The 262,449-nt window shown below is 45.7% G+C and overlaps 2 protein-coding genes and 1 long non-coding RNA gene across 4 annotated transcripts; 2 read left to right on the top strand and 1 right to left on the bottom strand.

Annotated features, from left to right (window-relative positions):
- The first annotated feature begins 65,423 nt into the window (after positions 1–65,423).
- Shc3 (src homology 2 domain-containing transforming protein C3) lies at positions 65,424–211,486 on the top strand. The gene is made up of 12 exons (NM_009167.5): positions 65,424–67,904; positions 118,280–118,350; positions 151,930–151,993; positions 154,657–154,776; positions 162,019–162,072; positions 168,310–168,361; positions 173,431–173,557; positions 183,235–183,385; positions 185,561–185,648; positions 186,827–186,985; positions 191,890–192,185; positions 203,594–211,486. The coding sequence occupies exons 1-12, from the start codon at positions 67,431–67,433 to the stop codon at positions 203,720–203,722; spliced, it is 1,785 nt and encodes a 594-aa protein (NP_033193.3). The 5' UTR covers positions 65,424–67,430; the 3' UTR covers positions 203,723–211,486.
- Positions 211,487–212,077: 591 nt separating this feature from the next.
- Positions 212,078–226,257, bottom strand: S1pr3 (sphingosine-1-phosphate receptor 3). Its single transcript, NM_010101.4, has 2 exons — positions 225,930–226,257; positions 212,078–216,233 (listed from the first exon to the last, which is right to left on the bottom strand). The coding sequence occupies exon 2, from the start codon at positions 216,088–216,090 to the stop codon at positions 214,954–214,956; it is 1,137 nt and encodes a 378-aa protein (NP_034231.1). The 5' UTR covers positions 216,091–216,233; positions 225,930–226,257; the 3' UTR covers positions 212,078–214,953.
- Positions 216,163–256,722, top strand: Gm32834. 2 transcript variants are annotated; one of them, XR_873398.1, is made up of 3 exons: positions 216,189–216,532; positions 252,726–252,903; positions 256,607–256,722. It is a non-coding gene; the product is annotated as a predicted gene, 32834 (long non-coding RNA). The 2 variants fall into 2 exon arrangements; XR_873397.3 differs by lacking the exon at positions 256,607–256,722 and having other exon boundaries at positions 216,163–216,532; positions 252,726–252,987.
- The last annotated feature ends 5,727 nt before the right edge of the window (positions 256,723–262,449 follow it).

The following is a 262,449-nucleotide window of genomic DNA, read 5'->3' as shown; positions in this document are numbered from 1 at the left end:
TTGATTCGGTTTTACTCTTTTTGAGATCCTTTATGGGGCTCCTATGCCCATCACTGTCTTAAATGATGTGTTTAAACCTATGTTGTTATAATAATGATCTGTATACTAAGTTAAAAGGCTTACAGATGGTGCAGAAAGAAGTCTGGTCACAACTGGCTACAGTGAACAAGCTGGGTACCCCAAGAACATCTTACCAGTTCCAGCCAGAGATCTGATCTACGTACACCTGTGTCATGCTGAGACCCTCAAGCCTCACTAAAAGGGTCCCTGCCTAGTTCTGTTTACTAATCTGCCTTATTCTGTTTTTGTTCCCATGTTAAAGATAGAGTAAATGCAGTATTCTCCACATAGAGATATAGATTTCTGAAATTCTAAGATTAGAATTACTTACAAGAAGAAGTGGGGAATGAAGAATGAAAAATTACTGGCCTCTTGTGAGAACATGAACTTTCACCTCGGAGCCCACCCCCTCCCATCTGGAAAACATACTTGAGAAAAACATTTTCTGGAACAACCACAGAATGTTTCAACAGGCCAGATGTATTGCCAATCACAGGATATGACTCTTTGGTTGAGTAAACTTGTGGTTGTTAAACTTCCCCTATTCCCTCCCCATTCCCCCTCCCAGTTTGTGGTTTTTTCCTTTAAAAGCTTGTGAAAAATTTGAGTCGTCGTCGAGACTCCTCTACCCTGTGCTAAGGTGTATGAGTTTCGACCCCAGAGCTCTGTGTGCTTTCATGTTGCTGCTTTATTTCGACCCCAGAGCTCTGGTCTGTGTGCTTTCATGTCGCTGCTTTATTAAATCTTACCTTCTACATTTTATGTATGGTCTCAGTGTCTTCTTGGGTACGCGGCTGTCCCGGGACTTAAGTGTCTGAGTGAGGGTCTTCCCTCGAGGGTCTTTCATTTGGTACATGGGCCGGGAATTCGAGAATCTTTCACTGGGAACCACAGAACCTCACTGCCTGGTTCATCTACCCTGCTGCCGGGGCCTCCTCTGCTGGGAACCACAGAACCTACTTCTTCAGGATTCCAACACAGACTACGATCAGCAGCTCTCCAGGGATTCCTCGGGACTCCAGCACCAGATTAGCACTGCTGAAATATCCATTCCCAGCTGGCAATGGTTGCACATGCCTTTAATCCTAGCAGAGGCGAGCAGATTTCTGAATTTGAGGCCAGCCTGATCTGCAGAGCAAGCTCCAGGACAGTCAGGGTTACACATAGAAACGCTGTCTTCAAACACCCCCCCCCCCCCCACCATAAAAAGATGCCCAGTTTTATGTACAGAACAACCACTGGCTTTTCTACCAGGAGATAGTACATCTGTTGTACTATCCAGATCACAGCCTCTATGCCTTTCTGATAAATCCCATATAAATTCAAAAATTTTAAAGTGATTTGGGGCTGGAGAGATGGCTCAGTGTTTAAGAGCTCTTGCAGAGGACCCAGGCCTGATTTCTGATTTCTGGTACACACATGGTGGTTCATGACAAACCATCCAGAGCTCCAATTGAATTAAAAACCAATATGACTCTTAGCTTCCCTTCTCCCACCCCTTACAGTGAGTACATTGACACTTCATTGGAAGTCTCACACACAGCCCTTCAGCAAAAGCCCAAGGGAATTTTGGAGACTACTGTGACTCTGACAGGGAGTGTCATTAAAACCTTTGTTTATGAGGCTGGAGAGATGGCTGCGGTTAAGAGCACTGACTGCTCTTCCAGATGGACCTTGGTTCAAGTTCCAGCACCTATGACGGCTCACAGATGTAACTCCTGTTCCAGGGGCTCTGAACCCTCACAGGGACATATGTGTAGGCAAAACACCAATGCACATAAAAATAAATTAAAAAGGAAACCCAGACATAGGGTACATCTTGACATGTGACTCTGACTGCTGGCTCATGGTCTTGCTAATGGATGTAGGATTACTATGTCTTTCCAAGTTCTCTCTTCTGAGTCTCCTTTTTCTTTTTCAGTACAGAGACTTACGACACTTAGCTGGCCTGAAATATGGGATCTTCTTGCCTCAGACTCTCAGGTGCTGGAATTCTAGGCACGCATCACCACACCTAGTTATTTCATTATTATGGAGGGAAGGGTTTGAACTGACTCAAGGTCCCAGGGTACCCATAGTGGAGGAGGCAGGGAAGCAGGAGCCGAAGGCAGCTGGGCACACTGCAGCCACAGGAAGGAAAAAGAGAGGGGGAGAGGGGGAGAGGAGGAGAGGGGGAGAGGGGGAGGGAGAGATATATGCTGGAGGAGCTTGGCTATATCTCCTTTTACTCACACCACAGTTAGGATGGGTCTGGCTACCTCAACTAGCCTAGATTATTAATCTAGACAATATTTTATGGACATGCTCAGTTTTAGAGTTTTGTCTCCATAGTGAACTTAGGTCCAACCAAGTTGACAATCAAGGTTAGCCACAGCTCTCACTAGTTTCTAGAGAGACACTGAGTGATTGACCTCCCTGTAGCAGGTGAAGCAAGGTTGGGAAAAGAGGTACAGGATAAGGACAGATGCTTTCAGCTTGCTTTTGGTTACCTGTAGGCTCCAGTAAAGGCACAGTGCTTTCCAGCCAAAGCACTATCCTAAGTGGCTGTTATATGAAGTGTTTCTCTTATCTGTTGTCTCCTCAGGGTTTTACTAAGAACCACTGTCTTAGGGGGTTTTTTTGTTGTTGTTGTTTTGTTTTTGGGTTTGGGTTTTCGAGACAGGGTTTCTCTGTTTAGCCCTGGCTGTCCTGGAACTCACTTTGTAGACCAGGCTGGCCTCGAACTCAGAAATCCGCCTGCCTCTGCCTCCCAAGTGCTGGGATTAAAGGCATGCGCCACCACGCCCGGCTATTTTAGGGTTTTTATCATTTTGACAAAACACCATGACCAAAGCAAGATGGGCAGGAACGGGTTTATTTGGCTTATATTTCCACATTGCTGTTCACAATTGAAGGAAGTCAGGACAGGAACTTGAACAGTGCAGGAGCCTGGTGATAGGCACTGACGCAGAGGACATGGAGGGGTGCTGCTTACTGGCTTGCTCCTCAAAGCAGAGTGCTCGGCTTGTTTTGTTATGGAGCCCAGGCTCATCAGCCCAGCGATGGCCCCACCCACAATGGGCGGGGCCCTCCCACCTCCCACAGCCCTCACTAAATGTTTTATGGCCAGATCTTATGGAGAATATTTTTAGTTGAGGTTCCCTCCTTTCAGATGACTCTAGCCTGTGTCAAGTTGACATCAAAGAAGCTATCCGATTCACCTCCTCCCTTCCCGATGATATTTGCATATTCTCTCCAGCGCGTTTCCAGTTGCCTTTTCCGTTCACTGAGTGTCAGTTCTGCCACAGCTGCCTCTGCTGTTGCACCTGGCCAGAATCCTTCCTCCGGAGCTCATGTTAGATTCATGCTGGTCTCTGAGCCTTAGAAGCTAACCTTGAGCTTCTCGCACAAACTCAACAAGCCAGTGACAAAGAGCGGAAGGAAAGCCAAGCCAAGCCGTGCAAAGATACGTTCCTAAGAAATGGGCCACTAGGTTTCCTTCCACAAGTTTCTTGTGTGGCCTTGTTTCTGCTGAAGTCTAGCCTTGTTGTTGTTGTTTACAGACAGGGTATCACTGTGTAGCTCTGACCTTCGTAGAACTCACTATGTAGGCCAGTCTGGCCTTGAATGTATAGAGATCTACCCGTCTCTGCCTCCTGAGTATTAAAGGTGTGCGCCACCATACCCAGCTCTAGTTTTCTCTTTCGATACCATGAACAACCCAATGCCCATTTCATTTTAACTTTAGACTCAAAAGGATTGTAGTGGTTTTTGCATATTACCTGCGCAGATTGAAGTGTTAGCAATCTGTGTCGTACAGAGGAACACACAAGCCAAGCAAAAGTAGCTTGGCAAGGCGAGTCTTTTTTGTAAAGATTTGCTAGAACCCAAACAAATGTAGCAAGCACATGGGAGGCCAACATGACTCCTGTCTATCCTGATGTCCGTGGTGACTGAGATTTATCCCATTGGTGGGAGCTTGGAGTTCAATCTGACACATCCTATAACCTAACTTACTTCCACTAGAATGGGTCTTCTGAGCCAGTGCTTCTCAGCCTCCCTAACGCTGCAACCCCTTAATACAGTTCCTCATGTTGTGGCGATCCCAACCATAAAATTATTTTTTGTATCTGCTTCATAACTGTAATTTTGCTACTCTGATGAATCATATTGTAAATATCTGATAAGCAGGACAATGTGCAATGGTCGTTGGATCCCAAAGGGGTCATGACCCACAGGTTGAGAACAGCTGTTCTAAAACTTTCAGCACTATCCCTTTCATTGGGGGTGGGGGTATTCTGGGGTCCTGTAATCCCCTCCTGCAGCTCTAATTAATCACATCTGTCTTTTGTCTGTGTTTAAATCAGACTATTGATCTGATGGTCTCCTCCATGGCTTTACACAATCCTTCATCTAAAATGGATACCTCCCAAAACTTGATTTTAAAAAAAAGATTTATTTATTTTTCATTTATATGCGTACACTGCAGCTGTCTTCAGACACACACTTGAAGAGGGCATTGGACCCCATTACAGAGGATTGTGAGCCATGGTCGCTGGGAACTGAACTCAGGACCTCTGGCAGAGCAGTCGGTGCTCTTAACCACTAAGCCATTTTTTTTTTTTAAAGATTTAACCACTAAGCCATTTTTTTAAAGATTTATTTATTATATGTAAGTACACTGTAGCTGTCTTCAGACACACCAGAAAAGGGAGTCAGATCTCATTACAGATGGTTGTGAGCCACCATGTGGTTGCTGGGATTTGAACTCAGGACCTTTGGAAGAGCAGTCGGGTGCTCTTACCTGCTGAACCATCTCACCAGCCCCCGAAAACCTGATTCTTAAAAACAAAGTAGCAACTATACATCTCTGAGACCCGCTAAGACACCCTAACCTCGGCTAAGGAACCTGACGGTTGCTAAGGCTGAAATCAGGTAGAGCAGGGAAATACTTGGTTCTAAAATGATCCTCCCCTCCCCACTGTTAGTTTTAAATAGAACAAGATAAGAACCTTGAAAAACCTGTTTTTATTTGGTGCTTGGTTGCCTTTTTATTTTATATGGGGGAGGGAGAGGAGAACAAAGGCAGTGGGGAGACAGTTCTCCGTAATACCACAACTGCAAGTTAAGAATTATTATAAAGATGTAAAATATTAATTATTAGTCTTTTAGACTCATTAACATAGATCCCCTCCTTTAAAATCTTGTATAGAGGTAGTCATTGTGGTGCGTGCTTTTAATCCCAATACTTGGGAGGTGGGTAAATTCTGTGGAGTTTGAGGCCTCCCTGGTCCACAAGGTTCAGGCCAGTCAGGGCTATATAGTGTCTCAAGGAGGAAAAAGAACAAACAAAACAAAACAAAACAAAACAAAACAAAACAGCAATACCAGAGACAGAGAGAGAAGACAGGAGCAGCAGACAGGAACCAGTTGAGGTCACCTTAATTTTCTCAAGGCCTCAACTAGCCTATCTTTTGTTTTTGTTTTTTTAGGATGAGACTTACTCCAATCCTCGAGGGTGTACCATAGCAGGGAGTCTGACTGGCTGTCCCATGGGGCCAAATAAGAAATGGAGTGTCCCTGGAGTGAAGGAGACATCCCTCTCACCTGCTTAGAGTCCTTAAGAGAAAAATCAGATGGGTTAGGGCATTCCCTGTTCCGGTCACGTCCCCAGATGTCCTGGGTGAGTCTGAGGACAACTCGCATAGGGGTTAGAAACACTGGCTTGAATTCCAACCCTTGTGGGCTAGCTCATCATCCAGCTAAGGCGTCTGAGGCAGGAAACAGTTTAGTATGCTGGGATCCCACTTAGCATTTAGTTATGCACTCCTTGTAACAAAGCACTTTGCAACCCCCTTCCTTCTGCATGTCCTGTCCATACACCCACCTCTACAAACAATGCACCTCGCAACATCAGAAACCCTCAACCTGCACCTGATCTGCATGGGCTACATGCGCCCCCAGCTCTGAACAAGGCCCGCTGTTGGCCATCCTGCTCAGATGGGAAGGCGTCCTGCAACTTGGAAGCCCAAGAACCACACATCTCTGAGGTGGAACAGCGTCTCAGGGAAAGGGCATCCTGAAACATGAGATCCCAGGAACCAGACAGCTCAGAGAGGAAGCAATTTCATTGCTTCCTGGCCTCTTCTGATGAGAGTCACATCAAGCAGCAAACCTCATAAAAGAGATTTACTGAGAGGGTCCAGGGTGTGGAGGGACGACTTCAAGAGAGGACAGCCGGGAACTGAGCAGACATAGCTTTTATATAGGATTTCTTAGAGGGTGGAGCTTTCTAGGGCAGATATTTCCAGGGTGAGGATTGGTGGGATTTCAAAGTCCCGAGCTTGGGAAGCTCAGGGATTGGTGGGTTTTCCTATTCAGGGATTGGTGGCTTTTGTTTAGACTGTTCACCTAATATTAGCATAATCTGGGTGGGTCCTATTGAGGGACTGGAGATGACTTTTGTGGCAGATAGAAAAGCTGGGAGTTGGAGAGACCTGTGGGAGGGGCCTGGCTATTCCCCTGCCTTGATGGTTTACAAACTTTATCAAGTTTACGAAGGGAATCCACTTTGCCACTTGAGTCAGAGTGAATAGCCGACACCTACCCCTGCTAAGGATCAAATTTAGATAGTATTTCTAGAGGAATTGCAGAAATTACTGCCACCATCAAGGACATGTAGATGCAGGGGGTGGTGGTTCCCACCACTTCTCCCTTTAACTGTCCTATCTGGCCAGTGCAGAAGACAGATGGGTCATGGCGAATGACAGCTGACCATCAAAAACTTAATCAGTAACTCCTATTGCAGCTGCTGTACAAGATGTAGTTTCGTTACTTGAGCAAATTAACACATCTCCTGGAACCTGGTATGCAGCTATTGATGTGGCAAATGCCTTCTTCTCAGTTCCTATCCATAAGGACCACCAGAAGCAATTCAATTTCAGTTGGCAAGGTCGGCAGTATATCTTAATGGTATACCTTTGCCTCATGGATATAGTAACTCTCCTCCTGCCTTTTGTCATAACTTAGTTAGAAGGGATCTTGATCATCTGTCTCTTCCACAAAATATCACACTGGTGCCCTATATTGATGACATTATGCAGATTGGACCGAGTGAACAGGAGGTAGCAACTACTTAGGATTCATTGGTAACACATAAGTGTATCAGAGGATGGGAAATAAATCCAACCAAAATTCAATGACTGTCTACCTCAGTGACGTTCTTAGGAGTCCAGTGGTGTGGGGCATGCAGAGATATTCCTTCTAAGGTGAAAGATAAGTTATGGCACCTGGCCCCTCCCACTACCAAGAAAGAAGCACAACGTTTAGTGGGTCTGTTTGGATTCTGGAGCACTATATTCCTCACTTGTGTGTGTTACTCAGGCCCATTTACCAAGTAACTCAGAAAGCTGCTAGCTTTATGTGGGACCTGCAACAGGAGAAGGCTCTTCAACAGGTCCAGGCTGCTGTGCAGGCAGGCTGCTCTACCACTTGGACCAAATGACTCAGCACACTGGAGGGTACTTGAGGTGTCGGTGGCAGATAGAGATGCTGTTTGGAGCCTCTGGCAGGCCCCTGTAGGTGAATCACAGAAGAGACCTTTGAGATTTTAGAGCAAAGCTCTACCATCACCTGCAGACAACTATTTTCCCTTTGAAAAACAGCTCTTGGCCTGCTATTGGGCCTTACTGGAAACTGAATGTTTGACAACAGGACACCAAGTTACTATGCAACCTGAACTGCCCACCATGAGCTGGGTGTTATCAAACCCTGCAAGTCATAAAGTGGGACGCGAACAGCAGCAGTCTATTATCAAATGGAAGTGGTATGTACGTGATCGGGCCAGAGCAGGTCCTGAAGGCACAAGCAAGTTACATGAAGAAGTTGCTCAAATGCCTATGGTTTCTACTCCTGTTACAATGCCATCTGCTGCCAAGCATGCACCTATAGCCTCATGGGGTGTTCCCTATGATCGACTGACCGAAGAGAAGACTAGAGCCTGGTTTACTGATGGCTCTGCACGTTATGCAGGCACCACCCAGAAGTGGACAGTTACAGCATTAAGGGGTTACCTTTTCAGGACAACCCTGAAAGACACAGGTGAAGGAAAATCTTCACAGTGGGCAGAACTTTGGGCAGAACACATGGTATTACAGTTTGTTTGGAAGAAGAAATGGCCAGATGTACGATAATTCACTGACTCATGGGCTGTAGCCAATGGATTGGCTGGATGGTCAGGGACTTGGAAAGATCTTGATTGGAAAATTGGTGAGAAAGACATCTGGTGAAGACGTGTGTGGATAAATCAAAGGCTGAGAAGATATTTGTGTCCTGTGTATCTGTTCATCAAAAGGTGATTTCAGCTGAGGAGGAGTTCAATAATCAAGTGGATAAGATGACCCATTCTGTGGACAGTAAGTCTCTTTCCCCAGCCATCCCTGTCATTGCTCAATGGGCACATGAACAAAGTGGCCATGGTGGCCAAGATGGGGGTTATACTTAGGCTCAACAACACGGACTTCCACTCACCAAGTCTGACCTGGCTACAGCTGCTGCTGAATGCCATATGTGCCCACAGCAGAGACCAACACTGAGCCCCACATATGGTACCATTCCTCAACGTGACCAGCCAGCAACCTGGTGGCAGGTAATGATTAGTTCTGTGGACTTACAGAATAGAATGCCTTATCTACCATCATAGTATTCCACACAGTATTGTTTCTGATCAAGGAACACATTTCACAGCCAGAGAAGTGTGATGGTGGGTCCACGATCACGGAATCCACTGGTCCTACCATATTCCCCACCATCTAGAAGGAGCTGGCCTGACAGAAAGATGGAATGGCCTTTTGAAGAAACAGTTACAGGGCCAATTAGGTGGCAGCAGCATGGAGGGCTGGGGCAAAGTTCTTCAGAAGACAGTGTATGCTTTGAATCAGCATCTGATAGATGGTACAGTTTCTCCTATAGCCAGGATTCATGGGTCCAGGAATCAAAGGGTAGAAAAGGGAATATAGTTCCACTCACTATCAGTCCTAGTGATCCTGTAGGAAAATTTTTGCATTCTGTCCCCACAACCCTAAGTTCTGCTGGGGTAGAAGTTTTGGTTCCAGAGTGGGGAGTGCTTCTTTCAGGAGCCACAGCAAACATTCCATTGAACTGGAAGCTCAGACTTGCCCCTGGTCATGTTGGGCTCCTAATGCCCTTAAACCAACAGTGTTAGGAGGGGTGATAGCTCCTGATTACCATGGCAAAATTGGATTGCCTATCCACAATGGAGGTAAGCAGGATTATGTCTGGAGTGCAGGAGATCCCTTAGGGCGTCTCTTAGTACTATCATGTCCTGTGATTAAAGTCAATGGGAAACTACAACAGCCTAATCCAAGCGGGATGACAAAGGACACAGACCCATCAGGAATGAAGGTATGGATCAATCCTCCAGGAAAAGAGCCAAGACCTGCTGAGGTGCTTGCTGAGGGTGGAGGAAATACATCATGGGTAGTAGAGAAAGGTAGTCATAAATACCACCCGAGGCCATGTGACCTGTTGCAGAAATGAGGATTATAAAGTAATAGGAGTGCTTCTGTTTTATTTTGTTAAAAACACATTTGTAGGGGCTGGAAAATTGGCTCAGCACTCAAGAGCATTGACTGTTCTTCCAGAGGTCCTGAGTTCGTTTCCCAGCAACCACGTGGTGGCTCACAACCATCTGTGATGGCATCCAATGCTCTCTTCTGGTGTGTCTGAAGACAGTGACAGTGTACTCATATGCATAAAATAAATAAATCTTTTTTAAAAAAACCCCTCATTTGTATAGATATTTGTGCTTTCTTCCAATTTCTTTTAACACCAATCAGTATTTAAGTTGAGATACTAAAAGAATGTTTCTAAGGGGCATTGGCCTATTCTAAATTTACCACGCGTTTGCGACTGTACAAGGACTAGTTATATCATGTTTAGCATATTTATGACCTGGTTATTGTTTCATTTGGACATGAGATATAATTTGAAATATGATTTGTGTCAAGTTGACAAGGGGTAGATTGTGGTGGCTATTCCTGGTTGTCAACTTGACTGTGTCAGGAATGAACTACAATCCAGAATTGGAAAGCACACTTCTGGTTCAGATCTTGAGGCTGGAAGACAAGCTTCTGACCTGGATCTTGACATGAAGATGTCGAGGCACAGTGGCCTTGAAAAGTTTAGGCCCAGGCAAGGTAGTACAAACCTTTAATCCCAGGAGATTGAGGCTAGGAGAGTTCAAGGTCAGCCTAGGACAAAGCAAGTCCCAGATCCAGGCGTGGTGGTACATACCTTTAATCTGGGCCACACCTTCTGCTGGAGGTTTACATAAGGACATTGGAAGAAGGAAGAGTCCCTCTTCTTTGCCTGCTTGCACTTACTAGCCAGCACATCTGTTGGAGCCTACTTCTACAGAAGACCAGCTGAAACAACTAGCTTTGTGGGACTGAGCAACTACTAGATTCATGGACTTCCCATTCACAACTGACTGTTGTTGGGTTAGTTGGACTACAGTCTGTAAATCATCACAATAAATTCCCTTAGTTTATAGAGACATTCCATAAATTCTGTGACTCTAGAGAACCCTGACTAACACTCTACTACAGTGTACTCCTAAAGTATCTGGGTATGACGAATAGACGGGCCAATCTGACCTGAAGTGGTTCCTAAACCAGTACATTGCATGCACTGTAATGCAAAACTGTGTCCTTTAGTAACCGTTTAAGGAGAAGCCCGTATTTGCTGTTTTATGCCTATGCATAATTGCATATGTATATGACTAAACTCAGATGCATTGTGGGTAGCAACATGAACAGTAAGAAAAAATTGAAATATTCATTCAAAATACAGAACGACCTAAATTGCCTGCCTTAGTAGCCAGGCTTTCTGTGCGGGGCTCCTCCCCTTAGTAACCAACCCCTTCTCTGCTGGCTCCTCCCCTTAGTAACCAGGTCTCTGTGCTGTCTAGTTTTGTGTCAACCTGACACAAACTGGAGTTTGGAGGAGGGAATCTCATATGAGAAGAGACCTCCATAAAATGATGCTGTAGAGAAGCCTATAGGGCATTTTCTTAGTGAGTGGTGTGGGTGGTTCCACCCCTTGTGGAACTCTTCCCTGGCCTAATGGGGTTGGATTCCGTAAGAAAGCAGGCTGAAGAGGCAATAAGGAGAGAGCCAGTAAGTGACACTTCTCTCTGGCCTCGGCAGCAGCTCTGGCCCTCAGGTTCCTGCCCTGTTTGAGTTTCTGCTCTGATTCCTTTGAAATGGACTGTGATGTGGAAGAGCTAGCCAAACAAACCCTTTTCTCCCAAAGTAGTGATTAACAGTCATGGTGTTTCGTCACAGCAATGAAACCCTAAGACATTCTCCTTCTCTTGAGCCCCTCAAAAGGAATCCCTGATCAAGAATCAGGCCCCTGAGCTGGAGAGGTGGCTCAGTGGTTAAGAGCACTGACTGCTCTTCCAGGAGTCCTGAGTTCAAGTCCCAGCAACCACATGGTGGCTCACAACCACCCCTCATGAGATCTGATGCCCTCTTCTGGTGTGACTGAAGTCAGCTATAGTGTACTTATAATAATAATAAATACATCTTTGGGCTGCAGCAAGCAGGGACTGAGCGAGCTGAGTTGACCGGAGTGAGCAGAGTTCCTAAAATTCAATTCTCGACAACCACATGAAGGCTCACAACCATCTACACAGCTACAGTGTACTCACATACATACATAAAATAAATAAATAAACCTTTTAAAAGAGAGAGAAAGAGAGAGAGAGAGAGAGAGAGAGAGAGAGAAGAGTGTGTGTGTGTGTGTGTGTAGACAGAACAGCTGAGGCAGCCCATCCATCTCAGGTGGCTCTGACGGACATTGTAGAAGGTCAATTTGAATGGAATTTCTCAGACTGAAAACCACGATAGCAAGAGTTTCGACATTCGTTCCACATATGAAAAGAAAAATGAATCAAGGGGGTAAGCAAGGTGACAAAATCTACTGTCATCACTGTCCTTGGCCTCAGTGTCTGCATCAGCTGTGTCAGGCATGGCAGAAGGGTTAGCTGCTCTCCAAGACTTCAGCAACACTTATAGAACACAAGTCCTCCTCACTGGAGGGTAACGTCCAATATCTTGTGGTTGCATTTAATTTCACTCAATAGAGATTTAGAGTATATCTTTTAAAATGTTGAATCCCTTGTATTCTGGTAAAAGCAAGCTAATGACTACTTAGTCCCTTTCTAATTTACAAGTCTTTAGTCCAGAGAATGATTTACAATAGCCAAATGCCTGGTTTTGAATCAGAGATTTTTTTTTTAAGTATATAGCAAGCCAAAGTAAAAAACAAACAAAAAACAAAACAGCAAATGATAGATGACTGATGGGTAGATAGATATCTAGATATCTAGATAGATAGATAGATATCTAGATAGATAGATATCTAGATAGATAGATAGATAGATAGATAGATAGATAGATAGATAGATAGATAGATAGATAGATAGTAACAGATCATCAAAACAAGCCAAGTCTGGGCTCTTAAGCCAGCCAGCTGGAGTTCCCAATATAATCCTGGAGTTCCCAATATAATCCCAGAGTTCCCAGAGTAAAGTGATTTCTAGGATGGGGCTCCTAAGTGAAAGAGCAGATAAGGATGACATTATCAAGTTGGGTGCTCACAACATCAAGCAGGCACTGAGTGGGGAAGCTGAGGCAGTCTCTTGGAGTTCCTAACGGAGCTTTCACTCCCATGGCTGAGTGTCCCAGGGCTAAGCTTCCAGTTCTGGTTCCCACCACAGGTACTGTTACATCATAGGGTAAACAATAGCAACTTCTGTTGGAAGTGGTTCACCTTCCAGGTTCCTCAAGGGTGAACTTCGAATTTTCAGGCTGTTTTGCTGTTCTCTGTCTCGGAGTTCGGGGGCATGTCCTTGGGGGACACTTTGTGTGAAATATGCTTGGGTCTGAAATGGGAGAGGAATAACCCCACTTCCAGAGCTAGTCTCTCCTTCTTCTCTCCTTCCCTCCCTCCTCTCTCGTTTTAGTTCATTGAAATTACTATTATATGTGTGTATACCATTTTCAAAGTTTTATTATATACAAAATTTGTAATCTCCTAAAGCTTCCTTATTTATCTTCTTTATTTTTTTAAAAAAAAATTTATTTATTATATATAAGTACACTGTTGCTGTCTTCAGATGCACCAGAAGAGGGCATCAGATCTCACTATGGATGGCTGTGAGCTACTATGTGGCTTCTGGGATTTGAACTCAGGACCTCTGGAAGAGCAGTCAGTGCTCTTCCGGCTGAGCCATCTCGCCAGCCCTAAAACAGTTTGGATTAAAAATATTTTGATCGCCGGGCGTGGTGGCGCACGTCTTTAATCCCAGCACTCAGGAGGCAGAGGCAGGCGGATTTCTGAGTTCGAGGCCAGCCTGGTCTACAAAGTGAGCTCCAGGACAGCCAGGGCTATACAGAGAAACCCTGTCTCGAAAAACCAAAACAAACAAACAAAAAAAAAACCAAAAAACAAACAAACAAAAAAAGATCATATTTCCCCTCCTCTAGGTTCTTCTGAGAGGTCAAACCTACTCCATCTCGAGACTGGCCTCCCTCTTAAAGAAGAAAAGCCTGAGAACTTGACCTGTAGCAGAACCCACACTGCACTCACATACCAGGAAGGACTCTGCAGCTTGTCCTTGGCCAGAGTTGCTCCAAAGCTACTTCCTAGCAATAGTCAAAGTTAGTTGAACAGTTAAAATTCGTCTGGTTGTTTCAGATGTACTCTCAGACTGTTTGTGATTGCATATGTGCTTCAGAGCATCCACCGGTCGACTTATAGCCATTCTATTAGATGCTTGTCAGACTGGACACCCCATCCCTCACCCCCTCACTTGCTCCTGCTTTCCCATTTAAAAAACTGGCTTGTTGAGGGCTCGAGGCTGCTCTGCCTTCTCTTCCTATCTTGCTATGTCAGGGTTGGGTTGGAGGAGAACCCAAGCCTGAGCTTGGTGGTGTTTTGAGGTTCATGAATGACACCTGGCACATCACTTCTAAATTCTTTCCTCCTCTCTACCCACCCAACCTTATGTTTTTTTTTTTTTTCTCAAAAAAAAAAAAAAAAACAAAAACAAAAACCCAAAACTCCAATACAACAATATCCTCCCAAATCAAAAGAACAAAATACTCCCCCCTGCAAGCCCCACCTTACTGTAACCAAATAAAACAATACACCAAAACAAAACAAAATAAAACAAAACTGTGGACTCCAATTATATGTTGGTCAACTATTCTTGAACATAAGGCCAGTCCTGGAGTGTGACATACCAGTGTCACTCTGTTGGAGAAAACTGATTTTCTTCCTTCCAGCAGATATAAATGACTGTTCAGTTGTTAACCTTTACCCTAGTGACCTGATATTCATCCATCCATCCATTCATTCATTCATTAAAAAAAAAAACAAAAAACTTAACAATAGCCTTGATGCATCTGATAGAGATCCTTAAGGATAAAGAGGAAATGAATAAATCCCCTAAAGAAATCTATGAAAACATAAACAATGGAAGGAAATAATAAATAAAACTATTCAAGACCTGAAAATAGAAATATAATCAGTAAAGAAAACCCAAACTGAGGGCAAACTGGAAATAAAAATATAGGAACTCAAAACAGGAACCACAGAGGCGTCACCAACACAATGTAAGCGGTAGAGAGAGAATTTCAGGCACTGGAGACCTGGTAAAAGAAAGATATAACTTGGTAAGAAAAGAAAAGTTAAATCTAAAAACTCTTGACACAAACATCCAGAAATTCAGGACACTATGAAAAGTTCAAGTCTAAGAATAATAGGAATAGGGCTGGAGAGATGGCTCAGTGGTTAAGAGCACTGACTGCTCTTCCAGAGGTCCTGAGTTCAAATCCCAGCAACCACATGGTGGCTCACAACCATCTGTGATGGAGTCTGATGTACTCTTCTAGTGTGTGTCTGAAGACAACTACAGTGTACTCATATAAATAAAAATAAATAAATCTTAAAAAAATAGAATAATAGGAATAGAGGAAGAAGCAAGAAGAAGAAACCCAGGTCAAAGACATAGAAAATATTTTCAACAAAATTGTAGAAAAAACTTGGTCCCTAACCAAAAGAAGGAGATGCCGATAAACGTACACAAATCTTACAGAATACCAAATAGACTGAACCAGAAGATTCACTTGTCTCTCCCCAGTGCGAGGATTAAAGGCATAATCCTTCGAAATAGTGTGTTGCAAATACAAATGTATGTGCCAAAGCGGGTCTGTTCTGTGAGTTCTGGTTTTGTTTTTTTCCTCCCAGACAAAGAATGCTATACAAATTTAAGTCCCTTCTTCAAAGTCATTCCAGAAGGCAATGCCAGGTAATACATGAAAGTTAATGGTAGCTGGGGCAATGGTGGTGCACGCCTTTAATCCCAGCACTTGGGTGGCAGAGGCAGGTGGATTTCTGAGTTCGAGGCCAGCCTGGTCTACAAAGTGAGTTCCAGGACAGCCAGGGCTAAATAAAGAAACCCTGCCTGTGCTCTTAACTCAGGAACTCTGTGTGAGGTCCTGCTCTGCCGGGACTGGATAACTTTCCTGCAGGATGAGAGAGGCTGGCTTCCCTTCACTCTGCTTGACATAATGGTCAGGTGGGTGGGGGATACTGGTTTAGAACAGCTGCATGGTGTGTTAGATAGCTCACTTTTCTTGCTGCTGTAACAAAATGCCTGAACCAAGCAGCTTAAGGAAGGAAGGATTTGTTTTGGTTCACAAGAGAATAGTGGGGAAGTGGTAGGAGCTAGAAGTGGCTGAGAGAGAGAGAGAGAGAGAGAGAGAGAGAGAGAGAGAGAGAGAGAGAGAGAGAGAGAGAGAGAGAGAGAGGAGAGGAGAGGAGGGGGGAGGAAGAGGGGAGGGAGGAGGAGGGGAGGGGAGGGGAGGTAGAAGGTGAGGGGGGGAGCGAGAGGGAGCGCTAGCTCAACCTATCCGGTAGCAGCTGCCACGTTCCATACTGAGCCTTCCCACCTCGGTTAACCCAGTCTGGAAACCCCCCCCCCCCGCCCCCATATGCCCCAAGGCTTTTTTCCTTAGTGATTCTAGATCTTGTCAACCTGACAAGGTTAACCTCCTGCGGAAGCAGAGGCTCTACTGCAATGTAGTCTTTGAACTGTCACCTGGAACTATACGGCAAGGAGCTTCAGGGAAGGAAGAACGCAGCTAGCTTGCCAGGACCGGGGTGCCTGGGGGGGGGGGGGGGTTCTGACACAATAAGAAACTGTCTATCATGTGTGTGAAATGGAATGGAGACTTCAGGTCATTTGACTTAATATGCAGAGCCGAGGGGCTTTTGTTCCTCTGTGGTACCACTGTGCACATGAAGGACACAGATGACCTCGGGTCAGGCTGTTTCCTTTGACATGGCCACAGCAAACTATAGAAAATCTAGTCTTAAAAAACGAAATTTTGCAAGAAAAAGCTTATACCAATGGATATTTACAATCCTTGGTAATGCTATTCAAACCATGTTCCTTGGATCCTTTGAATAAAACCTAGGCAGTCAGGTGATATTTAACAATAAAAACATCAACACTATTCTAAAGCCTTATATAAAAAGTGTTTGGGATGAAATAATTGATCTTTAGCCACGCATCTCCTGCAATCCTGAAAACAGCCACAAGGGGGCGTATTGCTCCTAGTGTTTACCAGCAGCCCACTTTTAGAACTAGGATGACCCCGCTTTCCCTCCCTCCTCCTTCCTCTCCCCCCCTTCTCTCTCCCCTCTCCCTTCCCTCCTTCTTCTGAAACATGGACTAACCCCCAGTGTTAGTATTCCTTCTCTGCGTCAGATTCCAGCCTACCAAGTGTATAGCCATAGGCTCACAAGATTCCTATGGGGCGGAGCCAGCTCCAGTATCACTGGCTAAAGGACGCTAGGGTGGCAGAAAATAACCAGATTCTGCAGGACAGGAAGCAGAAGACATGGCAGGTTATCCTGCATATTGGCTTGTCTAACAGCTTTTAAGGTGGCAAAATAAACAAAACAACCCCAAAAGACTCCCCCAAACCATAAAGCCCAAAGATCCAAAACAAACCAACCAACCAACAAACCACTCAACCATAGCCAACAGGCAGAAAAACAGAAAAATAAGAAGGTACGTTTGTCACAATACTATGTATTTAAGATACCAGGAAATTGTGTGTTCTTCCTAGGAAAAAGGGCTCTTCAAACACTGAATTATGCACATTTAATATCAATATCTAACAAAGTTTACAATAGTTTTGGCTTGTTGGCACATTATAATTGGATGTGTTCCAGAATTTCAGTGGCTCAGTAAGACTGTAATCCATAGAGCTTCAGCTAACAGAATGTCTGTTCACTTAGATGTGTGTGTGTGTGTGTGTGTGTGTGTGTGTGTGTGTGTGTGTGGTGTGGTGTGGTGTGTGTGTGTTATTTTAGGATAAGTATAAAGTCTTTAGTTTCCTGGGTAAACAGAAAGGGAATTGTTTTTTTGTTTTGGTTTTTTTTTTTGTTTTTTTGTTTTTGTTTTTTTTTTTTTTTGTGGGTGTTTTTGCTTTATTGTGTTTGAGATGCAGTCTCATTCTAACCCAACCTAGCTCGTAACTGTTAGTGTGGCCCAGGTTGGTCTTGAACTCATGATCCTCCTGCCTTAGTGGCCAAAGTGCTGGGCTTGCAGGCACTGACCTCCACTCCCCACTAAGAAAAATCTACCTGTCTGATGTCTTAACAACTGGATCCTGTAAATTATGCATGTGTGTATGCATTATGTTCTTAAAGCAATAAGAACCAAAGAAGAATATTAAGACACCAATAAAAAGTAGCCATTCATCTCGTGACTCACAAACCAACACACGGAGAGACACTGCCAACATAGGCACAGCAGGAGACTGCAGCCCTCAGCATCCCACAGGCACACTGAGTTTGGCAACCGCCCATGCATACGGATGCCTTTGTGGGAGGCCCGGGGAGCTCAGCAGAGAGGCTTCAATACCTCATTAGAGGAAGGGGGTGAGGGTTGGGAGGAACAAGCCTGTCAAGGAGAGTAGATGAGGCAGGTTCACTGTCTCATAGGCCGGTCCCCATCTGCAGAACTCAGTGACAAGAGCATCCTCCTGCGGTGACTTCTCTAAGGAGGGAAAACAAGAACACAACGAATGCCTGGTTTCCTGGTCACGTGGGAGCCCAACAGGCGTGGTTCTGTTTTGGTCTACTCAAACCCTTTGCCTCTTCCTGAGTAAATAGCCTGGGGCTAGGCAGGAAAGGGGGTGGGGTGGGGGAGAAGGGGCGGGGTTCATAATGACAGGGTCTCGAATCCAACAAAGAATGATTGGTCATCCAGATACCTTGGAAGCTCTGAGAGGTCAGTCACATCCCTCCACCACTGCAGTTGCTCCTGCTAGAAGTCTAGATGGGTCTCGGGGAATTCTGTATACATCCCAATAGCTAGTGGTCTCCCATAAACTAACGCTGATAGTCAACTTGGTGGCATATAGGGTCACATAGATTACCTCCTGGGCGTGCTTATGAGGGACTTTGTTAAGTTAGCCTCTGGGTGTGTCTTATCTAGATTGGGCTAGTTGAGGTAAGAAGACCCACCCCAAGTGAGTGTGACATCATCTCGTGGGCTAGGATTCTAGACTTAAAAAAGAGAGAGTGAGGAGGGCACTGGCGTTCATCTGTTTCCTGACTGTGGCTGCCCTGCGACCAGCTGTCTTGCACCCCCTCTAGGATCTCCACAGTATGATGGACCAGCCGGTGAGCAGAATAAACTCCTCCTTCCATTGCTTTTGTTAGTCATTGCATCACGGAAGTGAGCGAAGAGTTGTCCAACACAGTGTGCATAAGCCTTTGTTTGTTGCCCCAAGCACATGCAGGCGACCAGCTGGACTTTGCCGAGCTGGGAGCAGGCTACTAACCTTGAACACTCAGGGCACCGTCCCAGGGAAAGGGAACAACTCAGAGCTTGGCTTAGCTTTACGAGATTCAGATGAGGTTTATATTTCCAAGGCATTTCCCAACTGTGAGCCAAAGGGATAAAGTCACAGAAAAGACCAGAGGGACTCCCAGAATCCCTAGCTCGGGTGAGTAGTGGATGCCTGTCTCTTTCAAAGCCATTCAGTAATGACTGGACACGCCTGCTTTTCCAGATGTGTCGGTAGCAACACAAGGCTTCAAGAACACGGAAAATCAGAAATGTCAGTGAGCTGTAAGGGAACACACAGAGGTCATTGTGAGACCACTCTCCATGGATGGAATGAGAAGTTCTGCAGAGGTGGAAACCTAAAAACAAAAAAGAAAACCAAAAATCCTAGAAGTTTTGGAACTGAGGAATGCATGGAGTAAGCTTAGAAGCATGATAGAGGTACAACAGCAGGCTTGACTAAGCAGGAAAACGATTCTGTAATCTTGAAAAGGGCCACTTGAAGTTTTCCCTTTAGTCAGAGAAAAGAAAATTCAGAATAAAAACAAGTGAAGGGAGCTTATAGATTTCTGAGACTTCCCAGTGTGGGCCGGCATGGACATTCTGGGAGTTCCACAAGGAAAAGAGAAAGATCGATCAGAAGAAAACTTGCTTGAAGAAATAATAGCTTCCAAATGATAAATCCCCAACTATTGAGAAAGATGTGGACACCAAAGCTCGTGAATTCAAAGCTTTTAAAATAAGATTACACTAAGATATATAGTGGTCAATTTATTAAAAGTCAGACAGAATTTAGAAATTACCAAGAGAAAAGATTCCTGCCACCTGCATCAGGACCCTCACAAGGCTATCAGCAGATTTCTCTGCAGAAGTCCTATAAGGGGAAGAGTGGAATACTGTGAAATCAATGACACACACATACACACACACACACACACACACACACACACACATCAGCTCTGAGGACATAGAAGCTGGATGGGGAAGACTTTCCTGCAAGCAGAAGCAGGAATGGCTATACTTATGCAAAGTAGGCTTTAAGTAAAAATCTGCCATAAGGCACAGTGGTCATTTGACCATGGCCAATGTGTGGAGCAAACAAGAATACAGGCAGATGCACTCACCGTAACAGTACAGAAGTGTATAAAGCAAGTATATCAGCAGAATTGAAGGAGCGTACAGACAGCAATGGCTCACAGTAGTAGTCTTTAACATCTCACTTTCAAAATAGATACATCATTGAGGAAAAAAAAAAAAAAAAAAAAAGCCGGGCGTGGTGGCGCACACCTTTAATCCCAGCACTTGGGAGGCAGAGGCAGGCGGATTTCTGAGTTCGAGGCCAGCCTGGTCTACAGAGTGAGTTCCAGGACAGCCAGGGCTACACAGAGAAACCCTGTCTCGAAAAACAAAACAAAACAAAACAAAACAAAACAAAACAAAACAAAACTCAACAAGAACTTGAATAACACTGTAACACTCAGACCCACAGACCTGACACACAGAGATTTCGCCCAACAGCAGCAGGATGTGTATGCTTCTCAGATGCAAACCATAGGACAGATCATACGCCAAAAAATTGATTTTGGTAGCAAGTTTAAGAAGATTGAATGCTGGTAACCCGTAGTCCCAACACATGGGAGGGTGATGCAGGAGGGTTGCTAGAAGTTTAAGGTCAGCCTGGGCTACACGGTGCATTCTAGGTCATCCTGGGCTACAGAGTGAGACACTGTTTCAACAAAAATAAGAACAGAAGAGAAGCTTGAGTACTTATCATATATCTTTTCTGGTCAAAATAGAAACGAGATCACCAACAAGAGGGAGCCTCTCAAGGGTGGGCCACAGACTCTTGAGCATCCTAAGGGTAGAAGATCCCGGGAAGGAAAGAAAAAACGGTATGAGGTGAGCAAAAATGAAACCACATCTTAAAGGATGCAACTTCAGAGAGGGGAATTACCAGTGACGTCTGCCTATATTAAGAAAAAGGAAACTTCTGGAATAAATAACTTGGCTTTACATATGACACCACAGAGAGTAAATATCATTGGTGGTTATCCTAATACATGCAGAAAATGTGTCTAATGAGACTTCTTTCTTTTTGAGGCCACAGAGGAACTAAGCCTGATGGGGGACATGGCAGATACCAAATGTTGGTGAAGAAACCAACTTTTCCGCACCATTATACCATTATATAAAACTGGGAAGAATCCTTACAAAGTTAAAAAAGGAATTGCTATGTGACCCAGAAAGCTCCAAGAAAATAAATTTGGGGATCTGATCCCTTCAACCTGTGTTCACTCATAGAGTTATTCCTGTCTAGACATGTGAGTCAATGTATGTGTCAATCGACGACTGCATGAGAAAATATCTCGTGAAATATTACTCAGCCTTGAAAATGGAGAAACCATTCCATGTATGAAGCCATGGCTAAGTGTGGTGAGCATGGTGCTAAGCTAAATGAGCCAGACACAGAAAAGATACAGGACCTTGGTTATATAGCCATCAAAATATATTGGCTCAAGAGAGCAGAGAGTAGAATGGGAGCTCGGGGGAGGAGGGATGAGGCTGGGACTGAAGGCGGTTCAGTTCCAGCTATGCAAGATGAGTGCATCCTGGATACCTAATGTCCAGATGTCTGTCTGTAGCTGGTGCCCGCTGGACTGTGCATTTGAACATGACTGAGGGAGGCTATCTTAGATGTTCTTACCACAGACAAAGAGACAGCAACCACGGGAAGCAATGGATGCGATGACAGGCAATTATTTCAGAATGTACACGCACACCCATCAAAACATGGCATTGCACAGTCTAAGCATATACAATTTTTGCCAATTATGTTTAAGTAAACCTCAGAAACACACATCCTTGGAAAAATAGAAGTTTAGCCCAGGGTAGCATCGAACCCATGTGACCCAACACAATGAAACGGTAGAGCAAACAAAGATGGCAGAGCAGATGTCCGTGGAGGAGAATGGCTCAGGGCACAGGCTCCAGAAACACCCTGCTCCCTGGAGCAGCATCAGCAGCAGTGACTTCACGAGGTTCTCGGTACTCCCAGATCTTCTGGATCAGGAACTCCAGGGCACCACCACAAGCCTCCACAGGGGCAGGGACACTCTGAGAGACATCCCTAAGAACAAGCTAGAATATCTTCTCTCCTGCTCCATATTGACCTAAGCTCAGTCCTTGTGTCTGGAATAGGGAACGACTTGTTCTTCTAAAATAAAACCTCATCTAGAATAAATCTCAGCCATGAAAGGTATTTAATGTAAATATATAATTAATTAAAGGGGAAGAAAATCATGGATACGTACTCCCTGTGCCCAGTTTGGGAACTACGACGGTGCTGGGTGGTAGAGCTAGCTATTACATCTCAGAGCAATGGCTTTTAGGGATAGAGGCCATTGGGCAGTGAGGTTTTTTGTTTGTTTGTTTGTTTTGTTTTGTTTTGTTTTAATAACAAAATCTTTCTTTGGGTGAGAAGGCTCAGCAGTTAAGAGCACTGGCGGATCTTGCAGAATATCTGACACCTACCCAGTGGCTCACAACCACCTGTAATTCCATTCCCAGGGGGACCTCATGTCCTCTCTGGCCTCCTCAGGAGCTGCATGCATGTGTGCACACGCCTTTAATCCCAGCACTTGAGAAGCAGAGGCAGGCGAATTTCTGAGTTCGAGGCCAGCCTGGTGTACAGAGTGAGTTCCAGGACAGCCAGGGCTACACAGAGAAACCCTGTCTTGAAAAAAACCAAAAAACAACAACAAAAAACCCAATAGCCCGCAGTATTGGTTAGATTTAAACTATTTCAAGGTAGAAGCATAGTTTTAATTCATTACACAGCTCCACATGTGCTCTGGCTTATAGATTTCTCATCTATGCCTTACAGGAATCAGACCTTCCTAAAAAACTTCAGACTCCATACTACTGTTTGGAACATATTAGTTTCAATTATTATTCGGAGCTTCCATGTTTTTTGGTTTTCGTTGTTGTTGTTTTTTTTTTTTTTTAATTCATAGGGTCCTCGTTTAAATTCTCTGCTTCACTTCTTTCTCTATTTTTTTTTTCTTTTTGCAGAAATGTCTGAGACGCAGGCAAAGACTGATTAAACTAGCTACACAAGCATTAAAAGTTAATGCCTTTGTTTCATTTTTACCCACATACCAGTGGTTACCATGGTTACCAAGAAGGGTTCAGGTGGTGCCAACTTGCAGATGTGCTAAAATGTTTTCCCCGGCTCAGTATCTTAGTTACTACAACATTATCGTCTATAGTTTTCAGGGAAAACATTTTTTTTCTAGTATCCCAGGCTAATTTGAGGGAGCTACATCTTTAATTCAATCAATTCATTGTAAATAAAGTTGTTGTTATATCTACTGGGTGAACGGACCAGACACCCAACACGGGGCGGGGGATGGGGGGGAGAGGGGGGAAGAGAACTTCGGAGCTGTGACTCTTCTCTCCTCTGTGTGTCAGGAATCACCTCATTTCAGAGGTGTGATGGCACCCCGTTGTCCAGAGCCTGCAGTCTCTGTAGGAGTCTTAGAATGACCTGAGCAGAAAGCAGGAGAAACCAACTGGAGACCTGGCTATTTCATGGACCAGGGAAACCTGAGCTGAGACTCGCGCAGCCGGAAGCAGGCACTGGAAGGCTCCCAAGTGTTAATCTGCTCTTGGTTCTTTCCTGGAATTCATTTGGAACTCAATGTGTAGATTAAACAGAGCTCACGACTGACCTTTAAGCGTTTGTAGTAGTTCGATTACTAAATACCTTCTTGTCTTTCATTGCTTCCGTCCACATCCACCTCCAGAACTCTGGCTTCTTCTAGGGATCTAAGAACTCTCCAGTTTCCCGGCAGCCATTTTATTTAATTTATTACTATTATTACTTTTTAATTTTTAAATTTTTGTTGAGACAGAGTCTTCTGTAAACCAGGCTAGCCTCAAATTCACAAAGCAGCCAGATATGGACTTGAACTCTTTGCTCTATCCTGCCTTCCCGTCCCAAGTGTTGGAATTACAGAGTGTGCACCCTACCTGGCTTCATGTAGTGCTGGGTACTGAATGCTTGACTGCACTCTAACAACTCCATCAGGCCTCCAGCCTAGTTATAAAGGCTGAACAGTGCCCCGTTTTGTGGAGGTCCCTCATTTTGTTGGCTCATTGCTCTATCAATGGCCACTGGGGTCCTCCCACCAGTAGCCAGTTACAAGCAATGTGGCTGTGTATATGGGTGTGAGAATCTCTTGGAAGTCCTGATTTCAGCAGTTCTGGGTATATATCCAGAAGTGGAATTAAATTAATTGCAACAGTTGGGTGGTGGTGGTGCCAGCACACGGGAGGCAGAGGCAGATGAATCTTTGTGAGTTTGAGGCCAGCCTGGTCTACATAGTTCCGGACAGTCAAGGCTACACAGAGTCCCTGTCCCAGAAAAACAAAAAAAATTAATTAATTACAATAAGTAAGTTATTTGTGTGCGTGTGTTTTGTTGTTGTTATTTTTGTTTTTTGAGACACAGAAACCCTGTGGGTATAGCTCTGACTGTCCTGGAATTTGATCTGTAGATCAGGTTTACCTCAAACTCAGAAATCCGCTGCCTCTGCCTTCTGAGTGCCGGGATGAAAGACGTGCGCCACTACCGCCCAGTTCCATGTTGGGGATATTCTGGGGAGCTGCCATGTCGATTTTCACAGTGGCTCACATTTCTCTGCATCGTCACCAACACTTAGCCTTTTGTTATTATGACTATTCTTGTGGGTATGAGGTATTACCTTAAGTGGGTTTTGACTGATGGATCCCTGATTGTTAGTGACACTGACTGTCTTCCATGTGCCGATCGATCGATCGCTTTTGCAGAGGTGTCTGAGAAGACCTTTCCCATTTTAACTGTGGTGCTGAGATTGAGCTACAGGAGCAGTTTGCAGGGTTTTTCCAGTGTATCCCTTCTCAGATACACAGTGACAGAAGCTCGCCCCCATTTTGAGATACATGCTCACTCTGTTCACAGAGTCGTTTAGTAAGTATCGGCTTTTAATTTTGATGAGATTCAGCTTACCTGTTTCCTTTTGCAGGTAGCATTTTTTCTTTCATAGTTAGGAAATCATCATCAAATGCAGCGTCATGGCTCCCTCCCGTTTTCTCCTCCTCCTCCTCCTCCTCCTCCTCCTCCTCCTCCTCCTCCTCCTCCTCCTCCTTCTTCTTTTTTTTTTTAAAATGGTTTTTCGAGACAGGGTTTCTCTATAGCCCTGGCTGTCCTGGAACACACTTTGTAGACCAGGCTGGCCTCGAACTCAGAAATCCGCCTGCCTCTGCCTCCCGAGTGCTGGGATTAAAGGCGTGTGCCACCACGCCCGGCCATTAGATTTATTTTTATCTTATGTGTATGGATGCTTCCCTTTCATGTATGCCTGTGTCATGTATGTGCATTACACAAGAAGGCCAGAAGAGGGCATCAAATCCATCTGGAGTTACAGATGGTTGTGAGCTGCTATACAGGCGCTGGGAACCTAACTCCTGTTCTCCCCAAGAGCAACAAGTGATCTTAACTGCTGAGCCATTTTTTCCAGCCCCATCATCATCACCATCACCACCAATAAATTAATAATAAATTTATTAACAAAACAATAACAATAAAAGTATTAGTATAATAATAAAATTATTATTAATAATAATTGTTAGTGCATGTATGCATGCCATGTGTGTCAAGGGTGTCCTGAAGGTTGAAGGTATTAGATGTCTTGGAGATGGAGTTATGGAGATGTGGGTATTGGGAACTAAGCTTAAAATATTTTTTATTAATTATGTGTGTGTGGTGTGTGAGATCTGTGTGTTTATGTGAGAGTGTGGGTGGTGTGTATGTGAGTGTGTGTGTGTATGTGTGGTGTGTGTGTATGTGGATCTACATGTGTGTTTGCGATATGTGTGAGAGTGTGTGGTTTGTATGTGAGTGTGTCATATACTGCGAGCTTTTATGTGGGTTCTCGGGGTGTGATCCTTATGCTTGCTATCTGGGCCATCTATTTTGAAAAAGAATTTTTTTCCTGCAGTCCTGGGTTTTGGTCTGATGTGTGGTAGGTAGATACTTTAACATAGCCTCACTCAGCCTGAGTACTGCTGTCCTAATGGACTGCTTGTAGACTCAGTAGCCAACGGTTGACGCCACTGGACTATTGGGACTCCTTATTAAAAATTGTTGTTATAACAATTCTGTTATTATTATTGTTATCATCATCATCATCATCATCATCATCATCATCATCATTATTATTATTATTATTAGTTACTGTTCTTTTGAGGCAGTCTTGCTATGTACCTCAGCTGGCCTCAAACTAGTAATCCTTCTGCCTCAACCTCCTGAGTACTGGAATTACAGGTGGGTAACACCACCTGTAGATCAACATTTTGTTCCTTTTTGGTCTTTTCAGACAGGGTCTTGCCTCACAGCCCATGCTGACCTGGAGCTTGCCACACATAGAGCAATCTTAAAATTACGGGAGTAATTTCTCTTTTTACTTAAAAACTGGAAGCCATATTATGCTCCCAAGTCCTGGTTAGAGCTCAACCATCTCCGTTTCCTGTCTCCGGTGATGCTGATTGGACAGGACCCAGCTTGAGTTCACCTCGCTGGCTGTGCGGCTGGCTTTCCGGGAGCTGGCACGGGGTCTCCATGGTGCCACTTGGACTTTCCTGTATCACGGGCTCCAAGAACAAGGACTCAGCCAGGGGAAGTTTGTCTCTGATTCCTCTCATTTCCAGCTACCCTCCCCCCATCTTCTATTCTTTCAGCCCTGAGCACATTGTCTCCACCCTGTTGGAGCTCCCAGTTGCTTGGATTTTCTGGACACATCCATTCCCTCTGGTGCATCCTCTGGCCGTATTTCTCCACTGCTTTCTGCTCTGGCTGACATCTTTCTTGATTCCTCCTGCATAGGTATTTGATGTTTGCCTTCGGCTCATACCCATTGTTATTGTCATGGGTCAGGTAGCAGTTTGGGTCCCACCTCACCTATGACTTTTTTTTTTTTAACTCTTCGTCTTGGTTCAGTGTTCTCTTCCTTTTAGCAGGTGCGGTCTTTGGGGGCCTTGCTTCCGTCTTGCATCACTTCCACGATGAGGAATTTGTAAACAGCGGTGACACAGTAGGACCGCTGTAGATAACTAACAGAAAGAGCAAAGATCGTGGGCTTGGAACCTACCTAATTCTAGGTTCTGCTTGACCATGTGTCAAGCAAGAAACTTATCAGCTCTTCTCTTGGCTGGAGGACTTAAAACTCCCCATGCTCCCAGAATCCCTCACAGTCTGCACAAACAAATGTGTCATTCCTGTATGCTCCTTCCACACAAACCCCACCTCTCTTACAATCTACATATTCATCCCTGAATTCCACACTCACACGCCCCATGTCTGCCTGTTCACACTCTCATACACGCTGCACACACTCGTGCACATGCGCACATTCACAGCCTGACACATCTACTCCCCAGCACGAGTACACTAGTGTGCACCCTCACACCCACAGACTCATGCAGGAGCACTATAACACACGGACTTTACACAGATGAGATTGTCAGGCTGACTCGTTCATAGACTGCGCTTGCACTTGACAATGTTTTAGGATGCTAAATCTCAGTCGGCAGTGCCTTTTAAAACGACTATCTGGGGCTGGAGGGATGGCTCAGTGGGTAAGAACACCAACTGCTCTTCTGAAGGTCCTGAGTTCAAATCCCAGCAACCACATGGTGGCTCACAACCATCTGTAATGAGACCTGACACCCTCTTCTGGTGCATCTGAAGACAGCTACAGTGTACTTAGATATAATAATAAATAAATCTTAAAAAAACAAAAACAAAAACAACAGACTGTCTGGAACTTCAGAACACTAATACAGTGTAATTATTTTTTTTTTAACCAACTCTACTTTGGACATATTATTATTCTAAAACTCTCTCTCTGAATATTTTCTTTCCTTTTCTTCTTTCTTCTTCTTCTTCTTCTTCTTCTTCTTCTTCTTCTTCTTCTTCTTCTTCTTCTTCTTCTTCTTCTTCTTCTTCTTCTTCTTCTTCTTCTTCTTCTTCTTCTCCTTCTTCTCCTTCTCCTCCTCCTCCTCCTTCTCCTCCTCTTCCTCCTTTTCCTCCTCCCCCTTCTCCTCCTCTTCCTCCTCTTCCTCCTTTTCCTCCTCCCCCTTCTCCTCCTCTTCCTCCTCTTCCTCCTTTTCCTCCTCCCCCTTCTCCTCCTCTTCCTCCTTTTCCTCCTCCCCCTTCCTTTTTTAGATTTATTTATTTATGTATATGAGTACACACTCTAGCTGTTTTCAGACACACCAGAAGAGGGCATCAGATCTGTTACAGATTGTTGTGAGCCACTATGTGGTTGCTGAGAATTGAACTCAGAACCTCTGGAAGAGAAGTCAATGCTTTAACCTCTGAACCATTTCTCCAGCTTCCCCTCTGGATATTCTTACATCTAAATATTCAAGCACATGCCATTTTTTCTTTCATAGACTAAGTTTAGAGGAACAGAGTATTAAGGCAGGTACTAGTCATCTAATGAGTGGCATCCATCCACGTGGTTGGGCTAACTTATATTTGCATCAGCAGAATACACCCCGCCAGTTTCTAGGCACTCTTACATGACTAGTTAATTCTTCAGAGTTGTTTTTTTTTTCTTTAGGCAAAAATTGGAATGAAGTTATGGGACAAAGTGACAAAGAATATTTCCTCAATAATTTTATATATCTCCATACATGTAGATGGAGATATAAGGTTTAGTGGGGCCACAAGGGCAGAACCCTAATTTGATGGAGACCACAAGAAGAGGAAGACATCAGAGTAATTCTGTGTCTCTTTCTCTCTCTGTCTCCATATATGAGAAAAAGACATGCAAGGACAAGGCCAGAAAATGGGAATCCAGGCTCATCAATTCCACTAGGCCAGTGGACTCTGGGTCTCTGTCTTCACTGCCAAAGCTGGGTGACAGAGGTCTGTAGTCACCCGAGCCTCAGAGGCTCTAATTTAACTGATTAAAAAAAAAAAAACAAACAAACAGGGGCTGGTGAGATGGCTCTTCCGAAGGTCCGAAGTTCAAATCCCAGCAACCACATGGTGGCTCACAACCACCCATAATGAGATCTGACTCCCTTAAGACAGCTACAGTATACTTACATATAATCAATCAATCAATCAATCTTCAAAAAAAAAAAAAAAGCCAGAACCAAACCCAAACCAAACCAAACTCAAACACAACCAACTAGCATTCTTGGGGCCTTGCACACAGATACCAGCAGACTGCAAAATGCAGAACAGTGATCGACGTTTGTCACATTTTCAGAGGGAAAACTGAGCAAGGAACTTAACAAATTGTAAAGGCGGTCTGTGGTGGCTATAACCACCCAGAAGCCCTCTCGACTGTGTACGTGTTGAGATTTGCTTTGTCACCATGGCCTCCTACCCTTAGAATCTCCTTATGGGAGTGGAAGGCTTAGAATGGGGTCCAGCTGCAGCAAAGCGATTCTTTGTAAGACTCCTCTCCCTGAATGAGGGTCCAGGGCTGTCACAGCTGCCATGCCTCCAGCCCCAGAGCACTGTGCCAGCCTCTAGGGTTGGCAGGGCCACTCTAGCAGAATCTCTGTATTAAACTCTTCTAGTCGCTGCGGAGGAAGATCACATCCTCTTTCTGCTAGGACTTCTGACCAATGTGGACGACTGACAAGAAGGCTGCTGGGGATTTTTGTAGCCGCCTGCGGCCACACTAACTGGGTTCCTGAGTGGGAGGCCGGAGCTGTATGGGAGAAAACGGTGAGAGAAATAACGGAGACCAAGACAGTTTTCTGTTCAAGGCCCAAAGTTTACTAAGAGTCTGTGCTTATAAAGGGGGGGAGCCGTCTTGATGCATGTCGCCAGCGTGTAGGCGATCTGTCTTGGAGAAGAGCAGAGGCAGGTGACAGAATAATAGAACCATCTAGGTGAGAAGGCTCTACCCCAGGTGGTCTCATTCTCAGTGGCAGCGAGGTCTGAATCAGTCTGCTTCAAGACTGGGGGAGGCTACAGATTTTTGTCTCCCCACACGGACCGAGGAAGGGACATGCACAGCTCTGATATGGTGTTGGGATGTGGTAGGGAGTTGAGATGGCCTGTGTACTGATACTGGTGAGGATGGGTCATTAGAATGGGACAGGGGTTGGGGCATGGTTGAGTGGTAAGCTACTTGTTGCATAAGCAGGAAGCCTGGAGATTGGCTACCTAGTAACTCACAGCAACACAGTGGTCCATCTGTAATCTTATCACTCACAGGGCAGAGACAGGGCATCCCTGGGACAACCTGGATAGCTACATTAGCCAAATTGGTAATTTAGGGTTAAATGAAAGACCATGCCTCAATGCAGAGGGTGAAGAGAGATTGAGGAAGATATTAGATGTCAATCTCTGGTTTCCACATCCAGGCACATACATGCATGCACTCTCACAAACACTTGTGCCGCATGCACCTCATGTACACAGAAAAGGGCAGTGCCTTGACATCAACCTCTGGCCTTTGCACACACTTTCATGGATGAGCAAACCTGTATACATGTATGTGCTCACATGCATAACACACACACACACACACAGTTGGATGATGCATGTTCAGAAATACACGGGTGTAGCAGGAGCTGCGGGCCACCTCTCTGCAAACGCTGGGGGCAAAGGAGCCACAAAAACATCTCCTGCAGGAGGACCTGGTTAAGTACTGCCTGAAAGACCAAGGATTGCTGGTGCAGACAATGCCAGCCAATCAGGAACTGCTGTTCAGAAGAGATGCTTGCTTGGGACCAATGGGGGCGAGGGTGGAGCATATTGAAGGAGCTTGCAGCAGTGCTCAGATGAGCTTGCTGCAGCGTTTCTCACCTGCTTCCAGAGTCTGTGTCCTTGACTCTGTGCCACCTCACCTCCAGCCCCCAAGGGCAGGTAGGGCACAGGCAACACATGGGTAGTATCAAAAACAACTCAAAGAAGAAACAAGAGAACTGTTGATGTCAATGAATATGGGCACAAACATGGATTCCCACACACAAACTAAGCCTGCCACCACCCTTGTGGAGGGACTTGAGATAGAAGAGGGAAGATCAGATAGAGAGGCAAGTGGCTTTGAACGGTATAGCAACATGAGACAGGACCTCCCTCCTCACACATACTGTAATTATGTCCTGATACCGAGAGTGCAGAAAACAGAACGAACTCATGCCACTGAAGGCTCAAAGCACACCCTTGCTAAAGACCTGCTAGGTGCTGTTTGGAGAAGCGGGTGGATCACAAAATGTCTGTGATTTTCTTACGATTACTTCTCCCCGTATTTTCATTGCTTTTGTGTTTTGCAGAAGGCTTCATGCTGCCCCGGAGAAACTGGAATGAATCTGTTCACTCTGTGTTATGGCAAGACACGTGTTGCCATGGTTTCTGAAAACAAAATTCCAGCGAGCAGATGGAGTGGCTGGGGGTGGGGGTGGGGGAGCGCCTCATTGGTGTAGAAACAGGGAGCAGAGCTCGAGCTAAAATAGACGCATTTCAAGAAGTCCTGCCACGGAGAATCGCAGTGACTCACTGCCAACAGCATGGCGGCGTGCTAATTATTGTGTTAAACATTTTTTAATTGATATAGATCTCATAAAAATTAGCAAATTCAGTACCAACGTTTAGTGTACAATATGCTTTATTTTAGTCAGTAATATTTTTAAACTTAGGGAACATTGGAGAGGCATAGATGGAACGGAGGGATTGATTTAGGATTCTCTGTGAGTTCTGATGAACGGTGGGAACGTCTTGAAATGTGGAAATGAGTCGGAGGAGACTGTCTAAGTCACCACTCCCATCTGAACTGTTATGTTCTGTTGGGAACTTGGGAGTGTTCAGAAGTTACGAGGGGAGGACGAAGGTCAATAGTCCATCCACATCCACACTGTTCTCCATGTGTGATTCGTGTTCAGGGGCCATGCAGAGGGAGGACTGTGTTTCCCTGCATCCTTTGCAGCTGTGAGCAGTCATGTGGGTAAAGTCACGATGCACACCAGGGTATTTCACTTTTTTTTTTTTTTTTTTTGATTTATACCTAAATACACTGTAGCTGTCCTCAGACACACCAGAAGAGGGCATCAGATCTCATTACGGGTAGTTGTAAGCCACCATGTGGTTGCTGGGATTTGAACTCAGGGCCTTCAGAAGAGCAGTCAGTGCTCTTAACCTCTGAGCCATCTTTCCAGCCCCAGGGTATTTCACTTTGCTCTCTCTCTCTCTCTCTCTCTCTCTCTCTCTCTCTCTCTCTCCTCTTTCTCTTTCTCTCTCCCCAACCCATTGTGCTATACTGAATACTTGTATATGTATTTCTGTTTGTGCACATGCGTGTGGTGTTTGTGCATGTGTGTTGAGGCCAGTAGTCAACACCTGGTGTCTGCTAACACTCTCCACCTTAAACAATTAATTTATTGCTTTTTGTCACAGGGTCTTTCTATTTTATAGCCCTGGCTGTCCTGGAACTCTCTATGGAGACCAGGCTGGCCTCAAACACATAGAAATCCACTGTCCTCTGCCTCCCCAAGTGCTGGGAATAAAGGAGTGTGCCACCATGGCTGGCCTTCCACCTTATCTTTTGAGGGAGAGTCTCTCACTGAGTCTGGAGCTTCCTGATTGGACTGGGCTGGCTGAACATCAAGACCCTGGGGTCCTCTGTCTCAATCTTCTTGGATACCACCATGCCCATCCAGCAGTTTTTGTTTTCAGTGTGGGTCCTGGAACTCAAACTCAGGTCCTCAAGCTTACACAAGAAGCACTAACCAACGTTTCGTGTGCACATGCTCGTAGCCCAGAGGTCATGTGCCATCTCCCTAACCAGTGTTTTGTTTTCTGAGACAGGATGTCACTATATTGCCTAGGCTGGCCTTGTCTTGTGATCTTCCTGTCTCAGCTTCCCTGAGGGCTGAAACAACAGGCATGTACCATCATCCCTACTTCTTTGCCCTTCTTGGAACCTTCCCTAAGTGTGAGTAGCCTGCACACTCTGGCTATCTTCTCGTTTATGCCTCCTGTTTGGTTTCTGGGACGTGGGAGCTGCTCAAGCTTCCAGGCTTGGTTTTTGGTGTGAGAAAAATCCACTTCTATCTCGAGTGAGTGGAAACTGCTTGGAGTTTGCTTGCCATTTGCATGGGATCCTAACTCTAACCGATGTGCTACAAATTCTCAGGACTGTGGGAATGGGTGGGGGTGAATCTGTTGGCAGTGCCCTTGTCTTACAAGCATAAGGACCCGGCTTTGATCCTTAGAACCTATGTTAAAAGCCAGATGTAGTGGTGCAGACTTGTAAGTCCAGCATGTTGTGGGGCTTGCTGGCCAGCCACCATTGCCTAATTGAAAAGTTCCAGGACCGTGAAAGACCCTCGTTTTAAACAAACAAGATGGATGGATCTGAAGGAACCACACCTGAGGTTGACCTCTGGGCTATGTGTGTGCACACACACATATACACACTCACAAACACACCCATACATACACACACACACCACTCATGCACACACACATGCACCAAACCTACACACACACACAACCAGCCATGCACACACACCTCCTACCCATTCACATATACACACATACATGCATGCACACACTCCACCTGTGCACCCCCCCCCCCCCACACACACACAGTGTCATAGAAGAACACAGTTACTGTTACAGTTACAAGTGTCAGTAGTGAGACTCATATTTCACATCCCTGGTGCCTGGTGTTCTCGAGAAACCCAGCCCCAGGCATATAAGATCCAGCTCAAGGTGCTCTGAGATTCAGAGGAGGCAAGCAGACTTAGGCATTCAGGACTGTGAAGGGCAACTTACTGGGGTCTTACTGACAGAAGCAAGGTGGGCGGATCCCTGTGATCTGGGTCATAGGCAGAGTGATTCAAAGGTGACTTTAATCCAAGCTGGAACCAGAGTGCAGCTGGATTATTTAAAGTTAACGTTTAGAGTACCAGGCAGGTTGCAGCATGTAGTAGAAAGCTGTGTTCACTATTCTGATTGCTTTATTGATAGGATGTGGGAAATGGGATAATGGGGAGGAGAGACCAGACCAGGGTTACCTTCTGACAGTCACAGTTGTTACAATGCACGATGGCTTGGTCAAACCAGACCTCTGCAGCTTATTAACATGCTTGCTGTTCTCTGGTCATCTTAGACGCGCCCTAGGATGGGAATCAATGCATCTGTGAAGCATGGGCCAGAGTTATATAGGATGCAATTAGCTTCCACCTTAGGAAGGAATCTCGCACAGCGATGGAGTCCTCTGATCTCCATCCTTCTGTTACACAGCAGAGTCTTCACCTTCCTGCAGCGCTGCAACTGGGGTTCCCAACATCCTGAATCCAAAGCACCCACTCTTCTCTGAGGGTCTCCAGTGTTCTCCAGCTAGCACAAAGCATAGCGACTTGTCCAATGAGACAGATAGGACGCCCTTCGACCTGTCTCAACCACAAGTTCCCCTTCTTATACCATGACTGCCCAGACTCCACCCCTTCTCTCCACTTCCGGGTTCATAGCCTGGGCTACAAAACATTAATCTGGGCACCTGCCTCCTGACGGGTACCTTGCATCGCTCTCGTCCATCTCTGGCCTGCCATAAGGCACAGTAGCCATGCTGCTCTCTGCTCAATAGGGGTCCACTTGCTATCACACTCCAACATCTTCAGCATAGAGTTCTTGGCCTGGCTCACTCTTCCATCTTTCATGGGCTTCCTCAGCTCTTCTCCCTGTTGTCTGCTCCTCAGCCACAGTGGCACTTTTCAGTTCTTCCCAGGGCCTTTGTACACCTTGCTCTATCATCTGGAAACGCTGGCTTTCTTCTTTCCCATCTTCACAGCTTACAGGTTTCAGTTCCAACATCTCAGGGAGCCTGCCCAGTCCCTTCTTAAGAGGTATGTTCTCAACTGCTAAGTTTTCAGAGAAGGGTCTATGCTAATGAAGGGTATATGATAATGTCAGCCCGCCTTCCCTCTGCCTCCCTCCACCTCTTGGTGGCTTGGTGCATTTTTCTTAGCCGGTATCCTTGGATGCCAGACTTCCAGGTTCTGCTGCTTATGGAACCCCAAATCCTCAAGGGGCATCAAGCACCAGCTTATGTCTCCTCGGAGCTGTGTCTGATGTGCCCAGCTTCTTGGGCTGAGCTGCGATTGGCCTCTCTAGCTTTCCAGCCTGATGATGTCTAGTGTGGGACCCCTCAGCTTCCGTGGTTCTGCACACTGGTCTAATAAACGTCTTCCTGCTTATTATCATTAGAAGTTATTAACTCCTCCTACAGTGGCATTCCTTAGGAGCCATCACCTTGTGTTTTTGAGATGGGATCTTCCCATGGGACCTGGTACTCACAATCAGGCTAGGCACACTGGCTAGTGAGTTACAGGTATCTAACGGTGTCTGCTGTCCAATTGGGGTCACAAGCATATGACATCACGCCTACCTCATTCAACATGGGTTCTGGGACCCACACCTCCCAGCCCTACCTACTGTGTTTCTCTTAAGGCATCTCCCTATCAGAATCCTCATAGTTTCACAGACACCCTTCTCCTACCTCTCTTATTCTGAAAACAGGAAGCAAACTTAGAATAGGTCTAATCTGGGAGAATGGAGAGACAGAATTCATTGGCATGAATAGGGTGAAGCAGCTTCCAAGTGAGGAGCATTTAAAGTAGAGGTAACTGCTCACGCAAAATGAGGACTGACGAGGGCTTTCTTTTTTCCTGACGGAATCTGTCAAAACCAGCTTGTTTTCAAGCTTTTCTTTGCTGTGTCACACAGAGATGATCCCATCTATTTTGGGCTATCATCTGAGGGAAGTTGGGTGTATTCGAATACTAACACTTCGGTGTGTGTGTGTGTGTGTGTGTGTGTGTGTGTGTGTGTGTGCATCCTGGGGTTCAGGTCTCTCTTGGAAAGAAACTAATTAGCTCTCAGCCAACCCTGGGCATCAAAGGAGTCCTGGATTGGCAGAGGTAAGACCTGTGAACAGCTTTGAGGACTAGACCCCAAGCCGACCTTCAGGGTGAGGACTCCGGCTGCAGATTTGTGGTTGAGTTGTTTTCACATGGTCCCTCTAACCACTAGGGAGACTTAATAATGCCTCCTGATATTCCCAAGGAGGGGGGCCAGCTAGTCCTGAGAGAAAGAGGTCAATGAGGTGACCTATTAATACAACAACTGGAAAATCAGGAACTTAAAAAAAGAAAATATCCTTTTCCAAGACTTGGCCTTTGGCAGAGCCTGCCACTGGCCATGCTCTTGGGAGGCCTCTTGCCTGCAAACCTTTGATATCTTGGCTTCTCTGGAGCACACATGCAGCGTCAGCATCGAGAGGCTGCCTCATCCTCCACCATCCACCCCTAGGAATGTCCAGTCGCTAGCACCTGCCTTCAGCAAGAATCCCATCAGTGGGTTTAGCCAGAACTCCCCTGTTACTTCTTTCAAACTTCCTATTCACTGACACCCCCCAGCCCCCACCCAGAGCTCCACCACCACCACTATCTGCTCTGTGCAGCAGGTTCTCACCTTCACTATTGGTGTTTGAAGTTACAATATGGTGCCCAGTCTTCCTTCCCCCTGTACTCCTTTGATGTGGTCCCTTTACCCCACCCCACCCCACTTCCTCCTCTAATAGTCGCTTGACAAATGACTTCACCCGTGTGCTATTTGGGTTCCTCTTCAAGGGGTTCCTGTGCTAGAAGCTTGGTCCTTAAGCATGCTGGCTGAAGGTGGTGGAATTGGAAGAGGTGAGGTCTAGCAGGATATGATTCTGCCATCACTCTCAAAGAATTAAAGTGATTTTTGTGGGACCTCAGTTAGTTCTCTAGAGAGAGTTATAAAAGAGCAAGACCAGCCCTTCCTGGATCACCTGGACACCACATCTAATCATGTGACTTCACTGTCTTTTTTTTTGGTTTTTCGAGACAGGGTTTCTGTGTATAGCCCTGGCTGTCCTGGAACTCACTTTGTAGACCAGGCTGGCCTCGAACTCAGAAATCTGCCTGCCTCTGCCTCCCAAGTGCTGGGATTAAAGGCGTGTGCCACCACGCCCGGCTGACTTCACTGTCTTGTGAGCATGCCTACCATGATGCGATATGCAATATACAGTGAAGTTGGGTCCTTTGCCAGGCCACATAATGCCATATGTGCTCTTAGACTTGCAGCCTCCCAAAGTGTCCTGCCTTGACTTCCCTCAGTGACCAAGTGTGACCTGAGAGCTCTAAGCCGAAATAAATGCAAAATCCTCTCCAGGTTGCTTTTGGCCATAGTATTTTATCGCAGCCATAGAAAACTTAACTCAGAAACATTCCCGCCATGATGGACCCTATGTGATCATGTGACTGTGAGCCAAAATCTTCCTTTGAGCTGCTTTGGCAGATGTTTGGCCACAGGAAGGAGGGAAGTGATCCCTCCTAATACAGGGAGGATGAGGGATCAGGGTCTGTGTGCAGGGTAGGGGATGTTTCCCTGGGTGCTCCACATAGACAGTGTCCTCAAGCCAGGTCCTTGCAGACTGCCTCCAGGAGGCTTTCCTGGACAGCCAGGAGACTCTGTTAGCGGTGAGACTCCACGCCTAATTCAGTAGCACACTGTTTGCACAGAACGCTTTGGCTCATGGTTTTACCCGTTCACCGCCATGGGTCCTAAGTTCTCATGTCTTCATGATATAAAATGTAATTATTTACATAGCCCTAGTGATCCAGTTATAACCAGAGTGCCTTCCCACAAGTGTGTTCAAGCTTCTGTTTGAGCGTCTTCAGGCCCCAGGGTTTGTTTATCAAGGCCACTTGAGTGACTCTGTTGCCATTTCTCATGGGAAGAGCAGGTATAGAGGGCGTGTGGGTGGGCCACTAGAGGGATCCTGGAGAGCACTGAGGTGCAAGCTGTTTGCAGGAGGCCTTTGGCAACGTCAAAGAGGAAGTCAGGGGGAATCTGTAGTCTAGCAGATCTTTACATGGCATCTTCCTTGGAAACTAGTGCCTCAATACAGGTTTAGAGAGAGGGCATCTGTTCTACATCATAGATTTCAAGAGCCAGGGAGTAGAGTCATACCCTGGTCTAGTGAAGGCTGATTCAGGAGTTCAGAGCAAGGAGCAGGATTAAGACTGACAAGCCAACCCACTGGAAACGGAATCTTCCCAAGTGTTCTACATTCTCAGTTGCATACTACTTATTCCTAAAGCCACAAGAATGAGTCCGTTTTCTGTGGCCGTAACGAAATACCAGAGTACCTTATAAAGAGGTTTATTTACCTTCCAGTGTCCTAACCACTGGCCTTTCACATCCTGTGGAGACGGTGAAGGAATATCGGCTAGGCCACCAACTCTCAACACTCCCACACTGAGGGTCAGGTTTCTAACGGATAACATAGTAGGACAAAACCATCCAAGTTTGACAAGCACATCCTTCTGGGAAAGCCAGCTGTGTCTTGAATTAAGATGAAAAGACTGAGGCTGGTAATGGTGTGGACAGAAACGGGGAACGGGGCAGGGATTGACTTTAGGGAAGATGTCCTCTCTCCCTCACCCTCCTGGCTTGTCTCTATCCCTCCAGGATCTAATTTTTAACTTTGGGATACTCAGAATAGTAAAAGAAAAAAAAGAAAGCTTTTTTGAAAGCTGTGCTCTTGTCTGTGTAGGTATTTGTGTATCAGGTACCTAATGTGGCTAAAATGAACAACTGTGGTCAGACTTCAGGAGGTTGCAGAAGGTCAGAAGTTCAAGGCCAGCCTTGGTTACTCAGTTAAATCGGAGGCTAACCTGGGCTGAGACTCTGCCTTACCACCACTACCTCATCCTCTTGAAAACAACAACAACAACAACAACAACAACAACAACAACAACAACAACAGCCAACTCAATCAAACCATGAGCAGCGAAAGAAACTCGTGGTTGTAGAGTTTACTGGAACAATATTGGAATATTTCGATCTCGCCGCCTCAGGGGCTCACGGAACTGGAACTTCTGTAGACTGGGATTTGAAGGAGCTGAGGAATAGGTGTGTTTGGTGCTTGGACTTGTGTGGGATCCAGAGCAGAACATTAGTTGATGGAGACAAGTCTGGTTCTTGAAACTCACTGGTCACGATAGCCTCTCTCTTTACTCTGGGGATAGGCACTCTTCTAGGTAGTGAGAGGGTGTGTTGTGGGAGTTTTACTCTGGTAACCGCAGTTTGCTTAATGCCCATTTGAGTAAACGAGCCAGACATAATGTGGGCTGTTGAAAGGGGCGTGGGCGGGTCCGCCCTCAATCATGGGTGCGCAGGGATGCGTAGCCTATCCTCATCTTTCCAACTGAAGAAGTCCTCTTGTCTTCTTGAGTGAGTGAGGGTGATGGAGAACGGGTGCTGCCGGGCATTTTAATGGCTGAATAGGGGACTTGCTGGGTTGGCCTGAGAGGATCCTCTGTGGAGAGGCTCTGGGCGTTTCCCTGTGCCATAGTTTTTTTTTTTTTTTTTTTTTTTTTAAGTTATACTCTTGCCCCTCCTCCCAGTTTCACCATTGCTCTGTGGCATCAGTAGCGTTTCCTTTCCTGTTTGGAACCGTGAACCTCATAGGCGTTACTAGGAGCGTTTCCAGGGGCTCCAGGGATTTTATGCGTTGGGACAGGAAGCACACTGCCTCTGTCTCTTAGGTTGGGACTCTTGATCTGCCGCCATCGTCTGCACGCAGCACCCACACCCCTACAGCAGCCACGCACCAGCAGCAGCCTCGTGAGCCAGCAACACCCACGCCCCTACAGCAGCCACGCGCCAGCAACACCCACGTGCACCTGCAGCACCCACGTATCCCCCACCCCCACGTCACCCACGCAACCCTACTTCACCCACGCACTGGCAGCACCCACATGCGCCTGCCTCACCCACCTACGTGCGCCCAGCCTTGCCTCTGCCGCGCCCGCAAAGTGCGCAAGGGAGGATGCCACAGTCCGCCAGAGTTAGGAGGCGGAGGTTTAGCAGCGTTTCTAGGATAACCGGTCAAACCACCGAGAGGAGGGGTGTTGGTGGTACAGAGGGAGGGTCTCAGGAAGTGGAGACGCTGGGAGCCCAGGCGCTTATCCTACTTAATTTCAAAAGAATTTTAGGCTCCTGCGGAAGAGAACTTGGAGGGTGGGGCTGAAGCGATCCAGAGTTGGCCCCGGTGGAGAGCCTCACCACGCTAGGATTTAAAGCAGGCGAGGCGAAGAAGCAAATAGACCCATCCGAACCGAGAAAGCCCAGTGTAGAAAATAAGACTGAACAACAATCCTTGATTTTAGCATACGGAAGCCACAGCGCTGCTATTATCAGGAAAGAAGAGTCCAAACGGCTTGAGACAATTTAAACTGTTTTGCATTCTCAAGTTTATTATTCCTTCTTTCTTTTTGTGAGGTGGCTGGTGAAACCCCTTTCAACGATTTAAAAATAGATTGGTGTTCAGAATGTATTTTAAAATGTCTGCCTAATGTAAACAGTGTTAGAATTTAGTACTATAAATAGCTTTTGAATTATTTATACCTCAAAAAAAATTTTTTTCATTGTAATCCTGAGGTTAGCCCGTTAGTTTGGATAAGAAGAAATGAAAATAAAACACAACTATTTCTACTTGAAATTGGATATGAAATCACAGTATTAAAAACCAAACAATATATTAAGAGGTGAGGTTTATCTGTGTGTTACAATATCAACCTGCCAGGGAGGTCACAGGTTCTAGGGAGGAACAAACGTGTTGTCAAACTGACCATACATTAGTACCATTCTCAGCTGTGACCAAAGACACTTCTCTCTTCAGCGTTCAGCACTCACTGAAGAGATAGATTCACAGCTAGAACAAGTGACTGTTGAGCTGTCAGTCCTAAGTGGGACATCTGTACCACCTCCAGGACAGGCTCATGGGAAATCTGGGAAGAGGGGTTAGAAAGAATAAAAGAAATGAAGGATAAAGACGAAAGCTATACAATTCTGTATCTGCATGTGACAGGGCCGTCTGAACCCAGGAATTCCCAGCGGCTATGGGAGTTATGGGATTAGTCATCATCACAGCAGGCAGCGTTGACTGGACTCAGTGGGACATACATGTACACACACACACACACACACACACACACAAACACACACATAATACACACATGCACACACACACACACACACACACACATAATACACACATGCACACACACATACATGCACATAAACACACACACACGCACACACACACACACACACACACACACATAATACACACATGCACACACACATACATGCACATAAACACACACACACACACACATACACACACACACACACACACATACATGCACATAAACACATACACACACGCACGCACGCACATATGCATACACACATACAAATACACACACATGCACACACATATACATACACACATACACACACATGCACACACATACACACACATACACACACATGTGTACACACACACACACACACACACACACACACACACACACCATGAAAGTTTTAGAGTACCTGAGGGAGTAGAAGGTAGGTAGATGAGATCAAGACACATTGTTTACATGTATAAAGTTGTTAACAAATAAAAATATTAATAACAAATGTGAGGCTTAATCCATGTGTTTCTCTTCTTTAGCCTGTTGATATGGTGGTAGGTTAAGTTGCTTTTCAGATACTGACCCTGCCTGACATTCCTGTAATAAGTTTCACTAGATCATATTATACAGTTCTTTTCACACATTGCTGGATCCTGTTGAAGTTAAGTCCTGCTTCTTCCTCCCAGCCTCATGCTCCCAGAAATAAGACTCAGACCCAAAATATATTTAGAAATCCCTGGCCATATAGCTAGGCTCTTTTCTGACTAGAATCATAACTTAAGATAACGTATTCATTTTCACCTACATTTTGCCACATGGCTGGTTACCTGTGTTCAGGTACCACGCATCTTCCTGGCAAATCCCCACCTGGCTTTCTCCCAGAGTCCTTTCTCCTTCCAGACATCCCACCCCCACTTCTTGTCTAAGCCATAGGCTTTTTAATTGACAGATGATGCATTCATACAACAGACAAGATATTCTCTCCATAGGCTCCAACAGAATATTTTATGGGCTGTTTATAAGATAAGAGAAGTTGGGTGATGTTTCCTGTACTGCTTTTGTCTAGTTTTGATCTCAGGACAATAGAATTAGAAACCGTTTCACCCTCTTCGGTTTTCTGGATGAATCAGTGAAGCATGAATGCTGATTTAGTGAGTGATTTTGCTTCAGTGAAAGCTTGTTTGGTGAGTTCCTTTCTGCAAGCTTCTTAACTATCAATGCAAACTCCAATGACTGTAGATTCATCAATAATACTTGTCATGTTACCTCTGTTCACAGTTTGAGGGTTTGAGGAATTGTTATATTTTATCTAAATCACTGTGTATGTAAATTGAAAATTGTTCATAACACAACTTGTTTGTTTGTTTGTTTGTTTGTTTGTTTGTTTGAGACAGGGTTTCTCTGTATAGCCCTGGCTGTCCTGGAACTCATTCATATCTGCCTCTTAATGGGTGGGCAGTCTGTTGAGAGAGCCTCTGCCGAATGCCGTGCTGATAATTTGGGTTTTCTGTTTTAACTTTGTCATTGACTAGAGATATACCAATTTGAGTGGTTGGGTTTGTTTCCCCTCAAAGATACAGCATTTTATTAATTTTCTCTACCATGTCCAAGTTCATTGGCTTTGTAATTTTTCTTGGTCACATTTTCTGTTCTGCCACTTTCACATTTATTTGGACCTCAATTTACCAACAAGTTCTTGAGTGAGAAACCAAGATATGGATGACCTTATTTTCTTTTTGGATTTTCCAGACAGGGTTTCTCTGTGTAGCCCTGGCTGTCCTGGAACTCACTTTGTAGACCAGGCTGGCCTTGAACTCAGAAATCTGCCTACCTCTGCCTCCCGAGTGCTGAGATTAAAGGCATGAGCCACCACGCCCAGCTAAGATCTTATTTTGTAATGAAATCATTTGGTGGTAAGAATTTAAGTTGATGTTGTTAGTTACATATTATACATTTTGCAGATTCTGTTGCCATGCAATATATAGCCCGGTCCCATTGCACTGTAAGTACAACAGCTTCTGCCTGCCTTGCAGGCTGAACCTGGGAAAAATACTTGCCTAGCTGTCCCTGTTTGAGCAGGGTATTTTTAAGGTTCTCTTTGTTCAGTCATCCTCTTCTAAATTAAAGACTTTTGGGGCACTCAGTGGATGGGTTCTTGCCTCAAGGGATCATTTCTGTTATCTTGGGACAAGGTAGTGGCTTCTCATTATTGGTGCTAATATCTTTAATAATCACAGATGACCCCTTTAGTAATTACAAAATGTGTTGTCCTCGACAGCTTTGTCATTTCTTTGTCAAACTGCATGCTTTCCCCATCTTTCTGGTACATTTCTTGCTTTTTGTCACTGTAAATCTGACCAAGAGCGGTAAGCAGCAACCGTGCCACAGTCTGGCTGTTAATGCTGTCTTAAAAAATTCTTCTGCCAAACAAATTATATTTCTTTAGATTAATCTTGCTCAAAATTTAAAACAACTTATCCATCTATTTATCCGTAGTGCATGTGTGTGTGCTATGCCATGCTTGTGTGGTAGCTATAGGCTGTGGAGACAAGAAGAGGGCTTGGATTCCCAGGAAATGAAGTTATTGGCAGTTGGATGCCTGACGTAGGTACTAGTGTAGAAACTTTTAATCACTAAAATCCCAGTTCTTGATAAAGTCCTTATTCCTCTCTGAAATCTCCACAGCCTGAATTTCTGTTGCTATTTGTCATGGTTATTCTCAGTTGTCAACTTGACTACATCTGGAATTAACTAAAACCCAAATGATTGGGCACATCTGTGAGGGATATTTTATTTAGTTAAATCATTTGAGGCTGGAAAATCCACCTCTAATCTGGATCTTTGAGGTGGGAAATACACCTTGAATTTGTACCATACCTTCTACTGGCAGTTAATATAAAGAACATGGAAGAAGGAAGCTTGCTTTCTTCTTTGCCTGTTTGCTTTTGTATCAATCTCATGAACAAGTGTATTCCTCCAATAGCAATGGAGCAACTTCTTCAGGATTCTGACATATACTATACTGCACACCAGATGAGACATCTAGCCTTATGGACTGAGCAACTACTGGATTTATTTATTTTTTAATAAGTATTTTGTACTTTAAACTTTTTTAAAATTTATTTAACGTATGAGTGTTCTGCTGCATGTATGCCTGCAGGCCAGAAGAAGGCACCAGATCTCCTTATAGATGGTTGTGACCCACCATGTGGTTGCTGGGATTTAAACTCAGGACCCCTGGAAGAGCATCCAGTGCTCCTAACCACTGAGCCACCTCTCCAGCCCAACTATTGGATTCTTGAACCTTCCATTGGTAGGCCAACATTGTGAACTAGCTGGACCACAGCCTGTATGTGGGCATGTGCATGTATGTGCAGATGCCTGAAGGCCAGAGGAGGGTACCAGATCCTCTGGAGTTGGAGTGATAAACTGTCAGCCACCAAATGTGGGTGCTGGGAACTGAACTTGGGTCATCTGAACGATCAACAAGTGTTCTTTTTTTTGTTTTGTTTTGTTGTTTTGTTTTTTTGAGACAGGGTTTCTCTGTATAGCCCTGGCTGTCCTGGAACTCACTTTGTAGACCAGGCTGGCCTCGAACTCAGAAATCCACCTGCCTCTGCCTCCCCAGTGCTGGGATTAAAGGCGTGTGCCACCACGTCTGGCTCAACAAGTGTTCTTATCTGCTGAGCCATAGTCCCAGCTCCTAGATTTTAAAAAGTTACCAAATTTGGGTTTTAGCTTCTTATGCTCAGCTCAGGAACCTGTGGGGTATTAGTTCTTTGAATATCTTTCAACACTCCTCCAATATGACTCCAGTCATGTTAATGCTAGGCTTTTTGTTGCTGCTTAACAGATGTCTGAAGCTCTGTTCATTTTTCAGTCTGTTTTATCTCTGCCAGTCAGGCTGACCACATTTTGTTACTCTGTCTTCATGTTTATTGATTTTTATCTTGTTATTGCTGTTTTACTTATTATAGAGCCCTACTGGTGAGTTAACATTGGTTCAATGAGTCCCATTTTTTTGTTTAATTATCTTTTGACTCTTTTGATAACTTAATATTTCTTGCCTGAACTTTTTTCTATTGTAAAATTTCATTTCAGGAGGATGTGCAGTGGTCGATGTTGGCTCTTGGTTTGTCTGCTGACTTTCCCTTTTGTATTTTGTGGAGACATTTTGGGTCCTGCCTTGCTCCTGAGCCTAGTCAAACTCTCCTTTTTAGAGGACAGTCATCTTATTTAAATCTGATCAGCTTTTATGGGATGTAGTTCCTAGGGAAGTTTTCAGAAGTTTAAAGAGCTTGTGTCATAGTTCACTTGTGCCATTGGGCTTTCACAGTGACCTCCATTCCTGTCACCTGCAGGAGAAGACACCTCCTCTGTGGCAGTCTAAGGATGCTGGGTCAGAGTGGATGTCCCTGTGCTTGTGTCAAATCTGACTTGGGCTGGAGAGTCGGTCAGTTTTGGCCTGTGGGGGTATTGTCCTAATAGCCTGTGCCCTGGCTGTGGAACTGGTCTGAGCTTACTGGGGCTCTGAAGCTGCTGGCGTTTACAGATCAGCCACTCAGTGCTACAGGAGTCTGACATGGGCCCCCAAAGGATCCTGGGCATCTCCACTTCCTGGTCCTTTTGTATGGAAAGGAGAGGAGTAAAAATGTTTGGACCATTTTGTTCTTGTTGTATGTTTGGTTAATCTAAAATTTCTCTCCCTCCCTTTCTCTGTCCTTCCCTCCCTCCCTCCTTCCCTTCCAGTATCAGCTAGCAGATGAGTTCTCCCTGGCTCCCCCACACCAGTTAAAAAATTATAAGACAGAAAAATAGCTTAGTGTACTGTGGAAATAAGGATTACTGACACTATTATAGATTTCTTGAGCGGAGGAAGAGCTGGGAACAGGCAGCAGCATTAAGAAGTTCCGATTTCTGCTTGGGTTTAGGGTGTCTACTGGTGATCCCCTTCCCACCCTTTTATACTGGTCTAAGACTGCCAGTAGGCCCCTTCTACCATGGGTGTGGCATCTGTCTGTGTCATTCATGATTGGCTGGGTGCAAGTGGGCACTTCAACCCTCTCTGCTCTTTGTAGTAAAACAAGCACAGAGAGACCCACTGTGTATGAGACATGGGCTACATTTCAGAGAAATAGAAACTTTAAAAAAAAAGATTTATTTATTTATTTATATACATGAGTACACTGCAGCTGTCTTCAGACATATACCATTTGATCCTGTTCCAGATGTGGCTGCTGGGTTTTGAACTCAGGACCTTTGGAAGAGCAGTCAGTGCTCTTAACCACTGAGCCATCTCTCCAGCCCAGAAGCTTATTTCTGGGAATGGAAAAAAAAAAAAAAAACACAAAGAAATGGAGACTTACTGCCTATTGCAGGGACAGAAAGCTATAACAAAATCTCAAACTGGGCTGTGTATGTTCCTCCTTCTCCCATCCTAGGTCCAGCTGCCTGATTCCCTCCCTCCCTCTCTCTCTCCCTCCCTCCCTCCCTCCCTCCCTCCTTTCCTCCCTCCTTCCCTCCCTCCCTTCCTCCTTCCCTTCTGTCTGTTGGTTTTTGGCTTCAGGCTCCTTCAGCATGCAGCTGACCTATGCAAGAGCTAAAAATAAACCCAGAGGCCTTCCCACCATGTTATCTCCGAATCTCTGAACTCTACAGTCAGTTATTTTTAAAAACATTTTTTAATGGATTGTAAATCTGCTGTGACGCCCCCCTCCTGCCCCCCCCCCCCGCAACACACGCATTTTTAGCATCTTTTCTGGCTACCCATGAACTTATTTCTAGGGTCTGAGCTGTTTTTAGGGGGGAGTTGGGAGGGAACATGAGTGTATAAAATATCTTCTTTTGAAAGTGGAAGCTGCAGTTTGTAGCCGTAATTACTAAACTTATCTGTGTTCCTGATGGGTCACATGCAAGCACCCCCCCCCCCCCAGAGCTATCTGGATTCAAGAATGAAACACACACACACACACACACACACACACACACACACACACGCACACACGCACGCACGCACGCACGCACGCACGCACGCACGCACATGCACATGCATGTCAAGTTAATTTTAGTATTAATATGCCTTGACTAGCTTAATGGCTGGGCATTTCTAATATTTCCTGCTGCTAGCAAACACTCCGTTCTGGTACTCCTGAGTTAGCATAGTCTAAAATCTAGATTTCATGTCTGTTATCCCAGGCCCAATTGGGGAAGTGGCCCATGGCCAATTACCCTGATTTTCTCATGTCAGTGGGCCTTTAGATCTGGTTTTCTTCCCCGTCATGGTGAACTCTTCTAGTTCCTAGCCCACACAAATCTAAAGGTCCGCCTCAGTCTACCTGCTCAGCCATTGGCCAATGGCTCTTTATTGATCAGTCAAGAACCAATTGGAGACAAGGACCTTCAGCGTTTGGATACACAGGTTCTTGACTTTGGGGATCAGATTAATTCAAAGCATTAGAACCAATCCCCAACAGCAGTTGACATTTTAAAACATGGGTTATTACCCAGTAATGTATGGACTATTGTGTTGGGTTCTCTTCAGGCAAAAGAGCCTTTAAACAGCAGGATTCTTAGAATGGCTTTCAGAGCTGATCCCAGGCTCCCACAGCCTGACACCCTGGTATGGCTATGCTCACTGGAGCTCCAGGAAGTCTCTCCATGTTGTGGTCTTCTCAGTCCTGACCCTGATGCAGAGTAGGAAGCAGAAGCTGTGTAACATTTTCTTTTTTCTTTTTAATTTTTATGAGACAGATCATGAGAGGACTGTGCCTCAGGTTCCATGAAGTGGGAAAGCAAGAAGCCTTGTGCTGAGGGAGCTTCTAAATGAACAAGGAAGGGACTATCTGCAGATATGGACAAAGCCTGGTGAGCCAGCAGGCTTACTGTAGAGGGAAGTGTAGTCCCTACCTGAGGATGGAGAATGACCACACACATGATGAGAAACAAAATCCTGGGCTGCCCAGAGCAGACAACTTAACTGCAGGCTGAAGGGTCCAGGTAGATTCAGAAAACACAAGTTGGCTTGACCATGCACAAAATCTGGAGACTTCCCTTTTTTTTTTTTTTAAAGATTTATTTATTTATGTATACGAGTACACTGTAGCTATCTTCAGATACACTAGAAGAGGCCATCAGATCCCATTACAGATGGTTGTGAGCTACCATGTGGTTGCTGGGAATTGAACTCAGGACCTCTGGAAGAACAGTCAGTGCTTTTAACTGCTGAGCCATCTCTCCAGCCCCTGGAGACTTCTTTAATTCTTTACTGATTTCTTTCCCAGAGTCTGACCCACCTGAAATGGGTGGAATCATCTGTAGACACTGAAAAATGTGTTTGAGGGGAAGACTTCCTTCACAATCTTTTTGCTCCCCCTACTCTGCTTCTTTTCAGAGATAAGATCCCCAGAAATGACCTAGCTGTGTGTATGTGTGGTGTATGTATGTGGTATATGATATGTGTTTAGTGTGTGTGATTTATGTGTAGCATATATGTAATGTTTGTTGTGTATATGTATGTGTAGGGTATGTATGGGCATGTGTGGTATGTATGCTATGTATTTATGTATACATGTGCGGGGTCTATGTGTGTGTGTTGTATGTATGGTACATGGTATGTATGTAGTATACTGCCATGGGCTGGACTCAGTGGGTCCCTCAACCGGTGGGAGAATTCAGAGTCCTGGTACTCAAGTGGGCAAGGAGTCGGCGGGTGACAAACAGACATGAACACGAGAGAGAGAGAGACAGAGACAGAGACAGAGACAGAGACAGAGAGACAGAGTTGGATCTGAATGTACTTTCTCAAAGTGAGCATCAGACTTATGTTACAGAAGAAAACAAGGAAGTTAGGTGATACATTAAGGTCATCTGATACATAACGACTCTTTACACAAAACAGAGAAATGCATACAAAAAAGCTAACAGGAACCAGGCAGTGTTTACAACTGGGCTAAAAGTCAGTGTTTACAACTGGGATAAAAATCAGCCCTATCTAAGGTCACCTTATTCTTAGAAGACAGGGGCAAGGGCTTCATACCCTTGCCATAGTTTCAATTCTGGTCCATTGTATAATCCACCTTCTCCCTAGGCCATTGTAAACTCCTGTATATGGGAGTGACTCAGCTGTTTGTTATTCTAAGTGTTTACTCTAGTTCCTTCTTAGACCACAACCCACCTACCTTCTTTCTAGGCCATTTTAAATTCCTGTATATGGGAGTGACTTAGTTGTTATTTTAAGTATCTTAGGAAAACCTCCATTTAACAGAGGAGCCCACCAACTTTATTCTAATATGTAATGTAGTCTGCCATACATGACTGTAATGAGAATTACAAGTTTACTTTGTAGAACTTACCCTGAGATTTCTACTCTAATCGAGTAAATTGCAATGCCTGGTTTCTTTCACTATCTCTCTTTCAACACTGGAGGCATTTCGTCTGAATAAGTAACATTCTTATGAAATTCAAAGCCCAAGGTCGGCTCAATGATTGCTTAGGGTATTGGAACAATGGTGGAGGCCAGGAAGCAATGTTCAATCTAACTTAGCTATTTGTCAACTCATTCCACTTATAATAAAACAGTACTGAAGGAAAGCATGCAGAACCCTCCACACTATTGCAGGGACAAATCTGGAGCATCCATGCTATGGGATGCCAAAGACTCTAGGAGACTAGTTTCCATGAAACTTTGTGCCTCAGGACTGCAGCCAAGCAGACTACACTGGAGTGGGTGTGGCAGTACACATATAGGTCTATAAGTATGTGTGGGATATGTGTGGTTGGTTACATGTGATATGTGTGTGCTGTGGTGTGATGTGTACATGCTCTATATGTACATGATCTATATGCAATTTAGGTAGGTGTATGTGTGGTATGTGTATATATGTTCAGTGCGTATGTGATATGTATGTGGTTTGTTTAAGTATATGTGAGGTATATGGGTGTGACATAGGCTGTGCATGTGGTATATGTGCTTGTGCTGTTTGTGCATAGGGGTGTATATACATTGTGTGTATGCTGTATGTACATATGTATGTATGTATCTGTGGTGTGTGTGTGGGGGGGAGTGTGTGGTATGTGTGCAGTATGTATGTATGTATGTATGTATGTATGTATGTATAAGATGCCTCTGGGTGATACACTGTATGTGCTGTATATCTGTGTGGAGTACATAGGAGTGGAAGTGGGTATGTGCTGTATGAGTCTGATGGTCACCATGCACTCTCTCTGCACATAGGAGGTGGCTGTGGCTCTGGATGTATTCTTCTTAATGATTTGAACTTGGAACAGTTATCTGAGCTTTCATGTCATTTTCGGGCCAGGTTCCCTGACATCCTCAGTACTTCACCTCTTTTTTTTTTTTTCTTTTTAAAAATTAGGTATTTTCTCCATTTACATTTCCAATGCTATCCCAAAAATCCCCCATGCCCTCCCCGCCACTCTCCTCCCCCCAGTACTTCACCTCTTAGTGTGGGCCGTTGACTAGGAGCTAATCTTATTTTGATGCAGAGCTAAAACAATGTAGGCACTGGGTGTGGTGGCATATGCTTGCAATCCCAGCGTTTAGCAGGTTAAAGCAGAAGATACTGAGTTCAAGGCCAGCCTGGGATACATAAGGAACTATATGATAAGACTTTATCTTTTTTTGTTTTTTGAGACAGAGTTTTTCTGTGTAGCCCTGGCTGTCCTGGAACTCACTTTGTAGACCAGGCTGGCCTTGAACTCAGAAATCCGCCTGCCTCTGCCTCCCGAGTGCTGGGATTAAAGGCGTGTGCCACCTTATCTTAAAGAGAGTTTGGGGAATGGTAATCCCTTGGATTTCAGAGTCAGATCACGGCCATAGGGACCTAAACCAACCTCTCAGCCCCTCCTCAACGGGTGACTTGCACCTAGTTAGCTTCATAGCTCAATGAGCCATGGTCTGACAAGCACTCTCAGATTTTTGGCTTTTGGGAATCCTGTGAGGCAGGTGTGAGGGGACTCCACAAATTGCTTGCCGTATAATCAGCTCTTGTCAAGGGGTCACCGTAACTTTAATTTTTCAAAGCCTACTTTTTTTTTTTTTCTTGAGACAGAGTTTCTCTGTATAGCCCTGGCTGTCCTGGAACTCACTTTGTAGACCAGGCTGGCCTCGAACTCAGAAATCCACTTGCCTCTGCCTCCTGAGTGCTGGGATTAAAGGTGTGTGCCACCAGGCCTGGCTCAAAGCCTACTTTTAACAATGGTTTTTAAATGCTTTAACTTCCCTTCAAGCCTACCACCCACCAGAGGTAGTGGGAAATAAAAGATATGGGGGTGGGGGTGGGGCGAGTGGACCTGTTTAGCAAGGTTCTTTGGAGCAACTCCCATCTGTGTTGTCTGGAAATCAGCAGTTTAATTCCCAGGTCAGCAGAGGCAGCTAGATCCACTCACAAACCCTTCACAGATACACCAGCAGTCCAGTTCAGTAGTGTCAGGATAGAAGCAGTGATGGCATGACCTAGCAGAGACAGACAGCCAAGCCTCAGCAGAATCAATATGAGTCAGCAGAGGGACCGGGGCCAACAGGAACACCAGGAGAAGTTCTTGGCTGTGCTCCTCTCAGCAAAGTAAAAGATCAGCGAAGACTCGAGACCAACAAGCATTGTATAGCTTGCTGTACCAGCAAGCCCCAAGCCTCTGTCACTATCCCTGAGTCATATTTATACTCCTTCCATATATCAGGTGCCCTCCATGGCTCTTGCCTCAGCATGTGCACTTCTCTCAGCTGACATCACTCTGGACATCACTCTTCCAATCAGCTGGAGTCTGAGAAAGTGGCAAGAAACTGCAGCATACTTCCAGAAGGTTTGTGTGTGTGTTTCTTTCTATGGAGTCCCAACAAATGCAGCTTAACTACACATGCGTGTCATTAGTGAAGAATCCTTCATCACATGTCCTTTCATGTGCTTGCTTTTGTAGAACATCCTCTCTCCTATGTCTACTTCATTGAGACATTCCTTCACAAGTCTGCCTTAGTTCTTTTACCTGTATCTGTTTCAGCAAACATCCCTTCATATGTCTGCTTTAGCAAAAGCATTCTTTCACCTGTGTCTGCTTCAGGAAAATACTTCTTCACATGTTTGTTCCAGCAAAACATCATCTGACACAACTGACTTTTCAAAGAACCCTTAAGTTTCCACTTTTTCTTAGTTTTATTTAGGGTTGGTTACAAGGTCGTGAAGGAAGTGGGCTCCTAAACCCACTCAGGTTTGACATAGGGCTTACCATGATACTTCTGTACTTATCCAGGCTTCACACTCTGTTAGGACATGGCCAGGCACCACCCTGTCCTGGGGAAGTGTCATTCTTTTGATCTTTCCCTGGGAAGTGTCACTGTCCTCCCTCAAGGTCAGCAGTGTTGGCCTGAGCTCGAGGGCTGGCATCCAGTGCTGAGCACTGAAGTGACCACACATAGTGCATGATGCAGGGCAGTCACATGGGACAGGGTTCCTACAGTGGCACAGTGAGAATGTTCTCCCTCTGCAAACAAGGAAGAGCAATGTGATTAAAAGAGAGCCTCTGGGTAGTTCTTTCCACCCAGTTCTTCAGTTTGTGGCTGTGTGGTGCCCATGAATATCAAATGAGTTTTCAGATATCTGGGACCCTGGAGTGAAGAGTTTGAAGATCACTGGGTACTTGGTGTCTCCAAGAAAGAAGGTCCTGTCATGTTAGATTTCTGCTCTATATTACACTTTCCAGAGTCCTGGTGGACTTGGGGTGAAATAACAGGTCTCCAAGCAACAGAGGAGATGGGAAGAGTGTGTCCCTAGGAGCCAGTGTTCACTCTGGGCCAAATAAGGGCCAATCTTGGCATTTACCTTGACATCCCCTTGGGGGGCTGGGCTTGCCTATGTATGGCTATCTCTTCTGGTCATATATGCCTTCTCAAGTTGCACCAAGCTGGCTTTATAGGGCTGTGGGCTCAGGTGCTGGACACTGTAGTCACCTGTCGATGAGGGAGTGGCCCGACATTTGAGGGCAGGGCCAATATGATGTTGAGGGTCATGTGCTTCCAAGATAGACAGCACCCTCCCCCACTTGGGCTGTGATGAGCCTGTGTAGGATGAGTTTTAGGAGGTCTGTCTATCCGTGTTTCTCCCCATGCTAAGGTTATGGGTACCTGCACTGCCAATAGCAGATTTTTATGTGGATGCTGGGGATGTAAACTCAGGTACTTTTGTTGTTGTACAGCAAGTACTTTGCTCAGGGAGAATTCTCTGCTCTCCCTCTGTTCTCCTTCTCCTCCCCTGCAGTAGCTCCCACTCCTCACCCCAACCCCTCACCAAGAGCACCTGCGTTGGGACTGTCAGTGTGGTCCTTTCTCCTTCTGACATCCTGACATCCGGAGGGGAAGAAACAGGAATCTGGACACAGGCCACTTAAAGGAATTACCAACAACAAATAAAACAGCCAGTGAAAGTTGGCTTGGTGGAAGGTTCTGGACCGCAATCAGGATTTCTGATGGAATGTTACAATCTGCCTGCCAGGATATGATTTCAGAGACATTGAAAGGGAGACTTCAAAAATATTTTGATGTGCTTCATTTGGGGCTTTCTAAACATTTACTATTTAAAATCTTTCAGATTAATGATTCGAAATGCCGTTTGTTGCAACGGCTTATGTTTAGTGTCTCCTTGCCATTTATAAATGTTCAACAAAACGGGTCTCGGGTGGTGTTTTGGTGATGTTTGTAACGCAGTTACTGGTTTGTCTTGGGATTCTCGTGCTGAAGACACAAGAGAATGCTGTAGCAAGGGGACAGACAACACGCAGTGGAGAGTGGGGACTCCTTCCCTCTAGTCCAGGGAGAGAGACCTCTCTAGTGAAGGCACTGATGTATGGAAAGAGGCCTGAATGAAACATAAATGTGCCTGCCCACAAGGCCTCTCAGGCTAACTCCCTCTCCAGGCTGCAGACACCACACTGATGTACTTATGGGGTCCCCCCTTAGCAACAGGGTTGCCATGGAAACACATTGTGACTTGCTGAGAGGAAGCCGGCAGGAGGAGTCTGCAGGAATTTCCGCATTGAAATAATTACAGTCGCACTCCGTGTGCAGGAGAGATGAATGCACCATGACTCGTTTTCCAAATTCCTTTTCAGTGCATGTTTGTGTCAGCTCTGCACCCGAAGGCTTGTCACAGAACTTTGCTATTTTAAACATATATTTTCTTTTTTCCCCTAAAGCACATTCACAAGCACTTGGTGGCCAATTAGCATTTTTCCCCCTAGTATGGAAGGAGTCCTGTAAATTTAAACATTTGTCCGGTTAAGAAAATCCTGCAGTGCTTTTCATGCATGAGAAGGGGGAGGGGGAGAGAGAGGGAGAGAGAGAGGGAGAGGGGGAAAGAGGGAGATAGAGCCTTGTGTACAACTCTAAAGAATTTGATAGAGTTTCATGATAGAGTTCAAATACTGTGTACAACAATGATTAAAACAAACAAACAAACAAAGTTCATTTATTGCAGCAAAGTAGATCCTATTGGTACTGTAACTTTTGAATATTTGTCCTTCTTCCTGAGCCTACCCTCCTGCAACACGGACCACAGTCCACTAGTTACTCTCAACAGACATCTCCGCCCTGTACTAGCATCATTTCTGTTGCTGCCATAAAAATACTCTGACAAAAGACAACTTAGATGAAAAAGGATTTCTACATCCAGGTTATATAGTCCCTCATTGTGGGGGAAGCCAAGGCAGGAGCTTCCAACAGCCTGTTACATCGTGTCAACAGTCAGGAACAGAGAACAATGAAAATATGCATGCTGATTTGCTAGTTTATGCTCAGCTGGTTCTACATAGTTACACAGTTCAGGATCTTCTTTGTAGGAAATGGTGCACCCAAGTCGGCTGGGTCGCCCCATATCAATTAACTTCATTAAGGCAACTCCCCACCCCCCACAGACATGCTCACAGGTCAACCCAAAATAGACTAGTCTTGGTTGAATCTGTTCTTCCAGATAATTTTAGGTTGGATCTAATTGACAGTTAAAGCTAATTATTACACTCCACTCTGGGGAAAGTCACCCAGTGTGAGGACACTGACATTCGTGAATGCATGGTGGAAAGGCCATTATGGAGGGAGGTGGGAGTGGTAGGGGCCTCACAGAAAGGATGGCGTGAATCCCAAACCCAGGCCTGCCTCCTGCTCTAACCTGAAGTCCCCAGCATACCTCAGTGACCCTTGATATGTGGCATTTGGCTCTTGTTTGTCAAGACCCCAAAAGGATGGGAGAAAGGCATTGCCTTTCAATCATCCCTGAGCGCTGGGCTGACATTTTGCTTGGAGAAAGAGGAGTACTGTAGTCCTCTCTCAATGTTTTGGAGAATGTGACAGGCTTTGGAACTTTGGACTAGAAAACTGATTGACAGTAGTAAGCGGACCTTACAGGGCCAGTCAAGTGGGATCCTAGAAGACTGTGGTGCTGAGAGTAAGGAGGGCATCAGGGGACCCAGATCAAGAGGGAGGGACGTAACAGTTTTAATACAGCAGTGGGGTTAGGGGCCATTCCTATATTTTGGTAAAAAAAAAAAAATGACTGCCTTCTGCCCACATCTTAAGGATTTGCCTGAGGGTAAATGAAATAGTAATGGGAAAATTTCTCTGGCAGAGGAAAATTCAAGACTGAATAATGTTGAGTCTGTGGGGTGGTTCTTCTTGACACTGCTTATGCAGGTCTACAGTCAAAGGAGAGAGTGGGAAAAGAAAGAAATACAAACTGTAGAGTGTGGAGAAAAGAGGCACTAGGAAACTTAATATTATAGCCAAAGGCAAGTGGAGAAGCTGTGCCGGTTAAGGAGCTGTGTGTCCCTAAGGAGAGGCTGGGTCTGCACTGGCGTGAAGGGAAGGGTTTCCTTGGGGTGTGAAAGACTTACTCAGCTGAACCCCCAATTTGTGAAAGGGATGTCAAGGCACTTTCTGCTCCCAGAAAGCAACAGAGTTAAAGCTCTGCTGCTGCTGTGATTCAAGGTGGCCAGCATCCCTCCCAAGGTGGTAGATGCGCTGCCTTGAAGGCTTCAAGTGTGAATGGGGTTTTAGATCCTTCCGCTGTGGCTTGAGAGAGCTGCTAAGGCCAGGTGCTGTGAGGCAGTAAGAGGCCTTGTTGTAAGGCTGTGACAGTGAAGCCCAGGTTCTAGTGAGGCATCGAGCTGTTGGACAGCAAGAAATAAAAACACCAGGGTAGGATTTAATGAAATAGAGACAAGATGAACAACACGTAGAAACAATCAGGGAGTTGATTCTTTAGAAAAACAGATGAGATCAGTGAACCCCAAATGAACAGAACAAAAAGACTGGGCTAATAGTTTATAGGTGAGGCAGGGGGAATGTTACAATAGATTCCAGTGGAATCAGGGGATCATCAGTGAAGACTTGGAAAACTTAGATTCTAACAACCTAAGAGACCTAGAAGAAATGGACCATTCCCACATGTGGCCTACCAAAGTTAAATTAAGATATAGACAATGTAAACTGATCTAGAGCAAACAAGGCTGAAGCAGTAATCTAGAGCCTTCTAAAGAAAAAGCCCAGAACCACATGGATTCATTGAATCCTACTGAGCCCTTAAAGAGGGTCTAGAAGCAATAATCTATAAGATAGAAAGGGAGGAATATAACCAAGCTCACTTCACAAAGCCAGCAGTGCCCGGATGCCACAAGTGGGTAAGGACACAACAGAATACTATAGGGGCCAGTGAACTGGCTCAGTAGGAAAAGGCATTTGCCACCAAGCCTGAGCACTTGAATTCTATCCCTAGAACCACCATAGTTGAAAGTGAGGACTGACTTCCTTAAGTTGTTCTGTGGCCTCCATGTGTGTGATTCTATGGCATGCATATGTATGTGCAAGCTCAAATGCATGTGTGCACACACTCACGAGTAAATACAAACAAAGAAAAGAGAAAACTACATGTCAGTTTCACTAATAAACATAGAAGAATTCTCAGTAAAATACTTGGAAACTAAATCTCAGAGTACATGGAGGGTCTGAAGAGATGGTTTAGTGGTTATAAACATTTAACGCTCTTCCAGAGAACCCTAGCTCAGTTCCCAGCATCCATGTTGGGTGGCTCACAGACACTTGGAATTCCAAGGAATATGACATCCTTTTCTGGCCTTTGGGTACTGGTACACTTGTAACACACATAGACACACACAAATGACACACACACACTCAGAGAGAGAGAGAGAGAGAGAGAGAGAGAGAGAGAGAGAGAGAGAGAGAGAGAGGTTCTTTGAAAGAATACATTGAAAAGATCATACACTATGACCAAGTTGGTTTCATTTCAGGAATACAAAGATAGTTCAACATATGCAAATCAATCAATATAGTACAGCACCTAGACTTAAGAACAGGATTTTTACATCATCACTCAATAGATATAAAGGCTCTTGACAGTTGTCGCGGTTAGGGTTTCCCTTGCTGTGAAGAGACACTATGACCAAGGCAACTTTTATAATGAACAACACTTAATTGGGGCTGCCTTACAGATCCTGAGGTTCAGCTCATTATTATCATGGTAGGAAACATGGCCATGTCCAGGCAGGCATGGTGCTGGAGGAACTGAGAGTTCTGCATCTCGTTCCAAAGGCAAACAGGCGAAAACTGGCTCCTACATGGCTAGGAGGAGGGTTGGAAAGCCCACTTCCACAGTGACACACTTCCTCCAACAAGGCCACAGCTACTCCAACAAGGTCACACCTCTTAATATTGCCACTCCCTGGCCAAGCATATTCAAACCACCGCCATAATATAATATAATATAATATAATATAATATAATATAATATAATATCTTTTAATGATAAAAGTACTGGCAAAACTGGGAAGAGAAGGAATGTACCTCAAGGCATAAAGATTGCCAACTTGTACCCAAATCCTAAATGGAGAAAACCTGAAAGCATTTCTTCCGAATCTGTAATGAAACAGTGCAGTCCTAAGCAGAAAGAGCAAAGCTGCAGGTATCACAACACCTATGTCAAACTATGTCCCAGAGCTACAGGAACAGAAGAGCATGATACCGGTGCAAAAATAGATGCAGATCAGTGGAACAGGAGAAAGGAACCAGAAATAAACCCGAATAGCTACAGCCACCTCCTGTTTGGCAAAGATGTCAAGATATGCATTGGAGAGGGGTCAGCTTCTTTGACAAATGGTGTTGGAAAACCAAACCAAAGCAAAGCAGGGATCCCCATGTCAAAGAATGAAACTAGATCCATATCTCTCACCCCTTTCTAAATAAATCCAAGCTGATCCAGTAAGATCCCACACTCTGGAGCTGCAAGGGCAAGACATGCTGAGATACGGACACAGGCAAAGGAGTTCTGAAAAGGACTCCAGCAACACAGGAAATAACTCCAAGCATTGACAAGTGGGACTGCATGAAATTAGAACCCCCCCCCCCCCATGAAATAATTAGCAGAGCGAACAGAAAGCCCACAGGATTGGAGAAAAAACCTGGCTAGCCATTTATTCAGCAGGGGTTTAATATCTGAAATATATTAGGAACTCTAAAAAATTAAATACTTCAAACTCCACAAAGACAATCCATTATGGGCTAATGTATAGAATGTTCTTGAAGGAAGGGATGAAAAGGCCAAGAAACATTTGAAAAAAAGTGCTCAATATCCTTAGTCATCAGACAAATGCACATTAAAATTACTTTGAAATTCCATCTCTTTCCAGTCAAATGCCAACAAATGCTGGCAACGATGTGGGAGAGGAAAATCTTTTAGACTTTGCTAGTGGCAAACTGGCACAGCCATTATGGAAGTCAGTATAGGAGTTTCTAGAAAAAATAAGGTAGCACTACCATATGGTCCAGTTATTTGCACATCCATGTTTATTAGTGCTGTTTGTAGTAGTCAAGATATGGGAGCAACCTAGATGTCCATCAACCCACGAAAGGATAAAGTACGTCACACATGGAATGTTACTAATCTGTGATGAGGTATGACGTTGTGACATTTACTGGGCAATGGATAGAGCTGAGGTCATTACACTGAGCATAATAATCCAGACTCAGAAATACAAATACTGCACTGTTTTCTCTTGCACACATAACTTAGATTTAGATGTGCATTTACACAGATGTGGATGAAGGCAGTAAGGGGACCAGAGAGGGAAGCAGAATCTATCACATGGACATCAAGGGGGAACTATTCAGGAAAAGGGGACACACCAGCAAGAGTGGGAGAAGGTAATGTGTTGAGAAACAAGGACAAAGTATAATAATATGTATGTATGCATGTATGTATGTATGCATGCATGTATGTATGTATGTATGCATGTATGTATACATGCATGCAAGCACATAGGTATGAAATGGTCACAGTGAAACTCATTCCTTTGTATGTTAACCAAAAAGTAAGTAAATAAATAAAAAAGAAAGTTCCTAGCATCTTGCTGAAAAACAGTGAATCTATTCAAATGTATACCACTGACTCAGTCAGATGGGAAGAATTTCTATCCAATTCCCCACCCAATTCTGATGCCTCATTTCCACAGGAAAATGGGAAAGCTCTCAAGGATAATTCTGGGCTCACTGCAGGAACTCAAATACAAAATGTTAAGTCCAAATTTTTGCTGTTCTAATGACATACCAGGGACTTTGTAAAGAAAATGAATTTTTTTTGGTTCATACTTGTGGAAACTGAAACTCTAAGATTGGGCTGTCTGTCTTTCTTCTGTGAAGGTGCAAGTCAGTATTCTTGGGCAGGGGGATGTTGTATACAAGAAGCTGATTTGGCAAAAATAGCTGAAGTGGAAGGTTTAATGATAGGAACATGGGGTTCCTGCAGTTTTGTGTGTCTGAAGATTTTCCTCACAGAGTTGATAAGCAACACAGAATCTAACATATTGGGCTATTTAGTTTTATCTTGACAAAAATGTACTTGAAGCTTCCTATGGATCTAGAACAGTGGTGCTCAACCTGTGGGTTTCGACTTCTTTGGCAAGCCTCTATCTCCAAAAATATTTACATCCCAATTCATAACAGTAGCAAAACAAACAAATAACGGGGGGGGGGTGTCACCACAACGTTAGGAACTGTAACCACAGGGCCACAGCATTAGGGAGGTTATATAATAGTTTACCAACAATTCTTCCCTAGTACCTCCTTTTCAGAAACATGTTTTGAGAGTCTCTTTCTGTTGTGTGTGAGCCAGTTTTGAGACTGGAACACAGTGGCCTCAAGTGCAAAGACCAGGGTCATCTCTCTGGATTTGCATCCCCGTGTTCACAGTTAGGCACATTCAGACTCAGAGAAAATGACTGGCTCTTACAAGTTTAACTCTGGATGCTGTTAGGGAGAATTCCCAAGATAGCTACTTAGTTTTCCAGAAGCAACACTTGCGGGTATGTAGACTGTCACCAGGGAGTTACATCCTGAGCTCAGGTTAACTGGAAATGTGTATGCTGGAGCACTTCCTGAAGCAGCAGGGGTGGGCCTGAGAGTGACTTTAACAGAATAAGGTTTGAAGGTCAAAGCCTCAAGTGGGTGGTGCAGTGAACGACCCTGGGGAGGGTCGAGGTCTGCTCTGGTCAAATGCCCAGTGCAGTGCAATCTCGTCGTCTGTGCTGCAGAGTCACCATGGTCACAGCAGCTGACCACTTCTCACATTATCCTGGCAGAGCCCTGCTGACCACAGGATGTGCGGCCCTCCCGGATCACATGGTTCTGTAGGAAGCCTCCCACGGACTCCACTCAATTGGCTGTTTCCTAGCAACACACCCACCACACTGTCCACAAGCCCAGAGATGGCCCGACAGCAGCTCAGTGCAGACAGAAAAATCTGACTCCAGCATCTCAAGAGGGGCCCAGCAACCCTCTGCAAAGGTGCCTCCTTCCTGTCGCTTCCTGGCGGAGACTTGCAGCGCTGTAAGCGCAATGCCAGGGCTCTTCTTGACTGAACACCAGTGTCTCTGATGGAGGCTGTTCTCCCTGCCGCATCCCTGAGAGTGGACAAGGCAGCGAGCCCCATCTGGCCGGTGTGTGTGTGTGTGTGTGTGTGTGTGTGTGTGTGTGTGTGTGTAGAGCAGTCGGTGAACTACACAGATGTTGTCACAGTATAACCTAGAAATACCGCACCAGTCACTCACATCTACAGAATAAATGCTTTTGTCTACTTACATGGTGTGTGTTATAGGTAGTTTGGATATTAAGTAGCATTGTGTAATTTTTTTTTTTTCTTCTAGGGCTACTACTTAAGAGCAACTGTCTGAGGCAGGGAGGGACAAAGGGCAAAGCTAGCCTATAATCACAACTAAATATTATTCAATGGCAGCCATAGGCCCCGGCTAGGGAAGTGGGTATGTACACAACAGACTACTGTGTGGCCGCTCCTCAGCTGTTACTGGGCTATGTAGTACTGTATTGTCATGCAGTGTCACAGTTGTTCTCCCGACACTCTGAATGCTTGAGCGGGACACTCAGGTGAAACTAAGGACAGCTTCCTTCCCCCCCCCCCCAAATCCATTCTGACTTCTCAACCCACTTCTATCTATCTATCTATCTATCTATCTATCTATCTATCTATCTATCCATCTATCATCTATCTATCTATCTATCTATCTATCTATCTATCTATCTATCTATCTATCTATCTATCTATCTATCTATTTGTGCTGGTCTGATAAACATCTACCAGGAAAGCCAACCCAAAGCCTGCAATCCCACTGTGTGGTTATTTCCTCCTAGTTTAAATACGTCCTCCCAGAGATGGGGGTTGGGGGAAGTTAATGAAAGAAGACTCAGAGACCTGTAAAACTCATACAGTCTCAAGGCTGTCAAAGCAGTAGGCAGTTGCTAGCGGGAGACTGTTCAGTGGGGTGGCCTGCAAGTTCCTGGGGAATATGGCTTTCATAAGTTGTTCCTGCTGGGGTAGGGCTTTTGGTAACATAGTTGCCTTTGAATTGTCTATGCTCCCGTAAGTAAACCCTCACCCATACTCCAACAAATGACTGGGATAAGCTCATTGGTCCACCAAGGATTTTGGTTCTTGCGAATTTCTGGTGTCTCTCCTTCTTTTTGGATGACCTGAGGCCATCTCCACGAGTCTGATTTTAATGCTGTCCTCTGCATTTGCCTCCTGAGGAAGATTTCTGTTTCATACCTGGACCTTGAAAGAGCTGTCAATCACTTCCATCCTCCCCAGGGAGGGTCAGTTGGTCCACTCTCTCTCCCTTGTCCCTGCTCCCTACTTGCTTCCATTCTGGTCTCCTCTTTTACACTGTAAGACACAATAGCTTCACCTCCGTTATACTCTATTACATCTTAATATTTGTGTTTATGCTTTTGGCATGCATATGTGTTTGTGTGTGTTTTCATGTGTGTGCGTGCGTGTGACTGCAGGAAGATGTCTTTATCACTCTCTCCCTTTCTTATTTTTGTTTTATGGATACTGATGTTTCGACGGCATGTGTGAGCCCTAGTGCGGAAGGATCCAGAAGAGGGCATCAACTTCCCTGGAGTCAGAATCCCAGACAGTTGTGAGCCACCATGTGGGTGCTGGTAATCTAACTGTGGTCCCCCGGGAAAGCAGCCAGTGCTCTCAATCCCTGAGCTCCACCTTAATTTTTGAGACAGCATCTGTCATGAAAGCAGAGCTCATTGTTTGGATAGGACTGACTATGGAGCTTCTGGGATCTTTGTTCTCAGCATGAGGACTTCAGGTACACACTACCGCGCCTGGCTTTTTCTGTGGGTTCTGGGTGTATTGTCAGCCATCTCACTGACTGGCCATCTCCCTAGCCTCTCTTTGTAATATAGCCCATCTTCTATCTTCTAGAAAGTCTGAACCTTTTTGTCTCTCAGTCCACTGGCAACATTGTCGTTAATGATGAATGAGCACTGCCCGAAGGGAGAAGCCCCACTGGACACTGTACACCACACCTACCTCTCTGAGGCAGGGTTGTGTGTGGCCATGAAGATAGAAGATGTGGTCACTGCACATTGTGTAGCCCCAGTGACCCTTGGCTTCCTTTATGCAAAACAGGATGTAAGCTGGACTTGCAGTAGGTGTGCCTGGTTGGTGAGGGCAGTTCCTCAGATGGCTCGGGATTTATGCTTATCCTACAATTTCTGGCTGTTTTGTTTGTTTTCGAGATGAAATCTCACCATGTAACCCAGACTGTCCCACTAGAGCCCTCAAATGTCCTGCTTCAACTGCCCAAATGCTGGGATCAGAAGCATGTACCACCTACCCCATATCTGACCACCCTTTTTATATCTCATCTAGACAATTTGGAATTCCCGGGTTTCAACCTCTGCACTTGATGCCTCTACACAGAAGGCTCCTAACCCTAAGCTGGCCACTCCCATGCACTTATTCCCTTCCTCACCTGATTAGACTCTCCACTCTGATGAACAGGACTTGACTCAGGTGAATCCTCCAGGTAGGAAATGTGGACTTTGCCTTGCACTCCTCTCAGTGGAAGATGCCTGGCTACAGGTGGTCAGGGGTGAGCAGTTCTCAATGTCAGCTGCCCAGGCAAGGCACTTTCTTGGCATTGTTATAGGATTTCCATCCATATCTCTGGTTAATAACACAGTCCAATAAACTAAGTGAGTTATGAATAAAGATAATTTACCTCTGCTCCTTAGTCTGGTACAGCTGAGAGACCAAATTCTTGGGATTCTTGCTAGCAGAGTCTGAGGTGGCTCAGGGCTTAAGACGGTGAGAGACTGGGAACACGTATGCCTGTGTGCACACACGAGTGTGTGTGTTCAGACTCTCTACTTCTATGTGGTTATATGTGTGCAGGTGCATCCTTGTGTGTGCTTGTGTGGAAGTGTGCCATACCTGCATGTGGAGGACAGAGTATGGCCTCCACTCTCATTTCTTGGATGACAGCCATGTTTTCTTTAAAAATAGCTTTTCATTAGATGCATGTTAGAGCACATGTGTAGGGGGTCAGAGGACAACATCATCTCCACTGTGTGGCTCCTGGGGACTAAATTCCAATCATCAAGGTTGATAGCAATCTTGCTGACCCCATCTTGTTTGTTTGAAATAAGGTCTCTTCTTGGCTTAAAACTTGCTGAGGGGTTGGGCTGGCTGGCTGTGTAACACTGGGTCGTCAGCCCATTTATTTGTTTGTCTGTTAGTATTTTTGGTTTTGTTTTTTTAAATGTTGAGTTTTTGAGGATTGAATTCAGGTCCTCTTGCTTGCAAGATAAAGCATTTTACAGACTGGGCTATTGCTCCTCTACTCTGATGACCTAATCCCAGTCCTGTCCCAGAAGCCCCTCCCCTAAATGACACAGACTAAGCTTTCACCTTTTGAAAGAAAGGTGGCCAGGATTAGACTTCAACATAAGCATCCAGTGAACACGTGATAGTCACAGCATAGCGCAGACTTTGAACATGGCATCTAGAATTATCTATCCTCGTTCTCACTGGTGCCAGTTTGTTTCGAGTTGACAGCCCAGAGCTTGGGCTTTGGGGGATCATGCCTAAAATAAGCGACAGCCAGGCTCCCTAGGGCGAACAAAGGGCTCTCCTGGGACAGGCACGTGAGCAGAGTTCCCCTGCAGGGGCTGTGGAATTCCATCTGACGCATTTGGGCTCTTTAATTTATTTTCTTTTTTCCTGTACACCAAAATATTCGTATCACTTTCCAGCTAACAGCAGCTCTAGCTGTACTATATGATATTCTTGGTATATTAACGTCTAACACCAACGAGTCTAATTGTTGTATGTAAATTTACACCGCCATTCATATTTTCTCAGTCGGCTCCCTCCGTTGGCCTCATAATAGAATCCAAAGTCTCCTTGTTGGCTAAAGGGTTAAATGATGTAGCTTTGGGATCCCCTCCGCTGCTCTGGAGACTTAGCTTGCATAGGTCTTCTTTATTCCTTTATTAGGAAAGACTTCATGGGGAAGAGGCTAGCCTTTGACTGGGTCTTCTGTGTGCATTCATAATAAAAGCTGGTACATTCATGGCTGCTCTGTGAGGTAGAAGAACCAGTGAATGAAAGTTTGGGTACAGCTCACCTCCCAGAGAGTGGTCCTGCTTCACCCGGAACTGACCCGATAGTCTCCAACACCCTTATAAAACTAATTTTCCCCATCTCTCTATACCGGCTTGTTTCTTCCTCCCAGAATTTTTGTAATCAATCTGGGTGGTGTTATTTTTTTTTTTTTCTTTCTCTTTTTTTTTCCCACACTGCTGTTGGATAAAAGATCCCGCCCTTGATTGAAATGGAATCTTCCACTATTGAGCGAGCCTTTGTTGAATGAGTCATCGGCTCAGCCTCTCATTGGCTGAAGCCGCCTGAGCCCAGGGGATTGCCTGGCACCGGCTGCAAGGACCCGCTCCATTCACAGAAACGCTGGCTCGCTCGCCGGCCCTTTCATTCACACAAACAGCATCTCATTCACATTCGGTCTGTTTTTTTTTTTTTTCCTTTTTCTTTTTTTCTTTTTGTCTGCTTCTAATGAAGAAGACCACGGTTTGGGAATGGTGGGGCTGACTTGCTTCAGATTGGAGGGGGACTCCAATCACCATCGAAATCGTCCGTGGGGTGCGCATCTGCTGTTGCTATGCGAGCTAGAGGAAGGGAGAAAAGAGAGTGCGGGGTGGCTGTTCAGCTAGGGCTGCCGCGCGGTTGGAGAGCGGTGGGGACGTGTTTGCTGCGCCAGGGCGGGCCTGGCGGCTCTGCGCTTTTTCGTCCTCTGGAACCGGCCTCACTTGCACGGCCGCCACGGGTGGCTCTCCCTAAACTCCCTTCCTGGGGCTCCCAGAAAGCCTGGGAACCGCACTGCCTCCCGAGATCAGCCCTGGGCGTGAGAAGACTCAGGGTGACCTGCTAGTGTGCTAGAAGGCAAATGCATTCGCTTGCACAGAAGTTACCAGGAAACTTTGACAGCGATTGACTTCTCGGTGGTGCAGGTTATCTGTCTTAACACATGAGGCCACCTGGTAGAGGCCACCGAGGAAGGGCTCAGTGGGTCTCAGAATCTTGGTCAGACCCTCGGGGAGGCTGTCGATGTCCTATTCTCCCAAGCGTCAGGAAGAAGGCCTGTGCGTGTCACTGCAAGCCTGGGCCCGACTCGCAAGGAAGAGGCCATTCTTGCTGTGGATTTGATGGACAGTTAGAGCAGCCGCATTTTTTTTCCTGCCTGACTGCAGGGCTGCAAGCAGCAACTGAAGGGACATTGAAACGGATTGGTAATGCTACTAAGGCATGCTTCCAGGGCTGAAACACATTCACTTGGAATAAAACTCAAAACGCGGCCCTCTTTCTCTCTCTCTCTCTTTTTTTGGCATGGATTTCTGGAGCCTGTTGCCGCTCAGCAGAGATGCAGGTTTTTTTTTGAAGTAGATTTTTCAACTGAACCCTAGCTGAGTACGGCTGCTGACTGCTGTAAATTATTAGGGAAGACCCCCTCTGAGCTGTACTGAGAAGAAATTTCTGTGCTGATTTTTTTTTTTTTTCGTGAATTGGTACAGGAATTGCACCGCCACAGATACATGGCTGCTCTGCTGATCTGAACAAGAAAAGCAAACCACAGGAAACTGACAGGTTTTTTTCTTTCTTTCTTAAATATTCATCTGCTGGTGAAGGGTCCCCCCTCTTTTTTTTTTTCCTACTTAAAATTCTTGCTACTTTCCAAAATCAGGATTCATCAGGATTCGCCTTGAAGACTTCTTTAAAAGCCTTCGTCACATTTGAACGCATCCCTGTCAGACACTTCTGGGCTTCATCCACATGAGCTGAGCAAGGGAAGAGCAAGCCATTGCACGGAATAATGGGTTGCGGAAAGTTCAAGAGATCATTTGACGGGACTGGATTTACCTTTGGCACAGATGCGGGATGGGGAGGGGGTAGGTGAAAAGGCAAAGACTGGAAGGAAATATCTGCGAAGGTAGAAAAAGGAAATTTGAGAACTGATTGGCTGTAGTTGCTGTCAGCGGGTGGATGTCGTTTTCTTCTCTCTCTTTTTGCTACAGGAAGTGATTTGCGGAGCTCACCGAGCCTTTGTTGAGAAGGGTCTCCTCAGAGTGAGTCACGCTTTTGCTGGGAGCAGCCCCGTGCAGCTGGCCGCTCGCTCCATCAGCCGCAACTATGACTTTTGCAAGGCAAGCGTTCCACCCCAACCCTCGGTCTCCAGGGCCCGCGCTGCGTGGCTGCTGCTCTGCTGCCTTGTAACGGTGAAAAGGGCTCGGTCGTCGGCCTCGGCTGTCCCTCTCCGGAAAGGCTGTCCTGGGACTCGGGCTCCTCGTCCCGCTCGGGGGACCGCGGCTCGTGTGCTATGCGCGGCAGTCCGCGCCAGGGCCGGCAGCAGCAGCGCCCGGGTGGATGCGGCGAGCCCACGGAGGGGCATGCTTCCACGCACCAAGTACAACCGCTTCAGGAATGACTCGGTGACATCGGTCGATGACCTTCTCCACAGCCTGTCGGTGAGCGGCAGCGGCGGCAAGGTCTCGGCGGAGCCCGCGGCGAGCCCCTACCTGGTGTCGGGCGAGGCGCTGCGCAAGGCGCCGGACGATGGGCCCGGCAGCCTGGGCCACCTGCTCCACAAGGTGTCCCACTTGAAACTCTCCAGCTCCGGCCTGCGTGGCCTGTCGTCGGCCGCCCGGGAGCGGGCAGGAGCGCGGCTCTCGGGCAGCTGCAGCGCGCCCAGCCTGGCGGCCCCGGACGGCGGCAGCGCGACCCCCGGGTCCCGCGCCCCGGCCGCCAGCATGAGTGCCACCAGGAAGAGCCGGGCCGGCGACGAGCCACTGCCCAGGCCCCCTCGGGGCGCGCCGCACACCAGCGATCAGGTGCTGGGGCCGGGAGTCACCTATGTGGTCAAGGTGGGTAACCCGAGCACACTGCTGGGTGGGGGTCTCGGAGACAGGGTGCGGTGGGGAGGAGGAAGTCAGGGCTGGGGACAGATGTCATTCTCTGAAGCCCCAGGGTTCAGGGACAAGCCCCAGGGAACACAGACGACAGTTGGATGTGAGGAAATAAGCCCTCCTTAGCCATTCTCTTGCTCGACAGGGCAAGGAGAGAATTAGAAATGCTCTGTGTGGGGGGGAAAGGGTGAACTGTCTGGTCACCTCGCATGGAGCCTGCTTTCCCCAAGGCACCGTTGTTGAAGCATGCTTTGGTCACCTGGCTTCATCAGATGTCCCTCTCTCCCTAGAAATCCATCCCTGAGATCATGGTCTGGCCTACTTGAGGTACACTTGTCAAGCCTGGCAGCCAGCCTTCTCCCCGATGAGCGATGTCACAACTTCTGTGTCCTCCCCTGGCGGCGGGGTGGGCCATAGTTACCCCCCAGAGCAAGAGCAACCAGCTTCTAGAGGGCAGGGCAGGAGACACTGCCTTGCTTCCTATAAAAGATGGGTTCTTAGCGTCTTACCCAGAAAGATTTTCTTTGGCTCTGAACTGTTTTGGTTTACAGCCATGGGGAGCATTTGAGACTATTTTTCAGGATGATAAAAGTCTTACCTTTTCATGGACTAAAGAGGGAATGAGGTTGTGGCTCTTGGACCCACCTGAGGGAAAGGAGCTTTTCTTGTAACACAAAAAATGATAATAATTTTAAAGATCCCAACGTAATTGATAGAATCCCCGCAGCTCTCAAGCGTGCCAAGGCCTATAAGGTACCCAGCACAGCTCAGCCCATCTGCCAAGTGCTCATTTCTTCCAGCCAGACCAGCTGCAGCAGACACAGCCATGCTTTGCCCAGATGAGAGCCAGGAGAGAGACCAGGGGCTCATTTCATCGTGCCCCCCCCCCCCCAATGCTCTGCCCCAGGGCACTGCTTTTTCGGTTGAAGTAGATGCTCTCTCAGTCACCTGTGTCAACAAACCTGTGGGACAGACGTCTGGCCTGTAAGCGGTAGTTGCAGATCCAATTTAAAACTTCCATAGGACACTTCTTCAGATAAAATGTAGCATCTTGGCAGCTTGGAACCAAATTCCCTAAGGGGTGCACATTATCTTTGACTGTATAAAACGCATGTAGGGAATGTGGCCGAGGACCTCCCTCTCTTCAGCTTGCTTTTAATTGGTCCTCTCAGCTACTGAACACAAATCACATATACTGTCACTATACTTTCACAAAGGGGGCACAGATCAGCATAATATACGCACATCCTGTTGCGTGTATCTCAGGAAAGGATGACTGCTGATCATTTAACTGATACGTCCAGGGCCCAAAGGGCAAAGCCAACCCGATAAGCAAAGGAAAGCCAACACTGATAACCTCGGGATTAAACTGTGCCTGGAATGTAGTCATTACCTCTGGTAGTCTCCTAATTGCTTCTTCTGCTTGTTTCTGTTAAGCTTTTAAAAAATAGGTAAATAGAGCTTGGGTAGAGCTGTTGGGGTACGCACCCCATAGAACGTAGAGGGTTGCTTTCAAAATGAGGGACATTTTTTCAAACCCATACTTTAAAAGAACCATTTGACTTGGTGTCAGCTGTACCGGTGCCCAAACAGTAGGTCAGTGAATCTGGAATTTGAATATTCAGCCAGACAAATTAAAATGGTATTTTAGGGAGAAAAATCACTTTAATGAAGGCTTTGCCCTTGTGAGATGACGCCACAGGACCAACATAGGAAGATAAGATAGCCTGCTTAGCCTGGGATCTCTCTGTGGGGACAGTTTTGAGTTATCCCAGTGTCAGCAGCCGTATATCCAGGGCCAGAAAGCTGATTGGGTCTACTCAGAGTCTATGTGTGTCCCCAGGAAGAGGGTACAGCAGTGCCCCAGAGGCACCTACACATAGAGATGCAGGCACCAGTGACCCACACTATAGTGACCCAGTTGTTATTGGCCTGGTTGTTTATCCGCAGCTGTGAGTGTTTATGCTCCTGTGAGCATAAAGCCAGGGGTGGTTCCCCGCATCTCCGGAGAAGTTTGAGATCACACAGAAAGGAAGCCAAACAGATACTAAGGGACAATTGCAGTCCTTGTGTGCATAATCACGTGGCCCTCTGTCGGCACATGTGAGCAGATTTCCCACATTGTCATGTTGACTTCAAAACCGACTAGTTTTATTGAAAAAACCCCACAAAACTAAAAAAACTTCTTACGGTGGTGTTTATCTGATGGTGTTATTGATGAACGAAGAGTTCTTCTGGAACCTTCAAAAGCCTGCATCTTAAACCCGGAACTCAGTTCTAAAACCCTAGGGTTTAGAGTTTGTGAAAGGACTCAACTCCTTTCTATACACTTGTTTTTCTAAGTTAAAGAATGCCCCGGATGTTTTCTAGATTTCTGGAAAAATCCAGCACTGCATCATCACACCCGATCTATGAGAAGTACTTCCTGGTAGGTGGCAACTGGATGTCATATACAGGAGTGATAACTCCGACACGTCAAGTTCATCTACTTGAGAGGGCACTGTGGATACTGAAGCTGGGTGGGTTTTGATTTGTTTCTGTGGGCAGCTGCTAACGTTGAAGAAGTATGAGAAACTGGAAACTAAAAAAAGTTCCCAACCAACAGGATTCCTAGCTCCCTGCACATTTAACCCATATTTTCTGCCACCCTTGAGCCTGCTGTTAGTTTATCCCTTTCTTTCCATAAAAAAGCACCCCTCTCCCTACATGCCCAGACAGGGTCTTAGTATCCCAGGCTGGCTTTGAACTTACTATATAGTCAATGATGACCTTGAACTTCTGATCCTCCTGTCTCCCTCCACCTCTGTATGGAGATTGCAGGTGTGAGTAGCCCTGTCTGGTCCCTGGAGATCCCCTGGTGCTGGGGATCATACCTGGGGCTTCCAGCATCCTGGGTAAGCACTCTGTGGACTTAATGACAACCTGAGCCTGCTGTTCAATAAGGGTGGGTGGGGGGCTTATGCACTCTGGAGGGCTCAGCTTTAGACTTTGCCAGCCAGGTCTCAGTGGCAACACTACGTTACACCTCTGTACTGGCTAGTTTTGTGTCAACTTGACACAGCTGGAGTTACCACAGAGAAAGGAGCTTCAGTTGAGGAAATGCCTCCATGAGATCCAACTGTAAGACATTTTCTCAATTAGTGATCAAGGGGGAAAGGCCCCTTGTGGGTGGGACCATCTCTGGGCTGGTAGTCTTGGGTTCTATAAGAGAGCAGGCAGAGCAAGCCAGGTGAGGCAAGCCAGTAAAGAACATCCCTCCATGGCCTCTGCATCAGCTCCTGCTTTCTGACCTGCTTGAGTTCCAGTCCTGACTTCCTTTGTTGATGAACAGCAGTATGGAAGTGTAAGCCGAATAAACCCTTTCCTCCCCAACTTGCTTCTTGGTCATGATGTTTGTGCAGGAATAGAAACCTTGACTAAGACACCCTCTAAGTATTCCAGATACATGCTTAATTGTGGTATCATAATAGAGAATGAACAACAAGCCATGCCCCGGATAGACAGAACGGAAACCCTGACAGCTGAGAACCATGAACTGTCATGATGTGCCAATCTAAAGCTTGCTCTCTATTTGGATGTAAGGGTCGCTGGAGATGGCTGGAGATAAAGGAGAACAGTTCTGTGGCTCCCCACCTGTGTTGTGAGAGTGGCTGGCATGGGGCTCTCTCAGGCTGCTCCTTCTTCTCTTTCCTAGTTCCAGTGAGGGAGACCTTAGACAGGAAAGCTGGTCTGAGCCCGGCACCGAAGAGCCGTTGCAGACAAGCAGGTCTAAGGCCTGGTTTTGGAACTGCTTGGTGGCTGCAGAGACAACAGTTGTGGGCTGTGAGACTGTGGTCTGCATCAGGCCAGCCGCTGGCCCCAACATGGTCATCAAAAGAAAGGCTCTTTCGAACCACATTTTAAAAGGCTGAGAGGGGTTGATGTGCTGAGATGTGATCCCATTTAGGGCAGTCCCAAGTGCAAACTACCAAAATAAGATCAAACAGAGAAGAACGGCTGAGGTCCTTGCACTGAGCGGTGCACACTGTGGTGCACCCAGGGAGCTGGCAGCCTGGGCTGCTCATAGATCCTGCTGACCCCTCTGTATCAGTTTGTGCCATCATTTCTTTACTGGGGTGAAAATGATAGGGTCTCTATGGAAATGTCATTATTGGGAATTGACCCCAGGGCCACACACATGCTCAGTTAGAGTTCTACCACTGACTCCCCAGGCGTAGAGGAGGTTTTACCAACTGACAAGGAGGGAGTTTTCCTTGGTATGTTGGGACTGGTTTTCTTCTAGAGCTAAGTTTTTTTAAAAAATGCTTTTAAAATCATTTTTCTCTGGTTTATGAATCTAGTGACATCTGGAGTTTGTGAGTCATCTGTTTTATTCATTAATCTTCTATTTATCTTTATGGGTGGTTTTTATAAACTAGATTTATTCTGAAATTTATTCTTAAATTTTGACTTGACTCATCTACAATGACATCCTTTTCTTACAGCTTTATTTTTTTAGTAACTATGGGTAAAGTTCATGCAAACCCGTGCTTGCCAAGTCCTTATGAGTCCACCCAGGACCTCAGACGGTGAAACTAACTGGATTTTTGTTTTGGTTCTAGATGAGTTGAACTTTAAAGGTTGATATTTTCTCTTAAAGTTGTTTAACCACCTTGGAATGTGTAGCTTGCATGCAAATACTGCCTAAAACATTTGAACGATAGCTTTAGAAACTCTCATGACGTTGATGGTTAAGTTCTAATTTGGTCTGGAAAATGTGTTCTCTCTTATGTGACATAAGTGTTGATTTGTTAAATGAACACACTTGCCACATATCTATACTTATATCCCACTGCAAAGTACATACATGTGCCATATACCACACACATCATATACATATATACCTCATATCCTACACACACACACACACACACGCACGCATGCACGCATGCTCGCGTGCACACACATATGCACAATCTGTCTAAAGATATACTCATACCACATACACATATACAAACACACTACACCACACCACACATGAAAGCACAACTCCATACCCCATACAAGTTGTTATAACTAATTAATATACACATACACCATGCATCATATATGTGTACATCTGTACATCCCACATATACAATCACAGATATACACAAATGCCACATACCGCATATACACACCACATGCTATGTTACATACACTTATTCACACACTGTAGAGATATGCACATGCCATATATATACATACATATACTACATATTATATACATATACACCACATACCTATAGGTATACACACATGTCACATACTGCACTCAGACTCAGAGCTTACATCACATATATATGTGCCTTCCATTGAATATATATATATATATATATATATATGCTACACACTGTATCATAGATAGTACATATCACATACACATATACTGCATAGATATACACAAATGCCATATATTATACATACACATATACAGCACGTGTCACAAACATACAACCCTCACACTGCATAGATATACACATGCTGCATCTCTCTCTCACATACACACACACACACACACACACACACACACACACACACACCACATACACAGTGCTTTCATACATGCAACACATCACATATCATATATTCACACACAAGCTCCTTTCCATCTCTGCAACCCATAGGTGAACAACCAATGATATTTCAGATTGGGACAATCTTCATTCTCATTCAAAAAGCCAAATTTCTAGAAATTCCAATTATCTAGCATGTCTCGTTTATATTCATGCTTAAGAAACAAGTCACCCGGGATAAGCTATCAGTGAGACTTTGTCCTGCACAAAACAGACCTGCCTGTGCATCAGGTTTTACCTGTCCACAGATGCCTGTGCTTTGAAAGGTTGTATGATAAGTAACCTTTAAGCAAAGCCCTGGTGACAGAGAAGTTGGCTCATCTTACGAGCAGTGCTGAATTGTGGCCTTGGCATGGGTTGCCATGCATCAGTATCTGGGCTGGCTGGTGAGAGGCAGGGTAGCTCTTTACGGACTTGAATGGTCGGTTCATTTCTCTAGACTACATTGTCCTGCTTTGGAGGTTGTAACCAGGAGGCTGGACTGATAGAAATGTTGGAATCATGATTGGGAGGGTTCTGGTGCTGACATCTGACCCCGTTGGAAAGATGGGCCTGTAACAGGCACTGCACCCTCAGAAGCACAGTTGCCTGGGTGGAAGAGGGCTGGCCTGCTGTGCTGGGCTTGACACCAGTGCCAGCTGGGTGGGAAAGTATGGTAGAGACAAGAAGGAACAGGAGAGCTAGAGTACTCATGGAAACGGACAAGGAAGAGGTGGAATCGTTTCATTTACAATGGGATCATTATGAATATATGACTGAAATCTGTGAATATATAAGACTGAAAGAAATGGCCAGGTGTGCATATATCCTATCTGGAGAGGAAAAAAAAAACTTGTTACCACATGAAACCTCTGATATTTGCTGGATAAAGGATATCATCCAGGTAGGAGACACTGAACAGGGATAGACTGTTGAGTGGGGGGATGTTGCCCACAGTAAGTGCACTGGAATGTATACTGACCTCTCGAGTGTGTGTGTCTCTGTGTGTGTTTGTGTGTGAGACTGTATTTTAGCATGTATACTGACCATGTGTGTGTGCGTGACTATAGTCTAGCATGTATAGTGACTATGTGTGTGTGTGTGACTGTACTCTAGCATGTATAGTGACTCTGTGTGTGTGTGTGTGTGTGTGTGTGTGTGTGTTTGTATGTGTATGACTCAACTGAAGGATAGATAATAGCCACGGAGTATGGTTAACTGCATATGAGGATAGTTGACGTTTGTGCATGTGTGAACTATACATGCCTCCCAGTGTGCTTGTGGTAATTATTGCTTTCTTGTAGTGGCAAAGCCAGGTCATTTTGTGCTACTTTGATTTACCATCACCTTTTCCCCACCAAAGCGACAACATTGCCAAGAACCCCTGTTAAGCATGTTTACCCCTGCCCACATTATCTCACGAGAGATTCTTTCCTGCATGTTCATTTCTGAGTTTTGAAATAATTATAATGCAATGTTAATCTAGCTGGAGTTGAGGGGTCAGAGCATCTTCTTTGGATCACTTGACTTCCAGCAGTGTGTCAAGAATGGGAATCTGGCTTTCCGCAGTTGGGGTCACATAGTGTGTTTTCATACCCGTCAGGGGAGTCAGGAAAGGTATGTTAGGTGCCTCTTAACCCTCCTGTCACCCACAGGAGATGGCTGTTACTATTCTCTGGGAGCTCACGCCATCCTGGCTTCCAGCTGGTGCTCTTTGAGGGGTCAGGATTCAGAAATCGCTTGTCACATCCGTGGGTACATCATTCCCAGGATTCCGGGCTTAGGGATGTACTGTGCTGTCCCAGGGTTCACCAGACAGTGAGATCTGGGTTTCTAGCCATGATTTCCAGATCTTATGAGAAACTTACCAGGCACCCTGAATCTGCAGAAAAGGCATTTCGAGGAGATAGCTTGGGAAAGGGCCTTGTAGTATCCATGAGAGCTTCTGGATTCCTGATCGCCCAGTAGCCATGTGAATACATTGGAAACCCCTTACAGTCAAGGTATTCTGAGAAAAAAGTTAAAATAACTCATTGTTCTAGTGCTGAGGACTTCAGATGTGAAGCCACAATAGGATGTCTCTGGAAATGTGTTCTTGTTCCAAAGAGGAAACCTATACCTACATCACAGAGCCTTCATTCCCTTCTGCCTATTGAGGAGGGGGAGAAGCAAAGTATCCATTCAAAAGTGTGTGTGTGTGTGTGTGTGTGAGTGCATGTGTGTTAATGTGTGTGTGTGAACGTATGGTGTATATTTGTATGTGTGTGTATGTGTGAGTATGTGTGTATGTGTATGTGTGAGTGCATGTGTATGTGAATGTATGTGTGTATATTTGTATGTGTGAGAATATGTGTGTAAGTGTGTGTGTATGTGTGACTGCATGTGTGTGTGTATGTGTGTGAGTGTATGTGTGTGTATATGAGTGTATGTGTGTGTATGTGTGTGTATATGTGTGTGAGTGGATGTGTGTGTATATGAGTGGATGTGTGTGGATGTGTGAGTGTATGTGTGTATGAGTGTATGTATGTGTATGAGTGAGTGTATGTGTGTGTGTTCACATCCATGTGGGAGGATACATGTTCCTCAGCTTCTCTCCACTTTATTTTTCGAAATAGGCTCTTTAACTGAATGTAGAGAGCACTGATGCAGTTAGACTGGCTGGCCAGTAAGCCCCCAGAATCTGCCTGTCTCTGTCTCCCCAGCCTCAGAGACCACAGGTGGATATCACCTTACCTAGTTTGTATTTGAATGTATGAGCTGGGTCACCTTACCTGGTTTGTATTTGAATGTATGAGCTGGGTCTCCTTACCTAGTTTGTATTTGAATGTATGAGCTGGGTCTCCTTACCTAGTTTGTATTTGAATGTATGCGCTGGGTCAAATGCAGGCACTTGGGAACAGGCACTTCACTATCTGGGCACCATCCCAGCCCCTGTCCCAAGTGGGAAGTTTATTTTGCCCCAGCTTTTCAAAGTCCCTGGAACTTGGTCTTTACTTGGCCTCAGGTCGGCCATGCTACCTGCTGGGGTCATTCTGAGAAACTCCATCTGAGGCTCCTGCAGACAATGACTTTAATACTGTGCCTTTTACTTCGCAGACATTAACTATTTATACTGCCAACATCCCAAACACAAAACGCCTGTTAAAGAAAAAATATTAAAAATCAAACCAAGTGTAACGTGTTACCTCACCATACGTTCATGTGTATGGGGTTGAGTGACCACATATGGAGGCCTTCGAGACTGTCGAGTAAATGCTTTTTTTTTTTAAAGTAGACTCTCTTGGGTATTTTATCACAGTAAGGGAAAACTGACTAACACGCATAGAGCTGTGAATAGAAGTCTGTGTGTGTGCTTGCATGCATGCATGCATGCCAGAAGTTAATATCAGGGCTTTTCTTCAATTGCATTTCGCTTTAGGTTTTGAGACTGGATTTCTCAATGAACTTGGAGTTTGCCAGTTCTGCAGAAAGCCCCAGGAATTCTGCTGATTCCACCTCCACAGTGATAGAATTGCAGGCGTGCACTGCTGTACCCTCTTTTAATGCAGATTCTGGGGGATGGATCGCTGGTCCTCATGCTTACATGGCCAATCCTTTACCAACTGTGTTGTCTTCCCGGTTCAGTGTTCCCAGGTCTGAGTCCTTGGTTCCTGAAAGTCTCCAGGCTCTGATGGCTATTGACCCTGGGAGCAGCGTGCATGCCTTCCTGGCATCACCACATGATTGGCAGCAAGTGTAGCAGCAGAATGTATGGCATCACGTGTGTTAGAGCGACAGGGTCACCCCAGGCATCCAGGGAGTGTGACCACTAAGATGGAAACCCCATGATGTTTTCCCTCTAATTTGCAAGTATCCATTAAAAACCGATAATTTGTAGATGCAGGTTTCTCATTTTGAGATTTGCTCTTGCAGCACTTTGGAGATGGCTCCGTTGATAAAGTAGCTCTCATTGCAAACATGAAGACCCCAGTTTGACCCAGAACTCACTAAAAACACCAGGCACGGTGGCATGTGTTTGTGATCTCCAGCTCTAGGGAGGCACTGGATCCCCGAGGCTTTCTGGCTAGACAGTTTAGCCTTCTTGGTTATTTCCAGGCCAGCAAATGATCTTGTCTAAAACAAACAACAAACAAACAACAAAAAAACGAGACTGCATGGTGCCTGAAGAAGGACACCCGAGGTTGAGTTCTGGTCTCCACACACATACCCTCCCAAACATAACAAGCACATTTACTAACGTGTGTGCGCACGCACACACGCACACACACACACAAGATGTACTTCTTATGAAAAGTTCAATAAACATTTCTGACAGCTGTTTCTATTTGACTTTGACCCAGTTAATGCAAGCACAATCAGAAAGTGGAACTACTCGGAGGTGGGCAAGGAGCCTGGATTCTGAGATGTCTACCTATTGTCCCACTGTCCATGTCCATCTGTAGGAGAGAAGCAGCAGGTGGCTGCTCTGCTCTTTCCACCCTCTCCGAACGCCGGGGGCTGAGGGTCCCGGCTGGTCTCTGAGTTGGAAGGCCTTCCTTGTTTAAGGACTTCACTGTATGAGAAACTGCTGGCACCTCTGCCTGAAGAACAGAGCTGTGGTTCTTCTCGATGAAGTCACACCTCCTGTAATGAGCATAACCTTTTTTGCACAGTGACATATTAACTCAGGTGGGAGAAAAAAAAAAGAATTCCAAATATGGCTACTTGGGGGGAGTTGTTTTTGCTTATGGATGGGGGTCACTTGAGCAGTGTAAAGGTGGCTACACCCGTGAAGAAAATGGCTCTCCCAGCAAGATTAACAGTTAGGTGTCCCTCATCCCTGGGGAGGGTTGTGGTATCTTGAGCCCTTGATGGAATGTTGATGGCCCCATCTAGTGTACAACCCCACGGCTGCTGTGAGCCCAGTGGCCATGTTACTCCAGAAGATAGCTTTCACAACATTGTTCCCTGTCTTCTAGCTTTAATAAGATTTCTTCCCCAACTTTCCCTGGGCCTTGTATGGAGTGATACAAATGTCCCACTTAGGCCCAGGAACTTGACAGTCATTTATTCTCAAAACTTTAACTAGTTATGGGTGTTGCTAGTTTACAGCTGTTGCTCAGTATAAAGAGAAGTTTCTCTGGATAGGGTGAGAACAGCAGTAATCTATAGGTGCAAACATAAATATTTACAAGGCAGTTTGACAGTACGGCCACTTAGCAAAAGCAATAGTAGTAGGTTCCCCGCTAGGCCTATGAGTTCCTGAGCCATGGGCTTTTGGCCAGTGTATTAGTAGTCAGGGATCTTTAGAAAGATTGAACTGATAGATTAAAAACCATATATGCATATATATATATATATATATATATGCATATATGACTACACACACACATGAATGGTTTTATTAAAGTGGCTTACAGGCTGTGGTCTGACAATTCCAGTGATGCCTGTTTCCCAACAGAAATTCTAAGAATTCAATAGTTGTTCAGTCCGTGAGGCTGGATGTCTCAGCTGGTCTTCAGCATGCACAGGAATCCTGAAGAAGCAGGCTCTAATGCCAGTGAGGGAATATGGACTTGCCAGTGAGAGTGAGGGCAAGCTGGCAGAGAACAAGCATCTTTCTTCCATGACTTGATACAGGCTCTGACCCAGATTTAAGGTAGGTCCTCCTACCTCAAATGATCCAATCAAGAAAAGTCCCTCACAGGTGTGGCCAGCAGCTTGGGTTTTTAGCTAATCCAGATGTCATGAAGTTTACAATCAAGAATAGCCATCCCAATCAGGGTTTACAGTACTAGGCCTTAATTGTCTTTTGGAAACTCTCCAGGGTTTTTTCTTTTGCTAAGAGATCTGCAACCCCATCATCTCACTCTGCTTTATATCCCATAGCCATGAGACCATGCTCTGATATGCCACAGTCATTAGATCATGCTCTGACATGCCACAGCCATGAGACCATGCTCTGACATGTTGCAGACATGAGGCTAATGCTCTGAAATATTACAGCCATGAGACCATGCTCTGACATATTACAGCATGAGACCATGCTCTGACATGCCACAGCCATGAGACCATGCTCTGACATGCCACAGCCATGAGACTATGCTCTGACATGTTGCAGACATGAGGCTACTGCTCTAACTCTGTTTCCATGCCCAGCCCTGTTCTACATGCTATAGATGTGAGCCCATGTTCTGATTCTGTCTCCTTCTCTGTAATGTACTCTCTCTTCTACCCTCTCTTCCTCCTCCTCTGCCTTTACCCCCTCCTCGTGCACTAGCTCCTAGGTACACATGTCCCATCCACCTTCCAGATTGTTCCACACTATTCCCCAGGAAAACCATTTTTGAACTCCACATTTCTGGTGCCAGTATATATGTCCCTGGCACTTCCTCTCCTCCCCAACTTGGCACCAAAAGAGCAGGGAGCAACTCTAATAATTCACCAGCTTATCCCCAGCTCCCAGCACAGCCTCCCCCAGAATGGGAGCTTTTTAAGTATCCATTGAACTGGAAAACTAATTTGTACATTGACAGACCAATAGAGCAATGGGTAGGAAGGGATGACAACTCAAAAACCACCCAAAAATGAAACAGAAGAGAGTCTAGCCGCTGCATGTCATGTGGATGTGAACAAGAGAATTGATTGAGGGAGGGGCTGGGGAGGTGGATCAGTAGGTAAGAGTCCTTGGTCTGCATGCCTAAGGACCTGAGTTCAAATCCTCAGCACTCACCCAAAGAACCAGGAGTGGATGCCTATATGTACAACGTCAGCATTAGAAGGGGCAGTGCCTTAGAGTTTCCATTGCTGAGAAGAGACACCATGACCAAGGCAACTCTTGTAAGGACAATATTTAATCGGGGCTGGTTTATAGGTTCTGAGGTTCAGTCCATTGTCGTCATGGTAGGAAGCATGGCAGCGTCTAGGCAGGTATGACGCTGGAGGAGCTGAGAATTCTACCTTGTTCCGAAGGCAAACAGGAGAAAACTGGCTCCCACGTGGCTAGGAGGAGGGTCTGAAAGTCCACTTCCACCATGACACACTTCCTCCAACAAGGCCACACCCATTCCAACAAGGCCACACCCACTCCAACAAGGCCACACCCTAATAGTGTCACTTTCCAGGCCAACCACCACCCAAACCACCACTGGAGAGACAGGTAGATTCCAAGAACTCGCTGGTCAGCAGCCTAGTTCAAAGGGTAACCTTGCAATCCATGGAGAGACACTGAGAGAGTAATAGAGGAAGGCGTTCCTGCTCAAGACCCCACATCCACATTCATGGAAGTGTGCACAGTCATGTACTCAGACGTTGCTTTGGCTGATCTTGGTCATCAACTTGACTGGATCTAGACTCAACTAAGAAAAAAGCTGTTGGGCACTCTTGTGAGAAATGTTCTTGATCAGGTTATTTGAAAAGGGAAGATCTACCTTTAATAGGGGTGACACCTTTTGGTAGCAGCCAGATAGCAGGGATAGAAGAAGGAAACTTTGTTTCTTGTCTCCTGGCCAGTTCATCTAACCCTGTTTGCAAGTTCATCAAACTATCCGACTGTGGCTGTGGCTGCGGCCGACACCTTCCTTCCCTGACATCAGAACCCAGTGTCCTTAACCTCCCAGGATGGAATGAAGACCAGCAGCCCTCTTGGCATGTACCAGAGTTTCAGTGCCAGATCAGGACTCCTAAATCAGAGACTTTCGAGTCATTCCCAGACATGCTCATGACATCAGCTCAGGCGCAAGACTGTTATTTCTGCCTAACGACGCTTCAAATGTTCCTTCTCTCGGCATGACTTTTGCCCTCGTTCATGCCTTGGTTATTGCGAACACTCCTGGGTGTGGCTAGCAATTGCTTTGGGGCGTGGCTAGCAATTGCTCCGGAAGACAGTCTTCTTATTAGAGGAAAGTGTGATTGTTTCCTAGTGTGTACAGCAACCAGATCCTTGATGCAAAAGTGCAAACTTCCCCTCACTGTCCTGTCTGATTCTCTCTCCTCTCCCCACCCCCTCTGTTCCCACGCACGGGGGTACATATGGAGGCCATAGAGGTTGACTTCCGGTATCTTCCTCTATTGGTGTCTACCTTCAGAAGGTTCTTTAAGCCTAACTCACTGTTTCAGCTAAGCTGGCTGCCTAGCAAGCTCTATGCTACTCCTGCCTTGGCTTTCCCAGTGCTGGGGTTACAGGCACGCAGCATCATTTGTGTGCTGGAAACACAGATCCTCAGGCTTGTGTGGCGAGCACTTTACCCACTGAGCCACCTCCCCTCCCCAGCCCTAATGCCTCTAATTGTATTGGCCTTAGAGAAGGTCTGTGGCTGCCACATTTCTACCCTTCCCTACCCGTCTTTCTTGGAAGCATTTGCCCAGGTCAACGGCACATTTTAGTGACCAGCAGTAATTCTTTCCCGTTCTCGATGCTGCTGCTGTTGGTCTGTGTCTGTGGTGATCCCATGAAGGTCAGTCACAGTTTTGCCCCAACCTACACCATGAATCTGGCTGCATTCCCATGCAAGAGGTCACTTAGCAGTCTATAAACTTTCAGAAGTCAAGGGGGATTTCCCTAGTTTTCAGTTATAATAAGATCTGAAGTGGTTCTTGAATTTCACCCATGTCTCTTCCAGTGTCTAATAAGGTGAACCGTGTGCTTAAAAAATCGTTCTCAGCTGATGTGAAACATCATTCATCTTTCTGAAATTCCTGCCTATCTTCTCGTCGCCCTAATTAAAACAAAAGCTCTTCATTTTTCCCTTGGTTACAGAACTCAATTAGAATTCCTTATATGAGAACACCATTTAGCCGGAGCCTTCCTTACCTTCTATCCTCTGTCTCCCAGAGCTCCACCCACATAGAACAACCTCTTTTCCTATTGTCCCTCTGGGCTGACTCAGGCTCCCTCCCTTAGAGAACCTGCACCTCATCTCATTCCAATGTGAGTGATGCCCTCTAAGCCTTCCAGACTCAGCTCAAATAAACAACCAAGCTGGCCTCCCGTGCCAACGGGTGGTGGCTAATTGTCAGGGTCCCTACAACCCTATTTATCCTTGTATTTGCCACTTCAATTCATATGGAGATTGTACTTGCTGTTTAGCCCAGGGTCCTTGAAAACCTGTGATGAATTAATAATCTCCACTTATAAGGAAATGGTAATCTAGAGAGGACTGTCACATGTACAATATGAGGCTGCGAGTTACATGATGTGCTATGGTTATGTGTTTGTGTTCTCTAAACTTCCTATGTGGAAAATCTTAGCCCTTAGGGCAACAGCATAAGGGGACGGGGCTTTCAGAGGTAATTAGGTCATGAGTGTGTAAATGGCACTGGTGCCTTCCTGAAAGGACCCCAGAGAGTTCAATGGCCCTCTTTATACAATATGTCACAGCTATTTCCACATATTAGCCCTACTGACACCTTTACCATGGGCTTCAGGCCTATGTAGCTGTGGGTAACATATATTGGCTGCTTAGGATCCCAGTCTGTGGAGTATTTTGTTCTAGCTGCTCGGGGCTGGTTAAGAGATGCAGGAAGCCATGGATTATAGGAAAGGGGGTCAACCAGTTGTCATAGTCTCTATTTGAATTCCTGAGACTGGATAATTTATAAATAGACGTTTACCTTTGCTCACAGTCTGGAGACTCAAGAGGCCCACTTGGGGTGGTAGGAAGCAGCAGGAAAAGTGTGGATGTTCAAAAAGAGGCAACAGGCACACCACCATTCTCCGGGGTAATGTACTCCTTTGATATCTAGCCAGTCCTGTGAGAGTGAGGATAGGCTCATCATTGCCACATGGTTCTGGTCCATTCCCGAGTGCTCTGAATCAGATGGTCATCAAGCGACGTCCCATCTGAGTTTCAGAGGTGACAATCCATACTCCACGTGACATCCATCACTTCCCGAGACTCTGCTGGGCGAAGGGTGGATAATATGCAAGGACAGGAGAACAGGGGTTGTAGTAGCCCATGAGACTGGAAGATCATTGGCTAGGAGGTTGGTGTTGGGGCTGTTTAGGGCATTAGGAAAGGAACAGTGCATACGGTTCTTATACAGAGCAATTGAGTTCATTCTCAACCATCTCAATAATGGGTGGCTCACAACCCTGCAATTTCACACACAGCCTGCCCCCTGCCTGGGATATAATGCCCCTTTCTGGCCTCCATGGGCATCCACATTTACTGCACGTACACACATACAGGGGCACATAGGCAGAGACCTCCCTCTAACTAACTAAAATCTTTAAAAAAATAAATTAGAAAAGAAATAAGTTAAAGGGCCAGGGAGATGGCTCAGCTGCCTATAGTGGTGTGAGCCTGTGTGAGCATGAGGACCTATGTTTGAAACCCAGAACTCCCATAAAAAGCTGAACATGGCCATGGGCACCTGTAACCTCAGTGCTGTTGGACATGGAGGCAGGAGGGCTGCTGGGTTTTGCTGGCTGCTGACCTAGCCATAGGCTCTGTGATGGACCTTGCCTCAGAGCAATAAGGCAAACAGTCACAGAGCAGGATATGTGACATCCTCTGGCCTTCAGGATCACACGGATACAGTCATCTGCATGCATACTTATGTATCACACACACACACACATACACACACACACACACACACACAGAGAGAGAGAGAGAGAGAGAGAGAGAGAGAGAGAGAGAGAGAGGGAGAGAGAGAGAGAGACTTAAACAATGAAGATAACTCCAAAGAACTCTATTTGGTCCTCTTCCATTACTGTTCCTTCTCTGAGCTGTCGGGCTGTGTGCCACAGCCTGCCCCATGGCTTCATAAGTTGCTCCATAGAGGGGAAGTATAATTAGCAGACCCATGAATTCCGTTCCTCTTCTTCCTTGCAGATCGCCACAGGAGGGTTTCAGTAAGTGACCAGGCTTTAATGAGCGCCTCATGAGACCATTATTAAGTTAAAATGCTACACAGACAGAGTGTTTCCCAAACAGAAAGCTAAACCCTCTAACACATCCCTGTGCATCCACCTCTAATTAAAACACACAGGTTCACGGACAAGAAAAGGGAGCAGAGTGAATGAATCAACAGGTATTTTTTTGATGTCTCAATCATGTCCCTAGTCCTGTGGAGGATGTGGTAGGTGGTAAAAAATGGTACAGGGGATTTTCTAGGAGCTTATTGTGGGGAACAATTATCCCCACTTTACAATTTATACCTCTTAAGAGTCCTGGAGAGTCAAACAGTGCAAGTGAGGCAGTTTACTCTGCAAACTTGCAAAGCTAGGCAGCGGCCTAGAGAAAAGGGTAAGATGGCTGGCAAGTCCAATTTAGTTCAGGACTGTGGTTTTTATAGTCCCAATTGCCTTGCCTCAATTTCTCATTGGCTCGGTTTTTCAGGGAGGTACAATCTACTCAATAGTCTAACACCGTCCTTCCCAAGCTCTCGATCTTCCTCTGGGCTGGAACTTTTTGACTTTTCTGGTATTTGGTTTCAGTCATGTAACAGACTTTTAAATTCTAAGATTAAACAACAACAACAACAACAACAACAACAGCCCAGGTAAGCAGATGCCAGCTGCTCCCTAGGGAAGACAGGAGCCTCATACAACCTGCTTATTCATCTGTGATTCAATGATGAGCTCTAAACTCACATCATGCTGGAAACGGACCATATTGGTATATTTCATATATGTCTGATCCAGTTGAACAAGGCAAGCACCCCAGTTTTAACAAGAAAAAGGTGCTGTGACAGGTGTCAATTATTGCTACGAGGTCTACGGTGAGCTGGGTTATCAGGAAAGGTCTCATATTAATCACATTTCTCTTTGCTGTGACCAAATACCTCACAAGAAGCAGCTTAAAGGGAGAAGGCTGATTTTGGTTCACAGTTTGAGGACGAGGGGAGGGAAAGGCAGAGAAGGTGTGCTGGCAGGCACAGACAGGACGCTGGATGGCTGGTCACAATGGGTCTGAAGTTAGGAAGGAAGGGGAGGTGGGAGCCAGGTTATAAAATCTCAAGGTCCACCTTTAGTGATGCCTTCCCTTCAGAGAAGCTCCAACTCTGAAGGCTCCACAGCCTCCCAAAAACAGAGCCACCAGTAACATTTAACATTCAAAATGCAACAGGTCTCAGCAAGGTGGTGGGATTCATTATCCAGATCTGAGTAGGTGGGTGGGTGGAAGGTTTGCGGGGCATAAGGACCGGGGTGAGATCTTTCCAGGTACAGGTGGACCTGGAAAGACTTCGTACTTGAGAGTGACTACAGTCAGCAGGATGCCTGATGCTGAATGTTGGCACTCCATTGGCTGTGCACACAGGTTGTGACCTTGGAAGACTTGAGATTCACCTAAACAGGCTCAGATCTGGGGGTAGCATGCCTCTGTTAGCGCTCCTTCCATGGCCAGGAGCTTGCCAACTATGTGGAGCTGCAGTCCATTGATGACCACTGTGCCCTGCACTTCACACTGGCCTCTACCCAGCTGACCCTTCCCTCTGGAGCCTGCAGAACTTAGCTTCTCCTTAGCCAGTGACAGTCCCCCAGGAAGCAGAGGGCATGCTGTCCCTTAGCAGAAGTTCTCTAAGCTACTCATCTCCTGTTCCGCTCATAGGCAGGGTCTCCACTCTGTCTGAGATTCTCTCATCTGTTTGCATCTTGGTCTATAAATTAAAGAAAACTTGCCCACAGTGAAGACTGCAATGGAATTACAGTTCTGGCCAATGTGGCTATAAATTATTCTTTGAGAGGCTTTTTCTGTCTTTTATTTTTACACACACACACACACACACACACACACACACACACACACACAGACATACACACACATATACATACATATATATATGTGTGTGTGTGTGTATATACATATGTGTGCGTATATATATATATATACACACACACATATATATGTATATATATATACATGTGTGTGTATACATGTGTGTGTATATATATGTATATACACACATATACATACATACACACATACATACATACATACATACATACATACGGATGAATGATTGTTCTTTCATACATTACTTTCAACCATAGTTTCCCCTTCCTCCATTCCTCTTCACTCCCCTCTTCCTTCTCCCCAAGATCTACTCCCTCTCCATTCCCTCTTCAGAAAAGGCCAGGCATCCAAGAGACATTGGCCAAACAGGACAAAGGAAAATGCAATAAGAGCAGTCCAAAGTCCCCTTATCAAGGCTGGACAAGGCAACCGATAGGAGGAAAAGTCTAAAAGCAGGCAAAAGAGTCAGAAATACACCTGCTACTTCTATTAGGAGTCTCACAAGAACACCAAGCTGACAGCTATAACATCTTTGCAGAGGACCTGGTGCAGACTCCATGTTTGTGTTTTAGTCTCTGTGAGTCTATGTGAAGCTGTGCTTGCTTGAGTCTATGGGCCATGTTCTCTTGGTGTCCTCTATCTCCTGGGACTCATACAGTCCTTCCTTCTCACTCTTCTGAGGGGCTTCCTAATCTCTGAGAAGGAACTGATGGAGATCTCCAATTTAGATCTCTTTCTGGACAATGTCTGGCTCTGGGTTTCTGCAGCCACTCCTGTCTGCTGCCAGAGGAAACCCCTCTGAAGACAACTGGACACAGCATCTATCTCTAGCCCAGAGACTTTTCCTGTCTTAAGATTAGTTCTGGGTTTTTTAGTTCTTGAGCTTGAATGACTGAAAGATAACTTCAGCCTTTTCTAAAACACTGCTGCTCTCTTTCCAAGTATGGTTCTTCATGATTTGTTATAATCTATAGGGGCAATTATATATAATTTTCAAAGTTACACACACATATAATTACACACACACACACACACACACATACATATATAATTTCATTTTATATATGTTGTGTGACATTTTCCTAGGAAGATATGAACAAATGTGTACTTAGCTCAGAAAAGGAACCAGTGACAGGCTAAAGTAATGATAACACCAAAGTCTGCCTTGGTGAATCAGTACATTTATTGGGTTTACTACAGGAACATTGGAGACTCAAAGGCACCTGCATCATTGAAAGCCCACTTTCAGTATGGTTGATAAAATCTGAGAGCAGATACTGATAAAATCTGGAACCCTAGAGTTCTCTGTGTGATGCGCATCAGCCCAACATGTTGTAGAGTTGTCTTCTCTAGCAGCCCTTACTGTTTTATAACCTTGGGGAGGGATGAGCCTTTTGAATCTGGTAAGTTTCAGTGACCTCCTGAGACTTTTGAATTGTTTGCTTCCCGAGATTTAATGAGCCTCCCTTTACAACTTTTGAGTTTTAACAAGATTTTCTCCAGGATGGAGTGCTTCAACTCCGAGGAAATTGATACACAGCAGTATATTAATTATACATGTGCGTTCAGCATGTTGGCTCTCTTCATGCCCAATCTCATTGATCCCTTTTTCCACCTATTTTGAGAATGGTCTTTGCTAGGTAGCTCAGACTGGCCTGGGACTTGAGATCCTCTTGCCTTAGCCTCTTGCATTGTGGAATTACAGGCATGAGCTACTACACCTAGTTCAAGTCACACTTCCTTTTACAAAACAAACAACTACCACCATCAACAAAAACAAAATCAAAAGCTCAATATAAATTAATTTCCAGCATTCCAACATCCTTCCCTTACTCCTGATTGCCTAATAGGGGCCACTCCACTAGTGTGAATTTCCACCACCCCAATCTGTAACACAAAAGGGCAGGGGCAATCATTACCAGGAATTACACCACCCAGCAAACAAAGCAACCACCCCACTGTAATGGTAGAATAAATCCTAGGGCAATGATCTGACAAAAGTAATTAGAATCCCGTTAGTTGACTTGAAGGCATTTTTACATAGAACATAGAACAGAAGGAGCAGGGCACAGTGTAGCAGATGTCTTGTACACACACACACACACACACACACACACACACACACACACACACAATTCTAGCTAGAGACCTCAGCAGTCCATCTATGCCTGGCAGATAGAAAACCAGCAAAAAATGTTCAAAAACTCTTCCCTTGTTCAGTTGAGGACCTTTGGCCTAGAAATGGTACTGTCTACAGTAGGCTGGGTCTTTCCAGCTACTTTTATGGAAGTAGAAGTGCCTTGGTTTTTAGTAGAATAAACCAAGACAAGAAAAGCACCAATTACATGGAGATAAAAGGGAAAGCTATAGCACAATGTCTTCCAAGAGGTTAAATACCAAAATTTCAACAAAATATTGGCAACTGAAATCTACAGTATTTGAAGAGAAATCTATATCACAACCAAGTGGGATTTATCCCAGGCATTGGAGGCATTTTCAAGATTTGAAAATCAATCAATATAATTAGCCATCTCAAAAAGAAAAAAAAAACCCATAAGATCATGCTAATTAACACAGAAAAAGTACTCTCTAACCATAATACCCATTCATTATAAGAGCTCTTAGCAAACTGATAATTGGGGAGAGCATCGTCAATTTGATAAAGATTCACAAGAAGTGTGAGGTTCATATCAGACTTTGAAATAGAAGACTGGATATTTCCCTCTCAGGGTGGAAAACAAGGCTTGGCATCTGCTCTCAGCACTTTTACTCAACACAGCACTGGAGGTCTTAGCCACTGCGATAAAGCAAGAAAAAGAAAGGCATGGGGATTGAACAATAAAAGATAATATGATATTTCAGTAGAGCATTCTAGAGACTCTAGAATAAATAAGTTAGTTTAAAAAGCTTATGGGGCAAGCCATATGTATAAAAAAGCAAATCTAACTTCCAAAGACCAAAATTGACACATGCAAACTGAAACAATCATATACCTCTTGTCACCCCAGCAGGAAAATGAGATATTTAGACTTGAACCCACCAAAATATGAGTAATATATGTTGAGAATTTTAAATGCTAATGGATTAATAAAAGAAGACACAAATATGTAAGGCTGAGACACAATATAGGGGTTAGAGAGACAGAGAAGTAGTTGGCACTCTGCTGCTCTTGAAGAAGACCTGAGCTCAATTCTTAAAACTGATGTTAGGTGGCTCACAATCACCCTGTAACTCCAGTTCCTAGGGATCCAGTACTTTCTTTAGACTTCAGTGGGCACCTGCATGTGTGTACCCCACTCAACACACCCCAATATATTTAAAAATAAATATTTTTAAAATTTAGTAAAATAAGATATAGATAAATGAAGATACACATCCTTTTGCAAGAATAAGAGTCATCACAGTAAGTTTTTCAATTCTTTTGAAAATTAAGCAGTAGTTTTAATGCAGTCCACATCAAAACTCCCATAAGGACTTGTGTAGACACTGCCCATATATTACAAACTATATCTGAAGCCACAGACCCAAGTGTACCCAAGACATTTTAAATTGAAGAATAAATTGGGAGGAATAACATTGCTGGATATTGAAGTGGAAGGTTCTGGATATATCATGTGGCATAGACTTATGTTGTAAAGCCAACTCACATTGTGTTTTGCAAAACCTGTGGGAGGACATGCGATGTTTGGAAAGAATATAAATATAAATATAAATATAAATATAAATATAAATATAAATATAATAGGATTCAAGGAACAGTGATGGCATCGTTGCATAGCTAGCTTTGTTGAAAGAGGCACAACAGAGAACTGGCATCCCAACTGATCCTGTTCACTCCCTGTGACTCCTGTGAGTTTGGTGGAGGCCTGGAAGTTTCTTCTGGATCATACCACTGCTGCTGATTCATATTTGGTGTCCTGACACTAGACTGAACTAGACTGCTGGTATCTGACAATGGAGATTGAAATTACCCCAAAGAACTACTTCTAAACAGGTCTATATCCTCTTGCCCTACTTACCATCTTTTCTCCCTACCTTTGGCCAGTGGACTAGAAGGCGGGGGGTGGGGGCAGGGGAATCAAAGTGTTTCAGAACCCTTATTAAAAGTAGGTTTTAAAAAAATCTAAACCTATTGGTGGCACCCAACATGGGACCTGATGTTAATGATCTATTCTAAAGGTAGAGGGCAGGCAAGGTTGCTCAGGGGGTAAAGGTTCTTGCCACCAAGCCTCATGACCTGAGTTCAATCCCTGGACCCTGCATAATAATTTTTCTCTGGCAGATACACATATAATGTGGAGCTTGTGTACGTGCCTGGGTGTGCTTATGCAGACAGACAGACACACACACACACACACACACACACACACACACATTTAAAAACTGAAAAATTAAAACTAGATTTGTGGTAAGGCGAGGGCAGGAAATGCTGCAGAGTGAGCAGGCACTGAAAGAAGCTCAGTTGATTTTGATAAGGATATCAAAGCAATTCAAACGATGAAGGAGAGCATCTTCAATGAGTATCCTAGCAGCAACTGGACATCCATAACTAAAACATAAACTTTAACCTGAACATCCTGCCCACTCAGAAATCAACTTAAAATAAACTATAGACTTAAGTAGAAATATAAATTATAAAACTGAAAAGAGAGGAAATATTTGAGATTCAGAGTCCTTTGACTTGATACCAGTGTAAAATTTATAGAAGAAAAGAAGTGATGAATCAGATTGCATCAATTTAAAGACATGTTCTGCAGGGTCCTGTCACATGAGTGAAAAGCTGTTTAATGTTAATGTTTTAAAGTCATAAACTGTTAAAAAACAAATAACAGGAAATAAGCAGGAAAAGAAGGATAAAGGGAAAAATGTCTAATCAGGAGGTGGGCAAAGACACACGAGATGTCTCACCAAAAGGTAGACAAACACATGAGATTGTTATTGTTATTAACTAAGTGGATATAAGAATTGATGATACAGTGGTCCACTGGTCCAAGCCTCTGATGGTTATTTCTAAATGTCTACTTACCACAACCTAGAATACCTAGATTTCAACTGAGGAGTTATTTAGATCATACTCACCCATGAGAATGTCTGTTGGGAATTGTCTTGATTGTTAATTGATGTAGGAAGACCCAGCCCATAAGGGTTGGGGAACAGCACCATTCCTTAGGTAGGGGTCCTGAGCTACATAGGCTAGAAGAAAGCTAGATGAGAATAATCCAGCTAGCAAGCAGAGTGGATGCACTCATCTCTCTTGGCTGTAGCTGTGGATATAATGTAACTCGTTGCTTGAGTTCATGCCTTGAACCCCTCGAAATGGTAGATTACAACCTGGAATTGTAATTCAAATAAACCCTTTTATTCCAGTAGTGGTTTGTATGAGAATGTCCCATAGACTCTGGTAGTTGAACATTGGGACCCCAGCTGGTCGGATAGCATTCTAGGCTGCTTGAGGAGGTTTAGGAAAAGTGGTCTTGCTAAGAAGTGTATCACTGGGAAGTATATAGCACAGGCTTTGAGAGATTGTATCCTCACCCTAACTCCAGTTTGCTTTCTCTGCTTTGTGCTTGCGCTTGATGAGGTGAGCTTCCCATTCCTGCTTCCGTGCATATTTCTTGCTGCCATGCCTCCCACTATATGAACTCTTGTTGCTCTGGAACCGTAAGCCCCTGAAGACCCTTCTACACATTGCCTTGGCCATGGTGTTTTATTATAGCAACAGAAAAGTAGTTATATAATCCCCTAACTTGCTTTTCGTCATGGTTGCACAAGGCTTAATAGAAAACTGAAACTCATGACCCCAGTAGATGTTGGCAAGGTCCTAGGGACTCTACAGTTTTAAGAGACACAGCCACATTGGAAACAGTGTAGATATTTTGGGTGACATCACTGGGCTCTGACACACCCCAGAACAAAATGCAGAGCTCATCCTTAATAGCCAACTTGACAGAATTTAGAATCACTGTGGAAACAGGCCTTTGAGCATGCCTGTGAGGCAGTTTTTAGATTGGATTTACTGAGGTGGGAAGATCCACTGTGAATAGAAGTGGAACCATTTCAGGAATGGGTACCACCAAAGACTAAATAAAAAGGAAGAAGTGAGCTGACACCAATATGTAGTTCTTTGCTTCCCAAATGTATATACAATGTGACCAGCTACCTTCTGCTCCAGCCACCATGACTTCCCCACCATGCTGGGCTGTGTATTCTTGAACTGTGAACCCCAAGAAGCCCTTATTCTCTTAGGTTGCTTCTTGCCAGCTATTTGATCACAGCAAGGAGGCAAGTAGCTAACAGAAGGGACATGGGGGAACTCTTTAAGCATCTATTACTGAGTTGTAAAGTCACATGGTACAGGCTTACAACTTTGATCACCCCTTCCAGGAATTAGGGCTTGGCTTAGTTCTAGTCTGGGGTCCTTCAAGAAATAAGTGTCAGCTTGCCTGAGGCTGGAAGAGCCATTTTATTTTTATATTTAATCATGTGTATGAGTGTGTGTGTGTGTGTGTGTGTGTGTGTGTGTGTGTGTCCCACAGAGGCCAGGAAAGTACACCTACTGAAAATGGATCCCCTAGAACTGGAGTTCCAGGAGGATGTGAACCACTCAGTGTGGGTGTTGGACTGAACTTGGGTCATCTGAAAGAGCAGCAATCACTTAATCACTCAGCCATCTTTCCATCTCTCCTGTCCCCAAAGATCCACTTAGATTAACATTCGCAAGGCAGTGAATACTCCAGTGGTATTGGCTGCAAACAGGAAGTCTCCCACGGGCATCCTTGCCATCAAAGCAGTGATGTCTTTTGTGGCTTACCCTAGAAACCACATGCCATCTCCCTCATATTCTCCTAGTCAGGGAGAGGATTCTGTAAGGATAGGGTTGCCAGGAAACCTCAGATACATACCTGCTGCCATAGGCTATAGGCTGGGAAGGGCCAAAAGACTTGTGATTGACATTAACATCTCTAGTGGGTGGAGAAGATTGAATGAAGAGCTTTTTGAAAGTGGGCTACCTGAGCCAGGTGGAACATGCTGTGATGTTAACAGCAGATAACCCTCATCTAGATGCCAGGCCAAGTTAACTAGGGCTGGCAGCCATTTGAGAGAGTCTAGGTAGTGCGTGTGTGTACATGTGAGCCGGCAGATGAACAGGTAAGATGGTTTGGAAGCCTGTTGTGGTTCAGGGTCCACACTAGGCAAGAGTCAGCAGCTTGTGTCTCCGTTCCAATGTGGCTATGTGGCTTGGCACTTTCGGACTCAGCAGTGATCCTGGCACAGTGGCTGGTGGCAGCAAGGACACTCCCCTGATGTCTCCGGAGGGGGGGGGGATTTACTGAGCAGTCACATGAGGGCTAGGTGGAAAGTCTTTCCCACTCTGCTCTCCAACTTGTGACAACTTGATCACCCACAGTCACTACCGATGGCCTGAGAAGGTAATCGGGGTGGTAACAGTCAGGGTGATGAGACCTCGGGGGGGGGGTGGGGGTGAGCAAGTTGAGAACAGACTCTCAGGAGTCAGCTCTGGTGAGACAGCTCATTTAATCGGGGGCGTGGGAAGGGGCTGTGGGGGTCGGTGTACACCATTGGATGGGGCCAGGGTGCTGAGGATGCCTAATTTGCATAGGGAAGAAGTCTGGTGCTTACTGGACATGACCTTATAAGGAGAGGGGGAAATTTAACCTGGTGGGGGACTATATGGCTTCCTCTGGTGTGGGTAAAGGTTGAGGGTACAGGGACATGCAGGCCCGGAGCAAGAGAGGGAGAGAGTAGTCCCACTCTTACCTCTCTCGAGGTGGGGTTTTTGGGATTGAACACTACTCAACCCCAGTCCTGCCCTGAAACAGCTCCTGGTTCCCTGGCTACACAATGTGGGGTTTGTTTATTTATTTATTTATTTAAAAGTGTGAATTGAGGCAAGTGGCCACAGACCAGCTTGAGGGTATTGAGAGCATCAGATCAATACTGTGGCTCTTCAGGGATAGCTAGGTGTGTTTTCTATCACCTCATCAGATCCTATGTGAATGACTGCTCTTTAGGAGGGAGACTAGAGAAGGCAGCGAGCCCAAGGACCACATCTTAGGGTGTAACACAAACCAGGCTTCAGGAGTCAAGGTCATTGTCCCAGGGGTCAATCTCGGGCTAAGAGGCCTATAGGAAAGACAAAACAAGCTATTCCTTCAGACCAGTGGGGATTGAGGTGCTGGCTGGGGTCTCTCCTCAGCTGCAGAGAGCAGCTGAGCTGCTTATATTAAAACTATCTCAGTCGAGAATCATACTTAGGGGAAGGGTGGAGAACAGACATATTCAGGAAGAGAGAGAATGGATTTTCTGCTTCTAGCAGCCAGGTTAGTGTAAGTGTGAGGTCTAGGATGGCAAATGGACGCTGCTAGAACAAACCTGGCTGCCTAGAAGAAGCAGTGGCATAGCTGTTCTCACTCACGTTGCTAGGGTGGCTCACGGCTAGACCCGGGGATGCACTTGGGACCCTTCTGCACTCCTGCCTTTGGCTTTGGAGAGCAGATGTTCATTGCATTGATTTTCAGATGAATCTCGGTACAGCAGTTCACTCTTAGTCAGTCATACTTCCCCTCATGACTCAGCTTCCTCGAAGTAATGAGGCGATGACACACATGCCACCAGTGAGCACTCACAGAGGTGCCCAGCTCTTCTGAGGAAAGCTTAGTTAGGGTTTCAATGGCTGTGATGAGACACCATGACCAAAGCTGGGGAGGAAAGGGCTTGTTTGGCTTTATACTCCCATGTCACTGTTTATCCTCGAAGGAAGTCAGGACGGGAACTCAAAGCTAGAACCTGGAGGCAGGAGCTGATGCAGAGGTCACGGAGGGGTGCTGCTTACGGGCTTGCTCTTCATGGCTTGCTCAGCCTGCTTTCTTACAGAACCCAGGATCACCAGCCCAGGGCTGGTACTACTCATAATGGGTTGGACCCTCTACCATATATCATTAGCAAGAAAATGCCCTACAGGTTTGCCTGAGGCCCAGTCTTATGAAGGTGGGTTTTTGTTTTTGTTTTTGTTTTGTTTTTTGTTTTTTAACTGAGCTTCCCTCTTATCAGATGACTTTAGCTTGTGTCACGTTGACATAAAACCACCCAGCACAGGCATCTATATGGAATTCACGTTAGTATGATTTTTCTCTGTGAGGTTAAAGATTTAATTTTTAAAAATATTTATTTAAATGAGTGTATTTTCAGTAGGCACATTTGTGCAGCGTGTGTGCCTGGTGAACACAGAGGTCAGAAGAGGGTGTCAGAACTCTCGATCGTGGAGTCGCAGATGGTTGTAAGATACCCTGTGGGTTTTGGGAATTGAAGTCTCTTTCTCTGTAAGAGCAACAAATGCTCCAAACCACTAGGCCCTGTCTCCAGCCTCTGAGGTAGAACATTAAAAATGATCAGTCATGGGGACTAGTTATTCAGTGGTATAAAGAACTAGAGACCTGAGTTTAGATTCCACAGCCCTCACATAAAAGCTGAGTGTAGAGGCATACATTTGTAACCTTTGCTCTGCATGAAGGGGTAGGGATTGGCAAGACAGCCTAGCCAACTGGTGACTATCAGGCTGCCGGGGGACACATTGTGGCCCTCGGACACAGGTACATATTAGGACCACCTAAGCATGTGAAGATCCATCTTAACCCTACTCTTACCCCTCCTTCTCCTGCGGAGATGCCCATGGTCTAGCGGTATGCCTGAAGGCCAAGTCCCTTCTCTGAGTAATGTGGTCAACCACAGGCCATCATCAGAGACTTAGTGGGGTGGCCTGGTTAACAGTGAAGCACCAGTGTGCAGTCTCTGAGCCACCCCAGCTCCCTGTGTTCCTGGCAGAGCTGAACTCTAAAGAGCCCTGTGACTCAGGTCAGGCTTTGCCTTGAGTCAAAGGGGTTAATTATTTGGTTTGCTTTGTTCAAGAGGTAGGGGTTACTGTTAGGTCACAAGATCTTGACTCCCACCATGGGACAGCTTAGCTACCTAACTCATGTAAAATCTGTGCCGCACACACAGTGTCACTGTCCTAGTTAGGGCTACTATTGCTGTGATGAAACACCATGATCAAAGTGACTTGGGGTTTATTTAGCTTACAGTTCTACACTGTAGTCCACCAGGGAAGGAAGTCAGGACAGGAACTCAAGCAGGGTAGGAACATGGAGACAGGAATTGATGCAGAGGCCATGGATGGGGACTACTTACTAGATTGCTCTCCATGGCTTGCTCAGCCTGCTTCCTTATAGAACCCAGGATCACCAGTCCTGGGATGGAACCACCTGCAACGGGCTGGGCCCTTCCTCATTGGTCACTAGTTAAGAAAATGCCCTACAGGCTTGTCTGCAGTCAGCTTTTTTTAAAAAAAAAGATTTGTTTATTTGTTTTATGTATATGAGTACACTGTAGCTGTACAGATGGTTGTGGGCCATGTGGTTGCTGGGAATTGAACTTAGGACTTCTGTTCACTCTGGCCCAAAGATTCATTTATTATTATATGTAAGTACACTGTAGCTATCTTCAGACACACCAGAAGAGGGCATCAGATCTCATTACTGAAGGTTGTGAGCCACCATGAGGTTGCTGGGATTTGAACTCAGGGACTTTTGGAAGAATAGTCAGTGCTCTTAACTGCTGAGCCATCTCTCCAGCCCTGGAGTCAGGTCTTATGGAGGCATTGTTCTAATTGAGGTTCCCTCCTCTCTGATGACTGCATCTCTAACAACAAACTGATACAAAATTATCCAGGACAGCTACCAGAGTGGAGAGGGGGTTGAGACTCACAGGGAGGAAGCTGACAGGGGCTAGGTGCTGTCCCTGGCCTGGGGCTTCAGATTTTTCCCTCACAGTTTCCACAAATGAGTTTTGGGGCCAAAACAGTGGCTACACATGACACCTATCACAGAAAACAAGAGACAAGATGATAACCCAGTATAGTTCTGGAGATGCGCAGACATGGGGACTGTAGGTTGGTGTCTGGGGGCTGAAGGGTCTTGAGTGTTGGGTTGAGGGTACATGAGTGCTTACACCTTATAAACAGGGCTTCATCCAACGTTCAGTATAAGACCAAGGTTTTTGGGTGGGTTGTGTATGTGCGCGTGCATGCGTGTGTGTGTGTGTGTGTGTATGTGTGTGTGTGTGTGTGTGTGTGTGTGTGTGTACATGGATACAAGCACACACACATGCATGTAGAGACCAGAGGGACAACCTTGGGTATCAATCCCTTCAGGTGTCACCCACCTCCGTTTTTAACACAGGCTCTCTCACCCAACCAGAGCTGACCAGTAGGCTAGGCTGGGTGGCTAGAAGCGCCAGGGATCTCCTGTCTCTGTCTCCCCAGCATCAGGGTTAGAGGCACATAACCTGGCTTTTCTAGGTGGGATCTGGGGACCCAACTTGGGTGTTCGTGTTTGCATAGCCAGCACGCTACCAGCTTAGATATCTCCTCACCCCCTGTAAACTTCTCTTGCGCTCAGAGGAAAGGTCCCTTGTCTGAAATTCACACCGACTCCTGAATCCCTCACTCCCCTGCATCCTGCAGAGGAAGAAATAGAATCAGTGCTTACTAAAGCCTCACAGCTATTCAGCCACAGTCAGTCTTTGATGGGGGTTTGGGGGTGGGGTGATTTTCAGGGTTCCAGAGTCCACTCTTGTCCTATTATAAAGCAGAACACAAGAATACACGCAAATTCCACAGGGTTTCCTCACATGTCAGCCCAAGGGGAAAAGAAATGGTTTGCCTGGGGAAGTCCCCATTAGAAAGAATACAAAAGAGACACCACTTCTTTATTGAGCACACACGAACGCACCCACACATGCATGTTTGTGTGTGTGTGTGTGTGTGTGTGTGTGTGTGTGTGTGTGTACTGGTGAGTTTGTATATGCATGTGTATGTACAGGCTAATGCTGGTGTTTTCCTTGATTGCTTCTTCATCAGGGCTCTCCCCTGAGCCTGGAGCTCACAGGTAAACTAGTTAGCCAGCAAGCTCTGGTGGTTCCTCTTATCTCCAGCCCCCACCCCTCAGCACTGGGGTTACCAATACCTGTTTTTTTACATGGCTACTGGGGATCCACGCTAGATTTCACACTCACACAGAAAGCTGACTACCTCTCCTCTCCTCCCCCGTCCCCTAGCACTCCCTCTCCCCCAGGAGGCTCTCTTCTTCCCATTCCTGGATGCTCAGGCTGTGGAAGTGTTTAACAGATGCCCCGCTAGGCAGCTGTGGAAGACTCAGCTTGTGAGGGCACGCACCAGTGAGCGGACACACCCCTGGGTCAGTTCATTAGCTCAGAGCCTACAAATTCATCTTAGTATTATCATTAATCAGTGGCAAACTCTAAGCATATGATTCTATTTGGAAAAAAAGAGGTGGATTTATGGATATTGTAGGAGGTACACCTGTAGGCAAGGCTTAACGCAACTCATATCTGTTCTCAGGATGCTGCTCTAGATAAATGAGTGTCTGGATGAGTTGAGAGAAGTGTTGTGAAACCATAGTTCTCTAGGTTCTATTTCTTCCTCCTGTCCACAGGGAGCTAAGGATCATATGTGAGGTCTACTGCATGTCAGGGATGCATTCTACCACGGCGCCACACCCCAGGCGAAGTTTAAAATGCTTTTAAGTTCAAGTTCATCACTGACTCACAGAAAACGGCGAACATGAAGCCCATCGTCACCTCTCTTTGTTCCTTCTCAAAGCTCAGGTCCTTCCCTTTGCTCTTTAACCGAATACCGACTTCTCAGACAGTCGTCTTAAGGTAGTAGAAAGAGAAAGGCCTGCTTATTTAATGTCAGTATAACCAAATCCCAGAATAACCTCAGGAAACCTCAGTCAGCTGGCGTATAAGCTCACTACTTATCACACACTGATACACACTGGTGCGTATCAATGAAACACAAGGTTCATGAAAAATTGAGATTTGTGAAATTCCTGCATTGCTGAGGGACTGTCAACAGCACCCTTAGCTCCACTTTTTTGGTCTGCATTACATGGGGTCGGGGGAAAGAGTGGCTTAGACACGCACTGGAAGACTGAGGGACAGCTCTGCAGCAATCATGATGGTGAGTGTGAGCGGGGAGAAGCCTCCCTGGCTGCTGCCGCTGCTGCTGAGGGCAAGCCCCTGCCTTGGCATCCACCTGGGAGATGAACCGGAGTGCCAAGGTACTGGCCGGCAAGGAGAGATGGCTTATTAATTTCTTTATTTTTAATTATGTCTGTGTCATCTTGCAATGTCTGTGTCAAGTGATACAGTATGATTTAAAAAAAAATTAGAAGGACCCCGTGTGAGCAGCTGAGGGAACCACATTAATGGAACACAGAGAACTATATTCCCTGAAAGGGAAGGTGATTAGTTCAGGGACCAGCAATAATATATATGTATATGTGTGTGTGTATATATATGTATGTATATATGATATGTATGTATATATATGTGTATATATATATACATACATATATATATATGCAATGTGATATTTATGTACACACACACACACACACACACACACACATATATATATATATATGCCATGTGCCTCTTAGGAATTATAGGGAGGGTTTGAGAGGTTGGAGAGAAGAGAAGACTCCAGGCAGGATAACTCAATATACAGAGGTGAGGTATGGGTCGGGACCAGTGTGAGACTTTTGGTTTGGCAGGAATACAGGCAGGCACTTGGCACAAGAAGAATAAAAGGTAGTGAAATCTGGACTGACATCTGTGACCCGCTATCCTTACCAAGTGGAGCCTCAGTATGTTCAGGGGCTCCCTCACCTCTCACCGTATCCTACTCAGCATCAAGATGAGCATTCAGCCCAGAGTGGGGCTGGGCAGTATTTCCGGGATGAGTAAGGCTTTGCATGGCCTTGCATTAGAGTGGCACATTAGTTACTGCATTAGAATGAACCTTTTCTCTTTGTGAGTTGGTTAGCTCGGATGTGGTTGGGCAGTGGCTGGGTTGGACATAGAGCTAAGCTGTTGGAGGTCCTTCCATCCTGGTTACTGTGTGGTGGGGTATTACAGAATGTACCACCGTGTACTCGATCATATTCTATTGATGGATGCAGTCTGGTTTCCACTTTGAGGCTCTGATGAGTTGCAGTACTCTGGGCTTCTTTGTATATTTCTTTTGGTGGACGCTGGGTTCATTTCTCCTGGAATGGACTTGCTGAGTCACACCCGTGTCTCACTGGGGAAGAAAATGCCAAACCATGCTGTAGGGCTTCTCTCATCCTGTGTTTCTACAGTCAGGACTGAGACTCCACAGTACTTGATGCCCTCACCCACACTTCACGTTGGGTTTCCACTTTGCCATCTTGCTGGGTGTGATGTATGGTCTCTGTAGGAATTCTGTTTTTCACACCCTTTTTAAAATTTGATTGCTGTGCACACGCACATACTCCTAAGTACATACATACGACCTGTTTCATGTATAGTGTTACTTGTATGTATAAGGGTTCAGGGCTGACCATTGGCATTGGCTAACCACTCGTTCATTTTTTGCTGTGTTGTCCAGCTTGGCCTTGTGTTTGCAGTGTGTTCTGGAAGGGCTTGAACAGGTGGTCCTCCTGCCTCAGCCCTAGCTGGGGCTCCACTGTGCCCAGCTTCTTATTTTTCTGTTTTCTCCCCTTCTTTTCTCCCTCTTTTTCTCTTGCTTATGTAATTAGTCTGGAGAGAGCTTCTGGGTGGCCAACTTTCTGAGTCGCACTGTGAAAACCTTCTCAATTGTGTAGCCAATGTTCAGTGCGCATTGAAGTCTAGGTTCAAAGTCTGTTTTCCTTTGGAAATTGCAAGTTTTTGCCCAGTTACTTTTAATCTATGTTGTTGATAAGTTTGTTGTCCAAATATTCTATTAGTTTTTTAAAAAATGAACAAACACACAAAGTGATAATTTTTTTTTTGCAGCCAGTTTACTCTCATTGAATGGTCTCTAAGTGGTCCATCCCATAGCTGCTTTTTATTCTTCCTAAAACAGTCTCATAATTTTCTCTTTATGGTTGTTCTTACAGTATGTCAAACCTGGAGACTTTTGTTGATCCTCTATTCTTTTAACTGTGTTTCTTATCTGGTGCAGTTTCCAATGAAGACTTGGGTCTTCAGTTCATCCAAATCTTTCTTTATTAATTCCTTGTGTGGTCTTGCTTCTATAGCCTATGTTTATTGGGGGGAGGGGGCAATCTGTCTCCATCTTAGATTTGCTTTCCCCGTATGATTATTTTCCATTTTATTGAAAAAATATATTTTAAAAATTATATCCTGATTTTAGTTTCCTCTCCCTCTGCTCCTCCAGCTTCCTCTCCATCTCCACTCCCTTTGAATCACCCCCTTTCCGTCTCTCATTAGAAAACAACAGGCTTCTGAGAGATGACAACCAAATGTGACAAGGTAAAATACGTGAGTACACTGTAGTTGTCTTCATGTACACCAGAAGAGAGTATTGGATCCCATTACAGATGGTTGTGAGCCACCACGTGGTTGTTGGGAATCAAACTCAGGACCTCCGGAAGAGCAGTGAGTGCTCTTAGCTGCTGAGCCATCTCTCCAGCCTGACAAGGTAAAATATAATAAGATAAAGCAAAAGCCATTATATTGGGACTGGACAGGCAACCAAGAAGAAGGAAAAAGAGCAGGCACAAGAATCAGAAGCCTGCTCTTTCACACACTTAGGAGTCCCATAAAAACACTAAACTGGAAGCTATAGTATGCGTGCAGAGGACCTGGTACAAGCTGTTGGGTTTCAGATGCAGGACAAGCAGCTAGGTGCATATTTAAAATACCAAAGTGGACCTAGCCTCCAGGTTCTGCCAGCATCCTTTAGTTCCTACCTGTTTCAGGGCATGGCTGCCACACCTTGCCCTCTATGCTAAACTTTCTATCCCAGGGCTGGACTTCCTCTCACTCAGAAGTTCTTCACTGTATTTCTCTCTCTCTCTCTCTCTCTCTCTCTCTCTCTCTCTCTCTCTCTCTCTCTCTCTCGCTCGCTCTCTGTCTCTCTGCATAGCAAATTCACTGACTGCCCCACCCCCCGTATGGTTGGTGAACTCACCTGAGAGCTGCCCCCAGTAAACCTGTCTTTTGGCTTGAGTTGGCACATTTTGTGGGCAGAGATAACCCATCACAGGCCTGTGTAGGCCCTGAGCTTGCTGCTTCAGTCTCTGCGAGTTCATATGAGCTTTATTTCGTTGAGTCAGAGGGCCTTGTTTTCCTGGTGTTCTTCATCCCTTCTGGTTCTTACATTCTTCTTGCCTTCTGTTCCTCGGGGTTCCTTGAGCATAAAGGGGAGGGATTTGACAGAGACATCTCATTTAGAGCTGTGTGTTCCAAAGACTGTCTCTATGCATTAGATTGTCAGTCTCTTCGTCTGTTCCCATTCGTTGCAGGAGGAAGCCTCTCTGATGATGATCATCTGGATAAAGCACTGATCTAGGAGTATAGCAGAGTATCATTAGGAGTCATTTTATTATTACTCTTTTTTGGGGGGGGACTAGTAATATTTTATTTTACCCTAGGTCTCTGGGGTGTCTAGTCTCTGGTTCTTGGTTACCCAGTGTCAGATATGGGTTCTGTCTCATGGAGTGGACCTTAGTTCAAATCAGACATTGGCTGGTCACTCCCACAAGTTATGTGCCACCATTGCCCTGTGTATCTTGCAGGTAGGACAGATTGTAGGTCAAAGGTTTTGTGGCTGGGATGGTGTTTGTTTCCTTTTTGATAGCCTGAAGAGTACCTTCCCACACATGACATTAGAATCCAGGGATGAAGGCTCCATGTAGGGACAGCCCCACTTCTCCATGTCCACTGGGTTGTGTGGGTGTTGTCCTCAGCAATGGAGCCCAGCTGTCAGTTTGCAGAGAGCAACCCATTGTCCTAGCAACAGCCTGGGCTGTTTTGTAGATTTCTATGGAACCCCTATGTCCAACAATGCAACTGAATGCAACTCAGTCTCATTACTGGAAGCCTTGTTTGGTGGCAAGAGATGGCCAGTAGAGACTCTGTCTCTCCCATTGTCAGAAGACCTCAGTAGGATCACATTCATATATATATTTAAGGAGTTTCCACTGCAATAGGTTTCCATATCATCCCTCAAATGCCCCTCACTTTCAGATGTCTCTCCCCAAATTCTCACCCTCTACTTTATCACCTCTCCCTTCTGCAATGGATTCTACTGTTTCTGTCCCTCCCCTCCCCCAACCCACCTGTAAAATCTATTCCATTTTTCCTTCCCAGGGAGATCCATGTGTCCTTGCTAGACTTTTCTTTTATACCTAACCTCTCTGGGTATATTGAATCTAATATGTAGCTTTCTTATCATCTACTTAGTGGCTAATATTCACATGTAAGAAAAACATACCATATTTATCTTTCTGGGTCTGGATTACCTCACTCAAGATTAAAAAAAAAAAAAACAAAACCAAAAAACTAGTTACATCCATTTGTCTGCAAATTTTATGATGGCATTTTTTTTAAAGCTGAATAATACTCCATTGTATAAATGTATCACATTTTCTTTATCTATTCTTCTGTTGAGGGACATCTAGGTTGTTTCCAATTTCTGGCTATTATGACTAGAGCAGGGTGAACATGGTTGGTGGAGTGTCTTTGTGGTAGGCTGGAGCATCTTTTGGGTATATGCCCGAGAGTGGTATAGCTGGATCTTGAGGTAGGTTGATTCCCAGTTTCCTGAGGGACTGCCATATTGATTTCCAGAGTGGTTGTACAAGTTTGTACTCCCACCAGCAATGGAGGAGTGTTCCCTTTTTCCACATCCTCGCCACCATGAGCTCTCACTTGTGTTATTGATCTCAGCCATTCTGACAGGGGCAAAATGGAATCTCAAAGTAGTTTTAATTTGCGTTTCCCTGGTGGCTGAGGATATTGAATATTTCTTTAAATGTTTTTCAGTCATTTGAGTTTACTGAAAATTCTGTTTAAATCTGTACCCCAATTTTAAAATTGGATCATTTGGTTTTTTAATATCTAGTTTCTTGAGTTCCTTATATGTTTTGGATATTAATTCTGTGTTGGATGTAGATGCAGTAAAAAATCTTTCCTCATTCTGTAGGCAGCCTCTGACTGACAACTGACGGTGTCCTTTCCCTTATGGAAGCTTTTCGGTTTCATGAGGCTCCGTTTACTAATTGTTGATCTCAGTGCCTGTGCTAATGGCATTCTGTTCAGAAAGTCTTCTCCCATGCCAATGAGTTCCAGGTTATTCCCCACTTTCTCTTCTGTCAGGTTCAGCGTATCTGGTTTTATGTTGAGGTCTTTGATCCACTTGGACTCGAGTTTTGCAGGGTGATAGATATGGATCTATTTCTATTCGTCTACATGCAGCCATCCAGTTAGACCAGTACCATTGGTTGGATATGCTATCTTTTTTCCTAGTGTGAATTTATGGCTTTAAAAAAAACCCAAAAATCAGGTGTCCATATGTGTGTAGATTTATGTCTAGGTCTTAATTTTATTGATCAATGTGTCTGTTTTAATGCTAATACTGTGCAGTTTTAATTACTGTAGCTCTATAGTACAATTTGAAACTAGGAATGGTAAGACCTCCAGTAGTTCTTTTATTGTTCAGGATTGTTTTAGCTGTTTTGGGTTTTTTGTTTTTCCATATGAAGTTTAGAATTGACCTTGAAAGGTCTGTAAAGTATTGTTTTGGAATTTTCATGGTTATTGCACTGAATCTGTAGATTGCTTTTGGAAGGATGGTTAGTTTTATTATGTTAATCCTACTGATACATGGGCATGGGAGGTATTTCTATCTTCTGATATCTTCTTCAATTTTTTTTCTTCAAAGACTTGCAGTTTTTATCATATAAGTCTTCCACTTGCTTGGTTAGACTTACTCCAAGACTTTTTATGTTATTTGAGGCTAGTGTGAAAGACGTTGTTTCCCTTATGTCTTTCTCAGTCCTTTAGCCATTTGTATATAGAAGGGCGACTGAGTTTTGTGAATTTATTGTTGTATCCAGCTATTTTGCTGAAAGTGTTTGTCAGCTCTAGGCATTCCACCAGGAAACTTGTAGGGTCATTTATGATTTCTGCCATGTCATTTGTAAGTAATGATACTTTGATTTCTTCCTTTCCTATCAGAATACCTTTGATCTCTTTCAGTTGTCTTATTGCTTAAGCTAAGACTTCTAGTATTATATTGGGTAGGTGTGGAGAGAGTGAGCAACCCTGTATTGTTCTAGCTAAGACCTCTAAATTGAGTAGTAATGGAGAGATTGGACAACCTTATCTTGTTTCCGATTGTAGTGGAATTGCTTTGAGTTTCTCTCCATTAATATTGGCAATAGGCTTCCTGTAAACTGCCTTTATTTTGCTTAGGTATGTCCCTTGTATCCCTAATATCTCCAGGATTTTGATCCTGTATTTTTTTTCTTTCAGTTTGTTTATATGGTGGATTATATTTATTGATTATTGTATAGTAAGCATCTCTAGGCTGAAGCCTACCTGGTTATGGTGGATGATGTTATAAATGTGTTTTTAGATACAGTTTGCAAGAACTTTAGCATCTATGATCATAAGGAAAATTGGTCTGGAAATCTCTTTCTTTGTTCAGTCTGTATATGGTTTTGGTACCAGGGAACTGTGGCCTCATAAAATTAATTGAGCAGTGTTCCTTTTCTTCCTGTTTTGTAGACTAATCTTACCCTCATGTGTGCTGTGGAGAATCCCCCCATGGTCCAGGTCCTTCCTCCATGCTGTGTAGCTAAGTTGTACTTTGGGAATTGTGCCCCACCTCTAGGGATGGCCTTGGTTTTGCTGAGTCACTGTAATCCCATCTGTCTTCATGAACAAATGGTTGGCTGAGGAGCCAGGATAAGGCTTTTCAGTGGAGACATTCTCAGCGGCTTCCTCCTTGGGTCTTCTTGGTGCTCTCCAATGCACTCACTCTTGTATTAATTTTCTGCTTTCCTGGTGGTGCCTGTTTCTCTTTCCCAGCCCTGTTCTGATTGGATCACTGAACCATTTCCTCAGCCCATACAACTTCCAGGGTAGCCTCTGACCAGATTGTCAACATCAGCCCTCCTTCCTCCTGGCCAAGGAGTCCAGTCTAGGGAGTGAGGCCCAGGGACTGTGAAGCCAGTCCTCTGAAGGATTCTGAGGCATGCTCAGGTCTGAGAGCTCCAGTGCTAGGTATCAGTTGATTGCCTTTACTCTGTATGCATTATTGTGACAGTATGTGTCATGCACGCACACACTTGGGTGCAAAAATGTATGGGAAGACACACACACACAGACACACAGACACACACATACATACACACACACACACACACACATACATACATACACAAACAGAGAGAGAGAGAGAGAGAGAGAGAAAGAGAGAGATCACCACGAAGTCACAGTCTCTCTTAATCTTGTGCCTTAGGAGCCCTTCTCAGTGTTGAGTACAGTTCCAGGTGGGCGCCTGTCATTGAAGACCTTTCCTGAGCATGTTCGCACACACGCTGTTAACTCTAACTTGTTATGTAGTCTTCAGGTTTGTATAATTCTGAGGTATGCTTTACCTTTCTTTAAATAAGATGACTTGCGACCAGAGAGTGTCATTCCTGAGATCTTGTGGTTCACATCTTGAAGGTCAAACACAAGGGCTCAAGAGACCATGCTGACACCTCCGGGTGTTTGCCTGATGATTTAAGAGTGTTTCTCATAAGTTTGTACACTGGGAGATTCATTTTCAGTGTGGCAACGAAAGGAGGTGAGACCTTTACAAGGAAGCCTCAGGTCTGAGGAGATGGTTCAGTGGTTAGAGCACTTACCATACAAACAAGACCTGAGTCTAGATCCCCAGAACCTGCATAAACGCTGGGTGAGCATGGCAGCTCACTCGTAATTCCAGCCATAGGAGGTAGAGCCAGATGATTTCTTACTGTCTTCACCCCCCAAGCAGGCTGGCTAGTAAGACCATTCTCATAGGCAAGCTCTGGGTCCGATTTCAAGACCTTGTCTCAAAAGAATAAAGTGGAGTGAAACAGAGGAAGATTCCGGACATCAGTTTCCAGCTCCATACTTCTATGCACACACATACATGTGCATGCCCACACAAGTCCTCATATACATGTGAACATACATATAAGTATATATGCATACCACACACATATATGAAAAGAAGAAAGGCAGGGAAGTGGGCCCCAATGGGAGGTCCTTAGTGGGTGTGCTTTGAGAACAGGCTGAGGAGTCCCGGGCTCTCTGGCTTCCTGTTCTCAAAATTGAGCTCTTTTTCCTACCTGTTCTCCCAGCAGTACCATGTGCCATGAGGTGACATAGGCAGGTAGGACCATCAATCACCAGCGGCTGCACCATGCAGCTCGGATTTCTAGCCTCTCTCTGTCTGTCCATTTTTCTTCTTCCCTCCCTCTGTTTACCCCTCTTTCTCTGTCTCTTATTTCCTCTTTGTGCTTCTGTCTTTGTCTCTCTCTTAAGTTAGCCCACCTGAGGTATTTTGTTATCACAATGAACAACTGGCCAAAACCACCTCAGGGACAATGTAGGATTAGGCTGGGGCTGGACATGCAGAGCTACCCCACTGTCTGAGGAGGGGGAACATTATAATTTGAGTGACGTACTGTGGTTTACGGAGTGGGTTGTCATAGTAATTCAGAAGAGACTGTCGTGCCTTGGCCCTCTGGAAGTTCCAAGCAACAGGGAGAGTGGAATCAGTTTTAACCTTGAGATATCAGTTTTGAACATGGAAGCACCTTTGAACTTCTAGGTCTCCTGGAACTCATGAATACAAAAACCTTCCTCTTGTCCATAGACCCTGGTCCTTTTGTCCCTAATTCTCAGTCCCCTTAGGAGCTTCTGTAATTCATATCCTTGGGGGTCTTGAGGTGGCAGGACAGACCTGCTGTGGTAACCTTGCCCTGAAGCTGCTCACAGTGACAGTTGACCTCTGTGGCAGCACGTGCCTACCCGGGCCAGGCAAGAGTCCTCCGAGTCTGCAGACAGCGCCACAGTGAGTCATCTTTCCCAGCACTGGCTTGGCTTCCTGCCTCTTCTTTTGCTGGTGCAGTCAGCTCAGACTCAGAGCTGCTGATTCGGGGTCTACAGCAGGACTCTCACAAGAGAGTGTCTCGAGGTCTTGGCTGTTAACAGTCTCTCCCGAGTGGCCCTTCTTCTTTATTTTCCTCTTGCTCTGGATGAATTGAGGCTTTCTTTTCCAGTCTCTGCAGATCACAGCTCTTTCCCGATGGCCCCTATTTGATTTTTACCTCCACGCCCTCCTTATTACTTTGTTCCTTTCTAGCAAGCTAGCTCAGTGTATTTTGTCAACCTGCTTTCTGTGGCAGGAGCTGTGCCCACCTCTTTGTGTTCTTGCTTTTTAGCAGGTCTTAGTCAGAAAGCCAATCTCATCCGGTGCCCTTGAGTTGTTATTTTTAATAGTGGTGCTGTTTTTCCCCCCGGATTCCATCTATTTCCCAGCAAAAGCTCTCAGCAGTTAGATTGGGGTTGGAACTATGTGTGGGTTTGTGGAATGGGGGTGTGCTGCCCATAGAGCGGGAAGAGGGAGTCAGATACCCCGCCCTGTAGCTGGAGTTACCACTTGTGAGCCACTTGACCTGGGTGCTGGCCACTGAACTCAGGCCCTCTGCAAGAGCAGTGTGTGTGCCTAAACACAGAGCTCTCTCTCTCCAGGCCCTTGTTTGATTTTTTAAAAAAGATTTTATTTTTATCTTAAATTATGTGTTTGGGTGCATGCATTGGTGTGTGTGTGTGTATCTGTCTGTCTGTCTGTCTGTCTGTCTGAGGGTAGATTTGTGGACATGAGTGAAGGTGCCCTTAAGCCAGAGATGAAGACTGTACTGGCTGATTTTGTGTCAACTTGACACAAGCTGGAGTTATCACAGAGAAAGGAGCCTCCCTTGAGGAAATGCCTCTGTGAGATCCAGCTGTAAGGCATTTTCTCAGTTAGTGATCAAGATGGGAGGGTCCATTGTGGGTGGTGCCATCCCTGGGCTGGTAGTCCTGGGTTCTATAAAAAAGCAAGCTGAGCAAGCCAGGGGAAGCAAGCCAGTAAGCAGCATCCCTCCATGGCCTCTGCATCAGCTTCTGCTTCCTGACCTGCTTGAGTTCCAGTCCTGATTTCTTTCAGTGATGAACAGCAATGTGGAAATGTAAGCTGAATAAACCCTTTCCTCCCCAACTTGCTTCTTGGTCATGATGTTTGTGCAGGAATAGAAACCCTGACTAAGACAAGGACATTGCATCTCCTGGAACTGGAGTTACAAGCAACTGTGAGCTTCTGGACAAACTGACATGCAAACTCAGGTCCCCTGGACAAGCAGTACTTGCTCTTAACTATTGAGCCAACATCTCTCCAGTTCTCAATTAAACTGAAACTCAGAGACGATCACTGTGACAGACACCCTAGGGAACTAGAGCTGAAACGACCCTATGCATGATTTAAACTTCTATAGCCAGGCCATGACAAAGAAAAGAAATCTTGGAAGTTAAGATGGGGCTCCAGGTAGACAGGTGTCAGGCAGGAATAGAAGCTTGAATCTTCTGGGCTCTGGAGAGCTTGCAGGAGGCTTGAATCTTGTAAAAATTCCCTTGTGTACTGGGAAGGTAGTGTAATCAGTACAAGTAATGCATTTGCCTTGTAAGCACCAGGACCTGACCTGTACCCCAGAACCCACATAAAAAAGCAAGGCACTGTGAAATGCTGTGACAGGAGGATTCCTGACACACGCTGACTCGTCAGATTAGCCTGCTTGGCGAACTCCAGGTCAGTAAGAGACCTTGTCTCAGGAAAACCAAGGTGGGACAGTGTTCTGAGGGAATGAGCTGCAAATTTTCCTGTGGCTGTCGTGTGGATGTTAGGGACACACACACACACACACACACACACACACACACACACACACACACACACACACGCATGCAAGGGCCTATGTGTTGCTGAGGGTGTTGGCATTGGAAAGCAACACCTCTACAATTTAGCATTGACAGTTTGCAGCAACTTGTATGAAATCCTGGCTTGTCAAGGGTTGTACTGCAGGTTGAAAGCTTCTAGGCACTCCTGTGAGGGAATATCTTGATTAGGAGGCAAGACCCACTGGAAAGGTGGGCAGAAGCGCCCTTCTGTTCTAGGGTCCTGGATTACCTAGAAACAGGAACAGAAGCTGAGCACGGGGGCTGCCCATCTCTGCTCCCGACTGTGGACACAGTATGACCAGGCAACTGCTGCCGTGTCCTCTCCACTGTGATGGACTGTATCCTGCATCTATGAGCAAAATAAACCCTTCTTCCTTAAGTTGCTTCTGTGAGGACATTTTATCAGAGCAATGAGACCAGCAGCTGATACAGTCCATTTCCTTTACTGTCCCATGGGACAGCTTTCTTGGCATTACTGGTTGGCTCTCAGAGGCTGCGGTGGTAAACCCTACCGAGAAGATGAGACGTATTCCATTTCTCTGCATCCCTTTCTTGCAGATATAGAAACGTGCTTATAATTGAGAACATGAATGATATAAAACCTTTTACAGGTAATTATTACAGGATATTATCAGTAACTACAACTTCGTGATTGCTTCAGTATTTTCAATTCTTCCATGGGTGAAGAGACTGAAGTCCCTCTCTTTAGCTCAGACTGGCCTGGGGGACTCACTGTGTAGCATAGTTTGGGTTCAAAACCAAAATCTTCCTGTCTCAGCTTCCTGAGTACTGGGATTATACATACACACCTCCTTACCCTCCTTTTGATGTGTGTTTTGGAGACTAGACTCAGATTCTTGTGTTTTCATGGGCAGTACATTACTAACTGACTCGTCTTCCTTTCCCTAGCTATATTTGCCACCATCTAGAAATAAGCAAGTCTGGAACAGCCTCCATAAAACGCAGCAATACCATAAACACGCCATTCTGCTCTATCTGCTCCCTACCGTTCACACTAATGATGACCAAAACTCATATTGGAAATTGTACATAATCATCAAGGCGCATGCTACTCCTGCATCTCTGTTGGCTGTCTCTCGTCTTGCGGCAGCCCACGTCGCCTTCTCCATTGTCACCATTAAGTTTTCTGGCCTCTTCCTTGCAGCAAGCATCTGTGGGTGGTTAACTTGGAGTCTTCCCCTTCCCCTCCCACTTGAGTGGTTTTCAGGAGTGGAAATCAGATTCCGGTTTGGTTGCTCCTCATCTCCAGACTAATGTTGCTGCTACTGCGTGTGGTCTTCTCGTGTTTGGTGTCGGAAGAGCTCCAGTGCTGTGCCAGGCTTTATCCCTTTATAAGCAACTGAGCTCTTCCCTCCCACTCATGTAATACCTTTTCAGGAGAAAATTATGATTTGATCCATGGAAACTGTACGTGGTGGTGGGGGGGCGGCGCTGTGAGATGCTCACAGTGTTCTAGTCCAGATAAGTGTCTTCATCGCCTCAAACATCTATCATTTCCCAACGTTCTTTCGTGTAAATTCTTGGTCTTGGTATCTGTGGTGTTTTTTTTTCTCCTGTTTTTAACAGGGTTTTATTTAGGTCTTTGAATTCGCTATTTGGTCAAGGGTGACCTGGAGCTTCTGGTCCTCCTGCCTCCACCTCCTGAGCGCTGGGATTTCAGGAGTGCATCATCACCACACCTGGTGTGTGCAGTGCTGGGGACTGAGCCCAGGCTTTGAGCACGGTGGGCAAACACTCTGCCAAGTGATGCATAGGATCTCATTCAGTCTAGGCTGGCCTTAAACTACCTGTGTAGCCAGGGATGGCTTTGAACATCCCTCCTCCATCTCCCAAATGGATGCCAGGAGTACACCACTGTGGAGTCAACCTCAAACATAGGATATACCACTAAATTCATGGCACTGCTCGAAGCAACAGCAGGATGCATCTCTTCTAAGTATGCCTGAGTACCCACTGATGGACCTTTTCTCAAACCACTTCTCACTACTCTTCTCAGCCTTGGTAACTAGGGTTCTACTGAATACTTCCAGAGCAGGAACCATTTTCTGTCTTCACATCCAAGGGGATCATGTGGGGTTTGCTGCTCCGTATGTGACTTATTTCATGTAACACAGTATCTCCAGGTTCACCTTTATAGTTGCAAATCATGGGATTTCATACTTTATGGCTACATATATATATATATATATATATATATATATATATATACACATATATATATATGCATACATACATACATACACACACACACTATATATATATATATATATATATATATATATATATATATACTTTTCTGTAATTACTCATCAGTTGACAGTTATTTAGGCTGGCATTCCATTCCGAGGTTACAGGGAATGGTGGCATAAGGACATGGAGGATGCCTCTTTGGCATATTGATTTAAGTTCATATATATTTATAAGCCATATTTCTAGACCATATAGCAGTTTTATGTTCTGGGAAATCTACCTGCAGTTTTTAATATCAGCTGAATTCATTTAGTTTCCTGCCAATGCTGTGTGTCAGTGTTTCTTCTCTTTATCATTGCTGGCATTTGTCTTTTTTTTTTTCATTTTTGATAATAGTCATAGTCACTGGGATGGAGTGATATCATGTTAAGGTTTTAATTTCCATTTTTCTGATGATTAGTGATGGTGAACATTTAAAAATAGATTTTATTTTTAATTGTGTGTACGTGTGTGTGCAGGTGGTTGTGGGCTACTAGATAAGGGAACTCAGCTTGAATCGTCTATAAGAGCAGCAAGTGCTCTTAGCTAATGAGCATCATTCTAACTTTGGCTTAGGGTTTCTGTCTCTCAGATAAAATGCCATGACTAGAGGCCACTTGGGGAGGAAAGGATTTCTTTCACCTTACAGGTTCTAAGTTGGTCACCGAGGGAAGCCAGGGCAGGAACTGACACAGAGGCCACGGAGGGGTGCTGCTTACTGGCCTACTCTGCATGGTTTACTCAGCCTGCTTTCTTACAGCATCCAGGACTACCAGCCCAGAGGTAGTGCTGCCCACAGTGGCCTGGGTAGTCTCCCACAGCAACCATCAATCAAGAAATTCACTATAGGCATCCCCTCAAACCAATATGGTGGGACCGAGTTCTCATTTCCCCCTTTCCAAAGTAGTTCTAGCTTGTGTCAGTTGACATAAAAGTAGCCAGCTCAAGCCCCAACATTGATTTTGCGATACTCATTCTAACCGGGAGTCAAGTGAGATCTCATTGGGGTTTTTGCTTGCTTCTTTCTGATGATTACTGACATCGAATACCAGTTGGCTACAAATATGCTTCTTTAGGTACATTGCCCATTTAAAATATCAGATTATTTCCTTAGTGTTCCTTAAATTGTTTGAGTTCCCATGTGTTTTAGATCACCCACCTCCATCAGATGTCCAGTCTATAAATGGTTTTCTTCTGTTCTGTACGTTATCTCTTCTTTCTGCTGATTGGTTCCTTCTCCTTTGGCAAAGACTTTCAGCTCTAACCCCACCCCCATGCTTTTGCATTTGTCCCCTGTAGTTTTGGTGTCTTATCAAAAACGTCACCAAAACCACACCCTACAAAGTATTCTACACTCGAGTTTTCTAATACTAGTCTCAGTTTCAAGTTTAATGGTCTTGAGTTGATTCTTATTTGTGGTAGAAGATTTGGTTCTAGTTTCACTCTGCCCTTCCCCCCACCCCCAACCATTTATTGAGGACCCTTCTTCTCTTTTGTGCACTTTGCATCTTTATTGAAGGTAGGTGTGTGAGTTTTATTCCACCTTCTCTAGCCTTGTTCCTCTGTCTATAGTGTTTTGATGACCATTGTCTTAGGGTTACAGTTGCTGTGACAAGACACCATGACCAGAGCAACTTGGGAAGGAAAGAGTTTATTTCACTCACAGTTCACATAACAGTTCATTATCAAAAGCAGAGGTGGCAGGAACTCACACAGGGCAGGAACCTGGAGGCAGGTGCTGAGGCAGGCGCTGATGCCGAGGCCGTGGAGGAGTGCTGCTTACTGGCTTGCTCCCTATGGCTTGCTCAGTCTGCTTTCTTATAGAATCCAGGACCACAAGCCCAGGGACAGTACCACCCACAATGAGCTGGGCTTTCTCACACCAATTACTAATTAAGAAAATGCTCTACAGACTTGCCTGCAGCCAGATATTATGAAGTTTTTTTTTTTTTTAATTGAGGTTCTCTCCTAACTGATGACTCCAGCTTGTGTCAAGTTGACATAAAGTCAGTACAACTGTAGCTTTGCAGTCTGTTTTGAACTAGTCAGATATGGTGATGCTTACAGCTGTTTTCACCAATGATGACTTTGTTCTCTGGCTTTTTTTGTTGTTGTTCTATATAAATTTTAGGATGTTCTTCTGTAGGAAGATATTTTTCATATGGATGACATTGAATCTGAACATTTCTGTGGGTAATATGAACATTTAGTAGGATTTATCTTTCCCATCTACAAACTAGGGATATCTTTCAGCCTGTATGTGCCTTCTTCCATTCCCCGCTCCCCCCATAAACATTTTATTATTTCCAATGCAGAGAACTTTCATCTCTTTAATTAACCTATCTTTGGGGATGTTATTTTGGGGAAGTGTTATAAATGTCTTTGCTTTCTTGAGCTCTTTTCAGGTAACTTGTTATGGATGTGGAGACAAGATATTGATTTGATTGCATTGATTTTGTATCCTGCCGCTTGGCTGAATTTGTTATCACTATTAATTACTCTTTATTTATTATTCTACTAGGTGTGTGTGTGTGTGTGTGTGTGACACATGCAGACAGTGGCAGTTTAATTCCTTCCTTTTCTATTCCAATGTGGTGTGTTTCTTTGACTTACCGATTGTCCTGGCTAGGACTTCCATCTCTGCTGAACAGCAGTGGAAAAAACGCACACCTTTACTAAGTCCCAGACCTTAGTGGGAATGAGTTCACCTCTTGACACTCCCCATGATATTGTCCACAAGCTTTAGGAGGCTTCTCCCTTAGTCTCTTCCTCCTGAGATGAAACTATTAGTTCCATATATTCACGAATGAATGTGTCTTCATATTTCCTTTGAGAAAATGCCAACACCAGTGTGTTTCTAGCATCAAACATTTTCATTCATTCATTCATTCATTCATTCATTCATGAATTCTTTCATTCCTTTTTACGGCATTGGATGTTGAACCTAGGGCCTCACACACACTAGGCAAGTGTTCTATCCCCAAGCCACATCCCCAGCCCCCCTTTTATTTATCCTTTGGAGACGGGTTTGCACTTAGTTACAGGCTGGCCTTACACTTACTGTGTTCCCTGACAGGCCTTGAGCTTGTGATCCTCCTGCCTCAGTCCCTGGACTAGCTTCGATTTTGATCCTAACAGTGCTGACAGTGTTCTCAGATCTCTGTCACATTGCTTCCTGGGACAGTTATGCTATGTTGGACCTGTATCCATGTCGCCACAATGGTGGTGGTAGTGTTTCCTTCGTCCCGGAACACCAGTGAGCTTGGCACCCACCATAGACCTTGTAGTGGACTGTGTGCATCTAACTTTTTGACATTGGTCCTGAGTTTCTCATATCTCTGCAATGTGGTTGTGGTATCTGTGGTTTTCTTTGATAATGGTGGTTATCACATAAGTATGTGACATTTGGCCTGTTAGTCACAGGAACAACATTGGGTTCTGTGGTTATGTAATTCTGCGGTAGTTTGAAAAACATACTTCTGTATAAAATGAATCGATGCCAATAGGTTTTAGGAAAGTCAAGTGTGGCATCAATCTTCATGCTCAGAATGCTTTACTCGTGGGTGAGAGTTATGGGTGTGTGTGGAAGTGTGTGCGCAGATGTATATGCATATGTGTATACTTATTCCTATGTGTTTGCATGTATCTGTAGGTGTGTGTATGTATGTGTGTGTGTGTTCCTGTGTAGGCCAGTTGTTGATTTTGAGTGTCTTCCTTAGTCACTCTCTACCCCACTTTTTTTTAAAAAAGAGATTTATTTATTTATTTTATGTATACGAGTGCTCTGTTTTCATGCATACCAGAAGAGGGAATGAGATTCCATTAAAGATGGTTGTGGGCTACCATACGATTGCTGGGAATTGAACTCAGGACCTCTGGAAGAGCAACCGGTGTTCTTAACTGCAGAGCCATCTCTCCAGCCCCCACCAGTGCACTTTTAGAGAGGGTCATTGAACCTGAAGCTCACAAACACTACTATGCTGGCTGCCCAGCAAGCTCCAGGGATCCTCCAGTCTCTGCCTTCCCAGAAATGGGATTAAACATATGCACAAACACATAGCAACCATGTTCAGCTTATTTTACATGGGTCTGGGGGACCAAACTCAGGTCCTCATCAATCAATCACTTTAATGACTGAGCCGTCTCCCCAGCCCTGAGAATTAGGGTTCCAATAGAGATCTGATGATACATCTGCAGTGGTGGGCTAACAGCAGAATCCTGGCTTCGGCCTTAGAACTCACGTGACTCAGATGGCTCAGCTGGTGACATTCTGTAACCTTGACACTGGCAGTGGTGGGTCAATAACATTGACACAGGTGCTGAGGGATTTCTGTAACCTTGACACTGTGGAGGGAGGACCAGCCACATCTGCAGCTGCAGAGACTCAGTTGTGAGAAGTGGGTCAAGTGTTACATAAAGTTACATAACAATAGATGACAAAGCCAGACCTAAGTTTGGGTTTTCTGCATAATGCAAACAAACCCCTTTCTGCACCACACTATGAGGCTCATTCAATCTAAATTTAAAGGCGTCCGTGTCTTTTAGCTTTCCCAGGCCTTACAGGACCAAGCCTGATTCCCTTATCATGACTAGAGTCACAATGTCCTTTCACTTGTGCGAGCTCACCGGTGAAATTGACCAAAGTCACGCAGTGCAACGTGTGCATTTGAACTTCTGGAAACTTGTGGTAAACAGTAAAGAAGGTTTTCTACTACACTGAAGTGCTCTATGGCTTACTCAAAAGCCCATAAATATATTTACCAAATAACGAAGGTGCCCTGACTAGTTTCACGTCAACGTTACACAAGCTGGGGACATTTGGGAAGAGGGACTCTGAACTGAGAAAATGCCTTCAGAGGGTGGGCTTGTAGGTAGTAAGTCTGTGGGGGCATTTTCTCTATTAGTGATTGATGAGAGAGGGCCCAGCCCATTGTGGTTAGAGTCATCCCTGGGCAGGTGGTCCTGGGGTAGATAAGAAAGCAGGCTGAGCAAGCCATGGGAAGAAGCCAGTAAGCAGCACCCCTCTGTGGCCTCTGCATACATTCTTGACTCCAGGTTCCTGCACTGTCTGAGTTCCTGCCATGACTTTCCTCAGTGATCTGGAACTGTCAGCTGAAGTAACCCTTTCCTCCCCAAGCTGCTTTTGGTCATGGTGTTTATCACAGCGGTAGAAACCTAACTGAGGCAAAAGATTGGTGTTAGTGAAAGTGTTGGCTGTATAGTGGTCAAATTTTGTCTAAAAAAAAATTCAAGAACCTTCAGAAGTTTTGTACAGACTCAGAAACATGATGCTCAGGCTGGGGATGGGGGGCGGGCAATCCCATTGAAAACGCGTTTTAATAATATTAACACAAACATTTAAGATTTCCACATCTTGCAGTGTATAAGGTATACTTTAATAAAAGCTTTGAGAACTATACGTGTAAAGACAACAGCGGTGCTAACAGGTTTGATAGAAGTCAAGGTTCTGTTAATCTTGGCACTTAGGATGTTTCCTATAGAGGCAGGTTTAGGTTTAGGGTTTAGAGTTTTAATGCAGACATAATCACACCCAGAATTACATTAAAAATTATTTATTCTGTGTGTGTGTGAGGGGGGGGGTAGGGGCGGGAGGAAGACAGAGAATAGCAGTGTACACATGAAAGTCAGAAGACAGCTTGTAGGAGTTGTATCTCTCCTACTATCCCTAAGATGTGGGTCTCAGGGATTAAACTCAGGGCAAGAGGCTTGGCAGCAGACACCTTTAAACATGAAGTCTTTTTACTATCCCTATTCACATTGAATTTAAAGGCACGGTGTGCCATAAGAAATGTATATTGCTTCCCCAACCCCCTACATCATTAGGACATTTCTGTGCTCTCAGTTCCCAGAGCTCATGATCTATTTCTTCCCCTTACAGTACTTGGGCTGCATCGAAGTTCTGCGCTCAATGAGGTCTCTTGACTTCAGTACAAGAACTCAGGTTACCAGGTAAGCATTCTTCAAAGTGGATGCCTGTGACTTTATTTCTGAAAGGAAAGAACGCAAAAGTTCGAAACCTAGGAATTTCTAGAAGAAAGCCTGCCCCTTCCAATACCGGAGGCTGGTGATGGAGTCAGGACTCACACTGTGTTAAAATATTGGTGTATCTGTCCATGAGTGGAGAGACATGTCTCGTTTTGGGATCACCATGATGGGCACCTGACCCTTCTGGGATCGTTTTATAATTGAGTGACAAACAATCATAATTAAGGGGATAACTGTGTGTTCATGTTTGTTTCCCTAACGTAGGAGCCACTAATGCAAGATCAATACTAAAATCACCAAACTATATTCTTTCTGAAAAATGAAGACCGTGATTTCCAGAGTGAATTTCCAAAGTGCATTGAGAGAACAAATTTCACAAGGTTAGAGGTGGAAATATTCATGGAGAAGATCATTTTGGAAGGAGATTGACTTTTTAAAATAGTTTATTTCCAAATTATATTTTAGGTTGTATCCAAAATATTGGGTTTCATTCATTCACTTTTTTATTAATATTTTTAATATGAAATACTGGATTTCATTATACTTTCACACACACACATGCTGATGTACTGTGTTCACATGCTCCTCCTGTCACTCTCTTTTGTCCCTCTTTCCCTTCCAACTTGTCCCCTTCTGCCCCAAATACTCTTTCTACTTTAATATTATGTGTATTTAAATCTTTAGTCTACAAATGAGCGAAAAACATGTGATGTTTGTTTCCTTCCCAATTGCCCTTTCTTGTTCCCCTTGCCTCCTTCCCTGGCATAGCCCCTCTTTCTGCTTTTAACACACACACACGCACACGCACACGCACACGCACACGCACATGCACACGCACACGCACATGCACACACACACACACACACTGTTAGTCTGGTTTATTTCACTTAACACAGCGATCTCTGGTTCCATATATTTTTCCTACAAGTGACCATTATTTAAAGTATTTTATATGTGTTTCCTACATTCTAAATTTCTTATGAGCCAGTACTGAAACACTTTTCAATGAAACATTATAGCTAAATATAGTTTCCAATAGAGCCAAGCTTTTTAAAAAAATACTGATTGCTCATCATGTTTCAGAAGAAGACAGCAGAGGCTGTGACGTAGCAGCATCCCTGTGGCCTGGGGGTGGGGGTGGGGGGGTCACTATTGTATTGGCAGTTGTGAAATTGCTCAGACAACTTCCTCAGAAAGTGACCCTTCATTATTTCTTCACGGACATCACCATAGTGTGCTTCTCTGAGTCAGGAAACCATGTCTGAAGGTTTACATCGTTATGTGTAGTCATCACCTGTTATGTCTGGACCTCAGCTCTAAGTACTGTTGAACGTAAGACCTGTTCCTCTTCACTAGAGAAGTCCATGGTCAAGCACTCATGTCTTCTTCTCTCTAAAGCAATTCAAGACATTTGGTTGTCAAAGCCAGTGAACTAAACCAAAGGACTCCATCCCCACCCAGTTTGTGAAAAGACAGGAATTGTGTTCTGAAGTGAGAGTTCCTAAAAGAAAAATCTGTTTCTCTGGTCACTTACTCATTCACTGTGCTCAGGACCGCAGGGACAACAGACCAGTGAGGAGCTTTTCAGGGGAGGGTGAGAGGGGCAGAAGAAGCTTCTCTCACAGGCTAGGGTTTTTGCTAGGGTTTAAGAGGGGGTTGATCATGGGGTTGGGGACTTTTCAGAGGTGTTAGAATATGGGCTAGGGCTGATGGTGTTGATGGTTAAACCAGGAGGGGCAAGAACAGTATTTGTGGTGATTTGATGATCTGGGGTGGGGTGGGGATGTAATCATGGGAAGGAGGCACCATTGAGGCTGGTTTCTCCTTCCTGTGTCTTAGAGACAGAAGATAAGATGGCTGTCTTAGAGTGTTTCTGTTGCCGTGAAGAGACACCATGACCACCATCTCTTATAAAAGAAAGCATTCATTGGGGCTCGCTTACATTTTCAGAGATTTAGTCCATTCTTATCATGGCATGACAGCAGATGGGCAGGCATGGCGCTAGGGAAAGAGCTGAGAGTTCTACATCCAGATTCACAGGCAGCAGAAAGAGAGAGACTGGGTTTGGCAGAAAGAAACTGGGTTTGGCAGAAAGAGAGAGACTGGGCTTGGCAGAAAGAGAGAGAGAGACTGGGCTTGGCAGAAAGAGAGAGACTGGGTTTGGCTTGGGCTTTTAAAACCCCAATGCCCACCTTAAGGAACATACTTTCTCCAATAAGGCCACACCTATTACAACAATATGTCTATCTTCTAATCCCTCTCAAGTATTGCTACTCCCTAATGACCAAGAAGTCAAGTATATGATCTTGTGGGGGCCATTCCTATTCAAACCACCACAATGGCCATTTTGACTTTCTCTCATTGGAAAAGCATGCACTGTCACACGTGCAGAGTGATCCCACTGTCCAGGGATGTGGGGACTGGGTACGATGTTCACGTTCATCTGTGTGATGGCTGTCTTTAAAGTCTAGTGCAGTCATTTCTACTGGCTTTCCTCTTTGAATTTTGAAGGCACTTTCATTCTACGGATGCAGTTATTAAATTCTGCTGTGAGTTGTGCTGCCAAGGAAGTGAGCTGTCTGTCCTGCCCAGGTGCCCAGTGTCCAGAAGCAAGATGGCGCACAAATGACTGAGGGTCATTTAAGGGACTACCACCCTGCTCCTCTGGGGTGGTAGTAAGGGGAGCAGGTTAGGAGCCACAAGTAAATAATTACAGTTTCCTCTAAGGTGAAGATTTCTTCTTAGGGACCCATGGGTGAGAAGCACTCACACTGTAGAGGAAAGCAGGTGACTAGCGCTGGTGGATATGGAGCTTGGATGCTTTTTCCAGTCCCATTCTACTGTGTAAAAACGGTTCAGCATGCTAGGGCGAGGGGAATGTCAATCACAGGCTCAGAAAAGGTAGTGTTACATTCTGGTTGCCGCAGCGTTGCCTTGGGCTTTTGAAAGCTATGCTGTTTAATCTCTGTGATGCCCTCTATCCCTGTGTTATCTCTACTATGTGACATGTTTCTTATAGAAGTTCGTTCCTGGAGCATATTCACACAAAAATAATAAGTTGATACATCAGCAATAAAAAGGAGCTGTTTGTTTCCAGAGGACTGCTCTGCCATGCCCTTTAGATTTACCACAGGGCGGAGCTTTAAAAATATGTTTTTAATAGAACTAGGATTATGTCACTTTCTTTCTCTCTTTTTCCCTTAAGCCCTTCCCATCTGCTTTCCTTCCAGTGTGGAGCTTTTAAGGCCTTACTGGCAACTATGTTAACTGTGCTTGCCTATTTAATTAAATTCTTCCTCCATAATTTATATAGCAAAGACGTTCTTGAAGGGTTGCAGGAAACTTAGCATGGTCAGATTATAGAGACACTAGGTGAACTTATTTCTAAAAGTATTTCAGCCATGATATTTAATTGAGTCCATTTTGTGAGCAAATAACCTCTATGTATCTGTTTACTGCACTTTAAAATATAACTTAAAATTTCTACCCATACATTATTTGGAGGTACTGCTGACAGTGGTGTCACAGACCCTTTTCAAGGTAGGTTTAGTTTTATTCTGTTTCTGGCAACTGAATTTATTTATTTATTCATTCATTCATTTATGTATTTATCAGTGATAGAAGTCATGGATTTCCAACTAAAACATAACTTTTAACTGTTTTCCAACTAATACATAACTTTAAAAACCTAAGTTTTTAAATTTAATTGCTTCTATGTAGTGTGTAGTTGTGTCTACACAGCTTTGTGCTCCTAGACAATTGCACTTGTGTGCCTGCCCCAGAACTATCTCTGATCTGCAAATAGAAAACACACACACACACACACACACACACACACACACACACGCACTCCAGAATTAGGATTGTCCTAATTCTTCCCCTGCTACTCTAGGCCCAATCGGGAAAGTGACCAGAGGCCACTTACCCAGGAACTCACAAGGCTGGTTGGCTTTATCTCCTCAGCTTCTGTATCTCCTTCTCCTTCTCCCTCTCTCTGTCTTCCCAATTCTCTCTCTGCGTCCTTCAGCTGAGAAGATGGCCTGGCAGAGCTCTGCCAAGCCAATTTGTACCTGAAATATTCAGCTTGGTCTGGATTTGAACACATAGCAAGAAGGGGACCAGGACAATATTTATAGATTCTACAGGTCAAAGTCTGGTCACAGAGGCTTCTGATGGAGTTTATTCGGTCTTAATGTCAAGGTTTTATTTATCACAGTGGACATGGCACTGTAAGTGAGCATTCCTAGTAAGAGAGACATCAAGGCTGCAGCGGGTAATTGCTTCCCCCAGGATCCTTGTGCTGATGGACTGTACAGAGGAGCTGAGGCCCTCAGTGCTTGTAGAAGCTAGTGGGCAATTCTGCCAACTGCTTCTCACAGGGCTCCTTCTCAGCAGGCTCAGAGAGCACAGGTCCTCCCCTAAAGGTACCCTTGTCCAACACAGTTTTGGAATAGGACATGTGTACCTCCCACATTTGTGGATGGGGAGTGCACTTTGTAATGTCAGAGGTAACACAGAAACCCCCCACTGAGGGGGGACAGTGAAACTTTATTGTTCTAAGATTCCAATCTAGCTCAGCAAGTTGATGGCCTCACTTCCACTCTAATCACACAACTGTGATATGATCTCTGCCTGCTCTGTGGCCCCCAAAAGGCTCAAAGATCCACGACAGGGACCAGGACTAATGTGACCTGGTTCCCTATTGGAGGCCTCTATGTGTACAAGGCTGTTGGGTTTCTACACTGGCCACTGTGACACAAGACTGATTTCAGAGTTGCCATCCCATCTTTTGCACTACTGGATTTGCTTAACAGTATTTTCTGAGCCAGGGGACCGGCCCTCATCGGGTGAGGACTCCTGGGATGGAGCTTTGGAGTTGGTGTGAGCTCATGGCATAGCTGTGAGTACATCAGTGGACAAGAAATGTCTTTGTTCACTGTTGTGTTACACTCTGTTACTGGAAGTCCCCCAAGGCCAAATTTTTGGACAGTTGAAAGTTGTGACTATCTACACAATACAATTAAAATCCAGAGTCCTCAGAAAGGTGGCTCATACCTAGAAAATTACAAAGGCCCTTCTCTGATGCTGACTATTGATTGGCAACCTCAATTATCAACCAGAAGTCACGCCCTAGCTGCACAAGATGCTAAGGGTGTCTGGTCAGGCCCTAAGTCAGATCCCCGGACAGCAGACGGAGGAGCAGAGGGAGGACCTGTTCTCTCCTCATCCCTCTTGTGCATCCCCAGGGAGATGGTTCTTTTTCATTGTCAAATCAATGAGATTTGGATCACCATGGAAACACATCTCTGGAGGAGTCAATGAGAATGTTTCCAGATAGATTTAACTGTGCAAGGGACGACTTACCTTGAATGAGGGCAGCGCTATTCCCAGACTGAATCGAAGCGAAATGGGCTTGATTGGCATTCATCTCTCTCTGGTTCTCGATATATGTATATATTTTTATTTTTTTTAAGATTTATTTATTTTATGTATATAAGTACACCGTGGCTGTCTTCAGACACACCAGAAGAGGGCATTCATTACAGGTGGCTGTGAGCCACCATGTGTTTGCTGGGAATTGAACTCAGGACCTCTGGAAGAACAGTTGGTGCTCTTAACCACTGAGCCATCCCTCCAGCCCTCTCTCTGCTTCTCAACTGTGGATGTGACATGACCAGCTGTTGCACACTCCAGCTGCCGTGCCATCTTCACCACAGTAGACTGTACCCCTTCGTCAGCTCAACTGTAAGCACAAACAAACCCTGCTCCCTAAAGCTGTTCCTACTTATGTGTATGGCCATTAGCAATGATACAAGCTCTCTCCTTAAGAGTAATCACAGAAGTCACACGGGGGTTTCTGGTCACAAAGGGTCCTATTCCCAGCTTTCTTGGATGAGTTGATAAGATGCTGTTCAGAGTCCAACACGACAGCTTGTGTTTCTAAACTCCAGAGAGGGAAACAATTTGATGTGTTTTAGGTTCTCTGCATCCCTCATTTAAATAGGCTCAGAGACCCCTGTGAGTTCTGGAGCCTTGCATGTAGCCATCAGCACATCCCACATGGGCTTCGTGGCTGCTCTGCCCTCTGTTTCTGAGCAGGAAGGTTCTGTTCAGGTAATAGATGTGAGAGGAAAGCATCTTTCTTCCCTTTCTCTCTGTCCTTGCTCAGGGCTGGGGTCTCAGACAAGTCCCTCTGGGTGCTAATGTCTGTGGGTGCTTAAAGTGATATGCCTGGGCAGAGTACCAAACACATGCAGTAGAGGCACCCACAGACAAGGTCTGTCATGAGTGAGAGATTTGGTGACAAGCTGGGACATGGAGTCTTTTCATGCCAGGGGTTTGACTTAGAAGGTAAGGTTGTGAACACAGGGTGTTGATCAGAAGGAGAGATACACCATTGCTAGTGACGGCTTTGAACTTAAGCAAAGAGCTGACAAGGTCTGGCTCTATGAAATGGAAGCAGAGGTCTGAATGGTGTTCTTCAGAATGGAAGTTCTGTATGTGTGCTGGGGCGTAGCCTCATCATGGCCTTAGGTGTGGTTTCCTCACACCTGCCCCGGTGTGGGCATGGTCTCCTCAAATCTGCCCCTGTGTGGGCATGGCCTCTTCACACTTGCCCCTGTGTGGGCGTGGTCTCCTCACATCTGGCTTCATGGGGGATAATTCCTCTCCAGCTGAAGGAAGACCTGTTGGACCAGACCCCAGCATAGTGCCTCGACTCCATCTTCCAAGATTTCACCTGGAAAGCCCAGCCTCTGGCTTCTCACATTCTCTACCTCCAGGTAAAACTTTTACTCCACTGCCTTCAGACCTGTGAGTCTCAGCGTCCTGACCCTCACACTCCACTCCAACAGCACAGCAGGTTTTAAGAGAGGGCACATTTACTAACAAGTGGCTTGTGCTGTTTCTCTAGCCCCATCTTCATCAGGAGTAGGTTTGTGTGTGGAAGATGAAGGAAAGGGAGAAGGACAGGTGAGGCCTGGGTTAGTGGGAGCCTTGGGGATTATGTAGCCCCGTGACACCTCTGGTGGGTGCCGAACGCCTTTTATCCAGGCCCCCTGGTAATTATTTTCTCCTGGAGGTGAATGGCACCAATATTAAATGTGCAAGAATTATCCCAGGGGCTTCATGTCTCTGAAGGCATGGTGACCTTACTGGATTAGGGTGACTTTTCTCATTTGAGAAACACTAGGTGAGGCAATACTGGGGAGTCTTGCCTTCATAAACCCACCGCACAAAACATGTTATGCTCCGTACCTAGCCACCTACCGTGGGGTAGCTGATGAAGGTGACCCATGTCCACCTGCCCCCTTAGGACTGAGAGAAGGAGCCACATCACCATTTCAAGTGGGCTAGTCAATTCTTGTATCCCAAATTTCCCTTCTCGCCACAAAACAAACAGCCCCCATGTTGATTTCAGCTAGCTGCGCCAGAGAAAGGAGCGAGTCTATTTTTATAGCTAGCTCCTCTGAAGCTGGGCAAGTCTCGGAATGAGGAGAGAGAACACCGGTGTGAATTGGCCCTCTCTGCCCCCGTACACTCAGGCAGCTCAGAATAGCTGTCTCTGAATTGGAGCCCTACCTGCTCATTCTAAATGTGCTTGCCCTAAAACATGCTTCCAGCCTGACTGCCTCACCCCGCCCCCCAACGACAGCAAGAGAAGGCAGGGAGGACTTAGTGTTTCCATGTTTGGTGGTGGTGGCTTTTCAAAAGTCACTGGTGCATGTGTGTGCTCTGCCTTTGGAATGAAACTCAGGTGGCATTGGAACACTGGACTTCAGTCGCTGGAATATTTGTGTGCTCTGGTCTCTCACCGAACAGTATTTGTGTTTAAGTGTATGCCGAGTGCAGAATATGTAGCAGAAGCCCCTCATGGCCCAGAGTTCAGGTCAATGGGCTATCTATGCACTCATGAAGATGAGGGGCTGTTAATTTGGATGTGGAAGAGACACCCTCCACCCCCATGTGATTGAGTTCAGGGACACTTCTCTGAAGAGGGAGCAGCAAACACTGGCAAGTTTCTCCTTCAGTCTCACAGAAGAAGGAGCATAGTGGCAATTGTTTGGACATGGTTGGATGAGGCATGTTCACTCATTGAACCACACTCACTGGATATTTGTGATTGTGCAAATACATTCTGTGCAGAACTTTCAATTGGTACCCAGTGTGGATGTGGGTCAGCACCAGAAACCATAGTACACTATACCTACCCAGCCCTAAGCCTCAATGTTAAGACACGAAAGCATCCCTGGGGCATAGGGACCTGGGCTCTGTCCTGTAGAAAAGGATTCTTACCCTGTTCTGATGTGGTGTTCAATCCCTTGACCATGATGATGATGCCAGAGTCTTCACAACTGTGAAAGTTAGGCAAGATATTACTGTGTGGTAATGACTGGGATAGCCATGATTGATAGTAAGGGCCAATGGGTGTTACCTTAATTAGATCTCAGATGCACTAGTTTTGATATGCATACTCCCTTCAATCATCAATAGAATCCAAGATACGGTTCTTAGGAGACAGCAGCCCCATGGAAACTGAGTTATGGAGTTCCCATATGACTTATAGGCAGCCTTGACTCACAAGAGGCTCCTTGCCCCAGCAATCCTTTCTGCTTATATAACCTTGGGTGTGTGTGTGGGGGGGTGTCTTGTGAGTCCTGTAAGTTTTGTTTACTTCCTGAGCTTATGAGTCTCCCTCCTGCCTCCAGAGCAAACAATTATAAATGCGCATGTGTGGGTGGAAGGTGGATCCCTGGACTGGCATGGGTGCTGGAAAGTGGCTGACCTTGGGTGACTAAGATAAGAAAAGGAAGAGCAGCTGACTGGGGCAAATTCATGTAGAGAATAGGTGAAGCCATTGGAGCACTGGTTAGAATTTGAAGGTTGTGTCCACTCCTGGGGCTGGCCTGTTCTCTTGGTAACAATGAGAATAGTCTCTGACATAAATTCCTGACTGCATGAATTTCCCCCAGGCCATCTCTACTATAATGGACCAAAATCTCCTGATGCCACGATCCTAAATAAGCCTTTCTTCCCTTAAGCTGTTTTGGGGAGGTATTTGTCATAGTGACATGGTGTCAACCACCCCTGATGTCAAAGAGCTGCCTCCAGATTGATTCATTGTTTAGTTATTGACTGCCTAGGAAGGTATCTCTGCCTCCTGGCACACTTTATGTCAGCATAACAAAACACTCGAGGCAATTAACTTACACAGAGAAAAGGTTCATTTTTTTTCCTTGCCTCACAGTCTTGAAGGTTTTACACCTTGATTGACTGGCCCCTTGATTCGGAGGTTCATCATGGCCAAAGCAGGTGGCAGAGCTGAGAGAGGGAGAGGGAGAGGGAGAGGGAGAGGGAGAGGGAGAGGGAGAGGGAGAGGGAGAGGGAGAGGGAGAGGGAGAGGGAGAGGGAGAGGGAGAGGGAGAGGGAGAGCAGGAGAGAACAAGACTCCACAATTCCTTTCAAGGACATTCTCCCACTGGCCTAAGACACTCTACTATGAGACTATGAGGCCACTTCCTAATGATTGACACCGGGTCGGATAGAATGAGAGCCAAGCACAGGGTCTTTGGTGGTGGGGAGTGGAGGTGAGAGTGGGCAAAGGGAGGAACGTCAAGATGCAAACTGTAGCAGTGGGTTGGGGTCAGGGTGTTCCCAAGAGAGCTCCCTTAGCTCCAGATGATGACAAGGAACCAAAGGACTCCATCTTCCCCTTGCTGAGGAAGACACTGGAAGGGTGGGACTTCTGACCTTGGGGTCCAGCTTAAGAAGGAATTGAGGGTATGGAGCAAAACTACCCATTTCACAAGCCTAGTGAGTGGAGTTTGGATCCCCAGTACCCAGAGAGTAGTGGTAGGCAATGCCAACACTTCTTCAGCCATATAGGAAACAAAGCCAAGAGAATCTCACAGAAGTGCAGAGTGCTTCAAAGATAATATGGAAATCGAGAACTGACTCCCAGAGTTGTTCTCGGATCTCCACATGTGCACTGTGGCATGTGTGTCCCTACACACGTGTGTCACACTTATGCGTGTGTATGCGCGCGCACACAAACTGGTAGTGAATAAATAAATGCAGGCAGTCTGGACAGAGCAGGGCCACAGAGGTCTTTGGTGTGTGGGCTTAGGACTTGGGCCACACTTGTAGACTGACCCCTTCAGTCTCCAGAGGTCTCATTCTCAAACCCAGGCTACCTTATAGTCACACAATCGTGGCACGTGGAACAAGGTGGACCACACGAACGTCAGCTTCCGACACGTTTTTTGAGGTGCTAATTCTGTCCAGGAACCCACTCTGGGAAGTATTATTTTTTATTCCAGGAAAAACTATTTTTTTTTGTTAAGTCTTTGGGAAATTCATTTTTTTTTAAACCCCAGAACCATGCAATGCAAGAATTGTCCATGAAACCACAGCTTTGGAAACAAGTCCACTTATTTATTTATTTTTTCAAAGGAGCCCACTCATGTAGGAATGTTAAAAATGGAGATCACAGAGGACTTGGTGGCAGAAGCTGGTTTAAATAGCATCCGTGTCACAGATCTGTGGTGCTCCTCCCGTGCTCCCTGTAAGGACCATCTGGCAGAGTGTGTATTTATAATCCTCTGTCCAGAAGCACATTTGTGTCAGTGTACCTCCTTTACTGCTCTTTCTCTGCCGTCAACGTCTCCCAAATAGATGATTCCAGAAGGATCCCCCTGCTCCTGTCAGAGGCAGCCTCCTGAGAGGCAGCCTGGCATCAGGACTTTACAGCTGGGGGGACCCTGTGCCCACGGCTTTACTTCCCTGATTTCATGAGGTTTGTCAGCCCTGCAGTGCACCCGTGATGGTGCCTCCTTCTTGGGAGATTGGGAATCCACTCAGCTGGTGTCTGAAAAGCATTTGAGTAGCTTTAGCACAGAAAAGGGCTCAGCCAGCTTGGCTCAGAGTTATATTTTCTTCTCTTTAAAAAAAATATTTATTTGTTTTTGTGCATGTGTGTGTGTGTATGCATGCATGCATGTCATGGAAGACATGTGGAGGTCAGAGGATAACCTGTGGGAATAGAGTCTCTTCTGCTATGTAGGGCTTGGGACTCAAAGTTGGGTATTCAGTCTTGGTGACAAGCTTCTCCACCCTCTGAACCATCTCAGTGGCCCCCAATTTTCATTTTTGTCGCATTATTTCCCATCGGCAAATTTCATGGCCTTAAATACACACACCGTGGCATGTATTACTTCTAGGTTAAAAGAAAAATTGTCCCCACCCCTCAGCATTTACTTGTAGTCCAGGACTCTACTTACAGAAGCTGCCTGGTGGTTTGTGATCCTGGGATGGTCAGAGAGAGGGTGCAGTCTTGAGTCTGTCATCATGTTGAGGTTATTTTCCCTCACCCACTACCAACACAGTGCCCTTCTGGCATCTCTCTGGCAGTCTTTGTTGTCACCACATCTAGGGTCTGTTTCAGCCCATCCCTCAAACGTGTTCAATTGCCAGGGATCTCCAGCTACCCCTGGTGACTGCTCCCCCTCTTTTCTAACCCTTATCTTAGATTTCCTTTGTTCCCAATTTTAAAAAAAGTATGTGTGTATATGTGTGTATATAGGTATGTATATATGTATGAATGTATATGTGTGTATGTGTGTATATATGTATGTATGCAGGCATGTGTATGTATGCATGTATGTGTGTGTATGTATGTATGCATGCATGTTTATGTATGTATGTGTGTATACATGTATGTATCTATGTATGAATGTGTATGTCAATATGTGTGTATGTGTGTATATATGTATGTATGCATGTGTGTATGTATGTTTGTGCATATATATGTATATATATGTGTATGTATGCATGTATATATGTATGTGTGTGTGTGTGTGTATGTATGTGTATGTGTGTGTATTCTTTGTTTTTTTTTTGTTTTGTTTTGTTTTTGTTTTTTCAAGACAGGGTTTCTCTGTGTAGTGCTGGCTGTCCTGGAACTCACTCTGTAGACCAGGCTGGCCTCGAACTCAGAAATCCGCCTGCCTCTGCCTCCCGAGTGCTGGGACTAGAGGCGTGCGCCACCACCGCCCGGTGTGTGTATTCTTATGCTTTTGTGTGTGAGTGTCACTGCACACATGCCATGGTGTGTGTATGAAGGTTGGGAAAAGCCTGAGATGTCTGCCTTCACCTACCACCTTGTTGGAGATGGGTCTCTTAGTGTATTCCGGTGCATATACCAGGTTAGCTGTCCTGCAAACTTCCAGGCATTCTCTGGTCTCTATCTCCAAGCTCATGGTAGGAGACTTGGGATTGCATCCACGAACTATTCTGTGTAGTTTATGTGAGGTGGGGTCTGGGGATCCCAAGTTAGATCCTCACACTTGTCCTTTGCCCACTGAGCCTTCGCCCCATGGCTAAAACGTGCAGAATCTCAGTATACCCCACAGTGTTTCTGCCACCTGAAGGGGGCATTCTTTTTTTTCCCCTTTGATTTAAGTTTTATTGCATAATGATGAGAAAAGATACATAATTTCAGTTTATCTGAATTTGTTAACATTTAAAAACGTATTTTGAGGAAATAGACTTATATCACATTCTTTTTTCCCTTTTGTACCCCACCTCCTCCCAGAGAGTCCCCCTCTTCAAAACCTGCAATACTTTTCATTTTTTATCATATTCTTTAAAATTTATAAAATATTGTAACAATAAAAATGAGTATTATAAAAGTTGTTTGCTATAAAACAACAATCAATTGAACAGTCTTATGTAGATGTTTGCCTACAGCAATACTGAAAATACATATGTTTTTCTCAACATAAATTTCAAATAACTCCAAATATATTAACTGTATGATATTTTAAAACAATATATCACTATTAGTTTTTTTAATGATCATAAATAGTCTTTTTGTTTGTTTGTTTGCTTGCTTTGTTTTTAGTAGAGCTTAAAATCTTGGCTCTTATTGTGATTCAAACACAAAATAAGAACAATTTTTGGACATTGGAATTCATTGTAATAAGGCTGTACTTGAATGTCCCTCACATCACCAAAGGATTTTACCTCCATAGTAGATAAGCTAAGAGTTGACAGTTCTGCTGTGCCTAGGAATGAATTGTAGGCACCATTTTTGCATTCAGACTTCCTGCTATGGTGATTTGAGTGATTGTCGTCATTCTCAGCCATGAGGGAACAGGTTACATTTATTTAAGAAATGGTATGTGTATTAAGATGGTCTATCCATGAAGTCATTCATCAACTGTTTCAATGAACAATGGTTCTGCTTGGAAGGTGGCACAGATGTTAGGTGAGGGTAAGGTTCTGGTTCATTGTGATGATTTTGAAAAGCATTAATCTCAGAATAAGAGTAACTTATAAAGTCCTCTTCTTCAAAATTGATACAATAATTATAAATATCAAGCAAAGCCTTCATTCTCACTCTTTGCTGGTCTCTTACAAGTCACCTTCCAAATTAATTGTCTATGTTTCTTTTGACTATATAAATAATTTTTAAATATGTCAGCTATTCTGCAAACCATAGTATAGTGTAAAATCACTCCTACTAATAGAGAGGCTGAGATAGGAGAAGCATGATTTCAAGACCATTATGTGGCACACAGCAAGACCCTGTCATGTACAAACAAGCAGAAAGTGTATATGGATTGTACAATATTGGACCTATTTCTCCCATTACCAAATTAGAGAGACCATGTGATGACTGCCAACAAATTTCTAATTCCTCATATTTTTGAACTTCAATAGATTAGGATATGTTGGTAATATTAATTTTCATATTAAGAGATATTAAGGAAAAGTGATTGTTACTTCCTGTTAATTTTCTTGTTAGAGGTGGAATTATGTTTGTGTGAGTTCGTTGAAAGATTACTTTCTTGCTTCTTCTAGGGTGTAGTTTCACTCCTTGTCTTGGTGTTTTCTATCTATAAAGATATTGTGTAAAATTGGTTTGTCATGGAATATCTTGTTTTCTCCGTCTATGGTGATTGAGAGTTTTGCTGGGTATAGTAGCTTGGCCTGGCACTTGTGTTCTCTTAGGGTCTGTATGACCTCTGCTCAGGAACTTCTAGGTTTCATAGTCTCTGGTGAGAAGAATGGTGTAATTCTGATAGGTCTGCCTTTATATGCTACTTGACCTTTTTCCCTCCTGCTTTTAAAATTCTTTCTTTGTTTAGTGCATTTGGTGTTTTTGTTATTGTTTGATGGGAGGAATTCCTTTTCTTGTCCAGTCTATTTGGAGTTCTGTAGGCTTCTTGTATGTTCATGGGCATCTTTCTTTAGGTTAGGGAAGTTTTCTTCTATAATTTTGTTGAAGATATTTGCTGGCCCTTTAAGTTGGGAATCTTCACTTTCTTCTATACCTATTATCCTTAGGTTTGGTCTTTTCATTGTGTTCTGGACTTCCTGGATGTTTTGGGTTAGGAGCTTTTTGCTTTTTGCGTTTTCTTTCACTGTTTTGTCAATGTTTTCTATGGTATCATCTGCACCTGAGATTCTCTCTTCTATCTCTTGTATTCTGTTGGTGATGCTTGTGTCTATGAATCCTGATCTCTTTCCTAGGTTTTCTAACTCCAGGGTTGTCTCCCTTTGTGATTTCTTTATTGTTTTTAGTTCCATTTTTAGATCCCGGATAGTTTTGTTCCTTTCCTTCGCCTGTTTGATTGTGTTTTCCTATAACTCTTTAAGGGATTTCTGTGTTTCCTCTTTAAGGGCTTCTAGCTGTTTACCTATGTTCTCCTGTAGTTCTTTAAGGGAGTTATTTATGTCCTCCGTAATGTCCTCTAGCATCATCATGAGAAGTGATTTTAGACCTGAATCTTGCTTTTCCAGTGTGATAGTGTATCCAGGACTTGCTATGGTGGGAGAATTGGGTTCTGATGATGCCAAGTGACCTTGGTTTCTGTTGCTTATGTTCTTATGCTTGCCTCCTGCTATCTGGTTATCTTTAGTGCTACCTGCCCTGGCTATATCTAAATGGAGCCTGTCCTCCCTATGATCCTGGTTGTGTCAGAACTCCTTTGAGTCAAGCTGTCTCTGTGCTCCTGTGATTCTGGGATCTTGTGATCCTGAGATCTTGGGTGTGTCTGAGCTCTGCAGGAACATTCTTAGCTTGCAGAGTTCCTCCTGGCCTGGCCAGCACCCCCCCCCCAAGTCTTCCTCACATCTGCTCTCATTTCCTTTGCTCACCTCCCAAACTGCTCCACTTCTCGTGGGATCTGCTTTAAAACAATTGTTTCATAAACACTATGTAAGCCCCTCCCACCATGTTAGACATGACACAATGCCCTTTTGTCACTGAGAGTCAGTGAATATATAGCTAAAAAATGTATTCTGGATTATTGAAAACACGATTCATACAAAAATAACAGTTTTGTGTCTGTTAAGAGGAAAATAGAGCAATATTAAAAAGTGTTCCTGTGAGTGAAATAGCACATAGCCATGAGCCCAGCACTCAGGAGGCTGAGGTGGGGGGGGGGGGGTACAATGAAAGGAGAGGAGGGAAGAAACATGCAACCCAGAATATAGAATCAAGGCCTCTTTTACAGGAAAAAGGAAAGACGAAAGTGTTCCTAGAAATGTCAGATTTGGAGCCCAAGTCACTGAGTCATTTCTTGACTGACAGCCCTGTTATCAGGGTCTTCCCAGGTCCTTTATGCCATTCCAGGAGCTCTGGAAATGACAAAAGTGGACTCAGAACAAGCGTAAAAATGTGAAAGCAATAGTGACTTTTAAAAATACATCATTAGAAAGGGAGTGATAGCTAATTGCTGCAAGCTTGACAGTCTGAGTCTAATCTCAGCAATGCCCAGCAGAGAGAAAGAATCGATTCCTACAAGTTGACCACCACACTTGTGTTATGGCATGCATGTACACACACACACACACACACACACACACACACACACACACACACACACACAACTGATGATGATGATAAATAACAATAATAATGCATCATAAAAGATTTCTACAGCCGGGCGGTGGTGGCACACACCTTTAATCCCAGCACTCTGGAGGCCGAGGCAGGTGGTTTTCTGAATTTGAGGCCAGCCTGGTCTACAGAGTGAGTTCCAGGACAGCCAGGGCTACACAGAGAAACCCTGTCTCGAAAACAACAACAACAACAACAACAACAAAACAACAACAACAAAAAAGAAAACAAAAAAAAAAAAGAAAAATAAGCTCTCTAAAGACAATAAACAGAGATGGGAGGAGGAGATGGAGAGATAGAAGAAGAATTAGGAGATAAGAGAACAAAAGGAAGGAAAGAAGACAAGAGGAGGGGAGAGTCACAAAATACACACAACACCAGGAACTGAGGCCAGACACTGTCCATACTGAACTGTGCATACTAAGGAGTGAGAAGGAACAGGGCAGCTGTGCCAGTAGACTTGATAACTCAGACAAAATGGATGAATTCCTAGAAGGTTCCAACTGTCTATATTCCCTGAATGAAGAACAGGTGACCTACATAGGCTCTATCTATTGAATGAAACTCATCTAGAAAGAAGACCTCCCCACAGAGAAAACTCCAAGGCCAGATGGCTCCAAACACTTAAGGGAGAGGTAGCAACAGTTCCCACAATCTGTTCCAGCGAACAGAAGGGACACTTTCCAATTCCCTTCATGAGTCCAATGTTATCCTGAAACTAAAACCACACAGAGACCATAAAAGAAAAGAACCCAACAGAACACCCCACAGACATAGACATAGACCTCTTACAAGGAACTTTCTAATGGGATCCAGATATGCCTTAGGAAGATAACATCACACTCTGAAGGTATTTTGCAAAGATTATACAATGGGTTTGATACTTACAATGACTCAAAAAAAAAAAAAAAAGAAAGAAATCATATGAACAGCTTGACAGAGACAGAAAAGGTGCCCAATAACAACTGGGAAACATTGGAAAGAGAAAACCATTTCAGCAGAGTGACAAGACATCCACAAATCCATGGCCAGCACCAGTGCACAGCAGGGACATTTCCCTTTAAGAACTGTAGGTAGAGTAACATTGCTTTCACGGCTGCTATTTAACACTGTCTGACAGATCCCAGGTAAAACAATGAGACAAGAAAGGAAAAAGCCCTGCTAATAGGACAAAGCAAAATAAAACCATCTTTGTCTGTATATAAAACCCTGAAGCAGTTACCCAGAAGATACAAGAGCAAAGGGTTTAGAAAATCTACCTAGTATCAGATCAGTATACAACTATGCACTGTATTTGTTACACTAACACAGATCAACTTAGAAACAAAAAGAATTTAAAGTCACATCTACTTATTAGGAGGCACCCCATGCCACTATACATATGTGGAGGTCAGAGGACACATGTAGGAGTCAGTTCTGTCCTTGTACCCTGTGAGTCCCCGGGATCTGGTCATCAGGCTTGTCAGCAGGTGCCCCCATTGCCTGCCATCTTGCCATGCAAGACTGTATATTTTCTGTAATCATTGTCAACATGTTTATATTTACATTGTTTAAAGTGGGCAACTCATCTGTGCTGCCTCAGAATCACAGTATTATCTCACCAATAGCTCTTAAATCAGTCTTAGCACAGTGATCTTTTTAATTCGAGGGTTTGAGTTTTCTCCATAAGCTTATCTTGGTACCAGGAATTCTCAGATAATACTGTAGTTTCTTTTCCTGTAGCAGTGATGAGACACTCTGCTACAAGCTACTTAAGGAGAATCGGTTTAGGTTGGCTCATAATTCCAGGTGACAGTAAGTCATAGCAGGGAAGACACAGAGGTGGGAGGTCGAGGAACCTGGTCACATGGCATCCACAATCAGAAACAGGGAGCAGTGAGTCCATGCATACTAGACCTGGCTGTCCTTCTTCACTTACAAGGTGCAGGTTCCACTTACACTTAAGTTAGACCTTTTCACATTGATAACATAATCAAGACAAATCCATCCCAGAATTCTCGGATGCTAGCTGTAATGTAGCCAATCCCTCACCTAGAGACCTGCCTCCTAAACGTTAAGCAATCGACATGACTCCACATGACTCCACAGTGCAGCACGTGGTAACATCTTAAATTTCAAGGCTTTATTTAATGACACAAAATAAAGTCAAGAGAAAGCAATTGGCTAAGAGACCGGAAGACTGAATATTACATTAAATTATTTCCATTTTTATTCTGCCTCAAGGTCAACTTACCAATGACAATGAATGAGACCACTCAAGTTTGGCAGAAAACTCACCTTTTGGTATTTTGGTAGAATGCACTTTCTCTCTCAAGTTTTTTTGCCAACTCCTTCCTACCAACTTTGAAGAAAGAGAAGATTTTGAGAGCTATTTTGAAGGAAAATCTTTGCACTCTGAAAATTTTATTTATTAGTCAATTTGTAATTTCCTGTAACTTAGTTAAATGCACTTTGATACTTAAAGCTATGATCTGAGTGAGAAACAGGATGTTGAACAGTGATCCTGAGCCTGCCTTCCTCTCTGGGGAGATGATGTGTGCCTTTTGCTATTTTAAGAACATTCATTTATTCATTCATGACCTTGCACACATTAGGTAGGAACTCTACCACTGAGGTCTATTGTGAGCCTCAGGTCCCCAGACTGACTGCTGGGGCCCAGAGATGACCTCTGTGTTTGCAATGGAACATTCTTCCCACCCAAGGCCACCACCACTGATGGGCTTGGACTGAACAGCTGCCTGAGATAGGTTCACTGTAGAGGTGGTGTGAGGCATGACATATTGCTCTTACCATCCCATGGCACTTTGTGGGACTCTGACCATCATTCCCTGTCTTGTTTTCAACCAAGCAATTTTTGCCCTCTCCAGGACTGAGTGTGTGTGTGTGTGTGTGTGTGTGAGAGAGAGAGAGAGAGAGATATGTCTGTATTTATGATGTATGTGATGTGTATATGTATGATGCATGTAAGTATGATGTGTATATGTATGGTGTATACATGTATGATATGTATAAATATGATGTGTATGATATGTGATGTGTATATGTATTATTTGTATATGTATGATGTATGTGTGTGATGTATATATGTGATATATGTGTGTGATGTGTATATGTATGATGTACATGTATGTGATGTGTATATGATCTGTGTATATGTGTATATATGATGTGTGTATATATGATGTGTGTGATGTGGATATGTATGATGTGTGTGTGATATGTGTATATATGATGTGTGTATGTATATATGTGTGTGTGATGTGTGTATGTGATGTATGTGTATGAAGTGTGTATGTATGAAGTATGTATGTGCATGCATGTGCTGTATGTAGTGTGTGTGTGTGTGTTTGTGTGTGTGTGTGCGTGTGTGCGTGTGTTGAGTTAGCCACATGAGGTGCCCCTTTGCTTCTGTTCTCACAGCATCTGGGGACACCTGACCTTCCACAGCATGAGAAATAATTACAGGTGATTGTTTATGGGCTGGAGCTGTGGCTCAGTTGGTAGAGCATGTGCCAAGAATATATAAGACTATAGTGCCATCCCCAGCAGAAGGTATAGAAGCCCAAATTCATCTAGTTACATGGGTTTGATGACAGCTGGGGTACATGAGGGTTTCTCTCAAAAATGAAGAACAGATGTTTACATCTGGCCTGGCATATTGTCAGAGGGACATTTTATTCCTACCCACATTCTTTTCCTACCCATCATAGATCTGTGGGTTAGTCAGTGATGGGAAGAAGCCCAGAGCTACCCAGTGGTCTGCAGCCTGGTGATCCTGGGAAGGATTAGAACTTAGAATCCTCTGGGAGGATTATGAATGAGTCCACACTCCCCACCCACACAGTACATGTTCATTCAACCACATACGTGGTAGACTGAAGATGTTCAGGGCAGCCTCATCTTGTAGGGGTTTGTTTCTTGTGGGGCTGGACCCACCCACTGCCTGTGTCAGTGGGAGGAGAAAGGGCTTTTATCTGTTGAGGTTGGGTGTCCTCTGAGTTTGGAGATGTTTGTCAGACCCCCAACCTCTACCCATGAGATCATGAGATGCCATGATCTCCCTGCCAACATTATGACAAACCAAAGTTGTCCTCGGGTTTTTTTTTCTAGTGTCCAGAGCCTCAGAAGGTTGCTTTAGGCTAATCCCCATGCCCTTGCAATGAATTAATTTATCATAAAAGAAATACATGCGGGAGCTGGAGGCATAGCTCAGAGGTTAAGAGTGTCTTGCTTTGTCGGGAAGACCTGAGCGTCGTTCCCAGCACGCACACCTTGCAACTCACTTGTGCAAGAAGAAAGGATCTTCTGGCCACTTCTGGGCTTAGAAGGCACCTCCACACACTCATGTGTGCACACTCACAAGACACAAAAAAGCAGATTCACAGTCTCTGTCCTCCTTGCGACTGGCTTTCACTTTCTATAGAGTCCTTGTGTTATAGGCATGGTGTCCTGTGTGTCATACCTCCCTTCCTTTGTAAATCAGGTATGGTTTCACTGCCTGTGTCTGCCATTCCAGGCCTCTTCAGCTGTTGGATAGTTGGGTTCTTTCCAACGTTTGGCTGGTGTGAGTGAAGCCTCTGGGAGGATGGGTGTGCAGACACCTGGGCAACCCCCCGCGGCCCCCCCCCCCCCCCCGCTGCCTTTGGTGCTTAGGGATCCTGTGAGAATTCTACGTCTGATCTTTTCAGGAGCTGCGTGTTTTTCCCGAAGCAGTCACATGTTTCACTTTCCCTCAAACCCACAGGCAAGGCTTTGAGTTTTCCCCATTACCATCTCCCTGTGCTGGTTTAGAGGCTAGCCACCTGATGGGAATGAGGTATGATCTCCTGGTGGCCTCTGCAGGAAATCTCCTTTGCATTCATAGTATGACTTCATGGTCCCAAAGTCCCTTTGCACGTGAGTTGGACATTGATGTCTGGGTAGTGAGGCTTTGCCCATCACTATAAGCCAGATGTTGTAGGCTGGACTGTATTCCATCACACACAGCTGGTGATATGAACTAGAGGTACTACCAACCCCCACTTCCCACCTGTGTGACCATAAATGGGCTCTAGTTCTCACTCAGAAAATGGAGGTCTGGTCATTTCTGTGCTGAGAGATTAGTACATGCCACCTCACAGAACAGGGCCAGGTAGCATGCCAGTCCTGAAAGCCGCTGTTGGTTTGACCACATCCTCCCTCTCTTATAACATCCTGGGTCACCAGGATGAGAGCATCACTTCCAAATGGTGCCCTCTCTGACACATTTCCTGGGCTCACATCTTTACCAGGGGAGCCAGCATTCCTGTTTTGCCTTTCCTCCCTTGCCAGGGCCTTCCCAAGCCTTCTGACAAGCTACAGACGTAGCTCTGAGGCGCAGCATTTGCACAGAGTGTGAAAGGCTCTGGAGACCCCTCGGTGTCACAGAACCAAACCACACCATTCTGGTTCTCCAAACTAGGTCGTCATAGTGTTTTTCTGCTTCAAAACAGACACTGGCTCCTCCTGATAAGGCCTGACACCCCGGTCCCACTGCCCCGTCCTCTTGAACTTGCTTTCTTTTCCCTGTTTTCTTATGGGCTTAAATATTCATTTTTTTTAATGAGCTAGCATACCTCTTGAGAGCAACAGTTGCAAGGGGCAGGCTGAGAAGAGGTTATCTTAATCACTGAAGAATTTCTACCTCAGTAAGAACATTCCCCCAGAAAGCCGTGTGAGCCTTTCCAGCCCACGATATGACCATCTCCTACAGAGCAGCCACCTCCACTGTGCTGCCCACAGCCTATGGTAGACACCCTATCCTTGAACTTACCATACATGGTGAATCCAATGTGCCATGTGTCTGCCACTTCCTCACCATCTTGTCTGTGGCCTTCCTTCCTGCCATCCCTACTCCCATACACACACACACACACACACACACACACACACACACACCATCCTCTTCAATGGCCCTGTCTTTGGTTGTGAGTGATTCTTTATTGTGCATGGAGCATCCATAGCTGTCTAAGAACAGAGTCAATTGTCTTTGGCTTTACCTGGCCTACTGGGTCTGATAGCCTGGGATGATAGCTAAGGGAACACACTGTGGGCAGTGGCCTCTGGTGTATGGGTCTGCTGTTCTCGTTGTCACCAGGAGTTTAGGAATTCAGCCTGTTCTTATTGGCCTTGTAGCACCATTGCTAATGTCAATTCTTTCTAGTTCCTTTACAGTTTTAAATTATGTATGTATGTATGTATGTATTTAGTGCGTGCGTGTGTGTGTACATGCATGTGTTATGCATACATATAGAAGCCAGTTGTAAACATTGGATGAGTGCCTCCTCTATCTCTCTGTACATTATTATTTTGAAACAGGGTCTTACAATGTTGCCCCGGTTAGCCTGAAACTTACTCTGTAGACCAGGCTGGTGGAGAACTCACAACGATCCACCTGCCTGCACTTCCTGAGTTCTGGGATTGAAGGCACATGCTGCCATACCCAGCCTTCCACCTTATCTTATGACACAAGGTCTCCCACTGAACCTGTAGCTCACTGATTAGCCTAGATTGGGATGGCAGGTGAGCCATCTCCTGTCTCTGTCTCCCCAGCTCTGGGATTTCAGGCACGTGTCCCCAGACCCAGCTTCCGCATGGGTTCAGGCCATTGATCTCACGTCCCTGTGCTTCTGCTAAAAGCATCTTACCAGCTGCTCTATTCCCAGGGCCCGCACTGGGACTTTTAATTATCTGTAATCAGATAGCCAATCCCACGCCAAGTCCCTACTGTATCTGAAGGAGACCGTTTCCTCTACCAGACGCCACACACATCCGGCTGTATTTCTGCATGTTTTATCCTATCCGCTCATGCATCTGTCTTTCATGCAAAGTGAGTTTCAGTTTGCACTCCCCCTCCCCCCTCATTTTTATTTCTTGTTAATTTTTTCCAAAATGTCTTCATGTCACTTTAAAAATTCTAAGGTACTCTGGATGGCTGGGTGCAGGTCAACGCCAGCATGAGAGCTGACTCTATGGTCTTGGTCAGTGGGCTGGACCGCCTTGTGCCTTTGCAGAAGAGTGGAATGGGCTTCGGGGTGTGTGTGAGAGAGTGGGGGGGGGCAGAAACACACCTCTCTTTTACTTCCCTCTCCCTCCCTTCTCTTCTTGACAGGGTCCATATCTGTACTGGCTAGTTTTGTGTCAACTTGACACAGCTGGAGTTATCACAGAGAAAGGAGCTTCAGTTGAGGAAATGCCTCCATAAGATCCAACTGTAAGGCATTTTCTCAATTAGTGATCAAGGGGGAAAGGCCCCTTGTGGGTGGGACCATCTCTGGGCTGGTAGTCTTGGGTTCTATAAGAGAGCAGGCTGAGCAAGCCAGGGGAAGCAAGCCAGTAAGTAACATCCCTCCATGGCCTCTGCATCAGCTCCTGCTCCCTGACCTGCTTGAGTTCCAGTCCTGACTTCCTTTGGTGATGAACAGCAGCATGCAAGTATAAGCCGAATAAACCCTTTCCTCCCCAACTTGCTTCTTGGTCATGATGTTTGTGCAGGAATAGAAACCCTGACTAAGACAATATCCCAAGCTATCCTCAAACTCAGGATGTCGCAGGGAGTGACTGTAGCAGGATTAGAACTTCTAATCCTCTCACCTTCCAGGCACCACACTCAGTTCTATGTGGTGCTGCAGATTGAAGCCAGGGCTTTGTGCATCCTAAGCAAGTGCTCTACTAACTGAGCTACCTCCCTGCTCTTGAGAAAGGCCTTTGAAGGATGTTCAGCATTGCCCTGAAAGCCAGAGGGTGGGGAACTTGCTGAATGCGCTCTTAACACTGTTTGCCCTGCTCAGTTGCATGCTATGATGCCTGGACAAGATCCCAAGTGGCTACTGGGTGCTGGCCCAGGCTGTCGTTCCCATTTGCTATGAACCTGGGGGTGGGGGTGGGGGAATGGACTGTTTACTTCCTCAGTCCAGGAGAGGCTGACTATGGGGTAATCTCCTTGGCCATCAGATGAATAGGTGAGCAAAGTGGTCAGGGGTTTCTCCCAGGGTCTGCCCCCATTCCATACTTCTGAGAACCTTAAGGACCTGAGAAAAACTGAGTTCTGGGGGATGGGTATAGACTCAGTTTGATTCCATCAATGTCACATGGTTCTAGACAGAGTGAAGAACTTTCTTTGTGTTTCAGTTCACTTTGTGTCTTGAGCATTTGAGGCCTGCTGCTCAGGAAGGAGGTGCATAAACTTGGGCTTCCTTTGCGCCCCCACTCCTAGCTTTCCTTCACCTTGAAGTACTGGGCAGATCTCAGACAGGAAGCAGTGTCAGGTGTGGCTTCCCATCATGGGGACACCACACTGCCCCCTCTTACTCTGCCTCACTCCAAGCTGCCTTCAGAGGTCACCCTCCCCAGCTTCCTGCAAAGTTTACTTGGCATTTTCTAGAATTCCATTTAAGCTCCCCTCTTGTTCCTCTCCTCCTCAGTTCAGCCAGTGGCACTTTCCCTTCTATGTCCCCAAGGAGATGCACAAATACGGACATAGGAGTCAGCGATGAGGAGGGAGCCACACAAGAGCTTTGCAGCACCCCATCACCCAGGAAACATCCTGGTATGATAGGCCAGCCCTGTAGTGGGATCAGAAAAGGGAACTAGAACTTTCCACAAGGCTACTGTTGCCTAAATAAATGTCACCCGCCTAGGATGGGTTGGAAGACTGGTCAACGTTATGTGTAAATACTGAATCACTCAGCACCTTCTCTTTTGTCATGCACATGCTGGCTGCCTCCACAGGGCTGGGCTGGGTCCACAGCTGGGATTTGTGGACTCATGGTGCTTTTGTCCCACAGCTTGGTTGTGACATGGTCCTTGCATCTCCTTGATTTATACCCTCTCTTGTCCACGCCCCCACTTATCATTTCTGACGTTTCTGGGTGCACAACTTTCTGCTGACTCATTGTAACCTCCCTTCGTCATATTAAAGTTTTTTTTTTTTTTTCAGTTGCTGAACATGATGGCTAAATTTGGTTGTCATTTTGACACATTTGGGAAAAGAGAACCTTAATTAAGGAACTGCCTCCCCCAGATTGTCCTGTGGGTATCTTTGTGGGGCATTTTTTTGACTGCTAATTGATATAGGAAGGCCCAACACACTATGGACAGTACCATCCCTAGGAAAGTGGCCTTGGGCTACATCAAATACACAGCTGGCTGTGAGTCTGGGAGCAAGCCAGTGGACATGGAAGGATGCTCCATGGTTTCTACTGCAATTTCCTACCTTGAGTTCCTTCCTTGGCTTCTATAAATGATGGATTATAACCCGTTAGCTAAAGTAAACCCTTTCCTGCCCAAGTTTCTTTGGTCAGGATATTTAGTGAAGCAACAGAAACATAACTAACACTGAGAGGTGACCAAAACCAGTAAAACTGATGATCCACAGATTTCTAGGAGTTGGTACTTTGATCTGACATATTTGGCAATGTCTTCGGGTTTATAATGGTGATATGGAGTTATTTATGAGTGATACAATCCTGACAAAGAAGTCCATCTTTAGTGAGCTAAGTGGACCACTAAAAATGTCACATATGTGATGTGGGAACCTAGAGTCTCCTTGCATTCTGCTACCCAGCCCCGAAGTGGCTGTGACCACTCCTCGGCTGCCCTGGAGAACATCAGGAGGTCTGTAGCTTGACTTCTTTGGCACCATCATCCACACAGTCTTGTGTGGAAGGCGTGGCTTCAGGGTCACAGAATTTCCCCATGAGCTATTCTTACCGGGAAGGGCAGGGCTGGAGGATACAAATTGAAGCGTGGAGACTGTTTCCCTCTGACACCAGGAAACTGTGCTACCTTCCTGTGGGTGAGCTGGGGTTTATCAGTGATGCCACCACCACCTGCCTGTTGTGTGTTTGACTTTGTTGTGTTCTCCTGGCTTGGGAAAGAGAAAACTTAGGAGTGGTTTCTATTTTGTTTGGTTTTTCAAGATTGAATCTACTTTTAATTAACGTCTCTGTGTGTGTGTGAGTGTGCGTGCGTGCGCGCATACGTGTGCATATGTGAGTGTGCACAGGGGCATGTATGTGCACATGATCAGGTATGCCCATGGAGGCCAGAGTTATTGGATTCCCTGAAGCTGGAGTTACAGGTGGTTGCAAGCCATCTTGACATGCATACCAGAAACCAAACTCTGATCCTCTGTAAAATGACTGTGCTCACTTATCTGCTGAGTCATCTCTCCAAGCCAGCGAAAACTGAGTTTCAATTCTGGTTCTGCCCTTGACTTGCTGAGAGTTTGTACAGCTCAGGCAAGGATGTCTGGAGCCAGTGGTGTACCTCTTTGTGCCCCTGTGCCTCGAAAGGTGTATGTTTTCAGTAGAGCCAGGAGGGAGGCAGGGGCTTCAGGACCCCCCTCCCAAACCTCTCAACAGCATCTCCAGCATGCGACTGAGCACTTGATCTCATCTAGTGACAGTTCTGTCTTAGACAGATATAGACACTTTAGAGGTAGAGCTTGGTTGGAGGAAGCAGGGCACTCTGGGCTGCCTTGAGGTTTTAGAACCAGACTCTGTGCTTCTTGACTGTGGATACATGACCAACTAACCTCAAGGCCTGGTCACCATGTCGTCCCTACAGCCATGGACTGTACCCCCTCAAACTATGAGTCAGAATAAGTTCTTCTCCCTTAAGTTGTGTCTGCTCAGTAATTGGTTGCAACAATGAGTCAAATAACTAATGGAGGGGGGGGGAATAAACTATCAGTCACTTTCAGTAATTCACACCTACACATGGATCTACTACTATTTTCCTCTTTTTCTTTTGAGACCGTCTTTGGGATCATATTCTGTAATCCATCAGATTATAATTGTTATAAATATATGTGGTGTTTGGAGCCAGAATTAGATAAAAGGACTTTATAATTTATATTTCATTCTCCCTCCTCCTTCCATATTCGTAATGGTTAGTTTTAATTGACAACTTAATACGATCTAGAATCACCTGGGAAAATGATCAATGGGGAGTGTCTAGATCAGCTTGATCTGAGGATATGTCTGTGGAGGTTGTCGTCTTGGTTGTGTTAATTGATGTGGGAAGACCCTGCCCACTGTGGGTGGCTCCATTCCCTGGGTTTGCATCCCTCCTTGTAGAAGAGTGGGAAACGTGAACTGAGTCGGCAGCATGCATGCATCCGTTTCTCTCTGTCTGGACTGTGGATAGGACACACTGCTTTAAGTTCCTGCCTTTTTAACTTCTCATGTGCTGTGATGTGTTTCTATACGGTAGCAAAATGGAAGCTGCACTGGCAGAATTCCTATGGGAAGGGCAAGATGGTGGAGGACAGTGGGAGAGTCTGAGTTACCCTGGTTAGCGGAGGTCTCCAATATGATCAAGGTGCCACGTGGCATAGAAAAAAAGACTGTGTCTAGTCAGGTGCTTGCAAAGGGAGTTTCCTTGTCTGATAAGGACCAGCATTGCAGGCTAGGGGACATTGTCAGCACCCTGGACAGAACTTCCCCAGGACTTCTCAGGTTCCTTCCAGGATGCTTCCCACCCACACTGCCACTGAGCTTCAGGCTCCATGCATATTGTGTCCCACCAACCCGGGACCCATATACTCATCCTGGATCCCAGGAATCCCACTCTCTGCCCCTGAGCCTCAACAGCCTCAACCTTGCCTCTGGAATCCTCCTATTCCCCCAACCCCTGTCCTGTCTCCACCTACAAGCCCTGGTGTTCCCCAGCTCTTCCTTATTTTATGATCCTATCTCATTTCAGTTCAGAATGAGCAGAAAACAAGAATCCATTTTCATTAGGATATTGGCTGCCCACATCTCAGGAGACTCTAGTTTCCTGTCCCACAGTTGTCAAGTGTCTCCTATCTTCTGCTCTACCAGGACACCCTGTTCTTTGTCTCCTCTTGATGAGGCATTCATGGACTCCTTCTACAGTGGCTTCTCCTTTTCCCATTGGTTTTTGTGTAGATGTGCCCATTGATTTTTGAGGTTTAGGTCCCCCGTGTGACCACCCATGTCATTCACAGCTACTATGATACTTACCTCAGAGTCCCGCTTGCTGGATGGAACTTGCTGAGTGGCACATGTGTAACCAAAGGGATCAAGCTGAGATGCCTCCCCCATTTTCACAAAACATTTCTCATGTCTTGCTCAAAATCTCTCTGTCCCATCTTGGCTTTGTCATTGGGATTTTGGTGTTTTGGGTTTTCTTCCTGGCTGATTTTGAGATGGTTGTCTCTTGACTAAATTTTTATTTTGATGCTATAGTTTGCACTGGTATTTCTTTCCTTTTATAATGTCTTACTCTCATATCAACCTTCCACTCAAAGATCATTAAAAACAATTCTTCCTGTGCTTCTTTAATATTTTCATTTCTTTTTTTAAAAAAACAATCACAACAGCTTCTCCTTGTGATGAACCAAGAATTGGTGATTTGCATATGAATAGCTGTCCACTCTCCACTACTGGCTCAGAGATGTCTCCAGCTGAAGTGTGTATACGTGTGTGTGTGTGTGTGTGAGAGAGAGAGAGAGAGAGAGAGAGAGAGAGACAGAGACAGAGACAGAGAGACAGAGACACAGAGACACAGAGACACAGAGAGAGAGACACAGAAAGACAGAGAGAGGCAGAGAGACAGAGACAAAGAGAAAGAAAGTACACATGTACACACGTGTGAACTTAGACTTAGCTTATTGTTGAATTTATTTCATTTTCTGTTGCCCTTTCTCCTACTTAACTACAAACTAAAGAGGGCAGAAAATTCACCCAACTGTTCCCCTATTATATTTTTATTGTTTCACTGGGAACATTTGTACAAAGTCCAGCTCTAAAGTTCTACACTGGCAAGAATAAGATCCAGCTGTGAGAGGTGTCTGCTCCATCCATGAGGATTCTGGCCTGGATAGAGGAGATGGAGATGCTGTAAACATGAAGGTTAGTGTTTTGGCCCAGCTGCCTCTGGTAGCTTTTAGAGGACTTCTGAGCCTGCCAAATGTCCCATTTTAGTATTAATGGAGCACTGAGGTCAGGATTTAGCTTCTCGAAATTGGGTTGCACCGAGCAGAATGCTAAGAAGCAATCTCTATTATTTAAAAAAAAAAAGCCAGCAAAATTGGTACCTGGGTTCCAAAGGGGATTAAATGGAATTACACAGAACTAAAATATTGCTAAATGAACAAATTGAGACAGCACTGCTCACAAAAAAAAAAAAAAAAAGCCAGGAAGGAAATTGAGAAGAGCTACATTTAAAATTAGACCTTGGAGTTAAAGTAACTAATTTCAGACATCTAAATATTGCTGTTTTTAATGGTGTGTCATTTCTCTTTCAAACAGAAATAGACACCATCTCAAGTTGAAGTGAGGATTTATGCACACGAGTGATCACATGAGAATTAGAAACAGATTCTGTGGCCATTCTAAGACCACACACACACAAACACACACACACACACACACACACACACACACACACACACACACACATGTGCGCGCGCACGGGATTCTGAAAGCTCGCAGGGGTATCCTTAGGAATCACCTTGAGTGTGTGAGCTCAAAAAAGAGTTCTGGCTTATCTTTTATTTGAAAATTTCAAAGATAAAATGGCGGGTATATGAATATGCTCTGCAGACCTGATGGGCCTCTCTGAGAAGATGTTCTGTTTGTAATTTGTCACACTGTACAGTCCCCTCTGAATACTGATGCCCCCCCCCCCACCTCTTGATTTTTTTCCTGGACTAGAAACCAGATTCAAATGGCTTGTGGCTGACTAGGTAAGACCTCTGATGGTGGGAGTCCTTTTAGAAAACTGTTTGTAACACTCTTAATTTCCTATGAGGTTCCATGTTGGTGGTCAGGGGAAAAATATCTAGGAACTACTGAGGATGTCATAAGGGTGACCAAGGAGAGGTGTCCTTTTTAGCTTATTGAGATCATCAGAGATCTAGCTGGGTTGTCGAGCTAAATCCATCTCCTGACTTAATACATATAGTGCAGAGGTGATCTGATACTCTCTTCTGGTCTCTATGTGTGTGATACACATATATACAAATATGTATACTCATATAAGCATATGTTCACACAAAATTTAAACTAACTAAATAGAAAACAAACAGGCATGGTGGCACATGTCTGTAGTCTCAGGGTTGTGGAGGTAGAGACAGGAGGGTGTCTCGGCTTCTTTAACCAGCCAGTCTACAGAATTAGTAAGTTTCAGGCCAGCAAGAGACCCTATCTCAAAAAAAACAAAAACAATAACACCAACAACAAAACTAGGTAGACAGTGTCTTTAGTAACCCCACCACCACCACCATGCATACATATAAACATAAAATTAAACAGGAACAAGACTGGAAAAGTGGCTCAGTAGGTAGGAGCACATACTGCTCTTGCAGAGGACACAGTTTAGTTCCCAGAACTCACGTTGGGCAGCTCACAACCACCCCTAATTATAGCTCTTGGGGATCTGATTGCCCTCTTTTGGCTTCTGAGGGAACCTGCACTCACGTGGGTGCATGCCCCCATCCCACATATACACATAATTAAAAATAAAATACATCTGAAAATATTAAACAGGTAAAAAAAACACATACGGAGACTTACATGCTCATGGAAAAAGACAGCAGAGGGCTGAGGGAATGCCTCAGCTTTGCAAACATGAGGACCCGAGTTCAAATCCTCAGCACTCCTTAAACAAAAGCTTGGCTTGGTTACACAGACCTATACCCCTTTGCTGTATGTGTGTGGGGGTGTTGTGGAGGCAGGAGGATTGCTAGGTCTTCTTACTGGCTGCCAGATTCAGTTCCATCCAGATTCAGTGAGAGACTCTGACTCAAAGGACTGAGGTGAAGACCGATGGAGATGCCTGCATGCAGGTGTTTGCACGTTCATATGCATGTGGGCACACACACACACACATTAACTCATTACCAAAAACAACACCCCCGTGTTCTGAAAGCAAAGAAGGAGCTTGCTTTGAGCAGATTTAGATGGTGTGTATTTCATTATTTGGGCACAGGCGATGGCTATTATACAATAAATAGGAACAGTGTTGCCATCCCAAACATCTGCTCAGGTTCGCTTTTCCAGGTCAGGATGACTCATACCGTGTAGGCTTCCTGGCGTCCAAACTGTCAAAGACTCATTTTTCTTCCCCGTCTCCACAATGCATTGAATGGCAAACATGAAGCCCGCCTGCATGGTCCCTGCCCTAATTTGACAAGGACGTCTCCTGAAGCAGCCACACTGAGACCATGGTTATTTTTCAACTAGACGGTAGACATTAATTGTGAGGAGTATTCTGTTTGGGGAAACTGGTTGGCTGTCTCTAAGGAGCTATTTTCCTCTTGTTCATTCAGCCCATCTCTTGTGCCCGTTGGTTTATTTTTCTGTGTTCTTGCGGTCTTTTCTCTTTCTCCATGTGGGAGTTGAGGTGTGTTCCTGGCTCCTTTAGGCATTCCTCACTTCAAACTGCCTTCAGCTGTTCTCCCAGTCATTTCTTTTTTCTTTTTTTTTTCCATTTTTTATTAGGTATTTAGCTCATTTACATTTCCAATGCTATACCAAAAGTCCCCCATACCCACCCACCCCCACTCCCCTACCCACCCACTCCCCCTTTTTGACCCTGGCGTTCCCCTGTACTGGGGCATATAAAGTTTGCGTGTCCAATGGGCCTCTCTTTCCAGTGATGGCCGACTAGGCCATCTTTTGATACATATGCAGCTAGAGTCAAGAGCTCCGGGGTACTACTGGTTAGTTCATAATGTTGTTCCACCTATAGGGTTGCAGATCCCTTTAGCTCCTTGGGTACTTTCTCTAGCTCCTCCATTGGGAGCCCTGTGATCCATCCATTAGCTGACTGTGAGCATCCACTTCTGTGTTTGCTAGGCCCCGGCATAGTCTCACAAGAGACAGCTACATCTGGGTCCTTTCAATAAAATCTTGCTAGTGTATGCAATGGTGTCAGCGTTTGGATGCTGATTATGGGGTGGATCCCTGGATATGGCAGTCTCTACATGGTCCATCCTTTCATCTCAGCTCCAAACTTTGTCTCTGTAACTCCTTCCATGGGTGTTTTGTTCCCAATTCTAAGGAGGGGCATAGTGTCCACACTTCAGTCTTCATTCTTCTTGAGTTTCATGTGTTTAGCAAATTGTATCTTATATCTTGGGTATCCTAGGTTTGGGGCTAATATCCACTTATCAGTGAGTACATATTGTGTGAGTTCCTTTGTGAATGTGTTACCTCACTCAGGATGATGCCCTCCAGGTCCATCCATTTGGCTAGGAATTTCATAAATTCATTCTTTTTAATAGCTGAGTAGTACTCCATTGTGTAGATGTACCACATTTTCTGTATCCATTCCTCTGTTGAGGGGCATCTGGGTTCTTTCCAGCTTCTGGCTATTATAAATAAGGCTGCTATGAACATAGTGGAGCATGTGTCCTTCTTACCAGTTGGGGCATCTTCTGGATCTCCCAGTCATTTCTTACTTCCCGAGAGTCACAGGGTTGAGCCTGACACACCTGATTTGGACCTCCGCAGCCTCCTTGCCTGGACTTTTCTTTATTCCCAGTTCTCCAGCCCTTACTGGATGAGACCTGCACATGGGATTCCTGCCCTGCTGGAGCCTATGCGTGTTCTTTATACAAGGGCACTCTCATCCCTCAGTGAGGACAGTGCCTGGCATAGCAAACTTCTCAACCAATACTGTTCTGCGCACCTGCCCTGGGCATAGACCCTTGTACCGCAGAATTCCTTTACTCTTCATGCCTCTGGGCTTTTGTGACTCAGCAGTTCCTCAACTCTTAAGCCCACTGTAATTTAAAATTATTATAGGAAATATACTGAACCTAGAGAATATGCTAGAACATGCTAGCTTAGCAGCAGAGGACTTGAGTATTGGCAGTTTCTTCTGGTGATCATGGTGCAGACTGTGAGGTGAGGGTTAATGCTGCTGTATTCATTTATTTTTATTTTTTGAGACAGCGTCTCATGTGGTCTCAAACTCGCCATTAGGTGAGGATGCCCTTGAACCTCTCTGATCCTCCTATCCCTACCTCTAGAGTGCTAGGATTATTGCTATGCACTACCAAACCTGGTTTTGTGGGGTGCTAGGGATAGAATCCAGGGCTTCAGAAGTGTTAGGGTAGCACTCTACCAACTGGGCTGTAGCCCCAGCTGACTGTATTTAAAATGGAAGACGTTAGGAGTCCGACAGTGAGAATCATGTTTCCTCTGGTGACATTTGAACTTACTTCGGAAGGGACCTCTATGAGCTGTGGTGGCTGGATAGGTTAGGTCCTGGTAATCTGTCCAAGATAGGATGTTGCTAAAGACGTGATTGACAGAGTAAAAGAAAATGTTGGGGAGAGTTCATATCAGGTGCTGATTTTTAAAAACGAAATGTTAGTTAAGTTCAGAAAAGGGGAAAACAAAATGCGGCATTGATCATCATATGACCACACTAGGGAAGAGAGAGAATGTGGCGAAAGTTTTAAGATGCCCTGCCTGTGCTTGGTTTAATTCTGCTTGTCGGAGAGACACACTTGGAGGGCCAATTTTCTATGCTAAAATAAGCAGGCAGTTATTGCCCCTGGACCTCTGAGTGCGGACTCTCCGAGTTACATAACTCTGATTGGCATGTAATAAAAGTGAATTTCTCCCTGCCCTTAGGGAAGCCATCAGCCGTGTCTGCGAAGCTGTGCCAGGTGCCAAAGGAGCCCTCAAGAAGAGAAAGGTACGGTCACCCTCACTGTCACGTCTGTGACCTCCTGCGTGTGTCTCAGGGCCATCCTCCGTGTCTCCACCCACATAACTGTCCACTGTGTTCTTACATGACCTGGGGCATTTTTGTCATTCCTTAAGGTAAACCACCCAACGAAAGCTAAGACACTGTCTCTCTGTGTGTCTCTCTCAAGGTTGTAGATACCCACAGTGGCTTAAACCCTGGAGACAATGATAACAATGAACACCTGGCTAAGCATCCCCGAATCCCATTACATACATGAGTTCATGTACCCCTAACCACTCATGGGCCTGCCACCTAAGTGGTAAATGCTAGCAAATGTTTAACAACTGGATCCTGGAGTTGTGAGAGGGAGGCAGGACACTGAGTTCGTAACAATGCCAACTACTATAGTGTAAATATTTTCCCGTGGCTGACTCAAGCTTTCAATGCAAGGTCCCTGGAAAGACCCATATAGCTATTACTGTGTTGTATTTTGCCCAAGCACAGCAGATGGGGCCCGAAGAGCACAGGTTTACACAGCGTGAAACCAGGTAGCCAGTATTTGCTGTTTTAGATGCCATTTAATGCAGTTGTGACTTTGTATAAACTAACTTTCAATAATAGTTGTGCTTAGTGGTCAGCTCATAGCATTTCTAAAGATGGGACGCTTAGCTTTCCTGAGCCGGCTCAGCTGCGTCACTGGAAGTCCCCATGCTGTAGATGATGGAACTTGAGGCTCTGGGCTGAGAAGCCACGACGTGGATAGGAGCTGGGGCTACGGTCAAGCCAGATCACCTGCTCCAGAGGCAGATGTTCAGCTATACTTCTAGAATGTTCCATCCTGAATATGGCTGGATTAGGAGGGGAAAATATCTGGGGGTTGGGGAGAAAACTCAGCTGGTAAAGCGCTTGTTGCATAATGTGAGTTTGGATCCCCAGTTATCCATGTGAAATGCCTGACTTGGCAGCACATGCCTGCAGTCCCTGTGCTAGAGAAACAGAGGCAGGCTGGTCCTGGGGCTCACTGGTCAGTCAGGGTTGCAGAATTGGTATACTTCAGGTTCCATGACTCTGTCTCCAAGTATGAGGTAGAGAGTTTTAGAGGAAGACACCTAATGACCTTTAGTCTCACGTGCTTGCACACATCTGCACCTGTACTCTCTCTCTTACACACACACACACACACACACACACACACACACACACTCACTCACTCTATCTCTATCTCTCTCTCTATCTCTCTCTCTATCTCTATCTCTCTCTATCTCTATCTATATATATCACTACAAAAAAGAAGAAGAAAACATTGAATTAAGCTGTCTCTCTCATTAAGTATCTAAGAAAGAAATAGTTCAGCAGCCACAATCATAACTTTTACCCACCTAGAAGGGATTTGTGGGGAAGCCTACCACATAGAGCCTTATATCTGCCCCAGTCTGAGCTTTCAGATTCCAGATAGCTTTGTCTCCAAGTCACTTCTGTCTTTAGAACTGGGAACATTCATGAACCTATAGGGCAACTGGGCCTAGGGCACAGAACTTGGCAGCTGATGTTATGTGATGGTCAGTCCCTGGGAACCAAGCAAAGCTCTAGAATCTTGAATACAGAAAGCAAGGTGCCCCCCTGGAAACAGCAAGGAAGACCACCATCTCTAAGAGGAAGTGTTCCTAACAAGTCTTGTGGTTCCCTTGCATTTCTCTTGGTGGGAAGAGATGGAGGTAAAGGCTGCTTTCCAGACTGTACCCCAGATGCACTTGACCCGACTCTTGCACAGGGGAGATGAGTTCTCTAAAAGGCTCTTTTGAAGCATCAAGTAAAAAGAAAAAGAAGAAAATAAATTGGCAGGGATACTAAAGGAAATAGCATCTATCTGGGAGCAAAGAGCTGAGGTTTGGGTCGGCCAAACCATGGCAACCCGGAGGTAAGTTCAGCAGGATGTATTCTTTTGAAGTAGAAGCTTTCCATTAAACTTTGTCTTTTGAGACAGGTCATTGGCTGGGCAGGCACCCTAAACTGCAAATCCATTCTGATTGGTTCATTAACTAGGCTACTCCCCACTGAGTGGTTGGTATACCAGGCCAGCGGGTCTGCGTCTGGCCTCTTATCTGAGTCACAGGAACATCCTGTGGTCTGAGCTTCTGCAGAGGGATGCGACCTTCTGTTTCCCAGCTCCACTTTAGACAGCCTCAGCTGCTGCACTGTTTCTCCTACTGGATTAAAGAACTGTGCGTCTGATTAGGAACTCTTTGGCATAGTGATCAGAGGACGTTCTAGCCAAACGGAAAGCGTGGGTTGGCCCTGGAGGACACAGGAAAGGCTTTAGCATGTGCCTAGGGATCCAGGAGAAGGTGACTGGCTGGACACTGGAGCTCTCTGATACTCCCATAAGGACTTTCTGACATGTGATGGAGACACCAAGCCTGCCTGCGTGGTTTCTGGAGGTTTACATCAAAGGGATCTGTGAGACGCCAGCATTATAGTCAAGGCAGCCAGGAAGACAAGGAGTTCTCCCCCAGAGTTTACATCTTAGATCTTTTACAGTTTTATAACTCATATTCCTGAATGTGCATAGACTGAGAGTCTGGGGCTGGGGTATACTGGCATCTCAGCCTTTGCCCTTTCAGACACAGAGTCTGCATCAAAAGCTAATCTCTCCCCCTTGGATTTCACAGCCGCCGAGTAAGATGCTGTCCAGCATCCTGGGGAAGAGCAACCTCCAGTTCGCAGGGATGAGCATCTCCCTGACCATCTCCACCGCCAGCCTGAATCTGCGCACTCCTGACTCCAAACAGGTGTGTGGCTGCCCAAGGTAGACATCCCAGGGCCTTCCGGCTCAGAGCTGACTGAGTAGCCCATGCGGAACCTGCTTGGCCGAACCTTGAACTTGAGCCAACTTGACAGTGTGCCCACTGATGAATGAGTGGTTCTCTGGAATTCTGCTCTAAATGGTGGCTGTTGGTGTGCTTGTAACCAAGAAACGGTGATGTGGTTGCAAACGTCCTGGCATCTGCCCTTGTTTTATAGCCATGCGTTATTGGTTTTATGGGCCACATTTTAATCTTATCCTGCTTGAGGTAGACAGCATGCTGTGGTTTAATAGGCAGGAGTTTTCTTCCTCTTAGCATCTTAGGTTGGAGTCTCTTATAGTCCCTCCTGTCTCAGGGTTGATGGGCTGGCATACTTGCAGTGTAGACAGGTGGAGACCCAGGCTACACAACCACACTTATAAAGGCAAATTTCAGGTAGGGTGGCTGTGTTTCTGTGTGATATCTATCTATCTATCTATCTATCTATCTATCTATCTATCTATCTATCTATCTATCTATCTATCTATCTATCTATTTCTGTGTGATGACTGTGTTTTAGGCCTATCTATATATCTTCTATCTATCTATCTATCTATCTATCTATCTATCTATCTATCTATCTATCTATCTATCTATCTATCTATTTCTGTGTGATGACTGTGTTTTAGGCCTATCTATATATCTTCTATCTATCTATCTATCTATCTATCTATCTATCTATCTATCTATCTATCTATCTATCTATTTCTGTGTGATGACTGTGTTTTAGGCCTATCTATATATCTACCACCTATCTCTCTCTCTATCTCTATCTATCTATCTATCTATCTATCTATCTATCTATCTATCTATCTATCTATCTATCTATTTCTGTGTGATGACTGTGTTTTAGGCCTCTCTATATATCTACCATCTATCTATCTATCTATCTATCTATCTATCTATCTACCTACCTACCTACCTACCTACCTACCTATCTACCTACCTACCTACCTACCAAAAAAAACCCAAGATGTAGAGACCAATTAGATCTAATGTAGAACCGAATCGGGGCTCTTTTGAGACATAACTGACCACATCTCCTCATGCTACCTCTTTGTCTTCCAGAGTGCCACAGATTACCCTTTTCTATCAGTTTTCTAAGGGTTGGACTAACCAGTTCTCGAGGCTGTGGATTTGAGATATCTAGTCAGCCTAGCCTTGCACTGGCTGTCTTAAGTTGAACCCCAGCTGTTCATGGAGGCTGGCCCACAAGGCTCTAGGTAGCCATGCAAACTGGAACCTGGCCTCTGTGACACAAGGGCCATTCATTTCCAGGGGTCCCTAGGCTATAACTCTCCACCCTTCTTGCTCATTCTCCACTTAATGAAAGAACAAGCCCAGTAAGGATAATGCTAAGACAGCCAGTTCCGAGGCCCTGTTCTACCTTGGATGGTCTAGGTAGGGTCTACTTAGGTGTCTACGTCTCACCCCTGTCATGTGTTAGGTGTGTCTAAATGTAGCTTTTCCACACCCAGGGGGTGTGAGTTAGGGGATACAGGAACAGTTCACAGCATATGGCTGTGTCTTTCCCGTATCCTGAGTTCAGGTCCCCAGTGCAGCAAATAGAGAAAGCAAGGCCCCCACCTCTTCCACCCAGGGAGCAGACAAACAGCAGTGTTGAGTGCTGAGGTCTGAGCAGAGGGCTGGAGTGAATCTCTTATAGGAGAAACAAGTGCTGAGCAGAGCACTAGGCTAAGACTTCTTATCCACCTTTCTCCCTCTTGGGTACTTGGAGCGGTGAGAGGCAAGCAAGACAGTGATCGCACATCCAGTTGACTATGTGTGTGGCTTATGTATGTGTCTGTGTATGTGTGCATGTGTGTGAGGGGGTTATATAGCATGTGCATAGAGTGTGTGACATGTGTGTTTGTGGTGTATGTATGTGTGGTGTATAGTACGTGTGTGTGCTGTATGTGTGTGTGCTATGTTTATGCTGTTTGTGTATGCAGTATGGTGTGTGTGTGTGTTATGTGTGTGCTGTTTGTGTATGTGGTATAATGTGTGTGTGTGTGAAGTGTATATAGTACGTGTGTGTGGTGTATGTGTGTCCTATGTCTGTGTTGTTTGTGTCTCTGGTATGGCATGTGTCTGTGTGTATGTATGTGTCATGTGTGTGCTGCTTTTGTGTGTGGTATGGTGTGTATAATGTGTGTGAGTTGTGTGAGCATGTGTGTATGTGTAAACAGGATGATAACCTCAGCTGAAGATTGTCAGACATCTTCCACTTTGATTTTTGAAACAGAGTCTCTCATTGTTCTGGAGTTCACACATTTGCCAAGACTGCCTGGCCAGTGGGCCCCTGAAACCCTCCTTTCTTTACCTCCCCAGTGCTGGGATTACAGGCTACAGTCCTAGTTTTTCACATCTTCCGGGGGATCAAACTCAGGTCCTCACATGCAAGTGTGGCAAGCAATTTATCAGCTGAGCCATCTCCTCAGACCTTGGAGGTGTTTTATGAGAAAAATTAAATAAATAAAAGTTAAACACACAAAAAATCAATTATGCAGCATTAGACACTTAACTCCGGGCATGGCAGGGCACACATGTAATCCAAGTGATAAGGACTCCAAGTCAGGAGAATCACAAGTTCAAGGCCAGCCTTATCAACATGAATTCTAGTCTAGCATGGGCTACAGGAAGCCCTGTCTCAACTGCCACCCCCAAGAGAACAAAATCCTGGCTTACGGCTGGGGATTCTGTTGACTTATCATTCCTTCTGGAGCTGCTTGCCCACCGGTAGCCGGACTCTAGAGCAACCATCATTAGCTCCGTAGCCTCCCGGTGGCCTCGCTGCTCCCTATTCTCCTGAAATCTCAGGTTTCTCTAGATGAGGTTTTACAAATGTCAACATGCAGAGTCAGCATTTTAAAATATTTAAAAATTGGACCCTATAATGATATGTTATTTTCGAGTTTTACAGGAATACGTATTCTATCTGGTGCCTTCTGACTGGGGACAAGGACAGAGGACACTGCTCAGAGATAAGCCTGGCTGTGTCGGGATGGAGCTGGGAGCTCTTTTCCACACAGGAACTCTTCTTCAATGTCGTTACATTGTCTTTAAAAAGATAAAAATAGCACAGAGGACTTACGTAGCTTTTAGAATTTAGGGCAGCTCTTAATTCACTCGGTGTCTACTGAATTCCACAGATGCTACAGCTTATAAACCGGATGGAAAATTTCCGTTTTAAGATGAATGTGGAAGAGCCCCTGGTCTTTAAGCCAGGGTTTTAATTTTCGGATGCTGGCCTTCTAACTTATACATATGTAATATGAATGGGATGGAGGGAAACAAACCATGCTTCCCCATCTTGCTTCTGCTGTTTGGGGAAGCAAAAACTGCAAGTTGTAACATTGTACTACAATATAGTTCCTTCTGTGTGTGTGTGTGTGTGTGTGTGTGTGTGTGTGTGTGTACACCAATGTGTCTTAGTCAGGGTTTCTATTTCTGTACAAACATGGTGACCAAGAAGCAAGTTGGGGAGGAAAGGGTTTATTCAGCTTACATTTCCACATCGCTGTTCATCACCAAAGGAAGTCAGGACTGGAACTCAAGCAGGTCAGGAAGCAGGACCTGATGCAGAGGCCATGGGGGGATGTTACTTACTGGCTTGCTTCCCCTGGCTTGCTAAGTTTGCTTTCTTATAGAACCCAGGACTACCAGCCCAGGGATGACACCACCCACAATGGACTCTTCCCCCTTGATCACTAATTGAGAAAATGCCTTACAGCTGGATCTCATGGAGGCATTTCCTCAAGGGAGGCTCCTTTCTCTGTGATAACTCCAACTTGTGTCAACTTGACACACAAAACCAGTTAGCACAGTGTGTGTGTACACATATGTGTTGTATATGTTTGTGTGAGGACATGTACATATGTGTGCATACATGTGGAGGTCACAGGTCAACCTGCATTGTCTTTGATCAGGCAGTGTCTGAGGGTTGTTCAATGGTCTGAAGTCCCCTCATTCAGCTAAGATACCTACCTGTCTCTAGTACCAAGATTGTAGCCACTCTACTGAGTTCTTTTCTATGTGGGTTGTAGGGATTGAACTCAGGTCCCCCCTACTTTTTTTTCCCAAATTTTTATTAGGTATTGTCTTCATTTAAATTTCAAATGCTATCCCGAAAGTCCCCTATACCCTCCCCTCCCCGCTCCCCTACCCACCCACTTCCACTTCTTGGCCCTGGTGTTCCCCTGTACGGAGGCATATAAAGTTTGCAAGACCAAGGGACCTCTCTTCCCAATGATGGCCAACTAGACCATCTTCTGCTACCTATTCAGCTAGAGACACAAGCTCTGGGGGTACTGGTTAGTTCATATTGTTGTTCCATCTATAGGGTTGCAGACCCCTTCAGCTCCTTGGGTACTTTCTTTAGCTCCTCCATTGGGTGCCCTGTGTTCCATCCAATAGCTGACTGTGAGCATCCACTTCTGTGTTTGCCAGACACTGGCATAGCCTCACAAGAGACAGCTATATCAGGGTCCTTTCAGCAAAATCTTGCTGGCGTATGCAATGGTGTCTGCATTTGGTGGCTGATTATGGGATGGATCCCCGGGTGCAGCAGTCTCTAGATGGTCCATCCTTTCGTCTCAGCTCCAAACTCTGTCGCTGTAACTCCCTCCATGGGTGTTTTGTTCCCAATTCTAAGAAGGGGTGAAGTGTCCACACTTTGGTCTTTGTTCTTCTTGAGTTTCATGTGTTTTGCAATTTGTATCTTGGGTATTCAAAGTTTCTGGGCTAATATCCACTTATCAGTGAGTACATATCATGTGAGTTCTTTTGTGATTGGGTTACCTCACTCAGGATGATATCCTCCAGATCCATCCATTTGCCTAGGAATTTCATAAATTCATTGTTTTTAATAGCTGAGTAGTACTCCATTGTGTAACTGTACCACAATTTTTGTATCTATTCCTCTGTTGAGGGACATCTGGGTTCTTTCCAGCTTCTGGCTATTATAAATAAGGCTGCTATGAACATAGTGGAGCATGTGTTCTTATTACCAGTTGGAACATCTTCTGGATATATGCCCAGGAGAGGTATTGCTGGATCTTCCGGTAGTACTATGTCCTATTTTCTGAGGAACCGCCAGACTGATTTCCAGAGTGGTTGTACAAGCTTGCAATACCACCAACATTGGAGGAGTGTTCCTCTTTCTCCACATCCACGCCAGCATCTGCTGTCACATGAATTTTTGATCTTAGCCATTCTGACTGGTGTGAGGCAGAATCTCAGGGTTGTTTTGATTTGCATTTCCCTGATGGTTAAGGATGTTGAACATTTTTTCAGGTGCTTCTTAGCCATTCGATATTCCTCAATTGAGAATTCTTTGTTTAGCTCTGAGCCCCATTTTTTAATGGGGTTATTTGACTTTCTGGGGTCCACCTTCTTGAGTTCTTTATATATATTGGATATTAGTCCCCTATCTGATTTAGGATAGGTAAAGATTCTTTCCCAGTCTGTTGGTGGCCTTTTTGTTTTATTGACAGTGTCTTTTGCCTTACAGAAGCTTTGCAATTTTATGAGGTCCCATTTGTCAATTCTCAATCTTACGGCATAAGCATTGTTCTATTCAGGAATTTTTCCCCTGTGCCCATATCTTCAAGGCTTTTCCCCACTTTCTCCTCTATAAGTTTCAGTGTCTCTGGTTTTATGTGGAGTTCCTTGATCCACTTAGATTTGACCTTAGTACAAGGAGATAGGAATGGATCAATTTGCATTCTTCTACATGATAACCACCAGTTGTGCCAGCACCATTTGTTGAAAATGCTGTCTTTTTTCCACTGGATGGTTTTAGCTCCCTTGTCAAAGATCAAGTGACCATAGGTGTGTGGGTTCATTTTTGGGTCTTCAATTCTATTCCATTGGTCTACCTGCCTGTTGGTATACCAGTACCATGCAGTTTTATCACAATTGCTCTATAGTACAGCTGTAGGTCAGGCATGGAATTCTACTAGAGATTCTTTTATCATTGAGAAGAGTTTTTGCTATCCTAGGTTTTTTGTTATTCCAGATAAATTTGCAAACTGCCTTTTCTAATTCATTGAAGAATTGAGTTGGAATTTTGATGGGGATTGCATTGAATCTGTAGATTGCTTTCAGCAAGATAGCCATTTTTACTATATTGATCCTGCCAATCCATGAGCATGGGAGATCTTTCCATCTTCTGAGATCTTCTTTGATTTCTTTCTTCAGAGACTTGAAGTTCTTATCATACAGATTTTTCACTTCCTTAGTTAGAGTCACACCAAGGTATTTTATATTATTTGTGACTATTGTGTTGTTTCCCTAATTTCTTTCTCAGCCTGTTTATCCTTTTTGTAGATAAAGGCCATTGATTTGTTTGAGTTAATTTTATATCCAGCTACTTCACTGAAGCTGTTTATCAGGTTTAGGAGTTCTCTGGTGGAATTTTTAGGGTCACTTATATACACTATCATATCATCTGCAAATAGTGATATTTTGAATTCTTCCTTTCCAATTTGTATCCCCTTGATCTCCTTTTGTTGTCGAATTGCTCTGGCTAGGACTTCAAGTACTATATTGAATAGGTAGGGAGAAAGTGGGCAGCCTTGTCTAGTCCCTGATTTTAGTGGGATTGCTTCTCTCCATTTACTTTGATGTTGGATACTGGTTTGCTGTAGATTGCTTTTATTATGTTTAGGTATGGGCCTTGAATTCTTGATCTTTCCAAGACTTTTATCATGAAGTCTCCCCTACTTGTATGGTGGGTTTTGGGAATTGAACTCAGATCCCTCTACTTGTAAGGTAAGCGCTTTACCACCTGAGCCATCTCTCCAGGCCTATGTTTTTCTTCTGGGCAAAGTCCTGGCCTCAGGTTGGAGCCTTGATTTCCCAGACCTGGAGTTATTATACTTCTTACTTTGAACAGCCCTTTGGCCTCTCTGGCCTTGTGTTCTGTGCCTGTAAAATGGGCTTCCCATAATTCTCACTCAGCTGCTGGGAGGCGTAAGGAAGCATTCTGGTCAACCAGGGACATGTCAGCCCTCAGGCTGTGCATGTGAGGGCAGGTGAGCTACTGTCTCTGGGCTTTTTGGTTGTCATTTTCTTTGGGGGGCAGTTCTCAGGAAATCTTGTTACCCATGTTGCTCACCAACACAGCAGGCCCTGCAGGATGTGGCAAGGCACTAACCGCAAGTCTCCCTTTTTCTCTCCTGACAGATCATAGCGAACCATCATATGCGGTCTATCTCTTTTGCCTCAGGGGGAGACCCGGTAAGTGGCCTTTGGTTTGTTTCTCTTGCTCTTGCTGGGACTTTCTAAGAAGAAACCTCTGCTCCAAAGATGTGCCCTTGACGCTGTGACACAAAAGTGTTTAATGCTGATTTTAATGAAACCCCAGTGAACTATCCTAATACTAGTCCAGCTGTTTTAGCATCAGTAAAACTTCTGGGTAGAACTCCGTTCTGATACATGCTTGGGAACAATTATGCTGCCGCCAGAAAAACAAGTTTTATACCTAACGGGGGAAATTCTTTTGAAGAAAATGATGTTTTGTAAGACAAAATATTCATCAGTAAAACTTTGCAAGTAGTCATAAACTCTGAAGCTGTGACCCCAGCTGATCATCAACCCCCCACACTTCCTTCCCCCTCCCTTTCCTTTTTCTGTATTAGAGACTGAGCTGAGGTCAGCAGTGCTTAGCTGTCACTCCACCATCAAGCTATCCCTTGGCTGTCACTTTAGTTGTTATTTGGTGGTGGGAGCAGGGTAACCTGTGAGCACGGTCTACTGTTTTCAGTCACAAGGTGGGTTAGGAGATCTGGAAGTGTGGCCTCTTTGAGAGGTAGCAATAGCTCCCGTATGCCTGACCCATCCTGCCATGCCTGCCTTCCTTGGTTGTCTCCGTTCTACATCCCCCAAACCACCTCAAAGGCAGACAGATAATACAAAGGGGAGTAAGAAACAGAGAGGAGGAAGGACGTAGGCCTGGCTCTTTCCAGCAGTGGTAGGAGAGAGTCTCTTTTTTGTTTGTTTGTTTGTTTTGTTTTTCAAGACAGGGTTTCTCTGTGTAGCCCTGTCTGTCTTGGAACTCACTTTGTAGACCAGGCTAGCCTTGAACTCAGAAATCTGCCTGCCTCTGCCTCAGGCTCTTTTTTTTTTTAATGCTCTCAGATTAACTTTTGGTTCTGGGTAAAGTTTTCAGTAGTTAGGAAGGAAAAAAATTAAAAAGCCCCCTCTATTCGTACACAGTCTATCTTCTAAAACCCGGGAATCATACACCAATGAAAGGCTGCTGTACACTTTAGCAGCCAAAGCGAAGGAGCTGGCACCACCTGTACTAATCAGCAATCAAGACAGCCCCACACAGACATTCCCATAGGCCAATCTGGTCTAGATGCTTTCTTAATGGAGACTCTCTACTTGGGGGGCTCTAGGTTGTATCAAGTTTGACGGTTAAAATTAACCAGCACACCATCAGTTTACCCAGGAATCGGTCCATGGTTTAGATCAGAGCCCTCATGATCCAATTGCTTGCCAGGGATGCCTCACAGGAGCAGCTCTGGAGGAACCGTTTAGACCCCAAGCACAGCAGAGCCCTGCGTGCTTGTGACCTATGCTCTCTTAGTCCCACACCCAGACCAGACCTTCACCCGCATCCCTTCATCTCTGGCTCATAGAAGTTTGCAGTACTAGTTCTCATTTGCATAAACAGCTCCCCTTCCTGGAAATTCTGTGAAAGCAATGCTTAGCAGTGGTACGAGCAGAGGTACACATTCTGAGAACTTGGGAGACCAAATGCATCATCTTTTGTTAAAAAGCTTTATTTTTCAACTATAAACCCTTTCATTCCCCCCACCCCATGATTTCTTCTAGAAACAAAAAGGAGAATAATGAATGTCTAGCTGTGTGTGGTCAGACATGCCTTTAATCTCAGCATCAGGAGCACAGGACTGCTTTGAAATTCAGGCCAGTGGCTAGCCTCATCTACATAGTGAGACTTGTATTAAAAATAAAAATAAATAAATAAATAAATAAAAGAACTGACAACATCTGGTGACATTTGAAGTGATCTATAATACCTTACATTTTCTGAAAAAAATTTTTTCCTCATCCAAAAATGGTTGTGGTTCAGGTGTAATGAGACATGTAATCCCAGCCTAGAGGGGTTGAGGCAGGAATATTGTGCACTTCAGACTAGCCAGGGCTAGAGAGTGAGGCCTTGTCTTAAAAGACAAAGCAAAACCGTGCCGGGCTCCTTACTGTCTTTCTAGGTGGACAGCTTTGCTTTGTGCCTCATTGGTCCACCCAGGAGGAAACAGTTAACAAATGACTGCTGAGTGAGACTTGAAAATACTGCTAATCCTTCTTTCTCCAAAAGGAAACAGGCAGTGATGATAGCAGACCCTGAAGTCCAGTGTTGAGAGATCACCAGGAGGGCTTGGGAAGGCGGCTCAGTGAAACCCTTCCCACGTAAGCAGGAGGACGTGGGTTCCATCTCCAGGACCCAAGCAAAAAGATGTTCACTTCTAACCAGGCACCAGGGAGGCAGAGACTGGGCATCCCAGCCGGCTTAAGTGGTGAACTCCCGATTTCAGCAACAAACAGACCTTGTCTGAAAGGCCTGAAGAATGACACCTTAGACTGCTGCACCCTATTCCCTGCATGCATACATAAGATCCCCAAGAGGACGTCACAACCTGTCTCAGAGGTCTTGGGGACTAAGCTCAGGGATGCAATCACCACAGAAGAAGATCCTCACAGCCTCTTCTCTGGAATTTAGGGTGCCCACTGTAGAACTGTGGGGCCAAGAACACTGTTCCGAGTCTCGATACACTAGGGAACAATGCCAGATAAGGATCAAGATCGGCGACAGAACAGCTATGTCCTAGCTTGGCAACGGACCATCTGAGAGAAGGATATCATAGCTTTCTTCCCCAGACATAGTGTAGTACTTTAGACTAGAGAAGGTGGCCATCCCCCTTAAAAATAAAAAAGACTTCCTTGTATGAACCCCTAGAGCTGACTGGAGTTAATTTTGCGCTCTGGCTATGTACAAAAATCAAACAACAAGACTCCTCCTGTTAGTATGTTTTCCTTGAACTCTAGCTGTACCCCCATCAAATTTGGAAGATACAAATGAAGACCGGAAAGCTGATAGCACACCGTTCTGTTATTGTACCACAGAAACAATTGATTGTAACTAAATGCACCCCCTCCTGCCTGCCATGCTTCTCCAAGGAGCTGGCTGCCAGGGCATCAAGCCTTTCCTTTCTGGATGGTAGCTCTGCTACCATGGTACCCAGGTGATTCAATTCTTCTGCTAATTTCCCTTATTCAGATACAGCCTCCAGTGCCCACAGCATCCTTAGGCACAAAAGTGACAGCAATTTGGGTCAATTAGGGCCAAAGCATCGGCTCTCTGCTTCTTGAAAAAAATCCCAGCTTCTACCACGTGGGAAAGCTGGCTGCGAATCTTAATCCTGACTCTGTAACTGCACCCAAAGCTAACTCAAGGATAGATGATCCTGGGTTCTCAGCTTGTTTTAAAAGACCACAGTAAGGTAAACACAGGGCGCGAGGCACACCCCAGGGTGTGCTCCAGGACTCTGGTCTGCTGGCTAAGATGTTCATGAGGGTCCTTGGACAGTTGTGACTCTCACATCCCATGAACCTAGGAAGAGAGCAAAGAATCGTAAACTATAATACATATTTTTGCCAAGAGTTTTAAATCCTCAGAAGATGCCCCTCCACAGACATGAACAGAGGCCATTTTTTACCGTCTCCCTGTCCTTTCTCTAGTCCGTGAAATATGAAAGACCAAGAAATGTACTCTACTCAGAGGAGCCGCAGAGACAAGGCTTCCTTTGTTTCCTCCAATGCCAAGTCTTCCTGCCTCCATTTTTCTGAAGGCTTGGAGAGTGCCACGCCCACCCATCCCTCCCCCTCCACACTCCTGGCAGGATTTTCTGGATCTGTTTGGAGGGGAGAGGATATTTTCTTCCGGATGAAACAGTACGGGCCAGCCAGCACAAACCACTTCGAGTCTGACATAAGGGGCAGTAGATGAACTTGAAGTCCTTCGGAGCATAAGATTTGGAAAATAACTAAAAAACAGGCTGACCTTTCAAGTTGCCCTCTGCGGGGTGGTGCGCATGCGTGCTGGTGGTTTTTTTTTTTTTTTTTTTTTTTTTTTAGCCGTCAATTTGACCCCACCTACAATCACTTGGGAAGCGAGCTTCGGCTGTGGGGTAGGAAGAGTCAGACCGCCGTGGTGGGCAGCGGTCCTCAGGCAGGGTTCCTGACCAGCACAGAGCAGAAGGAAGCATGCAAGGAACTACACACTGAATTTCCTCTGTGCTGTTGACTATGAACGCGAAGCTTTAAGGTCCAGTCTTGACTTCCTCACAATAAGAAGCTGTAACCTGAACGTGCTAGCTGTAGAAACCCTTTCTTCCCTAAGTTGCTTTTAAGTCAGGGTGTTGGGCACAGCAACAGAAGTGGACCGAGAGGAGTTTCTGTTTGGTTGGCAGAGGGAGGAACCGGGAGTGGAGCACGGAGCCTTGTGCTTGGTTGTAATCGCTCTGTGACGGTACAACACCCCAACCTGAACAGCTCTTGAGGACCAAGCCACCCCAGAAACCTTAAGGCTTTTTTGGTTTGTTGTTCTGAATGTTCAAAAAATATCAACGTTGCAGAGAAGTCTCTCTGGCTTTAAGAATTAGGAAAACGGGGCTTGAGAGATGGCTCAGTGGTTAAGAGCATTTACTGCTTTCCCATAGGACTCAAGTTTGGTTCCTAGTACGCACATAGGGTGGCTCATAACAGCCTATAACTCCAGTTCCAGGGACCCAGCACCTCTGTCCTCCATAGGCACAAGCATTCACGTGTACATATTCCCCTTCCCCTGCCCAACACACACACACACACACACACACACACACACACACACACACACTTAAAATACTAAAAATACTACTACTTTTAAAAGGATTAAGAAAATGGCCAGGTCCCTGGCTACTTGCTCAGAAGTGAGTGTATGCAGGCTGCCTCTGCTGATCATCAGGGCCTCAGAAGGCTAGAGGAAACTCATTTCACACCAAGGGGTGAGACTTCTACAGAAAACCAACGGAGTTTTGTTGTTTGTTTGTTTGACAGTTACAATGTTTTAAATTGGCACTCACTATTGTTTAACGTAATGAGCTTTATTGTGACTGTTTTCATGTGTGTGCATGTGAGTTTCATGTGTATATATGACATACTTTGATCATATCCACAGGTTTGCTCTCCTCCCAACCCTCCTTTTTCTGGCAGCCTGTTTCTACTTCCCTATCTTTCTTTCTGACTCTTACCCACTTCACTTAGTAGACTGACTCCCAATTTCATCCGTTTTCCCAGAAATGAGATAACTTCATTCTTTAGAGCTGTATAGTACTCCACTGTGTAGCTACATCAAGCTTTTTCTGTTCCCTTATCTGCTGAAGGACAAGTAGGTTATTTCTGTATCTCACCTATGATGAATATCCTGTCTTTAAACACCTACCCTAGTATTTTTTTCCCAACAATTAGTTCTTAAAGTATGTCTCCAACCCCACAGCCACTGGAATTTCTCAGCAACCCCATTTGGAACTCCGATGGGAAACGAGTACAGCCCAACTATCTGTCTTAAACCTTCAGGAGATCCTCACAGGAACTCAAATCTGAGGACGGCTCACATACACATCACTGATGGCCGTGCTTCTTGACTTTGGTGTGCATTGAGCTTTAAAAAGGTCCTTGTGGGGGCTGGAGAGATGGCTCAGCGAGTAAGAACACTGACTGCTCTTCTGAAGGTCCTGAGTTCAAATCCCAGCAACCACATGGTGGCTCACAACCATCCATAATGAGATCTGATGCCCTCTTCTGGTGTGTCTGAAGACAGTTACAGTGTACTTACATATAAATAAATAAATAAATAAATAAATAAATAAATAAATAAATAAATAAATAAATAAAATTCCTTGTGGCTAGGTCTCAAATCCAAACCACCTAAGTCAGATGAACCAATGGGACTTGAGCACCAGTTTTGAAAGTCTTTGAGGAGAGCCAACACGGGGAAGTCAGGTGCTTGTTGCCCTGGCTGCACTGAGTGTGCACGCCCCAAGGGGAGCTGTGTAACAGCTGGTCGTGATTCCTCAAACTATGCCCAGTCTGCACTCAGATCTCTGGGGATTTCCAACCACATCCAAATGTGAGGACTTGTCTCAAACCATGTCTATTTTGGACCAATTTTGTAAGCAGTATTTGGCCCTTCCTTCTCTCTCTCCTCCCCTTCCTTCTCCCCAGTGCTGAGGAGGCTCAGGGCCCCCCCACACTAGGAAAGTGCTGGTCCGTGATCTTCCCTTCCAACTGATTCTGGGCTGTGTGATGGATGAACGGATTCTCAGCATGCAGGGCTCTGCATCCCTCTGGCCCTACCTCTTGCTGTGATAAGTGATCCAAAAGGCTCTTTTTTTTTTCTTCCTTCCACAGGACACAACGGACTATGTTGCCTATGTCGCTAAGGACCCTGTCAATCGCAGAGGTGAGCAATGCCCGACCCATTTAATCACTCACTCGTGGGAAGCCAGGCTTAATACTGTGAACCAGATGTTCCTAATTACCTCAGCTCCTTTAGCAAATGAGCACGTGCCACGTGCCACGTGCCACGATTCAGGCTAATTGAGGCCTTCAAGAGTAGCTTATCACCTGGCTGAGAGAGCACCTACTGGATGCTGAGCGCTGCATGCGCACCTGTGTCAGGATGGCCATGCTTTGATTTACCTGGCTCACATGGTGCCTCTCTCACCCTGTGCTCTAATGGCAGCCTCGGTTATGCCTGGGAAACATGACACCTGCCTGTGTGTGCTCCTGACTGTTTTGCCACCCTCCTCCCAAACATGTATCTTGGATATATGTTCAAGACAGCCTATAAGGGTATATTAACATAGGATGGGAGCTCTCCCTTGGTTGCAGGGGCTTCAGCAAATGAAACCTCATGTAATGGCTAATATTGTCAGATTGACAACACTGGAACCACCTAGTAGATGGACCTCTGTTCTGTTTGTGAGGTGAGGGAGATTCTAGATTGGATCAATTGAAGTGGGAAGGCCCAGCCTAACTAGGAGTGGCATCCTTCATGGGCTGGAGTCCTGAAGTAAATAAAAAAGGAGAAAGCTGGCTAAGTGCCAGCTGTCACCAATCTCTGTTTCCTGGCTGTCTATGCAATGTTACAGCTGCCTCAGGCTCAGGACAACATGGCTTCCCCATTGTGATGGACTGTACCCCCAAACTGTGGGCCCAAATAAGTCCTGCCTGCCTTGAGTTGTTCTCATCAGGTGTTTTATCACAATGATGGATAGTAACTGTGTGACCTGTGACCAGAGGCTCTTGCAGAGCAAGGGAGTAGACAGTTAATATGCCGACTACGTCCTTGCAAACTGCTTCTGACTTGGCTGTAAACGTTTGCACTGCTAGCCAGCTCTGGGCACAGAACTGACATCCTATCAACGATGTTTTGGAGTTGAAGAGACAAAATGATACAGGGAGTCTGGAGGGGCTGGCTTTCTTCTTTCTGTTCTTCCCCATGTAGGCTGAAGCTTCATCAAGAGTCTTCTTTAGGGTGACAGGAAGAGAAGAGGGTTCTTGTAGATAACACAGCATAGGTTCCTACTCTAGAACTGTACCTGGTTTTCCTGAACAGAGCTGGGACAATTAGACAGTTATGTGATTGTGTGTGTGTATATACAGATGCACATGTGTGAGTGTGTGTGTGTGTGTGTGCAGGTGCAGGTGTGTGCATGTGCACAGGTGTATGTAGAGACCAGAGGACCACATTGAATTTCATTCCTTAGATAGTTTCTACCTTATTTTTTGAGGCAGAGTCTCACTGGTCCGGAATTCTCCAAGTAGGCTAGGCTAGTTGGCCAATGGGGCCATGGGTTAGCCGCCTTCTCCCTCCCCGGGGCTGAGATTGCAAGCTTTCCCCATGACACCTGGTTTTTAATTTTGTTTTTGTTTTTTTTTGTTTTGTTTTGTTTTGTTTTTTTAAAGCCTTAGTCTGAGGACAAGCTCAGGTCCTTGTGCTTCTAAGGCAAGTGCTTTACCAATTAAGCAGCCACGCTGACTTTTCTTTAAAAAAAAAAAAAAAAAAAAGACAGGTCTGGGGAGAGAAGAGAAGGGGCTGCTGTGGCCCTGGGATGCTTTGTTAGCATGAATAACCTGCCTGTCTTCTCTGATGGCTGCACACAGCCAGTGTTGATCCGAGGCGAGCAGGGTTATACCTGGGACAGTCAGGACTGCTGCTCAGAGCACTTGAGCAAAAGTCGCTGCTGCAGGCTCGGAGGCTGCAGGTCAGCGTCTAAGGTAGCAAACAGAAATGAAGGTGTTTAAATCAACAAGGACGTGGTGCCTCCCAATTATGGAGAATGGATACCCAGATCATAGTATAGGCAGGGCCATGTGGGCTCCCTCTAGGTTCTAGAGGAGAAACCCCTCCTGCCTGCTTCTGGCTTCTGGTAGTTACTGGTGATCTGCACGGTCCCTTGGCTTGCAGGCATGCCACTGAAATCCATCCTTACAGCCTCTCTGTTTCTGTGACTACTGAAGGATGTCTACGGAGATGAGACTTCATGGTGGCTCAGGGCTCCTTTTATCCTACTGTTACCGTGTTTTAACTAGTTACACCTGAAATTGCAGTTTTCAAGTAAGGACAGCCTCTGGGGTCCTGGGGTTAGGAGTTTTGGCACACCTTTTTTCTTTCAGAGGATATGATTTAACCCACAGTAAAAGCCAGCCTCTTTAACTTTTTTAGCACCTCGCCCACCCCCCAGTCAGGGTGGGCATGGAGGAGTGAAGGCATCAGGCATTGTCCCCACAGAACTCTATCTGAACTAGAAGCAGCTAGAGTTTATTCTTTGTTTTTGATTTGCTACAAAGTTTTTGCAAGCGATCTAGGCAATTCTATTTTTTCAGACTTCTTTAGTAGGTCGGTGGTCCTCAAAGTGAGCTACACTTGAGAGTGATCTAGAGTCCTTATAAGAAAAATCTCAGCGCTCAGGTCTGAGAGAGTGGGATCCAGACAGCAATGTGTTTAGACAGTGCTTGGGGGTCTGGGGAAAGAGCTCAGTTGGCCAAGTGCTTGCTGCACAAGTGTAAGAAGCTGAGATCATTTCCCAAAACCAGCCCGAAAGGTGTGGGTACTCACTCGTAATGAAAGTGAAAGGTGGAGACAGGAGGACCCTTTGGTGGCCGGCCAGCCTAGTTGGTAAGTTTCAGGCCAATGAGAGACCCTCTCTTATCAAACAATGTGAGTGTCCACTGAGGAATGAATGGCACCTGAGGCTGTCCTGTGGTCTCCACATACACATGCACACATAAAGATGAACCCCCCACACACACACACATACACACAAGCACACCCATAGGTACTTTGTGTGACTCTGACATATAGCAAGACTGAGTGCTCAGGTGGAGTGTATGCCCCCAAGGTGTCTGGTCTCCAAGTACTTCACTTTGGATGGTAGAAAGACCCAGCTTCTTTGGTGTTTTGCAATCCAGCCATCTTTGGCCCATCTTCACCTTTCAGAGTCAAGGGGCCAGGTTTTTCTCCATCTGTGCTCGGTCCCTTCACCAAGCCTTCCTCTGAGACGGACAGGCAGTGCTGTTGGGGGAATCTAGACAGTCTTGCCTTGCAGAATAGTGTCGCAAGCTTTTCTAAAGACACTTTAGATTTGTCTCTCCATTATTAAGAGTCCATGGTTTCTGTAGTTAATCCAGTGGAAGGAAAGGGGGCCTGATTCCCTGGTCCTTAAGTCATGTGGGAGCCACCATCCTGACCGTCTCAAGGAGGTCAGGATGCATACGAGTGATGTTTCAGGAGGCTGGTGAGCAACAGGAGGTCTATACAATGACTGATGTTTGTAGAGCTACAATTCCCCATATGTCAGCTTGGTTGGATTCTAATGCATGATTTTCTCTCATTTTAAAATCTTATTTCTCCCCCAGTGTGTGTGTGTGTGTGTGTGTGTGTGTGTGTGTGTCTAGACATAGTGTTTGGGTATCTTTCTCTGTTGTCTGTTCCTCGTTTATTTTTGAGACAGGATCTCCCCCTGAACCACAAGCTCATTTATTTGACTAAATTAGATAGCCAGCGCTCAGGGTTCATCCCCTGTCTCTGCTGTGTTGTGTTTTTCTTCCCACACCATTGATCCCAGAAATAACAACTCTGAGACTCAAAATATATTTACAAACACCTTGGCCATAAGCTTTGGTTGGTTCCCCGATTACATCCTAAGTTAATATCCCGTTTAGTCTAATCTAAGTTCTGCCACGAGGCTGGTTACATCCACTCAGCTCCCATATATCTATCCTCCTCCATGGTCCCACGTGACTCTCCCCACATTGCTCTATCCCAGAATCCTTTCTGCCTACTGGGTGTCTCACCTTGTATTCTACCACCCTTTCCTCTAGGCCATAGACTTTTTAAAAATTGACAGGTGATGTAGCCATACAGTACACAAGAGATTTTTTTTTCTACACGTCTTGCCTCACCAGCACTGGACTTCCAGATATGCATGGCTGCACCCAGCTTTAAATGTGGGTTCTGAACTCAGGTCCTCATGGCAAGCACCTAACCCTCTGTTCCTGTTTGATCTTAATCGACACCTACTTGTATTCATTTATGAGGTGCCGAGCGAGGTTTCAGTGTATACAGCGTACAGTGATCAAGTCAGAGTAATTCACCTTCAAACTTCAAGCTTCTGCTACCTTGACTCCTGGATAGACTGTAACCTGGAACTGTGGCCCCAGGAACCCTTTCTCCTCTCACTTTTGTTGGGGTGTTTTTGTCAAAATGGAGCCATCTCCTCTGCGTCCCTACGTTGTGTGGCTTAGTGTTTCCAGTCAGACTTCCTCGTCAATGTTTCGCTATCACTAAGTCAAGGACAACTTTCTCTAAATCCATTGAGCAGATCAATATCCATCTCGTGGGAACCAGTTTAAATCTATGGCTAAGGTCCCTGGGCTTTAGGAGCACACACTCTGTCTAAGATCCAGAGAGCATTAAGGTTTCTTTTAAAACACTGCTGGCTTCTCTAGGGAGGTCAGAACCACTGGGTGACAGATGCTGGGAGTGTCAGAACCATCTAGGGGCTGAAGAGGTGACTCAATGGTTAAAACTACTTGTTGCTCTTGCAAAGGACCCAGGTTGGGTTCCTAACCCCCATAGAATGTCTCACAGATGCCTGTAACTCCAGTTCCGAGGGAATCTTCTGCCCCCTTTCTAGCCTCTTCAGGAAGTTCGTGCAGGGAAGCACAGGCATACATAATGGTGAAGCACTCATGCGCATAAAATAAAAATAAATAAGTTTTAAATAGTAAAAATAAAAGCTTTACTTTAACAGAAAAGCCCTCTAAGAAATTCATGTGTCCGTCATCATCCCTAGGGGATGTCCCAGAGATGAGACTTCGGGTTGGTAGAGACCTACCAGAATCCATAACAGGAAGGAGGCGGGTGGCTCTTTTTTTTCTGCATCTGAGATGGGGCTTTTTTGTCAAGGGGTCCAGAGAGCCCTGGCATCATCTCTAACGAGTTCATGTCCTCTTTTCTCCAAGCTTGCCACATTCTGGAATGCTGTGACGGGCTAGCCCAAGATGTCATTGGCTCCATCGGACAAGCCTTTGAACTCCGGTTCAAACAGTATTTGCAGTGCCCTTCCAAGGTTCCTGCCCTCCAGGACCGGTGAGTAGCAGGGCCTGTCTTTCTCCGGGACATATCTAGGGTCTGTAAACTTTCCTCTAAAGCCAGCTCTCAGCACCACACTCTGGGCAGACCCAGATCTTCACTGTGTTTCCCAGGTTCATAGACACCTGGCTGGTGCTCAGTAGAAACACAGGAAGCTGACAGATGGAAGCTCACATATGGCTCGGTATAGGCAGGAAAGGTTTTCTTGAAGCTATAGAGACAGTAACAAGGTTACCAAAAAGTCACTGTAATATTTTTGTCACACTGTGTCTTCTCCAGTCCTTTGATCCCTCCACAGGTCCCCTTCCTGGGTCTGTGCCCCATCTTTGTCACAGTTAGCCAAATGAGGTCCACCTGCTGACAGCATCCTGTTGCTTTATCGGCCTCCATGGCCTAATATGCTTTGGAGATGGTCATCAGCCATGTGTCTCTGTGCAAGATCCTTCAACTGTCTGAGTCATCTTGGCTTCATCTGGAAAACAGGGATAAAAATCGCTTGGTAGTTGTTTTACTATTAAATGAGATAGCGATAATCAATAAATACAGAGAGAGTCTTCTGTTGGGTGTGGGAAGCCACATGTGCTGTTGCAGGGTGGCGCTGGCTACCGCTGGCCACCATGCATACATAGGCAGTAAAGTTTTTTTTTTTTTTCCAAGATGAGGTTTTGAGAATTAACCAATCAGATGAGAGACAAGTTAACCAATCAGATGAGAGACAAGTTAACCAATCAGATGAGAGACAAGTTAACCAATCAGATGAGAGACATGTTAACCAATCAGATGTGAGACATGCAAATGAGGTGGTAAACATAACCCATGCATAACCAATCCGGGTGTGAGACATGCCTCTCCTAGGCCTATATAAGTAGCACCAGTTCTGGGCTTGGGGTCTCTTCGCCTCTGCAATCAAGCTCTCCCAATAAGCGTGTGCAGAAGGATCCTGTCGCAGTGTTGTTCTTGCTGGCGAGTCAGGCACGTGCAAGAGTTGGGATGTAAAAATTTTCCCTGATGTAGGAAGTTGCAACTTTGATTCATATGGGCCATTCAGTGGTCTTCTTGAACTTGAACTTGAGTCTATTCTGCCCTTGATGAACTTCCATAATGAAAAGCTATTAAAACTTGGAAGATGGCTCAGACGGGTTAAGTGCTTGCCCAGTGGGCACAGGGCCTAAGTTTTAGCTTCAGAACCTATGTCAAACAAACAAACAAACAAACAAAACCAGGTCCAATGGTGTGCACTTGTAATCCCAGCACTGGGGAGGGAGAAACGGATGGATCCCTGAGGTCCTCTGGTTATCCAGTCTCATCTCCTCAGTGAACTCGAGGCCAGTGAGAGACCCTTTCTCAAATATAAGGTAGATAGCCCTCGAGGTTGATATGCACACCTATGTACACGCACCCACATATAAGTAAATGTATACACACATAGGAAAACCTTTCTAACAGTATGTTCACTGTAAACAAGCATTGTTTCTCTTAGGTTTACTTTTTACTCTCTCCAAACTCACAAGCCACCTTCTGAGGTATCATTGTGGAGCCAATGTCTGATCTACTCCCATTGTGAAGGTATCTCTCAGCTCCTTTGGCTTCTTTGCCTTTCTGGAAAGACCCTTAGTTTTGTATCCTCATCCATTTGTCAGGATGCCTGTAAGGACCCACTTTGCCCAAGCTGATGCATTCAGCAGGATGAGGCTGGAGGAGGAAGGAAGGAAGTGTCCACAGCCCTGACATCTCTGAGCCCAGAATGAGCCTTTATTTTGAATGTGATTGGAGTAGTTGGTTTACAGAATTCATCCAGGGCCCGTGTATCACAGGTTCCATTCTCAGAATTTATAAAGATATGAGAAGACTGAGTTGCAAAAGGGAATGAATCATATGTGTTTTGGAATCGCACTGTCCTGGTTAGCCATAAATGTCAACAGACATAGCCTAGGGTCACCTGGCAGAAGGAGTCTCATTTGAGGGGTTACCTAGATCAGATTGGCTATGAATCTGCCTGTTGGGGAGTGCAGTGCTTATTGATGCAGTGGGCCAGCCCACTGTGGGCAGCACCATTCCCTGGGCAGGTGGTCCTGGGCTATACAAGAAGTCTAGCTAAATATGAGCCATTAAGAATCATTCCACCATGGTTTCTCTTCAAGTTCCTCTTTGATTTCCCTCCGTGATAGACAGTAAACTTGTTTTTTTTTTAAGATTTATTTATTATGTGTAAATACACTATAGCTGTCTTCAGACACTTCAGAAGAGGGAGTAAGATCTTATTACGGAAGGTTGTGAGCCACCATGTGGTTGCTGGGATTTGAACTCAAGACCTTCAGAAGAGTCGTCAATACTCTTAACTGCTGAGCCATCTCTCCAGCCTGATAGTGAACTTGTTAACTGAAATACACCCTTTGTGAGCATTTGAACTGTTTCCTTCTTTTGGCCCATATGAACAGAGCTACTGTGAAGTTGTAGTCAATCTTTGGCATAGCCATCTTTCAATATTCCTGTGTGTTTGCATTAGAGTAGAATTATTAAGCTAATGGCCCTGCTGTTTCCCATTTGGGAAATTGTCTTGTTGCTTTCTCCTCCTCCCCCCACCCCACCCCCTATTCAGAAACATTAGTCAGTCTAGAGAAATAAAACTTATATAATGAGTGATTTATACCAACAGAAGGTCCAAGAATCCAGTAGTTGTTCAGTCCTTGACGCTGGATGTCTCAGCTGGTCTTTAGTCTATGCCAGAACCCCAAAGAAGTATATTCTAGTGCCAGTGAAAGATGGGCTTGCTAATGAGAGTGAAAGCAAACAGGCAAAGAGCAAGCCAGCTTTCTTCTATGTCCTTTCTATAGACTGCCAGCAGAAGGTATGGCCAAAATGAAAGATGGATTTTCCCATCTCAGAGATTAGGATTAAAAGTGGATCTTCTCAATTTAAAAGATTTAATTAAGAAAAAAAAATCCCTCACAGGTGTGCCCAGTCATTTGGGTTTTAGTAAAGTCCAGATGTAGTCAAGCTGGATTAGCCATCCCAGATACTTTGGGGAAAAAAAATCACCCTAAGGCAAGAGGGTCTATTTTGGGTCACATTTTGGAAGTCCTTTCATCATGACAAGGAAGTCAAGGCTGAGGGAATATGAGGTGCTAGTCACATTGCATCTGTAGTGGGGAAGCAGGGAGCAATGGACGCCCAGCTGACTTCTCCCTAGTTGTGCTGTCCAGAGATCCAAGCCCACAGAATGGGGCCACCCATTATTAGGGTGGGTTTTCCATCTCAATTAACCAGAGCAAGATAATTCCTCACAGGCATGGCCCGAGGCTAACCTAATCTAGAGAACTCCTCGTGGTTGTGCCCCAGAGTGCTTCTTTGGTGATCCTAGATCTTTTCGTGCTGGCACAAGCTGGCATTCTCAGTGGCCCTACAGGTCTCCCAGGCTCCATTCAAACTGGTTCAGCTGAATTGAACTATTTAAATCTTGTCCTTCTTCTACCTCCCAAGCCTGCTACTTGCTTAAGTGAATTGTTAAAGTTTTTCTCTCATGTTTGCAGCGATAGTAGAATTTTCAATTCTAGAATTTACTTTTTAAAAATTTCTTTATACATACTAGCAAGCCACATTTCCTGAGACACATTTTCATATTTAGTGTCTTGCATATAATTTCTTTTGGTTGGCTGAACATTTTTAGAGTCTTTGTTTATTTTTCCTTAACTCTGAGATTTCTTTGTCACAGTTTCCATTGACTTATTTTTCCTGTCTAGGTGCTATCATTCCTTATTTCTTTATACAGCTTACAGGTTTTTTTTTTTCTGACATCAAAAATGTAAATAATAGAAAGTGGCAAGACTGAAACTCATACTTTTTCTCTTTCTGGGATGTATATTGTTAATGTTTGCAGTTGTTTTAGTGACTTTACTGAAATAATTCTATCAACTCTACAACCTACACAAGTCATTATGTCCACTGATGACACTGCTACATCCCTCACTGATGAAAGAAGAGGTTTCCTTAGATGCTGAACAACTCAGCCTTATAGTCTTTACTAAAGGGCTACATGTGTGTGCATGTACATATGAACATGTATATGTGCATGTATGTACACATATACACATGTAGATATGGTATTGTGCATATGTATTTATACGAGTGTGCACATTTGTATGTATGTTGGTGTGTGTTGCTTGTATACATTTGTATGTATATGCATATGTGTGTATATGTATACATGTACCCGTGTGTTTGTGTGTTATATGTATTTGTATGTAGGTTGATTATTTTTTCAGCTTTCACTTTCTACTTGTGAGATGTTTAATGTTAGGCTAGAAGTGAGAATTCAGATGCACGTTACACACTGTGGGTATGAACAAATGCTGAACCCTGCAAATGAATGCAGCATCTAGATAAACGTGCTGGAGTTTAATAATGTCTCTGCTTTTTGCTTTAGGGTTTGTGATAGTCATTAGTTGTGGTTATTTGTGTGAGACTCCCCCCCCCACACACACACAATTCCATTCACTCTACATTCTTTGTCACTTTCTTCCACTAATAAAAATTGTTTGACCCAAATGTTATTCCCAGCCTCAAGCGGGCCCCATGATAAACACTTGCCTCTGAGTGTTTCTGACAGATGCCCCCAGGCAGGCTCTGCATCAGGTTAAATAAAGACAGCTTTGGCAAACACAAGCAGATGATAAGTGCTTAAGGAGATGGGAATGCTAATTACTCTAATTTGGTCACTGTGTGCTGTAGAAATGTATCAAGTTAGCACACAGCACCCCATAATAAATGTGCAAATTTACTACGTGATAATTAAAAGTAAACTTTTAAAAAAGACAGCTTGGGGAATTGGGTTCTCAAAGGATCACTCAGACAGGGAAAATGATGACTAATTTTTGGGACTGGCTGTTGAAAGAGGCTCAGAACTGCCCTGTCCCGTCTGTGGCTACACTGGTTGGCATTGATGGACGACTGTTAGCTTACAAGGCTACCACAGGGATGCAAGTAGGGCTATTTAAGATGCCACAACAATACTGATCTTACAGCTTATATCATTGTTTTAAAATGCTTAGTTTTAAATTGTGTGTGTGTGTGTGATATGTGTTTCTTGATTTCTTTTCTGTTGCTGTGATGAAATACCCTAACAAAACCAACATAAAGAATAAAGGTGTATTGTGGTTCACAGCTCAAGGGACAGCTCACCAAGGCAGGGGTTGAGGAAGCAGGTCACATACTTCTGCAGTAAGAAGAACAAACTACACATGCCAGTGCTTAGGTTGTGTTCTCCATCTTACACATTCTAAGACCACTCTGCCCAGAGAATGAATGGTTCTACCCACAGTGGGCAGGTATTCAGACCTTAAACTGCAATTGAGATTAATGCTCCATGCAAATTCTCAAGGGACCGACTGGCTGAGGCGATCAAGTTGACAGTTAACACTAATCATCTCTCTGTCTCTGTCTCGTAGTCTCTCTCTTTGTCTCTCTCTGTCTCCCTCTCTCTCTCTCTCTCTCTCTCTCTCTCTCTCTCTCTCTCTCTCTGTGTGTGTGTGTGTGTGTGTGTGTATGCACTCATGAACACGGGAATAGTTCAGGTGTCATCTTCTCTCACTCTCTACTTTAGCCCCCTGATGTCACAGAGCCTCTCTCTGTTTTTCAGCTAGGCAGGTGGCAGGAAAGCTCCAGCGTCCTCCTGTCTCTCACCCACTACCTCAGGTGTCGGCGCTCCGGGTACACACAGTGACGCTTGGCTTTTTACATGCTTGCTCAGGATCCAGACTCAGGTCCTCGTGCTCCCGTAGTAAGCACATTAAAAACAAAACAAAACCCTGGGCTGCTGCAAGCTTCTGTTAATTCCAGAGTTCTGAAAAAGTTGAGTTAGACCAACCAAAATCTCTGGGCAGTTTATCACTAATTTATGGGAAGTGATTTCAGAGGACCATATTTTGCCATTTTTTTTTTTTGAGGTGAATCTTCATTTTTGCACGATTTCGTTTAACTTATGTTTCATGACTTGCTGAAATGCATACATGCCCATCTAGGCTCTGGTGCTCTGTAGGTATAAATTATTTATTTTTCCATTAAAAGGGGTTATTTCTGATATGGGTGGCATATTCTGAGGAGTAGATCTCGGAATAAGACAGATTAATTTATAAGACAAAACACTCACCTTGTTTACACACATTCTCGGGAGATAAATGGCAGGGGGGGGGGCAGTGACTAATTTCTTTCTTGGTAACAGGTATAGTATTCACCCATTTCTCAGTATTAAAGCAAGAGCTTGGGATTCAATTCTGTTAGTAAGTGCTCACCTAAAAGGCTCTGGGTTCCAGCCCCAGCACCATATAAACTGGGTGTGGTTTCCTATGCTTGTAATTCAGGCTCTTGGACATTGGAAACCAAAGGACCCAAAGTTCAAGGTCACCCATGGCTACATAGGACACTCAAGAAAAGCCCGGGGCACACAAAACTCTGTTTCAATATACAGACATGGATATGGATACAGATATATAGAAATAGGATATTTCCATATATCTAGGCCAGACTGGCTTTATGAAAAAAAATATGAGGTTTATGTAACTCCTTCCTTCAGAGGTCAAGTACATGATGCTGGCATAAGCTCAGCCGCACTGTGGGTCTCTTGGATGCATTTCATCATGGCACAAGTGTTATAGAAGATAATGCAGTGAGGGGCACTGGGCCCATTCCAAGGTGTGGCCCTGAGTACTTATGCCATGCAACAGATCTGGTGTAAAGGGGGCTCACTGGGGGAGGGGAGAGCAGTGAGGACCTGGGAGAGGGTAGAGGCAAACTAGAGGACAGGGAGACAAGAGCAGAGCCATGAAGACAGAGAAGGGGGAAAGGCACAGAAAAGCACAGAAAGGTGGGGGAGAGAGGGAGAAAGAGAAGGAGGGAGAGAGAAGGAGAGCGAGAAGGGGAGGAAGGGAAGAGGAGAGAGAGGGGGAGAGGGAGGGAGAAGGGGAGGGAGAGGGAGAGCACACACTGGGGTGGCAGGCAGGCCTGGCAGAAGTGATAGGTGATGCTATAAGCTATTGCTAGGTTTCTGGGAGGAGCCTAGTGGAATCACCTTTAAGCTAACATTCCTCCCCTTTGGTTTAATTAAAAGTGAGGAACTAGGAAGGGATGATGGTGGGGCAGGAGCGAGGGTGCTGTGTTCTTTAGACTGCTTCCTGCTGACTGGTGGTCATGCCATTTTGGGGGATGCAAGGAAATTAAGATGCTGGCCAAGTCCTGGGAGAGCTGGTTGTTTCATTCTTGTCCAGGATCTGTGAGAATATCTGTAACTAGGAAAGTGCAGGCCCGATTGAAGCATCTGTGAGGACAGACCAGAGCACCAGTGGGTAGCTGCTCTGGAGCCTTCCTGGATGCAGATCTCAAGGAAACACCTGGACTTAGCAGGATACTGGAACATATATATGTATATATGATATATGAATATATGGTATATGATATATGGTATATGATATATGGTATATGATATATACACACACACATACATACATGTGTGTGTGTATGATATATATAAGGTATATCATTTATAAGGTATATCATTTAAAACTTTTAGGCCCATGGTAGTTGGGGGGACAGAGGAGGAGTCCCACCCCCTGGAATAAGCAACAAGTGGGAAACGTAGGCTGTTGATTGGCAGGGTTCTTACCTGGAGTTCATTTGACCTGTGAGATGTGGATCCAAGTGAACTCTCTGAACCTTATGAGAATCTTTCTAAGTTTACAAAAAGAGATACAGTTTAGACATGTTAGCATTATTATTGTAATCTATAATGAAACCCACATTGTAAAAAGGCAGTAGACTCAGACCTCTGTGTCACAGTGACGCTTGGGAAACAGCTGTTTTTGTTAAAAGCATGAACATTCTTTAAGGTGAGGCCAGGGAAGACAGGACCCTTCTGTGGAGCAGAAAGGGCAAACGCTCATCTGATCTTGGTTTGCAGTATGACTAGAAACCATGAAAGAGGGGCGTCTTCCCTCTCTCCAGAAGACTAGTTGTGTATAGATTTAGCACCATGAGAAACAGTTTTAAGTCTATGCTTAAAAGACAACCAAAGGAAACTTAAAATTGTGAACTTGCAACTATATGATAGTGGATTGTATAGTGGAAGGTGTTATCAGAGTTAGATTAATAGTCTATCAGAATTCCATTGATTAACGTTAGAACTCTGAACTTTCCATGTTCTAAGACAACCGTGCCATAGAGAGGGTGAGAAATCTGAAGGAATTTCTCTCTCTCTCCCTCTCTCTCTCTCTCTCTCTCTCCCTCTCTCTCTCTCTCTCTCTCTCTCTCTCTCTCTCTTTAAAAGATAGATTTATTTATCTATTTAATGTCTGTGAGTACACTGTAGCTGTCTTCAGACACACCAGAAGAGGGCATTGGATCCCATTACAGATGGTTGTGAGCCACTATGTGGTTGCTGGGAATTGAACTTAGGACCTCTAGAAGATCAGTCTGTGCTCTTAACCTCTGAGCCATCTCTCTGGTCCCACTGAAGCATGTTTCATTCCTTTTATGTGCCTTAAATCACTTTTTATCACTATTTAAGTTTTCACCTGCATTCACCTACCTCAAGACACCTTCTTAGACCCTAAAATACTTTCTCAGATCCTCATACATCCTTCTGTAACCTCAGACCTTACATAAACCTGACACCGTTTTCCTATCGAATTATTTATCATGAATGAGACACAGATAGTTGACCATTGGGAGCAGTCCCTGTAAAGTCAATTCCTTTAAATGAAGGAAGAGTAAAAAGTTACACCTGAAAAACTGTTTATCTTTAAACATGAAGCCTGCAAGCGAGGCAAACCTGTTTGCCCTTTTGATTAATATGGTAGTGGATTATCTTGGGGTAAGAAGCTACTTGCCTGTTGTTCTCTAGCTGTCAGAGAGTTAGCTTAGCCATTATTGTGCTCAGGGACATGAGAAGGATAAATTATAATATAAATGGCCTATATATTAGTTAAGATGGCAGAGACTAGTCCATAGTCCACTACCTAGACAGTTGTCCCAGGCTCCTGTGGCCTCCACAGCACTATGGGCAGAGGCAGTCTTTGGCCATCAGACCCAGAAGATGAGAGGCTTTTTCTGTGGAGGAGGAACATGGGATAGATTGACCTTGCCTTGTCTCAGGCCACATGGGACAATTAACTCCCTGGGTGTCCTCTCTTTGTCCACAGTTCAGGCCCTAGCCATTGGCGAGGCAACGGGGCAGTCATGCCCAGTGGTTATTATACCACCATCCAGCTACAGTCCTTTGTTGTCATGACTATACCTTCTTGGAGACCTTGTTTGGGGTCGCTGTTAGGATTTGAGAGTCTCTGTCTGTCATAGTAAGTTTAAACATATGAAATGCCAAATCCAGCAGGTCTCTGACAAGCTTAAGAGCTAGAACTTCCCAAGCATATCTGAATTAAATAATCTGTGTCTGTTTTTAGTTATCTCCGTATGGATCTGTGTAGATGTCTCATTTGTGACTGAGAGACTCCGTGTCTTAAAAGTCCCACCACCTTTTAACACTATCATTTTGGGGACCAAGCCTCCAACACCTGAGCCATGTGTGCTGGAGGCCACACTTAAGCCACATCCAGTGATTTGGCACTGATTCACTGGATCTGCTCCAGTGATCAGTTTTTGGGTGAAGATCCCTGAAAATCTTTTAACAGAATGCAGAGTCTGGATGAGCCATGGACTGAAGAAGAGGGAGATGGCCCTGATCACCCATACTACAACAGCGTTCCCACCAAGATGCCTCCCCCAGGGGGGTTTCTGGATGCTCGATTGAAAGGCAGACCCCACGCTCCTGAGGCAGCCCAGGTAAGTTGGGGGGTTCTCTTCCTGGGAGGAGGTTGGCCTTCCTTTGCATTCACCTTCTTCAGTGTTATTTCTGGCTGATAACCCACATGGCTTTGGACACTATCACTTGAAGAAGACTCTCTTCCACCAATTTCACAGGGTGATGTCACAGTGTCTTCTCTGCGACATGAATAAAGACACCGTAAATCTTAGCACCAATCCCAGTATGCTGAGCTCTTAATGAGGGGATGGCAGGATTTGAGGCTTTTAAAAGGCCCACGACACTGTGGCTTCTCTGAAAAGAGTCGACCCATCCCCTGAAAGTAAAACAATTTTATTCATTTTTTTAATCTTGTTCATCCCTCGCTCTGATCTAGTTTTTATGATAAATGTGATAAATACTGTCACACTAACCAACTGAGGGTATGGAGTGCTTATGGTAGTGTGCTGTACCAGGTTACAGTCCATCACTGCGGGGAAGTTACAGGGCAGGAGTGTGAAGCAACGAGTCACATCACAACCACAGTTAAGAGCAGAGGTGTGTGTGTGAACGCTCCCATGCTCCTCTGTGCTCGGCTTCCATGCTCCTTTGTGCTCAGCTCCCATGCTCCTCTGTGCTTGGCTCCCATGATCCTTTGTGCTCGGCTCCCATGCTCCTCTGCGCTTGGCTCCCATGATCCTTTGTGCTTGGCTCCCATGATCCTCTGGGCTCAGCCCACCTCCCCTGCTTTTAGCTCCACCTGCTCAGGGATCAGTGCAGGTACAGTGGGCTAGGTCTTTCCGTATCAACTTACTTAAAAGGCAAGATTCCCCCACTGATATTTCCACAGACCAACAATCTCCCATTAAGACTCTCTTCCCAGATTCATCTCTTCTAGGTTCGGTTAAGCTGTCAATTAAAACAAACCATCAGACCCTCCAACTCAAACAACTTTTAACTCAAAATTGCTTTCTAAAACAATTACATCTCCATCCTTCATAGAAGCTTCAAAGCTTTTTTTTTTTCTTTCTTTTGTGGCACTGGGGATGGAACCCAGAGTCTTGTGCCCGGTGAGCTGAGCTAGGCCTCTAACTCTGGATATTTTTAAGGTTATTTCTGCCAATGAAAGTGTCAAAATACCAAAGATACATGAAACTCAAGAAGAAAGAGGACCAAAGTGTGGATACTTCGATCCTTCTTAGAAGGGGTAACAAAATACCCATGGAAGGAGTTACAGAGACAAAATTTGGAGCAGAGCCTGAAGGAACAACCATCCAGAGACTTCCCCACCTGGGGATCCATCCCATAAACAACCACCAAACCCAGACACTATTGCAGATGCTAACAAGAGCTTGCTGACAGGAACCTGATATAGCTGCCTCCTGAGAGGCTCTGCCAGTGCCTGACTAATACAGAAGTGGATGCTCACAGTCATCCATTGGACAGAGCACAGGGTCCTCAATGAAGGAGCTAGAGAAAGTACCCAAGGAGCTGAGGGGGTTTGCAGCCCCAAAGGAGGAACAACAATATGAACTAACCAGTAAGCCCAGAGCTCCCTGGGACTAAACCACCAATCAAAGGAAACACATGGAGGGACTCTAGCTGCATATGTAGCAGAGGATGGCCTAGTCGGTGATCAATGGTAGGAGAGGCCCTTGGTCCTGTGAAGGTTCTATGCCCCAGTATAGGGGAATGCCAGGGCTAGGAAGAGGGAGAGGGTGGGTTGGGGAACAGGGGGAGGGGGGAGAGGATAGGGGATTTTCGGAGGGGAAACTAGGAAAGGGGATAGATAACATTTGAAATGTAAATAAAGAAAATATCTAATAAAAAATGAAAAAAATAAAAATTAAAAAAAGTGTCAGAGCAGCATTGACATCAAGGCTCTGACACTGCAGCTCCTGGGTTCTCAGGGAGTGTGCTTCTCTGAGAGAGGATGGCTGTTGGCACAAGATCTCTCTCTATGGTTGTCCTTGGAAGGAGTTATGAGGGTCACAAGAATGAGGAGAGAGTGTTGTAGCATGTGTGAGGTAGTCAATTTATTTCACAACCATGCAAGGGTATCTGTTGAACGTAATGTCACTGTGAGGCAGGGATGGTAAGGTGGATATCAGAGAGGATGTATCGGCCTGTAAATCCCTACCCATGACACTGTTGCTCACAAAGATGGAGTCTGAGAAGGCAATTCTTTCTTTCTGAATATTGGTATGTGTCTCTAGTTTGCAGGAAAAGAGCAAACTTATTACCAGGGAAGACACTTAGGAGATACATTTGGTGAAGACTGGCAGCGAGCACCCACCAGGCAAGGTAAGAGGCAAAGTGAAGGGGGTGGCACCAAACCTGCTCTGAGAAGGTGGATGCTCTGGTGGGGGGGGGGGGCTCCTCCTACCTCCTATAAGGTAGGAGCAAGAGAGAGTTCCTGGAGACATCAGGAAACTGAACATTCTACAGGAACCCGAGAGCCCACAACTCAGTATGTCTTCTATTTTCTTTTAGTTTTTAATTTTCTTTTAGTGTTTTATGATATGAGGCTTTGCTGTGTAGTTCAGACTGGCCTTGAACTTACAGTGATCCTCCTGCTGTAGCCTTCGGAGAGCTGGGATGATGGGCATGAGTCACCTCACCTGGCTTCAAGATCTTATTTGAAACTAGTAGATATGTTCTTCCACAGAACAAACACAAATTTATTCATCTATTGGCCGGTAGCCATCCTTCCTAAAGGCATACGAAGAAGGGGTCTGTTGCCCATGTGAAGCAGAGATGGCCACACACAGGAAGAACTATCCAAGCAAGTGCTTACTCTTGGGAGGCACTTTCAACATTATCTCTGAGTGACAAAACAGAGGAGACCACACACCCCCGGGCCAGCCTCAGCATCCCTTTGGCCAGCTGGGAGGTCACATTGAAACAGTGTCTCAATGCTCAACTCCCAGGGTCCTGAAGCACTGTATGACAAGGCCTTTAACCACCAGTGCCTATCATGATGCTGGCTGCTGTGATGATGTTTCTTTATTTCTTTAAATCAATCAATCAATCAATCAATCAATCAATCAATCAATCTATCTATCTATCTCCCTCTCCCTCCCATCTTTCTTCCTTTCTTCTCTCTCCCTCCCTCTCTCTTTCTCTGTCTCTCTCTCTCCTCCCTCCCTCCTTTCTTTCTTCCCTCCTTTCTTTCTTTTCCTTCCTTCCTTTCTCTCTCTCTCTCTCTCTCTCTCTCTCTCTCTCTCTCTCTCTCTCTCTCTCTTTCTCTCTCTCTCTCTCTCTCTCTCTCTCTCTCTCTCTCTTTCTTTCTTTCTTTCCATGGAAGATTGGGGAATGTTGTAACAGGGCCACAGTGATGACAGGTTTAGAAGAGAATTTACCATGGGAAATCGTCTCAGCAGCAGGCTTGAGGTGCTACTGTATCAACTTCTGGCTCTTCCAGGCACAGACAGGAAGAGTGCTACCATCCCGAGATAACAGGACTCACTCTTTTGCTTCAGGCTCCTTGGACATCTATAGCACAGCAGAAGGGAAAACTCACATGGTTCCTGTAGGAGAAACACCAACCTATGTCAACACCCAGCCAGTCCCACCACAGGTGTGGCCAGCAGCAACCAGCAGCACTGAGAGCAGCCCACGGAAGGACCTCTTTGACATGAGTAGGCATCCATCGCTTTTTCTGTACTGCCTTTTTTTCCAGTATCCCTATCACTACTGAATTTTTTGCTGGTGGGAGTGATGATTAAGGGTGTTTTTTTTTTTCTTTCTGACTGGGTTCAAGTAAGATGTTGGGGTTGCTACACCCACCCCGTAGTCAAGAGACTTTCTTTTGGGAAAACTGACTTTCTTCTTGAAGACCAAGGCCATATACAAATATATGTGTTCATTTGAATATTAATTGGCCATGATGGCTGTATGATTTCAGAAGGTACAGAGATGAGGTTGCCATAGTAAGAGACCCCTGTTGTGAGCTATCCTGATGTTGTTTGAATTATGTTAATTTTGTTTTCTCAAGAGGGGTTGCAGTCGATCATGTGGTCACTCAGGTGATCTCAGGTGAACCTTCTCTCCACTTTAACTGGTCAATAAAGGCCAGAGCCTGGGATTGGGCAGTGGGGGGAAAGGTGGGATGGGAGGTTTTTGAGAGGGAGGCAGGTAGGGAGAGGAGGAGAAGGAAAGAGAGGGAGGATGGAAGAAGAGGGGGAGGAGGAAGCCATGATGGAGCAGAACCTCATGGTTAGGAGAAACCGCAAGTAAGAAAGGGTCTTATAGCTGGGGAATAAGTCAGTATAGCACTAGATGCCCAATTTAGGCACATAGCTTATAATTACAATAACTGGATAGTGTGTGCTTTTATACAGGCTGATTGGGGTTGGAAATTACTGAAACAGATCCCAGTCTATCAGCAGTGACATATGGATGAGAAATTGTTTAGATCTTGTTTACAGTGTTTTCCTCTGTAACCTCTTCTTTCCTCCCTCCCTTCCTCCCTCCTTCCCTCCCCCCTCCCTCCCTCCTTCCCTCCCTCTCCTCCTGTCTTTCAGTCCCCCTCCTCCTCCCCGCCCTCTTTGCTTCCCCTTCCCTCCCTGCTCTGTCCATTTGCTCTTGGTTTTCCCTCTCATTCTTCCTCCCAACCTCCTCCAAAAATGTACCCAGTGCTTCCCTGGTATCACACACTTTTCTACTTCCTGAAGTTGCACGGGAGCATCGGAACAGACGGCCCCACTCTGGTGGGGTTTAAATAACCAACTGCATGCTGTCAGGAGCTGAGGTTTGCTCAGTGGTGTGCTGAAGAGCAGGATGAAGGGAACTCACCAGACTTGGCAGGATAGGTTGATGCGATCATGTGGTCTTGTTCCTTGTTCCTTGGCATATAGTTAGAGAAAAATCATGCAATTCATGAACTGAAATGGAATGAGTAGAAATTGTTAAGAAATTTGGAAAGAAATGTAGAAGCTCATGAGGATAAACATACACACACACACACACACACACACACACACACACACACATATACATATATGCATATAGGAAGAGAGAGGAGTTTATGTATGTGGGTAGGTAGATTTGTGAGTATGTGTGTGCCTGTGTGTGTGTGTGCCATTCCTCAAGAGCCGTTCCCCTTGTTTTTGAGAAAAGATCTCTCAATTGGCTTGGAACTTGCTAACTAGATTAGCCTGACTGGCCAGTGGGCCCCATGGCTCTGCCTATCTACAGGCTATCAGCCCTGGAATTACAAGCACTCACCTGCTCGCCTGTTTTTTTCACCTTTTTGTTTGTTTGTTTGTTTGTTTGTTTTAAAGGTTTATCTTTTTTTTTTTTAATTATGTGTCTTGAGTGGATTTTGCCTGTACAAATATATGCTTACCACATGCATGGCTGGTGGCTGTGGAGATCAGAAGAGGTGTCAGGTCCTACTGAAATGATGTTGCTAGAGATTGTGAGGTGTAGTGTGGGGGTTGGTAACCCAATCCAGGTCCTCGGCAAGAGTGGCCTTGCTGGTAACCACTGAGTCATCTCTTCAGCCTCACATGGGTGACTTTTAAAACAGGGATTCTGGGGATCAAACTCAGGTCCTCATGCTTACAAGGCAAGCGCTTTCCCAGCTAGGCTGACTCCCCAAACCCTCCATCTCAAGTCAGTGAGCTGAAGAGAGATGGGAAGACCAGGGCCCTGGCTGCCGCATGCTGGGTGCTCACCTCCTGATTTATCTTGTCATGTAAGTCTCCTTACGTGCAAGTAGCTTGGGTTATTACTATCAACCACCCTACTCTGCAGAAAAGGAAAAGGAGAGCCATAGCGGTTAAGTGACCCATCCTGTGTCAACGGCAGCCCTGCCCACCAGTTCAGCATCACTGTTCACGGTGTCTTCTGAGGGTGAGGATAGACTCAGGTGCTTATTGGATGAGGCAGCGTTGACTTCTCCTGGGCCACGTCTGGACTTCTAAGATTTGCCGACCTCCCACCAGACACTGTTGAGGGTCAGGGCCTGGAGGTGAATAACATGGATCATGGAATCCATTCCTTTCATTAAAAAAGAAAGGAAGGAAGAAAGAAAGAAAAAGAAAAAAGAAAGAGAGAGAGGGAGGGAGGGAGAGAGAGAAAGAAAGAGAGAGGAAGGAAGGAAGGAAGGAAGGAAGGGAGGGAGGGAGGGAGGGAGGGAGGGAGGGAGGGAGGGAGGGAGGGGGAGGGGGAGGGGAAGGAGAAGGGAAGGGAAAAGGGAAGGGAAGGGAAAAGGGAAGGGAGGGGAGGGGAGGGGAGGGGAGGGGAGGGGAGGGGAGGGGAGGGGAGGAAGGAAGGAAGGAAGGAAGGAAGGAAGACAGTACAAGAACGGTAGGGCTGTTAACCAAGCTACAGAATCGAGCAGTGATTAGCCCACTCTTCAGGGTTTCTTTTATTTTATTTTTTAGGCTTTGTTTTGTTTGGAGACTAATGCTCCACATCCCTGTTGAGTTTGGTACTCGCTATATAGCTAAGGCTGGCCTTGAACTGGAAGCGGTTCTCTTTATTCAGCCTGTCTAGTGCTGGAAATCACAGACATGTTCCACCCTGCCTGACGTCCGCCTGAGTTCTCAGGAAGCTAACGAGTTAGCCACTTCAGCCTAGAGGCTTTGAGTATGGGCAGACTGTTCTCACTGCTGCATTCAGTCAACTTACCTGTGGCCTTGGCCAGAGAGCCTGAAGAGAGCTGAGAGGGCTGAGGGCTGAGGAAATGGAAATCTAAAGACATCTTACTCTTATCCATTAATTTCTGTTCTTGGTCGCAAAACAAGAGAAGTGGTGACTGAAAGTAGAAAAGATGTTAAGAAATCGTTGTCTGTTTAGAAGTAGGGAAATTTAGTCTGTATATCCTGAAGCACTACTGCTAGATAGTAGTAATGGCGGCAATGCTATTAATAATGGTGGTGCTAATGTTGGTGGTATTAGTGATGATGGTGATGTGACTGGTGGTGTTAGTGATTATTGTGGTGCTGATGTTGGTGGTGTTAGGGCTGAAGGTGTTGGTGATGCTGCTGGTGATGTCAGTGACCATGATGATGTCAGGTAGTCCGTAGTGTTGGCAATGGTAGTGTCGAAGGCTAATGGTGGACTAGCAAGATGTTGATGACACAGAAACACGAGAGTGCAGCTTTTCCAGTACTTCATATGATCAGATTTTTAAAAGTAGGATGAAAAGGAAAGCCCACAGGGCAGGGAGATTTAGGCACTAATGTGCTTGTTGCCCAAGTACAGGGACCTAAGTTTGAGCCTCTGGAACCCAAGTGAAAATGCCAGGTGTGGCAGTACATATCTGTAACCTTGGACCCGGTAAGGCAGAGACCAGAGGATGCCTGGCCAGCCCAGTGGAATTCAGTATCAGTGAGAGACCCTGTCTCAAAGAACAAGGCTGAGAGGGATTTAAAAAGACATCCAATATCATTATCTGGTCTGCACTTGCATATATATATATACATATATATATATATATATATATATATGCATATGTACAAACACACACATACATACATACATACACATATACACACACAGACATGCACACACATTCACAAATGATCATTTTAGCCTTCAGCCAATGGCTTTTCCTCTCTACACTTGTAAAAGATTTAGCAATTCTGAAAAAGATATAATTTTGCTCCGATGAAGTCTCCTCTCTTTTTTCCCCACCCTTTCCTAACACCTACCAAATCTGGCTTGTTTTACGACGACATTCACTGCGTGGCTACAGAGTTCCAATGAGTATCCCGGAAACAATGTTGGCCTCTGGGGCGGGGCCCCGTTCAAGAGAGAACCCTGTAGATCTTGTGCTTGCACTGTAGCATGAAGGGGGTGGGATCTGCAATCCTCGGTGGTTACCTGGCACTGCACACACTTTTCAGCACTTGTACCAATGCCCCCATCCTTCCAGACTGCACACTGGAATTTAATTAGGCGTACTTAGTGATGTCTTTTGCCATAGGTAAGGTTGTTACTTGGTGGAATCTGAGCATTCACTGGTATGCTATATCATAAGAAGTCTGTTGCGATGTAGATTAAGGCTGAGAGTGATATCAGTACTCAGATACCAGGGAAGGTCAAGTTCAAGTAGAATTCTTGTCCTGGAGCAAATCCACAAGAGGCACCGGGGACTTTCAAAGTAAATCTGTGATGCGTTGGGCTTTTCATAGAATCAAAGTTCCATGAAGTGTCTTTTCCTTCAGAACTGATAAGTTTGTATATAGGATTCCTCAAGGAGGCTGTCTAAAGGTTCAGAGAAGGTAGGTGATGTGGGACAAAGTTGTACCTGCCCTTTGGTGGTAGTGGTGTGCGACATTGAAATCCATCTATCCAGCTAGACAGTGTGTGCTCACGTCCCTGGCACCAGGCACAACCCCCAACTGTCTGGGAAGTAGACTCACCAGAGAGTCATGCCAGCATTTGGGCGGCGCATTTAAATGCTAGTTCCGATGATCCATCTCTGTTGCCAGGCTCTGTCAAGAGTTACATCTTAATTCTCATCTCTCACTCTATTTTTACTGCTTCCTCTTCCGGGGATTGATCTGTCACTGTCATATGTTGTTGACAGAGCCCTTTGAAGATGCCCTGAGAAACCAGCCCCTGGGCCCCATGTTGAGCAAAGCCGCGTCTGTGGAGTGCATCAGCCCGGTCACACCCAGAGCCCCGGATGCCAGGATGCTGGAGGAGCTTAACGCTGAGCCCTGGTACCAAGGAGAGATGAGCAGGAAGGAGGCAGAGGCCCTGCTACGGGAAGATGGAGACTTCCTAGTGAGGAAGAGTACCACCAACCCCGGCTCCTTTGTCCTCACAGGCATGCACAATGGGCAGGCCAAGCACCTGCTGCTGGTGGACCCGGAAGGCACGGTGAGGCATGGGCAGGCACCTTCCATTCAACTGTTTCTATTTACCAGGCCTTGCATGAGGCCACATCCACACTGCCTCCTCTGTTTACAGTACCTGTCAGGGACTGGAGACTTACATGACAAGTGTTTGTGACCTGACCAATGCCTTGCGTGAGTTATGAAACTTGGAAAGTTATCATAGTCCAGGATAAAAGCTTTGTTCTTCAGGTCTTTTAAGATAAAGAAATCTAGCCTGGGGCAAGGGCTCACCTGCTCTAGAGTACTTACTTATTGCTGATGCAGGGGACCTGGGTTTGGTTCCCAGCAGCCGCATTTGGTGATTTACAACCCCCTCTAACATCCCCTTCAGGGAATCCAGTGCTCTCTTCAGGCCTCCACAGGCACTGCTGCTTGTGAGCACATAATCAAAAGTTTAAAGATAAACCTTTTGTTGAAAGATAATGGATAAGGGAGCCTCGGAAATGGCCCAGTGGGTAAAGAGCTTGTCAAAATCAACTGGAGGGAGGCATGTTTTGGCTCACAGTTCCAGAGAGAGAGAGAGAGAGTGTGTGTGTGTGTGTGTGTGAGAGAGAGAGAGAGAGAGAGAGAGAGAGAGAGAGAGAATGAACGAACAATGATGGGAATGGCATGGTGGTAGGAGTGTGAAGCTTTGCTGGTCACATTTTGTCTACATGTCAGGACCAGGAGTGAACTGGAAGTGGTATGAGGCTACACACCTTCAACAGCCCATCCCCTGCGATGGACTTCCTCAGAAATGATGCACCGTCCAATGGTTCCCCAAACAGCATCACTGAACATTCAAATACATGAGCCCATGGAGGACATTTTTTTTTCATTCAAGCCCTACACCATTAGGAGCATGAAGACCAGAGTTTGAATCTGTAGGATCCACATAAAAGCCAGGCACGGAGGCATCTGTACTCCTAATGTTCTCACAGTGAGATGGGAGAACATCTTAGTCAGGGTTTCTATTACTCTGATGAAACACTGTGACCAAAAGCCACTTGGGGAGGGAAGGGTTTATTAGACTTGGTCTTCCAAAGGAAGTCAGGATAGGAACTCAAACAGGGCAGGAACCTGGAAGCAGGAGCTGATGCAGAGGACATGGAGGGGCACTGCTTATTGGCTTCTTTCTTATAGAACCCAGGACCACCAGCCCAAGGGCGGCCCCACCCCCATGGACTGGGACCTCTCCTATCAATCACTAATTTAAAAATTATCTAACAGGTTTGCCTACAGCCTGCTGTTATGGAGGTCTTATCTCAATTGAGGTTCCCTCCTGTCAGATGACATTAGCTTGTGTCACGTTAACATTTAGCTATCCAGCACAGAGGCAGAGAGTAGACACGCCCCTGGAGCTAGTTTGATGTATATAACTGTGAACAATGAGAAACCTCTACAAGAGTCTCAGACAAAGCGGAAGATGAAGGCCGTCACTCAGGGTGGTTCTCTCTCTCTCTCTCTCTCTCTCTCTCTTTCCCCTCTCTCTCTCTTCCCCCCCTCTCTTTCCTCTCTCTCTCTCTCTCTCTCTCTCTCTCTCTCTCTCACACGCACGCACGCACGCACGCACGCACACACACACACACACGCACACACACACACACACACACAGAGAATGAATATAATGAGACAGGGGAACTTTGGACTTACCATATGGACACTTAAAAAGTTATTCATGTTTTATATCCTATGGAAAAGGACCTCCATTTGGAACTGAAAACCAAAGTACAAAACTACAAAGATAACTGTGAAACAGAGGTTTATAAAAATAGAACGTTTGCACTTTTGAACACCGGAGAAATGGCTCGGTAGTTAAGAGTGTTTGTTGCTCTTGCAAAGGGCATGAGTTCAGTTCCTAGTACCCACATCAGGGTGTTATCAGTTACAGATAACTACCTGTAACTCTAGCTTCAGGGGATTTGACATCCTCTTCTGTCCCCAAAGGCGCCTGCACACATGAGTGTAGACACGTACACAAACACACATGCACACTACAGCAATAGCAACCACACCCTTCCTTCCTAAAGTATTCAGTGACCACAGAAGTTAAAAGTCTGCTGGATTTTCAATATTTATCCCAAATGTTTCCCAAACTGGAATCTCTAGGCTTTCCTAAAGGCTATAAAGAATGCTGGGCAGCAGGCAACTGTCCCCATCAATTAGCCCCGTGTTTTGCAGGTCACTGAGACACAGCCTTCAGACACCGAGTTGATGATACAATTCTGTCTGAGTAATTCTGTGGGTTTGTCTGGCTTGTCTACCTGCCAATCAATAAGAGTATTTGACTTCACCCTGGGCAGAGTCCAATAATTGCCAAGTTCAGTAAGTGCAATTTAATCAACTTAACCATTGAGCAAATGCCAGGATTGTTACTTTAAAACCTCTTGTCCAGTGAAAACAAAAGGAGGAAGGTTAGAATTACTTAGCAGAATTAGATCAGTGATGGATAGGCAGGAAGGGAACCAAAGTGTTTGGTTGGATTGTGTGTTTGGGGCACAGAGGAGGGTAGGAGTCAGTATTCTTGAATCTGCTGAGATTTGCTTTGTGTTAGAGTATGTGGTGAGTTTTGGAGAAAGTTCCATGAGGTAATGAGAAGGAGGTGTATTCTCTGTCTTTGGGTGAAATACTCTGTAAATATGTTAGATCCATTTTGTTTATGACATCATTTAGCTCCAGAGTTTCTCTGTTTAGTTTTTGTCTGGATGACCTGCCTATTGGCAAGACGTGGGTATTGAAGTTTCTCATGATCATCCTCTGAGGTTCAATAACATGTGATTTTTAACTGTAGCAGTTAAAGTACTGTAGTAGTTTCTTTTATGAACTTGGGTGCCCTTGTATTTGGTGCACAAATGTTTAGAATTACATATTTTCTTGGTGGATTTTTCCTGGGATGAGTATATAGTCCCCCACCCCCTGTCTCTTTAGATTAGTTTTGGTTTGAAATCTATTTTGTCAGATATTAAAAATGGTTGCACCAGCTTGTTTCTTTAGTCTGTTTGCTTGAAAGATCTTTCTGTAACTTTTTTCTCTGAGGTGATGTCTATCCTTCATTTTAGGGGGTGCAGCAGAAGGATGGGTTCTGTTTTCATAATTAGTACGTTACTCTGTCTTTTTATTGGGATATTGAGACCATTGATATTGGGAGTTATCATTGAGCAGTGTTTACTGATTCCTGCTATTTTGTTGTGGTGGTGTGGGTCCCACCCCTTTTTAATTAGCTGGCCTGAGATTATTTGTTCTTTGTGTTTTCTTGAGTGTGGTTGAAGTTTTTCTATAGAGCTCAATTTGCAGGGAGATATTACTTAAATTTGATTTAGCACGAAATATCTTTTTTTTTCTCCATCTATTATGATGGAAAGTTTTGCTGGGTATAGTAGTTTGGGCTGGCATCTGTGCTTTCTTAGTGCTAGATGATGCAGTACATCTATCTAGGCCATTCTGGCTTTAGACTCTTCATTGAAAAGTCAGGTTCTATTTCAATAGGTCTGCCTTTATATATTACTTGGGTTTTTTTCCCCCCTTGCAGCTTTAAATATTCTTTCTTTGTTCTATTTGTTTAGTGTTTTGATTATTATGTGTCATGATGAATTTATTTTCTGTCCAGTCTATTTGGTGTTCTGTATGCATCTTGTACCTTCATAGGCACTGAAGTAGGTATTCAACAGGCACTGAGTGGATGCTTGATCCACATGGCTTTTATAGATTATGAACTGAGAGTTTAAGGAATTTAGGGAGCAGGTAGGGAGTCTCTGCAAACGTCAGGGCTGGGAGAGTAGCGAACTGAGAGAGGCCAGAAGGAAAATCAGTTCAGCCTGACTTAGCTGGTTCAGACTTCTAGAGCATGACCCGGGACATTTTATTTCAACCACATTTAAGCATAGCACAACTTCAGAGAAAGAGTTTCCTGATGACAATTAACCCAGTCCTGTATGTACAGTGACATTGAAACTCTTTACAGAGTACATACAGCCTCTGCCAGAAAGATGGGTTCTGTTGACTTGGAAATGGCTGTAGAGTCAGGATTGGCCTGGCCCTAAGATAACACAGAAGTTACCTGGGCTGATGTAATAAAGAACAAGTGAATCTCTCCTAAGGATGGGTTCTATAGATGAGAAGCAATGCTCAAGATATAGAGGGGTGAGTCTGAGATAAATAAAGATGATCTTTTAGGGGATTAGGGTGGGGCTTGGCCCTACAGATAACAAAGATCACCAGGTTAGGAAGTACACCCATCCCCAGCTCTCCGGGTGGAAACCAGGCAAATATCTCTTTCCTCTGGTTTCTATAGTACTAATCTGTATGAGGACCTCATGCCCTCTACAGGTGTGTGAGTGTGCATCTGTGATGCTGCTAATGTTGAACTATAGTGAATTTTTACAGGTATAAAACCACAAACAAGCATACCTAAATAGAAGCATCCTAGAGCTCTCTCCCCATCCCCGTGCTTCCCTGCCGCCCCCCACCCCAGGCCTTGCAGCAATTCAGTTGTGGTTATCAAAAAGAAAATAGCAGGGAAAGCTCTTCAAGAATTCTGTGAGAGTATAAATATTTCGCTTGAAGATTGGTATTTAAAACACGGAATGTTGAAAAAAATGTCTAGCTGAGTATGTCGTTGCGTAGAACAAAGATGATTAAATGTTTTCTCGAAGTCTTTATACACCAAAGAATTATCTTAAAAGACATGTTCTATGTCTTTGACATCCACAGGCAAGAGCAGAGAATAGTGATTAATGCATGCACCCTTGTGCCCAGCTTTCTTTATCTGCTCTTACACAATCCAGAATTCCCTGCCTAGGGAATAGGGCTGCCCACAGTGGGTGGGTCTGCCTACATCAATTATCATAATCAAGATAATCACCCATGGACATGCTCACAGGCTAACCTGATCTAGATAAATTCTCATTCAAACTCTCATCCCAGGTGACTGTTTAGTGTATCGGATTAGTAATTAAAACCAGCCCTCATACCCTACTAACAATAGTTTATTATATTTTCCCAAGCCCGTAACAAGGTGTACAGGAACCGAGGGAGTGGAATTGTGATCCCTGCCTGGATAGTTGTCACTCTGGAGTGAGATTTTCAGAGCCATCAAGAATGCTCGTTAACTCCTACCCACTGGTGACTATTCTTTGGGGGCCTGGGGGGGGGGGGAAACGGAGGAGCTTTTAGGTGGATCTGATTATCCCATTTAATTGATCCTACAGAGGATAGCTTTAGCTGCAAAGGAGATGGAAATGAAAGACTTAATTAAAAATGCAAAGTTGCTTTCTTGCTGCGAGGACACTGAAATAGACGCTGAACACGTTCTCTTCAATATTTATTCTTCTGATTTTCATGGTAATTGGCTGGTCCCTGACTATAAAGGGGGAAGCTTGGCAAGTTAGATTAGAGAGAAAGGGAGAGAGAAAAAAAACGGCCTGAGTCTAAATTTATTCCGGCGGTGTCTAGCAGCCTCTGGGCTCTCTTGCTGTGCACTGAGGTCACTGGGAAGCCAAAGGGAAGCCACCCAACCCAGCTCCAGGAGCCTCTGTGGTGGGTGGGGTGCTGAAGAAAGGGACTCTAAATAAATAGTGTTGGGGAGAGCTGGTGGAGGTTGTGGGAGAACCCTTGAAGATGGATCTTTGTGCCAAATCATTGTGTCAGCAGTGTATGTCTAAAACTATCCCCCACCCCTCAGTCATTCAGAGCTGAGTCCTCCTCTTGGCCCAGCGAGGCCGGCGCGGTGTGATGTGTTGGGAGAAACCACCAACACTCGAGTGTCCAGGTCCTCCATGGGCTTGACTCATGGAGCCCTCAGCTGTTGGCTCTCAGAGCTTTTACTTACTAGCCGTAAACAATGGCTCCACTTCCACAGTCATGAAGTCTTTCCCTGTTTCCTCTTGTTCTCCGACCCATGAGCTATACCTCCTGTGCATGCGTGCTCTCCCCTTGCCAGGACCCCAGTTGGGCCAACCCTATAATATGGCACCTCTCTTACCTTTATTTTGTACTGGTTTTCCAGGAAGGAAGGAGAGTAGGAGGAATTAAGGGAAGGGAGAAGTATTTAAAATAATTTTGTAATATATTCTTGCTTGACCTCTTGTCATTTTTTGCTTATAAATACTATTAGTGTACAGCTCCACCATTAAGAACACTAAAAATAAACTTACTGGAAAGTTACAGGAATAACAACTTATCTTTCCCTCAAGTTTCTGCTGCTTTGGAACGTTTCTTGACAACCTTATCAACTTTCTCTTTCTCTCTCTCTCTCTCTCTCTCTCCCTCTCTCTCTCTCTCTCACATAAGCATATGTTCATATACTTTGTAAAATTGTGTATTTAATTTCTAAAAGACTTTGTCACCCATTGAATAATTTTTTTCATACATTTATCTTAGCGGATGTAGTAAGTCCTTTGTTTTTGTTTTATGTGAACTGAATTTCTTTCTGTTTTCTGACTTGTCTTCTGAGTTGGAATTGGTCTGTTCCCTTTGTGCTGTGGTGTTTTAGGATATGGTCGTGGTGGTTGCTAGAAATAGGATGCTGTGTTAGGTGCCATGAGGTTGGTCTCTCTCTTGTATCTATCTGAACATCAAGGAAAGACAGGGAGAGAGAAAGGAGAGGGAGGCAGAGAGAAGGAGAAGAGAGGGGAAAGGTGGAGAGTAGGGAAAGAGGGAAGAAGGGAGAGAGGGGGAGGAAGGAAGAGGGCAAAGGGCAGAGAAAGGGGGAGAGACGGGGAGAAGGAGAGTAAGGAAGAGAGGGAGAGAGAAGGAGAGAAGGGTTAGGGGGAGAGAGGGAGGAGGAGGGGAAGGAGAGAGAGGAGAGAGAGAGGGAGAGAGGAGAGAGAGCAAGAGCGAGAGCGAGAGAGAGAGTGAGCGAGAGAGAGAGAGAGAGAGAGAGAGAGAGAGAGAGAGAGAGAGATAACCTCCTGGAGCAGAGCATCTGACTCTGGGAAGGGGAAGAGACCAATATTTCATTGACTCCCAGAAGTGCCTTACCTGGGGTCACTGCTGTTGTCTGCAGACAGCTTGTTTCATTTCGCCTGATTCTTACTTGCGGTCTTCTCCTCTGAAGGTGTAAACAAACAAGAGGAATGTGTGAGGCATGGGAGTTGTGTGTTCTGTGTCTACAGCCCAACCATTCCTAGGAACTAGCAATGGACAGGATGTAGATCTAGAAGGAAGGGGAGACTGGACTGAAGGAGGTCAGCAGAGGTCTCCATGCAGATCAGAGAAGGTCCTGAGGTTCTGGGTGGAGATCCCTCTGAGACAGTTCCCATCACATTGAGGAAGTCTGTGCACTTCCGCTGCTATGAAGCCCAGGCTTGGAGTGGCTTAGACTAGGAGTGACCTGTGCACTCAAGTCTATCAATCACTGGGACATGCTACCAAGCCACAAAGTAAGGCACATGCCTGCCCGGATCCCTCTGTCTCCTATCATGTGTCCTAGCAGGATTAGCTCCCCTGCCAGTAGTGTTAGGCATCTTCCTCCCAGTTTCTGGGCTGCCCAGGCACTGTTAGGTGCTTGGCCAACATTGAAGCTAGGCAAGTTCCTGCCTGGGTACCCCTCTGGAGGCCCAGTTCTGACTAGACTGTGTGCCATCCTTGCTGTGGGCAGCTGGGACCAGTCTCTGCCTGGCACAATGGTTTTCTAGGCGATGGCTATCACCAGGACTATGTTTAGATCACTCTCCAGGAAGGCAGAGATGAAGGTGCCACCCACTGTGATTGTGTCAAGTCACTGTCAGCTCTGGATTGGTATGACTTCCTTGTCAGGGAAGGTCCTGGGTGGGAAGGACCTATTTTGGGGGAATCTGTGTCGCTCCTGGAGTGCTGTGGGCTTGCCCCTCTCAGCTTCTTCCTGGGCTAGCATACGTGTAGAGTTCTGAGTGATGGAGCTGCTGTCCAGGAACAAAACCTTCCCAAGCACTACAAACCATGCTGAAGGAACCTTCCCCCTGGAAACTTTCAATTCCCCTAATATTGCATGCTTGTGACCACAAGGGGGCAATACATGCACAATTTTATGGATGCTGGAGAGGTGCCTCACCTGGGAGCCATTTTAGACAGGCAGGCATCCTGCCTTGATGTTGTTCCCCAGGAGACTCACCTGCAGGGAGATGCCATCTTCCTCTTCTCTAGCTTGACTCTGACCTTGTGGGATCTCACGGAGATATAGGGATGGTTGTGTTCCCTGTGGGCCTTCCTCTGTTCATGAGTCTGATGCTGTGATCATTGAGACAGATTTGGAGACCCCGTGGGTAGCGGTGTCTGCTTCCCCCTGTTCGCAGAACTGAAGGTTCCCTGTGATTTCTTCTGTGGTGGGTCAGACAGCACCCAACCCCTGAAGGCTTGAAGAGACAGCACACCTTCTAAGTTCTTCTGAGCTCCCAAAGATGGGTGAGGTCTGCAGTAGGGTTTTGTGGGAGCCCACAAGAGCTGCCAAGTTATCTTCTTGGCACGAGAGACTGGCCGTTTCCCCAGCCACAGAGCTCCTGAGACAGTATTTTCAAGGTGGAACTGCCTGTGACAGGATCCTTTATGGGCGGTTGTGACTTAGAGAAAACCATCTGTACTGAGAAGGTACTAAGGGTCTTCTTGCTGTTGTCCTTCAGACTGAGCTCGGGAACAGCCATGTCCACAGCATTGTAAATGTTAGGGAGAACAGCAGGCGTGTAGAAAAGGGAAACAGAGGCAGGACTTATCTTTGTTAGAAGAGAAAGCTTCAGGAGGACAGACAGCCATGACCAGACCTTGATAAGGAAGAACAGAGTGCTGAGAGAGGGGGGCGGGGGGGGGAGGGGGAGGGGAGGGGAGGGGGAGAGAAAAAGGAAGAGGGAAAGGGAGAGAGGGAGAGGGGGGGAGAGGGAGAGAGGGAGGGAGAGGGGGAGGGGGAGAGGGAGAGAAGGGGAGGGGGAGGGGGAGAGAGCACATTGGTCCAGAGGCAGAAGGATAAGGTCGTGAAGAGAGAACCTTCAATGCCCTTAAGGTCATATAGCATGAAGGAGTCCTGAGAGAAGGGTCCCTCAGTCCCTAAGGACAATTGGGGCTTCTGAGCCTTACAGGATTTCAGTGTGGGGCACAAAGCCAAGCTCTCCAAACCACATCCTACCCTGGTGTGGTCTACATGCCAGGCACCAGAAGGCACTAGAGAGAAGGGAAGATATAGTTCAAGGTGGCCCTTGGTCCAGAGACCAGGGAGCTGGGCTTGCTCACAGCTGCAGTGGAAGGGAGAGAAATGAGTTCCCTACAAGAGCCGTGAAGTCACAGGTCACGGTTTTGTCACTTTCTGTCCCAGAAAGAGAGCTGCCAGGGGTGGGGGTTGGGGTGGGGTGGGGAGGGGAGGGGTGAGGTGGTGGTAGGAGGGGATGGGTTAGGTGTCAGAGGGGATGGTGGGAGGGGTAGAGTGGTAGTGGGAGAGAATGGGGTAGTGGAAGGTTGGAGAACAGCCTGGGGTGGGGGTGGGGGCAGCCTCTGGCCTGTAAATCTAGCAAGAGATCTGGAGGTTGTTTTGAATTTATGGTGGGATGTATGTATATTTTGCAAATGGTGAATCATGTTACAAATAAGGGATTTGAATTTCTCTGGATTTTGATGTCCATAGTGGGTCTTGAAAACACAAGGGGCAATAAATGCACAGTTTTATGGATGCTGGAGAGGTGCCTCACCAGAGACACCAAGAGACCACTGTACTTCCCATATGGTGCCCTCCCTCCCTCCCTTCCTCCCTTCCTCCCTTCCTCCCTTCCTCCCTTCCTCCCTTCCTCCCTTCCTCCCTTCCTCCCTCCCTCCCTTCCTCCCTCCCTCCCTCCCTCCCTTCTTCCCTCCTTCCCTCCCTCTGTCCGAGGGTGTATGTGTCTCCCAATTTCAAATGCTAGTCTTTATTAGTACCTTCTTGACTTGAACTTTGCTCCCACCTCCTTGGAAGGTCTCTGAGTCAGAAACTCCTTCTGTTGAACAGAATTGAAGGTGGGTACAGTGTCTTATTTATCCCAATACTCTGCCTTTCTGAGGCCTCGTCATGGAGGCCTTGAGCCAGTCTCCTAATAGAACCTGTCTGAAGGGCGCTCTCCTATCAGGTTCCTCTCTGTGAATCTATGATCATTTTCTTTTATCTAACACCATAGTTGTCTACATGTCTTCCTAAATTATCTTCTAAGAGTTTCATGATTTTCTGGTCTCCATTTAATACATTTGAGTCAATGTTTGAACAGATATAAGGTCTTTATTTTTTTTTCCCACATGGATGCCCAATTATTCCAGGATTATCTATTAAAAGCACTGTTTTCTTCAGTCCATGACTTTATCTCTCATTAAAAGTTAGCAAGCATTATTTGATGGGTCTGTTTCTGGCTCGTTACTCTGGTCCAGGTTCGAGAGTCTGTCCTTCCTCTAACACCTCAGTGTCTTGATTCCTGCAGTGAATTTTTCCATATTTCTCTTCTTTCTGGGTCCAGAATTGTAGCCTGGAACCAACCCTGTTCTTCTCTTTCAGTACTTTGGAGACTAATCTGGATCGTTTTTCTTCTCTTAATAAACTTTAGAAAAAAATTATTAATAGCAACAAATTAGTTTCATACATTGTTTATGCATTACTAAACTTATACCTAAATATTTCATTGAATACCTAAGTATTCTATTTTTTTTAATGGTACAATAATTGGTTGGCATTCTGTTTCAAATTTTATGTGGCCATTGCTAGTGTATAAGAAAGTGATTAACTTAACATTTTTATTTACTTATTGTTATTAGGTGTGTGTGTGTCTGTGTGTGTGTGTGTGTGTGTGTGTGTGTAGGAGCGCATGCATGCAATAATGCATGTGTGCAGGTCAGAGGGCAGCTTTCTGAAGTTGGTTTTCTACTTCCGTCCTCACACGGGCTCCAGGGTTTGAACTAAGGTCACCTTTACCCACTGAACCATCTCGCTGGCCTGTGATTGGCTTTTGTATATTAGCTTCAGATGTTGGAAAGTTACTTTTATTGTGTATTAGGCCAAGAATAATTTTCATTGTTGGTTTCTTTATCATAGCTATGCAGGAGTCCATAGACAAAGGCCATTTTATTTTCCTTCCAGACCTGTGTTTTATTGCATTTTCTTGTCTTCATTAGCTGGGACTTCCTTTCTGTTGTCCCAGCGTGGCCGCGGAGAGGACTGAGGTAGGCAGTGCCCACAGGGCAGTGGGCCTGAAAGGTCAAAGATTGCCTCGGAGGGACAGGTAGGTGATGCACACTGAACTGACCAGCTACTGTCAGTGACCAGGGTCTGTACAGAGATCTGCTCTGAAGCATGGTGCGACCTCAGGTCCAGGAAACCTGGTCCTCCCCTTGCCTTTCTGGACCAAGTCAGATGTTCTAGATAGCTCTACTGCAATAAGGTCTTTCTTTTCTGCCCCACGACACCTGCTCAACCTCTCTTTCCTTTTGTCCTCACAGATCCGGACGAAGGACAGGGTCTTTGACAGCATCAGCCACCTCATCAATTACCACCTCGAGAGCAGCCTGCCCATTGTCTCTGCCGGGAGTGAGCTTTGTCTCCAGCAACCAGTGGAGAGGAAACCCTGAGCTTGCCCAGCGCCCCAGCCCCCATACCTTATGCCAGGTCAGGAAGACCTGGGCTCTGCGGCTCTCAGCCTATGGAAATGGGGCAACTGTCTGTGGGCCCATCACCATTAAAAGCCCCCCCAGGGAGGTTTCCTTCAAGTTCAAATTTCATAAATATGTTCACACGATTCAGACATGCTTATTAGAAGTGTATATACCCACACATCCTGTACAAATGGCCCCGATATTTATATTTTTTAAGACTAAGAGAGATGTGAGACACTAGTGCTCTATGCTGTGTGTTTTTAGGGAGAGGCAGGTTCGACTGTAGTTGTTCTGTGAAAAATATTAACTAACCTGTTCTACTGGGAAATTTTGCTAGGAAGTCATTCTTATGTACTAAGCACAATTCAAGGCGAATGCAGGTGAGCTGGCAGCTCCAGGACAAACAGAATTGTGAGAGAATACAGTAGCATGCTGCCCAAACATCTGCCCCTGCTGATACAGCTTTGTGTGAGTGCTGGTTCCAGACTACAGCTTGGCTCATGAGTGGTGGTGTTTCCTCCGGGATGATGGTACCTTCTCCAGGATGGTGGTACCTCCTCCAGTCATGGCTTGCTGGGTGCTGCCTCCTATGCCCTGAATTGACATTGTGTGAGTGGGTTTTCTGCCATAGGATAATCCACTGAATCCCCACTCCAAAGTAGATGGTAGTCTGGCTTGTTCAGGTCGTGTTTCAGCATGGGGAACCTTTGACTTCAATTGTGTGTGTGTGTGTGTGTGTGTGTGTGTGTGTGTGTGTGTGTGTGTGTGTGTGTATTTGGGAGATTCATTTGAGGCCAAACATGATACTTTGAATAAGACTTAAGATGTCTGATTGGCAAATGCTTCCTTGTCAGCGTACTGATGACGTGTATGTCTGAGGAAGTAGGATATGCGTATTCCTGGTCTGTAGGTCCTTCAAGCCAATGTGACCATCATGGGCTTTTTATGGAAGGTGCCAGTGAAGTGGCCTCCCACCTACCTCTCGTATTCAGTAGAACAAAAAACCATGTGTTAGAGCCTCGCAAGGCCTGTGCCAGCTTCTGCCCAGAATTGAGCTTTGGAGATACACACACACTGGCTGTTTTTCCCAGGTCCGTGTGTGCTCAGCTCCACGCTCCAGTCTTTGGGAGCAGCTGGAGTGAGGGGTGGTGAGCCTTCTTGTCTCCCCTCCATATTTTCTCAGTAGCCCCATGAAAAGGAACCACGCTCGTGGCGCTCTGTCTTCTTTCTCTGCCATTTCAGAAGCTGTTGTTTCATGGTGGGTGATAACCTGTGTTTCAAAGCTGGCTACGTCTATGACTTCGGTGACTTAACAAACATGAGCAGATGGTGCACTTAGTGGTTGGTACTTCAGCATAGGACTGTGACCTGGGTGTTGCTCCCTGTGAGACTCCATGTGGTAGCACCCCTGACTAGTATAGCAGGACTCTACGTTTTAGGGTTGTGTGATGAAAAACTGGATTTTTTTCTTTTTCTTTTTCTTTTTTTTTGGTTTTGGTTTTTCAAGACGGGGTTTCTCTGTATCGCCCTGACTGTCCTGGTTGAACTCAGAAATCTGCCTGCCTCTGCCTCCCAAGTGCTGGGATTAAAGGCATGTGCCACCACTGCCTGGCTAAAACTGGATATTTTTAAGAGGAAGGAATTAAGTCTCTGTGTGTGTGTTTGTGTGTGTGTGTATTGTGGGTAGATGGGGTGGGGGTGGGGCGCTCAGTGGTTAAGAATACTGGCTGCTTTTCCAGAGGACTCAAGTTCAATTCTCTGAGCCTACATGACAGCTCACAGCTGTCTGTAACTCAAGTCCCAGGAATCTTGTGGCCTCCGTGGACACCAAGTAGGCACATAATGCACTTACACACTTGCAAGCAAAACACCCATACATATAAACATAAATAAATTATATTCTAAAGAGTATAGTTAAGGGGAGACTAAACGTTGGGCCAATCAGAGTTCGGCATGGCTCTAATTGTAAGTGTGAGCCCCGCTTTTGCTGCCCTGTAGTCAGTTGGGTGCTAACAGGAGAGGCTGGGAAGGGAAGATCTTGGAGGCTCAGTAGGAGATCTCTTGACAGTTTTAACCCTTTGAGTGCCCGCTGGATCCAAGCTGGCAGCACAGCAGTCTTCTAGCATCAACTTTCAGGATCCTGCTGTTTCCTGAGTGGTGTCAGTTGGGACAAATGCTACATGGATGAAATCACAGAGATGAGCAGATATGCTGGTAGCCCCTAGTTCAGGCTCTTGCCTTGTGGCCACATACATAAGCATTGAGGTACCCCAAGAGTCACCCTGTCCTCTGTCCCCCAAGAGGCTGTGCTCTGTGCACACACATACAGGTCCTGCTGCTCCTGTGTGTGACTGTATTGTACATAGAAAAACATACAAAATTATCCAATCTTGAATTCCCCGCTCACGCACTGCTAGAATGCTTCTGTTCAAGTCACTAGCAAAGTGTTACAGACCATGAGCGCCTCAGCATTCGCCTGATTTCATTTCCCTCTCCAGGGAAGTTTAAAAAAAAAAAAAAAAAAAAAGGAATACTCAGAAATGAATTCTCTGAAGTCAGTGTTGAGTTTGAGGGTAATAAGATTTATAGGAATCAACATTTCTCTTTTTAATTTTAATTCAAAACATCTAATTATTGTTCCAGATTAGAGGACAGATGTTATAGTTAGGGAAATCTTTTAGACACAGGGCAGACTGCAGAGGTTGTTCTTGGCAGCCGTGTTCTGGCCTGCATTCCTTTTAAAGCATGTCAGAGTTCACAGGGGTTCGTCATGTCTTGCTACAAACACCATGTATGTGATGGGACAACTCCCTCAAACCTCACATACACCCGGGGAAACTGAGGCTCACTTCAGGTCACATCGTCAGCTAACAGAAGAGCTGTTCTAGTCACTCAGCATTTTCTGCGCACAGGTGTGGCCTGCCTGTGTTTTGAGGCCAGGGTTTGGGGGCAGACCCCAAAGCTTCTCCTCCTGTGCCTACACACCTCTTCCATGGGTTCCCAGACCATATCTGCCTGGGTAGGGCAGGGCTTCGGGCTATGAAGGAGCAACTCCATACTGTGCAGAACAGCACTCTGCTGTGCATTCAGGGGCTTCAGCTCCCAGGGCACGGTGGCTGAGTCTACGCCAGGCATGAGGGTCTGGCGTGTGCCTGGATCCTGTGCTCCTCCTTATAGGCACCCCACCACTCCGTCCAGAACTCTGCATCTATTTTAGTGGTGCGTGGTGGGGTTCAGCAGCCTTAAAAACAGCCCCTGTCTGCTCTTGCACAGTGGCTCTGAATCCCCTGCCAAATCCTTCCATCCCTTGCTCTCCTGGGAGAGTTAGCTGTTCTTCAGATCACCTCTGCACACTCTTGGGGCTGACTGACCTTCCATGGGGTTGTTCATCATGGTCTAGGTTGGCTCTGATTCTCAAATCTCCCTCCACCATAAGGTGGGCAGTCTGCTAACAACACAGGTCAAATGACTCAATCTTTGACCTATACTTGTGTTATGACCATGGTGTCCCTTTTGTATTTTAAAGACAAAGAGCGGGATACCTGCTTAGCCTGGATAAACAGCTTTCTGTGACAGGCCAACTCAGATGGTGGATAGATGGGCCAAATAGGACACATGAAGCAACCGTGAGGTTCTCTTAGCAACAGAGGCAGTTGTACGTAAAGGCCGTGAGAATCCATGAATGGAGGGTAAAGCTTAGGTTGGAAGGACAGGGAGAATGAATTCCCCAAAGCCCATGGGATTCAGGTCACAGTTGCCATATGTCCAGGCTCCACTGGTGTCCTGAAGATGCCTCTCTTTCGAAGGGAAGATCTCCCCCATGGTGACATTAGACACCTGGGAGGCCTCCTTATAGGAGTGGCTATAGAGTGGACACCTCCATTCCACGTTAGATCCAGTGCCACATTCTCTTCTTGTTGAAGTGAGTTGAGTTGAAATCCAACTCAGTCCCCAAGACAGTGATGCAGCAGAGGCCACCCCCATGAAGCTCATCCTGGTACAACCTGAACAATAGGTTCTCTGACACCATGACTTGTGCTTCCTTCAAAGAGTGGTGTGGATAGAGAAATAAATATATAAAGTGACTTCCTGGGACTCTTCACTGACAGAACGTATCTCACTCCTCCTCCATGGGCCCAAAGTGGTAGGCCATCTATAAACAGCTTTTGTGGATGGTGACAGCCAGATTTTAAATAGGAGGAGGGTAGTAGAAAGGTTGCAAATGAAACCATGTGCTCAGAAACATATGTGTGATGCTAGTTCTTATGGAAATTTTGAAGTGTGTGTGTGTGTTTTCAAGAAAGACAATGTAGATAATAAACCCCACTCCTGGAACATATTACAAACCTAGAAATTTTGCCCTTCTGGGATAATGGGCAGGTGCTTTCGAGATGTTTCAGCTGAAGGGGCCCTTGTATTTCAGCTGAAAAAATTGGATGGCAGTGGTCAATGGCTAGATCTAGGAAAGAATGCAGGACTTACTAAGGCCTTTTGAGGCTCAGACATGTAGCTCACATGGAAGCAACATACTCCACCTTTTGAAGTACAGGAAGGACTGAGCCATTTGCCTGAGAGAGTCAGGACCTGTGGTTGGTGACTTAGCTGGTATTCTACCAAGGGGAGCTGGGGGTGGGGGTGGGGATGGAGGGGGGATTTGGGTCCATATAGCTTACTTTGGAAATGATCCCAGAAGTCAAGAAGGAAGTAGCTGCTGTGGAATGGTTGCATTGTGGAACACGAGTCCACCCAGGATACATTGTGGGCATCTATTTGCTGTTAAGCCCCAGGAACAGAACTGAAGACACCTGGGTTAGCTAGTGGGTGGGGCATGGAGGAGCTCCACCACAGTCAGCATGGATGGAAGGCTATCTCCAGAGATTTCTGCCCAGCCTTGTGCATACCTGTGCACACTCTGTGAACTGGGACATCCTGGGGCAGAGGCTGGTATTTATAAAATATCAGTCTCAGAGCAGAAGGCAGACATCGAAGAACCAGGCTGCCTGATCCACACATGGATTTCAGGGCTCTGGCCCTTGGGCTCCTGACTCAGCAGGCCTAGTGTGAGGGTAGAGCACTTGCCTTTTCAGTGTGAGGACATGCTAATGCTAAGGATCTTGGCTTTGATATTGACTGGTGAGCCTCCACCCCTTCCTTGACGCTTACTGGTGGACTCCATCTCCATCTCCCTCCCACCCCCACCAATTATGAAGAAAATTTCACACCACTTCACATCATATTTCCCAGGCCCATGCCGTGAATTTGAAAATGGGGAATTAATAAGTACTTATAACTCCCTGCAACTGTGGCTGGCAGATAAAATGCCATCTGCCAGACAGGATTTATTTATAATGGGGTTTATACATATTTATAAGTTTGCAAGCAACAAATGCACAGTTTTAAAACTGGCACATTTTATATCAGCTAGAAAAAAATTGCAACTTTATACTAAGGCTTTCTGAGTGTGAACTGCATGTGTGTAGTATACACGTACACGAGCTTTCTTTAGTTCAGATGGAATGCGCACCACAGCATGTGTATGTCCAGATGCAGACCAGCTCTGTGTTGGGTCTCTCTCTACTGAGCCTCTGGGGTTTCCTGCATTGGATGACCTGTATATGAGAAATGGCACCAAGAGCTTGGCGGTTGATTTGCTCTCATTTGCAGACCTGTGGAGCAGAGTTCTGGGTGTCGTGGACTCTGAGACCATGGTACAAAAAGGGAAGTAGGGCTCTCACTGCAGGCCGAGAGAGAGGGAAAGCAAGCCAGGAGTGTGGTGCATTTCTGTAATCCCAGAACTTGGATGGTAAAGGCTAGCTCAGGGTCAACCTGGGCTAAACGAGGCCATGTCTCAAGAGAACTAAACAGAAGGGTAGCCAGCAGAAGACAAGGAAGAGGCAGGTGTTAGAGAAAAGGAAAAGGGACATGCAGATGAAACACCCACAGACCCACATCCTTTCTTGACCCAGCCTGACTTACCACAACCGGACTTGGCTGGCCAGCCCTCCTGGCCACATTTATACCTTAGATCCTATGTAGCAGGTCCTGCAGGGACTTGTGGGACAGAGAAGGGAACATAAGGTGAATCTGTTCCTGTTTATAATCTAACTGGAGCCCCTCCTCCAACACACACATGAAGTGTGAGAGTGTTGGAGTGGGAGTCGGGGAGGCTTTCAGGGCTGGTGTGCTCACATTCAGTATGGACCAAGGATCAGGCTCAGGACTGAGCTGGAGGCGCTGAAGGCTTTTAAACAGCAGGTGGCGCAGTTGTACCCTTGAGGAAGAAAAGGGTGCAAAAGTTCAAGTTGGTGTCCCTCATGGAATCTGCTGATGTCAGTAGGATGCCGGAGGACAGGTTGAAAAGCTTTCCTTTCCTCTCGCTGCCCTCTCAGATGCCCTGGGGGTAAGTGAGTCCCTGAGACCCCCAGACACACCTATGGGTGAAAGAGAAACCACAGGAAATGGACAGCTTTATGTACCCACTGTACATAGAGGACAGAACCTATGGGGTGAATCTGAAACCCGAGCTCCTGAGGACATACAGGTTCACACTGGAGGAAATTCCTTTACCACAACCAAAGTCACTCACAGCGGAGTCAAGCAACAGTTCACAAGGCAGAGACAGTAGACTAACTAGTCTGGGGACAACTAGTTTCTTTTCCTCTTCTTCTTCTTCTTTGTTTAACAACACTATGTGTGAGTTGCCAATTGAATGTTCTCTGTTCAACTGACTTTTGGATATAACTTGTTTCTGAGTATTGTGAAATTTATGTGAATTTCTTTGTGTTCAGAATGAGACATTTGATGTTCAAAAGCCCCAGGATTAGGGGACAGCTCAGTGTAAATGTAATGTGTAACAAGGTATTGAACAGTTTTCCAAAAGCATTCGGGTGGCCAATTATACATATTGATATATACATATTTGAAATTTCTTTTTGTTTCTGTTAACCATTGTGAAACACCAACAGTTACTGTAACAGTTACTGCCTGGGAGTGTGGCCAACCGCCCCTTGCCACTTTGATACTGGCCTGGGATTGGCTCCCTAAGTCACCTGTTGAGGAGCAGAAATACAAAGTCAACTTTAAGTTTTCTAATATTTTTCTTTGATAAAACTTAGGCGATTTGACGACCATTTGGCATTCCCAAGAGATAACAGGTGAAGGTGATCAGGCAGCTTGGACTCCCTCACCTGCAGGGACTCTTTAGAGAAACGGTGTTGCTTTCGGTCTCATGCCCTCCACCACGGTCCTGGCACACCACAGCCGAGCTTCTGGGATAACCACGAGGAGGCAGCATAGAACATCCCATCACCATGGCCGAGGTATGGCTGGTGGCAGGCTAACCCTAGACAATGCTGCTCTTCTTGTTATTATTAGGTACTGGAACATGTGCCTTTATCATTGGGACGGCCACCCATGCACTTCCAATCCCAGAGCTCAGAGCTGACCCTCTGCCCTCTGACTTAGACAACTATGTGGGTGATGAGGTTTTTGTTTTTTTGTTTGTTTGTTTGTTTTCATTTTTTTCATTTGTCACTAGTCTCCAAAGCATGGAACTGGCGGCGATGTCATTAGACATTTTCTATAAAATGCACCTTGTTATCTTTCTGTGACCGGCTCTTTCCCAGCACACAGAATAACCACGGCTCAAAGATTGAGAGGAGTAACCATTTTTAAATAGTTAATTGTTTCAGTGACTGTAAGTGTTAAGTCTGTTGTTGGCAATAAAGGCTACTGTGAAAAGAAGTGTCTCTTGTTTGCGTGACAGAGCTCACGTCTGTGTGTGGTGGCAGGGCGCCATCATGCATGCGTAGAAGTCACAGGACAACTTGTAGGGCTTCTCTCCTTCTGTCATGTGGGCCCTGGGAATCGAACTCAGGACATCAAGTGTCACCAAGGCAAGCAACATTGCCTTCTGAGCCACTCGCCAGCCCTGGGTCTTATAACGCATCGCAGAAGACAGGAGGGCAGATTGAAACCTTTCTCTAGAAAATTGGTCTTCTGTTTTTCCCTCAGGGGTGGGAAAAGGGATAACTTGTCAGAAACACTTGAAAAGATTCATGCCAATTTTGCGATCTGGAGCATAGACTGCCTTGGGCAGGTCAGAGGTGATAGACGGCGGGAAGGTGGAACTGGGGGTGGGGGTGAGGTGTCTTTTTCACTACAAGTTATAACATCTGTCGTCAACAAAGCATCACACCAAATATGGATCCTCCGTGTGTGGGATGCAGGTTAGTGGCTAAAACTTACCGACTATAAAACAGGGAGCCAGTTCTGCCGGCTGCTTACCCGCTTGCTCATCTGCAGACACTGGCAAATGAAACCTAGTCTTCTGGTTGGATGACATTTTTATTTTATAATTTCTTCCCTACAGAGGGGCTATTACCATTCTTCAAATCATAGGATCTGCTGGGAAATGGCTCCCCTGGGATGCCCTGTGCCTACGTAAATGCCACAGAGGGCAGTTTGTGCCTATAACCATGACAGGAGGAACACAGGTCCTGGGGGGAATTGTTGGTCAGTCAATCTAGCCAAAGCTGGCAGCTTCGGGTTCAGTGAGAAATGGTGTCTCAAAAAAACAAACAACAAAACAACAACAACAACAACAAAACAACAACAAAAAAACCAAGATGGAGAGCATAGAGAGAGAGAGAGAGATCCAACATTAACCTCTGGCCTCTCCTGCATGCACAATAGTGTACATGGGTGGGCACACACATACACACACTCACCACCGCTACCACCACCACCACCACCACCACCAGTAAAACAGCATCTACCCAGACCTGTATCAGTAGCATCCAGTACGCTAAAGCTTCAATCTAACATCATCTACAAGATGGCCCTGGGGGATAAAAGGGACTTAGTGATTGGGCATCAAATGTAGTTTATGCCTGTAATGCTGTGAGATCAGGTTCTAGGGAGAGAAGCAAGACCACCCCACTACACCCCCCGAGTGTCTATTCCAAAACAATAGAACATACCACACAGGCCTCCAGGATGGGTTTTTATACAGGCTTTTGGTTTTATTTATTATTAACAAACATAAACTGCAAGTAGCCAAGGTTGCTCACTACCTTGGGCGAGCCCCAGGGTCTCTGGTGTCACTGGTTTCCGACCTTTGACCTTCAGGGTGAGGGTTGGATGCACCCGATGTCTCAGTGCTGTCTCGGAGGCTAGCTAGGGAAAGGTGTGCACACTGGCATCACGGTCGACGGATCCACTGGGCATACATCAAGTGAGCGCAATTGGGTTTTAGTGTATTTTTATTTTCAGTTGCTTGGCAGTCTGTCATGCTACAAATGTCACCTCCTAGCTGGGGATGGTGGGCCTGGCCCTCCACAAGGGCTGTTGTGTGAAAGCAGACACAGGAGGAAATGGAGAAGCCAGAATCCTGTACAATGTGTGATTAATATCAGTGACCTAGACCCACGGCCTCAAAGCCTTGCAATCATGAAAGAGCGTGCCCACAAGCCCTGTTCTCTTTCCACCTCAACTCCCCTACACACTGCTCTGCTATTTATTTTTCCCTTAACCCAGCACTTGTATGCTTTCCTTTTCCAGAAATGCCATGGGTTTTGTCAACACGGTGACATTTTCTTGGTGACATAGAGAAGGGCAAGGCCAATGATGGAGCAGAACTTCTTGGCAGTGACCTATATACACCAGGAGTGACATGAGGGGAAGTCTTTAGTTAGTCAGACCAGGGTTACCTAAGGCCCAGAAAAATGTCCCTAAACAAGAGCAAATGCCATCAGGTAACCACCAAGAGGGAAAAAAAAATCAGTTTTAAAAAGGCCCATGAGTGTGTAAAGGCTGCTCTTCCAGGGTTCATAAGGCAACAGTCTCTGAGACTAATCAACTTATGGGGAGCCTTGACATGACGTTTCCTCAAATGAGAGTCTTTCCGAAGGCTGTTCTGGGAGCATGGATGCTGGCCACTCTCCAACGCACCCACCTTTCATCTGTGTGCCCTGTGGGCGGAATCCTTGGGGAGGGGATGTTCAGAGGTGTCTTCTACGCATTTTCTTTACAGGATGGACAAATGAACGCAGGTCCAAGCGGAGGAGAGTGGCTGGAGTGTCCATCATATGGGAATTGGAATGGTTCTCTCTAAAGAGCACACAAATAACTACATCACGCCTCCCAGCCTGGCGGAATCCTCTCACTGAATAGTCCTGGACAGGGTCCATAACTGAGGGAGTTGAGAAGCTTTGCTGACAGCTCCAGCTCCTTGCCAGCAAAGGGTGACAGCAAAGGGGACAAGCAGCCTCAAGCTTCTCTCTATAGACTTGAACTCAGGACCATACAGATGAAGGGCTGGCTTGTGAACGTCACTGCTGGAAACTCTCTACATGCAGCAGACAGACTGCAGTCCCCTAGAAAGATTGCCCACAGTGGAGAGCACCTTGCCTCTCCTTAGGAGTTCTTCCTTTAGTGGTGCCTGCATTCCGAGAGATCCCGGCTGGCTTTTCTGTGGCTTTCAGAAATGCCTCAATGATCGCATAATTTGGCTCTTAGGTGTACCTAAGCTTACGCAAGGGACCCAAGAGGGAGGAGGGGTGCAGGAATGTAAGGGTAAGACCCACACACCTGGGCTGCTCTTGGGTGAGGCTTTTGAGAATACAGAATACTTTAGTAACTTTTCACAGCTATGAGTTAGAACACCAGTGCAAGGGCACTGGGAAGGGGACATGACCTTATCACATGCTGAACCTGGGACAGCAGTGTGGGCAGGTTTGGACCAATGATGTGTGGAAGACTGACACTTTGTAATGGGTTCCACCTGGGAAAATCAATCGTATACATCCTGTACAACACAGCAACGAACACACACACACACACACACACACATGAGCACCCATTCTATGGAAAATAAATGTAGTGTGAACGCAGGGAGACATCATCCCAATGTGCATGTGCATAGCACATCACCACCTGCCTTCCCTGGACCAGGGGTAGCGGCATCCGAAGGCAGTGCACCGTGTCAGCAGCTTGGTACATTCAGAAGGATGGAGCCCGCAACAGATAAGTCACATCCAAGTCCAGGCTGAAATGCGTTGGTGACTCCTTGGGTCTCCTCCTCAGGAGATACCACACAGTCTGGCCACAGCAAGCAGACCTCCAGAGTTAAGATCTCTTAAGGCCCCACGTGGAAGTGATGCATGCAATAAATAGGTGTGGCTGCAGAGCTTGCCCTGTTGAGACCGTCACTTGCAGAGGACCCCGTTCTGAAACGACCTGTTTTTGTCAATGATGCAGGAAGAAGTAGCCACGCGGGGCAGGTCTTCCTTGACCTTCGGAGAGTGGCTGCTGTTGTTACTGGAGCTTGACTTACTTCTGCTTGGGTCGAGGGCAGGCTGCATGGGTGAGGCCTGGGTCCCCTTGCCCTTGACTAGACAGCCGCACACCAACCGGAAGAAGGCGCGCCTCATCTCTTTGCTGGCCAGCGTGTAGATGACAGGGTTCATGGCCGAGTTGAGGACAGCCAGCATGATGAACCACTGACTCTTGAAGAGGATGGAGCACTCCTTTGCCCTGCAGGCCACGTCGATGAGGAAGAGGATAAAAAGTGGGGACCAACAGGCAATGAACACACTCACCACAATCACTACGGTCCGCAGAAGGGCCATGGATCTCTCAGAGTTGTGGTTGGCCACCCTGCGGCTGCTGGACTTGACCAGGCAGTAGATGCGCGCATACAAGATGACGATGGTCACCAGAATGGCGGTGAAGATACTGATGAGGAAGGCGATGTATTTCTTGGAGTAGAGGGGCAAGATGGTAGAGCAGTCGGGAAAGTTCTCCAGGCAGTTCCAGCCCAGGATTGGCAGGGCACCCAGCGAGAAGGCAATTAGCCAGCACATCCCAATCAGAAGGAACACGCGGTGCTTCTTGTTGGCATCATATGGCCTCATCTTGATCATGGTCAGGTGTCGCTCAATGGCAATGGCCAGTAAGCTGCAGGTGGATGCGCCCAGGGCTACGAACATACTGCCCTCCCTGAGGAACCACACTGTTGGAGACAGACTGAACGTCTTCCTGCCGGACATAAGAATATTGACCTTGTATGCTATGCCGGCCAGCAGGTCGCAGAGAGCCAAGTTGCCGATGAAAAAGTACATGCGGTTGTGAAATTTATTGTTTTTCCAGATGGCAATCAAAACCATCAGGTTCTCCAAGACGATGAAGCTACAGGTGACCAAGAAGAGGATGGTGGTGATGAGGGTGCCACCCTCAGGGGGGTCCCGCAGCCTGCCTGCCAGTTTCCCCACGTAATCGTAATGTTCCCGGAGAGTGTCATTTCCCAAGACTGGCTGGTGGCCCTGCGCATGCGTGGTTGCCATGGCTTCCTAGAGACAGATGGTTACTTCAACAGTCCACGAGAGGGCGCGCCAGGAACGTTCATTTCAGGGAACAATTGGGAGAGTGGTGGTGGGTTCCTGAAGGCGTGCAGGCCCGACTGCGGGAAGAGTGTTGAAAATAGGCTCTGTAAGGAGATGAAAGTAGAAGGAGCTTTAGAGCAAGTGATCACCATTCAGCAACCCCACGTGTGGAAAATGCTAACGCGTGTGGAGGGCTGATGTGCAGGGAGTGCTTGGAACATAGGCCAAGTCTCTAAGATAGAAACCAGGGAAAGCTGTTAGGGGCCTGGAGCTGCCAGAGAAGAAACCTCAGAGTGCGAATCTGTGAATCCTGTAACTGCAGCAGAAACGAGCAAGCTTCCACTTGGAAATCTCCAGGCACCAGGAAATACTGCGTTACTTCTCACCCACCACGTGGGAGCTGGTAAGCCAGTATTCCCAGCTGTAGAGGGAATCAGATTTTTCTCAGGATGAGGAAAAGTGAGGGAGGGAGGGTTAGAAGGAAGGAAGGAAGGAAGGAAGGAGAGGAAGGAGAGGAGGATGAAAGGGAAGAAAGGAGAGGTGAGGAAAACCAGAACACAGTAGGAAAAGTGGTATCTGAGAGACTTCTGGGTCCTCCAGGATGAGGTTTGGAGCAGCACCGTGAGAAGCACCCGACTTCCTTGGGCTGATTCCTTTGGGGTCTGGATGGGCCTTTGGCCCACCTGGCAGACAGCCCTACAGTTTGACCACAGAGGGAGGGCAGGAAGAGCAGCCTGAGCCTGGGCAAGAACCCTGCGGCCACTGCACTGAGCAGAGCTCAGAGAGGAAGGAACTCGAACTGTCCTGGAAGCAGCGGCCACTGAGGTTAAAGGAAGAAAGGGAAGGGAAGGGTAATGACGTGAACTTTGAGTGTGGCTTGAAAGGAAGAAGTCTGGGCCAGGAGTATAAAATAGCATATTTACAATGCCTGGGACTAGAAGGCCATACTTGGCTGTGAAGGCCTTGAGTGCAAACATCAGACCCTGAAAACTTAAGTGTCTCTGTGTGTGCATGCATGTGTGTATGCATGTGTATGTGTGCAGGCATGTGTCTATGTGCATGTGTGCATGCATGTGCCTATGTGTGTGTGCATGCATGTGTCTGAGTCTGTGTTCATACATATGTCTGTGTCTGTGTGCATGCATCTGTGTGTGCATACATGTGTCTTGTGTGCATGCATGTGTCTGTGTGTATGTGTGCGTGCATGTGTGGGTGCATGTAAGAAAGAGAATAAGCATGTGCGTCTGTGATGCAAATGCATGCACATGCATTCCCATGTGTGTGACTGAACCTGAAGCACATCCATGCAGCCACATTGGCTGGCCACTGAGCTCCAGGGAATCCTCCAGTCTACTTGCCCACGGCACTAGGATTACAGATGCATACACCAAACCTAGCTTTCTACCTGGGTGCTGGGGGGTCCTGAACTCAAGTTTTCACTCATGCTTGCATGGCAAGCACTTCACCAATAATGAGCCGTGTCACCAGGCCTGCCCACTGGCCCGTGGATGAGTTAACCTGGCTTACGTCTCATCTCTATTCACCTCCGAGACTCTGGTGCTCTGCCGAGCAGTTGTGAAGGCAGTGTTTGATGGGCACGGGCTGACCGTTTATTTTTTTACTGTCGTTGACACACCTACTTGTACATCTTTGTGGGTGTGGCGTGGTGACAGGTGCATACCGTCGGTGATGATCACAGCATGGCCACCCGCTCTCTATGCTCACTTAGTTTAAATTAAAGTTACTGGATTCTTAAATATCTGATGAGGTCCAAGTGAGGCGAGCTGAAAATAGCCGACTCTGCGTCCCCGCTGAGGATTTACTCACAGTGTTTAAGCTCCAGGCCTACATTTGGTTCCTAGACACATGGGCCAACACCGTGGGGCCCACCCACCAGCAGGAGCTTCTCCCAACAGGGACTTCAATCCCTGAAGGATACCAAGGGTTCCTCTATAGATGGTACTATAGGGCTGAGAAGAGAAAGTGACTCCCGGGAGACTCTGCACCCCTGAGATACCCCCTGGGAGCAGTGGGTTTAGTGTAAGCCTCTTCTTTTTCCATCACTGGGGGGGTGGGGGAGCTTAGCATTGGTGACATTGGAAAGAGGAGGCCTGTAGCTTCTTGGCAGAGGAATCTCCTAGATTCCTGGCCCCTCGCAGGCATCTGCTATTCTAGATTTCCCAGAATCCCAGAGTGATTCTGAGGATGAGATACTGGTGATACAGAGGGGGCTCACATGCTCAGGACCCCTGGCACCCATTGAGCCCCCTCTCACACCCAACCAAGCTCCACACTGGGCTTCTAAAAGTTCTTCCTGAGGCAGGCAGGACAATTCTACAAGTCTCTTTTTCCTCCTCCTCCTCCTCCTGCTCCTCCTCCCATCATCATCATCATCATCATCATCATCATCATGGAGTATCATGTAACCTAACCTGACCTGGAAGTTGCTACAATGATCTTGAATTTCTGACCCTCCTGCCTCTGCCTCCTAACTGCTGAAATTACATGCTCAAACCACCATGCTGTTTCATGCAGTGTGGGGGTGGGGTGGGGGGAGGGCATTGAACTCAAAGCCTCTCAGCTGATAAGCGAACTGCTAACTGAGCTGTATACACTCGCACGCAGCCCACACCTCCTGATTTTAGTTTAAATCTCATCTGTCTGTCAAACCCCAATCCACATTCTGCTCATCTTGTGGCACCATCTAGGGTCAGGCCAGCTCCCATGACTTTTCGTCAGGGTCGCCATCACTTTAAGAAAAGCATAGCGAAAGCTCTCGTTAGGAGACTAGGAATTGTAAGCAGCCAGTTTTCAGTAAGCAGCCAGTTTTCAGAGATGCAACAACATACCCAACAAAAGCAACGTAGGAAAAGAGGGGTTTATCTGGCTCCCGGTTCAAGGATGCAGTCTACCACAGTGGGGAAGACATGTGCCATGTGCGGAAGCTGGAGGCGGCTGGTCACATCGTGTCCACAGTCCGGAAGCAGAGAGATTGTTGGCGGTCAGCTGGCCTCGTTTTTGTTGTTGTTTTTTAAATTTTACTTATTTAGTGTATGAGTGCTCTGCTGCATATACATCCGCCTGCCTGAAGAGGGCACCAGATCCCCCTCTTGATGGTTGTGAGCCACCATGTGGTTGCTGGGAATTGAACTCAGGACCTCTGAAAGAGCAGCCAGTGCTCTTAACCACTGAGCCATCTCACCAGTCCCTCATTCTCTGTTTTTTATTCAGTCCAGGACCCCACCCTATGGGATGGTTCTGCCCATCCATTTCAATTAACCTGATCTACAAAGTAGCTCCTGCCCAGATCTGTTTTGTTTTCATGCTGATTCTACATGTCCTCAAGTTGATAGTCAAGATTAGACGCCAAAGGCAGGAAAAGCCATCCGGAAGATCAGTGTCCATCCTCATGTCCTCAGGGGCTGTCCCCTTACACAGCAGCTGGCCTTCCTTACTTACAGAGTGGGTCTGGGCTCTTACAGATGGTGGAGGACCCACCCCATGCTACGCTGTGTAGATGCCCAGGTTTGTTTTCAAATAGCCCTGAGCGGCTGTCTGCTCTGCCATCAGGGGTTTCAGTCCTGAGAACAGATAGACAAGATAGCTCACAACACTGGTGAGAATTGAGGTTTCCCTCCAGGTTTCTTGTTCTGGGGAAAACGAGTGTACTTAGGTTAGCCTTTGTGTGCACATGTGTGCACATGTGCCCGTGTGGAAGCCACGAGTCAGTCTCGGGTGTTGCTCCTCGGATGCTGCCTACCTTGGGTTTGTTATAGCTGTGCTTGTCATTCGTGTGTTTTGAGGCAGGGTCTCTCGCTGGCCTGAAACTTGCCCAGTAGACTTGTCTGGCTGGCCAGCGTGCCCCAGGGTTGCTCCTGTCTCTGCTTCCCCAGAGTTGGGATTACACACATGCACCACCACACCCTGCTTTTTCACAGGAGCTTGGAGAATTGAATCCAGGTCCTCCTGCTCAAGAGGTGAGCACTTTTCCCACTGAGCCATCTCCCCAGCCCTCGTGCCATGCACGTACCAACGCAGATTGTTTCCAGTGTCTCGCTTGCCCAGCCTCCCACAGCACTGGACACACCCCGCCCCTCCCTGGAGAGTTTGAGCTTTTGCCTCCAGCGGGAGCAGAAGGGAAGAGAGTCCCTCCAATCAGGCGGATCTGATCTCAAGCGGTGGATTGTGACCCTTTGGCAAATTCCTGTCTTAGAAAACGTGCATATTATGATTCCCTAACAGCAGTGAAATGACAGTTATGAAATATCAAGGAAAATGACTTTACAGTGGTGGGGGGGGATCACCACAACACGAGGAACTGTGTTAAATTAAATGGCCGAGGCATTAGGAAGGTTGGGGACCACTGTTCCAGGGGGAGCAGAAGGTGAAGAAAGGCAGGGACACTGTTCAGGAGTGGATCTTTTTAAAAATTTTCTTCCTGCATAGAAGAAGACTGAGCAGAGTGAAAGAAAAACAGGTGAAGAGAGAAGCAGACACCAGCAATTAAATATCCACGATGAAAATGATAGTGGACGTGCCAGGACTCGCAGAGGCCAAGTGCCTGCAAGCTAGCCTACTGTGCTGCTAAAGCCTGGACCATGGTTCCTCTTAATTAAAACTCATCTCTCAAGCAGTGGAGATTTTATAGAGCATCTTTTGTTAGATTCCATTCTGGCTCTCTGCATTTGCATCTTGAAGCTGTCTGGCTCTCTAAACACCTATTTTCTCTGGTTTATCACGATTGTAAAGCTGGTTACATCCTGAGAGCTAAGTAAGTCCTGTCGCTGCGTGGTCAGAGGCAGGTCACAGGAGTCCTTCGCTCTGTTTAGAATAGGTCAGATAGGTCCCACTGAGCTAAAGAACGCCTCAGTCACAGGTGTCAGTGAGCTCTGCTTAGGGCTAGGTTTGGTGTTTCGGTTCTGTCACCAAATGAATGATGCACCAGGAAGTCAGCCTGCCTCACCACACAGACAACCAAACACTCTTAGAACCAGCACTCAGATCAGCAACAGGCCACCAGGGGTCTCTGCTGGTCACTACTGTCACCCAGCATGTGTCCACTGTTTGGGTTTCTCACCCAAGTGAATTTATTGTTTCTTTCAGTATGTAAATGAACCCATGGCACACCCTGCATGAGGCACCTAACCACACTTGTGGATGCAGGTCGAACCCACCTTGCTCTTTACCCATCTCTGCACAGCGCCCTCTATGGGTCTGATCTATCACAGACAAGGGTTGTTTCTCACACATTCTTTTGGTGAACAGGTACCTGCATCTTTGCAGGTCACTCTTGCTTTCTAAGGGGCACATTGGTGCAATGGGTGGACTGTAACCATGACCCAGAAGCACTGGTCTCTCTGACAGTAGCTGTCCAGTTAGGCCTATAAAATAGGCTTTTGTGTGTGGGGGGTGGGGGGTGGAGGGGTGTCAAGGTGTTCCCACTGAAGGCAAGGGAGATGCAGTAGGCAGTTTTGCATTGGGCGTTGGGAAAGGAATGAAGTCTGGCAACGACATTGTAAGTTGGACTGCTGATCCATTTCCTTTGGAACAGAAGGGAGCTATGGGTAGGGGAGATGGCTCAGACAGCAAAGCCCTTCTGTAGACCCTGAGAGCCTAGGTTTGAATTCCCAGGTGGCATGTAAAGCCAGGCATGCCAGTAAACTTCTGTAATCCCTGCACTCCCACACAATATGGGAGGCAGAGGCAGAAGGATGCCCAGATTTGCCAGAGGCTGGGCCAGCTACCCTGGTGTACAACACAATGACTAACAAAGGAAACCCTGTCTCAAACAAAGGCAAGGACTGATTCCTGAGGTTGTCTTCTAACCTCCATACACGTGCCAATCTACATAAGCAGCTGCATTCCCATACACGCATGCACACACACACGTGCCCCTTACTCAAACAAATGTATATGCACGCACACATACACACAGAGAGAAGTGCCCCTAACACACACACACACACACACACATACAATTTTTTAAAAAAGAAGTCTAATGTTGAGATTGTGGCCACACAGAGACTAGTTTATGTGTCTTCCAAAATCTGAGGCATGTTCTGGGGACAGATAGGTCCCACTGAGCTCTAGAGTGGAGGGCTCCCTCAGCAGTACTGGTCTCTTCAGCACAGGTTTGTAGGCAGCCCCTTGCCGGTGTTCATCAGTACCCCCAAGGTTTGGTTAGCAAGCACTCTGACACCCCCAGCAGACCCCTCCTCCCTTCTCCTGCACCGCTCTGATCTGATGGGGATTGGACTGGAGTCCTCAGGCACTCTGCATTTAATGGGAGCCACTGTTCACATCCGAGCTGCCCTCCCCCACCCCCTGTCCCCATCCCCCATCACCTGAAACTTCTCACTTTGGCCTCACCACACTGGGATCGCACAGCTTTCCTTGAAACAATCTGACACCAAACATATTTTCTTTTTGCCAAGAAGGAAGGAGAGCCCTTGACCAAATGGCTCAGTGGTGGGTGACCCTACACGAGAACCCGCCAATATTAGGCATGCCTGCCCTCCCCCGATCCAAAAGCAGCGTCCCTTGGGGAAAAGCGAGCCTGGGAGAGGGGTCCGATAGATTCCAGATGTGCCTTCTACACTAGCGACTCACTTTCTCCATATGTTGGTTTAAAGAGTAAACAAACTATAAAAAGAAGGAAAAGGAGGGAAAATATCTCTGCTATCTAGTGTGCCCCCTCCTTCTCCCTCCCCTTCCCTCTCTCCCCCTCTCCTCTTTTTTATTTTCCTCCTTGCCTCTTTCTCAAAAATCTCAGAGAAAAAGACATCTCTCTTCGTTAGAGGAAGGACTCCTTCCAGAGACGTCAATGACCTCATTCTCTGAATCGAATTAAAGCATCCAGTTTTTGACAGTGAGCAACGTTTCTTGGAAAGCTGGAGGGTTTTTTTTTGGTTTTTTTTTTTTTTTTTGGGGTTTTTTTTTTTTTTTCATTTAAAAGAACCAAGAAATGATATAACCAGAGGGCCAGTCCATGGCTCCCACTCCTGGAGAGTTCCTTTGCTCCTGAGTCCTCTCACTCAGCTTTTCTGTCTAGACCTCACTCTGCCTCCAGAGACTGTTCAGGGCAGAAGGAAGGCTTCACTCACACAGCCCCCCACACTGGGCATGCTGAGCTAGGGTCATCAGTGGAGCACCCTGTGAGACGAAGGTTGCAGATGAAAGCCGGGGAAGGCTCCCCGTTTCTCCTCCTTTCCTTCCTTCAGGCATGGACACGAGTGCCTCTGCCTGGTGGGGCTTTCCATGTCCTGCTGTCTGCCGAACATGTCCTTCTCATTAGCAAACAAGACGATATACAAATCTGGATGTGGTCCAAGAAACCCCAGATATGGAGGTTATATCCCAAGAACACTGGGTGCCCTGTGAACATCTTGCACGTCAGACTTGTCTGTAGAAAGGCATCGAATCGTGGATGCAAGATCTAATTTTGTTTTATATTTGTCTTCCCCTTTGCCTGCTGGTCAGGCTTCTCAAATTCTCCCTGTTCCCGGCAATGACAGGGGACCAACTTACTGCCAAGCTTTCCAGAAAAAGAATGTGGATTTGTGGAAATCACTTCCATCAGGAAGTTAATGATATGTGCAAGCATGAGGTGTCTTGCTGGGGAAGTCCATCCTGGTCACTTCATGTCACATCTAGCCCCACGATAGTGTGTGACTTCTGAATGCACACAGGGGGAAGCTGAGGTTCTTAGTGGCAGAGCCTGGGTAGGCTGGGTGTGAAGGATCTGCCCAGTCCATCCTTCAGGGATGAGGTTTTTATGAGTTGGCCTCTTGTCATAGGTCCCTTAACTAGGAGGTGCTAAGAGCCTCTTGGTTTCTTTACAGCCTAATTGCTTGTAGCTACTGGCATCCCAATACCAGCCTGGGAGCTCGGGTGGAATGTTTAGATAACTCTAAAAGATGGGGGGGAATAGAAGGATTAAGACCCGAGGGTCACAGTCAGCCTGCTGATCACCTCTTCCAAGCACTTGTGCGGAAGAAACAGATCCAAAATTGATCAACATGGAATCGTGAGGGTAGACGTGACGACAGGATTCAAGGAACCCCAACACCACTTCCCAGCTCACACAAACAGCTTGCTCAAGAGTGGCCTTCAGACTTTGATGGAAAAGGAGGGATTCAGCTACCACAAGGGGACCCCGGCGTTTTCAAAATTATGCCACACTCAAAATGTTTATTACTCTTGTAATAGAGATATATACCCACAAACTGTAGGCACTGAGGAAGAAATCTGTGTAACAAAGGATCATGCTTTCTAGAAAAGGGACCAGTCCCTGACTCATGGGAAGCAGGGTATCAGGTCAGTCAGTACGTAAAGCTTTGCAGGAAATGGGAGTTCCTTCATCCAAATATGGTAGAGAACCAGGAGGGTCTCGGTATGGTGTGTGTGTGTGTGTATGTGCATGTGCATGTGCATGCATGTGTGTGTGTGTGTGTTTGTATGTGTGTAGCTGTGTGTGTGTGTGTGTGTGTGTGTGTAAAGAGCAAATGGCTTCGGGGAAATGCTAAGTGGTTATGACGTCAATCTCCCCAAATGCCAGTGGGGGCTTCCTAAGGGCAAGCTCTGATGTATGTGGGCAGACTGACACTGACCAGATGAGAGCATCTGCCAGTCTGCTGATGGAAAGATCTGATGTGAAGGTATATGGCCACACAATACTCCCCCAAGCACTGAGCTCTGCACCCCCTTAAGAAGCTTACAGATCTAGATTCCTCCACAGCTACCCAAACAGAGCGCCTGCGCACAGGCACACACACCACCACCACCACCACCACCACCACCACCACCACCACCACCACCACCACCACCACCACCACCTCAACCAAACAGCCCTGACCACAGCCACAACTTGCCAGGCCTTTACCTGAGGTATGCAACCCCTTGCTCCACTTTCTAGGAATTATATTCTCTTGGCCCTCCCTGTCTGCTTGGTTTTCGTCTATAAAGGATGGAACTTTGAATAGATACATTTTTGTAGGTGGTGATATGCAATACCAGAGACTTCTGGCTGCAGACCTTAGAATGAGTGACTCTGGAGGCTTTGGAGGAGGGGGTGTCAAGAAGAAGAGGTGTTTGTTTAAAGCAAAGGATTCCCTTTAAACAGCTGACGAGAAACCCCCTTTTACATCAAATCTAAGGAACATGGTGTCAGGATTGTTAAAGGCTGGAGAGACAGGGACGCAGAGACCATGTACAGGCACATGGTTAATGGTCACCCTTCCCTTTCTTCTATTTCAGTTAAGAACATATGACACACCAATCTTCTCTCTCATTATCACTTTGCTGGCACCTTGTCTTCTAGCTCCAGGCCTGACACTCCTAATTGCCTAGTTTGAGAAGTGCTAAGAAAACTGGAATTTTGTCACTAATAAAACTTAAAAGAATCATTTGCTTTCTCCCAGAGGGAAAACCCACAGCCGTTCCCAGTGCCCAGGTTTTCTTCTCCTAAGATTGTCTAACTTCTTAATTAGCCAAGTAAAGCAAGAATCTTTCCCTTGGACAGCCTGCTCACTCTGCTCCGAGTTTACAAACACATTTAGAAAGCCCTGGTTGTTATTTAAAGGAACCCTATACCTCTCCACCAGCTCCAACAGGCGGTTATGTCCTGTTCTCCGGGATATGAACAGGAGGGGGTGGCCGAAGCGAGGCACTCGCGAGCCCAAGTCACTCTGGTGCCCCGACTTGGTTGAAATTTTATCCAAAAAGGGGGTTCGGGTGAACCCCCAGGCGCTCAACCCGCGACTCTGGTCTGTGCAACCCCGGGATCCGGTCCCGCCGCTCACCTCGTTCTGCAAGGCGCATCTGGGCTGGTTGCATGCTGCCGTGTCTCAGCTAAGACTCCCGTCTAGGGGCTCCTCCGGAGGTCGCTCGTGGCCTCAGGTTTCTCTCCCGCTAGGCTTGTCCAGCCACCTTGCTCAGCACCCGGACCTTGTCGCCTGCCCCTGAACTTGTTCTCCCAGACTCTGCCCCAGAGAATCCGAAGGCAAACTTTTGCCACTGCCCTCCGGGGCGGGGCCCAAACTCACCCCGCCTCCTGCCGCCCCTAACCCAAGCTTCAGAGCTTCGCGGGCTGGTCCCCAGATACGCCCTGGTTCCCAGCCACGTCCCCGCCTCGGGCTACGTCCCCGCCCAGTCTCTGGATTACTTCTCTGCATCCGCGCTGTCTGGACTCTGGGACTCGGGCTGGGGCTCTTCAACCCTCTGTATCCCTCTGCCCCTATTCCTCTGCCGATCATCTACCCCCACCCCCAAACCTATACTCTGACTCCAAGGTTCTGCGTCTATCCTGCTAATTTTAAGTGCTCCAGAACCCAGCAGCTGCAGATACCTAACCGGGTGCAGAACTGGGCTTGGGTAGATATCTACCTAAGTGTCCAGAAGGATTTGAGCGGATTCTTATTAATACTGTTACTCACCTTGAGGTGACCAGTGTTAACTATACTATCTTTAACCTGAAATCAACCGACTACCAGCTTGAGCTGGTAAGCTAAGCCCCCTGCCCCTTTGGACTCCTGCCCCTGCCCCCATCCCTTTCGGAGCTGAAGGCAGGGACCCCAGCCTCTTGTGCATTTCAGGTCCTGACTCCTGTGTCTTGTCTACCTTAGTTAACTGTACCCAGTCTACTCCTGCGCTCTGGGCAAGCCTCACCGGCCATGTGGGGAGAAATGAGAATCTTTGGGGGGAACCGCAGGCACAATTGTCAGTTACAAAGGAAATGCAAAAGATCTCCAGACCAGCTTGGGGAAGGAGAGGGGAGAGGAAGCAGACCGCAGCTAAATTCCCGAGCAGGCAGGGTTCCAGGTCCCTGCTACCTTTTCTCTGGGGCTTTCTTGCCTACAGAAGATGAATTTACCGCTTTCTTGGGATTCATCTGGCATGTAAAGGCAGCTCTTGGCCGGTCTTGGCCTTCTCTGTTGTCTGGTGAGACGCACAAGCCCTCCGGGTCACAGGAGCCAGGCTGCAGAGCTCCAGCTGCCTTGGCTGCTCAGTAGCAGCGCGATTCTCCTGAGCTCTGGTCCTACTGCCTAGCCTCCCAAATTTGCCTAGTGTCTTGGACACAGCTGGGGAAAGCTAGTTCTCTCCCCAAGTGCAGTGAGAATGGGCGTGTCTCTGTATACTTGACTCCTACAGCATCCAGTTAAAGAAAGCAGAGGTGGCCACAGTTGAAGATGCTTCTGTAGCTGTTTCTGCAGCCACTTCCTGAGGCCAGGGTAACAACAGTTTCTTGGTCGCTATGTCTAACCCCACAAAAAGGCCTGGTGCTCTAGCTGTTTCTCACTGTGTCACCATCACTGCCCCGGCTGCTGGAGGTGTGTTTTATACAGCATCTGTCTCTCCATTCCCCGGGTAAATGGTCCTCTGGATAGAAGAGGGTGACCCTGAGTCTCTCTATGACAGCTCCTCCAGCCTCAGACACCAGACTCCCACAGCCTGAGAGGTACCAGGGCTCTTACTGCTAATGACAGTCTTTCCTAAGAGTGATTCCACCCACAGCATCCCTGTGGTATCCCTGAAACCTGTCTTTCAATGAGGTTTCTTTTCCCTCCAAGTTTCCTAACCAGAAGCAGCCATCTTCCCAGTCCAGGCCTCCTTCTCCCTGTCTTGTTCCTTGTTGTGATGTCTGTTCTGATGGAGGCTCTAGCTCTCACTGCTGTGATGGAGGCCCCTCCCCTGTCTGCTGTGATGGAGACCTTTCTTCTGTGGACCATGCTAGTGACCTTACCCCTCCTGCTGTTCTGTATCTGGGCTTTAAAGCTCAGATACTCAGCTCTCAGTGGGTCTCTAGGTCCATAGAGCCCGCTACAGGCAGATTTCTCCAAATGCATCTTCCCTTGGGTGTTGCTGGCTGATGAGAGAAAAACCAACTCATAACCTCAGCAGGAACAGCAGAACGAGGGGATCCATGTTCTGCAACCATCCCCAGAAAGGACAGAATCAGACAGGTGTGTCAGAAAGTAAAAGTGTGTGAGCTAGCGAGCTGACCAATCACACAGTTCCGGCTAGAAACTAAGAAGCGGTTGGTTTTCCGTGGAGAGGTCAGCAGGTGCCTGATTATGCTTCCTCCCCTGGCCTGAGCCTTGGGGGACTTACATACTTCCTGAACACCATTCTCAGCATGCTTGTGAGAATGTTTGGGTGAGATAAACATCTGTCTGCTGCAGTATATGGCTGGCCAGCGTGCGGAGGCTTTGTCCGATCCCTGTGGGCATGAATAGACAGTTCAGAAGACCGAGGGCCAATCCCGGTAGTTAGAGAGTCCTCCCTGCTGGTTGTCTTTGGCTTACCCACAGCAGTGCATATGGCTTTAGACTTGACTGGGGCATTAACTCCGTAGGGTTTGGTTTATTGCCCCCCCCCACGTGTGAGTCATTCCCTCCCGGAGAGTGTGTTTGTGCTACATGCATGTTCATACATGTTTATGTCCTATTGGGTTGTATTTCTGAAGCACTCTGACATTTGGTATCATGGTTCCAGAGAAAAGGCTGAACTTATTGTAGATAGGCAGCATGGGAGAAAGGAACTCGCTTGAGACAATACTGGGGGCTTGGGTCTTGTGGTCACTCTGCAACTTGACAGACAACCTCAAGCCACTTCCTCTCTGCCGGTACGCACCACTCAGATCTGGGGAGAGATGGCCTTGTATTCGAAGCTGGCCCTGGGCTTGTGGAATGGAGCATGGCCCTGTGTGCCACACGACCCTATTGGGGAGCACGGTGATCCTTTGACTCACTGCCACAGCCTTCACAGGGGAGTTCATTCCGTGACAGCCATCGGCCAACGCCAAGTGACTAAAGTGCCTTGTCCTCATCACCACACTCCTACTCTGTCCTGTAGTCATCCTTGAGGTCAGCCAGGAGTTCCAGGAACTGTTCTTCTCACAGTTTGTGTTTTAGAAAGACGTTGACAGTATTCAGAGACACTCATAGACACGTGTCTGTGTGGTGTGTGCTATGAGAACTCGTGAGATGTGGATTGTGTGCAGCGTTATCTGTAATGAGAAGAGTGTGTGTGTGTGTGTGTGTGTGTGTGTGTGTGTGTGTGCGTGCGCGCGTGCGCAGGTGCTCCCTCTTGTGATATGAGTGTGGTGATTAGTGTGGTATGTGATGTGTGCATCTCAGGAGTGGGTGTGTGTGCATGTGTGAGTGTGCATTTGCACAGTGTGCTTGTATGGTGTTGTATGTGTATGTTTGTGATGTGTGCGGTGTGTAACGTACACGTTTGCATGGTGTTATCTGTAGTGACGTGTGAGTATGTGTATGTAGTGTGATGTATGTGTATGCATGTGTTTATGTGTGATATGGGTATAGTGTGTGGTAAGGTGTGTGATGTGTGTTTATGTGTGTGGTGTTTGTGATACGTGTGAGAGTATGAGGCTATTGTTGGTGTGGACAGCAGCCTTCTCATTCTATTCCGTCTCTCATAATTGAGTTGTTTTAAATGCACCCATGTTAGCTTCATAGTAGAGAAACCCAAACTTGAGGTCTTTATCCTACAGTGACAGCTCGCAGCTGTGTGCCGGCGGCATGTGGGCAGAGCTGTTTGGACTTGGCCTTTGCATTGTAGAATATGATGGAACTTTCCCGTGTCTTTTACTGTGCCGTGTTCTCCCCTCCAGCACCCAGTCAGCCTGCAGCTGTGCCTCCATGGCCTTATGCTGATCTAAAGGACAAGGCAGAGCTGGGCATGTGGCCCAGTGGGTCGAGTGCTTGCCTAGTGTGCACGAGGCCCTAGGTTCCATTTCCAGCACAGTATAAACTGAATATGGCCATGCACAGTGGCAATCCCAGCACTCAAGAGACAGAGAAAAGAGAAAGGGAAGCCATGGTCAGAGCATTGGCCTGCGACGGGGACCTGAGCTGTCTTTGTCACTGTGTGTGATGCCATGCAAGGACCTCTTTAGTTACAGTCCCAGAAGTAGGACAGTTGACTCATAGGCTGGATCTATTTTTAGTTCTTTTTTTTTTCTTTCTTTCGTAGCATCTGTACTTCTTTATATTCCTACCAAAAATGTCTAAGAATTCCTTTTTCCTCCCGGTCTTAGTCACTGTTTTGTTGCTGCAGAGAAACCTCATGACCAACCCTTATGAAGGCAAGCCTTTAACTGAGGGCTGGCCTACAGTTCCAGAGGTTTAGTTCATTGTCACCATGGCAGGGAGCATGGCAGCAGGCATGTCCTTGGAGAAGTCCCTGGAAGCTGCATCCTGATCTGCAGGCAGAGAGGAAGACACCGGGCTTGGCATGGGCTTTTGAAACCTCAAAGCCTATCTCCCATGATGCCCTGCTTCCAACAAGGCCACCCCTCCCCCAAGTCCTTCTAATCCTTTCAAGTAGTGCCACTCCCTGGGGACTAAAGCATTTAAAGATAGGAACCCACAGGGGCCATACTTATTCAAATGGCCAGACCCCATTTTTCCCACTTGCATTTATTGATTCATTTATGTTAATTTTGTGGGGTGTGTGTGTGTGTGTGTGTGTGTGTGTGTGTGTGAAGTGGGGTTGTGAAAAATGTGTGAACATGTGTCCTTATGCATGTAGACACTACTAGGTATCTTCCTCAATCACTCACTATCTTATTTATGGATTTTAAGATATTTTTATTAGTTCTTTGAGGAAATTTATATATTTTGGCCATATTCACCCTCTCCACTCTTCTCAGATCCATCCCCCACCTCCTTACCTCCCCCCCCAATTTCATGTTCTCTTTTAAAAATATTTAATAATCCATTCACCCTAAGTTGTGCTGTCCACAGACTTCTAGATGTGGAGCTAACCACCAGAATCTGGTTGACCTACCAGGAGCCACAGCTTTAACAAAACCGACTCTTCCTCCTTCAGAAGCCACCAACTGCCAATAGCTCCTCAGTTAGGGGCGGGACTTAGGGATCCCTTCTCACTCCTCCCTAGAATGTTAAGTTGTTTTGTGCAGGCAGCCAAAGACAGTGTGAACATTCATGGGTCCTGTCCTGGTCCGAGACACCTTGGGATCTTACTGTCTTTTCACCCCTTCTTTCTGGATGGGCACTGAGCCTTGGGAGGGTGTGGTCCAGGTGTCTCACAGGTTTGCAGCTGAACACTCCACAGACACTTACCCTCCGAATTTTGACAGGTTGTAGATTTATTTGTTAATCACCATCCATGGCACGAAGAAACATCTTAAGATGAGGCCTGAGAGCTGTGCTGGCCTATGGATAGAAAAATACAAACTCAGAGGGCAACTAGAAAAGGGAACACTAGGGAGAAGGGTTAAATGGGAAAGGTTTGGAAGAGCCAGGCAGATAAGGTGGTGGAAGGGAGGATGACTCTAACTCTAAGGATGTTTAAAAAAAAAAAAAGTCATATGGAGACCTATTTCCTAAGCCCCCCACATATGTGTATGTATATAGTTATGTACATATCCATATAAAAGAGTCTAGCTGGAGTTATCCAACACAGGGGAGATTACGCTCATTAGAAACCATTGGTTGCCAAATAACCCTGTGGTTCATTGGGTTAGAAGTATCTCTGAGACTCCCAACATAATATAGGCTTGCTCTTGGTTGCCTATCTGCCCACAAGAACTTGATGGTAAAAACCTATTGCTTAAGACACCACAAACACTGGCTGTCACAGACATGGAAGAATCAAGTTGGGCACTGATCACAAAGCTTTCTTCCTGCTACCTGGCTCTCTTAGTACTGGAAGGTTCTAGTATGCAGGGTGCAGTGTACAGGGTGTAGGGTGCCCTCTCCCTCTCTCTTTGTCTCCCCCTCTCTCTCTGTCTCTCTGTCTCTGTCTCTGTCTCTGTCTCTCTGTGTTGTCATACTTTGCTATGAACCCTATGAACCGTAATAATGCCTAGCATGGGAAAGATAGGCTCATGACATGTCTGTTTTGGGGATAACCAAACACTTCCTGCTTTGATTTTAAACCTGTTCCACAAGAGGACACACAAGCATGGTACTGCAAATCTGACAAAGAACATATGGTTAAGGAGCTCACAGGGCCCAGGGGCTGTAGCACTTGCGCGCGTGTGTGTGTGTGTGTGTGTGTGTGTGTGCATGCACGGGCAGAGACACACACAGGCAGAGACTCTCACTTAACCTATCACCTCATGCACTGGGCTAAGATAGCTGACCAGTGAAGAGTTTTAGCTGCCTCAGGTTGCAATTTAAAAAAAAAAAAAAAGTAGCCGGGTGTGGTGACGCTCGCCTTTAATCCCAGCACTCAGGAGGCAGAGGCAGGCGGATTTCTGAGTTCGAGGCCAGCCTGGTCTACAAACTGAGTTCCAGGACAGCCAGGGATATACAGAGAAACCCGGTCTCGAAAAAACAAAAACAAACAAACAAACAAACAAATAAATAAATAAATAAATGTAGGTGTGAGGATTTGAATTCAAAGCACGTTGCAGATTGAGTCATCTCCTGAATTTGCCTCCTTCTACCTCTCCCCCTCCTCCCTCCCTCTCCTCATTTTCTCTCTCCTTCTCCTTCCCCCTCTTCCTCCTCCCTCTCCCCCTCTCTCTCTTCCTTTCTCTCTCCTTCTCCTTCCCCTCCTCCCTCTTTCTCCCTCTCCCCCTTTTCTCTCTCCCTCTCCTTCCCCCTCCCCTCCTCCCTCTCCCCCTTTTCTCCCTCCCTCTCCCTCCTTCCTGTGTGTTGTGTGGGCCTGCATGCAGGTGTACAGGTATGTGCTGCTGTTTCCACAACCTCAGGTCTTTCTCATCCTCTCTCCACCTTATTTTTGAGTTCTTGATATCATTTCACCCAGGTTTTGGAGAGTCAGCTAGGCGGGGCAGGCCAGTGAGCCCCAGGACCCCATCTGTGCTCCCTTCCCCAGCACTGGGGTCTGCACTGGGGTCACCCTCACACCAGGCTTTCTGAGTGGTTTCTAGCCATTGACTTAGTTCCTTAGGCTTGCATGGGCAAGTACTTTACCAACTGAGCCGTCTCTACTTTTTATTTATTTTTTGATGATAACCACGGAGACTGGGGTGGGATGGAATCTTGCCATTTTGTTTTTCATTTCTCTGGTAACTATAGGTATTGAACATTTTAAAATATATTTGGTTGGCATCATGGGAGAAATGCTTCAAGTTGTTAGTTCAGGAAGTGCTTTCTAGATAGAATCCCAAGACCAGGAAACTATAGCCCTTTTAAGCATAAACACACTAGGAGAAAGATTCAGATTCGCTGGGGGCAGAGAAGGAACACTTGCCTCCCCCTCCCCATGAGCTGGGGTTTTGGGGGCAGCTTGGATTGCTTCAGACACCCTTTTGTGGGGGACATAGGTATCACAGTGATTTGCAAGTGAGAAAACAAGGCACAGAAAGAGGAACTCAAAAGAGCCACACACGGATGATAAATGGAAGAGTTGGCATACTGTCACATGACCATGATCTCGCTTCCGCCCTGCTTGTTCGGCTGCGGACAGCTCCTACCCAGAGATCCTACTCAGAACCAGCTATTTAACACGTGAAAGGCTCAAGTGCAAATGGGAATTTAAACTTTGCTCACCAAACAGCACCCTGGGGCATTAGCTCAAAAGAGGCAGCATCCAGGCCATGGCATCCCAGGGATACCGGGAGTCTAGCTGTGATGACTGTAAAGTAACCTTAGGACTTTGCGGGGGCGGGGTGGGGTGGGGTGTGGGGTGGGGGGAATCGTTAACTTCTCTGACCCAGGGAGTGGGGCTTTCAGCTGGAACAGAGCCTTCAGACTTTCAGAAGCAGGTTGGCAGCAGACAGAGAACCGAAAACTTAGCCGGGGCTTGCGCGCATGCGCGTGTTTCCAATGACGCTAACTGGAAGACCCTGCTTTGGGTGTGGGTGGCCTGGATTCCCACCTCCACCCCACCCCCACCCCATACACACACAACAACTTCGTTTTGGCTAGGAAAGTGTCTGCAGAGCTTGCATGTGAATATCACAGCCAGTCAGAGCACCACACTTCAGCAACCTGGGGGCGGGGGGCTCTCTGTCAAATTACTCCTCTCAAAGTGTCTTTGTGGATGCCACGCCTGGGAAATCATGGTGGGAGCTGCCTGACGCGGGGCGCTTCATTTCCAGACAGTTCCCAGAGGAGGTAAACTGCGTCATTCAACAGAAATGCCCGGTAGTGTGCCGGGCACTGAGCAACTGAAGGTGGATTGGTTGGTCAGGAGCAAACCTGCCTGCCTCCTGCTGGAACTAGTTTGGTGCGCGCTCCCACTGTGCCCTTGGGCTTCTGAACAAGTGTCTGCAATGTTCTGGAATAAGCTTGCTTCTTCTCCGTCACCAAATGGTTTGGTTAAGGGTGGTGGTGGGACGCGGAGGGTGGAGATGAATTGAGAAGCAGTTGTCGATTTCCTCCTTCTTCCAAACATCAAAGGCAGCGGTGGATGACAAACTGAAGGACAGAGGGTTTGATGATGCAAGAGGAGCCAGCAGCAACCAAGGCCAGCCTCTTGCGGGTGTGGGCAGGGCCTTCTTTACAATGAGTTCACACACACACACACACACACACACACACAGAGAGAGAGAGAGAGAGAGAGAGAGAGAGAGAGAGAGAGAGAGAGAGAGAGACTGCTCTTTCAGAACAGCCCTAGGAGGTTAGCTTCAGACTAAGACAGGAGACAGAGAGTCCTTGATTTTGCCAAGGTTGCACAGCTGGGGAGAAACCCAGCTATGGCTTCACCTTGGCCCTTGTTAGGACTCCTTCCTAGTCCGGTTGCAGTCTCCTGGATCTATTTTGATTACACTGGGAAATTGTGGTATCTTCGGAAGAGGTGGGCTGACCATTCTCCATGGATGACCAACACCTGGTGTGGTGATTAAGGTCATCAAGTTGACTGGATTTAGACCCACCTTCCGATGTGTCTGTGAGGGATTTTCTAAACTGGGCTACTTGAAGTGGGGAAACCATCTCTGAATGTGGGGAGTGCCACCCCATGGGCTGGGGCTCTAGAATGAATAAAAAGGAGAGGGGAACTGAGCACCAGCACCCATGCCTCCCTACTTCCGGGGACCAGCTTCCCCCCACTTCCGGGCTCTAGGCACAGTGGGACCAGCTTTCTCATGCCTCTGCCTTCCTGCTTTCTCTGCAATGATGGGCTAACTCCTTCTTTCCTTAAGTCACTTTTTGCCACAGCAATAAGGACAGCAACTGGTTCCCCTGGAGTGCAGAGATGAAGGGAAAAGGGGGACAGACCCTTGGCAGACCTTTGACCTTGACATTTCCTATGTCTCTGAGCTCTGAGCCAGCATTAGCTGGATTAGAAGATTCTAGATGGAAGCCACGGGATCCCTTTGAGTGGTCCTTGCCCTGAGGGTGGTGGTAGGTCAGGTTGCTCTACTGCAGTGAGGATAACACCGGCATCCTTCCTCTCCATCCTTCTTGACTGACACAGAAAGACTTTAAGCTCTGTGGGTCAGCATCCTCTGTCATCCTGAATACAGAGTTTGGTACCTGGGCAGTTAAAGAGTCATGGAAACTCTACAACTTTATACAGACACATGTGCAAAAGGTTCCCTTCAAGGCTAGTTGACTAGAAATCATGTATGGATTTATTTAAAAACAATAATAACCCTTTCAAGACACTGAGGAAAACATGAGGGGAAAAATCTCAAACAAGTTTAGTCTTCTAAATTGCCACTTCAAGAACAGCCAAAAAAAAGAATGACAGCAGAGACAATAAACCAAAAAACAGTCCAATAAAGACAGCAGAAATTATGAAAGCGAGAAGCATCAGTAAAATATGAATAGTCATCAGCTGAGAAATCAGAGCTGGGGAGGAGGGACTCCTGGGCAGTGGTGCAACCTCCTACAGCCTCGCTGAGATGACCCAATGTATACAGAAGTGAAGGCTACCAGGCTGCCACCTCTCTCCTAACAGGAAATAAGTACACGAGACACCCTTAAAACTATCAAGGAAATGGAACTAATAATTCACAAACCTTCAAAAAAAATTAAAAGGGTAATTTCAATCTCTGGAGTGTTTCATCTAAAATATTATACCAAGTGACTCATAGTAATTCCATAAAACAGAAAGAGGAAGAGACAGGGGTGCTACTTAAGGAAGACAGGGCTATCTTTACCTCCAAATCACACAAATATGGCAGGAACAGATGCCACGTAACTCCCCTCATAAAGAAGACACAATGTTCTTGTTTATTTTTGTTTTCCAAGACAAAGTCTCATGTAGCCCAGACTGGTTTCAAACTCACTATGTAAACAACCTGGAATCTCTGATGCTCCTGCCGCCAGAATGCTGAGATTTCAGGAAAGTGTCACCATATCCTCTGTGTATGTGTGTGTATGTGTATGCACTTGAGTGTATGCCACTGGAGATTAAATTGAGGGCCTCATGCATGCAAGGTGCAAGCACTGTACCAGTTGAACTACAGCCTTGGCCCAAGAAATGTACTTTGACCTAAACCTTACATCTCCTACAAAAGCTAACACAAAGCAGGCCAAAGATTTAGGTACAGCATAAAGCTTTAGAGCACTTGTGAGATGCCATAGGACAGGTAACAGAGTGACCAGGTATGACAGGATCTCTAAAAGAAATATCAATGCACCAAACTTCGTCAAAATGGAAATGTTTGCTCAGCAGAAAAAGACCTGCTTGGGAGGATCGACAGCTGAGCTTCAGCCTGACAGAAATATTTGCAAACCACAAATCTAATGAGGAACTCATATCTAGGATATATAAAGAACTCATTAAAAAAAATCGAGAAGATTCAAATCAAATGTGGGCAGGAAATGCAGAGGGGTCACATGGATGGAAACAGATTCATGACTGGTCATGGGAGACGTGCAAATAAAGCCCCAGTGATCTGTGACGACAGCTCACAGGCACACTGCCTGGCCAGTGGTTGTAGAAGGAGCGGAAACCCTGTCTTTCTCCAGTGGGACTGGGAAGTGGTACAGACTTTCTGGAAAATGACAGGGCAGTTTCCTAAAAACAACAAAACAAAACATAACCAACCAAAAAAACCCAATAAATATAAAACTATACCTCTGATGTTTGGCAACCTAGCCACTGCACTCCAGGGCAGGCGGCCCAGGGGAGCTAGAATCAAGCTTACCCCAGGAGACCTCGGGGAATGTCCATCCGAAGCCCTCTAAGTGATTGATCACACAGAAAACCCAAGCTGGAAAGAGTTAAGACATTTCCGGTAGAGGAACCATTCCATGAATGATAGTCTCTAAGCTATGAGGATGTAGCTTGGTCCCCTGCTACATGCCAAATTATGAATGGAGGGCTAGGATGTCACATGACATAGAAAAGTCAGTTTCTAACCAGCACGCCCTGTAACATCCATTTTTATTTTTATAATGTGGGGAAAAGAAATATCTGGTTTCCAGGGCCTAGAACTGGGGTCTGATGGTGAGAGGGGTGAGAGGTGGGTGTGGCCATGAAGGGTGAACCATGGTGAACCATGGCACCCAGAGATAGTTCTGCCTCTGTGTGTGTGTTCACGTGTTTATATATGCAGAGGCAAGAGGTCCTTATCAAGTGCTTTCCCTCAGGCATCCCCACCTCCATGTTTGAGACAAGGTCTCTTCTTGGCCTCAAATGTATGATTTAGGCTAGGCTGACTGTCCGGTGACACCCAAGGACCTGCTCATCCCTACCACCACCCCAACCCCAACACTAAGATTAAAAGCCCACGGCACCAAATGCAACATTTTAAAACTTAGGTTCAGGGGCTCAAACTCATGGCCTCACGCTTCCAAGGCAAGCACATTACCATTCAAATGATCTCAACTCAAATTCCGTGTCAGTGTCATTGCAGTGGTGACACGAGTCTACACATGTGGTTAAGAGTATTGGGACCACACACGTGCTTACTACATGCATGCACTCACACATACATGCGATCATACACGTATACACATGCATATACACATGCTGTTCCTTGTTTAGTTCTTGATTTGAGTAGAATGTGAAAGGCAGACAAGTGTTTTTGATTATGTCCTTATCTCTGTAAATTCCTGTGAGCTCATAAGTGTTTCAAGAACGCTAAAATTTCAACTTACTAAATTAAATAAATAAATAAATATTAAAATTACTTTTCTTCCTGACGAGAAACTTCAAAAGTCCAGAACTGAAAGGTGCCGGGTGTATGATCTCAGTACCCAGGAAGTAATGTGTGTTCAGCAGAGGCTCGTGGTTGCTTTCTGCTCAGAGGAACTGAACAAGGCCTGTGACTCCACCTTGAGACAGTAGCGGGATTCCCACCTGGCTTCTGGGTACAACCACTCATTTCCTCTTGCTTGGCCTAAGAATCAAAGATGAGAACTATAACACTGATAATATTTGCTAATTCATCTTTAAGTGTCCATTTGTGCCTTTGGAGATGTGGAGCCCTCCCTGAAAGATGACTCTTCCTTTGATTGACCAGAATCTGTACCACTCCTTGCAGTTCTGAAATCTCTTGACAAGTGATGAGAGGGGTCCACTACCTGCGGGGGTTTCAGACAGCGGTTTGCACTTTGTGGACCTGGGTTGCTTTCTAATTTATGATTTTATTATATTATTTTCTTAATTAGCTATTTTCTTCATTTACATTTCAAATGCTATCCCAAACTGTTAGCTGACTGTAAGATCCCAAAGCTGTCACACAGCCTGTGTGGATCTAGGCATCAAGGGACCTGTGATTGGCTTAGTCAAACTTAGTTTTTCATCCTGTAGTAGATTTCTGAAATCTCCGAGGAGCTCTGTCGCTTACTGTCTTTCCCAAGCAGGCAAGAGTGAGGGAACTGGAGGCAAGCAGGAAGAGGAAATGGGGCAGCTCAAACAAGACATCTTGGGTTACATCCTCTCATTATGATGAGTCATGCAAAATGACCATTTTAATGACTAAGGGTGGTGCGGAGGGTCATCTCAAATGTTTCAATGCAGCACATTCACAGAATAAGAGACCTTTGTCCCAGAGCCCTCTCTCCAGCTGGGGCACCAGAGACTTCCTCTGTCCCCACACCCTTCCTCTCTCCACCAGACCTCCTTTCTCCAGCTCTTCCATCCCAGCTAACCACAATGTTTATCCCGTTCCCAGGAGACAGTAGTATTTGATGTGGTTTGTAAATGTGGCCCTGTAGACGCAGTGGAAACAGCTCAGACAGGAAGCCCATGGCATGAACCCTTCAAGTTTCCAGTGATGTCAAGAGGAGAAGGAAGAGATGGTCATCCATGCACGTCCCACATAGGCCAAAGACCTTGAGAATCCTTCTCAGGTAGTCCACCTGGGCACTAGGCTTGAGTTTCTTACCTGTTCTGACCATGGTTTTTCTCTCATTTTCTGATGCCCCTTCACAAATGACTTCCTAAGAAAGAGACCTCAACAGTGAATTCTTGTGTGGTACTAGCTCCTATTTAAAATCCCCTGGGAGTGGGATGATAGTTTGGCTGGGTATCAAATTCCAGAGTGAAAACCATTCTCCTCAGAATTAGCACAGGTCATAAGTTTTATGCTTCGTGTGTGTGTGTGAGTGTGTGTGTGTGTGTGTGTGTGTGTATGTATGTATGTACTTGTATGCACTCATCATTTCTGGTGTGGGTATGCATGTATCTAAGTGTGTACATGGAAGTCAACATTGAGTGTCTTCCTTAATTGTTTTTGAGACAGGGTCTGTCACTGAACCTGAAGTTCATAGACGAGGCTAGGCTGGCCAGCCATTGAACCCTGGGGAATCTCTTGTTCTCAATTTTTCTAGCTCTGCCATTACAGGTGTGTGGAGGTGTGCCTGGCTTTACACATGGGTGGTGGGCATCAAACTCAAGCCATGATTTTTTGAAGCAGTGGCCCTAGAGCTTCCCCTTGCTGGAATCTGTCAGGGTCGTTCTGCACTCTTTCCCTCAGAAATGTTCTGTTGACAGCTGTGAAGCTTGGTCAGCCATTTGTTCAGGGCCAGTCTCTTACTCTCTATTTCCTTCTCGAATGTTGAGTTTCCCTTTATTGTTTATTTAACCTTTTGTTTTTAAATTTTAATTCCTAGGATATTTGTGTGTCTATAAAATATTGTATATCTGAGCTGAGCAGTGGAGGCGCATGTCTTTAATCCCAGTACTCAGGAGACAGAGGCCGGCAGATCTCTGAATTTGAATTCCAGGAGAGGCAGGGCTATACAGAGAAACCCTGTCTCAAAAACCAAACCAAACCAAACCAAACCAAACCAAACCAAACCAAACCAAACCAAACAAAAATATATCTAATATTAACTAATATTTTGGTCTACTTCCTGGTACACACACACACACATACACACACATGCATGCATATATATGCACTATCTATCTATCTATCTATCTATCTACACCTTATCTTAGAATCACTGACAGATATGGTGGCCCACACCTTCTAGCTCAGCACTTCAGAGACTAAAGCAGTAGGATCCCTACAAGTTTGATACAAGCCTGGGCTTCATAGTGAGTTCTAGGCTAGCTATAGCTATAGAGTGAATTATAGGTCAGCCTGGTCTACAGAGTGAGATCCTGTCTCAAAAGCAATAAGTAGGTAAAATAAAACAGAAAATACAAATATTTTTAATTGAACCATTTAAAAAATTTCAGCTATTTAGTGTAAGTGCATATATATGATACACATATGTGTTTATATGCATTTATATGGCACATAGGTCCTTGTCATCTGTTCTGCTTGCCTATCTATCATTCGGGGGATAGTCACATGTATTTGTACCACAAAAACATGTGTTCTTTTATATTTTTTTTCTTTTCCTTTCTCTCCTTCTTCCTTTTAGCATTCTTTTCATTCTGAAGGCAGGGTCTCCTGTAGCTCAGGTTGGCCAAAAATTCCCTAAGTAGCTCAGGTTAATCTGAACTCTTGATTCTTCTGCCTCAGCCTCCCAACTGCTGGGATGACAGGTTGTGCCACCAATCCCAGCTTTCTGTAGCTCTTCTGGATTTGTTGATGTGTTGAAACTTTCTCTGGCCCGGTGCTTCCAATGTTTATGTCTCTGACACTCATCCTGTTACTAGTTCTGTATCCCTCTACTACCCACCATTTGTTACTAGTCCTGCATCCCTCTACTACTCTGTCACTTCTTTGTGTCAATTCTTTCAAACAAGAGGTCTGGCCTGGCATCTGGTGGCCTCTGCCGCTCTGTTCCCTTTTACATTTCTGGGAAGACCACGGGCACCAGAATTTAGATCTGATTTCTCCCTAAAGTCCACATTTTAAAAGCACAGCTTCCGCTTGTACTACCAGTAAGCAGCAGAGCCTTTAAGATGATGGGCTGCTGGAACCTTTGGGTCAGTGAGGGTAGGCCCTTGATAGGGATTGTGGGGTCACGGTTCCTCTTGCCTTTCACTTCCTAGCCACTCTAAGGTAAGCCAGCACCTTTGCCTCTCCACATGCTTCCTGCTATGATCAGAGGTAATGAAACCAATTGATCCTAGGCTGACACCTCTAAAACCAGGAACTAAAAGCAAACCTTTCTTTTTCATAAACTGACAGCAACAGCAGAAGAAAGCTGATGGACATAGTGCATCTTGCTGGGGAAACCACGGTGTTGGTGACTGCAATTCCTTAGTTTGGTCATTCAGTCATGTTCTCTGGTGGTCGAATCTTCTGGTCTTTTCACTCTGAGATGCCAGTCTGGCAGCAAGGGAGGGACTACAGATTCCCTGCCTCGCTTGACTTTGCTGCGGTAACTCCTTCCCCAAGCCCATCGCTCCAAGGCTCTATGGGTCCTGAAGATGCTTTGAGAAGCTCACCATGGGACTTCACCAGTGTAAGCTCGGGAGCTGGCTTCTCTCCGGTTGCCACAGCTGTTTCCGGCCTCTCTTCACTTCTCTCTGCAGAGTGTGCACAGCTCACTCTCTCCGGGTTTCACGACCTCGCTTTTGCCTTTGCTTTTGCTTTTCTTTGGTTGCTTTGGTTTCTCAGGATAGAGAGAAGGTAAATGGGGGAATCAACGCAGTAGGCTCAGAAGGAAAGTCTACCAGGTTTCACCTTCAGGGGAGACAGTTCTCATCTCAAGCACCAGTTACTGGAGGACCCCTTCTCCACTCATGCCCCGCCCACCCTTCCTGCTGCCCCCACACGTGCCCCGCCCACCCTTCCTGCTGACTGCTGCTTCTCTCTGGGAAGCTCTGCTTTCCTTGCTGCTCTCCTCCTCCTCCTCCTCCTCCTCCTCCTCCTCCTCCTCCTCCTCCTCCTCCAACTCTTTCAGTGACTTTCAGTTGATTGCACCACCAACTACGGTAACCACACACAGTGGATGTTTCTTGCTTGACCACCTGCTGTTCAAGTCCTTTGCTTTGCAAATGTCTCTAGTTTTCCCTGTGGCTCACCCTGATTAGCCCAGAACTTTTAGTTTTAGTGGTCCTACACACACACACACACACACACACACACACCCCTAATACCTCTCCAGTCACATTTCATACTGATGTCAAAAGGATCTTTTAAAGTGTCCCTCAAGGGATCTCTCCCCTACCTCCTGGGGTGAGGGCCTCCCTCCTTCAAGAGCTATTCTGAATCAGGTAAGTCTCCCACCTTCTCTCTTGACTGTATGTGGTCTCCTGCCACAGGGCCTTTGCATGTACTGCCTTGGTCCTTACCACCTTAAGTATTAGTTTTTACTTTGATGTTTTCTATTTACCTTTGAGACAGGGTCTTACTATGTAGCTGAGGGTAACTTTGAACCTCAGTCCTGCAGTCTTCACATGCCCAGTGCTGGATTTACAGATGTGTAGCAGCCGGCTTCCCTCTGTACCTCATCAGGCTCCACAACTGACTTCAGTTGTCGCTTCCTACAGGAAGCCTTCCTGGCCATATCTGCTTTCCTCCATCTTGTCTTTTATCCATTTGATGAATGAATGCTTCCCAATCCCTCCTATGCTGCCCCCACAGCTGGATTCTTCGTCAGCCTGAGGACCCAAGTCCGATTATCAAGAGGGCTGTGTCTGTGGCCCTTGAGCAAGGTGCTGTGCGGATCTGCACCATTCAAGCTAGTCTGAACACGGGTGGGATGGGGGTGTTTCTGACTCTTGTGCCAGGGGTACAGAAATCACTTTCACTTTCTGGACTTGCATGGAACTGTCTCCTTTCCTCATCTTTGCAAGCAAGGTGTGGGCGGATATGTGTGTTTTCCTGATTATTTATGTGAAATGTCAGTTTTCTTTTTAAGTTCTCTGTTGGCTTACACGTAACAGCAGAGACTGTTCAGAATGTGAGACTATTTTCAATTTGCCACAGGCCACCACCCCCACTGGGAACCAGTGCTCAGGAGCCCTGGGGAAATCACCTGGGGAGTCCCCATGTCACAGCCATGCCTGGGGGTGGGGGGTGGGGAGAGGGGATCAGCTTGGATGACTCCCAGAGTAAGGCAGGGAGCTCAAGCATGGACAGATGTGGGGCTCTGCTGCTGTGCTCAGCCTTCCAGAGGTGGTTTCCACTCATCAGATTAAAGTGTTGGATAGCTGGTGGCTTGGTCTAACCTGGCCAGAAGGCAGCGGGCACTGGGAATCAGCTGGGAAATCTACAATACAGAGCTACAGGGACAATAGAGAATTTAAGGGAAAGACAGAGGAACCTAGAGATGCGCCTTGAGTCCAAGAGGCCAAGCAGGAAGAGAGGGACAAAGGTCCTGGCCTCCTATGCAGAATCAACATAGTATCTGTCCTTACTGGGTTTTGATATTGGACATTTCAGAGCATGCTCTGTTGACTGAGTGAAGTTCAGGCAAACTAAAGGCATCAGTCTTCACCAGACACCACCTTTCCTGCTGCAAGCTTTTTGTTCTCCTGCCTTAAAATGGAGACCCCAGCATCCCCTCCCCAAACCCTAAACATGTCCACAGGACACCCCACGCCAAACAGATAATGATGCACAAACCATGTGCATTTAATAGATGTGTGCAACACCATGGGCTCGAACATGTGCAAATTCAGTCCTTTCAAACCAACAGGTGTGTTGACTAGCGTTAAGAACACACACATGCATGCACACATACACAGGCACACATGGGCACTCATGTGGGTACACACATAAGGGCACACAGCCACACGTACGTTTCATCCATAAAATTCTGCTTTGTAATGGAGACTGTAGAAATAGTTTTTCCTAGTTTTTTTTTTTAAAACAATCCAGCTGTTTTTACATTTTCTAGTCCTTGATTATTTGCAGACCCATGGAACGATAATTACTATTTACAAAGCAAACAAAGCCTTTGGAATAAGACACTGAGTGCTTTGAGGTTCACTTCCTGTGTGGAGACTCTGGTTCCCTGGCCCTGAGACAGAGAGAGCACCAGGAGGCTCATGACAGACAGCAGAAATGCACCCTGGGAAAGATGTCCTTGTTCTTTGAGAAAAGTGAGTGTCGAGGGAAGAGAGATTTGGAGAGTCTCTGCAGCATGAAGCTGGGGATAGAGAAGATGGCTGTCACTGAGGAACAACCCGCTGCTGAGTTCATGGGCCACAGAGGATGGGGGTTGGGGCTGAATGACGGCCTGGTGGCTGCACAGTATCCTCAGAGCATCTGAGACCAGGGCCGCCAAGGCTTCTCTGAGCTTCTGTGAACTGCCAGACACTTGCTTTTATAGCTGTGATTTTAGCACAAACACCCAAGGAAGGTTTCACTTTTAGGGTCTTAAGGGTGGCTTCAAAGTGACAACTGGTGACCAGAAGGTCTGAGAAAGCTTCCGTATTGCAGGTTCCTTAGCACCTCTACCTCCACCCCAACCCTGAGCAGGGCAATCCCCAAAGAACAAATGGCAGTCATGGTCTGGGCTGTGAGATCCAGCTGTCAGTGCGGGCAGGGACTGTGGCATGGGGAGTGTCAGCAGGCTTTAGGGTAAGGGGCTGAGAGATTCCATAATGCAGAACTTGTCTGTCCACCCAGGCCCAGAGTCCAACTCTAAGGTGGGTTACAAGAAAGGGTGAATATTGACCAACAAGGAGCAGGGAATATTTAGGCAAAAGCAAGTGGAGATTGGGCCCTGGCACTTCCTGGTAATATGAGATTTGATGACAGGACATGGGGGGCTCCAAGGAATTGTGGAGTCTCTTGGCCCCTGTACACTTGGAGGCAGAGAAATGGACCATCCTCTTGCCTTTCAAGTGGGTAAAGTGAGCACGGGATTAAAAGCCATCTGCTATTGGTCAACATCTCTCCTGCAGCTGTTACTGGGGGTCCACAGTGAGAAGGGCAGGGGTCTAGAAAAGCAACCAAGCTACTTTAAGTTTCTGCAATGGTTGTCTAGGCAAAGCGCCAGAGCGCTACAGAACAGTGGGACGATGGCTAACGAGAATCTAAACGGGGTACCTTGTCAATAGGAACAAGAATTCCCAGAAGGGAGCCATGTCTACAAAGACTGAGGGATTACTTGGTTACATCTGCAGTGATGTGGAGAGGTGGAAATGTTTCTGAGCCAGTGACTAATCACCTTACCTCAGGCTAACTTCAGCTCCCCGAACAGCCCTTTCTTGCCACCTCTGTGTTAACAAAACCTTTTGGAACCTATTAACTTATTAGACAACTAGTCTTCAACATTCCAAAGCTAAGAATGTCATCAAATAACATCTGAAGGCCATAGAAAAGCATCCCCTACACACACTTGCTGTTACTGCTTCTCTGATGTACCCACCAGTGCATTTTGAACGTGCCTTCACTAATGACTTTCTATGTTCTGTAATACTATAAAACAAACAAACAAACAAACACACAGGAAACTGCTTCCATGACAGAACATGGAATTTGGGGTAACCTAAATGTGTTTTCCTGGGGTCTGGCTGCTCAAATTTAGCTCTGGATTATACTATCTCTAATTCTGCATGTTTTTGAATAAACTCAAACATGGTGGCTGTGTTTTTAACTTATATGTGTGTGGGCGCACGCACATGCCCACACACATGCACACGTGCATGTTTACATGCTTGTGTGTGTGTGCATGTATGTGTGTGCACGAGTGTGCGCATATGTATGTGTGCATGAGTGTGTGTGAGCATGCATGTGTGCATATGTCTTTCTTTCTTTTGTTTGTCTTTTATCCCTAACTTATCTCTCTTAGCATCACATCCTTGTGGTTAGCACATGTCTGTGCAAATGATAGAATGTCATTCTTTTTAAGGCTAACAGATCACTATGTGTGTGCCAGTGTGCCCGGGCGTGGGTGTGCATATATGCGTGCATGTGTGTGTTCATCTTTGGAGACCTGCAGATTGCTCTTATAGATTGGATCTTGGCTGTAGTGAGGAAAGCTATGGTGAACCTAGGTGTGTGGGTGACTCTTTGACATATGGCTTCCATTTCTCCTGGATGGATGCTCAGTTGTATAAGTGCTGGGCCACACAGTGGCTGTGTTTTTAATTTTATGTGCATGTGTTTGTATGTGCATGTGGAGGCCAGAGGTCAATGTGTGTGTCTTTCTCAATTTTGTCCCATTTTAGGAAACAAATGCTCTCGCTGAAACTGGAGCTTGCTGAGTAGGCAACACTGCCTCTGGTGAGCTGCTAAGACCTTCCTATCTCTGTCTCCCAGTGTTGAGGTTACAGATGTGCTGGGGAGTCTGAACTCAGCCTCTAATGCTCAGCCCCTCCCCAGCTTCCATTTTTAGCTTTTGGGGAAGCCCCTGCTGCTGTCTACGATGGCTGTACCTCCAATTCCCATGCATGGGGTTCACAGCTTTTCTTCCCCCCCCCCCCCCCCGAAGCTTCATGGACAGGCTGTCTGTGTCTGCCTTTCTGATAAGAGCCATTCCAGCTGGAGAGGTGCTTTCTCATTGTGGCTTTGATTTGCATTTCCCTTTTGACAGTGACAGTGGATGCCTTTATATAGATCGGCTGGGCCATTCCTGTGTCTTTCTTAAGAAGTGTATGCTCCGGCCCCATGTCTGTTTTTAAGCCGGGTTATTTATTTTCTTGCTAATGAGTTCCCTGAGTTCCTTAAATACTTGGGTATTACCCCTTTGCCAGACATAGGACTTGCAAGTGCCCTGACCCATTACACAGGCTGCTTCTGCATTCTCTTTCCTTTGCTGTGTGGAAGCCTCTGGGTCCCACACAATTACATCTCTCTGATGTTGAATTTGTTGCCTGTGCTTTGGGAACCACACTTAAAAGCACTCACTAGACCCAGTAGAGAAGCGCTTTTTTCTGTTTTCTTCTAATAATTTTATAGTTTGGTTTCTTAAAATTTTGTGATGTGTGTTGAGTTTATTTGGTCATATCCTAATAGATTAGGGTCTGGTTTCATTCTTCTTCTACAGGCTCTATTTTTTCCAACAAGATTCTATTCTATTCTATTCTATTCTATTCTATTCTATTCTATTCATTTATTTACTTATGTGTGTATGTATATGTGTGTATATGTATGTATGTGTGATTAAGTGTATACATGTGTGTATGTATGCATTTGTCTGTATGTGTGTACATATGTGTGTATATGCATATATATGTATGTGTGTATATGAGTATATGTGTATATGTATATATGTATGTATATAAGAATGTGTATGTGTGTGTATTTATGTGTGTATGTATATGTGTGTATGTATGTATGTATATATGTATGTGTATGTATGTATGTGCATATATGTGTGCATATATACGTATGTGTATATGTGTGTGTTTGTAGGTGTGCACACCCATGTATGCATGTGGAAGCCAAAGGTTGACATCAGTCAATCTCCACCTTATTTTTTGAGGCAGGGTCCACTGCTGAACCTGGAGCTGGCTGTGTAAAACTGACTGGCTCCCATATCCTTCCGTCTTTCTCTTCCAGTGCTGAGATTACAAGTGTGCACTGCCACACCTCACTTTACATGGGCTCTGGGGATCTGAACTCAGGACTGCAAGCTTGCACTTTGAGCACTTTACTCTCTGTGCCCTTACCAAACATATCATTTTCTATTGTGTTCCTAGCAAAATTGCTGAAGATAAACCAACTCTAAACATCTGGATTTGTTCCTGATTTTTCTACCCTGATCCTCTGGCCTATAGGATTTTGGGGGGGTCAGTAGCCACACCCCTTTTATTACTCTATCTCTCTGTGGATAAGTGAACATGTACACTTTATAGCACTCTCACACACACACACACACTCACACATGCATGAACACACACTATATAGCACACACACATGTTGGGTACTGGTTCTAATGCATTGTCTTATTTCAACTCCCAACAGCCACACTTCCAGACCTGAGGGTCCCTGCCCACAGCTGGCTTTGATTGATAATAAAGAATTGCCGTACAGCCAATGGCTGGGCAGAAAGACTGAGGCAGGACTTTTAGATTGCACAGGCAAGGGACCAGGAAAGAGAAGAGAGAGGGAGAACTGCCATGATGTGGAAGGAGAAAGGTGGAACTTAAAGACCTGCAGGCCCTAGAGGCCACTTCCCCGACTGGGTCTAGGGTAGCAGAGATGAAATGTTGATTTGGCAAGTTGACTCAGGAAAGTTGGAGGGGGAGAGTGTATGCTACCAACGGGGAAATTTAGAAGTACCCAACCATTGAGATAGTCAAGGCATATCAAAATTAGCTGGTGTGTGTGTGTGTGTGTGTGTGTGTGTGTGTATGTATGTTTCATTTGAGAATCCACAGAGCTCTTGGGTGTGTGTTATCCACCAGGAGCCAAACAGTTTAACTAATTCAACACTACACATGCACACTCATGCACATACAGATACATACTTTATAGCACACCACACACACACACACACACACACTCATGCATGTGCATACACTTTATTGGTTCTGTTTCTCTGCCTCTCCTGGGGATGTTGACTGAGATTCTGGCCAGCAGGCTCTTGGCCTTTTCCTCTAGGGTGGCATTTGAGAAGGGTCACAGACAGTAAACTTTATAGTGTATGCCACTTGTCCCCTGTGGACATACCAGGACAGTGTACTTGCCCTCGGGGTCTCCAGTCAGAAGAGACTCTGAGGTTGCTGAGAGGAGGCAGGCGTAACCTAACATTGAGTGAGGAGGCCAGAGGAAAGAGCTTGCTTGGAAATCGACAACTCCAGAGTTGGGATGCAGAGTTAAGATGCCTTCCAGATGGCCTGGGAAACAGGTGTGGATGTTGCTACAGAATCAGTCCCACGTTCATGATTCAAGGGATGATTTTTATGAGAGAGCAGATTACCCATGGCTGATTGTGGAGGTGGGAGCCCAAGCCTTGATTCCAGGTCGCTAAGGCTAGCGTAATCATTGGTCTGTGCATGTGCAATCAATCTCTATATCTCTTCAGGGGACATATTTTCAGAACACAGTGTTATGATATGATGGTTTAGTTCGGGGGCCTCCTTCAATCAAATGGTCAAACATCAGACACATATGCAGGCCCAAGGGAAAAGATCAGGGTTAGTGATTTTTACAACACCGTCACTCAAACTCTTGAAAGGTAAATTAGGCAACCGTTATCATAATCTACATTTCGGAGGGATTATCTATCACAGACTTAGCGGTGAATGATAACATACTTCTCAGCTGTGTGACCTCCAGAATTAATAATTTTTTCAAATAAAACAACCGAAGATAGAAGGTTTATATATGTCTCTCCATTTCTAAAGGACAATAGAGTAGGATTACCCTGACTTGTGCTGAAGGGAGGCGTATTCATTCCTCATTGTGGTGGCTCTCATGCACTGGAATCCCCTGGAGGACTTTTGAAGATGCTGTCCTGCTGCCCTGCCTTGGGATTTCCTGACTCAGCAAATCTGAGCCTGAGAATTTGCATCTAATGTAGAAGGACAGATGATCTGGGGGCCATGGTCTGATCAGTAGCTCTCCTGGGATGAAGGTTGAAGATCTTATCACAGGCTGTATTAGTCAGAATTCTGTATGTATGTGTGTGTGTGTGTGTGTGTGTGTGTGTGTGTGTATGTGTATGTGTATGTGTATGTACTAATAGACTGAGCAACTACTGGTGTTGTAGATTTGATTTAAAACTTGCATTATGACATTTGGGTTCCGAAAACTGCACCAGAATCTGTATGTAAGACTCTGAGGATTCCTGTCCCCATTTGATTCTGATTGGTAAATAAAGTTGCCAGCAACCAATGGCTGGGCAGGAGACAGAGATGGGCCTTTGGGATTCAAGAACAATGGGACAGAGGAAGAAGGAGAATCGTCATGCTGGGGGCGGGGGTGGGGGGATAAAATCCAGGCTTGAGAGCTGCAGAAGAGAGGGCACACCAATCATGTAAGAGCCAAGGAAGAGCAGCCCCAGACCCCCACTACCACACGGTTAAGGGTAGCAGAGATGGAATATAGCTTTTAGTAAGTAATAATTCAGGAGTATCAGAGGGGAGGCGTTAGCAACATGGAAGTTTGGGAGTGGCCCAACCATTGAGCTGTTTAAGACATATTCCTATATAAGGCACTGTGTGTGTGTGCATGCACACGTGTGCTTCATTTTAGAATTCACTGCCAGCGTGATTAGAGCACATTAATCAAGTACTGCTGATAATTTGATATGTATCAAATGTACTTATATGAAATAAAAATATATAGAAATATAATAGATATTATAAATATATTTACAAGTATATATTTGTATGTCTTAAATACATATTTTATTACTTATGTAATATATAGAATATATAATATAAAATATATGATACACACACACACACACATATATATATATATGTATATATATGGGATGTATTAGAATGATTTATAGGCTGTGGTCCAGCTAACCCAACAATGGAAACCTATAAATGGAAAGTCCTAGAATTCAGCAGTTGCTCAGTCTGAATATCTCACCTGGTCTTCAGTATATGCTGGCATTCCAAAGAAGTAGGTTTTGATGGCAGCAAAGGTTAATTTGCTCCAGAAGTGAGAGCAAGCAGACAAACAGCAAAAGCTTCCTTCTTCCTAGCTGGGTGGTGGTGCACGTCTTTAATCCCAACACTTGGGAGGCAGAGGGAGACAGATTAGTGTGTAGGCCATCCTGGTCTACAGAGTGAGTTTCAGGGCTGCTAGGGCTACATACTGAAACCCTGTCTTGAACCTCCCATCCCACCTCCAAAAAGCTTCCTTCTTTCATGTCCTCAGATAGAGTTGCAGCAGAGGTACAGCTCAAATTATGTCTGGATTCAAGATCTGGATTCATGGTGTGTTTCCCTCCTTAAGACCAGGATTAAAGATGTGGGTTTTTTTTATTTTTTTATTTTTTTTCCGCCAGTTCAAAAGATCTGGATTAAAGGTGTGGTTTCTTATCTCAAAGATTCAGATTAGATGTAGTCAAGTTGACAACCAAGAGTAGCTACCACACAGGTTCTCAGAGGACCAGACTGTCCTGGGAGAATCATTTACTTTCTCCAGACCCTCCTGGGATAAATGCCAGCCTTTCATTAAAAAAAAAAAAAAAGAGGCAGACACAAGTACAGGGCTTTGGAACTCGGTAATATACCTGCCAGTGACAAGGTCAGCTCAGGGCATTTGGAAAATTCCACCAGACCCCAGAACATAAAGACCCCTCCCTTCTTGGATTACATTCCTCAGGAAAACCACAGGTTGAACCAACATTGGCCATCTACAGACAAGGGAAGTCTGTGTTACCTCATTCTCTAAGGACCAATCAGTTTAAAAGTCACAGTGTTCCGCCAATCACATTGTGCCTAGTGGCTGTTGCTCTATTCTACCCCTGAAAGCTGTTTAAAAACTGGCTGAACGGGCCTCCCGGAGTCACCACTTCTCCTTTGGGTGCAGGATGGCCCCAGCACTCTGGGACAATAAATTCCTCTTGCTTTTGCATTGATTCCCCAGGGTGGGGGTGGGGGTTCCTGGTAGCTAAGGCTTGTTAGAGTCTTACCTTGGGAGTAGAAGAGATGCCTCACAAAGCTGGGGCACCAACCATTGTTATTAGCAAATCTGGGGAAAGCACAAGCTGGGGAGACGGCTCATCAGGTAACACTGAGCACTGCACACACAGAGGACCTGAGATCAGATCCCTCCCAGGTAAGAGGCCCAATATGGCTGTTCACATGAACCCCAATGCTGGGGAGTACGACACAGAGACAGGAGGACAGCCTAACTGGAAAACAAATAGAGAGTGGTTCTGTGAGAGACCTTCTCAAGGCAGGAGCAGGTGGGAGGGACGGGAAAGAGATGAAAGAACAAACAAGACACCTGACATCCTCCTGTGGCCTCCACCGTCCCATGTACATGCACCACACAAGCACGGGTGGGACGGGGGGGGGGGCAAGGGGGAGAGAGCTAGAGCACAAAGCACAAGTGGTCACGGGACTGGATTCTTAGAGAGACAGAGCAATTCCAGTTTGTTTGTTTGCTTCAAAACAACACAGAAGAGGAGCCTGGGCTTGCTGTGGGTGAGAGCCAGAGAGGGGTGAGAGAACAATGAAGAGGACTGTCTGTGATGTCCACAGGACAGGGCGGGACCCACATCCTTTGTTAGAGTCGCCACCTTTCCAGCTCAGTTGCTCTTCTCAGCCGTTTCCCTGGAATCACCTCCAAATGCACTACTACAGCCAAAGTTGGTCTCCGTTCTGCTTTGGCGGGAAGCTGCCTGCCCTGATGGGCAAGGGCCTCCAGACAGATGAGGAGGCAAAAAAAAAAAAAAAAAAAAAAAAGGATAATGTGCTTCAGGAATCTTTTAATTGACTTGTTTTTGTTTTAAATCACGTAGGAAGAGATGGCTCAGTGGCTAAGATGGCTGCCCCTGAAGACCTACCTAATTCAGTTCCCAGCACCTACACGGCAGTGCACAAGCATCTATAGTTCCAAGATCTCAGGATCTGAAATGCCCTCCAGAGAGCTTCTACTTGTTTACTCTTGTCCAATATGACAAGCTGGAGGAATTCTAGGTAACCCGCATGCAAACTATCAAAGAGCTCATTTTAAAAGCCATGTGTAAGGTTTGTTCCTAATAAAAAATATTTTAACAATTTCGAGGTGAGTTTTATGAATCCGCACTAATTATGCAATCAATTTACTGAGGTTATAGTCATTTCCTGGGACTTCTTCCACAGCCTATGTTAGCAGTTGATAGGATGTCGCCATCACTTTATGGCCAATCATTGCCCAGGACGTTAGTCATAACAAGTACATTGCATAATGTAAAGAACTGACATTGACTAATTTAGTGATAGTTTTGAAGATGGCTTTTAAATGGAATTGAAAAGGGCGATTAACCATTGCATCAGTGGTGCTGTGGAGGTAACACAGCCTGTGAAAGAGGAGCCAGGGAGCAGCTCTGTTTAGCTGGGATAGGCTCCAGCGTAAATTTCTGAGGTATAAATAAATACACACATGTGCCTACTCACATCTCCATGTGTGTACTCATTTGTGCATACATACATGCACACGTACATGTGCACACACACACACAACACTAACTCTCCTATCACAGAAGGAAGCAATGTCCACAGTGAGCATCCCTGTGGGGAAAATATTAATCTGAGTCTCGGGCTTGACTTATTTACCAAACACACACACACACACACACACACACACACACACACACACACACACACACACCCGTATAATGTAAAAGCAAGTCTAAAGCAGCTTTGTTTACTAAATGGTGAAAGCATATCAAAAATCTTGTTGTGTGAGTGACTTTCCTTTGGGAGATATGAATAAATGTCTTGTCACCCCAGACACAACACATTGACAGACCAAAGAAAAGATTCCACCCAAGCCAAGATCAGAACCTGTGAGTTTACTGGGGCTACTCACAGGAGCGTGGGGGGAGACTCAGGAAGACTGTACCATTCAGATTCCTTCTGGAACTTGCATGAAACTCCTCTCCCCTAGCAATGGTTTGTTACTGATATGACCTCCGGAGAGACCTTAAGAGTTTTGTCTCATGACTTCCCTGAGCAGAAAGCAATTGGTTATACTCATAACATCTGTGACACCATTACGTCAGCAGACTCGTCCTACCTGGCATGTTGCATATAGCATACAGGGTCTGAGTGGACTGTCAGTGACAACAGCCTGTGCAACACCTTGCATTACAAAATCAACCAACAGCAAGGGAGCATAGTCCCCTCTACTTTCTCCTGCGAACAAGGTGTGTGCTGTCTTTAGCAATAAGGACTTACCATTCAGTTCTGGCACACAACCCACAGCAGTGGTGATAACCTGTACGGTTTGTGGGATCTTTGGGGACTCCTTGACTGACAACTCATAGAGAGGTAGCCTACCCTCAACATTGGGATTTTTAATCCAAGAACTTCATGGCTTCTGGGAATGCCTTTCCCACCACACGTGGGCTCTCATGCAATCTCTTTCACTCCTGGCTGCACTGTCATTCCAAATCTGTGAGACGTCAAGGGTAGGCATTATGTGATGAAACCCAGCAGAGCCAAGGGAACTAACTCTTAATGAGTCCTCTACTTGAAAAGGCAAACGAATCAGGCTCTGTGAGATTCAAGATCCCTTGTCCTTCTGGGCCCTCTATTCCTCTGTTCATTTCCCCCATGGTGGGGAGGTTAAGCTTTTTGTATCTTTTCTTTGGAGTCAGCTTTAGCTCCCACAGGCCTGTTAAACAGCACAACTTTGCAACAGAAAAGAAAAGAAAAGAAAAGAAAAGAAAAGAAAAGAAAAGAAAAGGAAAGGAAAGGAAAGGAAAGGAAAGGAAAGGAAAAGGAAAAGGAAAAGGAAAAGGAAAAGGAAAGGAAAGGAAAGGAAAGGAAAGGAAAAGGAAAGGAAAGGAAAGGAAAGAAAGAAAAGAAAAGGAAGAAAAGAAAAGAAAAGAAAAGAAAAGAAAAGAAAAGAAAAGAAAAGAAAAGAAGCCCACTATGGTCTGATAGAAGAAGGGTCACAAGTGACTCTGGAGTAACTCCTCTACCGCCACAGGGTCACAACCACAGATTCCCAGATGGGTCTGTTCACCTTTGAATACAACCCCCTTCCCCCAGCATGTGTGGGCATTGTCAGTGAACTGTGTCTTAAAATAAACCGTGCCTGGGTCTCCAAGGTCAAATTCCAGATGCCGAGCAGAAACTGGTGAGTGGCAGCCCCGCAGCCCCGCTGTACTAAGAGAAATGTGCTCCGGGTGCTACTCCTTCTGTGTGAGACAGGATGGTAAAACCAAAAACACCCTTGTGTCTGGAAAAAGAAAGTGGTAGACCAGTGATAACTGGCCAATGTGATGGTGACCCTGCCTGGGGGGTATTGGTGGGAGAAGCCCTCCATGTGCTGCAAGTCCTGCTGAGATTTACCCTGCAGTGGGTTTATTTGCTCAGTTCCTCCATCATCAGCCAGGGATGTGAGAATTCTCAGCCCATGTGGAAAGAGCTGGGCCTTGATGTAGGCTCTGCTCAGCTGGAAAGAGCTCAGAGCCTCTACATGCTGTGTTTCTGTCATTTGAGGGAGGAACTTCCCTGCTTTCCAGGGTGGCCAAAGCACTCATGGGGTGAGAAGCTGCCTCATCTCTCTACAGGGTTTGCATGTGGCCAGAGACTGTGTGGATGTCTGACTAGGTAGCTTGCACTGAGAAAGGGCCCTGATATACTTTCTGAGCTCAAGATGGCTTATAACAGAGATTCTGAGAGAAAGCATTTGAAATGAAGAGAATAATAATTCAGGAAATAATCATATGTTCCCGCATGTGTGTGTATGTCTGTGTGTCTGTGTAGACCAGAGGCCAACATAGGGTCCTTTCTCTGACACTATCTTATTTTCTTTTTGAGACGTGCCTCTCATGGTACTTGTGACTCACTTACACAGACACTGGCCAGGAAGCGCAGAGCATGCCCCTGTCTCCTCACTGGCAGCTCTGCCCCCAAACCCCCCCCCCCCCCATCTCCTCACAGGCAATGTCTCAGATTCCAAGTGCACCAACCAAGGTGCCTGGCTTTATTCATGCTGGGGATGGAAGTCAGGTCCCGCTTTCAGGAAGAGCTCATAACTAACTGAGCCATCACCCCAGCTCCAGCAAGCACACTCTTTAGAGCAGGAGTTTCTAAACACTTTCATGTTCTTCTTGCATACTACACCCCATTTCTTCATAAAGCACAGACCCCCTCCATGGGCAAACTTCATAGCCTCTGGCCTACTTTGCATTCCTGCAGACTTTGGAAAGTTTGCACAAAAGGGTCCTGGGGGGGGGGGGGACGGACGGACGTAGGATTGTTTATCAGTTAGTTCGTCTGGTCACGTGAACTTCTATTTGTGTCTACCATCTGTTATCGAACAGTCCGAGTTTAGTTTGTTTGTTTTTACAGAAAATAAGCAACAGGATATCAAAGTCAAGGATCGGCTCTAAGATGTATTTTTGTTGCAGTGCTCTGATGGGCTTAATGTTGCAACTTGACATTGTGGAGAGCTGCTCCAGCCCCTCCCCCACCCCTCAGGGGCACAGCTAGCCCCTCCCCCACCCCTCAGGGGCACAGCTGCCCCCTCCCCCACCCAGTGCAGGTGGGAATGTTAGGATACAGTCTGGGCTGGGGTTTGCCACCATGGCTGCCTCAGAGCAGCTGGCTGGCGGTGGAAAATGGGTTGGGGTGATAAACGCTATGCTAGCAGCTGAAAGGATGTGTTTGGTTTTTTTTCCCCCAGGGGCTGGAACAGAACATGAAGACATCACTGGAGCTGGTTTCTCTTTTGTCATGATGAGTGGTGATGTTCTTGCCTTGAACTGGCTGTCAAGTGGCTTTAATTGAGGATGATAAGAACTTCGGTCTAATTTGTTCGCTAATTCACTAGCTTATCTTAAAACCTACTTAGTGTTGACTACGTGCCAAGCTTTGGGGACTAGGATTGGAGTCGGGGCAGGAGTTAAGGGAAGGGGAGCAGGGGAAAGAGACATCATAAGAGCCACACTGAGCCACAGTCTTTAGTTTAGGTGAGGGAGACTGAAGCATGCTGATGGAACATATTTAGGATCAGTTAGAAAATGGAATCAAAGGGCCAATGCCCGTAACCGGGGGGGGGGGGGGGGGGGGGGAGGCTTCTTATCTTGTTCCTGTGGTGGAAAGAACTTTGGCCTCTTTCAGTGTCTTGGAAGGCTTTGAGCACGCTATGTAAGTGCTTTTAACACGGAGTGACGTCCTAGACCAGCTGTCTTTCCTGACCCAGCTCTCTAGGAGAAGAATACTCATCTTCCTGGTGTCCACTGGTCCACTTATCTTGTCGTGATGACCATGGCATGAGAAATAAATGTTCATGGCGTGAGAAAACCATCACAAAAACCAGGAACAGACATCTACGAGATGGGAAGTGAATAGACATTCTGACATGTCATTTGCCTGCTCAGTGTCTTTTTGAAGACATTTTTTATTTCCTTTCCCATTTTTACCTGTTGGTGTGTGTGTGTGTGTGTGTGTATGTGTGTGTGTGTGTGTGTGCATTTATGTGCACTCTTGTGCACATGGAGGTCAAGGTTGATATTGGAAACCATTCTGAATCACTTCTCCAACTCAACCAAACGCGTCAGGGTCTCTCGGTAAAACCGGCCAGCCTGGCCAGCCAGCTTTCTGTGGGCATCCTCTATCTCTGGAGAGAAGAATTACAGGTGGGATGCCATGTACACCTTACATTTACATGGGATCTGGGGATCCAAACTCCAGGACTCATGCTTTGGCACCATGTGCTGTACCTACTGAATGGTTCCCCCAGACGGACAGAGGACACAGGTCTGGAAAACGGTGGGGACAATTGTGTATCAAATCCTGCACTTCTGCTTCTCAAGGCAGAAGTCCTGAGACAAAGGGTCTCAAGGACTCAAGGCATCTTAGTTCATGTTCTGCTGCTATAACAGAATGCCTGAGTCTGAGTAACTTATAATGAACAGAAGGTTCACTGGCTTGTGGCTGTGGTGGTTGGGAAACCTGCAAGGGTAAAACAGGCAGAACTGGCTTCTTTTTCTTCTACTTCTAATTAATGTTGTTGTTGTTATTGTTGTTAAAGATTAATTCGTATTCATCATGCAACTAAGTTGATTCCAAGATGACATCTCCACACATGTCTGTGTCTTCCTACTCTCCCAGGCTCCATCCCTCACTTAACAGCCTCTCTTCTACTTGTACACTCAGTCCACAGCAGCAGTGGTGTTGACTTTAATGCATTTGTAAGGACAGAGCACACATGGTCAGTCACTTCCCACACAGCTCCAATGGGAACTGTTCCCAGCACATGAGCTTGGAAAACATTTAAACTGTAGCAAAGAGAGGTTAGGAACCCTTGTAAGATAAGTGTCTCAGTTAGGATTTTACTGCTGTGAACAGACACCATAACCAAGGCAACTCTTATAAAGGACAACGTGTCATTGGGGCTGGCTTTACAGGTTCAGAGGTTCAGTCCATTATCATCAAAGCAGGAACATGGCAGTATCCAGGCAGGCATGGTGCAGGAGGAGCTGAGAGTTCTACATCTTCATCTGAAGGCTGCTAGCAGAATACTGGCCTCCAGGCAGCTAGGATGAGGGTTTTAAAGCCCATGCCCACAGTGACACACCTACTCCAACAAGTCCATACCTCATAATAGTGCCACTCCCTGGGCCAAGCATATACAAACCATCACAGTCTGGTAAAAGTTAAAGTGGGTGGGAAGGTTCCTGAAGGGACCATGAGAGGTAAAGTCACCAATAATGAAGGGAACTTCCAGGAGCCCTGGGTTTTTTCTTCTTTATTCATTAATTTTTGTGTATGTATGTATGTATATATACATACATACATACATACATATGTATGCTACAGTGTATGTGTGGAGGTCAAAGGACAACTTGCAAGAATCAATTCTCTTCTTCTACCATGTGAGGTCTGGGGATTGAATTTGCATCATGGAGCTTAGTGGCAAGCACATTAAATTGTTGAACCTCCTTGCTAGCCCAGGGTCTTGGGTCTCAATGATCCAAGGGCCAGGCAGGGGCTGTTCATCAGACCGAGGTTGAGTATGGAAACAAGATTGCTGTAGCCACTGTGTTAATCTCATCACTGTGTTAATCTCATCAAGATTCCTCTTTGTCTTGCTAAGGAACCATCGGATCCTCGACTCTAGTATGCATTTCTGTGATTCTTTCTACACAAGCCCCCCTAGTCCCGCTCCTAGCCTAGGGGAATCTCCACAAGCATCTCATCAGCAGAGTTTTCTCTGGAAGGTTTGCAGTTCAAGAACATTAAGTTCCAGGGAGCTTTGTAAATGTGGATGAGCAAGAACGTGTCAACAGAGGTGTTTGCCTCCCCCGCTCCCCAAGGACCTTCCATTTCTTATTTCCCCCTCCATCTTGAATACTCTCTCATTTCTGGCACTACAAAATGTTCCCACCCTCCCTGCCAAGCGTCCTTCTCTGTGGCGTGTGTCTGTGTGCACATGCGTATGTGTGAGTGTGAGCATGTGCGTGTGTGTGTGTGTGTGTGTGTGTGCATAGATAGTTAAAATATATGTTTTAAGTAATTTTTGCAACCAGCCAATTGTGGGTGGTGCCATTCCCTAGGCAGGAGTTTCTGACCAGTATAGGGCAAGAGAAAGCTAGCTAAGAGCCCAAAATCAAGGATCCAGGTGTTCACTCTATTTCTGCTGTTGACTGCAGATATTATGTTTCAATTTCTGGCTTGGTACAATAATGGACTGTAGCTTGGAATTGTATTACAAGCAAACGTTTATTTCTCTCGGTTGCTTTCTGGCTGAGAAATTTTGTCACAGCAGCAGAAGCAAAACTAGAATGACAGTGTAGAGATTTTCTTCTTCATGGAGCAACCTCTGACGTTAAAATATTTACTGCCCTATTAACCATGTTAGCTTTCCCATGAATGTCCATCTCTCTGTCCTAGCGTCCAGTCCAGAACCGTGAATTTCATTTAGCCACCGCAACTGATTAGTCCTATACCTGACGTTTCTGGCCTCTCCTTGAAGCTAGCATTTTGGAGACTTGTCCCCTAGTTTGTGCCTCTGTGATATTTTCCCATGGTTACACTGGGCTCCCAGATTCAGGGGTCAGGTGACCTCAGTGTCCCGGGTCAGAGGGCACAAGGCCAGGTAACTTCCCTCTTGGTGACAACCTGGGTCACCTGGTGGTGGTGTCACCCTTCAGGGTTCCTCCTCATGGAGATAAGGTTTCGCTTTTCCTTCCTAACCAAGTTCACCTTATGCTCACGGGCAGTCAGAGTGACATCAACTCCCTTGAGGCAGATCAAAGTATTTCCAGACTTGTGTTACGTTACACCGTGAGTAATAAGTGTTTGAGGGTAGGTACTTTGAGTCTGTGCCAATCTCCTGTCTCTCAGAGACCGTCCCACGCGCTGTGGCATCCCTGCATCTCTCCTGCAGCCGCTCCCACCAGGCTGCTCTCACTGGCGCTCTCTCTCTCTCTCTCTCTCTCTCTCTCTCTCTCTCTCTTTCTCTCTCATTCCTTCTGTGTTTATTACTTGAAGTTTTTTTTAAAAGGAAAACGTGTCCTGTTTCCTCCTTTATTTATTTTTCATTGTTTATTTTTGTCAGCGTGCACCCGTGGATATTTATTTCATTCTCCGGGTTGTTGCAATCAAAGCCTGTGCTTTCTCTTGTTGCTCAATGAGTTCCTGGTTTGGCCACTGGCGCATGCTCGGATTGGCGCATGCTCGGGTTGCCTCCCCCGCTCGCCAAGGACCTTCCATTTCTTATTTCCCCCTCCATCTTGAATACTCTCTCATTTCTGGCACTACAAAATGTTCCCGCTCATCTTGTGCTTTTCTTGCCCCAATGCTGGAAGCAGCTGTGTCTCTGGGGAATGCAGTTCTGGTTTATTGGAAAATGGTATTTGTGGTGTAAGAACCCAGTATATAATAAGTTGGCTTTGCCGCCTGCCATGCTTCCAGACTCTCTTGCTAACAGATCCTGGGAGATACAGGCTCCTCTAGGTGTGTCCCAGAAGCACACAGCAAGGGTACAGTAACAGAAGTAACGCTCCATGCATGAACCTGCAGAACCAGCTCACTGGAGACTAGCCAGTTCCACCACTGGGGTAGGCAGGGAGCTGGGAGTGGCTTCAAGCCTGGTCCTTACCGCAAATCCTTAGCTTGGGAAAGGTCAAACTTCAGAATCCTATGTTATGGTTCCTACAGAATATATATCGCTTTTGATCCTTAACTCTGAACACTATGAGCTGGGAATCTGTGTGTGTTCTCATCCATGTACACAGTTATTTGTCCACATTTATTTGTCTGTTGCAAACTGTAGTAAAGCAACATGAGTTTGTGCCTCCTTCCTCAGCAGTATTCTACTATCAAACTGCTGATATAGCTAGATTAATAATGGATGCTCACACATTCACAGACATATACCTCACTAGATATATAACAGATACACACATATACCATATATATCATACTCTAGCAAGCCCACACATATCTTCCTTAAATACACCACACACTACATGTACCATATACACCATATACTACACAAACCACATGTACACAGAACACATAGATCACATAGCACACATTCACACCACACTATCATATCCACATAACCCCCAAACAATATAGCACACATCTCACACACACAACACACACTCATAAGCCACACACCTATATACTATACACCCACACAACACACATATACCACACATCCAACACACACAAACACCCACACACCATACATACCACTCTTGCATGCACACACATCACACACTTAAATACACCACACACACAATCATACCAGCAATCCCACATCACACACACACACACACACACACACACACACACACACCACATACCTGTCACCATCACTCTCAAAACATCACACACTTGATTCCCACAGTGTTTCTCACAGATATTTTTGGCACATACTTGGTTTCTTAACATCAAAGAAAGCACCATGACATCATTTCATACATGTGCTAAGCAGCAGACATCAACCATCTTTGGTAGACAGATATTTATAGTGATGAGGTGATACGGGTTTGAGGCTCAAAGGGGACACTGAAGTGGATTCATCTTTTTGGTTAGAGATATCTCATAAGAGTTACTGTCATCGTAGATGGGCAGAGAGCAACATGGTAGGGCACAGAGGAGAAATCAGCCTGTTGTGATCTTGAATGTCGCACGGCTTCAGAAGGACCACACCAGGACAAACAGTTCCACGTGAGGTTTATTGGGAGAGAGGGGGGCAAGGTGGTGGCAGAAAGAGAAGAGGGGAAGAGAGAGAGAGATCAGGAGGCCTTTCTTTATATATGGGTGATGATGTAACACAGGTAAAGGTGGGAGGTGAGCCAAGTGGATTCTGGGAATATGGTGGCTGTTGCCTTGGCAACAGGTCTGCGGGTCCCGCCTATGTGATGTCACAGGTTTCCGAGGTCCTGATACCAATACCTGTGTCTGGGGAGTTCCTTCTGATGGGGAGGTTCTGTGCCACACAGCTAACAAGTAGGGTGTAAGAGAGAGGACAAGAATCTAGAGAAACAAGCCACTTCAGTTCTAGAAACC

This window comes from Mus musculus, chromosome 13, assembly GCF_000001635.26.
Source record: "Mus musculus strain C57BL/6J chromosome 13, GRCm38.p6 C57BL/6J".
Classification (NCBI taxonomy): Eukaryota; Metazoa; Chordata; class Mammalia; order Rodentia; family Muridae; genus Mus; species Mus musculus.
Note: the sequence above shows the minus strand (reverse complement) of the source record. Positions and strands in the feature narration are given on the sequence as shown.

What these genes read in the sequence shown, in the direction of transcription:
- Shc3 (NM_009167.5), top strand. Translation starts at nt 67,431, where the DNA reads ATGCTTCCACGCACCAAGTACAACCGCTTCAGGAATGACTCGGTGACA. An exon ending in GAGCCCTCAAGAAGAGAAAG is followed by an intron (nt 151,994 to 154,656) that starts GTACGGTCACCC and finishes TGGATTTCACAG; the next exon opens with CCGCCGAGTAAGATGCTGTC. An exon ending in GTTCCTGCCCTCCAGGACCG is followed by an intron (nt 173,558 to 183,234) that starts GTGAGTAGCAGG and finishes ATCTTTTAACAG; the next exon opens with AATGCAGAGTCTGGATGAGC.
- S1pr3 (NM_010101.4), bottom strand. Translation starts at nt 216,090, where the DNA reads ATGGCAACCACGCATGCGCAGGGCCACCAGCCAGTCTTGGGAAATGAC.